General features: G+C 46.7%; 3 protein-coding genes and 2 long non-coding RNA genes across 5 annotated transcripts; 4 read left to right on the forward strand and 1 right to left on the reverse strand.

The window, feature by feature from the left end:
* Window positions 1–5,708: 5,708 nt before the first annotated feature.
* LOC135385578 (uncharacterized) lies at window positions 5,709–237,070 on the reverse strand. The gene is made up of 9 exons (XM_064614984.1): window positions 236,873–237,070; window positions 49,175–49,276; window positions 32,216–32,313; window positions 27,628–27,791; window positions 23,643–23,797; window positions 16,799–16,877; window positions 14,423–14,573; window positions 14,197–14,347; window positions 5,709–9,961 (listed from the first exon to the last, which is right to left on the reverse strand). The coding sequence occupies exons 1-9, from the start codon at window positions 236,940–236,942 to the stop codon at window positions 9,789–9,791; spliced, it is 1,143 nt and encodes a 380-aa protein (XP_064471054.1). The 5' UTR covers window positions 236,943–237,070; the 3' UTR covers window positions 5,709–9,788.
* Window positions 64,757–65,284, forward strand: LOC135383724 (uncharacterized). Its single transcript, XR_010420027.1, has 3 exons — window positions 64,757–64,839; window positions 64,914–65,045; window positions 65,208–65,284. It is a non-coding gene; the product is annotated as an uncharacterized LOC135383724 (long non-coding RNA).
* On the forward strand, window positions 229,923–232,685 carry LOC135383725 (uncharacterized). Its single transcript, XR_010420028.1, has 3 exons — window positions 229,923–230,016; window positions 230,852–230,889; window positions 232,631–232,685. It is a non-coding gene; the product is annotated as an uncharacterized LOC135383725 (long non-coding RNA).
* A 21,147-nt stretch (window positions 237,071–258,217) lies between the features above and the next one.
* On the forward strand, window positions 258,218–260,109 carry LOC135383726 (uncharacterized). Its single transcript, XM_064613077.1, has 4 exons — window positions 258,218–258,658; window positions 258,945–258,977; window positions 259,265–259,321; window positions 259,399–260,109. The coding sequence occupies exons 1-4, from the start codon at window positions 258,407–258,409 to the stop codon at window positions 259,498–259,500; spliced, it is 444 nt and encodes a 147-aa protein (XP_064469147.1). The 5' UTR covers window positions 258,218–258,406; the 3' UTR covers window positions 259,501–260,109.
* A 7,999-nt stretch (window positions 260,110–268,108) lies between these two features.
* LOC135384777 (uncharacterized) lies at window positions 268,109–268,534 on the forward strand. The gene has a single exon (XM_064613963.1). It carries the CDS (start codon window positions 268,109–268,111, stop codon window positions 268,532–268,534), a length of 426 nt encoding a protein of 141 aa, XP_064470033.1.
* The last annotated feature ends 19,824 nt before the right edge of the window (window positions 268,535–288,358 follow it).

Raw genomic sequence — 288,358 nt, forward strand, 5'->3', positions numbered from 1 at the left:
GGTGCCTTGGATGTCGAAGCGCAGGCGATTCTGGGTTCATCGAAGGTCTTCGTTAATGGGCTTTCTCATTTTTAAGCTGTTGTACAGAGTGTAGCTGTCGTATATTTACACATGTTCTACGGGGGGTGTTCAAGTCAAACCGGGACTTTTCATTTTTCGCAAAAGTAAAATGAACTTACAGGCCAGAAATTAGTTTTATTTTTTAACGTAATCTCCAGCTGTACCAATGTACTTGTCCCAGCGTTTCACGAGGGTTTGGATGCCAGCAGCGTAGAAATCCCTACCGGCGCGTAGCAGCCATGATCGGACCACATTCTTGACCTCGTCCTCCCAGCTGAAGTGGCGGCCCTCAAGGAACGCCTTCAGTGGCCCAAAGAGATGGACATCGCTGGGAGCGAGGTCTGGACTGTAAGGGGGATGTGGCAGCAACTCCCAGCCAAGTTCCTGTAAGGTGCGTGTCGTGAGATGCGCGGTATGCGGGCGTTCATTGTCCTGTATGAGGAGGACTCCTTTGGTGATGAGGCCCGGCCGCTTTTGCTTCAGGGCGTTATGCACATCCCTGAGAACGTGGCAGTAAGATGCACTATTGATGGCGGTATCACTGGGCAGAAAATCAACATGAACAACGCCAGACTTATCCCAGAAAACCATGGCCATGACCTTACCCGCAGACGGGGTGCTTCGGAACTTCTTTGGAGCTGGCGAGCCCTGATGCTTCCACTATTTTGATGCGCGTTTAGAGTCAGGAGTGAAATCGTGCACCCACGTTTCATCGCACGTGATAATACGATCAAGGAACGGCTGTCCTTCAGTGTCGAAACGGTACCTTAGCTCTTGGGAGATTTCCAGTCTTCTCTGCCGGTCAAACACGGAGAGCTGCCTCGGGACCCAAGGGGCACTACCTTTCCGAAACTGTTACGAAACTGTTCGAAACTTTCCGAAACTGTTCCGAAACTAACTGTTCATGAATGGTAGTGTTCAACGTTCCCACAGGAAGGTCTGTCTTTCGAGCCATGTTCGAGACATGTTATTCGTCGGTCCTTGAGGATCAGGCGCTCCACAAGTTGGATGTTCTCAGGAACTCTGACACTGGGCTGTGAGCCGCCCCGGCTGTGATCGTCCTGCACTGATGTACGGCCGTTTCGGAACCGTTTGCACCACTCAAACGCTTTGCTGCGGCGAAGTGTATCGTGGCCATACTGAGCCTGAAGTCTTCTGTGAATTTCAGATGACTTTACGCCTTCATTCACGAGAAACTTCATGACAATAGGAGATATGCGAAATGAAGCACCCTCTCTTGCCCGTAAGTGAAAACGCGCTCGCGCCATTTTCGTCGAGGCGATGCTTGGAAAGCATGGCCCCGCTCCACAGCGTCCACGGGTCCACTGCTGCGTCCATGGGTCCACTGCTCCCTTGCACTTGGAACGCTGCGCTACAGCCTCCCCATCTTACATGGACTATGCAGAGCTAATGAACGGGAGCTCCTCAACCTCCAGGCCCGCAGCCTTTGCGTCTGCCTGGGCGTCCCTAAGACGACAGAGACCGTCTCCGTTCTCGCAGAGGTGAGGGAGTCACCGATGCCCACCTTGCGTGACAAGGAGACCCTCCGCATCTACACAAGGTACCTGACACGTCACCCGCACCATTACTTGGCAGATATCGCCATTGTGTGCCCATCGTCCGCTTTCGGGTCCTGCGTTCTGCGACTGAGGCCGTCTATTCCCTCGTCCTCCAACATGCCGTCTCATCCCCCTCCAATGTGGACCCTCGCCACTCCTCCCGTGTTCTCCAGCATCCCTGGCGCCTTCAAAAAAGGCGACCACCCTCCAGTCGCTCTGCTCCAACTCGTGCTGGAGCACCTTAATAACGTGCACTCCCGACGAATAGTGGTCTACACGGACGCGTCGGTCTCCGCGGGCGCCTCAACTTTAGCCGTTGTTGTGCCTTCAGAAAATTACGAACTAGCGCTCAAGCTTCCTCACGAGACATCCTCCACCGAAGCAGAGCTCGCCGCCATCAATGAAGCCCTGAAACTTATATCAACGAGGCCCCCAAACAACTGGACTGTGCCTACGGACAGCAAGGCGGCGCTGCAAATATTATCTTCTCCTTGCTCCAAGATCGTCACAGACATCTGCTCCCAAGCCCTCACGACATACAGCCGTCTCACCGCATCCGGCCACAGGGTGTGGCTTCAATGGGTCCCCAGCCACATCGGCCTGCCGGGAAATACCCACGCTGACGCTGCGGCGAGAGGCGCGCACGGGGCAGCTGCCACCACGATGACCACCACCATTCCTCTCACTCCATCGGCCTGCCTGATATAGATCCGCCGCCAGACGTCTCGCAGCACCCTCTCGTTTAGCTCAAACGCTGTAGCGGCAAACACGTTCCTCCACTCCATCGACCCGACGATGGAACTCACCCTCTCCCAGCGGCTGTCGTGACAGGAGGAGTCGATCCTCCATCGCCAACGCCTCAATGTTGCCCTGACCCCGCTGCTCCTCTCTAAGATGGATAGACTGACATCCCCGATGTGTCCCTGCTGTGCTGCAGTCGCCGACATACGCCATCTATTGTTGCACTGCAAGCGGTACGCCGTCCCCCGAGCCGTCCTCGGCACAAATCTCACTTCCCTAGGCCACAGGGAACTTTCCCTGGCGACGCTTCTGGGACCTGTCCGGCACTCCAGACAGTGGGCAGTCACCCGAGCCCTCCTGTGTTACCTGAAGGACACTAGGCTGCTCAGCACCCTTTGAGCCTTGAGCCACCCCATCGTCCCCTGCCACTTTCTTTTTTCTCTGTCTTTCTTTCGTTTTTCTTCTTTTTTCTCTTTTGGGAATAGCAAGTCGGTCTTGGCCTGTCTGACCTTTCCCCCTTTCTTTATCTTTAATAAACATATCCCCCCCCCCCCCCATGGCCCCGCTGTTCCGTGTACACGGTTTGCATTGCCCCTGAGTAAGTTTGACTGAATAGTGGCAGCTGAAAAGGGTTTCTGTAATTTTTGTCATCCTATGTGTAAGCGCCTCATGTACAGCTTGGGACAAAACTTTACAGAACACCGGGGTGTCGCATTTCTCCATTGGTGCGACACCTTAGCAGCAAACAGGAGCAGACAAACATACTGAGAGATGGATACAATAGCCGGTCACCTATTTCTTATTCGATCTGTTCTGGAGAGCTAACAGGGGACCGCTCCGATGAACAAATATGCCAGTGCCGTGTTCTGTAAACTTTTGTCCCAAGCTGTACCACTGCGTCAGTAAAGTTTGTTGTGCAGCAAGGCAGCAGCCGGCAGCATAGTGTGAACGACACTGCAAGCTTTTCGTTCTGCTTAGTAAAGAATCGTCTGATTGCCACAACTTTGTGACGTGAAAAGGACTGCGTATGTCGAAACTCTGAAGAACAAAACACAACGTTATTTAGTAATGATGAAGGTGTCACCGCACTGCTGCGCGAAGCTGTACTAGCAGAGAGGAATAAAACGACAAAAGGGTGCGTATACATGAATCGCTGTAACTGAGCACTAGGAACAAAATGACATGAAGAAAAAAACCTGAAATAGTACCCTGTAGTTGAGACTATCGGACCAGACTAAAGCTTAACGAGTAAACCTTAACATTCTCGATCATTCAGAATTAATACGGGTATGCAATCACTTTAGAATCAGACATCTACGCTCGTTTATGCACCACTGATGCAGAACCTGAGAGGCAGACCCATAATGTGATATGAGTGATCCTAACTAAACTTATGGTGAATTATATCATAACCCGCAGGTGAATTGTCAAATGTGATAGATTGGACTATTGTGTACCTAGTGCGCTCTCTTGACGTACATCCTAACTCCAAATAAGCATGTGCACAATAATTTGCGGTCTCGACATGTGTTCTCTATTGTGTTCCAGTTTCTCGTGCACAAGGGAAAGTAAGAAAAAAATTAGTCGAGCCACTAAACAGGCCAGAACGCGAGAATAGGACATCATCTATGAATATTTGCTTTTAAATCTTATTTGTGTTTGTGTGTGTGTGTTAAGGAAGATTCACTTCTTGCAGTTGAACTACGTAGGATAAAACCACTCTTATTACAGGTTCAGAATCATGGCATTTACGTTGATCAAATATTTATTTATTAAATAACATAAATACATGTTGATCATGAAGTCACATGCTCGACAAACGGGTCAAGTCGTGGCTTAAGGAGAGCCAGCAGCAATGATAGAACCAGATACCTTCCAACGTCTAAATCTGAAACCTAGTACTATATCGTCTAATTATATATCACAACTACCAAATGCAGCAGCACTACAACCGTGGCCTGGTTACCAGAATATCAAAACATTAAGGAAGAGATTGCTCGGCACAGTGAGGCAAATGGTATGAAAAACTCCTGCATCAAAATATTCCCTTTTATAAGACCAGTATTTCATTTAATCTTACCATCACAATATCAGCTAAAACTAAAAAGTGAAGTATTGCAGAAAACAAAGTAAATGCAAATGCCGAACGTCGATGATAAATGCCGTGTGAGACCTCGCTGAAAATTGAATCGATCGCAAAACTGTAGGACTATTTCTGCTGCTGAGACTAGTGAAATGAACTTCACCGCGTAGCACTCTCCTAGCCAACCATCATCTCGAATGATATCGGTATCTGCTCTGATTTGTTGAAAACAGGAGGTGTACGCCTTTTTGGTGACAATTATGAACAGCATAAGTGTCACAAAAAAGGCGTACACCTGCCGTTTCCAACAAATAGGGGCAGATAACGATATCATTCGAGATGATGGTTGGCAAGGAGCGTGCTATGCGGTGAAGTTCATCTCTAAGAGTGTAGAGTTCTGAACAGTTTGTCATTCGTACATTCCGCCGAAATGTTCTGTACTCCACCGAGAAGTCGTGCTTCAAAAACTGCGGCCGTGGATTCCTCTTTAGCGGAACCCCCTCAAGCCGCGCTGCAGCTCGTGAGAGATCTGCCTTAGCCATGGCGGTCGGGAGCGGCGCACTCGACAGATGGCGCTATTTCGCATATTTCCTATTCGCTGTTCGATGTGCGCGCTCACCTCGGTATCGGCTATATTGTCCAGCACGTGTCTTCTGTTTTGCACAAACTTTGGACCACCACGTGGTGAACGCGCAGGCCTGTCGCGTGTGAAAATGACGAAAAAGAAGTAGCGCGAGCCATTTGTACACTCAGGAGACAGAAAGTCCCGGTTTGACTTGGACATCCCGCGTACTTTTACTCTAGAATGAAACGCAAACGGGCATGGCAGTACGATGCATCAAAAGAATTCCATTAACGAAACATTCAACAACGCACCCCACCAGGCAGCTGACCGTCATTCTGCAGCGTTTCGTGCGTGGTGCATCTAAATACATTTATATTAACGCAAGGCTTACCCTTTTTCGTGCTTTAACCAACTAGCCCCATGCTTCGTCGCGTTTCCACTCCGATTGTCCGCTTCTTAACACTCCACTTAATCACAAACTTATTCCGATGCAGCATTACATTCGTTGACAAAATTGCATCTGGTAAATCGTAATCCATCAAACTAACAAAGTGAACACAATGTAAAACAAATGCTGAGTGCAGACTGAACGAAGGCAAACCTTTCTGCATCTTTTCATACCGTGAGCGTTTTACCAAAAAGCGTGCTCGTACGGGCATCTTGTACAGCAACGTAGAGCATAATAGTAATGACAGCACAGTAAAAAGTGAAGGTTCATTTTATTATGAACGAAGGACACAGTCGCTCATCACCTGCTGTCTACAGCTACAAGCATTCAAACAACACAATTATGTACATTAGTCACACAAGCGTTCCATACTTTTCATTGTTCGAGAGCATATTTTCTACACTACACTGCATTACATTTGTCCAGGACCAGTTCGTGTCTTGATTTACGTCACCTTTGCATTTTCTGCACAAATCCTCGCGCTGAAGTGCCACCTGGGGCCATTTTTTAGAACACGAAACACAGACTCGGAAAACAGAAAGCACGCTCAGAAATTACGACGTTAATAATAAGCAAAAGCGCTCGGATAAGTAGGTAGGCTCCGATGGGCTTGCCATGTTTCAAGCTGTCTTACGCGTAGACTTGAATCTCTTATATTTACCTTTATGCTCCTTTTTTTTTTCTAGAGTACTGTACTTTTCTTTAGAGCAGCACTTTCAGGATCGTATCTCCTAGATACTTGGCATAGACGAACGCCAGGAGTCTGCGCGGAATGTACGGATTTAACCTGAGTCGCTTCAGGCAATAGCGTGTAATGTGGGCAACGAAAAGCGCATCCATTTCGCAGTACCAGCTGCAGTGAATAGCAATTATGTACACGTATATACGCACGTACAGCGCTTACGGAACTCTTCACTTAAAAACAACAACTCTTCATTTCTATGCTGCATCTTCTTTGCAGGAGTGAACAGACTTGGGAGCAAACAGAAGAGAAAACAATTTCATGTAAATTACCGTATACCTACCGTATACCGTGCGTACTTTGCCCCATGTACCTGAATTACCTATTGAGTACGTAACATTATCATTTCGCTGTGTTTGTTTCGCGGTGCGTCTGGTCCTTATCCCTACGTGAAAGGCTCATCAATAACGATAAGCGATTCTGCTCAAGATACACAGTATCGAAATTTATGATTGCAGCTTAGGTTCAACAATGTTAGTTTTACGTACTGCAGAACGCACAGTCATCGTATTATCTTTTATGTTTTTCATAAATTTTAATAATATGGGATGGCGTGATATTTCTTTTGAACATAAAAGTAAAGAAAACAAGGCAGTCGTAATCACTCAACTCTGCTTTTTGTTTTGGTTGGTCTGTGAACGTACGTGCATTTATTTCATAGTCAGCACAAAATCATTTCGCAGTCTTGGCGCCAGGAAGACTGTCAACAGGAAAGAAGTTCGTGGAATAGCAACTCTGTGGCAGAGAGCATGTCATCCAGTGTTATCCGATTATTTAATATCACGCAGTCGCTCACATTGTACTCACAGATATCACTGACACCGTATTATGTACATTACTGAAGCCGCCGTAGTACTTTGTAAGTTGCGCGATTGACACTCGTGATACTCCGCGCCATCTGTTATGATTCCTTTGAAGCTGTCATCTCAAGCCTACATGACACAATGCTGGCGTGCAAGAACCGCACAGATGCGCAGCACGTTGTGTGACTTACTGAATGAGACTTTACGCAGGAGCCACAGTGGCGCTTTAGAAAACTGTACAGTCTCCACTACCCTACTAATGTTGTGTGATGAGCCATAAAAACAAAGACGAGAACACGAGTACCTTGCACGCAGGGCTCACGCACACAGTACAGAACGGGAGGAACAAGGTTACAAAAAAGTAAATGTTCCTTGCGAAGAGGTTGCGCTTTCATGTAGGTGGGAAACAGAAGCTCAAATCTCGATGATGTCATTACATATGTTCCATAATAAATAAAGCTCAACTGACAACGTAAGTAATCAGAAAGTGGCACCAGTCTGAGACGAGGCGTTAAAGCATGCTCATGTACAACTCATGTCACGTACATTGCAGATGCTTCAATTACGCCGTTGTGAGCATTTAGTGCTTTAGAATCATTCACGTATCCACTGAATGCCCTTGGTTGACGTCGATGCAAACCACCTCAGAAGACATCATCGAGACCCGAAAATATGTGGCATATTCTCAAAAACACAGGAAATGACAAAGAAATATGCTGAGCAGCGCAATATGAAACTTTCGCAAAACAACTCATTGTTAAAAATAGCTGCCTCTGATAACCTACTGGCAATGCCAACAGGCATCGATGGTACGCGCAACTCCAGGCTGCGAACACTGGCGAACGGAAGGATATGCATTTCTGGAAAGGAGGTTACCATGTGACTATAAAATGGTGCGGACTTTATCGGCATGTCGACGAACCACAGCAGTCTCTTACATCTCAAAGTAACTTAAGGGGCTTCTTTCCTAATCTTGTGACAGTGTGGCAGCTGCTGAAGGAACTACTCTTGTCGCGCGGATAGCAGAAAACCACGTGTACAACGCTCATAAGAGCTGCGGCGGACAAGCGGCGTGGTGTCCCTCGTCTACTCGGAGAGGGTTGTTCCGCAAGCATTAAGGCGCTAACTGTTGAATTCACGAAGAATGTCCCGCGCACTTTCGAGGTCGCAAGCGAGATGCACATGCGTATAAGCAAATAGGAAATAGTCAATTCCCACGATATTACTTTGCCCTTGTAGCACACGGTGCTTGCGACTAGATACTAGGCCAAGTGTTCAGCCTCAACTGAAATAACGGTTTCGACAGCCAACGTGCAGACCATAACCCACAAAAGAGACATGGTGTACGCTCATTCGTTTGGCCGTTTTTCGAGCTACTACTACCCGCACATGGATAGAGAGAATCACGAAGTGCTGTTTTGCTTCGAACTATGGTACGTACAGTCACACTTTGGCGTGCACATCAGAAAATATTCTGCTTGGTCGTACCGATCGCACAGGGATATTTTATAAGCGCTAGCCTACCATTTCTGGCAGCCTGCAAGCATTTTAAGTGGAAGATAGTCGAGTTCCTGTATTCACTGAACACCACGCATATCTATCGATCGCCAACATTAGCAGCTGGGTGTATTCAACGCGTACATCTTCTACGAACGGAAATACATGACTATGAAAGCAATTCGTTAAGGTATCTATCAACTAAGGTTGTGTTCTACTAACACAGTTAAAGCATAAACCAAAGTATTTATGCGCCACCCATTGTGCGATGGTAGACGTATCAGCCAGGATCGTACTACGCAGACACCTTGCATGTCTTCGAGTAGGAAAGGCAAAAAGACAACAGGCTACAATTTCGGTTCGCTCATGCCAGTTCGAAATACAACACTCGGTAGGCTTTGACGTGGTCGCCCTAGGAAAGTTTTTCGAGGATCCTCTTTAAGCTTTATAGCACCTCCTTGGTACTCCTACACATTCTGATCGAGAGTAACCGTTTGTTAGGAAGGGTAATACTTTTAAAGGTGGGTTGATCTCCTCCGAACAACACGGGGAAACGTTTTCGCAGAATTGCCGCACGATATCGAAGGCCAGGTTAGTAATGTGGTTCCACACAGTGACCCACAAAAACTCTCCTTCCCAGATTTCATGTATAGTCGGTACTTGTTCCCATATTCTTCCTTGTTGCTATTTGTTTTTTTTTTCTTTTTTCTGGCTCTATTGTTCCACCCACAAACGCGTTTTGGAGTAGAAAGTCCTGACTGGGTCGGGACTAACCTCTCCAGATATTTCTTTCATATCCAATCCAATCCAATCTTGAAATAGAATCGGTGGCGTCCGTCTACTATACTGCTTGACTCACATATCCTCGAAGCACTTATTGTCCTGATAGAGCGGCGGAATGAGCGTTGACCTTACCGGGAAAGTCCCGGTGGCCCGCGACGGTTTGACACACGTGGGCTTCCGGGCACGATACAACCCCGTGTACCGGTCTGAGATATTTGTTCTGCGTAAAATTTTTCATTCAATCGCAGGACATCTGTCCCGACTCAGTTTCGTAGTGGGCTATGCGCTTTCTGACGTATAACCGTCGCAACCGCAAGGACTATCATTCGCCGATGCTTGTATTGCCTTTGACATTGCACCAAAATGGCACCACAATTGTTATTGCAAGCCTCATCTGTATTTACCATCCATGGCTGGCATCAATTAGAACTGATCAGCGAAGCGAGTTTTTCGTTATCTTTGTGCCGTTTCCAAACGAATCAACGCTGGTGTTGGTCAATGACTGTGTTACGCTCGAAGAGCAAGGGCGAAAAGGGTTATGGCGAACAGCACAGTCGACAGTGTAGATGAAGATGCCATGCTCGACTCTGAGATGACGATGACGTCCTCGCTTTCTGCAGCGGTTTGCTTCAGTGGAAGCTGGTTAACGTCCCTGCCATCGAACTCTCCAGCGATGGCACCTTTAAAGAAACCGATCTTGGTTAGATATGGATAGGTGTTGGGAGGGTTGAGCCCACGTCAAAGCCCATCCCAAACTTCATTTCACGCCTCTTGCGTTATAGTTATCTCAGAAGCTGTGATGGATTGCGCATTCGCGAACGACGTTCGTGCAGTATATATACGAACCAAATCAGTGGAAAATCGACGTCGGCAGTATCCGATAGCACATTGTAAGCGTAAACGAAGCGTTAGCATGGTTACCAGACAAGTATGTTGTGAACTAAAAATGCCAAGGGAGTTGGAAGCTGGTAGATAATTTTGAATGTATTTTGTGGACGGTTGTACATCAAAGGCAGACTTTGACGCGGTTAACTTGTTATGTGCGATCGAAAAGAGTGCTGGCATACAGACACATTTATCGATTCTCAGTGTGAACAAAAGCTCTGGAAAATGGGCCTCATCAACCAGGTCCCTTCCGCCCGCCCCCAGTGGGGTAAAGCTATTTCAGTGTATGCGCTATACGAATGAACTCTGGCTTTATCACATCATCATCACCATCACCATCTACCCCAACTCATACCAAGACAGCTCATACCAGGAGAACTCATGCCGCAGTCAACTCGTACGGGGACAACTCATGCCGGGTCAGCTCATACCCCATACCCATACAGACAACCCATACAGAGTCGAACTTATAACGCGCTCTGAACACATTCCAATTCATGTCGCATAGGGAAAGACCATATAAGCAAAAAGTTTACAGAATGCGACCTATTCTGAAGGAAATGTACGGATCCTACAAACACGTCGCCACCACACATTGTTTTCCGAATGGGATTCTCAAATTGATGGGCAAAAAATTAGCAATAAAGTGTAAATCTAGTTTAACAGATATCTTCCTTTGAAATTATATGCAAATAATATGCCACCAACAACAGTGAACCAATTGGTCGAAAAAATTCAAGTCAGAATTTAAATAAAAATTTCACAACACCACGAGTAACGTGCCACTGGAGCCCTTGCGGATAGCACTGTGATGAGCCGGAATACAGGTTGAGGTAACGAAATGGAGGGGGGGATATATTTATTAGAACAAAGAAAAAAAAAGGATGAAAGGTCAGCCAAACGGGACGTCGGCTTGCTATTCCGCAAGGAAAAAATAAAAATAAATGAAAGAAGAATAAAATAAATAAAAAGAAAAAAATTAGGAAATAAAGGATAAACTAACAAACGGTGAAAGAAAGATGAGATAGATTAAAGACAACGATGACTTAAAAAAAAGATGAGAACAAACGGTGAAAGAAGGATGAGATGGATTAAAGATAAATATGACTTTAAAAAAATATATGAGGTTAATGCGTTGAGGGTGGGAGTGGGGCACTGAAGAATGAGATGGCACGACTTGAGTTCACAGGCAGTTCATGAGACCTGTATCGCTCAAGAAAGCCAAAACTGCTCTGGTCACAGACCGCTGTGTGTGTCCTACTGGGCCGAGCAGAGTGGCCAGGGAAAAGTCCGTGCACTGCAGCTCAAGTAGGCGTCGTCTGAGCGTGGCTCGAGGGGTGTCGAATCTGTGACAGTCGAGAAGATGTGAAATATCAGCTTCAACAGCGCAAGTGGGGAATATGGGCGAGTGGAGAAAACCCATTTTATACAGAAGCAGAGGTGTCCTGGCGACATTACGTCGTAGTCTGTGTAGAATGGACGCTTCTGGACGTGAGCAGTGGTGTGTGGCAACGAAATCCATCGACGGGTCCATGGACCTGAGATGATCGTTCAATCGGACAGCGTCCTCTTGAAACTGCCGAGTGCCGCTGTTGCGGATTCGGCGTATCTGTAATCGACATGCTGAGGCTGAAACTGGTAGTGAACAGTTATTGAAGGTGACGTCCCCATGTGCCCGACGTGCTAAGGCGTCTGCGCGGGTGTTTCCGTGCAGGCCTGTGTGACTGTAACCCACAGGCCCACTGGAAACACAGGCTATGACCCGAGGATAGAAGTCGGTTGTATGTTGCGACTGCCATGGTGTCTAGGCCGCCGATTGTTCTGGTACAATAATTTGCCAGAACTTCTAGCATCGCCTTACTGTCCGTGAACAGTCCACGCGCAAGGCGCTGATCCCGCAATGTGGGTGGTACAACGCGGCCAGTATGGCGAAGAGCTCGGACTCGGTAGATGACGTTTCGTAGGGGAGTTTCTGCGCCACTTCAAGGTTTCCATGTGGGATATAAAAGGCTGCGCTGTGGCTGGCTATGGTTTCGGCGCGTTGGTAAGGTTGAGGTAAATGACCTGTTCATGCAATTAGTGTCGCGATATGCCCCATTGTGCCTTGGGGTAGTGGGCCGCACCTCAAGTGGCGAATTTCCCCATTCATTGTCATTAACTTATTTGTTGTTGTTGTCGCGATATTCCACGCTACAATGAGAATGTGGAATAGTTTCCGTCTAATTTCTTTTCCAAATTCTCTATTTCCTACAATCAATGCTGTACGTTTTAACGATTTTTCAGCGTGCTTCAGTAGATATTATCTGTGGGATTCGTACATTTCCTTCAGTATAAGTCACACTCTGTGGCATTTTTTTCTGATATGGTTGTTTTCGATGCGATTTAAATTGGAATGGGTTCAGATTAGTACAACTGAGCGCGGTATGGGTTGACCGTGGTATGAGTTCGTTTGGTGTGAGTTGTCTTGGTATGATTGAAACTGGTATGAGTTGTCCTGGTATTAGCTGTGTGGTCGCCTGAGCTATGAGCCCGCCGATTACCGTTTACGATTACCGTTAGCATTACTATAGGAGAATAGAAGAACCACGAGGGGACGAGGCATGCGAAATATAGTGTTTAAGCTATCACTCTTAAAAATGAACTTCACCGCATAGCACGCTCCTAGCCAACCATCAGCCCGAATGGCATCGTTATCTACCCTGATTTGTTGAAAACGGGAGGCGTACGCCTTTTTTGTGACACTTATGCAGTACATAATTGTCACAAAAAATACGTACGCCTCCGGTTTTCATAAAATCAGGGGACAGAACGATGTCATTCGGGATTATGGTCGGCTAGGAGCGTGCTATGCGGTGAAGTTCTGTTCTGTTTCCTCTATCCTCCGTCCGTCTTTCTTTTTTTTTGGCTATAGTCGTGACGACGCCTACTTCTGTGTGGCCAACAACGGCGAGCCGATCCTGCCAATACACCCCCCCCCCCTCTGTTTTAAGAGCTGTTTGTTGAGTGTTTGAATAGCTCGCCGGTGTGGCCGACAACGGCAAGCTATTTCGGCATCCCCCTCCTTCTGTTTTAAGAGTGTAGTACTGTTATAACATACCCTCTGCCGTCAGGTCTATACTAAGAAACATATCAAGTTTGCAAGACAGCTCAGAATACGTACGACAGTGCTACGTTTACAGATAACGAAACTTAGATGCCATCAATCTTTCAGGTTCCACTCATCGAAGGGTTCATCAAGGGCCTCATCAAGTTTCTAAACTTGACAACGCGTGGTAACCAGCCTTGCGAGGGTTCATCGTCAGCACGTGACGTAGTGGTTGCTCCCTGAACTAACCGGGCCCGACCGCCAATTCTGTTCTGCAGTCTGTTTTTGGCGTATTGCTGCTTTTGAAATCCACTCTGTAAACGTTACAGGAACACGTCCACGTAAGCGAAGGTGCTCCAAGCAACATTGAAAGTTACCGAACCCGAATGGGAACGGGACCCTTCCCTGGAACTCCCTGCGCCTTCAACAACTCAGGAGTGATAGCGGTATTATTCTGTGCAATGGCTGGCCTTCAGCACGTTATGTGCTGATGTTCTGTTTCAAGAGCGAAGAATGACGTGAACTTTTCAGTTCACATGCACTTTTAAAAAAGAACTTCACCACATAGCACGTAGCTAGCCAACCATCATCCCGAATGACATCGTTCTCTCTTCTGACTTGTTGAAAACCGGAGGGGTACTCCTTTTCCGACACTTGTACCAAAGCGGCTCCAAAGCGAAACTCCGCCGTCACAGGATTTCTGCGCTGGCGGCAGGCCGGAGGAGAAGCGATGCGCGCAAGTGGCCGTGGCCCAGCACTTTCCACAAATCAAGAGTGATAAAGGTCATCACACTGTACAATGGTTGGCCTTCAACATGCTATGTGGTGAAGTTCACCACCACCACCTGTTTTAAGAGTGTGGGCATGAGCACAGATAGAACGATATGAGAGGCATAGACCTTCAGCAAAATTAAAATCCCATGAAAAATTGCTCGGAGGGCTCACCTTTCCTCAGAGTGAAGAGGTCGTCCTTATACTCCACTTTGAGGAACGTTGTCAGTTCCACCTCGAACACCTTATTGGGGTCCTTGGGTAGCTCCGAAGGGATGGCACGCTTCCGTCTGCCGTAGCCGTACTGTCCGTTGCCGCATGGTATCTACACAAGAGGCAGTCATTTATCACATTGTGTACCTACTTCTGGAGGCTCCAAGTAATATGCCATTATATGTACCCCTTTGCATTCCTTGATACAGATGTTGACTGTTCCCACAAAGAGGACATAATTGGACTCCGGAAACTTGAATGCCCTGAATTTTGCTGACAGAGTATCGCCACCATCCAGTGTTTCAAAGTTTCCAAAAATATACGGGTCGATGGAACACCTGGAAAAAGCGCGCATAACCATTAGATCACGCCCATTTGTCGAGAGAGTATTAGCGCCGTTCCACGCGTCTAGCGAAGCAGACAATTTGAATATTCAACGCGCAGGAAATAGTCGACTTCTGTAGCGAATTGGAATACGCGTGAAAAAAAAGAAAAAAAAAAAGAAAAAGAAACGAGGTTTTCTACTCGAATAAGTTGACTCATCACTGCAGAAGGCGTCTCTGAATATGAAACACTCAATGTGAAGGCACTTTTCTGGCAATGTGACAGGGTTGCTTACAAAAAAAAAAAAAAAAAAAGAAGGAAGAAGAAGAAAAACATGACTGTGGTGTTCAGTCTGTATGCACTGGTAATATTGATTTTGGGTAGCGAATCCTGTGTACTTCACATAGATTACAGTGAGTGCGCACAATATTACACCGTGCCATTTTCAAGTCATTGGTTCGCTATGGAGTACACGCATTTTACATGAGTAATAATAATGAGAAAAAAAAAGTAATCTTCTCTTCCTTGCGCGGTGCTGGGGAGAGGACTTGGTGCAAATGGTGACGGTGATGTGATGCTCCCAGTATAAAATCAATCGATGGTAATTATTTGTTTGGGCAGCTTCTTTACTTCAGAGGAACATCAAAAAAGCCTCGTTGGCTTTGGTATAAAAAGCGTCGCATATTAAACACAAGGGAAAGCACTGAGTCATGACGAACGTTTCGACTGAGATTTAGAGAGACACACACACAATGCACAAAAGCGGTTTGTCTAAGAAAGTATGTCGGTCCGCTCGACGAAATTTGGGATATGGATAGCTTATAGTCGAACACACTTATAATCTCCAAATCAGTAGTCAGTTATAAGACTGTTCCATTAACGTCCCTAGTGGACGACAGTCGTTTTTCTTACTAATGTAAGTGCAATCGCCGTTTCAGGTCACGAACAGTATGGCGCACTAATGAAATAGACGAGTTAGTAATGTAACATATAAATAGCACAGCGCCTAAAGTTGGCTTTTGCCGATTAAGTTATCGATTGGCTATGCTGTAGAGCAAGATTATCCATCCAACAACCGGCGCACATTCATAAACCTCTTCGGTTAGTTTTTCCAAGCGGCACTCTCGCTCCCTGCTGTTGAAATCTTGAACGTTTGAGTTCATCCGTGAGGACCTCAAACGTATCCACAGGGTCGAAGTTTATGTCTCGTGTGTGGTTGGCGTATTGTGCGATGCCCCCGAGGAAACGTACTTCGAAGTGCGTCAAGAACGTCTTGAGTGCATTCGATTTGTTGTACACAAGTACCACGCCCGCGTAGGACGTTCTGATGCCGTTCACATCATTCCAGTCATTGTCCGACCAACCCACCTCTCGGACACGGACGCACCAATGCCTATAGGGATACCATGGAGGTCCTCTTGCGAAAACTGGATTGATACTCTTGCAAACGGACTGTGCAACCGATTTTCACATCACGTCCATGAAATTTTCTTCGGGACTTTAATTTAGCCCAGCGTGGAACTGGCTTCCAACAGTGGCACAGAATCTCACCTGCACGTTGCGGGGGCCGGGAAACGGACTCGTCGGTAACGACATGTCCGGCTCTCGGGCCTCTGAGTGCCACATCCTCATAGGAAGTTTTTTGGCATTTTGTCTTCTATAAGGACGTGTAATAAGGATTGTATTAAGCTACCAATAATTATGTGTAGCTAGAAGTCACGGCTATCGCTCACCACCAGAGCCGTGTAAGTTCCACAAAGAATGGGACACAGAATTCCACGGCTCTTAAAGTTACAGGAAATGCTACTGAAACTAAAATGTAATTCCCATGAATTACCATGAATTACATTTTAGTTTCAGTTCATTCAGGTCAGTTTATTTCAATTCAGTTCAGTTCATTCATTCAGTTCATTCATTTACTCATCAAATGTATTTGAGATGTTCTCGAGTTACTACGGGCTGCACGCTCCAATGTGACCAGGCGTCTTAAAAAAAAGAAGAAAAGAAAGTTACTACTCAAAGGTTGTGATGCACGCCGTTCACGGTTGTATCTCATTCCCGGAGTCCCGGGACTGAAATTCCCAATATTACTTGGATGTAGATCAGTGACACGCTAGGTGAAGCGATTACCACATTAATTATCCCCTTGTATCATTGAGTTAATGAACGGGTTACCTAGTTAATCTACTAGCTTCGTATATGGTATCACAATTACAACGCACAGTTCTACGACACTTACCCGTTCATAACGATAATTTCTTCTTGGTTGGGTGTGCTATCGGTGACCTTGAGGTAACTTGCGAGAATTCCGTAGGTATCTGCAGAGGAAGCGCAATATATGTCACAATTTTTAGCATAAACTGTACAAGGTTTGTTTTGCAGGGTAGAGCGCAGGATGCACTGAATAAATAGCGCACATTAGCGGCAGTTTAAAGGGACGATGAAATTTCCCGAACCCCCATACTTTTTTTCGATGGAAACTGTTCTTCCCGCAGAGAAACTAATATGCCACAATTTTTTCCGGACGAAATCGCTCCACTCTGCGAGGAGCGCGCGCTGGAAATGTCTCTTCCGCGTTCCTCCTCTCTCGCGCATATTTCCCTGCCGATGGTGTAACTGTACGGACCGCACTTCGGTTCCCCGTTACGTCACCGGTGTTGCACAATGGCAAGTAATGCCGCGAGCTTGCGCTGTGGCTGCCGCCACTGCCGAAATCTGCCGATCACGCGAAAGCTGCTGTCATGGAGATTTCCACTCCCGATGAACGCATACGCGGGATCCTACGGCGTATGCTCCTGGCGGGATTCCTCGGCTCGGCAACACGTCACGATGACGTGTTGCTGAGCCGGCCGTGGTCGCGTCAAGTTACCCGTTGTGTCTCCGCTCGGCAGCTCCCCACGGCGCGGCGCCAGCTGTCCTCCCTTCGCCGCTCCGTTTAAATTCGCTCCCGAGAAGTCCGCTCGCGCGACGAAAGTAAAATTTCGGTTCTAGACTCAGAAAAATGTCTTCTTTCGAACTTAACGAAGAAAAAAATCGTTTCAGAGTCCCTTTAAATTTCAAAGATTGTTTCTCGAAACACAGAGGTTGCTGCGTCTCTGTACAAACGATGTTTGTAGAAAGTGACTATACAATAAAGAACGTTTTAGTGAGCGAGAGCATCGTTCCAATATTTTGCTCGAGGACATGTTAACCGTGAGCCTATACGTGATGTGATGTGATAGAAAAAAAAAGTGGGGGAGCCTATACGTTGCCGAATATAACCCATCGATAAACCACACAACGACGATACTTTCGCTGATTCATCCACTTGAAGGATATCAAGAAACATGCTTATCCCACGCAGCACACTGTACTGAAAGTCGAGTGCAATAGGGGAGGACGGTATGTGTCTTATCGATGTTCCTTAGTTTCACGAGTCTGTTCAAGGCCTTCCACCAACCCGTCCACCCCTATTGCACCCGACTTTCAGTACATTTTGCTGCTTGGGATAGTGCAGGGTAAAGTGGAGCAAAACGAGGCATCTGAGAAACCTGCTGCTTGATAAACTTTATACTTTGCTGGGAGGAATCTCTACGCGACAGCTTTAGCTGATTTGGGAATTGTCCAGATTGGTGGGTGCGCGAAAAAAAAAAAAAGTCCAGCGTTCTTGCATGTAGAGTAAGACTCGACAAAACGACGCGAATGTCTATTCCTTTTTTTTTTTTTTTCATGGGATGCAGCGGCGTTTTAAAATTCTATTTTCTCAAAGTAAGTCCACATTCGATTAGCCTATTTATCCAGCTAGATCTGTACAGAATGTAGGCCCTCTGACTTTGCTGATTTTGAGCAATGTGCAAGGTTTTGGGCAGGGTGTTTATTTTTAGCTGCAACAAATTTTCATAAAAAGGGGAGTTGCCTTAGGAGGATTTTACTTTCTCCATTGGGTTACTTGACGGGGCTTCTACTAGGAAGCCGTATTTATTCTCAATTAGGGGTCTAATTAACAGAGATATTTCAATCAACTTTTTAATTATTGACTTTAGGGAGCACATTGCAATTGCAATATTAAAGCCTGGTCTTCACATGATGCGCTCGAACCACTGACGAAGCACGAACGAAAGTAATCGCAGCGCGCGCCAGAGACCTAATTATTTCAGCTCTGCCGTCTGTTGCGCACTTCAAGTGGTCGGCAAAAGAGCGACGGTGACGTCGATATCTCGGCCCTCACTTAGCGTCACCGTCGCTCTTTTGGCGATCACTTTCTGTTTCCAGCGGACGGCCGAGGTGGAAAAACTTCTCCCTAGAAAAGGTCTCCCTAAAGTCAATAATTAAAAAGTTGATTAAAATACCTGTTAATCAGTCCCCTAATTGAGCAAAATATTGGTTTAGTAGCAGCCCCGTCGAGTAATCCAATGACAAAAGTAAAACCACCCTAATGCAACTCCCCTTTTTATGAAAATTTGTTGCAGATAAATGGAAACACCCTGTATATACATCTATAACTTGATCGTGCCATCCCAGCCGCGGACGGCCGTTTCGTCCTAGATGGTACTCATCGTCGCGGCGCAAGGAAGTGACACAATCTTGGTTCGGCACAAACGCCTGCCTCGGCGATACATCAATGTCCCACGGTGTTGAAGACACCTGTGGAGGCCGCAGTGCATGGAAGCCAGAATGTACATATACACAAGAAGAAAAAAAGCCCAATCTCTATGGCTGCACGTGGGAATATGTTTATAACTTGATTGTGCATCCCGATGCCACTTGATGGCACGATCAAGTTATAACACCTATAATATATATATATATATATATATATATATATATATATATATACCCACCTACGCATTGCTGATGAAGGCCCAATAAGGCCGAAACAGCTGTCCAATGCTGGTGTGGCGACGTTTGGGACTTATAAACATATGTTCAACGTGCAGCCAAAGAGCCTATGCTATTTTTTTTTTCACTTATATATAAATAAATATATATTTATTTATTTATTCATTTATGATGATTTTGTTATGATGTACAGGGGAACGCGACCGTGTGCCATTGAGAAAGGTATATTTTGATATGTTGACTGGTTTCATATTTCTGGTCGGAAGCGCGAAATCCCTATAAGAACGCCACTTCTTTTGTTATTTTTTTAAGTTGCGTTCAAATGGAGACTTGCCTCTCGTTTTGCCCTACCTTATCCTATGCATCAAGGAAAGGCTGATTCACTAGGCATTAGTCATTCGGTGCGAAATTTGGTTGCGGAAGCAGAACGAACTCCGCCTATCGTTCGCTTTTCCCTTCTTTACCGTCCTTTCAAGCTACTTACAGGCTAACCATGAGAAACCCGCACATTCTTCATAGACCGAATGATCATTTCCTTTTGTTGTCCGCCCTAAGCAGAATCATCCATTTTGAAGACCTGATTTATGATCTCCAAACGACCCACGGGTTTCCACAAAATCCCATCAGCAACCACCCCGAAACTAATAAATACTTGGACGAAGATGGAGAAAGAAGCGCAATGGCTGTACTCCAAAGGAAATGGCTCCGTCTCGCTAGAGCACAAAACAGATCGCGTCTTAATAAAAGGTTCCAAGAAGGGAATGGAACGCTGCCTTTCGATTTTCCTGCTGATGCACGAGGCGATTTTCTCTCAAACATAATGTTTACTCAGGAGACAAATGCTCCGAATTTTGATACTGATATACAGCGGGGGACACCCACTCGGACGTCCAAAGACAAGATCCAGAGAAATACTGTCGTTTGCGGTCCTTCCCCAGGGGAAGCATATAACGTGAAGTGGTTCCAGGCAGTATGTGGGTCGGTATTTCGTGCTCAACTTAGAGAAGGTATTTTTCTTTTCGAGCAGTTCAGCTTGCTATGACTTTTGTTTTTTGTTCACTGTGTGGCGCTACTGCAACCGCAATCGAAATCTACATGCAGTGTTGAGATGTTCACGGGGATACGGGTACTCTGGCAGAATGCGTGCGTGACCTTTCCTAAATGAGATCTTTCCTGTAATAGGTGTGCCTAGCACGACAGTTATATCACGCGTCAGATTAGGTCTTTATAGACACCAGGACTCACCAGCTTCCGTAGTACCATGAATGCGGACGTACTTTGCATTTTGATGAACCTACTGACAACCACTGCTGATTAACTGTATTTCTGAAGACAGTAGAAGAAGGAAAGCTAGCTGGCGCGACTTCGGTGAGTGCAACATCCTTTAGCTTGAGGAAAGAATGACACAGAGATTAAAGACACGGCCCTTTTGTGTCGTGACTTTGGTCTCTCCCAAGCAGCACGCCAATATTTGTCCAACATTGGATCCATATGGGCTGCCAGGATTACCAATATTGGTCCAATATGGGTTGCCAATATGGGACAATATTGGGAGTGCAACCAGGCTCCATACTGGACCAATATGGGCTGCCTATATTGGCAAGCCCATTTTGCCCATATTGCGCCAATATTTCCGTGATAACGCCAACGGGGAGTTCGTGTAATAATAAAGCAGTATCCGGTATTACTTCTGGTATCCTTAGCAGTATCCGGTATTCTTATTGTATGATATTACTTCTCTCTTCTTTTTGCTGTTTCATTTCTACAGATCTCTGTATTCTTTCACGTTGCATAGCGTTACGAAAACAACACTGCACCGCCCTAAAAACGAAGAACAGGTGCTACACCTCTCTCGCTGAAGGACCCAGGCAGTCGTATTGCCAACTGCAAGATAGGACAAGCGAAACGTTGCCCACATCACATTTCAAAAATGGTACTGCCCTCGCCCTAAAAACGAAGAGCAGGATCAACTAGTGCTAAGCAGCATCCCTCAGAAGCCTTCATTGGGATCGCAATAGTGTATGAACCAAAAGTTTCCAACCCGCTCCTAAAGTACAAAGAAGCGAAACATTTTCATGACGATGACGGACATGCGCCTCAGAACTCCAACTGGCTGCAGTAACTTGAAAGCACCCAGCGTTACACGAGACACATTCCTTCCTATCAAACATTGTGTTTTTTACTTGACCTGCCGCAATTCCGTTGTCGTTAGAGGAACCAGCGACATTTTAGCCCGAATGAAACGTCCGGTCTGAGTGTCGTGCATGCGCATTAGCTGTAGGACGCGTGATTTCACTCAAATGACCACGCTCTCAGTCGGTTCGACAGATTGGCATGGGCATCGCGAAGCAAGATGGCGGCTGTTTGCAGCAAGTGGAAAGTTGCGTTGTTGAGTTGCAGAGCATGTTACAATGGGATTGCCACGTATGCCGACTGTTTCGAACAATGTGTATCATGTGCGGAAAGTTGTTGGATATAACGACGTATTGAATTGGGCATTTCACACGCTTCAACGTCCAGTCTTGCCGTGCTGCTTGGGCATTTGGTACAACACGGGTACGTACCATTTTCTGCATTTTCAGTCAATATGGGGTGTAGAGCACTGCAGGGGCCTAATTTTCAGGCCCGTGCACGGCCCAGGCCCGGCTGCTACGACGCACACCCGGTCCGGGCCCGACGTCTTCTATAGATTTCCAGCACGGCCCAGGCCCGATTCCGCCGGCCCGGGCCCAGCCCGTACCCGACTCTTTCCACGCTCAGGCCCGGTCCCAGCCCGCCTCTGCTCTATGTGCTCTCGAGGCCCGGAGGCGTGTTTAGATTTACTAAAGAGCGCAGCGAGGAAAGGACGCAGCTAATTGGTAGAGAGTGATGAGGTACACTCGAACGGGGCGGATGTGTTTCTATGCCTGCAAGCCGCTCTGTGCTCGCTGCTTGCTTGCTTGGGTGGTGACCGCCTTGATCAGTGTCTCACCCTGCTTCACGGAGAGAGCGGTGTCGTGTGCAGACGTAGTACGCGGCTGCTCCTCTCTGACTTTGGTGAAGCGAAGGACGCTCCTTCTGTTGGCCAAATCGCCCAACTCCTTTCGTCTTGTCGGCAAACATCTCAGCGCGCCCGGCACAGCCACACCAGTCGTCCCCAAATGTGTGTGAGTGCACGTATGAAATCCAGACCCATTACGCGAAATAAGCATGATCACATATAAAAAAAGTGATAGTTCTCAGATCAGAATGCCATGATATCCCATAAACAATGTAAAAAAAAGTGACATGAAAATTCAGCTGTCCAGTCTCGTGTAATATACGCATAATATATCGCGTACATACCCGACCATGGCCGGCGTTGTCAAGCCCGTACCCGGCCCGGGCCCGGTGGCTGAAGCCCGAGCCCGGCCCAGGCCCGCATAAAAAACGCAAGGCCCGGGCTTTCGGGTAAGCCCGGGCCCGTGCAGTGCTCTAGGGTGTACAACTATGGGGTCCATATTGTCAGAATTTGCCCCATATTGGACCCGTATCGTCAATGACCAGCCAATATGGGTGCAATATTGTGTGCTGCTTGGACTGTACATCGAAATGGTTTATCGCTTTTAAAGAAAGCTTGGACTGTGTCATTCGTTCCTCAAGCTCAAGGATGTTGCCCTCTTTGACTGTATTTTAGTCCCAGAACAGCGTACATGTAAAGCGTCGCTGGCACAGCGTAAAAGGAACTGGAAAATTGTGCGCTGACCCTTAACATCCACCTGCGACATGTGTTGAGTGCAGTGGTGTACCTCAGAAATAAATACAAATATAACAGTAAGCGTTTGCAGGTTATGAAACGCCAAATGTCGGTAAAGTAATATTTCAGCATTACATATTTTGACGAAGCTTACACAACAACAACAACAACAACAACAAAGGTTATACCCGCTTACTACTGGAATTCTGGATTAACAGCATACAATGACCTGTTTCCGGCAGTTTCCAAGCATGAGAAAGCTTTCATATAGCTTCAGTAGGGCTTGCGTTCTGACAGCAAATATCTGGACCACGAATATCTGGCCCGGTCAGACAACGCGTATGATTTTATGCATACATACAGTATTCACTTGTGTTTCTTGTACGCCGTACTACTCGAAGCAGTCCCCTTTCTATGTTTCTCTAAAGTTGAGCTCAGCCATCCCACAGGGCAAACACAGCGTAATATGGCAGGCTTTGTGGCACTCCAGTCTAACCCGCTTTTTTACGGCATATCGTGAGTAAGTGGGACTGCACCGTGCATTACATACCTTTGCTCTTGGAATCAAGGAAGATGAGCATCTCAAGCGGTGTGCCTGGCTGCACGTTGAGCGTTGTATCCAAAATACGGCCATTCTGTCGGATGGCCAAATCCAGATACGGAACGGGTGCGCGAGCTTCGATATATTCCGTGATGTTTAGATGCCTGAAAAACGAGATGTGACAAATGTCATCAGCTTTCAAAACGCCCTGCACGCACTTCTGCATATCCAGGAGACGTTAATGACAGGAGTATAGGCTTGATATACAGGGTGGCCCACCGAAAAAGGGCCAGGGGCTAAAGAGAAAACGGAGTGCTCTACACAAATGGAACTAACTGTACGTGCTTGGCAGTTGTGTGGTCTATCCAAAAATATTTTTTTCATCGCCCCTTGTCAATTAATTAGCGGTAATTAATTTTCTAACTTTTTAATTATCGGTTTTAGGTCTCAGATGTCAATAAGGAAGTTGTAGTACATGTCGAAAAAGACGCAACTGAAGTGGTTCGAGGTTGCTATGGCTTTCGTTTTTTCCTGGGTTTAAAAATTGGTTTTAGAAGCCGCGCGCACCACAGAGCGCTCCCTATAATTCGGCGCCCGCGCGCGACGATTGCAGTGCACTCTGATAGGTGTGCCGTGAAACAGGTGAAATATCTTTCTCTTGTGTGACGTGGCCCAAGGATGGTCTCCAAGCGCTAATCTCAAGGTCAATGCACGCCGGAGGGCGCTGGAATCGTCGCGCGCGTGGGTGCCGGATTGTGGGCAGCAATCTGCGGTCCGCCCTCCATATGAAACCAACTTTTAAACCCGGGAAAAAACGAAACCACAAGCTATAGCGACCTCGAACCACTTCAGTTGTGTCTTTTTCGACATGTACTACAACTTCCTCATTGACATCTGAGAGCTAAAACCGATAATTAAAAAGTAAGAAAATTAATTACCGCTAATTAATTGACAAGGGGCGATGAAAAAAGTATTTTTGGATAGACCACACAACTGCCAAGCACGTACAGTTGATTACATTTGTGTAGAGCACTCCGTTTTTTCTTTAACCCCTGGCACGTTTCCGGTGGGACACCCTGTATTATCTACAACAGGAATTCCTGAATTCATCAATATTTCTATCAATATAACAAATGCGACAGCGTTAGCAACAGGTTGGTAGCACAGTCTGTCTGACCTTCACTCGATAAAAGAACAAGAAAATAATACTATTTGGGATTTCTTAAACAAAAAGAAAAATAACACAAAATTGCTGCAGAAATGCTTTGCAGATTATCAGCGATAGCATTCATTTATGAGATCATCGCCGGCCTTATCTCATGATGGACAGTAGAGGCTAGAGGTACCATTCAGTGACTCTAGTAGGGGCCTGTGGACACTGGAGTAGCTGACGTATACTCGGCAACCACAAGCTTGTCTATGCCCCTGACGAATACAAACTTATAACACTTCCCGGACGGGTTGTGGGAGTTCTATGGTCACTGGCCAGATAAAAATCGTAAATTTCATTCATGAAGTCTGCGCACCATCAGTTGGTTTGTGGCTTCTTTATGTCCGTAGTGAGGTGTCCCATGACAATCATGGGCATGTTGTGTTCCTTCATGTTTTCTACGAAGGTGATGCTTGCAGAGTAATTGAACAGTTTGTCTAGAAGGAACCTCTTGATCTTGTCTTGAGAGGATCCCGGTGTAGTGTATTCCAGCACGATTACGATGGTGGCATCCTTCGCTCTAAAAACAGAACTTCACCTCGTAGCACGCTGTGCGCCAACCATTGCCACGAATGATAGGGCTATGGCTTCTGTTTTTAGAGTGTTGTAGTCCACTTCTACGTCGCATAGGTAGGGTAACTTCGCCAACTTGGCATCTATCGTGGTACAGAGAGCATCCCAATGAGGGATACTAAGGGATGCTCCTGTGTTTTCTGTGGTGGGTGGTTATCCGCGACTACCCGATTGCCGGAGCAAGAGGGTCCGCACACCGCTTCCTCTCCTGTACCACCATCGTCTTGCCATCTCTGTTTCACCCTTGCCTGTTCCCCCTCCTCCCCTGGGTTTACGGAGCCGCCAGCGCGAGCCCAGCAGGCTGACCGCGCCTTCCCCAAACATCACCCCTCCACACCACCACCACCACCACATCTCTACGAAGTATATTTCACCAACTTCGTCTACGGCAGCTAGCGTGTACTACCTGGTCTACTTTGAGAGTGACTGTCTCTCACTTTCACGGCGCAGTTTTACTTACAGTACCGCTCCTGGAAAGATTTTGCGTATCTTGATCGCGAAGACAGTTTCGTTGTTTCTCCAGTAGATGGCGGCCCGGGGCATTCCACTGTTTGTTTGCTTTTTTTTGTTTCTTTTTTGTTTTTTCTTTTGTACCGAAAAAAAAAAGAGGAGAAATTGAACTCGCCTCCCGACTTGTTCTGCTACTCCATTCTGCGTTGGGCTGTCCTCTGTCTTCGCATGGGAAACGCATCACACGCATAGGCGAATCCAAACCTCACCTTTTTTTTTCTGGTGGGGGAGGGGGGGGCGGTCGCCCAACCGCTTGTGCCGGCGCGGCGTCATTGCATCCACGGTGTGACATCTGATGGCGCGTCCTGTCTCACGGCGGTGGTAGGACCTGGCTATTCTCGGTTGCGAAACACTCGGTCTCCAAATTCACGTTGCGTTGCCAAGTGTAGGATGGGACAAGCGCAAGCTTGCCCACATCACGTGTCAAAAATAGTACTGCCCTCGCCCTAAAAACGAAGAGCAGGCATGCACTACTTTGTGTCCCTCCACGGCGATCATTAGAACGCCGTTCTGAAGGGAGACGGCCGGTTCGAGCTTGTTGGCCCTCATCGGCACAGCGTTCACGCAATTCACGTTCTCGAAACATGGAAAATCAACGAGAATGCAATAGATTGCTTCTTAAGATGATATGCCATGTTTAAATACACGATATCACTATTTAGTCACTCAAATTCACGGGTTTTTGGTGTCTGTCCAAGTCGTTTTAGCGAACGAAAGCCACATTTTAGCGTTCGTTAGGCTTAGCAGGGCGGACACGACGTAACATCATGTTGGTTAGTTTATTATTAGGTTAGTCTCAGTTCGGTTTTCGCATTCGTATGTCCAGATTAGTCTACGCTCGCTGTTGGCAGTTTCCCGCGCGCGACTGTGCATTTTGTAGTCAGATAACATTTATTTACAGCAGTTTATTTTGCAACGGGGATTTCGATCACTTTATTTCGAGGTACACCCGGTGGTGGTTGTCCTGCATGCCGTAGTCGGCCACGCTCAGGCTGCAACGTCACGACTATCAATCGCAGGGGGGATTGTGCGTCCTGGGCCTACTTCAGAGGGAACTGCGCCGACATTTGTCTTGAAGCATCTGAGGAAAATCTAAGAAGAACACAGAGACAGCACAGCTGGCGTCTGATGGGAACACCTCCCAGTCATGGCCTGGAACACCATCATCCTACCCGCTATAGGCCACGGGAGCAGGCCATGGTAACTCTTCCGGCGATTCTGTAGCCGCGCTTTAACAGGTGATCTCTCCAAATGCCCATAAATGCTATCGCATCTAGAATACATTTGAGCATGACATTTCCGTTGTGTGAAGTCATACCACTGCGCAATTCACTTGGCAACAACTCCGGAAAACTCAGCACTGCGAGCAACGGCGAAAGAGCGGCCTAGTTGTGTAGCCAGAAAAATATTTCGGGAGGGGGTTCTACGGGAACTGTACATGAGAAACCGGTCCTTATTACTCATTCGGATTGGTTATAGAGGAGAGAGAGAGGAGGGAATTCAGAACTCGTGCTGACCAAACATCTCTAGGGGTCAGCTACGCTCGTTGTTCTTGCTTTGACTTCACTGCTCACTGTTTTGACGGGGCTTGTACTGCTCCTTTAGGTATTGGTCAGTAATGCTGTCGCTGGCAGATCTAAACTCGCGATATACAGCATAATGCTACGTAGTATTATCTGTAAAAAAAATGCAGATACATACTCAGGTTCTACTAGATCAAAGGGAAGATCGGCCTGTCTGCGCGAACGTCCGGATGACGTGTGAGTCTGGTTGAAGCCTCCCGGTAGGACGCACTTCGCCAGGATCACCTGTGTCTCCTCTCCGGGTGTCTCGATGAAGATGCGATGGTAATAAATCCTTTGGCCCTGCAGTTAGACAGATACGTGATTTCAAGTTCAAGGTGGTGGAGGAGATAGTCCATTACAGTGCGTAGCATCTATTGGAGCGAGAATGAGAATTACGGCCGTTCGCGTTGTTTTTCGTAATACTATCCCACCAGAATGTTGGAATAATCTGTACATCTCATCTCAACACCGCACCACATTTGTTTTTGAGCGGATCCAGTAAATAGACAGCCGATAAATTAGGCATCACGTCAAGTAGTACGTATGAGTGACAGAAACTTGACCTGGGACGTATAACTGTTCGTGAAATTTTCGTTAAAAGAGCTGTGTTATCTAGTGCACCATTATGAAGACATACAAAACTGGGAAACAACAGCAGGGTATAGTACTGCATTAAACTTTGCGTGTAAACGACATTACAAGGGATCCCACAAAGGCAGAGCTGTGTACCTGCTAAAATTCTAACATGTTTGTCCTGCCTGTCCAAAAGGCCCTTTGGCATGGATTGGGAAGTTGTGCTATACACAAAAACGCGATTCAAGGAATAGGCGCCGCCATTAGTGCTGCCACCCCGTGGTAGTCGCAGGAACTCTGACGTGTGGACTGCCGTTTGTCGAGTTCCTTCATTTTCCCGTGTGTGTTTTCGTTCATTTTCGTGTTCGTTCGTGTTCATTTCGTGCCGATCCATTTTCTCCCGCTCGGGAACCGGTGCAGAACAGATACCGCATCGGCCAGCGCTCCTCACGTGAACAACTGTGCATATCGCACGCGGAAGCAAGCAATCTTCTTTTTCCTTGATCTTTCGAACGTCGATACACTACTCAGATGTTTACTGGATGACTAGTTATATGGAATGTTAGGTTATCGTCAGTCATGCTCATTAAAGACGGCGGCGACAAGTATTTATCCTAATGGGAAGAGCAATTTTGGCAGTCCACCCCTGTTGTGTCGTCGATGGGAACGATGCTAGAGAGCGCATGTAGACTAGTGGTTTGAGAGGAACGCGACAAGGTCTATAATGCGGCGTAATTAATCAGGGGCGTATTTGGTCGGCAATCGAATCCTGCCGCTCTGTGGATCTTCATCCACTTCCACATTTCAATCACTCAATGTTAGAGGCTTTGTGTTCGCTTGTGCGCCAGCCTCAGCCTCGTTAATTTCCTTTGAGGTATGTGTACTATACAATATGCGGAATACCATATGTATTCCGCACACAGCGCTACCGTTCTTGTGCCTCAGAGTGGCCATACACAAAAACGGGCATCGTTGAAATTGTTTCCTCACTGCCGATTATAAGTCGAATTATGTATGAAGTAAATATTCCCCTATAATGGTCCATAAGCCGACCTTTTGTGGGGGACGCCAGGCAACGCTCGAATAAGAACGGAGGTCTGACACCTGGGCGATTCCACGCGAAATGATCCAGCGGACCTGCTCGGCCCCCACAAAACGATCCCAAATGTTTACGAAATTTTTTTTAGTAGTCCCTAATAGTGCAAAACGACACACCACGAAACATCTCTTCCCAAATCTCAATGTGGCAGGTGCTACACACGATCAAAGTTCGCATCGCTGGCGAAAACCGTGCCTGGCGTGAACGGCAACTGCAGCTCATAGAAAGCACCTAAACCAAGCGGTTTTCTTTTGCGTATAGAGGAAACCATGCTCTACACAGCGTCCAAATCCCGGTTGTCGTGCTGTAATAGGTGCAGGTATACAAAGGCCGCAAGTTTCGCAATTTTCCTCCTACTTCGCGATTTTTTTGTGGAAAATCAAACCATTAAATTTTAATGAATATTTTTTCCTGCCAAGGTTCCAAGGAATACTTCAACAGGAAAAATCGCAAGACACGTAACTTTCATAGTCATTGCAGGAAAAAAAGAGGAAGTATGCGATTTTTCAAAAATTCGCTACAATCGAGCGTAAAACACGCAATGAAGAGGTCGGAAGAGACGCCTGAAACCAACGCTGTTTTATAGAACGGGCCTTCCTCTACAACATATTAAAAAATCTTGAGGGTGTTTTTTCGTATACAGAAGAAAATATTTTTTTTTGGAGTAGAGGGTATTACGACCACAGTGACCCACGGTGCATGTGTCCAGTGGGGTGCTATATTTGTTTCTTGGGCTCCTGTTTTATTTCTTTTTATTTTCAATTTTTCTCTGGTCTGGTTGGGTTTTAATGAGCAAGCAATATGCTGTGGTACAGACTTCTGCAAGGTTACCATGGCCTTTGCTTCTATAGCATAACACGCGTATTGCAATCCTAGGTGGTTACGTTTATGGCATTGTTTCCGGTATGCACGGTGCCGGCAACGGAGATGGATTAGCGGTGATGGACAGGTCTAAGTAATACTTTTTGTCGTGCGAGCTAAAGCCCTGCGCGGATGAGCTTTTTCACATCCGCATCCTATCCGAAAAATCCGCGTCTCCCACGGCACGCAGCAATAGTTCAGTTTCTATGCTCGATATATCAGGCCAATTTTCTTGGAAATAAACGTTATTTCCCGTCAGCACATAGCAGCAAAAAAAAAAAGAAAAGAAGAAAAGAAAAAAAAAGCTGTCACCAAACTTCATCCACACGGGCGACTTCCTCTCTCTCGTTCCGACCGTGAAAACCCCGGAGCGGCATAGCTTTTGTAGCGAGGACAGGTCCTGAGCGTCCATGACGCTACCAAAGGATACACGACAGCAAGTACAGATTTAGCTTCGACGAAAGATTATACGGCACCAAGCACAGCAACACATTTTGCACCAAACGGGATGAGTAGGGTTTATTGCAAGTGAAACGCAAGATCGCAACCTCGACTAAGGACGCCAGAGCCAGAGGTCTCTCTCAGATGCGCGAGCGGCTTTCGTACACCTTGTACTCTATCTTCTGTACCTAATGTGAAGCAAACTGATGGCGCACTCTCGCGGTTTATCCGAGTCTGACCCGCTCCTGATCCTGCGCCATCCACGTCCGATCCGCAGATCACAACAAGCGTCCATATTTCATCCGAACCCAAAGGTTTCTTGCGGATATCCGCGGGTATACGCTTCCATACACGAGTGGTGCAAGGCTTATATAGCTGTGAGCCTGACTGGAACCTAGGACAGCATGGACGATGAACCACCACCACGAGATTCCGTCGTTTCCAGTACTGCCATGTAAATGGCTTTTTTGCGCGTTCGTCTTTTCCTCTAGCGTTATAATTTGTTACACTTTTCGTGGTTAATATTTTTGCTGAATTGTTCAGCATTTAAATGTGACAGTTAAAGGAAACTTTCATGAACTGAACCTGCATCTACGCGCCTATAATATTCATACTGGTGAATAGGAACTCCACAGCGCTCAACTGGAGCCATGTTCCTTTAGTCCGAGTGGCTGTCATATTGAAAACCAACAAAAAAAAAAATCGGAAGTATGAGGAATTAAAACGGGAGCCCAAGAAACAAATATAGCACCTCACCGGATACATGCAACGTGGCCAAGTGGCCATAATACCCTCTACTACAAAAAAAAATATTTTCTACCGTATACAAAAAAACACCCTTGAGAGTTTTTAATATGATGTAGAGGAAGGCTCGTTCTATAAAACTGCTTCGGTTTCAGGCGTCTCTTCCGACCTCTTCATTGCGTGTTTTGCGCTCGATTGTAGCGAATTTTGGAAAAATCGCATACTTCCCCTTTTTCCTGCAATGACTAGAAAAATTACGTGTCTTGCGATTTTTCCTGTTGAAGTATTCCACGAGACTTGGTCAGGAAAAAAATGATTTTTACAAAAAAATCGCGAAGTAGGAGGAAAATTGCGAAACTTCCGGCCTTTGTATACCAGCACCGATTACAGCACGACAACCGTAATTTGGTCGCTGTCCAAAGCATGGTTTCCTCTATCCGCAAAAGAAAACCGCACAGTTCTAGGTGCTTTCTATGAGCCGCAGCTGCCGTTCACGCCATGCACGGTTTTCACCAGTGCTGCGAACTTTGCTCGTGTGTAGCACCCGGCACATTGAGATTTGGGAAATGTTTCGTTGTGTGTCGTTTTGCACTATTAGGGACTGCTAAAAAAAATTCGTAAAAATTCGCGATAGTTTTGTGAGGGCCGAGCAGGTCCGCTGGATCATTTCGCGTGGAATCGCCCACCTCCTTTATCGCGCACGCAGGCCTAGACCTTCCAAACTTTCCTCTGAGCTAGGACTGCAGCTTCAGTCATCTGCCAGTTGTTGTCTATAGATGTATAAAATAAGCAATGTTCGTTTTGTGATGGACGACTCCCAGGCTTCCTCAGGCTTCCTCGTCAATTCCCGCGGTGACAATTCGAAGAACCATCTCTGCTACGACCCGATAGGACTACCACAAATCAAAAACAGTTTGTTCACCAACACATCTGTTTCTCACCAAAGGGAAAACTGAAAACGAAACCAATCTCGTCACCTCTTCAATATTTCTGCCTCGAGACTTACGGTCAGCTTGTTGTGCATCCGTGTAGTGCCACAGTTGTAGATGTTGTCGAGCTCCAGTGAGAAATGCGCCTTTCCTTCGGAGAGATCTGGTTGGCAATCTGCATATAAAGGAAAGCAATAACTTTCTCACGGTTTTCGTTATGATATAGATACGCTAGCACGCCACTTCTCAAAGTACGCACAGACACATTTATGGCCCGTCGATTTCGCGGATCAATTCTTCTCCGGATTGAAAGACGGAGAGAGAGGAGTTGAATGTGTATGCGTACGACGTACGTATTGAAATTCTGTCAGTTATTTCAATATCACTCTTATCTACGCCCTGGCAGAAACCCGATGTTTTCGCCATTCGTACATACAAATCAAATCTGACACTGCTGCACAAAAATGCAGCCGAGGCTGAGAAATAGGGGAATGCGGCTCGGAAGTCTTAAGAAAATTATTATTCACGTGAAGGGTTACTACTCTATTCGCTCAGACGGCAGAGGTGTCGCAGCGTTGGTGGAGTATATTCTTTAAGCCTGTTATGTCAACCTCATCTCAAATAAAAGGTAAAAGTAGAAGCGGCTGGGTTGGTTGGTGCGTGGCAATGATGGCGTAGTTGGTAGCTCTTCCAATCCCCTGTGTCACATTGGAAGACATCCTGTACCCGCTCCCTAGTCTAGGAGTTTGCGATTCCTGCAGCTTTTGAACGGACACTTGGGCATGAACCTTATACCATTCTTCTCAATGCTCCATATTCGGATATTGCTGTTCTCGGCCATATGAGTTGCCTGAAGCGTAATAAGTCCAGCTTGCTGTGTACGCTCATGATCTATCCCGAGGGTTCTCAACCGGTGGGGAATTCCCCCCTGGTGGGAAATCTGGGATTGTCAAAGGGGGATTGACACCATGTAACATTCGCTTTCAATCGACCCTTATGCTTATATAAAATACGAATTAGCGTGTTAGCCGGCAGCACATTAATGCTCAAAAATGGACGAGCAGTACCTCTTAAAATGAAATTGATCAAATTAGAGTTATTAGTGTCAATAAATAACAATCACAGGGAACATATAGGCCCCACAACATGACGTTCAATAACAAAAAAAAAAAAAGAGTGAGGTCTGCCTGCTCAGCCAGGGCGGCAAGTTTCACTCCTGAAAAAAAGAAAAAAAAAGAGAAAGAGAGAGAGCAGTTAAGAGAGTCCTACGGACGAAACGAAGGCCAGCAACGCATCCTGTGCTTTCCGACGAACGTGTGCAGGACATTGCAAGTACAGGATGTCTTCCAATGTGACACAGGGGATTGGAAGAGCTACCAACTACGCCATCATTACCACGCACCAACCAACCCAGCCGCTTCTACTTTTACCTTTTATTTCAGATGAGGTTGACATAACAGGCTTAAAGAATATACTCCACCAACATTATACACCAGCCCACTTGACATCGGGCAGTGATAAACAGCACCTTTTTCTTTAAGCTCCTCGTTTTCTGAGGTACTCACGGAACGGCATGGTAATCAACAAACACATAAAACAAAGAAAGAACCTGGGGGCTCCAATTCCTATAGAAGGCGGCAGTACTGGAATCATTGAGAAGCGCTGACCGATTTATCCTGCTTTCGCCGTGCCTGTGCGCTTTTCTTTCCTTTTCTTTTGTCTTTTTCAGCGCTGTGCGGAGAGACAATGCCATCATTGTAATCAGGATATTAAGGACAGCTGACGCTTCTCGGGGGCCCTATCGTTCGCGCTCCGAACGCTGTCCTTTGTCGTTATCAACGGGTGAAGAACGGAATTGACGCCCATCGCTGTCTCCCATAGATCATTACTTTAACGACCACTGTAAAGTATTTGCCACCCCATAAAAGTCAAGGCGTTCATGTTTTATGGTTATGTGTTTCTCAACGGTTGAATAATTTGCAGTACAATTTAAAATACGAATGTAAAATACCCTTCATGGTACCACAAACAACCAAGAGTGAATATATAAGTGGATCTAAATTGTTAATAGGATTCATCTGGGCCTTGGGAAGTTACACAGTGCAAACGATGTCAACTGATACAAGAGCTTAGCAGATGCTTCCTTGGTAGGATTAAACTCGTATCTTATTTATGATTAAACAATGTCTAGGAACGTTACTTGGGTCTCTCACTGTCAAGCAACGTTCCATCTCTACGTCGTAGTTCGAGTTAAAAGTATGCCATTGTTCAGGCCTCAGGAAAAGTTTGAAGATGTGACTGGACGACGCTTTCAGACTGCAGGAATTCGCACGCCGATTCGAACGAAAAATCCCGGTGGAACACTGGTTTGGAGCAAACACATCCCACATGGACGAGGCACTCCGCACATGTAAGACTGCATGTATGAGGTCCCGAGATTGGATCATCCCTCTTTCCTTGCGGGTGGTAGATACCCACCGTGGGATGACCCTTACGTTATAGCCGCAACTCATCACGCTCAAGAAAACGTAATACTCGTAATTATCGTACAGCATTTCTCCGTTGCCCCATTACGCGTGCGGAACATGGAATTGTTTTAGAAATGTACTATTTACGATTAATGTACAATATACAGACGCCTTAAGACGAATGCAGGCACAGTTCCCTGTGAAGTTGGCTCTGGACGCACGGCCCCCTCCTGCGTTAGTCGTGACGCAGTCCGCCTGCGCGTTGCCGACAACGGTTCCATCACCACTACTACTGTGCAATGTAGTCATGATAAAAACAACAATATTTTTAGGGCGCTTCAGATTAACGGACGTTAGTTCAACATTTGAAGGTCATACCACAAGCCTCCTTGTAATGGACACCAGTATATCGATTTATTTGCACAATCGCGGAAAGGTAACGGCATTGCGCTGCTCAATTGGCTCAGTCAAGATGGGATTTCGTTATTGTAGCACTGTTTACTCCACAGAATACAGAGATACTTCGTTGCCCACCTACTGGCCCCCAGAAAGTGGGTTCGAAGTCATCCGAAAATTAACTGTGACACACCGATATCCGCGAGAGAAGGAACAATAATGCGGAGGGCCGCGATTTCGGCGCATGCTAGCGAATCCCCTGGTGGACAACCACCGGTTGTCTCGCAATCTGAAGCCACGAATTATTGAAATGGCCATTATCACAACGTATGTCTGTTCTTTCTTATTCGCTTCTGTCTGCCGGGGCCGGACGTATATTTTTGTTTGTTTGTTTGTTTTCAAAGTTTTTTAACCTTTCCCAAGAAACGAATTCGTTAGCGCACAATCGACAAGCAAAAACAAAAAGAAAGAAAACATAGTCATAAAACATAAACAAGTAAACGAAGAAGCGTGTCGAAACGAAAGCCAGATTGTGGAGCCAGATAATAATGCTTCGGCTCATGGTGACAGGTCTCACGACGCAACAAAGACGCGTTCTTGTACGCCGGCAAACTTTTTCGCACCGTGAACATGATTAAGCGCATAATTAAGCTCGTGATTAACTAATTAAGAACTCTCAGTTTTGTGTGGCGTTATCGTCTTTTCTTTGTGATGTGGTCAGCTTGGGCCAGATAGAAGAATCTTGAACGAGTAACACAACCAGCGAGCGACGTCTTGAGATGCTTAATTGCGGCTGCCTCATTAGAGGTGCAAAACGTAAGCAGTGGCATGATATACAGGGTGTTCGAAATTAAGCTTATACCATTCTTCTCGATGCTTCATATTCGGATATTGCTGTTCTCGGCCGTGAGTTGCCTGAAGCGTAATAAGTCCAGCTTGCTGTGTACGCTCATGATCTATCCCGAGGGTTCTCAACCGGTGGGGAATTCCCCCATGGTGGGAAATCTGGGATTGTCAAAGGGGGATTGACACCATGTAACATTCGCTTTCAATCGGCCCTTACGTTCACTTGCGTAGCATATCATCCACAGAACATCTCCCTTGCCAGGAACGAGTCGACGGTATATAATGATGGCTCCTGGGTGCGCACACTACTGGAAAGGCTATCTAGCGGTAAGGTCGCTCACCGGCAACAATAGTTTCATATATATTTTCTGAAAATACCTCAAATTTCTACGCGTGTATATATTGCTGTGGAGTTAATATGGGAGGGGAGGGGGGAACGCTTTGATGAACGGCAAAAGGGGTGTCACGGAGGAAAAAAGGTTGAGAACCACCAATGAATCCCCAGAGTAAAAAGAAAGAGGGAATTGCCTACAAAATAATCAAAGTCTGCATGGTATACACGTGGTAAGGGCGGAAATCTAACCATACGTTGAGATATAAGACAAGAAGTAGGGGTAATACTGAAATAAATGAGAATGAAATACAAGATAGTACTTTGAAATATACTTATATTACTTGACATATCAATGTTTGGCTAACGGCATTTTGTTTCTAAGCATGACTAAGTGACTGTCGACGAAAATATTATCATCAACGAAATGCATATAGGTGGATAACCACATCGTTTGGCTCACGCAGGGTCAAAATCGGAGCATCATTCCTTACCTGACGGTCGGTCCTAACAGCAAACGGCATACCCAACGTCCCCTTTTTTGTCCGTGGCTGTCAGTTTTCCTACATCATGATTAAGTAGCGACTTACATGCACCCTATCTCTACCCTCATTTGCAGTCACCTTTATTTGGGAAAACCTCTTCGCTTAGCTGTATCAAAAACGCACACACTTCTTACCGCAAGCCCGTCTTGCCCTGCGAGTCTTTCATCATCTGTCGGAGACAAAGCCCCGCCTGTGTGCGCTCTATTCACGTCTTGACATCAGTTACCCTTTCGACGCAAGGAGCTTTGCGGAAAAGATTATCCTCGGTTCTAAGCCGCGACCGGACGCTATAATCTCTTCCATCGCTTCGACTCCGAATGAAACGGTCAACATGGCGGTGTGTGGCACCGCTCGGTACTACACTGATAATCCCTGCCACGTTCAGGATCGATGGAATGTTTTGGCAGAATGTAGGCGACACCCGCCGCTCTGCAGAATGTAGCGAGGTCGAATCCTCGATTCTGATCACGTCGGGAGACAACGTAGATAGGAGAATGAGAGTTGAATCTCGTGCCGATATAGTCGCTGCACTGGAACAGGAAGGAGGGCAGTCGCTCTTCCGGCGGAAAAGGAGTTCATGCATATCAAGAGCCCCGATTGTTTCTCGCAAACTTCGGAATTCAGCACTAGCGACCTTTGGAAGGGAGCAAGTAAGGATTGCAGGCGAGCTTAATTGAGCCACAATGTTGAAGAAATAAAACGAGAAAGTGAAGGAGTACGTAAACTGTCGCTGTGATTTGGATTAGGTGAGCAAGTCACACGACACAAACAACGGAATGGGAGGGACTAGGCGGTGCAAGAACTACGGGACCGTCGTGTACGTTCGATGTAGAGATTAACATGGGAAGACCTGGCGGGGGGGGGGGGGGGGGGCGCACGGGTCGGGCTTGGGTCTCTCACGGCTTTTGGCCATGGGCCTGGGCCACTGGCCAAGTATGAGCTTTACTTCGACAGCCTTTACTATGACTCTCTTTGCTACACTCAACAGAAATTTAATGAAGACTAAGATATTAGAAAAAATTACATACATTAGCGGTCTCCCTGCTAATACAACGCAGAGTAATGCGATAGCAATCGTTGAACTTCTAACAAAATGCGGGGATAATTTTATATAGCGCGTAAAGCTTTACAGATATGGCTCAGGACGTAGGAGCACAAGTGGAATGACTTATGATGTAATGCTAGAGAGGATAACGTGGTGTGGGGTTTGATGTGAAGAAAAAGTTTTTTGGCCGCACCATGAGTACCTTAAGTAACACACGTAACCAGTATGACTGATGACAACGATATTGCGCAATCTGGAGAAAAGTCAGTTCGCAGTGCAATTACAGAATGACCTACGAAGAACATAAACAGTGAAAGGAGCTTCGACGCAGCTTGCTATTTACATGAGAAGGGGGGGGGGAGGGATGGCAGGATCGGCTCGCCGTTGTTGGCACAGAGAAGTGGGCGTCGTCACGACTATAGCCAAAAAAAAAAAAAGAGAAGGACGGACGGATGGAGGATAGAGGATGAAGGGTGGAGATGGAGAACCAGGCCCCATCCACCATCCAATGGCGACATCTATTTCCTTCACAATAACATTGAACAACCAATGTAGAGTGCAGTCGGTGCAAACATGTAACCGGATGAAGTTGTGGGGATTTCTTACATCTAAGAGAGGTGCTAATCCTTGGCTATACGCAGTTTAAGCTGTAACGGACTTCGGCCGTTCCGAAGTGGTAACGCGCGGGCCTGGTGTTTCATCGGCGAGCATGGGGCTGACCTTGTGTAAGGGTGCCAGATTGATATCTCAATATGTAAGGTTCATAAGCGAAGAACATTAGTTCAAGCATTTTCTTTTCTCTCTGTCTCTCTCTCTTTTTTTATCAGCATTAAACATATCCCGCCCCCTCCTTATCGCTGGACTTCTCATCTTTCACGAAAATGGCAGCTCGCGAAGCGACAGTCTCGCCTCTCGAGTCTCGCAGGTCCATGCTGTCCAACTGCGACAACACCACAGAAAGAGATGTTGCAAGGAAAAAATGTTGCCATGCAAACAGAAAATTTGTAATGGGCTTCCGATGCTGGGGAGCCGAGGCTTCTGCTCCTCGCTGTGTTGCGTCACCGTGAGAAGGCGAGCAACAGACTACAACCGGACCATTCCTTTCGCTGTGCAACCTGTCTGTTTACGAATTTAACATTGTATGCCTGCGTCGTTCGGAGTGGAAAACTAGGAGACAGAAAAGAAGAAGCGCGGGACATGCACCGAAACGGCCAGGGGGGTGGGTTATTTGTTTATTTATTAGAGCAGAGATTAAATAAAAGAGGAAAAGGCAGCCAAGCGGTATGTCGGCTTGCTATTCCGCAGCAAAATAAAAAGAAAAGAAAGGACAAGAATTAGGAAATAAGGGATAAACTCACAAAAGGCGAAAGATGGATGAGATAGATTTAAGACAAATAAGATTTAAGACAAGGTGAGCCGACTTACAAAAAGGCTATGGTCGAATTCGAAGAATACAGAGGTAACGTGTTGTGACATGAAATCCGAGTGCTAACGTGTTGGAGGTGAACAGGCAGGGTTCCGTTTCAGGGTAACAACTGTTTATTACAACGTGCTGTTTTCTGAAGATAACAGACAGCCTACCCGAGGAGCCTCGCTCTTTTTGACTCCACATCCCGGAAAGTCAGGTAAACATATGGTCTAACAATGACACTCGTGATGTCCGGTCGACGTGACCTCCCGAGAAGAGGGCCACGACTCCTTTCTTTGCATGGGTGAAGACCGGCTCGTTGGCGGATCGAATGAACAGCTTATCCTGTTGTGGCCTCCCCCCCCCCCCCACACACGTTTGACTCAGGATTATGGATTATTTATGGAACTGTTGGAAGCTTACCTCCAAAGAAGAACACCATTACCTACACAAAGGGGAATTCCAATAGGTTCATGCGTGTCTCCTATGTTGTGCGACTTGTAACTGGGGGCATGCGATAGAAACAAATTGCTGCAGCGCTGGCACGCCTGGAGGTGTTTCATGTCGTCCGCTACGTAGACGATTTCTTAATTGTTTACCAACCACGCAAGGTACCTCGGCAGAAAGGTATCACTGAAGAATATATATTGCAGATATTCAGCGCACAGGCCGGAAGCGAAAATGTTTGGAGCGTGTTGGTTGGGATTGAACATGATTGAGAACGCAGAAGGACAAAGACGACACACACAGGGAACGCTTCCGTGTGCGTGTCGCCTTTGTCCCTCCGCGTTCTCAATCATGTTCAGTCCGGAGGCTTGCGATTCACATAGGAACTAGAGCAGTGCACGGGCCCGGGCTTACCCGAAAGCCGGGGCCCGGCCCGGGCTTTGCGTTTTTTATGCGGACCTGGGCCGGGTTCGGGTTTCAGCCACCGGGCCAGGGCCGGGTACGGGCTTGACAACGCCGGCCATGGTCGGGCATGTAGCGAACATATTTCACGAGACTGAACAGCTGAATTTCCATGTCACTTTTTTTTTCGTTGGGTGTGGGATATCATGGTATTCTCATCTGAGAACTATCACTTTTTTATATGTGATCATGCTTATGTCGTGTAATGGGTCTCGATTTCGCACGTGCACTCACACACATTTGGGGACGATTGGTGTGGCTGGCGCGCTGAGAGTTTGACACGAGGGTCTGTTGGGTTAGGTGTTGTGACACATTTCGTTCCCGTGAGAGTCCGGAACGAGGGTCAGATAGGTTAGGTGTTCTGATATATTTCGTTCGCGTGAGAGTTCGAGAAAGGGGAACTAACACCGGTGCATGCACAATAGAGCGGAGAGCGCAATAGAGCGGAGATGAATCTCTCTTGAACCGCATGGTGCATACATATCGCCCACGCGCCGCTGCGCGCTGCCTTCCCAAGCAAGCAAGTACCAAGCACAGAGCGGCTTGCCGTCAGAGAAACACAGCCGCTCCCTTCGAGTGTACCTCCTCATTCTCCACCAGCTAGCTGCGTCCTTTTCCTGCCACAGCATATCCTGCACCGCATGAGCACAGCATGTCCTGCGATATGCTGTGCTGTTTAGTAAATCAAAATACGCTTCCGGCCCTCCAGAACACATAGAGCAGAGGCGGGCTGGGACTGGGCCTGAGCATGGAAATAGCCGGGTACGGGCTGGGACCGGGCCGACGGAGTTGGGGCCGGGTGGGGCCCGGGCTGGGAATCTATAGAAGACGTCGGGCCGGGTGCGGGCCGTAGCTGACGGGCCTGAAAATTAGGCCCGTGCTGGGTTCTAATAGGAACTACCGGCACAGAGAGCATTGCAGTTTCTGGACATAAAGATTAAGACCGGATACCACACCTGCTGGATCTACAGTCCAAGACCAAAATAATCTATACTGCCTTACATGTCAGCCAATACAAAGCTCATCAAGCGAGGCATCACAATTACAACTCTTTAGGCAGCACTCGAAAAGTCTTGCACGTACACCGCCGCTACTGCGTCCAAAGCTCAAGCAGAAACACTAAAGAATGGGCATATCAAGAGAATACCTTGCTGACAGTAGCTGAGGAATTCGTTTGGAAGGCTAAAGGTGGGTACAAACGCGCTAGACCTAGACCTGAAGGAAGGTCTGTCCGCATACCATATGTGGCACAGAGTTACAAAAAGAAAAAATAACTCCCGCCATTAACTAACAAGAGTCCTCCAACGTCCGGACGACGTTTCTTCTCGCGGTCACGACGCTGGTCTGACAGTGAATAGAGTGAGGTTTTACATAGCGCGTTTTGTGGTGCCGGGCTGAAGACACCTAGGGATGAGGGATTCCGTTGTAAATGTGATTTTTTTTAGCGCTGGTATGTTGATACCTCCTGTATGTCCTATGCTAATATCAAAAAGCACAAGGCATCGGGGCAACATGCTCGGCGCCTTACAACTGCGCTTTCGCAAAAAAGAAGCAGCATCTGATATGTCTTCTGCGACTCCTCGCATAAAGCATAATGGGTTACCAAGTATGGTGAAGTTGGAAGCGCACAAAAACACACAAAAGCCGACAAAGAACGGGAATAAAATATCGAGAAACCGAAATTCTCCAAGTTACAACACCGACACCTGGTAAAGTGATTTCTTTCTGTTGCTCTCCTCTCGAAACTTCAACATCTGCGACAACTCGTAAGTCAGTGTTTCCTTTGGTGCGCACAAAAAGTTGAAAACGTGGTGCTTTTTTCTCCGGATGTCCTCGTTTTTTCACAGGCACAGCCTGGACGTGTCACCAGATCGATTCTCCAACCCTCTTTCATTGATTGTGAGCATTGAAAATCCACTTCTACGTTTCGTAGCACTTCGAATGTATTTTTGACTTCTCGACTTTTACTTATCTGTTTTTCATTTTTACGCTGGTCGATGTGGAGCACTCCAAACTCACGAGTTAAAGTTCTCAGCCATTCTTTTAAGATGTCCTCAGTATCGTGTTACGGGTCTGCGATAACTTGGGTTGTTCTTCTAGCAAAGGTTCGCAATCCATTTCGTTACACTCTCAAGCGAAATGGCGTAACACAGACACGTACGTAACGTACAGTTCAGTTGAGAAATACGCCGCAAGAAAAGGTAGTGAAAGCTTCTATCTCTAGTGCCGCAGGTATGCAGTAGTATTTTTGCTATGCGGGCCTTGTTTTCGAGACAGGCGTTGCATTGAAAGGAAGAAACAGGTGTGAGATGGTGTTGGTCTAATGTTCTAACTGCTTGTCGTAGTTGTCTTGGCAAGGCGAGAAATATCACGACTAACTTTGGTCCAGAGAAGCAGTTGCATGGGTTTGGATTTGCAGTGATGTCCAGACTAGAGTTGAGAAAGTGGACGATGACACGTCAGAAAATGAAAACACCTGGGAGCGAGACTGGGGAAAAGTGGACAAAAATAAGTGGAGAGAAGACCACTAGTGATGCGCCGTCAGGGACGATATTGGACCTTGGTGTCCTTCAGAAAGAAAGCCAGGTTTGAGCCGAGATGGTGTCCTTTCGCCTGCATTGGGCTGCACACAGTGACGTGATCTACGGACCAGTCGCCACCGCCGATGAAGTTTAGGTGTCTACGGCTACTGTAAGCAGAGAATACCAGAAGGATACGACGACAGCAACAACTATATTTTGGTGATGATGATTGGGATGCTAGCTCATTTCCAGCGGTAATTTGACTAAGATATAACGATAAGCCTCACATGGAGGAGCAGATCCCTACGTTGTCCAGAAAGGCCAGTCAAGTTAGTCAACAAACTGCTCGAGTTGACGGCTCGTACTGCAGGACGGTGCCACATGCTGACAACCGTTAAAAACACGCTTGCCAGGTGAATCTTGCGGTAGCCCAGTTGGTAGTGTATTCGCCTGCTGATGCCGATTTTGCGAGTGCAAACCTGGCCGAGGACGCTAGCAACCTGGTGGCAGCGTACCAGTTTTTTGTTTTGTTTTTTTGTACGCTGTGTTCGTGAGGAACGTTAGATACGGTGTGCCATGTGTTGAGATTTCAGTGCACGTTAAAGAACTCCCAGGTGCGCAAACTTAATCCACAGACCGACCACTGTGGCGGAGCACATAATCATAGTTGTCTCGCCACGTAAAGCCAGGAATTATTATTAGGATCTTGCCGACGACATAATCCGTTGAGCGCTGATGACCTGAGCCTGTGGATGCTGCAACGAGGTCACGGAGGTATAGAGCTGTTCTACTTTTGGATCATAGGTCATATCGATGAACTGTATTTGCCCTAACATGATATCAGGCATCCATGCGGTGTTCGCATAACGTCGATTTGTACTGTTGTATGTGTGCCCTCATTAGGTAGGCTACAAGGATTCCATTGCGTCGCTAGGCCGTTACAACACAATGCTTTCATGACACGACAAACATAACCGATCCAGTGCTAAAGGTACTTAAACGTCGGGCAGTCGTGACGCTCCAGGAAATACAGCTGCAGTTCCCTTCTCAGCGCAGCAAATACTGCGGAGAAGAGCCCAATAGAAGGTCATTCTTGGGTGGGTTCATGTTGACTGTGTTCGCAGGCACGTCGTTGGCGCATATAAGTGCATCGAATCTGTCCTGATAAGCCTGGCTGCATTCGTTAGCTGAATGATTTTGGCACGGCAGACAGGATAGCCTCGTGTTGTCGGTCGCCTGGTGCGGATCGCTGTGTGAGCCCAGGAAATCATTGTACATTTTGTAGCAGGCGCGAAGTGGACATCAGTACCCCTATGAGCCCCAGCGCTAGGTCGTAGTGTCCTTTCTTGACGTCTTCTCACAGGACCACTCTTGAAAGGAAATAAGGGAAAGGATGCGCAAGACAGCCAGACCCACAGTTAGCCGCACTCTCTTTTAACCCCGCAGTCTGATCTCCTGATCAGGATATTTAATATAACCAAGTAAACTTGTGTAGTACAAGTTCGATGGAATTCAATCTGTCTGATTCAGTCTGATCTCCTGCGAGGCCCAACCCATATCACACATTTTGTAGTACCTCGGCAATTTCGAGCCATGCGACGAAATCTCAGCCACTTACAGCAGTGAATGGGGCCTTCTATGTAAATTAGCGGGACAGCACAGCGTCATGCTTGCAATATTTTAATGACATAATATAATGCGCGTGACAAGCCTCTGTGGTCATCGTCGTCGCTACATTGCCTCCATCCGGAGGCGTGATCACCCGGCAACGACGGGTGGTGACGCGACGACGGCGATGAATAATGGTCAAGAGACAGTAAAGGACGGTGACGTGGACGACGTGGATGCTGAAGGGATGGAGGATGGTGGTAACGTCAACAATGAGGCACGGGGAAAGGAATGATGTTGGACAAAGATGTGGAAGATGGGGGACGCTGTGCCGCCTGCAAAAGGGCGGTGCTCCCATAGGACCACCGCCGAGCCGTCACGAAACGCTGCTGTCGCGGGTGTCGGATTTCGTCGGGGCCGGGGGCATCTCGTCGGCACTGTCGGGTCAATAGCGGCTATTCATCTTCTTGGTGTGTCGGCATTAGGACTGGGATGTCGATGGCCACGGCGGTAGCGATCCCGCCGAGGAGACCCGGCACCTCCACGAAATGTAACGAGGCAGTACAGGGTCATGATGGCAGTGGCTTAATGGCAGAATATAATGTGCGTGACATGCCTCCGTGATCATCGCCGTCGCTATACGGTATTAATGAACTGTGAAGATTTGAAATCCTAAGAAAATTCGCTGAAGCACACGAATTCTGGGTCGAAGATTAAGTGTGAGGCAGCATATTGAAACATGATGGGCCCCCTACGCATTCTAACGCGGTCGACACCTTCTCGCGAGGATGCATAGTCCGGTAAGCACATCGCCGCCATGTTCTGCCATGAATGCCTGGTATCTTGCCTATCAGATGTGACACTGCGTCCTTGAGATAGAAAATTCGAGTGCTGTTTGGGGGATGGCATAAATCCTTCCCAAGTTTCTCTGCATACGATTTCCGCATTGACAACACTGTAACTCCAGGAAAAACCCCTTGCTGGCAAGAAGGTGCGGGCTGCCGCTTCCGAAAGTACAAGGACGCATAAAGACCCATCACGATTCCCATAAAATATTTCTACCCAAACTTTTTTCACTGCGACGCATTTCATTTACAAAATTGCTGCCGCGGCGAGAAGTTCGAGTGCTCGAACGGTATACCACACCCCCTTGTGTGACTCTTGTGACTGGGAACCCTGTCATTCGTTGGTAGGAAGAATCTGCTACGAGCGGCTACGAGTATGGCAAGCTGTTCCTTGTTGACTGCTACTCATTATGTCACGTTCTCTGAAGAACAAAGCATGCTTGCAGCCCAACAAAATATAGTTACGATCACTAGAGTAATTTCCTTGGCTTCTGTGCGATGGCTTCCGTGGCTTCTGGCTGTTGCACGTCTTCAACTGGGGGGCGACGTACACGTCAGTCATGTGATGCGGCGTTCAAAGCGATAACACTTCCGAGCCGTTTGCTGTGGTGCATCTCTCCGTCGTGTTCTCTAATTTGCAGTCACGGCAAAGTCTGCTTGACCTATCGTGCCCCATATCAGCTAAGTGTGTTGTCGTACAGCTCACAGCTGATGCAGCGCGGAGTTCGGGGTTGCGTGAATGAGAAAGGCAACGCCTGGCCGTCGCTTGTACAAGGTTCCGCCGAATGAGCTACGAAGAAGGAAGACGTCCGCTCTATTCAACGTCAGGATACCAAGCCTGACACAAACCTATATGCTGTCTGCACTTTAGCGAGAGCAATTTTTCAATCACCGCAGAGGGTTTTTGTCTCACGTCCACGAAGGAACAGCAACAGATATTCGTCCGCTCGCTTGGCAGGGCGATGCAGTTGGTGCACGTATACCGTGCAAAGACATACCTTACAGTTCGACTCGTATGTCCATGTCAACACCGGTTGTCATGTCCCGGTGGCGTCACCGAAGACCTTCCTGGTGCATCAGCTTCAGCTCCATACAGCCGCACACTGTCGAGAAAAACTGGGGTGTTGCTGTACAATGCACAGTTGGATTCGTGCTGTACTACTCGTTCTTCCCATGGTGTCGGCGGTCCCAAAAAGGCAAGGTCGTTAGCGGCCTTCGAATCCTTGATTTCGGGCATCACGTAACTGAAGAACGTCTAGCGTCTCGGAAGCTGTAGCAGACGCTCCCACCTGAGCGTTGTTGCTGACCGGTGGCGGCCGACGTCACCTCGATCATGTGATCCCAGACCCAATGAGGAGCGTTCCCTCCCCACACGTCACATAGTGACGCGCGTCCCGGCGCTCATCACGTGTCCGTCGCGAAGGCGAAGGAGGGTGTTTTGCGCACGGGAGATTCGGGGGGCTATTGTATGCGTCGCGAGTTCGCCACGGTTGTACTAATTGTGGGAAACGGTTTTCAGGCGCCTCACATTTTCAGCGCCTCGGGGGTCAAAAACAGAAACATAGTTTTACGCCTCTAGACTGCTCCTTTAAAGGGGCCGTAAATAGGTACAAAAGGTGCACATTTCTTTGTGTTATATTATTGAAACTTATGCAGTGAAAACTCCTTGCAATTACTAACGCTCAAAAACAAAAGGTGCTTGCATACGGATGAAATATTCACTGCACTCTTTCGCATTTTAGCTCCGCCCCGCGCTCTAACTTTACGTCCCCCCCCCCCCATGTTGACGTAGCGCTTTCCTCACCAATTACGATCGAGTGTTCCACTATGATTTTCTTTCGAATGCGGAATTGGACTAGATGAACGTGAATCCTCTTCTATTCAAAATATAAACAGTTACAGCCTCAAAATGAAAAAGAGAAGCGTTTAATTTAGGTATCATACGCGCACTACGTTTTCTGGGCAGTAGCACGCAGCACACCACGAGCGCGAATGAATATCCGGGACTACAGTTCCGGAATCTTAGGTAGGTGCGCGATGGAGCATCTTCGTCATCTTCGAATGGTTCCGACAACCGGGCTGCCGTACTTTGGTTTGAGCCACGCGCCATCGCGTCACCAGCTCGCGTGATGCAGTGGATAGCATGCTTAGCGTGCTGGCCATGTCACGTCGTGACTGGGAGGAACCCGGGTTGGAATCGCGTCATGTGATAGCAGCGCAACTGTTGACGTTTGCGCCAGCCGGAGATGTTGAAGATGTCATGACGTTGAATTTCGGAACCACGGAGCGCAAAACGTCGTTTCACACAAACAAACTGAGCGCTCCGACTCACAGCTGATAACGAAGTATGTTTATTGGCTGGTAATTTGAAACATCATGTGCGCAGCTCGGCCCCCCGATTCGACGGCAAAACGCTACGTAGCCATGTGACGTATGCGTGGTGGAGAGAGGCTCGCTGGTTACTCATCTTTGAAAGCAGTTATATGGGTCAATGAGCTGGCACGAGCCGAACGAAATGTACATTTGGGTATTATTATCTGCGTTCTTTCATGGGGTATCATTATTTCAGAAATGTTTGGTGGCCTCTTTACGGCCCCTTTAAGGACATGTGTTTGCCTACGTATGATTACCCATGATATTATTACTTCGTTTTTTCTTTAAGCCAAGATATAACTGCGGCCATTAGCGACGCCACAGGGGTCGGTTTGTGGCAATACAATCGGTTCTCTGCCAATTGTCACGTTTTTTTTTCTCTGGAATGGATTCCCGGGCATGTGGGCTTATCCGGCAACTCACGCGGAGATGCGGCTGCGCGACGTACTGCACAAGTGACTCATGCCAGTGTACATTTGTCCCTTACTGTTTCTGCCTGCCGTCTGTCTATCCGCCGTCGGTGTGCTGCTCGTGCCCAAGCGTTCAGACCTGAGCCTGCCTCCTACAACAGTCATCTGCAATCAATCGACCCCCCGGTGGACTTCTTTATTGCGTGTCGCTGCACCCGTCACGAGGAACCGCTCGTTCACCCCCTCCGCCTGAACGACTCCTGCACACCGCTGCATCTGTTGAAAATGGGTCAATTCAGCAATCCCCTGTGCACTAGCTGTGGCGTGGTGGCTCATATTCCCCACTGCATCCTACACTGTCTGCAACACCTTCTGCCCCGTGGCGCCCTCAGTCGTCGTCGATCCCTGCTTGGCTACAGCAGTCTAGCATTGGCTACCTTACTGGGTCCCGTTCTTCGTTCGACACAGTGGGCCGTCACCACTGAGCTCCTTCGCTTTCTCCACGCTTCGAACCTTGTCAGCGCCTTGTGACTGTGTGACCGTGTGTATGATTTTTCAGTTTTATTTCTTTTTCCTTCCTTCCCTTCTTCTTTATTTCTTCCTTTTTTTACAGCAAGCAGACCTCTGTCTGGTTGACCTTTCCTTTTTTTATTTTTTATTTAATAAGTCCTCATATCCGCCCCACCCTCCTAACCGTAAAATATTCGACAGGGCTGCACACCGACAAAGGATTTTTGCCGTTTAATTGGTGGCATGTAATTATTTGATTAGCTGGTTTCGTGTTGCGAAGGAAGGGGTGCTTATTCCTTCTCCGCTGATCCCACTTTCCCGCTCTAGTGTTCAGGCCATCGTTTACTTTCGTGATCAACACTTTGTTTTGTTCTTCCCGAGGGGAGGTCTGGACACCCTTCAACACGAAACACGCTCCAATATTGACAGCCGGAGAAGATTTAGCTTGCAGTAGCATGGCGCATCCCGGAGCTCAAAACCCAGGCCCGGTAAAAAAAAAGAGAAAAGAAAAACGCTTCACCTGGTACGATACACAGCCCACGGGACGTAAGCGAGAAGAAAAAAAGAAAAAAAAATGTCCGGGACGGACGAAATAGATTATCAACATCGGGTCGACCGATGTGGCTTTTGTGTCTATCCATTTACAACCACTGCGATGCAAGCAAAACAGACAGCTGGTACTTCCTTACAGCCGCCACTCATACCAGCAGAATATTAAACATCTTATCTCTGGGTTTTTATAAAGATGCAAAGGCTTTTCAGATACACTCTTAGAAAACACTTTTCAAGCGAGAGAGAAGGAGGAAAACAGAAAACTCACGTGGATATCCTTTCAGTTTCTCGAGGTAGAGGATGGAGTTGGAATTGTTCACCTTCACGTCCACTCTCATCATTTTGCTGGAGCATGTCACGTCATATTCAACTGAAATGATAGAACCAGAGTCTTATGAATACGTGAACACATTAGAGCATGGCACATCGTCTATAATTCCTACGGTCATTCTGAGACTTCCTCTCGATACATGCGCTTTGAGCTCTGCATGTACACCAAATCTGATGCCTACAGCACCAATAACAAGTACATATATGTATATATATATATATATATATATATATAATGGAAAAATAGCCGAAGCTCTGTGGCTGCACGTTGAGCAGCTGTGTATAATCTGATCGTGTACTCCTAGCCGAGGACAGCTGTTTCGCTCTACTTGGAGCTCGTCAGCCCGGCGCAGGGAAGTTACACGATCTTGGGTCGGCGCTAACAGTGCGTCTCGGCGAAACATCAGTGTTCCAAGGTGACGGCGCCACCTGTGGACGCCGCAGTGCAAGCTAGCAAGTACATATGCAAAGGAAAAATAACGGGAGCTCTGTGGCTGCACGTTGATCGTGTCACTTCCCTGAGTTGGGCTGACGAGCTCAAGTAGAACGAAACAGCTGTCCTCGGCTGGGAATGCACGATCAAATTAAAAACATGTGCTCAACGTGCAGCCACAGAGCTTCAGTTATTTTTTCCTTTGTATATATACAGGGTGTTTCAGTTAAATCCCCGAGCTAAATAATTCGCGAACCGGTGCACCAATCGAATAACTTTCTTTTTTACAAGTATCTGTCCAATACCGCCTACAAGATGCGCACCGCGTGAATGAGCGGGAGGCGCTCATTATTTAAATAAAAACGCAAATGAGTTTCATAAAAAAGCGTAACTTCTAAAGCAGGGCGCTGTCGGTATTAAAATGGGTACTACCCCTTTTGGGACCTTCAGTGGACACCTTTCAGAGAAAAATCTGCCACCGAAGCGGGTCATTTGTTGCAGTAATTAATTGGTTTCGGTTTACGTATTTTTGTCGCGGCTGGTCGCGGCGAAGCGCAAAAGGACGTAATTCATTGGTGTAATTCATTGGTGTAAGGACGTAATTCATTGATGGATAAGGGAGTGAAAGAGCGTCTTTTTGCGCTTCGCCGCGACAAAAATACGTAAACCGAAACCAATTAATTACTGCAACAAATGACCCGCTTCGGTGGCAGATTTTTCTCTGAAAGGTGTCCACTGAAGGTCCCAAAAGGGGTAGTACCCATTTTAATATCGACAGCGCCCTGCTTTAGAAGTTACGCTTTTTTACGAAACTCATTTGCATTTTTATTTAAATAATGAGCGCCTCCCGCTCATTCACGCGGTGCGCATCTTGTAGGCGGTATTGGACAGATACTTGTAAAAAAGAAAGTTATTCGATTGGTGCACCGGTTCGCGAATTATTTAGCCCGGGGATTTAACTGAAACACCCTGTATATATATATATATATATATATATATATATAGGGGAGAAAAGACACCAGAGACTGAAGTAGGGAGTAGGGGAAGTTATTTATTTTTAAATATTTATAAATATTTATATAAATATTAATTAATTAATTAATTAATTAATATTAATTAATAAATATATTTATATTTTAAATATTTATTTTTATTAATAAATAACTTCCCCTACTCCCTACTTCAGTCTCTGGTGTCTTTTCTCCCCTATCTATATTCAACATCCTGGTCGTTCGAACCTAAATTTTGTAGTATATATATATATATATGTAACGGGTTATGCACTTCATCAACATGACTTGGTGATGGGTGCTGCTATCCGGTAAGAGATATAAACATATAAACGACATCCTTACTGAGGGCGTACAGTTGATAAGGGAACTGGGAAGGCGGGCCGTTAAACCTAAACCACTTAACACTGTAGCAGCCCCTGAATACCTCTGCCGCCCCGGGGATGTAAAGCACTCGTGCTGGGACACATCGAGGTAGATAGCTGCTCGCCTAACGAAAGTACAATATAGTTGACGGTTCAACGGGATCTTGATACAAATGAACGATCGGCTTTGTGGGTCATCTGGACCAGCATGCTCCATACTAGAACACTACATGGGCCGTGGCTTACCCGAAAGCCCGTGCCCGGCCCATAGGCTGTGCCGGGCTTGGGATTGACATTATGGGCTCGACCCGTACATTGGCGGTCCTAGATGATGCTCGAGCCTGTGCTTTCTCACTGTTAGTGAGCCACGATAAACTTTTACAGCCTGCTACACTGGGCAGTCCTGGGCGGCCGGGTAGCCTAGGCATTTCGCGGGCTGGTGCCCTGCCCGGGCTGGGAAATCTAGAAATTGTTCTGGATTAGGCCGGGACCTGGCCATGTATGGAGCAGTCGGACCAGGCCGGGCCGGGCCGGGCCGGGTCGGGTAAGCGAAAAGGAGGGCGGCCTCGGGCCGGGACTGGCTGCAAGAAAGCGGCGCGGGGAGTGCTGTAATACATACACGCACGTATGGGATATCCTATCTTGAGCATGTCGCGTTTTTTATAATGCTAGTGCATTTATTGTGACGCGACGTGACGTCGTTACGCAGGCGATACTAAAAAGCGGTGCACATGAACGACAAAGCGCGCGACGCATCGGACGACGCACTTGAACGCAAATCATCCTGGAACGTATTCTAGCGGAACAAAACTGCCTAGATATATCCGTTCCCGTCGGCAGGTTGTCGTGCGGAGGTGCCGTCAAGAGCCGAGTCGCCAATGATGCTGTCTCTCTGGTATGTGGTAGTACCGATAAAAATATAAAATAAAATGGCGGACAGTGTGCATTCAGAATACAACGAGTGACTCATTTCGTTGTGTTGCGTATTGAAAGACGAATAAAAATTAAAAAGACGAATGGTGATCATTTACTGTATTTTATTATGTCAGTAAATTTCGATACGTTAAATAAAGTGCAAACGAATGTAGCTCTGGCCACGATGTCCTAGCAACACGGCGGTCCAAAGCGACATGTCGTAGGGATGTCCCCCTCCATGTGTCTGCGTATGCAGCATGCGACAGGTCATGACGCGAAACCGTGCGACGGGTCGCACGAGTCGTGCATTTTCGCATACATGTGTCTCGCTCTAAAAGTGTTAGTAACTTTAGACACAAGGCGCTCGGTGCGATTATCACGTAGGGTGCGGCGATAGCTTGCATATAGCGTGACCTTGCGCGCCCCATATAGCGTCCCGTGCATATAGCGTGGCGTACTCCACCTAATGGGACGCTAACGTTCAAGACAATCAACATAAAATTCCTTCTCATCAGCATTAAACCCATCGAACCCATTACTTTGTATTACAAAAAAAAGAAAAAAAAAAGAAAAGTGAGAAAGTAGAAAACACATGACCTGAGACGCTTTCAAGGGTCTTTTAAAACGTGCTCTCTAGCTCTCCAAGAGGATGATAACGACGGCCTATGTTTCCTTCGGGTCATATTGCATACGCGGGAATTGAAAGGAACGACTTTGCAGCCCATTTTAACCGCATTCCTTCCAGGGGAATGATGCGTTAGCGCCGCTGAAATTTGCGTCATGGGGGGGGGGGGGGCTTTCAATTTGCTTTAATGACACGCACATCTCATTCTTTTGAAACATTGGAGCAGCGGGGTTCCCAAATATCCTTCAAAGCTTCTGCATTTTCCCTTTTTGCCAACTTTCGTTTCGTCAAAAGCTACGGTCAGTTCTTCGTCAAACCTCTTCTCTGCTTCGATAATTCTCCTCGGAAACAACGGTATAAGGAAATGTGGCCCGCGCTACACACTACGAGGCGAGCATCTTCTACTGCAGTGGAGTTTTACGTTAATATGTAGGCGAGTCAGCAAATGCGTCAGTCTATGCATTCAGCTGTAGAGAAGGTAGGTATATTGGAATATGTTCCTTCCGTGTGTGCTTGGGTGTTGTCTCAAGCTACATCTAGTACAGCGTGGTCTGTATGATCCAGTACGGCTAGCGGTGTAATGCTGAATACACATTCTATGTATAGTAGTTCCATGTTATGCTACAAACCAAGATCTGCCGAAAACGACTGAGCACGCCCATTGCGCCCGCAACACGTCACGCAAGAAGACGCAGTACAGGCGATAGTATGCTTATGTTTCGGTTTCATTCGGCTTTGTTTTTTTCATGTCTTCATGGTATAGGCATTTATTGAGTGTCAAGTAATTTACTTTATCTTCAACCATAAGTTCACAGATATTCTTACAATCGTTCAGTGATAATTTATGTTAATTATTATCGTTCCATGTTTATGTGTTAGTATATTCAATAATTCATCATCCAATCAAAACACTACTCTCTAGGTCACTTTCTTTCCCCCATCCCAGTTCTCTGGGTTTCCACAAGAACATCAGAGCCACGAGGGCCATCGAAATTGAGGAAAGAAAAGGAAGATTGTCGCATCACTGTGGGCCGCATTTCCCACGGGCTCGATAAAGAGCTGGCACTGGGCCAATAGCAGCAGTGTACAAAAGCGGCATTATTTCCTGCGAGGAAGAAGCCACGAGAAGCTCCTCTTCCTTTCTCCGTTGCTGTTCCCCTTTCAAGCTTTCTATTATTCCGTCGTTTGCGACGTCAAGGCGTCTGTCATCCGCTCGTTAGGGATGTGGAGCCCAAATGGATCGCGCCGCAGTTTTGCGAAACATATGTTGCCCTCTACCCATGGTGTTTTGCCTCAAGCATGTGCAATACGGTTCCGCATGTCATAAAGGGAGCGCAGTTGGTGAACAACATGCGCGTTGCTGCAGCGAGCTTACATTTAGACTGTGTGTTTCCTGAGTAGGTTTGAGTGCCGCCGGTACAACGCAGCAGAGAAGAAGCACACCTGATGTAACAGTTGGGGTTCATGCTGGCGGCAATTTTCTTGGCATTTTCTTTCTTCGCTCGTGGACCCCCGTTGCCAGGTTCTAGCGCGAATATAACTTTCGCGTTCGCAATAGCATACACGACGGAAAGTACGGGAAACTCCGAATGCGACAAACCGGCATTTTTGGCCTGCTCATTGACGTATACGCCGACGAGACTACGTGCAATTGGAAGTGACCACGGCGTCCTCACATTTGGCCACCAGTGATTTCATAAAGCGTTTGTGCCATCGCGTGTCTCGTTCCAGTCACGTACGCGAGCCACCCGCAGAGTTTATGACACGAAGCACACCGTCAGAACAGTCGCAGACAAGACCGTCCGGTCGCGAAACATTGAGTGTCCAGCCTGTTGTGTACTAAGCATATACTTGAATAATCACCTGGTCTAAACGGACGGTTGCATCCGCGTCCGTCTGTTTCAAAACTATAGTACAATTTTATTCCTCGTGTATGACTGAACAAGGTATCGAAAATCCCACGTGAAATAGTTGCGTAGTTTGACTGTTACTCGATGGAATACATGGCCAGAGCTGACGCCGGATCTTGAGAGTATGCGGGAATTCCCTCTCTGGAACAACGAGAAAACGTCACTCCCTAAGAACTTGTTGGGGAAGAGACAGAGACAGCCGGAGGAATCAAAAGTAAACAGAAAAGAACAACGGCTCGCAGGCCGAAGGTTTGGCGCGAGAATTCAACCGGTGGTCTTCATCGTCGTCTGCTACATCGCCCCCCCCCCCCTCCCAACTGGAGGCAGCGCCAAGCTGCCTGACCACGTGACAGTCTTGATGGAACGGGTCAAAGACGGTGGTGAAGGGCTGAAGTCAATGTGGTTGAAGCGAAGGAGGTCGGAGGTGGGCGGTGCTTCAATTTACGCTGGCTTGAGACGGTCCACGCTTATCGTGTCTTCGGTACCATTGACGTTGACGCGGTAGTCCTTGCCGGAGCGTCCGATAACCGGGTGGGGACTGGAGTATGGAGGGACGAGTGACTTCCGGACGGCGTCAGTGCGGATGAACACATGCGTCGCCGTAGGAAGATCCAGCGGGCTAACGTCCGGCTCACCAGTGTTGGGGAAGAGACAGAGACAGCCGGAGGAATCAAAAGTAGAGGTTTAAGCGCTAACTGCATACGACGAATTCTCGACGGAAAAACGGCCACAGTCACCGTTTTTCCGGTGAGCCGACGCGAGCAATGGGAACTTAACCGATTTCTCGACGACAGCGATGGACAGAAAAATCCGTCGAAGAGCGGAAGCGGCCGCTTGATGGCAGCCAATAGGACCGCTCCACGAGCTATCGTTCCACGAGCGGACGTGGCGGGCATTTCGGATACCCGTATGACCAATCTGGGAACTGGGAAGCATGCTGTTGTCCACCCGCTTCAATCTGAGGGCGCTTTTGTAGCGCCTCCTTCGCGAATATGCTTTGACGGCAAAAACTTCTTCTGTGTGCCACTATAACTGTTCTATGTGTAGTAAAATATTTATCGGTTAATTTGAAGTAAAAATTTAACACGGACTAAGGAAACGCCCGCTAGGGCGCCACCGTCCGCCGCAGTCGAAATGTGTGCATGCGGTTCGTCCCGCGGTTTTTCCGTCGAGTTGTCGTGCCGGTGGGAAAGTTGGCCGTTTTTCCTTCGAGAAATCATCGTGTGCGGCAACCGCTTTACTCTGGGCTGTCTGGCCCCAAACTAAACAGAAAAGAAAAAAAAAAAAAAAAACGGCTCGCAGGCCGAAGGTTTGGCGCGAGAATTAAAGGACGACGGAAGCGAAAATAAGCTGCAAAGCTGTTTGCCTCATATTGCGATGTGTACCAAAACAATCCGGAATTCGACTTAGATTTACGTATATTAGTTGAAATATCGCCACAATCGCAATTTAAAATTCGGCCGCGGAGCACTCTGAGCCCCTGGTGAGCGTCGCCGCGCCGCCATAGCAGACCACGGAAGTGACGCACGTTGTCTCTCCTGTTGGAGTTCCTGACTTTCATTTCGCGGTTGTTTTGTGATCGGAGGTTGATTTTCGCGACAAGAAAAATTGTACATGCTTGCACGAACTCCTTGCACGAGCGACACACGTATAGACAGCACAAACATAGCGTCAAACATCGACTGGCCTTTATTACAAAGACAACACTACCGAGGCTGGCCCCCAAAATCCATACGAAGGAAGGTGATCTCATTCTCTCTAGGCGTGAGAGCTATGTTGCTTACATTGCTAGCTGCCTTAGCTTGCGTTGGGCCGGGATATGTTTCAGAACAAACACGCTCAGCTGGTCTGTGGTTGTTTCCGTGGCCGTATTGGCCATTGGCGCGCTCGACTGCCAATCGAGAGATGCGAAGTTCAAATTCCGCCGATGTCTGAGTTTTTTTATGACTGTCATGTTCCAATTGTTTCCGAAAGATAGGAATTTTATTCTCGCCGCGAGTCCGTGAAACGAGACAAGGAGTGCGCAGACGTATTGTTGACGAATGGTTCAAAACTGATCCAGAGGTGCTCATTAGTCTCGGCTCGTATGCAAAGGCGTTAGCGTACGATACAGTAAAACTCACAGCTTAATGGGGCACAAGCTCAGCTGCTATACTCCACTCGATGACACTGGAATACCGTAGCCCTCTTCGGGAATCCCTGAATACGTAGTGGCAAGAACACATGCGCGCATCGATGTATGGTTGGTTAGTTTGTGGCGTGTTATCTCCAAGAGGGATGTGCCCGCCAGTACGGCGGGATGTTGCTGGTGTGGGGGGAGGGTTGTGCTATCTGGGCCGACTTCAATGGGGACTGTGCCGACATTTGTCTTTCACCTTATACCAACACTACTCCAAATTTGTACATCAGATGCCTTACATCACCTGAGGAAAATCAAGGGGAAACACACTACAGCACAGCCGGTGTTCTTCACCCACAAACGCGTTTTGGAGTAGCCAGTTCTGACTGGGTCGGGAATAACCTCTCCATATTTTTCTTTCTTTTCCAATCGAATCGAATCCAATCCAATCGATCCCGGGTCACCTCCCAGTCTCGGCGTGGAAGGCGACTAGCGGAGCCACCAATCTACAGGTGCTGATCAGATCGATACACGGTACCATACCAGCCCCCTACACACTACATGTCTTCCCAGTGAGGCAAAATCGTTCGTTCACGCTGGCCTATGGGGGCATCAGTTTCCTATAGGATCAACAGAACCACTACTTCTGTTGGAACACTGGCAAACCTTTACCTTGCCCCGCTAAGCGTACTCTGCCACATGCTCTGTGCACATCAGAATGTCCGTGCTGCAGCGGTGATATCTTATCACCGCTGCAGAAGACATATCATTTATAAGTGAGTTTGGTGGGTGTGTCTGACTCCGCTCGATGCGCCGGTGATCGTCGCGTCAGTTAGCGCTGACATGTCGTTCTGTTTCAGTTCCATATCATGTTGCCTCCGAGTGACAGACATGAAGTGACAGACGCTGTGCGTGTGCGATGGCGGCTCCTGCGTTTTGATGTGGCTGCTGCATCGAGCAAGCTATCCTAGCAAGTCAGCGTCACCATTGTGGACGGCCGTCGCCTGTGTCTCGAGATCACTGAGCAGGTATGTGGTGTGTATTGCCAACAAGTAGGGAAACTACCAATGGAGATAGTCCCCTATACACTGTCGGAAACTCTGTCTTACATACGTGGTATATGGGAGGGTATGGTTTCACACGAGGGTAAGTGCGTTATGCTTCACACTGTCTGCGTTCGCGTTGGTGTGAGTGCATGTCATGTTTTCATAGCGGAGTGACAAATGCATGGGATCTTCGAAACATGGGTCCGTTGTATTACCAGAGACAACTATTCGCTGCGAGATCGACCCATAGGTGGGACGACACCGTCACCTTTCTAGTGTGGATAATACGCCGGCCGATGCTCGGAGTTGCTGGTTCTCTTCCGTAATTCTTGTGTGTACGATACTGTTCGGTTCCCCAACGCTCCACCTACTGCGCTGAACGCGGATTTAACGTGTGAAAGAAGACGACGCGAGGAAGCCATCCACACTACGGTAGTTCATCGTTTCTCCGCAGCGCGCAGACACCGTTCGATCTCGGAGCGAATAGGTCCAAAAAGGACTGGACAAAGCGTCCTGACCCATGTTTACTGGAAGGCATACGCGTTTACTGACATAATGCTAAAAGGCACCTGAAGAATGCATTGTTTCTTTCCAAAGGTGACTTATAACTTCCCTCTGCCCGACAGCATGCGAAGCACTTTTCCAGTTGAGACCTAACAAGGACGCCTGTTAGGTGTGACCCAATGTCTATTACCATATCACCCTTAACTTCAGTTTGACCTTTAAGTGAATCTCAACACTGCGTTCTCTCGTAATGAATGAAAAGACATTCAAAGGAACTGCTCTCATTAAAATCAGAATTAAAAATCCTAGAAGAATTAGGTCCAACCATAGTCGTAATTGACGGCACTACTACTAACGGGAGATAAAACTTCAAACCTGGCACTTCGTTCACGAAGGCGAGCGCAGCTGCCTTCAAAAGAACCAAGTATGAGGTCGGGGAAGTCAATGATTGTCACGTCGTACGAAGAGCAAGATTCTGGAACGTGCTGTGGAACGGTTCAACAAGTATGAGAGGCAGTTTGCATCGATCACGTTCGCAGAAGCACTCCGCGTTACCGTTCTCCAGAGGAATGCAAAAGCGGCGCGACGTGAAGTGGACCAGGGTCTCCAACGAAAAAGAAACGTTATTTTGATGAGTTTTCATGTCGTGTTTTCAGCGTCGATCTACGCCGAGTGCAGCTCCGTTACAACCTCTGGAGTAGAAATAGACACAATTAAGTGTGGTGATGTAACGACCTGAAAGACTGGTCTAAAGTTGTGTGTCTTGATGACTGTCTCTCGAATTTGTATCAGGTGTGGGTGTAGAGGAGGTGGTCTTCCTCTACATGAGTCCTGACCGGCGATGATGGAATGTCCCAGCGGGCAAATGGTCGTGGCCTCACGCTAGGACGGTGCCGGTAGAACTGCCGTGCTAGCGCCGTAGCGCGTGGCAGCAGAGGCACGTCTTCGTCATCACACACGGGTCGCCACATGGGTATGTTTCTTTTCTTCTTTTTTTTTTTTTCATTCTTGTTGATAGATCAACACGTTATGTTGGCACCTTGCAAAAGAAATATAGCATGCTTGGAATCCAGCGCGAACAAAAATAATACCACACGCTTGGATTTAGAGGTATCGCAGCGTCCATTCTTAGAGTGATATTTAATCAATATCAAGACAACGATGCATCAGTTGCTAAATGTTATCAAGAAAAGCGCGAAACGTTACAACACGACAGAACAGGAAGCACTTATGTGTGTTTCTTTCTGTTTTGCGGTGTCCTAACGTTTCGCGCTTTCCTTGAAATCATGTTATTGTACCAATAAGCCCAGTCGCCTACCTTGTTCACTTTCTAAATATCCATTTCAATTAAAACGAAACGTTTTCTGAAATGATAGAGGTCGACAACACATCGTGGCACAGTAATTACAAAACGCGTGGTGCACTATATCTGAAACGTGCTCCGGCCTCCGGGTTCTCACAACAATGACGTCGACGTCATTTCCACCGTCAGTCGACGGCACGCGGGCCACCACTTCCATTGCTGCATTTTTCAAGATGAGCTTTTTGAAGCCACTACACTACACTCATGAGGAATGCCCTGCCACAACGTATTATATCTCTCATAGAAGTCTTGAGTAACAGAAATGATAAAGTATGAGATTACTTTATAAGTCGCACTATTTCTTTGGAGTGAAACCTCAGCGACGGTAAATAGGCTGCACACGTTGTGGAGTAGCACTACATTGCTGAACATTGCCCGCAAGACGCGGTTCACCTTCTGGGAGTCTAGGATGATCTGAAGATGTAAAATGTCATCGGGGACCGGGAGCCAGGAAATGCAGGGTTCTGATACGTCGGCTCCGTTTGACGTATCTCAGCGGCGTAACCTGGCACACTGAAGGAATGAGAGGGAAGCGCTGCTTTCCCTTCTTTGTTAAATTGCAGAGGTACACAGTCTTGCCCATACTAGAGGCATCATGTACAACCCCTACCAAACGTCAGACCAGCAGTTTAGTGCCCCCCCCCTTTAAGAAGTAAGCGTTGTGAAATTTGTAATAGTTTCTTGCTTTATTGCAGACCGTTATTCTTTTTCTTCTTTTGCAAACTGCACGGTTGTATTGGAATACGAAAGGTCGAGAATATATCCATTTCAAACAGCATTCATTGAGTGAAACGTTTCGCAATAAGACGTCTTTTAGAAAGAAGCGTCGGCTACTTTCCTCAAATTCGACATCACGCGTTTTCACCCCCACCCCCACCCCTCCCTCATTTGTCAATCCTACTTCTCCAAAATTTGCAGCAATTGCCTTCACAGCATCAGAGACGAAAATGGGATAGAAATGTTGTGCTGCTCTAACTCCTTCATTCCTCTGTGTTTCCTTCCCTTGCCTCCAAGTAGACATATTACACTCTAAGGAAAAAAGGCGTAAAACGGGGAGTAATTGCAGCTTCTACTCCCCTAGTCTGCAATTACTCCCCATTTTAGTCCCCTAACCCAACATTTAGTACCGACATTTACTCCCCAGGACTGCAAATTGTCACTAAACTTTGCGAATGGTCTCCTGAATGCGACAGTCTACGTAAATATGTGCCCTTGGTCAATTTGAACGACATAAGGCTGTATAACTCAGACAACGTAGCAATTTTCCAGCCACACAGAGTAAGAAACAGTTAGCGCATCTTTCTTCGCAAATTGTGCCCTAGTATGGCGCAAGATTTTATATCACTCGATATATCACGGTTGACGGTTTGCTTCAAAGTATTTCCATGCATGCGCACCAATTATGCACCTGGGACTCTTACAACAACGCGTGAAATGCGGTCTTCACTCTGTGACATTCATTTACTCCCGTGCATTTACTCTCGAAAGGGACTATTTTTTGTGGCAATGCAATTACTCCCCAAAAGGAGTAAAAGTACTCCTTTTTTTCTTAGAGTGTACACTTCCTGGCGTGTTGCAGGCGACGAAGCACTGCTGGGGCGATTTTGCTTATAGTCGAGATAAGCTTGACATATATTCAAGGATATTCTTTACACAACCTCGGAGACCACCGCTACTACGCAGAACAAATATATACTGCAGAGTGCGGTAGCAGAAGCGTGTTTGAAGATCCTTCACTCAAATGTGTAACTTTTTCTCTCACAGTCATCTCACGGTCACGCTCGAACACAACGCAAAAGAAAGAAAAGAAAAGGAAACTCACTCAAAGCTTTTTTTTTTTTTTTCACTGATTCCGTTTGCTACTGCTGTTCACTAGCACCGCAGAGCCTCTGTAACGTTTCTTTGGCACGTCAACAAACGGAAGTAGAAATTAACTGCTCACTAAACGGCTTCGACGTTTCCTAGCAGTTTCTAACTGCAAGTCATGAACGCGCCATGAAAGTCATATTCCTGCAGCATTTGTAACACCGGAAAAACGAACGCGAAGAATATTAAGGCAACATAACGCCGCCACTGGGCCAGTCATTAATTTGCGTGCACGAGTACACGACAGCGGCAATGTGTTTTTGTCGCTGTAATAACAGTGGGATACGGTGTCCATAGAGTAACTAATGGTCGGAGCTTCCTACCGCTATTTTTTCATTCTGTAGTGCACCGGTGGAACGTGAGTAATGCGTTCGTAGGAAAAGAAAAGCAATGTGTTTGTGAACTATCACAGATACCAGGCATTCCTGAAAAGAAAGAGGAACGCATACTCTAATAAGGGGAAGACGTAGAACGACAACGTTGAGAACAAATTTATTACTTGTAGTAAGAAGAAAATTAATCCCCCCCCCCCAAAAAAAAGAACACACTGATTGTATTTTCGTTGAACATGAACATGAACAAGACACGTGATATACTTGGCGATGACGGTGTGCACACTTACTGGGTCAGTGGATCCGGAAATGTAACCTTGACTACAGGGGAGATAGAACGAAATCACATGCAAACACTAAGAACACTCATGTGTTGCTATAGATTGCTTTGCATCGTCGTATACTAATCATATTACATTGAGTTAACTATTAAACACTTGAAAACTTCTAGTGTACCCTTATGGCCTTGTTATCAGGCCAACGCATGGAATAAGAGAATCATCCATTCGGTAGAGTAACGAACAGTTCTCGTTTCCTGAAATACTATCATATTTTATGGCGTTTTTTGTTGCACGAAACAACATCTACTCACAGGCGCGTCACTTCAGCGTTTCTCCTCGCATTCCATAGTAATTACTGTGGAACAGAATGCCAGTAACTGGAGATTCCGTACCAGAAAAAAGGTTCTGGGTTCGTGAACATCGTTTTACATAATGAGGTGTCTCCTTTTGACGTCATTATGAACACAGGAAGGAAAGAGCCGGATATAGAATTTATTGTAGAGCCAGTATAGTATATAGTCATAACAGAGGTATGTTTCTTAACATCTCAATTCAGACAAGGTCGTCCGGAATTTTCCTGAGAAAAATATATGTTGTATTCCAATACCAACTGCGAATGGAGCAGGAAAATAGCTTCCCTCTTGTTGCCATAGTACTCGAAAGAGAGAGGGAGAAAAAAATTACCTTGTTGTCGAGAGGACTTTAAATTTTTTTGTATTGTTGACTCTATGAGATGAGCCACAGACATCATCAGCAGTTGCGTGAAGAGCTCGGGTTTCTTTTCTTTTTTTATGCGTTAGCATTAGAGTCTTCGCTAGGCAAGAAGACGTGGCGTGTTGATCTGTAGCCACGGAAGTGGAGAGGGGCTATCTGAGACTAGAGAAGGAGAGGGCACGTGGATATCCCGACACAGCGCCGGCGTGACGGCAGTGGCAGGTGCAGCTGTGGTGGCCTAAAGTTTCAGATGTGTCTGCGTGGGCTCGCCATGAACTATGAAAGCTGTGCGGAGGATCGGTGACAAAAGAAGGCTGAGGCTGCGAGACGGAGCCGCCAAGCTCAATAGGAGCAATCATGAGAGGCTCGTTTGCCTGCGCACGCTGTCTTGCGTTAGCGCTGTGTAGGGTCGTGTGAGGGGTTGTGTACCGTTGAAGAGTCGTTGAAGGGTTCTGTAGCGTTGTGAAGGGGAGTTCCAAAAGGGTTTTCAAGTTTTAATGCTAACGCATTTCCGTCGGATGCACCAATAGATCGACCATATTTTTCTTCCATTTTCCGCGCGAGATGTCGGCTTTAGTAACTAGCAGATGCATGGAAGTACGGATGGCAATTTAGAATGCGATAAGGAATCTAAACATGTGGATAAGATGACGCATTATGAGATTTGCTTGATAATGTCCGCTGCTCTGCCCTCATACTCACAGGGGAGACGATGTTGGTTACATATCGGAGCAAAGCGGTGAATGATGCAGTGAAGTGACGCAGCAATACTCTGTCAATACAGTACTTCACCACTAAAGAAGCTCCTATAGACATCCACCATTTCGAATGATATAATTCTGTCTCCAGTGATTTCTTGAACGTCGGATGAGGCGCTTATTTTGGACACATTATGAAGGCCTAAGATTCCCAGTGAACGCACATTGTTGGTATAATGCAGAATTAACGTTGAGTATTGCTGAACAATGTAGAACGCAAAATGCGAACATTGGTTCCGCGCTGATTTTACGTAGTCAATTCAGCATGTCAAATATTTTACGTGAATGTAACGTGGATTTGTTGCACAGCAATTAACAGTAGATTGTCATACGTGAAAACAGCGTCGATAACTGTAATGGAAAGTCACAGAAGGACAGACGTCGAATATACAACGTTGCTTTTGCGAAAATTTTGCGTCATACGTTTAGCAAAAAGCAGGCTCAAACAACGTGGATCTGCCGCGCAGGCCGTTTAACAGCGCTCTACCAAGGTTTCTTTTGCGTGATTCTGCTACTGTTGGCATTCCAAAAGATCTTACAAAGAAAATATTAATATGGTAGTAATTCCATATGTGGGAAACCTATAGCTGATAGGAAACCAGTAACTGCTCACCCAGTAATCCAGACGCGTTTATTTTATAAAAACCAGAGAATCTTGAAAACCCTACCTATAATCAAATTCCATTCACTTCAAGGGAAAATCAAAGTATGGGCGTTTAGCCCCCCTTTCTCCGCCATCCGCCTTCACCCCATCTTCTTATCTCTGCCCCTCTGCCGTCTGAGACCCACCACCGTACCACCGTACCGCCGCCAGCCCGGCGCCCGGCCAGCCGATCACAGGAGAAATCTGCGCAGAAGGCGTATTTTTTTCGCCAGGCGCAGAAGAGAGAATCACGTGATGCCCTAGCCCTAGCGTCCTAGCCCGTTGCCCCGTTGCAGACGCCGCTGGAGGATGGAGTTGAGGAACATGACGGCGTCTTGATGTTTTGGAAGAATGTGATAAAAATCCAGCGCGAACAGCTCCAGCACAGGTTCAAGTATGTGAAGCTTTAGGTGAGTATCCCTCGTAGGTAACGGATACACCACATGCGGCCACAATCTATACAGGTAAACGGCCGTGGTGTCTGTGTTTATTAGCATTCGTTTGAGACTCTATTGTTCTTCCAGTCGATTCAGCCCACTGAGTTATCGTAAATGAAAACGATCCTGGCTATGCTTGTAGGCACATTAGCGTGCGTGTGCTACTATTAGTTTGTAGTAGTGTATTACATGTTCTTTCAGGCCTAAACGGCTATCCCTCTCAGCAACTCTCAGCAAGTGTCTCTTTGAGCAAGCTTGGAATTATTTACCGTTGCGCTACAGGTAAGAATGCTACGTAAATGGGAAGATCCTCTAACGTTGATAGGTCTGTATCATGTCTGCGTCGTTTTTCTCAGTGTGCTTCGACGGCGGAACTTCAACCTGGCCGGTGAGTTCCAGAGACTGGAAAACACGAAGCAACAACGAAATCGGTAGCCGTTCATAAGGCGACAAGGGACCAGAGGCTGCAGTTGCGTCGCTTTATACTGGTGAGTAGCATCGATGATCTTTCTCATTTACATAAGGTGGCGAAATTGTGGTCGTGATCTGTATAAACGGACTCTGTGTGGTTTGCAAACATAAATAACCACAAAGTGGTCTTGACATAGGCATGAGTAGCTGATCAGTTGGCACTTCACGATCTTTTATAGATGCTACGTCCAAGTGCTTACGTGTACAGATAAGGAGAGGACCCCGCACAACCACCAGTCAATAGTGCAGAAGATAAACACGACGGATGTAGCAACTTTAAGTCAGCACCTATGCCATATGCGCTTTGGGTAATAAACTGATTCTATTCCCCACTTTCCTGCGAAATTATTTTTATACCAGACTTGGGATGTCTAAAGGGACATTCAAAGTGTTAAGGGGATATACTAAAATAAATGTAAAATTACATTGAACGTGCAATTTTTCTCGTCATGACGGCGTTGGAGGAACGTTCTCAATCGCTGTTTATTTTATACTATCATGTCGTACAGTCTGGCACGTTGTATTCACATATAAACTGCATTTCATATACGTTAAATTTACGTTGATCGGCACTTGTTAAATTTACGTGTTTCCGAGCGGACATCTGACATCATGATTTCACGTTCGCTTTCATCGTCGGTTCAACATTTATTTTTGTAATATGTTTGTTCTTGGTTACATGGGTTACATGGTACACGAGATACAACTTACGTGCTACGTGGTTCATGCCTCAAGCCGCAATGGCTGCGTTGTTGTGTTGGACTTTGGGACGGTGAGAGCTGCGGCGCTGGTGTTGCTCTCCGGCGCAGCCCGGTTACATTACATCTCCCTTCTTTAATTCGGGAAACGCAATACTTCCTTCCGCATTCTAGTCCCTCTTCGTGGTGCGTGAATGTCTGGCGACACCTGGGGTGTTGTCTCTCCCGGTGGTTCCCGACGCACCATGCCTTCCTTTGCGTTCGGTGTGGCGATATAAGAAGGTCGTATGTCCTGGCGGTTCCTCCTTAATGTGGACCCATCGTCGCTGTGTAGTACGTAGGATCTAGGCTCTGTTGACGTGCAGACTACTATTCCAGGAGTCCACTGACCTGTGGTGTGCCCGCTCAAACGAATCTTGGTGCCTGCATCCAGAGGAGGAAGAGGCTTTGCTGACTTGTTGTAGTAGAACTTCTGTTTTTCTTTCAGCTATTTCTTTCTCTCAGACCACTTGCGGTTCTTTAACTCGAGGCTTGAGACAGCTGTTGTGTAGAGGAAGCAGCGTCCTCGTTTGTCTGTTCATTAGTCGCTGAAGCGGAGAACCCAGCGTTGCATCTCTAGGCGTGTTGCGCCATTCAAGGAGTACATTCCAACAGTCTTGAGTTCCATCCTTATGCTTTTGCATAAGCTTCTTGGCTTCCTGTACGCTTCGCTCCGCCGTTCCATTCCCCTTTGGATAATACGGACTTGACGTGCTGTGACTGATGTCCTGCTGCTCCGTGAATTCCCTAAATTCGAAACTTGAAAACGGGGGTCTGTTATCTGGAATGATCTTTTGCGGCAACACGTGAGTTGCGAAGACTTCCATGCAAAACGACATGACGTTTCTTGCGTTGGCGAGACTCATAGGCTTCACAATATAGTAAAGGAATCGAAGTCTACCATTGTGATGTACTGTTGCCTGTCCAATGGGAATAAGTCCATTCCCACTGTCTGCGAGGGTAGGACCGGTATATCGTGACCTTCCATTGGTTCTAGAGCTTGCCTCTTCTGATACTGTTTGCATAGGCTGCATGACGCTACAATGCGCATTATATCGTCTGTCATACCGTGCCAGTATATGGCGTCTCGAGCTCTGAGCTGCATCTTCTCCATTCCACAGTGGGAGGCATGTAGAAGTTTTACAATGTCTGGACGAAGTTTCGTTGGCACAATGAGCCTGTTCGATCGCAGTACTAACCCGTCTTCTGTGTGGATCTCGTCTCCGTAAGGCCAATGCGGTACGGCTGATGGTTCAACGTTCTTCTTGTCGTCAGGCCACTGACTCTCTGCATACCTTTTGATGTGCTGGAGTTCCGGGTCTTCCTCATTCGCCTTCTGGAACTCCTCGAGTCGCGTGGGACTGATTGGTAGCATTTTCACAGTGTTCACTTGGTATGCTTCCTCAAAATGAGCCTTGTTTGGTGACCGTGAAAGCGCGTCCGCTATGTACAGCTCACTTCCCGGCTTATATCGGACGTCCAGTGCGTACTTCTGCAGCGTCAGGCGCATGCGCTGGAGACGTAGTGGACATTGATGAAGGTGCTTCTTGAAAATCGCCTCTAAGGGCGGTGGTCTGATTCCACCAGCACACGCGGTTGACCAAAGATGTAGTCGAGGAAATGTTGGCATCCATGTACAATCGCCAACATATCATTCTCGATCTGGGCGTATCTCATTTGTGTTTGTGTCAGTGACCTCGAAGAATAGGCCACGGGGCGTAGCACCAAGTCCATGCTGGCTTGCGTCTACGGAGAGAGTCACTGGCATGCTTGGGCCATAGAACTTGAGAACAGGAGAGTCTCTGAGTTATGCACTGAGCTTGTCAAAGCTTTGCTGGCACTCGGGAGTCCATACCCAAGCAATGTCTTTCTTCAAGAGCTCTCGTAGGGGTGATGTGGTTTCCGCCATGCTGGGAATAAACTTGCGTACGTATTTGACGATTCCCAGGAAGCGCTGTAGCTCTTTGACGTTTTGTGGTGCTTGTATTATGCTGACGTCACGCACTCGTTCCGGGTCGATCGACAGTCCTTGTGCCGATATTATGTGTCCCATATACTTCACTTCGGTGCGTCCAATTTGACATTTGGATGCATTGAGAACGAGGTTTACCTCTCTAGATCTCTCAAGCACTGCTCGTAGACTTTTGTCATATTCTTCTCTCGTGGTACCCCGCACGAGAATATCGTCCATCACTATTTCCTCCCCTGGTGTGTTCTGGAAAATATGGTGCATTGCCCGCTGGAACACTTCTGGAGCAGATGATATCCCGAACGACATTCGCGTGAAACGATATCTTCCGAAAGGCGTTGCAAATGTACAGAGGTGTGAGCTTCGGTTATCCAGCGTGATTTGCCAAAAACCTGTGGAGGCGACCAACGTTGAAAACCTATTAGCGCCATGCAAACGGGTGGCGATGTCGTCCAAGGTAGTATCAATTGCATGTAGGCCCTGTATCTATTTTTACTTGTGTGTTCACTCCCTCAATATGCACCGTTACAACCCAAGGATCTTTGTGTGCTGTATCCAGGGAGCCGATGAAAAATTCTAATTTCGGTTCCGCTTCATCGTCTGCTATTCTATGCAGTTTCTCCTTTGGCTGTTGTTTCGACTTCGACCTGCACACTGTGTTGAAGTGCCCAAGCTTGCCGCAGCTCTTACATATTTTCCATTTTGCTGGGCAAGTTTTCGCTTTGTGGATCAAGTAACCGCAGTTCTTGCAAGGCTCTTTCAAAGCACTGACTTCCTGTTGCGGAGCGCTGGCTTTCGCGGCTTGAATTTCAGCACACTGACCGCGACTGAGCTCACTGCTTCGGCACATGCGAATCAACTTGTCAAGGTGAACATAAACAACGAGATCTGGCCGAGGCAGGCCAACAATTAGGGACGACACAGACAAGTAAGCCTCAAACGCCCAGAAGACCCAGGTTCGATTCCTGGCGTCAGCACCTCTTTTCCCTGAGTTGTTTGCATTCGTTAAGGTGAACATATTCTGCAATTATTTTCTGTTGCAGTACGTTGTCGTTCATGCCCGGTATAATTCTACTGCGAAGCATGCGGTCTTCCATTCCCTCGAATGAACATGGTTCTATTACGGTTCTCAGCTCGGTCAGCCACTCGTCAAATTTTTCTCCGGGCTTTTGATCGCGGGAGCCGAAAACATATTCCCGGTATGTCAGATTCGAAGACGGCTTGCAGTATTCCTCAAATTTAGCAATGACTGCATCGATGTCCTCGCGCTTGGACTCATCTTTGAACTTCATTGTGGCGAAGACTCTTCGCGCTTGTTTCCCTATTGCAACTAGGAAAGTGCCTGTCTGAACATCTTTCGGGGGGGGGGGGGGATATATTTATTAGACGAAAACGAGGTCAGCCAAACGGGACGTCGGCTTGCTATTCGGAAATAAATAAATAAATAAAATTAAGAAATAATAAATAAATAAAAAGAAAAGAATTGAAGAAAGAAAGAACGAAAAAAGGAATAAGAAATAAATAGAAAGAAAAGAATTGAAGAAAGAAAGAACGACAAAAGGAATAAGAAATAAATAGAAAGAAAAGAAAAGGAATTAGGAACTAAAGGATAAACTAGCAAAGGATGAAAGAAGGATGAGGTAGACAAAGGGAGGTAAAGACAAAATTGACAAAAAAACATGAGTAACAAACGGTGAAAGAATGATGAGATGGATCACAGAAGATGACTTTAAAAGGCAAGCTTGAGGTTAATGCGTTGAGGGTGAGAGTGGGGCACAGAAGAATGAGATTGCACGACTGAGTTCACAGGCTGTTCATCAGACCTGAATCGCTCAAGAAAGTCAGAACTGCTTTGGTCACAGACCGCTCTGTGTGATGTCGTACTGGGCCGAGCAGAGTGGCCAGGGAAAAGTCCGTGCACAGCAGCTCGAGTAGGCGTCGTCTCATCGTGGCTCGAGGGGTGTCGAATCTGTGACAGTCGAGGAGAAGGTGCGGAATATCAGCTTCAACAGCGCAAGTGGGGCATTTGGGCGACTGGAGAAGACCCATTTTACAGAGAAGTAGAGGTGTTCTGGCGGCATTAAGGCGTAGTCGGTGTAGAATGGGCGCTTCTTGACGCGAGCACTGGTGTGTGGCAACGAAATCCATCGACGGGTCGATAGACCGGAGATGGTCGGTCAGTCGGACAGCGGCCTCTTGAAACTGCCGAGTGCCGTTATGACGGAGTCGCTGTGTCTGTAACCGACACGACGAGGCTGAAAGTGGTAGGAGACAGTTATTGGAGGTGCCGTCCCCATGTGCCGACGTGCTAAGGCGATTGCGCGGGTGTTTCCGTGCAGGCCGGTGTGACTAGGTACCCATTGGAAACACAGGCTATGACCAAAGGATAGAAGTCGGTTCTATATTGCGACTATCATGGTGTCTAGGCCGCCGATTGTTCTGGAACAATAATTTGCTAGAACTTCCAGCGCCACCTTGCTGTCCGTGAACACAACTCAAGCGCCAGGCGCTGATACCGCTATGTGGTTCAATGCGGTCAGTATGGCGAAGAGCTCAGACTCGGTAGATGACGTTTCGTATAGGGGAGCTTGTGCGCCACTTCAAGGTTTTCATGTGGCATATAAAAGGCTGCAGTGGATCTGCCTTGAGACATTGATCCATCAGTGTACGCAGGGAGTCGTTGAGAGTACGCTGAGTTAAGGTGCTCCAGTGTAAGTTGGTGAGCAACAACGGGAGGTACAGAGTTTCTCCTCAGAAGACCAGGAATGTGGTCACACACAGGAGGCCTGCGAAGAGTCAACATTGGCGGGGCATAGGAAAGTACTGATGGTGTGGTGGGGAGGCGCACTTTCAGGCAGTCAACAGCAGTACCAATGCTAGAGTCTGGACAGTCAATATCAATGAGCCCAAGATGATGGTAAGGGTGCTGTGTGAGGTACCGCGCATATATCCGAAGTGTTTCCACTTCTCGTAGGATGCCTGCTGGTGTTTCGCGTGCCTCTGCCAGGACAGAATAGGTCTCTGTCGTTCTAGGAACTCCCAAACAGACGCGGCTTTCGGCTGAGTATACAATCCTGTGGCCTTGGAATACAACTTGAATTCGTTAAGCCATATGCTCCACGATTCACTCAAGTCCCCTGTCATATCGAAAGGCTCGGGAGGCGTAAGCATGTTCGCCATCATGGCTCGTTCTTGACTCGGCGGGGCTGTCATAGTTGTAGCAGTAGAGTTACTCACAGTTTCGTTGGGATTGGGCATCATGGGCGTTCCGTCGAGGTTCGTTGACTTCTGACACCATGTAATATGTTTATTCTTGGTTACATGGGTTACATGGTACACGAGTTACAAGTTACGTGCTACGTGGTTCATGCCTCAAGCCGCAATGGCTGCGTTGTTGTGTTGTGCTTTGGGACGGTGAGAGCGGCGGCGCTGGTGTTGCTCTCCGGCGCAGCCCGGTTACATCAGAATTTTGTTGATATCCAACGTTTTTTCTACGTCAAATTTACAATAGTGCGTTGACTGCGTTGGCGCATCCTGTTATTCTCAACAAATCGGAGCACGCAACGATATCATCAGGAATTGTGGTTGGTTTGCAACATGCTATGTGGTGATGTTTAGTGTGTGCAGTTCCATCACCACCACCACCACCATCAGTCTATGAAGTCGGCCCTGGACGCAGATCCCACCGAGCAACATGCAGGTACACTGGCAGACAGATCGCTCGGTAGTAACGCACCACTAAAAACAACTGTCTTAACAGTGTGGTGACGATCGTTGCCCTTGTGAGGGCAAGGTTAAGTGAGGGTACTGTGACATCCAGTGGTGAGGAAATTGTCTCAGTTGATGACTCAAGGATAGAAATAGGCAAGATACGAATAACAAGTGGGGTAACAAGCGGGATAAATGGTTAGGGAAAGTTTAGGAAGATGAGTACACAATCTTCTGTGGCTCATCTCATAGAGTCAACAACACATAAATATGATGACTATCCAGTTTAAACCGAAGTCCGTGAGGTAAATTTCAGTTATCCGGTACGGTTGATATGTGAACCGCACCGGAGCACTTAACACCCCAAGGGACTGATGTAGATCGAAATCGTACACATGCAGTAGAAAGTGAGCAACGCGAAACGGGTTACACAAGGCATAGCGTGGGAATGTGTGGGAACAACCAGATGCAACCAAGGCTGAGGCCTACACAGAAGGCCTACGCCAGCGCGTTAAAGCCCACTCAAAGGGACGTTTGGCAACCCCACCTCGCGACCTCGCCTGCCCTCATATAGGTGCTTTCGTACACGCCGGGGAATTACCTGCAAGTTGGTGGAATGGTATTCGCGGAGTTGTGAAATGACAGCACGGAAACGGACTTGTGAAACTTGCGCAAATGAAACTTTCACGGAATAAAATGAAAAGACAGTGCACGCATTGCGTCTCATAATCCAGAGAGCGGGGAGCGCGAAACAATTTTGCAGCGTAAGAAACACCTATACTGTGTGCAGTGCTGGTTTGCTGTCCTGCTAGCTGACGTTAGCAGTAAGCCACATGATGTATAGAGGGAAAAAATGTTTAATGCAGGTATTATGTCTTCCAACGACTCTGCTATGTCCACGGATGAACGCGGCAGCGTATTCTTCACGCCAGCTTTGTCCATCATCAACGCCTCTTGTAGTCACAGCTGCTTCTCGGTGCTAAGACCGACTTCAAATAAAAATCGTACATAATGATTGCGAGTGAGGGCGTCAAGGAGCGATGTGCACATTGTTTCCATCACCTATGGAGGGTATAGCTTTGTGTCATTCACCCTAGCGTAATGTGTAGCGTCACTGCAGCTAAAAGGATCTACTTGACGCACTGCTATATTAGCGTCACCCTACTTTCTACACGCATCAGCGAGTGCTACTAGTTAGCAGGAGAAAACAGAACCCGAAATAGCGGTGTCAGCCGCAACACAAGAGAGGAGCTGCTCTCTACTATAGTGATACAATGATGAGGACTCTAGCAGAAAGACAACAGAAACAAAACGAAAGGCAGTGTCAATGACCAGGCATAGCTTACTGTAAAAACTTTGTGAACAGCATTGCGAGCCGTGCGTTGAATAATATTAACGTAGTCAACGCATCCCTGAGTTTGAGGTGAAGACAAGGTAACGAACAAACAAGCGTACGACAGAAGACAAGATTGTGTTGTATGTTTGTTTGTTCGTCCCCTTGTCTTCACTTCAAACTCAGGGATGTGTTTCCTACGTCAAGCTTACACCAGGTAGTTTGCATGTTCCGTTTATGCTCAAACGAATAATATTACTGACTAGAGGGTGAGTAGACGAAACTGGGTGAGTAGCGCAGGGGGCACTTCGGGCGTAATTGTCATAAATTATGCCGTGAATGACTATATTACTGTTGCTTGCATCAACACCCTGCCTACAGAGGTCAAGATTCGTGTCCTTCAATCACACCCCATTTGATAAGTTGAAGGCAGACCTGAGTAATTCACACACACACACACACACATACACATACGTTGGATGATGATGAGGTGGGCGATTTACCGCTGCTAAGGCGGTACACTGCCCTATTGCGCAGTCATTCACATGCGCGCCCAAAACTAGTCCGCAATAACAATAGGTGATTAACTGTCTATCTCATGAGATCAATGTCATACATTTTGTTCACGTAAGTAGCAATAGGAGTGCGTGGCACCCGATTGTTGAAGTTAATTTCCATGTACGTATCTTTCGCTGCACCATGCGCGTGAGCTTTTCGAGCATTACCGGAGGAAAGGGGCTCACCGGAACGGCATTGTTGGGATATTTAGTCTGAATTTGTTTGGATTTTTATTGGTATGTTGGAGCGTGTAAGCGAACGCTTTAGAGTTATCGAAGACCGTATGGCTACTACTACAGACTAAACACAGAAACCTACAGAAAAGACACCGAACTCCACAGACAACGAAGGTGGAACGTTAGATCAACGAAAACAATCGAGTGTCATGTATAAAAATTCACGAATCGACCAAATATAATAACTAGATTGCATAGTCCTTACACTCCACGTATTAGTTTCCTCCTTGTAAGTACTCTTGGAATAGCTGCAACACGTGTGTTGCAGTAGGGGCTGTGGGTAATCAAGCTCGAAAATGGGAAGGCACCGTTCTCAAAACTCAGCAACTAAGTATAGCGGAACAAGAAAGCAGAAGGTACACCCTTTCACGTCCATAGGTTGCATCTATCGGCATAAATATCTCGTAATATCGTTCATTTCTACGGGTGCGGGAACGTCCGAGGCAATCCGCAGACACCAGCGCAGTTCTGCGCTTCGCGGGTAAAAATTCTGTGTCGCTGCGGGTAGCGGGCAAAATGCTGGTGTACCCGGAACACACCTGCGGGTAGCTCGTGGAAACCAAGATTACCCGCCCCTACTTCCCACCCACGTTCCACAGCGAAATTGGAAATTCATTTCGTCCCTTTCAGGTCAACTTCATCTGGCAACACGCGAACTCCTACCAATGTCGCCATAGAATTGCACTGGCTGTTACCACGCCAGTCGTTTTTCCACATACAACATTGACGAAAATTGTGTGCTCGTAGATACTCGACCTTAAAAGCAGCAGCTCCACCGCCATTCGAAGATTTTCACGATTATTCCAACGACATGCGAAATTATTTAACTAAGAATTGCGGACATTCAAATGCAAATAAGATTAAGGGGCTGCAGCCTACAAGAATGTACATTATGCATAAGATGTCATATAAAGTCTCTGCTTGGCATACTTTTGGTATGAGTCAGGAGCTTAGCATAACTGATTAGGAAACTGTGTTACATATGGGACAAAATATTCATGAGCACACAGCGGAAAGTCGCCCGTGAACAACAGTTCCGATACAAAAGTTAAACGACTCGCTACATATGAAACGCCTCGTGTTCAATTAAGATCACAGTTTGCAAAGTGATCGGCGTAGAGATGAGAAGCAAACCGAAGTATTGCATAAACAAAACTATAATCTCGATTTGAATGTGCATCACCTGTGACAAAAGTTTTACTTGTTACGCTTTTGTACGGGACAGCTCAGGGCTACTGTCTTAGGTGAGCACACACAGGTGAGCGGGGATACGGGTGCATGTACCCGCGCAGTTTTGTTATTGCCTATTTTGGGTAGAATTTAGAAATTCAGTCGCGTTGGAGGTTGCGAGTGAAATGCGGGTTTAATGCGATTATAGCTGCATCACACGCCGCAGGTGCTGGTGGGACGGCTACTGGTGCAGGTATGAATTTGTCAATAAATCAAATCAAATTAACTGGTTGGTTTAATTACCTCACGTAAACCAATTTCGAGCCAGCGACACGCGAGCTTTGTCTCTGTTGCTGCTCATTCAGTGTTGGATATTGCTCGGGCAAGAAATAAATCCTGGCGTGCAACTTCAAAAGTACCCAGATTACATTGTGGGTGACCACGTGCGGATACCAAAGAGCGCATGCTCACTACATGGCAAGCTTCTCTCATCACACAAGTTTTCCAACCCTGTCAAGCTCGCGCCGGTTGAACGCTGCTCTTTAAAGACTGTTTCGTACCACATGTGGTCGATCCGCCTTTCGTGTAACAGAACCGTTGTTGTTATCTGAAGGACTTACGCGAATATGGCTTGCCATTCTGCAGAGCCAACCCATATTTCTCAGTACGTACATCACCTCTTATCAATGGGCCTCAGCACATGAGTCGTACTGAAGAAGCAGTAAGCAGAATTACACATTACGCCCCTAAGCATTATTCTTCTGGATTGCTTCCTCGCTAAAGCCATTGGTATTTCGTGCATGTGTAGCACCTGACCCCCCCCTCCCCCCTTGCCTTCTCTTTTTCTGTCGAACATTTTATCTTGCGAGCTGCGTTTGACTGCCTCAATCACCCCCTGGCGGCCATTCGTTGATCCTGGCTGCAATAAGCGTTAACGACTTTTCCAATCATGCTGCCGACCTTTAATGAATACTTTATTTCAGCTTATTATCAAAGTCCTTCTCTGGTGGAAATCGAGCCGCTGATCTAGCCTTCCCTGGAAATCCTCAATTTACTGCGATCAATATTCCTCTGTGTAGTTGACTGTGTTACCACCAGGCATGAGTGCTGTTCAGAAAGGGATGCGGAAGCTATAAGGCGTTTATGTGCGTGTTCGTCATCGTGTACGGCGTCCAGGTTCGTCCACTGCATCAGCATTCGCTGTTTCTTAAAATAGCGTGTGCATTACACTCGTCACTAATCGTATCTGTGAGTCGTACAAAGAAACGCGGGAAATGGAAGTAATAGCTCCAACAAGAAATTATTGCATTACGTGGTAGAGGAATAGTATGGGGAGTTCTAGCGCAAAGGAACTTGAACAGGTTGTCAATGGGCAAATCACAGACGGTAACCCTGGCTCTACGTATAAGGATGAGGTGAGGGCGCTCATCTATAGTGTAGGTCGGAGCGCTGCATAACGACGAGGATGTCATCGACATACCTCCAAACTATGAAAACAGTACAGGAAAACCGCGAAAGGGAAAGTAAGGCAGAGAACGCGATGTCGAAAGTACTGAGTGAAATCCCAGACCGACTGAGCGATGCAGCAACCGATACACACTCGAGAGGATAGATAGGTAGCAAGCGAGCTGGTGGTATAGATCCATAACTTAAAAACCCGAGACTGGGGGACAAGTCGTCTGCGTTGTCGTTTTTCGTCCCCCAGTCCCAGGTTTTTAAGTTATAGATACACACTCCCTTTTTCCTGAGTGAAAACCTGATAATTAGAGGCCAGTACGACTGAGGACAAGCAAAGTAATAGGAGGCGGCGCACGGTATCCGGTACCGAGACGCCAGGTTTTGACGTGAAAGCAGCCACGTTGTTCGCGAGATTTCGTGTTTGACGCTGCAAAATATCAATGCTGTCAGTGTATATTACGGGCTCTCACGAATCCTCGAAAAACAAAAACAAAAAAATCGCAAATCTACCGCGTCTGTCTCATAGGGGCGGCGGTCGCCTTCGCTCTCTACCCCACGTTCGAAGATTGCCAGCTGCTGTGATGAGGAGACGGAAATCGACCTTCGAGGAACCAAAAAGGGTTAAAAATTGGGCTGTTCGGTTTTCTGGAATCATGATTTAAAAAGCGTTAAAACCCCAGTGCCGGGGATCTAAAAAGACAGTGCAATGTGTATGTGTTTGTCTTTTTAGCTCACCGGCACTGGGGTTTTTAACTATTTTAATCATGCTTCGAGGAACAATGTTACCAGATGCGCGGATAGATTTGATATCCCACGATGTCACTCTTCTCAAAGCTAGAAATTCATTTTATGATACTTTTTATAGTATGATATGGGAACCGGCCCACTCGTCACAATCCCATTCGTCACCGGAGAACTTGTCACAGGAAAAGTGGTCACACCGGCACCCTCGTACAAGTCCCTTTCGTCACCGGAACACTCGTCAAGAGGGACGGTGTGTCATCGGAACACTGGTTGCAAGGTGGGCCCCGTTTCAGAGGGAATGCGTTTGAGCTCGTTTTACCCAAAGGTTTAGTCCAGTTTACCAAAGTAAAGGTTTACCAAAAGTTTAGTCCAGTGCAAGACCCGCGCTTCCGTGAACCAGGATTTCATCCAGTTAGGACCGGACGGTGAACGCGGGTTCTAAAAAGGCTTCACCCCGTACAAACTTCACGTCTTTCATTGCTTAGGGCACGGGGAAAATCCCACGAGTGTTCATTGTGACGATTATTCCGGCGTGACGACAGTTCTTCGTACGAGATGCCCTGTGACGAGTTGGCCTCCTTGACGAGTTCACCTATGACCAGTTGGCCTGTGAGTTCCGGGCTTGTGACGAGTTCTCCTAGACCCGTATAATATATGGTTTATAAGTTTATAAAAGTTTATTATGGTCAGATTATGTGGTTCTTACGATACGTAATATTTGTTGAAATCATGACGCGAGACAGCGCACGCAACTATGAGCATCCATTCACATATCAGAAATATACGCCAAGTTACAAGAAGAAGAAAAAGAAGGGTGGGGGAAAGAAAAAGAAAAACTAAAGTACCTAACTACGACATGACACTGGATGATCATCATCTCTACGATGCAGCGAGAACCGCATACTTAGAGTTTACCTGTAAGTGCATGGTGGCTCGATCAGACGTGCAGGAAAGTGATCACAGGCAATCGCTCACTTTCCTGTATAATTGCGTGTGCTGGATATAGTTATTTTCAACAAAGAAGCGTTAATATTGATTCTGAAGCTGATGATTTGCAATGCAAATAAGTATCCTAGGGCACGTCATGACGTGTCTATCCACTCTCACGGCAAGACCTCAGTTACGCACAGAAGAGCACGCTTCCGTTTACCCAATTCGCGTCACACGTAGCTGCCGCCATTTAGCCAAAAATAACCGGCAGACCAGTGACGAATGAGGAACATTAATAACCGCACGAGAATTGAGTTTTCTTTTTTTCTCGTACGTGACAGCGTCATATACTGAGTCGGGTCGTCATTTTAATCGCGTACTTTCACGATGTACTGTATGTTTGCCGTAATAGTCCTTTTATACCAAGCAAGTCATAATTACGCGCGACCGCTGGGAAACACATAACCACGAAAAAAAAAGGCTTCGCTTTTTTGTTTTAAGTTGTGTTTAAATGACTTGCCTCTTTCTACGTCGGACGTCGGTGGTCATTCCGTCATCAATCTCTGAAAATTTATTTCCCTAGAGAACTAAGCGACGTTCATTAATTGCACTTGTCATTCAGAGCTTTCCCAAGCATCCATGCGTCGGACTTCCCTCCTTGCAAACTAATTAAATCTCGTAGGAAAACATAGTGGCGGTACATACCCACTCATTTGGGAATTAAAAATATAAGCTGTTTTAATGTACACGGCATGTATTTTTACTTCCCTTTTAGCAGCAGACTGTGCAGTACATGGGGCAAGGTCAACCGTACGTCATTCTTATTATTTTTTAGTCTATGATGTCATCGATGCGGCTCTTCCGTTCACAGTAGAGCGCAAATCTACCGCGATAGCTATCATGTATCGGCTTACTCCTTTCTCTCATCGTGAGCCTTCCGTGGGGAGGATGCCGCATTGTCTCATTAGAGGAACAGCTTAAGTTTACAGCGATAGTTCACAAATAAATAACGTTCCATAAATAGATAGCTATTATAAATCTATAATACCTAGGTGATGGAGGTGACGGGACCTGCTTGCAATTGCAAAACAACAATAATAATAATAAGTTTCTCAGAAAGCTTCCATACAGACACCTACTTCTGAGCTGTTCTGGCTGAGCCCGGAATTAAGAGTCCCTTACAAACTTTCGCTGTATCTGAATCTTTCCCATTTGTTCCTAAGCCCAGAGTAAACAACCCAACGCCTAAAAAAAGCACACATCCAACACGAAAGACCTACCTACACATTATCTGCCCTTCCTAAAAGATCTGCGAGCGAGTGCTACGCACCATCAATCCTCCAAATCACTCTTACCATCGCTAAGACCCCCCTTCATCTCCCATCATACGTAAACAAAGAGCACCCAACATCTCAACACAATCGGCAAGAGTCGACCTCGACGATGAAGATGTTGCACCAGCGAAGGCGGAGGGCATCGCACTTCAAACCGTCGTGTCCGAGCGAACGCAATTTCCTCCACACATCATCCCGCTTATCAGCAATCCCAAACGAGCCGAGGATTCATCACAGAAGCCACGGTGGATGCACCATCGAAGAAATGTGTCGCGTCGTTCTTTCCCCGCGCCCTGATGGCTGTCATTTTGGGGGCTCAACCTCCTAAAGAATCTCACGTCATTTATTCGACACTCTACCTCTTCTTCTTCTTTTTTTCTGAGCGTCCCTTGGCTTTCAGATATTTTCAATCTGAAGCGCGTGGACTCGCTGGCGAGATTCACATCGGGATTCGGCGCACAGTCGTTCTGAAAGTTTCAGAGAGTGCAGAGAGTAAGAAGCTAAGCTCGCTATGAGCATTGAGAAGATTTAAGAGAGGTTTCCGAGTTCGACTTCTCCCGCCAACTTACTGATCCGCTTTCCGGATATTTCCATTTCCTAGTCGGCGACGGAAGGAGAAAAGTTTTGTATTTTTGCGGCGAATTTCCGCTGTCCAGTATCGACACAGTGTTTATGCTGACGTCCTCAAATTAAATCCGGTTTTATTGGTGCCACGGAAAGGTACCAGTAATCCCTAAACGGGAGCAAAGAAGAGCTCGACAAAAATGTCAACAGGAGTAGGTGCTAGGATTACAAGCCCAGGGACACATATCTGCACAAAAGGTAGGAGTGCAGAGCGCTGTCCTGGTTCGCAAGAGTGTTTTCAATCTCGCGGGTCAGGAAACTCCCTTCCCTCGGCTGCCAGTCTGTGACGTCACTTCATTCTCCCCATAGTGAGGCGCGAGCCTTCGTCGTCTTTTTCTTTTTTGCGGTTGTATTTGGCGCTGCCCGCGTCTGAGGTAGAGCATACGACCCGTCGTCTTGCCCCCTTGCCGTAGCAGAGTCTCGGCAGCCAATAAAAGTGTATCAAAAAGGGTTAAGAATTGGGCTGTTCGGTTTTCTCTTGAATCATGATTAAAAGCGTTAAAACTCCAGTGGGCCAGGAAGCTAAAAAGACAGACACAGACACATGGACTGCAGTGCAATTGCAGTGCAATGTATCTGTCTTTTTAGCTCCCCGGCACTGGAGTGTTAACGCTTTTAATCGTGATTCAATAAAAGCGATCGGATGATCTCACGTCACAAGACGCCAGAAGGACCTGGGATAAATCACCGCCGCTGCGCGCGCTCTTGTAAATCAATTTTTTATGAAATGCGCGCTTCCTCGAGGGAATATTTTGCGTGGCAATTCCTGACGGTATCATATGCTAATATCACCCGGTAAGAAATATGTTCAACGTACCTTCCATGCGCCTTTAAGTGCCTGTAGATTGCAAAATGCAGAAAGTTCGATGTGCACCACATTAGAACCTATTCTGCGCCGTAGCTTCTGATCAACGCACGACAATTAACAGCAAGGTAGGTTTCTATGGAAGGAATACAGCGTGCGTCTCGCAAGTATGTTTCACCTGTCACCGCAAGCTCTTAATTTGCAATTACAGCATGAGCGGGTGTCACGATCAGACCTCGAAGGGGTATTCATCCCCGTACACTCTTCGCAAGTTGGGGAAATGATATCAGAAACGAACGAATGACGAAAGAACAAGCACCGTGTCCTGCGCGGACTGACGTGCTCACAGAGGAGGAACATTAACATCATACATAACGTGGTTTACATCACGTGGTCATCCTCGGCTTACAGCAATTGCTAAAAAAAGAGAGAATATTGGCACAGCCATGACGGTTCATGCACTACTTCGTTAGCGCTACACGACGTCATTGTTGTGAGCAACCACAACTATTATGCTGCCACGTACTGCAAGCGACTGCACGCGACAATATGTCGTCGACATTACAGATCGTTGGTCCTTTGCAACTGTACCTTATTCACGCTTGAATACTATACTTCACATACATGTTAAGGACGATGAGTGGTGTTTTTATGATGCACAAGATATATAAGGGTAAAGTGCGCCAAACGATGGGAAAGAGCGGCGAAACTATTTAAAAATGCTAAATTATATTATATACTGTTTCAGATAGCCATATTATCTAAAAAGCTTAGGTTATAGAAAGAGTTCATCATCCAGCAATAAGGCTGCGGCTATGAGCGGTATACAGACGTGAACACATGAAGAGAGGACAGCAGGAGGGAGTGGGAGACAGATGAGTTAGTGTGCGTCCTGAACCGATTTCAGGGGGATCTGTGCCGACATCCGTTATAGAAGAAGAAATGTATACGGTGGTGGTGGTGGTGGTATTACACCCTTCACTTCTTGAACATCCACCGCCGCGCCAATGATAAGTACGATGCCCAGTAGAAGACCAGTCTCTGTTCGAAACCTATGGGCGGCTCCCAACCCGAATCTTTCTTTTTCAATATATATATACCTTCACCGGGCCTTTGATTTTCCACATCTACACGTTCATAAATGAAGTGCTCGTCAGGCAACTTTACACTTCTGCACATCGTTGCATGACTTTCTCGTTATCCTTTGTGTATAACAACGTATAGCGAAGTTAGTGGTCGGAGTCCACAGACTAATTATAGTAAATATATAGCAAATATATAGTAAATGCTAGTTTCAGTGCAACAACAACCACAACGCAGGTCTACGTCATAAATGGTGAGGTGACGTCTTACGTGACAGCAAAGCCCTATAGGTACTTTCCAGACTTCATTAAGTGCTTAAATTCAATGATGCCACCAGCTCAATGCATGGTTCTTCGGCACAGAGGGGTACCAAAAGACGAGGAAAAGCTTGGTTGTTGTAATGCCAGACCGCGAGCTTTTCTTAACTCGACAACGAGGTCGCCAGCGGAACCTGTCATCGTGCCAGATTACAGGGACCATCGACAAAGACAGTGCAGCTCATACACTGTGCCTCTGTTCCCCCAATGCGAAGGAGGTGTATGAGACGGAACCCTCCTACAACGCTTCGTGTTCCCTCTCTCATCACAGTGAGTGTCCTACAGTGACACTTGGGCGCCGCACCAAATGATACCTAACCATGCAGGTCCGGTTACGGAATGCGTCGCCACAGACACAGGTCGCCGAGAAAAAAAAAAGAGAGAGAGAGAGAGACGAAATGGCCCACCAGTCGTTTGTCCATAGTCCGGAATCCCATTTTAAAGAGGAGACGGCGCCATTGTCCTAAGAACATTGCGCCCTCCGGGGAAATCTAAGTGTGTGCTGGCTGTTGTTGGCGAAAAGTCTGCTCTTAGAACTCGTTACCAATCTTCTCCTTCCTTCACTGACAGAAAAAGACAATGTCCTAGGGACACATCCCAGGGGCGAACAAATCACGATCCCTAAAGAAGGTGTGCTTTTTGTCTTTCTACTTGCTGTCAGTACACGTGGGTGGCAGAGAGGCCCGAGAAAAAAAAAAAGGAAAGTGCCGATAGTAGGGACAGGTGCAGCCTCGTTCTTTCGCCGCGTCTGCAATTGGTGCATTCATGCTCCTCGTAAGTACAGAAAAACGTGTTATAATGTATGTTAAACTACATGCTCCCATTACCGAGAAGGGTGGTTAGTAATTTCCGACGGCAAGGGGCCGATGTTTCTCAGTCAGTGAACCACTTTGAAGCGTTGGCGTCCTACAACTACCAGGAACGGCGTCAAGACTTCGGAAAAACAATGTCGTAACGCAACCGAATACAAGCACCGTCATACTTCAAACCTTGTTTCCAAGCAGTTTGCTCGGCAGAGGTTGTGAGTGAACAACAGGAAAGGTCTTTGCGGTCTCAGATCTTCTCTGGGGCATATGGGGTCCGAGGATAACAAGGCAGCATGTGACAGCGTTCGTTTAGCTTTGGTTTGGGCTGTCACTTTAAGCGCTGTCACTTTAAGCAATCATCCTCTGGATAAAATGGGAATTTTGTCCGCACTCTTAATGTTTGACTCTTGGCTTGGGTGGTTAACTTCTGGATTGGATTGGAAACCTGTAGGCTGACCTCGTCGCCGAACGAATTTTAGTACTTCCTGTCCAGTACTTTTGCTGTACTTCCTCTACTTCTGTACTTCCGTCCAGTTTCTTGTTGGCAATGAAGCACGAGCGAGCACAAGAGAGTGCCCAATGGGAAAGAATACATACCCAAAGTACCCGATTTGATATTACGTACATTGCATCAAACTATCTGAGTGCAACTGAATGCATGAATTTTCTATTTTTAATGTCGGCGGAAGCCAACCTAGAACATTAATGTCGAAAACAGTAGGTTTGTGGACCCTTGTTGACCCATGTGACTTGTGGACCCATTTCGTTTCTTTCGCGACTGATAAAGTTATGAGATGAGCTGAACGACTAAGCAACACCAAAGTCGCAGGTTTAGTGACACTAGAGGTACGCTCTGTTCATCTGCTTCAGAGGGCGAAGCAACAAAAACATACCTTATAGCAGCTCGGAAAGAGGAAAAAATAAAATACACTCAAGCATACATGAAAAGGAACCCGAAAAAGAGAGACAAGCGGGGAACGGCTTCGGATCAGCACGCTTTCAGTGGACCGTGAAATCGATTGGAGTCGCTGTACAAAGGACTGACTGAGCCTGCGAAAAACATAAAGAAAAGAAGCCGTCGTGTGCGGTCACCATTAGCGTGCGAAGATCGTGCGATTACCTTGTTTGTCATGAGAAAAACAAAAGTTCCTCTTTCAGGGGACTCTTTTGTTTACTGACAAATGTGGTTCCAGTGTTGACCCTTATCGGAAGCAAAAATGTTTCCTTCGGATTGGAAAGAGCGGAATGAAACACACGGGCCACCAAACTAAAACATTTGGCTTACGCTTGTGTTAAGTTCCGGATCCATAGAATGAATTTATGGCTATACACACACACACATATAAATTGGATGATGATGAGGTGGACGATTCACTGCCCCTGTGGCGGGGGTTCAAAGGCTGGTGCGCAAAGTCATGTTCGAAGGCAGGTTCAGGCTCAAAGGCAGGTTCAAAGGCTGGTGCGTTATACTGGCACACCCTCTATTTGGAACTATCATGCGAGCGCAAGTGTCAAAGGAGCACAGCCACACCCTCCAGAAATCCCCTACTCCTTCAAATAGCGTGTAAGTGAACGACGGAGCACTTCAGTTGACTTGTGACGCGGTAACTACGTGCCGAGGAACCGTGTTAGTAGCAAACGCATTTTCGGTGGCCAACGAAAGCTTAAAGGGGTTGCGACACCCCGTCCAGCTGTTCCAGGTAAATGTAAGAGGCTAACTTGCATCGATGTGAACCTGCATTGGAAGTTTGGCAGCAGACGCGATCATATAAAAGTTAAAAACCGGAACGGTGAATAACGAAACTCGTCCGGCTCTGGCGTCACTGCAGGCGTCTTTCCCATTGAGGCATCGCGAGAAAAGTCATGTGCTTAATGAGAATATCATGTATTTCTCGCTCGTCCGACGTCTTGACACGTACGTGAGTTCGAGGGTTTATGTCTCGGCAACTACGGCAAATGGGAAAATAATTCCGTTTCCCTCAATACTCCGGCGTGAGATACAGCGTGTGCGTGATGTAATGAACCGCATTTATCAGAGTATCACTGCCCCCTCCAGGATGCCACGTAGGCATGTACGTAGATGTATCTGGTGACGTCACTTGAGGGTGTCGGGCCGGGCCAGTGGCTGCTCTCTCCGGGAGTTTTTATTTTTTTTAAATTTCATTTCGCAGTGACAGTGCACCGCTGAGCAAAAATATTGTACATGATGGTTCTTAACTGGGAACTTGATGAATGAGGCAAGGTTTCGAGAAATATTAGATGTCGCTTCCTCGCTCATTTAAAGCGACAGTCGGGACCTCGAGAGAGTATTCGGATTGCGACTGCAGTCGATTGTGCTCCACACGTATATCATCCACATAAAGTAGAAAGGGTGAAAGCTTCCCGTGTTAGAGAAAATGAATTAAACCCTACGGCTAACCCATATCCGGTTTCGGTTTCTCCGTGACGGCGCAGTTGTTCCTGACGTCACAATTGTGCTAGACAACACAACAACAATCGGCACTTGGTTGAGGCACAAAGTAAGATTTTAAGGTGAGACTTGACCCAGTTGGGATTGGCGATTTGGTTTAATAGCTTATGTTATTCCGAACTATGTAGCGTGTGACATTTGTTATACAGTGTTAGTGCTGTAACTCAGAGAGACCCGCCTAGCAAATGTTTATGCTGCCTAGGCCAAATCTGTCATAAGAACGAGGTCGACACTTAATAACACTTACTTGTCTCTTCAGAAGGCATTGGTACTGCACTAAGTGTTTATCCAGGATGGTGAATACCGGCTGTCCGCAACTGTTTTAGGGGTTCGGTCTCCACAAGCCCGACAAACGACACGCGCGTTTAGTTTTCCTTCTTGTTCTCACGATGCGCTAAGCAGCACCTATGCATCATCGCTCAACAACACCGTCACATATGCACTAACCAGTCACTGTTAATAAAAAGCAGGAATTTCATGCGTATTTAAAGTACGGGAACCAGGAACGGTGATGCACAACACACAGCCTGCCGAGAGGAGTGGAGCAGACGCCAAAAGGGCCGGAGGAGAACCCTCCTGGTGCCACGACTTTTCGAAATGCGGCTTTCAGTCGGGGGCAAAAGAGGAAAAAGCATTACACATTCTAGAGTATCGTAATACATGTAATAGTTCATTTTTTTGTATTTTTTGGACACCACATGACTTCGAACTTTGTTATGAAGGGGCTCATTATTTCATTCCCCACGTCACAATCAGTAATGGGGTAGAGTATCGCCCCCGGCGATGAAACTCCCCATTCATCATCTTAAAAATAAAGTTGTTGTTTTATTATAATACATAAACAAATACTTTCGGAGAATGTGTATTATAAAAATATAATACATAATACAAATACTCAAAAGTATTACAGGAATAGTATTATAATACAAAGTACTACCTTTACTGCACACCCTTGACACACACACACAAGGAGCTTTTTGCTTCACGTCTACCAGTATACCAGGCAAAGTGCAAAGCGAAGAGAGGAGCGTATTTTTCCAGTTTAACCCCTTAAATTCTCTCATTTTAATCTCTGCCTCTAAGCTTTTTTCTTTTGTAAACATCAATACCATTTTCAGTTTAAACATCGTTCCTGCATGGTTGAGCCCAAGTTGAGTAATGGCGTGCTGAAGACAAGTTATAAGCGGCTCAACCACGCAATAGGCTCAAGTGGGGGCCCATTTCATAATGATACCAGTAACGGCCACATGTGTCGAAATCAATGGTGCTTCATATACTTTAGTCGAACCTGTCTCGCAGTCCAGACACAGCACATTCTAAGTGCCTCATGACATTATTTCGAGCAACTTTCGCACCTGCACAGTCACCTCCATATTTTCCTCTTACCACCACGATCGCTTCTTTTGCAATCTTACGAAACATTGAACTAGAAAGGTCAATGCTGACCGTGATAATTCATCTTGTTGAACTATCTGATCCAGTCCCATCCATCTGTCTGCAAGGCAATCCCGATGCAAGGCAAGCGGCCATCACTTTCACCTTACACGCAACCCGATTAAGCTACTGGATGAAGCAGTAAACTTGTAAAGCTGCATGTCACATTGAAGCAGCAGCTAGGAGAAATTTCGGCCGACTTCCTTTTCATGCGTGAGTACATTAACGAAAGGCGAAATGAAATTTTCCCCTTTTGAGCTTCCAGAGGGATGCCTCTGTCGTAAGATGTGACGAGACCCTTGAGCTGAAAGCTAATGTATAGGACATCCTGCTGCGTGGTTTTTGGTTAAGACTTATTTTATTTTACGTGTTTTCAATGCAGCACACATACGCAGTACAGAAAGTGCGCTTCTATTCCACCAATGAAAACTGTCACGAATGCACCGACCGCTGTTTACATCGCCTGCCTAACATTCATCCCGGGCAAAAGTACACAGCCACCTATGATGTATCCGTCTCCGTACACACTTCTCAGTAAGAACGTTTCCCGTACATATTGCACGAGGCTTTGTGCGCGTCTATTTCTGTCGACATTTTGCAAACGAAACGTGCCTTCAGCCACACACGGTGATACACAGGACAGGCACAGCGTGAGAGTGGGAATAAATATGTAACGACGGACGGCGCGCCAACAGGGTATAATTCTTGAAAAACTCTCTTGTTCCCGACTGCGGTCTTTTCCTTCTCGCTGACGCCTGTAGTCTCTTTTATCTTCCGGGCTTTGAGACTATATACAACAGTAGACGACATGGGATATGCTATATGCACTTGTGGTACCCCGTGTCGTGACCTTTCCTTTCTTTTTTCTTAATAAGCATATCCCCCCCGTGTCTATTCGACTTTCGCTCCTTTAAGAAGAAACAATACGTTCTTGACGAGTCACGTGACAGCTAAAAAAAGTACATCGTTGTATCGTCTAGGTTGCATTTGTCGTACGTTGTAAACTCAAAGCTGAACTTGATAAAAGAAAAATTACAGTGAACATGACGGAATGTGATTGAATATCTCGTCGGAGAACAGGCGTTAAAGGGAACGTGACTGTTCTTTCGCTCTATACTGCAAAAAGTGCAAGAAGAAGTCTCTCGTTCCGAAACGATAGCTATAGGAAACATTCGCAAGGATCGTAGGCGTATTCCGCCTCTTGGACGACTTGTTCAGAGCATGGCAACATTTTTGGGAAGCTCCGAAAGTACCAGAAACCCATCTATTATTAGGTTACTACACGTAGCCATACAAGCTCGCAGTGTTTGATTCCGCACCCAATTCAAAATGTCACGTCTCTAGCATGCTAGTGCCCAGTAAAAAAAGAAGAAAAAAACGTCACTCGTGACCTATATAAATGCCTCTTTGCTCTATCTTCTTCTTTCTTTCCCACAGAACCACAAAGTGGCACGAAAATATCGCTTACGGTCGACGACAACCCCAGAGCGAACAACTGTGAAAGCCCCGCCTTTGCATTTTGACTTCAATGGAAAGGCAATGAGAGTCTTTCAATCACTCTCGAGTGAACTATAGCACCTGTTGTCAGCTGTTGAAAACGAGGCAGCGGGAAGCACGCCTGCTCTACAGAAACGACCCAATAAAAATGCGCAATGCGCAAGCTGCGCGAGTGAACATGTCATAAACCAGTTTCGTGATCTAAAACTCTCACGGGATTTTTTATTTTATTTCCAACGCTTTCTCGTCTGAGGTTGCGCACGAACAAACTTTGTTACAGCTACGTAAGACAACTAGAGCAGACACAGACAAAACAGGAACGAAAATCTCTCGCGCGCGCTCAGCGGAAAGTAGTCTTTCCTCCATGTCTAACTCCGAAGTTATGCAGCACATGTTGGAACAGCGTTAGAAACGGAATAAGATACGTATATATACGTACGTATATGCACTGTAGCTGTGCCATTCAACCGAGAGCATTGTCTTGACAAAGCATCTATACGACAAGGATCGTAAAAGTGAAAGCAGAGACGCGTGTACGATTCGTGAAATACAACGTGTAACGTGGTGGTGATATCGGGCGACTGCCAAAGTTATGCGTCCTGCTTGTATAAAACTGTCTTAGTTTTACATCGGTATCTTAAAGAGGCACTTAAGTCCAAAAATTTCCCATCGTGCAATGAGGAATGCAATACTTTGACAACATTACAAAAGGAAAGGAACAGATACGATAATATGAGAAGACCAATGGGCAGCGCCCGTCCAGTTTCTTAGAGGTTGTGCATATGGATTGTTATATATGAAGTAGTTAGATAGGAATAATCAGATCGCCACCTCTGTTTAAAGGGGTACTTTGCTCAGCAAACATTGATTCATTGATATTTGTTGCAGACGGTAGTGTATTTCGAACTTTATCCTGAAGGTCCGTGCATTAGTTTCCCGCAGCTGGAGCGGTATGATGTATTGTAGCCATCTGAAAGCAACGAAATCCACGCAGCTTTCCCGCTGAGAAGGAGGCGCGCGTGACGGCTGTCTGGGGACAATGTGACGTCAAGACGGCGGTGCGTTTCCCCTGCATCGAAATGCGGCTTCCCATCGCCAGCCCTGAAGCAACGTCACGAAACTTCACGTGGGCCGACCACAACTCTCGTAATATGCTCCTCCCCAGGCGGTCGGCCGCGCTGCCGATGCCCACAGGAAAATACTGAAAACTCAGAAAATACGTCGATTTCGAACGAAAGGGATTGATGGAGAGTTGTTCATTTTCTACTGCATACGTCCAGCACGTGTTTTTTTTTTTTTCAGTTTCGTTAGAGAGAGAACTATCCCTTTAAAGGATTGGTCACTGAACCGTGGCTATTCGAATCGCATTATCATACGCTGTATAACTAATTACATGGCTGTATGAGTACTTATCCCTACACACTTTTTAACACATAGTTTTAAGTGGGGAAGATAAGTGTGTTAACAAACCATCTCTTACATTGTCGGGTAAGGAAGTTGCCTTCTTAAACAGTTAACTATACCCATGTTATCTCGGGGTGCGATGAGTGTTCCGCACGTGTGGGGTGGTGTTCTTGAATGTTGGCACGTGTCGCCTGTTACAGGTTTGTGTACTTACGTCTGCATGCACTTTTTCTACAATACACTTTAGTTGTGAGTGACCTCATTGTGATTCGACCTCAGTGTGAGCCACTCATGCGCCATTCTGATATTCATTACCTTGTTGCTACGGCGACATAGTGGAGGGAAAGTTTCTGTAATGGAAGTTATAGTAGATTAGCCACGTTCCAACCAAGTATCGCGTTATTCACTTCCGTAGGAAGACCAGAAGTCTTAATACGTACTTTGGCTGGAGAGTCCATCCATGCACCTGGATGAACTCCAAGTATGCAGTATTTTAACACAGTGGATTCACAGACGCTAATATGCTTGACACCTCGCGGAGGGACTTGACGTACCCACACGAGAAACACCCAGAAGAAAAGTTGTTCGATCTACACAATACAGTTAGCGCATCGTGTATTCGTAATATCTGGGGCGATACCTCTTCCCTTTGTAAGAACGACGAGACTATGCTGTATTACTCCACATGCACAGCCTCCTGTGGTGGAGAAGCCAGAAGCAAATCAGTCATCTAACGGGCCGCGGTAGCCTCCCTTTTCCTGAATGGTGTCCCAGGAAAGATACTATTTTCGAGTTGTCTCGAAAGTTATCCACTCCGTCGAAGGAGCTCAACGTCAACCGGTCGACGCTGTTGAATCACGAAAACCCTGACCGAATGAACGAGAACGAAGATTTGTTATAAAAAATTCAGTGCAGGTTCCTTTTCGTCCACCATTCCTTTCTCTTATTGTCTCGCGTGCGAGTGAGAAGACTTTTTGTAAGTTTTACTTTCTTGTGCAGGAAAATTGAGAGGAAAAAAGAAAGCAGCACAATCGGGTGTTGTTGTTGGCGTTGTTATTACACTTCGTGACATCTAATATTGGCGGCATAGGAACGGTAAAGCTAACGTGTCGCACGTCATTTTATATTCCATTCCTGCAAAGTGTCATGTCATTGGTCCTTCGCCTTACTTGCTTCATTCCCGGCCATGTGTGGATCGTTTCTTGAAACCAGAATCAATATACAGGGCGTTTTCTTTTCTTTTTTGTCCTTTATATACTTTTTATAATAAACCTATCAGAGCTACGTGCATGAGGTTTTCACAGGTGGGTTATGCGGCCAGGTGGACATCCTTTCGGCAAGCGTATCTAATTATACTGGACGGCTAATCGCCTACGATTTAATAATTAACTGATTCATTAGATGCTTTCGGGGAAATGCGAGATAGCAGAATTGAGGGGGGGGGGGGTGACATAGGGGTTTCGAGCGGTCTGCCTGCCTAGATTGGCGACACGTTGCTCGGGGAGGGGATAAAAGGGGGAATGGGGTAGGGGCAGGAGAAGACTCGCACGTCTTTTTCGATAGTTTTTTTTTACGTAGTTTCCATAGTAGACCAGACATCCGTGAGGGTCTTCTGCCTTTAGAAAGTTTAGCAGGGCTTTCTATACGAATTTGCGGCGCTGGAGGTTGTCGAGCGGATGGACGATCTCCTCAGTCTGGATCTCTGATGTTCCAGGGTGCTGCACAGCTTTCTGGAGCTCCCGTCTGGCGTTGGATGTAGCTGGACGGACCATTATAATGTGTTCCTCCGTTTCTCGTTCACCGCATTGGCGACAATTTGGACTAGAAGTGCGGCCGAGTTTGAAAGTGTGGGCGCACGTGTAGGCACTACTAGAGTCACTAAATAAGCTACGCTCGAGCGTATCGACACTGAGCCAAAAGGACGAGTATGGAGAGCTTTTCGAAGTGTTGTCTTCTTCCACTGCCGAACTTCATCTTCATCAATTCCTGCTGCCGAAGTAGAGGTATTGTTGGAGGTAAAACGGAAACAACTTCGTGGCTCCACTCGCCCTTTTGCCTCAGTGTCGATACTCTGAAGCGTAGCTTATTTAGTCACTCTGGGCACGACGGAATCAGATGCGAAGCAGGAGGGTAACCTCGGCCTCGGAGAGGTCACTCGCTGCACAGGATGAGGGTGCAGACCCGTCACCCATTGGCTTATCAGGATGTAGCCTCCATACATGTCTTTTGACAGCTGTGGAGCAGGTTAAACTACTTGAACGCGAATGGACTTTCGCTTCGATTTTTGTAGCTGCTCTGGCCAGCTCATCAGCTCGGTCATTCCCAGACATTCCCTTATAGAAGGGCATCCACTGTAGCGATACCGCGGTGCAGCGGGATTTGGGTCTTGTCAGCTGGTGCAGGGCCTCTCCTCCAAAATAGCATGTCTCAGAGTGGCAATCGATGCGTGAGATAGCGCGTCGTGAACCATGTCTGACAACTTCGCGGTCTCTGCAGCCCTAAGGGCTTCAGTTGTTGCCATCAGTTCTGCGTCGGTAGATGTTAGCTCTCCTTCCAAGATTTGTGTCCATTCTAGCTTCAATGATGGTATGCAGTACGCTATGCCGCATTTGCCCGTTCTGACGTAAATGCTGGCGGCAGTCTAAATGTGGGTGCCGTGCCGTAGACGTCGTGAATACACTCGACGACAAGGTACTGAACAACGGCGTCAGAGAGCGGCGTCAGAGAATTGGAGGCAGCCACTATTTAAATCCACTTCTTTTTTTTTTAATATGCTGGAACGAACACGTATTTTAATCTATAAATCGCTAATTTTGACGTGTATGAATGAGCCGAAACCAGAATTGCGTATGTACATCTCGAGCGCAGGAGCGACATAGCATTTGCCATATCTGGGCTAGAAGCAGTCTATCTGGCCATCAGATCAGCGTCTTCTCCAATCAGTTCCATCGCTCGAAAACACGGGGACTCCGACGCAAAGGTCCATCGCTCTTGTTTTTAATTCGGTGTTAGCGCCGCGAAGCAACTGTGGCTATGAGCGTCGTGCAGACATGGACAGATGGAGGGAGGACAGCAGGAATGAGCAGGGGAGAGGGGTTTAATATGCGTCCTGGGCCGACTTCAGGGGGAACTGCGCCGACATTCGTCTGGAAAGTCTCCGGAAAACCCAGGGAAAACCTCAGACAGCACACCCGGTGCTAGGAATCGCTTCTTTTGCGCTCGAGAAGTGAGTGTTTGCAGTTTCCGCTCATTTGCATAGTTAAATTTGGCGATTAATACCTCAAAGTACGTGCTCATTTCACGTTATTAAGAAAATGAAACGATGGTGAATTTAAATAATGTCTACCTACCTCGCATTTCCCTGAAAACCTTTAATTAATCGGCTAATTAATGAATCTGATGTAATTAGTCGTCCAGTAGTATACGCTTTCCGATAAGACGTCCGCCTGGGTGCGTAACCACATGCGAAAACTGCATCTAGGTAGCTCTCATAGTTTTTATATAAAAAACTTTGTAAAGGATAAAAAAAAAGTTATGTATAATGCAACCACAGTCGGTATTCTTTCTGTGTGCTTTTGCTTCCGCTGCCAATGTAGCACCGGGCACGAGAAGAAAGGTTCCTACACATGACTTTACTCAGCTGAAATGAACTCGGAGAAAATAAAATAACCGGAAGGATGTTGGTGGAATGAAAGCGCGCATAACTGCGAACGTCGGTGGCTTCCTAAGAAGCCGCACGCGCTGAAATTACGCACCATAAAATACCATAGAAGACGTCATTCATGCATGAAAGACGTCCCAATTCCTTTCTTGTTAAATTGAATGTCAATTTTTTCAAGTCATTAATTTCAAAATCTTTTTTTTTCCTCCTACGGGAACAAGGAAGTAAAAGCATGAAGGATCTACCTCCAGCGCAGGCGTCTAGATATCAAAGAGTCGTTTCGTGTCGTTTCACGACTACATTCGGGCACTTTCTGGTACCCTAAAGAGGCGTAAATACGAGGCTCGCTGACAAATGCGTCAAAACTTCACCACGCATCTGCACATTGGGAAAATACCCATCAAAATCACTGCCTCCACTTCTTGAGACTGATAATAGTGCCGTAATGTTACACGCAAGGTTTGTCTGTCTATACCTCTTGAGAGTACGGACACTCTCTAGACGGATATATTTACCAGCGGGAGGGAAAGAGAGAGATTGCAAACAATGTGACATCTCTCGCGGCACAGATAACGAGGTAAAACGGGACAGCCGTTCCTCCTTCTTCCGACAACAGAGCGAAAAACGTTACAGCCTTGTAGGGCAGTACGCAGAACAGAGGAGATCGCACAGCAGGAGTTCGATCTTCTACGGGAACATCCTTATAATGACCCACATGTGTCTACGGATGGTCTCCAAATGGGGTAGGCGGTTCCTTGGTCCTTCCATCGGTGGCTAAGCGTTTGCGGCCATTCAGTTTTGACATGTCGCCAATTTCAGAGGACAGTGTCGTACAACAACTGAAGGTGTATTATAGATTTCCACGTTACACTTCCTGGTTTCTAATTATTCGTAAACATGATCTTGATAGCTGAGCATAAGTATAAATGGGGAAAAAGTACTACGTGGATTAGAAAGGAGAACCAGTTGATGGGTAGGTGAGCTCGCTTGTGTGCTCATAGTTTGCGTTCTGAAGAAAGCCTCGCACATCTAATGCAATTAAAAGGAAGACGAAAAAGCGCTTGTCGCGGGGGGAGGGCAAGGTTGTGTAGACGAGTGGTCTGCCTGCCTAGGAAACCGTGAATGAAGGCGGCAGACCTTCCTTTGATATTGGCTGAATCGAGGGCCTGCATCACTATGTTCGTTGTCACCGTGTTAAAGGCACACTCGACATCGAAGTAAACCGATGCGGCCCTCTTTTTGCACTTTGTCGCATGGTCCACGTCCGGGACGAAATCTAATACTGCGGTAATTTGGGCCGGAAGGATAGCTTTGGCTTCTAAGTACCATAACAGTCGTCTGAGTAGTATGCGGTCTGTGAATTTGGCGAGACATGAAGTAAGGGACACGGGACGGTAGGATCGGATGTCGTTACTGGACTGCCCTCTTTAGCATGAGGAATATGACGCTTTCTCGCCACTCGGCAGGGACGTTTCCCGATGTCCATACATTGTTTATATAATCCAGAAGAACCTGGGTACCGCACGTGGGAAGATTTCTCAAAGCTCGGTAGGCTCCCGGAGCCAATTTTGCCTTTAGGTGCGTGCTGCCTAGGTGCGTGTCGTAACTCGCACGGCGTAAAGGGAAGGTCGAGACGGCGTACTCTACGGTATAGGAATGTAAAGCCATGGCTAATGAAACGAGAGGATTTCCGCCTTTGTCACGGAAGCTGCTTCTATTCTACTGAACACGGTAGCTAATGTGTAGAAAGCTACGAAACAAGCGCGATGGAAAAATTTGGCATAATCCTTGTCGTTCGTGCTTTTTATGACTACGTAAGTTGATTTGATTTACCCTTGTTCAAAAAGAAAGAAAAGAAGAACAAGCGGAACAACGCCGCTGACTTCTAAACTTTTAAATGCTGCTAACGCTGCGTACAGTTTAATGCAAATCATCCAGGCAAACATATTTCAAGGCCTGTTTCAGATAATATAACGCTATACGTTATGAACAATAATATTTCGATTTCAAGTAATCCTCTTACGTTTCAATCCCGAGTAAGTCAGGCTAGCAGGCAGACGACGGAAGGATATTAGCTTTTTTCGTGTTTCTTCGTATGTTCTACCTTCGCAATATTATTATCTTTCGCTGCGGCACTATGCACAGCGAGAGAAGGATTTACGGCGGCGTACTTTGTGCGTCCATGGATGCTCGTTCGTCATCCATGTTTAACGACGCCGGCACCCGTTCATTTCACCAGCGTGAGATATCAGGCTCGAAAGAACACTTCAGCCAGCGCTCACTCACCGAGATATCCAAGGCGAGGATGCTTTTAAAGGTCCCTTCATTTTGACGGATGCGAAGCAAAATTGCGAAGGCATTATGCTATGTTCTTGATGTACGTTAACGTGCGTGCGTGTGGTACCGCCGTTTCATGAAGTATGGGAGCGTGAGTAAAAGATATTATACGTTCAAGAGAATGCCATCTTCCTCATTTTTTCGTCCATCTCATGAGCCCTCTTGTCAGGAACGGATATGCGAGAAGCGCAACCCTATGACGCTTTTGCCAAAAGAAAAAGAGAAATCACACAACTGGGACACAAGCGACTTCTGGCAGGAATAACAGCGACACCAGCTCTGCATTTTTTGTCTTCAGTCAAATTATGGAAATTTCGCATTGTCGTGTTTTGGGCCGCTTTTAATCACAGGGAGACCAACGTTGGACGCCGTTCTCCGCTTCACGGTCTACATGCGCAAGGAGTTATTCAGAGACAAAGCTTATAGTTGTTTCCGCGTACACCGTGCGGTTTATATGCGCCTCGCGACAGACAACATTTTTGAAGGCAGACATGTTTTCGGCTTTAATTAGTTTGGTCGATTATGATGATGATGATGATTGAAAGAAAAAAATGGGGATTGTAGCCCTTATCACGAGGGCCGGCTACCCCAGATCACCTAAGGAAAGGAATGCCAGACACATCCACCCGCACCCACTGGAAATGTCGCGAAGCGGCGACGAACGCCACAGTCAGGGTCATAGCCCGTCCAACAGCTTGGTGTCCCTTGAAAACTGTGTAACCGCTCGCAAAGCTGGCAGTTGAGTGCTCGTTGGCCATGGGCCCAGCACCTTCTGCACTCCGAAGGGTCGATTGTCAACCCGGCCTAACGCGGCTACACGTCTGTCACGACACTCACGGTATCTTGGGCACATAACTATAATATGTTCGACGTCTTCAATAGAGCCACAGACTGGACAATTAGAAGAGTCCGCCTTCCCAAGCCTGTACAGGAGTCTTGCACTGTATGGTACATCGAGCCGGAGCCTGTGAAACAATGACGAAAGCTGCCGTGGCATGGATGTTGGGAGGACCAGGGCTAGTTTGGGGTCAACCCGGTGCAGGAGGGAGGATCCAGCCTCGCCACAAAACCATTGATCTTTTGACAGCTTATGACTCAGAGACTTTAAGGCACTCTTGGCGTCCGTCTTCGTGAAGTAAACACTGCGGAATGTACTATTGCCATGTGCTTCCCGGCGTTGTGATCGGCCGCATCATGTCCTGTGATCCCACAGTGGCCAGGTATCCACCGGAAAATCACGTCATGGCCAGTGGTCACTGCTTTTTGGTGCGCTACTAGTATGTCATCAAGTACAGGAGCTGAGAGGTGGTGTGTACCCGGTGTCATAAGGGTCTGTAAAGCGGCTTTAGAATCACAAAAAATAACCAATTTTTCCTGGGAAGGCGCGCACGAGATATGCTCTATCCTCTATGGCTAGAAGAGCGTGTAGCTCTGCTGCTGAAGTTCGATGCGATAGTCGAGCACTGCGCGCACTATTCGACGCTGTTACAACGAAGGCACAGGCGGATCCTGTAGGTATTGTGGAGCCATCCGCATATACCGCCGTGCGATCATCCAGACGTTGGATCAGTTCCAAGCTCAGTTGTCGCTGCATGCAAGGAGGTGAGGACTTTTTCGACGAAAGGCCTGAAACTTCCGTATTGACTCTGAGAGGGACAACAACCCACCACGGCAAAGGCGATGCTGGAATGCGTTTATATGATGGTGAGATGCCTCGGTATGGCAGAATGGCCTGGTGAAAAGTGGACTTAGCTCTCTTATTAATTGCTTCAACAAGGTGGTGCCGACGATGCCGCGTTGACAGTCGGATGAAGTGACGAAGTGATTCCTGAACGCTTAAAGCTGGTACCGGAGGTTCCTTCGCTTCTGCAACTGCGAGCTGGTTAGAAGCTCACCGATGAACCCCCAAACACACTCTTAGGCTCCGGGCAACCACACTCTCGAGGATAGATTCTGAGGTGGGACACAGGCCTTGTAGAAGTGGCAGGGAGTACGCCAACATCTGACGAATTAATGAATGACGCAGACCGAGCATAGCCGTCGGAGACGCTCCCCATCGACTGCCTCCGATGTAGCGCATGACATTAATGACGGATGTAGCTTTCTCCTTTATGCGTTGAACTTCGGCTGACCAGGACAGAGATCTGTCCACGATGACCCCAAGGAACCTGTGATGTGCTACTCTTCGGAGTTGTTGACCACTGACCTCAAGCTGAAAGTTCGGTAAGCGTTTCCTCGTGAACGGCATCACGTGTGTGGTCGAACTCTAGGGTTGTCTGATTGGTTTACTATGGCGAGGACGAGTACAAATTTTCGCGATTTTCGCTAACGACCAAATAATTTGGCTGCATATTCTCTTATACATCTATCTTGATTTATCATTTGCCTTTACTTTATTTCATTGCTGGTGACGAATTTGTTATGATGATGAGAAAACGAAGAGATGACGACCAGAGAAGAATAGAGATGATGATGAAGTTCAACATGTAGTTTCTAGCGACGTACAGATGCCAGTCATCGTCAGCGCGTCAGTATCGCGCCGTCATCGTCAGCATCGATGCGCGGGTTATCGCGACCGAGATATCATGTGGCGCGCCAGGTGCAGTGGGCGTGTACCGAGTTGTGGTGGAACGCTGTATTTTGAAAATTGTTGTCAGTAAAGGTTCACGTCTCGACAGAGCTGTTTCATGAGCCTCACTCCTACCTACCTACCTACAAAGTGGTGACCCGAAAGGCAAACCTGGAACACACTGCATGGAAGCCGCTCAGCAAACTTCGCCTTGCCGGTAATCAACAAACAGATGATTCCATTCTGCGTGAACTGTTTCTTCAACGGTTACAACACAACGTCCGAATGATTATTGCCGCCGCGGAAAAAAAACAGCCTAGACGACTTGGCAAAAATGGCTGACAGAATTTTGGACTTCGCTGGTACTCCTACCCTGAGAGCCGTCGCCACGCTCGCTTCTCGTCGGACTCCGTCACTTTCCCCTGATACGGACATTTCCTCAGTCATGGCATCACTACACCAATTGCATGATGTGGTCTCAGCCCTCGTGGGCGAGGTTGCCTCTTGGGCACGTTATCGCACCCCGTCCCCTCAACGTGGCTTTCGCCGACAACGCACACCTATACGAGGTATCATGGTGATGGTGACGTGATAAAGAAAACAAATGGGGATGTGAGTTTCGACGAAGTCGACCAGTACGCTTACACACAAAGTACAAACAGATGATGAGATGATGATGAGAAAACAAAGAGATGACGACCAGAGAAGAACAGAGATGATGATGTAGTTCAACATGTAGTTCAAAGGTTTTGACCAAGTGAGTGTAAAATGTCGGAATCGCTGGGGGCACACACAACACACATTCAGCGAGTCATAGAATGCCCATAAGCCCGGTTGTATGTAGAAAATATTCAAGTGCCCTCAGCGCCGTGTCGGCCGACGGAGGACCTAACAGTTTCGTCGAAGGCTCGGGAGTCCACACGAGAGAGGCTCGTCTCTAATACCCTTCGAGCATCAACGTATTTGCCACACCTGAGAAGGATGTGTTCTACGTCCTCTTGTACGACTACGTCCTACGTCTTGTAGGGCTCTTGTATAGCTTGTCCTGAATAGCTCTCATTTCAATGTATTTCTTATGTCATGGAGTGTTTTACCTGAGCGAGGTAGGCGACACCGAAAGCTGATGAAACAAACCCTGATCAGTGAACACCATCATCAAAATAAAGTCGACTTGTCGTTGTTTCATCTAATGTTGGGTCTTTCCGTAATAAACGTATACTCCTTCCCCCTTAATGCTGGGGACTTGTTGGATTTTATAGCCCTATTCAATTCATTAGGCGGCTTCGGTAAGCTCAGCATTGTTTGGTTGGGACGTCCGAGGAAGATCCACAGGAGTGTGTCGTTCGCCGAGGAGTCTTGTCACAGAGAGTAGTACTAGACGCTTGCTAAACGCACGGCTACGTCGCTATCATGTCCGACGTTGAACGCGCGTACCCGTCTGTGTTTTTAATATCTCAATCTCTCTATATGTGTTTGCCAGTCCATCTTCCCGTCAGACGACGGCATGCTGCTCGGTCGTGCGTCCTGTGTCGTCTGAAAACGTCTGGTCTCCTGTGTGCAATTGTTTCTTTGATTGATTCCGTGTCAGCGCCGCGAAGCAACTATGGCTATGAGCGTCGTAGAGACGTGGATAGATGGAGACAGAACAGCAGGAAGCAGTGAGAGACAGGGGGCTAGTACGCGTCCTGGGCCGACTTCACGGGGAAGTGTGCCGATGTTCGTCCCGAAAGTCTGCAGGGAAAACCTGAGACAGCACAGTCGGTGGTAGGATTCGAACCCGCCACCTCTCTGTCTTCAGCACGTCCTTGGCAACGACCAAGGAGCGGAAGCTTATACCCACTCGGTCATGCCGCTGGTTTGCTGTATGTACGATAAGTCAAGCTTATGGAACGTGTAGACCTCTCCTTGCGCGTAAAAAAATGACGTCATAGTGTCCGAAAGCGCCACCAATCTGGTAGAGTTGAACTACGCTGGATGCTAGGGCGAACAAGGACGCGCCCGAAAGCCACGGCTTTGTGGCGATTATGGTCGCTGAAAGGGACCCTTCGGTCTTACTACTTTTCTTTCAATAGGAGGCAGCCAACAAGTGCCCATTCGTGCCCAGTCCTCCCCTTCCGATTTGTTGCGGTTTCAGTCTGGCTACCAACGTCATGGTGACGTTTCTTGGGTAGAGGTCTATTGACAAAAGCAATGTATGACCAGACAGGTAGACTATCGAACGTTCAACTTCATTCGGACAGTGTTGACCAAAAAATAAAATAAATTCAACTGGCGTTTAGTGCAAAAGCTCCGAAACGTGAACCTGGGTGACACTGCTAGGTTAGGCGCCCTAAGTATCTCTGTTGTTCTGTCAGTGTGACACCGAGCCTGCTCTCCCCCAAATTCAGCTTTGCTGAAGCGTCTTCCACGTTTTCTGTGAGAGACGTTTGTCATCAATATAAATTTTAGATCAATATTATAATAGATAATCAATATAGATAATTTAGGTCAATCAATATAATTATAAAAATTGTACAGAACGGTAGCTTTTCAAGGACACGTCCTGCGGCACAGTCCTGCTGCTATGCAGGCACTCGAAGATTCTCGATCGCAGGTGCTCTGCGCCGCACCATGGCAACAGAAAATTGCTTGTTTGAATTTCCTGTCTAAGCGATCTGCGCGCGACGAGTTGACTCCTGGTTGGTTGGTTGGAATAAAACTCCAGGAGTTGACTCCTGTTTTCGTGCCTGTTGCCCAATGCCGAGATGAACGTGATGCGCAAACAAAATACGCAATATTTTGCGCGATAGTGCTGTACATCTATCCATCCTTCTGCGAAACTGCTATATCTCGCTCTTCGCACATCACATCCGTTTCATTCAGTCCGGCTCGACAAAAGAAAACTCTCATTGAATAGAACAGGTCTAGTGGTCACAGTATGTTTTGTACTGTCACCATTCCAAATATCTCCCTCACTCTGGGATCTGTACTCAACGATGTAACATTTGCACGGTAACACTGTTTCCGCATGGGGCTACACGCGGAGTCGTGATGCTCCTGACATGCACACATCAGGCCAGCGCGTGCTTTGAGTGAACATCCCGTGTCTCTGGTTCTCTACCTGCTTATTCCCCAGTTCGTTTCTGGATGACGACATGAAAGGGAACCTCGTAACTAGCACTGCCCGGCTCCGTCTGGAATCGCACGTCATTTGAGAGGTGGTCGTCTCAGTCTATACTACTTTTACTCCTTGGTCAGCTCGATCAATTAAGAACTGTGTGTCGCTCAACAGGGAGTTTCGTATGCTACACTGAGGAAAAAAGAAAAAAACGCACTCCGCACATTTTCCCTGTGGAAGGAAGTATTTATTTCAGCATAACATTTCATCACTGCAATATGTTCAGAAACGTTGGGTGTTTCATTGCCATACTTGACAAGGCTGATATGTCTGTGGGCTTCGGGGGCTTGCAGGGCTTTAGTAAAAGTCACATATAGAACCTCCAGCGCATGGCTGACTCCAGCGGGACGTCGGCCCTATGAGGTTACCACGTCTACCGACGAAATACTGTTTCTGCTCTTTTGCGTCATCAGGACATAAGGACACGGACGGTTGAAAGGAATCCAATCAGCACGCTTGAACTTCCAAAGACGGCAAAGACGGTGCTGGTGGACTATCTCAGTGGAAGCCGGGCATTTGCATAAAAGCCTATTATGTTGATGGAGCTCCATTCCTCCCAAGCGTAATGTGCTTGATGAATGCGCTTACTTCTAGAAAGCTTCTCTGGGGCCTATGACACTTATAAGGGCAATGCATTAGTAACGTCTCGAGACGTTCAAAGGCTCGATATTCAGTATGCTGAAGCGCAGAGGGATATCCAGTGGAATAGCTTCGGTCGTTGCCAAACCTGCATTGATTTGGAAGCTCATAATGGAATAGGAAAGGTAATCTAGGCAAATGGAAAGTGGTAGGAGGGTTTCAAATTGCCATGCGGGAGACAGTAAGATGTAAAATGCATAATATTACTACTTGATGATCGGTACAGTGCTCATAAACGCAAGTCTCGCGTTTGCTGTACTTACGAATCTGAGCCAAGCTCAAGAAGTAAACAAAAAAACGTTGCTAAGTTGTGCACCGATGTGCGACAGAAGAAAGAAAAATATGCCTGCGATATGTTCACAAAATAAAGACAACATTAGGTTCCAACATTATCCAAGTTTGAAATGTTAAAGCTTGCCGAATCACTACTCTGAGAAATGTGGCTATAGGTAGAGAGGCGCTCTCTCTTTGGGATTGAAAACATGCAGAAGTGGTCTCCATCAATATGGATGCCGCGATACTACTTAACACCTAGAGATGCGCGCCACATGCTCATGGAAGGCCATGAAACAAAAATAATAAGAAATAAGTGTGGAGAAATGTGCAAGGGGTGACTTTAGAGACAAACTGGTTGCCGAAAAACAGGGAAGAAGTCACCCCGAAGGTATACCGCGAAGCAGCAGACAGGCAGTTTATGTAGGCATCGTAGTTTCACAGTTTTTGAGTGGAAACACAGCGCAACAAGCTATACATCTGAAAGAGCACTCTTAATGTTTTTAATTTGCAAGATTGGGGTAAAATGGGCTCCAGGCGAGGTCTGGTGGGATATAGAACTGCAATTCTTTAAGCGATGTCCCTGAGAATGATTTGCCCTCTAGCCTGTACCGCCTTTGTAAGACTCACATCTCCATATTTGTTATTTTGCAATGAATCAGTCCATGACTCGACATACCGAGTAGTTCACACTACTGCGTGCGGCTGCGTGCGTATATGCATTTACATGCTTCTTCTTCTACCTGGAGCGCGGCCTAGGACTGTATCTCCTTGCATTCTGTGGTGCGACGTACGGGTTGGTTACCTCGGCAACCCAAACGTGCACGCGTTGAAAGCTCAGGCCATCGAGATGATAAATTTTATGTGAATGCCCTTTAACCGCTTTACTTTGTCTTTAAACAAGGCGCCCTTGAAGGCACAAAGAGAAGTAAACAAGGCACATGAAGTGATGTAAAGTGATGAATGCGAAGTCGGACTGGCTACCCGAGTACGCTCACACAGGGAAAGTAAATCAGTAAACGAAGTAATCCTGCATATTTCGGCACTTGCGTAATATGTAGGTGTCGCGCTTGTCACATCAAACTCTACTTTCCGTGTCGCGCGACACGGAACGTGTCACGCGACCCAAATCCTTGTCTTCTATCAATGATAGACGGAATACAACGATTAAAAAACAACTGACCCTGCACTGCTGCAGTCAGTGACGCGAGAACCGCAATTCCGCTTTCGACGCATTTTTCTGGCGTACTGCAGTCCCTCCCAACGAAAAGCCTATAATAGGACTAGAGTCACCAATTTCTTAGTCTCTATCGCGCGAGTTACGTGCAAGGCGATACAGACAGGGAAACGGGGGGTGGGGTTGATTTTTCTGCATAAACCACAGGGAAGCAAAGATGATAAAAGCAGTATATACACATAACAAAATACAAGTACGACTGCAAATACAAAATGACAAAAATGCACATTTCCTACGTTTCCCCTTCGCCCACATTTTCCTCCATATGAGCACGAGGCGGAACCTGAATCCTTAATGAGTTGGTATTTCTTATTTTTTTCTATATACCCACCAAAATTGGCGGACCGGCTCGAGTTTCCCGACGTGCGGTACAACCCCGTCTCGTCCTCTTCCCCACGTTCTTTCTCTCCCCGCCTCCCACCGGTCCGCCTTCTTCCCAGAGTCATTTTTCACGCATTGATCTCTCCCCAACCTACACGGTTTCTGAATTCACCTGCTCCGATGAGATTCGTCGTGCCAGACTGTTCCTCCGCTTTTGTTTCGCCTCATGTGCCCTGCCTTTGCCTTTTGAAGGCGCCGAAGAATCTTGAAAAAATAGCGTGCGCCCTTATGCGTAGCCCCATCTCGCCATGTAAAGTGGACCCGAGTATGCGTCTGCATCGGAGAACGTCAATTGAATGCTCAAAACACATAGACATACACGCATCTATAAGCGCTGTTTGTGGCAGCTATATGCATTTTCGACGCATGCAAAATTTCGATGCAAAATGAGCCTCTCGTCTTGAGGAATAATTCGCGAAATACTTTCTGCACCATATTCGTCACGACCAGTGGCATGGTCGAGTGGGTAAAAGCATCTGGGAGGTGTTGGGTTCGAATCCTGTCATCGGCTGTGCTGTCTGAGATTTCCCCTGGGCTTTCCGGCAGACATTCCAGGCGAATGTCGCCACACTTCCCCCGCAGTCGGCCCAGGACGCATAGTAACTTCCCATACTGTCCCCCCTGTCCCTGTCCCCCACTCCTTCGTGCTGTCCTCTCTCCCTCTGTCCACATCTGCACGCCGCTCATATAGCCACAATTGTTTCGCGGCGCTAAGACGCAATAAAAAAACTAACAAAAATATCGTCAGGTTTTTACATGCGTCGCGAGAGAAAAAAACAAGAACATAACAGTAGTATGTTGGGGAATATTCCAGGAAAAAGCGGTTTTACGGCATTGCTATTCCTAACTGTAGGATGAAAACTGATACGATAAATGTGCTCAGAAATATGCCACAAGGTCTCATCTGGTACTCTTATTCGCTCCGGTACCTTTATGATCGGAACTTTGTGTACCTGTGCTGCATTCCGGCATGGCTCTCATGGACTAAGGTGGCTTCAGGGGGAAGAGTGGGAGTGCAGGAATATCAAATGCGGGAGTTTTCCTGGACGTGAAGGAAATATAGCTTCAGCGTGCAGGGTTCGGAGCCATTATCTTTTGGGCGTTCGGGTTCAATCAGCTTCGGTTTCAGAGCATCAAAAATAAAGGTTCGATCTGGTTTGAACCGGTTCAGCGAAACTAAATTTTGAGTGGATTCACATTCACCGAAAACAGACATCACTTTGATCGCGCTAAGCACACTTAACAATGGTTTAGAGAACCAATAGTATCAAAAGGTTCGTAGTGCAGCAACGAAACCGTCACTTCGTTGCAGAAAATATAGCGTTGTTTAGCGCCTAGACTGAAATCTAGCTACAGCTCCGACTGCACGAAGAGTGAATGTGAGTTGCAGTTTCAGGATTAGTTCGTAAACGCGATTAATCACTGCACAAATAAGATTTTGACAACCATTTGACTGTCTCGTGCTGCGTGCCCAAATAGCTATAGCGGTCCACAACGGCAAGTTGACCACACGATCACCACCACTTCTACCGCTACGCGTTGTCTTCTAATAGCGAACATACCACTTGAACCGTTTCGCAAACCTGTATTCGCTTTACATTTATTTCGGCACAGTTTCGGCTCCGTTTACCAGTACGCAGGGGTGGGCAGAAATAGTAATATTTTGTATTATAGTACTAGTGCTGTAATACTTTTGAGCGTTTGTATTATGTATTATAATACTCACGCTCCGAAAGTATTTGTATCTGTATCATAACACATAAAAATGAAGTATGCCATGTATTGTAATGCTGTAGAATGTGTAATACTTTTTTAGAGTTCGTAAGCCTGACCTACAAAGTGTCACCAGTGCACCTTATAAGTAGTTTCCTGTGTCCCACATATTTTCGCAGGCTGAAAGCGCCCCTTATTATTCCAGTACTCCAAATTCTCCAAAATGGAGTGACCTCAGGAGCACGGCTTACTGGACCTCGGGGTTACTGGTCCTGCATTCCTTCTAGTTCATCGTCCCGAAGGATGAGTAATCACATTTACAAGGCCTTCGTCGTCTGATACAGAGCGTCGAGAAAAGTCACTCTTGTAGACTTGCATCACCGACGGTCACAAAATGTTGAACGGCCCATTTTTTATTGCCCAGACTGAACGAAATCGAGGCTAACACAGTGAGAGTAGGAAATCAACTCTGCTCGAAATTGGCCAGCGCTATTTCATCCGATCAGAGAGGTAGTTTCATTTGCCTGCCTTTTTGCCGAATAGACATGCAGTACAAGATTGTGCTTTGAGAACATGCTAAAATGTGAGCACCTAAAATAAAATGTGATTCGAGTATGACGGTCCCAATGAGTACTATTGGTAATTGTATGTGGTTTATTTTCAATGAGTGCTGCAAAAATTGTGTATATTTCTGCCTTTTCCTTAGCTTCAGAACCCTCGAGTTTTACATCAATATATTTCTAATATTACTCGTGTAATATACATAAGTATTATGTATTAGTATTATAATACTGATTGCTGGTAAGTACCACGTATTTCTATTACTGCCCACCCCTGAGTTCAGTAGGGAATATAATTTTGGCTCTATTCGGTTTTGGCTCAGCAAACAAGAAGAGATGGCAATAGGCCAGCGGTTGGCCCCGGCAGCCGCAACTTTTTAATTATCTACATGATCGTCGCATTTATTTATGTGTATCTACAGGCAAGAGCTGCATATAGCGGTTTCGGTTCGGGTTAGGATCTGATTCTAAACCCCGGTACTGATATGTACCGTGCTGGAGAAAAGTTTACGGAACACGCTTCGTCGCATTCCTTCCCCAGAGTGACACGCCAGCAGCGAATGGGACCGTACGGACTTACAGACGTGTGCCCACGTAACCCAGTCACCCGTTTGCAAGTCCGCAGAGTACCATTCGCTGTTAGCGTGTCAGTCCGAGGAAGGAATGCGCCGGAGCGTGTTCCGTAAATTTTAGTCCAGCGCCGCACATAGATGTCTTTGTGGGGAATAATGGAGGACGGAAATGTTCTCCGGTCGCTTCCTACACTACACCACGCACCGACGAACAAGCGAGAATGCATAATGTTCTGATGTAGGTATCGCAACTTTATTGAATGTTAGATTATTGGAGCAGGCGTTCTGGAGTAGTTGGTGTGTTGTACCGCGACATGTGCTAGAAACTCCCAGAACAGAAACGCCTACGCAGGAGATATTCTGATGAGAGACGACCTACCGACCTAACCAGGCCCACGGCTCTTTCCCACACAGAAATGATTTTGTGCAACTCGTATCAATAGAACATCTCTACAAAAGGACTGGTTATCTGTATGAAGATGGAAGGCCTTCTGTAGGCGTCGCCTGACAACTACAGAATATTCGTTTTAAAATTCACGCTACATGCTTTCAAGTACTTCTCCTCTAAATGACGTCTGTCTAGAGCGCAATCCTCTAGACAATGATGTGTCTAGTACTGGTTTCGGTTTCTTCATTATTATATCATTTGATTATTGATTGGTGGTATCACTGCCCCACACGTGTGCAGCTAACAACGGCAAGCTATTTCGGCATCACCACACCCCCCTCCCCTGATGATGACGACAGCTTCTATTACTACTCTCTACGACAAGCGTGAACCGCGACGTCCGGCGATCTGGGTAACTGTCCTCGATGGCAACGATGAGATGTATGACAGGTTCGCATACTAATCCTGGGCGAAGGCGAGCCTTGGTACGCAAGTTTCACTCTAAGAGCTCGGGCTCCTAAGGTTCGTGGAATCCCTGGGTTCTACGGAAGCCCAGTTGAGAACCACACTCTGAGGGGAAAAAGGAGTAGCAGGGGAGTAACTTCCCGCTCTTGCTCCCATTTGACTCCCCCTCTCAGTCGCTTGCTCCCTCTTTCCTCCTGCGTTTGCTATGTACACTCTAAAGACAGAACTTCACCACATAGCACGCTGTGCGCCAAATATTGCCACGAATTATAGAGTTATCGCTTCCGATTCGAAGAGAGAGAGGGCCGTACGCCTCTTTATGTCACCCCGGTGGTTCTTATGCCGAACGTGCCGCTAAAGCAAGAAACCTTGTTCTCTTTCTGCAGGAGGCAGGTCTTGCCCAACAACTCCGCTAGCCCTTTGCATTCCCCGACGGACTCACGCACCCTCTACGCACCTCCTCCCTACATCCTCCATCCGTTTTTCTTTTCTTTTTTATAGCTATAGTCGTGACGATGCCCACTTCTGTGTGCCCAACAACCGGTTAAGACATCACCCCCCCCCCCTAATGTCAATTACATTATATATCCAGATTGACACAAAAAGGCGTACACCCCCTCCCTCGTCGAATCAGAAGCAATAACAACAACAACAGCTTTGTTTTAAGACGATGATTAAGATTTAAGACGATGAATGGGGAGCTTCATCGCCAGGGGCGATACTCTACCTCAGCTACATTATCACCTCGATGTAGCGTTAATTACTATGTTAGCAGCAGAAGCAATAACAATCGTTCGTGGCAAAGGTTGGCGCACAGCGTGCTATGCGGTGAAGTTCGGTTTTAGAGTCTAACTTCATTCCTGCAAATCCTGACTCCCTCTTGCTGTCCAAATTTTAATCAACAAGTGATACGTGACATCACCCTCCTTCTCGTACTGTGACTTTCAAATTATAAACTAGTGTACTACAGTGCAGCCATTCATATTGCATCATGCGACCTTTTGACACCGCACTTATCGAATACTTATCCCGTAGCTTACCGTGTGCGAGGGCGCCTCCCAATGAAGGTTGCTGTGAGAAGCTCGGATGTTTTCTCTCGTGAGTATTTCCGTGGGACTACAAAACTGACGCGCTCCACTGACCCGAGGATCGCCCACACTCTGCTAGGCCGCTACCCAAGGGAGGAAGAGTGCTTGCTCCACAAGCTTCGACTGAACGTAGCGCGGAGTCCACTGCTACTCTTTAAGACGGGTCACATTTCCATCACCCATCTGTCCCACCTGCCATGTTGAAGGAGACATTCCAGACCTGCTGCTCCACTGCACCCGTTGCCGTCTTCTGCGGTTAGCGCCGTTCGCCTCAGGATCTCAGACTTTTCCCTCTACGCTGCTACGCTCTTAAAACGGTCCCTCCTAATAGAGGTAAAAAACGTATATGCGTTTTTACCTCTTAAAGTAACAGGTATAGGATAACATCTACTTAGCGTAACCCAGCATTGACAAGGTTTGCACAACGTCGCGTAATAACAGGATGTGGTCGGCTGCCAAGATCGAAAGTATGCCCGAAAATACACTGAAATTAATTCTCAAGTCTCCTCCTTCTCTGCGCTGTGTACGCGGTAATGTACATGCACAGATGTTTATGAAATAGGGTGTGACCACTTCGTCTCGCGGCAGAAACCTGAAAGTGTTCCGCTGACACAGTGCACACAGAACCGTCATAAGCATTACCTGTTTACGAGTATCAGTTTGTTTATGGGTTACATCATTGTGATCGTGTAACTCCTGCGGCTGATCATGACGCTGCATGTAGCCTTTGGCCACCAGAGAGTTTCGTCTATAAGCTCGTTATGTAACCTCTACAGGAGGAGTTATCCGTTTTCAGAGGTAACGTGAGAAGTGACCGTTTTAAGAGTATACCTTTTACTTTTGGAGGTAAAAACGCATCTACATTTTTTACCTCTATTAGAGAAGTGACAGTTTTAAAAGTGTAGGCCCCACACAGCCTAGTGAGGTGTCCAAGGCCCTTCGGATCCAGTGGGTCTTTGGCCTTCTGGGTGAACTGTGACCAATTACGTTTTTTCTTCTTTTTTTTTTCCTGGGAATAACATGCCGCCGTAGCTCAGGCTAACCTTTCCCTCCTTTTTTGTTCATAATAAACATATACTCCTCCCCCCCCCCCCAAAAAAAAAAAATCAGAGAAGCAGGTATCGCACTCCCTAGCCATTGTACACCAACATAACACTTCCCTTCGTCTTTCACGCACAACTTTTCCCGTCCCCATCGAGCATGTACTACAACGCTGCAATTGGGCTCAGGCTTCGAATCGCTTATAAGCGGATTAACACATCTCCAAAGTCAGAGATTTCATAGAGGATTCCAAAGCAGCTACAGAGGCACTAGCATAAACCTGTTTCATGGCGCCAGCATGGTACCTATAACTGGTGTCATGGTTACTCCTGGGAAATGGAGTACAGCGGAACTCCCTCCTGGAGGGTGTAAGTTTTACTCCAAAAGGGAGTGTTCTTAGGGACACGCTACTTACTCCTCTAAAGGAGTTGTGACGACACCATTTTTTCTCAGGGCATTTCACTCAGCATTTTTTTCACACACGCATCAGGCTACGCGTCGGTCTATAGAAGTGCACTGCTCTAAGGTCTACACCGACGCATAACCTGATGCGTGTGATTTTGTGAGAGAGTTCGGTAGCCAGCGGCTTACCAAGGGTGTCAATGTCTTTCGTATTCCTCGCGCAATTTATTTAATTCGGAAGTGCTGCGAAACGAACACTGATCGTCTATGACGTTCTTGCCCGACATACGCGTAAACATAACTCGCCCTTGCCTCTTCCAAACACGAAAAAAAAGAAAAAGAGAAAAAAAAAACTTCACGTCATAACGTGCTCCCGGAGCACAACGGATGCCAGTCATAATGGAATAACACCGCGCCGGCTTTCACAAGTTTTGCTGCGTTTGCATTTCATCACAAAATACTACGTACATACCCTTGTGGATGGGCTACCATTGCACCTGTTGTGGAGCACGTAGAACGAAAAGAAGCTTACCTGTAAAGAGAAGTTGACATTGTCAATCACTGTAAGACACAGATCGCGCGCGAGATTTACGAAATCTCCAGAATCCTCCGGAAATCTCTAATGGAAGAGGCATAGTAATAGAGAGTCCTAGTATTCGGAAATGCCGGTATGCGCAACGAAATACGGGGTGCATATTGGGCACACGGTGAACGCAAAAGCGTCTTTTCTCCGCTGCGTGCTACGGCTATTGTTTTTGGTGTCTGTTGCATGCGCGTGCCTCTGGTGGCAACTTTACTTGCTTGAGCACGGAAGTACCAGACGCTTTGTCTGTACCAGATGGCAGAGTAACAGTTTGTGGTTCGAGGAACGCAACGCTGCATCCTCTTACCGCCAGTATTACCAGGGATGTTCAAGTCAAACCGGGACTTTCTGTCTCCCGAGTGTACAAATGGCTCGCGCTACTTCTTTTTCGTCATTTTCACACGCGACAGGCCTCCGGGTTCACCACGTGGTGGTCAAAAGTTTGTGCAAAACAGAAGAGACGTGCTGGACAAGATGGCCGACAACGAGGTGAGCGCGCACGGCGCACACCTCACAGAAGCCACCACACCTTGAGCGCACACAATTCAGAGAAGACTTCAGGTTCAGTATGTCCACGATACACTTAGCCGCAGCAAAGCGTTTGAGTGGTGCAAACTGTTCGGAGACAGCCGTACATCAGCGCAGGACGATCCCGGCCGGGGCGGCTCAGAGCCCAGTGTCAGAGTTTGTGAGGACATCCAAGTTGTGGAGCGCCTGATCCTCAAGGACCGACGGATAACATGTCTCGAACTGGCTCGAAAGATGTACCTTTCTGTGGGAACGTTGAACACTATCATTCATGAACACCTCCAGTTTAGGAGAGTTAGTGCCCGTTGGGTCCCGAGGCAGCTCTCCGTGTTTGACCGGCAGAGAAGACTCGAAATCTCCCAAGAGCTAAGGTACCGTTTCGACACTGAAGGACAGCCGTTCCTTGATCGGACCATCACGTGCGATGAAACGTGGGTGCATCATTTCACTCCTGAGTCTAAACCCGCATCAAAACAGTGGAAGAATCCGGGCTCGCCAGCTCCCAAGAAGTTCCGAAGCACCCCGTCTGCGGGTAAGATCATGGCCACGGGTTTCTGGGACAAGGCTGGCGTTGTTCATGTTGATTTTCTGCCCAGTGGTACCACCATCAATAGTGCATATTACTGCCAGGTTCTCAGGGATGTGCATAAGGCGCTGAAGCAAAAGCGGCGGGGCCTCGTCACCGAAGGAGTCCTCCTCCTACAGAACAATGCACGCCCGCATACCGCGCATCTCACGACTCGCACCTTACAGGAACTTGGCTGGGAGTTGCTGCCACGTCCCCCTTACACTCCAGACCTCGCCCCCAGCGATTTCCATCTCTTCGGGCCACTGAAGGCGTTCCTTGGGGGCCGCCACTTCAGGTGCGACGACGAGGTCAAGAATGCGGTCTGATCATGGCTGCTACGCGCCGGTAAGGATGTCTACGCTGCTGGCATCCAAGCCTTCGTGAAACGCTGGGACAAGTGCAGTATTGCAGCTGGAGATTAGGTTGAAAAATAAAACTAATTTCTGGCCTGTAAGTTCATTTTACTTTTCCGAAAAATTAAAAGTCCCGGTTTGACTTGTACACCCCGTAGGTTACGGGCAGCATGATCTATTCGCGCAGCGTACGCGAGATGTTCAAACGCGATACAAAAACTGTATACTATCACGTCAATTAGCGTTAATTACTATGTTAGCTCACACAACCAGCACATGTACTGGAAGAATGCACTGCACACTGGGCTGCCGAAACGAGCTCGAAAATCCTTTGAGCAACCTGCTTCAACAGACGCATTAAGCAATTCAATATGAGTCGTTTCGACGAAGACGTAGAATTACAGCACGTCGACGCCACTGTACAAGCTGCTGCAAAGAGGGGTCGGGGCCCTTTGACTCATATGGTACATTCCACCATACAACACACACACTGTACTGAACACCGAACACACTGAAGAAAAAACAAGTACTTTTCTACATGTGGTGGTTGGTGAGATACAAACGCTTCAACAAACCTCACCGTCGCGCACTCATACGAGTGAGCCTGGGCCGTTCATATTGGTGGTCGTTAGCACGTGACCTATCCCGTGGCCGCCTGACTGTGGCCGTCACGTCACAGACAAGTTTCGGGTTCACGGTGCCGATTCTTTCCGCGCCTATATTACCCCCTTTGCTGTAACACTTGCTGGCCCGGCAAATGTTGGGGTGAAGCTGTCAGAGCTCCTAGAAGCAGCATCTACTTCGCGGTGACGACTTCATCGTTGCATAGCTTCCGCATATGCAAGGCCTCAATTTGGCTTTTGATGCAAGCAGTAATGACAATCCGCGCAGAGATTGCATTGTGATGACGCTGTCCGTGATCATAATCGAATGCATTCCGCTCAGATTTCAATTTGTATTGTGGTTTAGTGCTGGTGTTCCAAAGAAAGATCCGGCAACGTAATAGGGTTTGATATGAACATCAATTTGGTTAGGGTGTTTGACTTTCACAGACGATACTTTACCCCCAGGGCTTGATGAGACTTCTTCGATACAGCTGAATTCATTGTATCTCACGTGTATTGGGGAACATGAAGTGTTTCGTGAATCGGCCTTTCCACTGTTTCCGCACCTTATTTTGACAGCGCAGCTTAATCACATGGCTTCGTGTTTGGTTGTTTCGTATCCAAAGGCACGCAAATGATCGCAGGAAGAAATTGGAGATGAAGCAAACGATTGCAGTACGCCCCCCCCCCCTCTTTCCTTCTCGAAACTATGCTAATGTGGGTGCAGGGCTTTCGTTCGGTCGATATTCCGTTCTTCTAAGACATGTATTGACGCCAAGAACAAGCTCCTCATGCGGGAACTCATTCTTTTGCAGAGTCAGTTTTGTACACCCCAATCGCTAAACGTTGAACGTGTCAGGGAACATTGTATTGACACCACAACTAACGCGCTCCCGTAATGGTTTGTCAAAAATATCAATCTGAGGTTATTCGTAATTGTCACGCTGATTGATGCTGACTTTTGTGGTCACAAGGTGCCCCGCACATTAGTGTTGCTATACTGACAGCAATCTGAAATGGCGGCCTAACGTCTTCCTCAAGGATAAGTCGGAACTGTGAGAGACTTGAAGATAACGCACTGTTACACGGGCCAAGATGTCACCAGATAACATGAAATTAGGGATAACTTTTGGTACAAAAATGAAGATGGAAATCTGAAATTTAGCAGGCAGAAAGCAGAGTGCACACAAATTACAAGCGTTGTGGAACTGCCCAGGAGATAAGACTGCGGCGACATGTTTTTGATGCTATGTACAGAAATAAGGCACAACTGTGCACAGTGGGAGTTTGAGAAAAAATGTGACATGCAGATTATTATTTCGGCGAACTTTCCATACATAAACAAGGCAAACTGTAAAGCCATCCCATAGGACGAGATCAGCACAGCAGAAATCACAAGCAAACGCAAAACGATTCCGTTCACCAGGATCCAGCTTCCTGTGGAAAAAAAGAAAAAGAAAAAGAAAAGCGTTCTAGCGGTTCTCTTTCTCACTGGGACCCAAAAGAGAACACGGGTAAGCTTTCATTTCGGCTCGAGGGAACGATGGTGATGTGATAAGATATATCATGTAGTTCACGCGTAACAGCAAATTATATCATTACAATCAGAAGGCCCCGAAATAACTGTTCGTTTTCAAGCGTAAAACGTTTGGGGCATACACCGCACACCCCACGCTGTGAATGTGTTACTCTTTCGACGAGCTAGGAGACATTGAAACTATTGCGTTTTTATAGCATACGTATTAGTTGTCACGAACCCAGCCTACGAAACACGCAGCCATGCACCTATCATGGATGGGACGTTGATTACAGAGATAATATAAATAGCAGATATAATATAAACGAAACTCGATATTTATAAACTAATAATGAAACTTACAAACTACTTCATTCATTAGTTACCCTGCTTCTCCTTCTCAGTGCCGAAAAATCCCGGTCACCAAATTCTTACATACAAAATAAAGTGCGTTATTTCCTGTGTAAGAATTTTGTGATCGGGATTTTTGTAGGATTAATTAGAGAATTAGTTGATAGGGTTTAGTATTAGTTTATAAGCATCATGTGGTTTTGTTTACATTATATCTTATATTACGTACAATATTAGATTACAAATAACAAATAAAATGCAGAATGTTACCATGTTTCAGATACCTCTAATATCCACTCTTTTCTCGAATGCACACCGTCGGCAGGCATGTACAAGATACTCAAAAAGTATTTAAGTTATGCTACTGAATATCGGGCAAAAAAGTAACTGAGTAGGGTACTAGATACCAATATCGAAAGGTATTTAAGATACAATATGAAGTACTCATAAAAGTAACTGTAACTCGTTACTTTCAAGATACCTTGACGTCACAGTTGGATTTCGCTATGAAATAAATACGAAGAGCGTGAAGTTGAAAATGGCATTACCAGAAAGTTTTATTGGCTCGTTGGAACAACTGCTTTTCAAAATTACTATCCCATAGCTTGCCGCGGCATTAAACACATTAACCCAATACTGATCATGGACTCCACAGAGGCGAAAACGAAATCCGGAACCCACTAGAGAACTAGCCTGTGACCTGCTTCGTGCACTTTGCTGTAAGCTATTGCCACATCAGTCACCACAGGACCGAAGGATTCTCGTATGACTGTTCTCAATGGCTTCCAGCGCAGACTTCGAGTCGGTGAAGGCTATTGACGCACGGGAGATACCAAAAAGGGCTATGCAATAACGGGCATTCTCAAGAGAAGCTAAATTCTTTTTGCGTCGTTCCATAAACAGAATTATGTACAGACAGACGAACATTTAGCCACACTTGAACGCGCACCGGGTAGTCACGCAGAGTTCGGGAGTTGGCGGCCAGCGGATGCCGATGGACTTGTACAGTAACTTGTGTAGAGTATTTAAGTTACGTGTGTTAAATACTTTTGCGAGTAACTTGGTATCTTGCAAATACTTTCAAAAATCTGTATTTAGTAATGTAACTTAAATACTCAATAGCTTCTACCCATTTTCCAAAATACTTTGGAGATACCTCTCTGTGCGTGACGCGGAGGTCGAGCGAAAGACTATCTTTTGTCTCAGCAATGTGCTTTGTGCTGTACGTATGGTTTAGCGTCTCAGCTGAGATATTCGGGACAACCACGTCCCTCTTGGGAATAGGTAGAGTGCAACATCTCGGGTTTGCATTGGAGCATGCATGAGGCGATGTGTTGTCCTGAAGGGTATGCGGGTAAATGCGGGCATCCTGTCAGGCAGGACAGAGCACCCTACACTCATTATCATCCAAATAAAGTGTTGTTGCCTGCTATTACACATTGTCAAACGCAGCTGACGCAAAAGTCTTCCCACATTTATGCGAGGAAACTGCGAATGATGCAACGTTAAAGGACAAAGAGCGGGACATTCCGCCGTCTCACTTAGATAAACAAATAGCTTGGACCATTTTCCATGCCTTTCGAGCCGCAGTGATCGACTCTCATTCAGCTGTCAGAAAAGGGAGGCAGATGAGTTCAACCGCGGGACACGTTCCAGTCCCAGCGCCTCTATGAGAAACTCCCCCTCCACACACCATTTTCGGGGCTTGACTTGACAGATCGTTCGGGAAGAATGCTTTCTTCTTTTCAAATCAGCGAAATCGAACCCAAGCGAAACAAATGCGCTGGCGATTAGAAGGCGACGCAGGGTGGTGTATACACAGGTGTTGGGAAGAACGAGCATATGTGGTAGGTTTGAGAAAGCTGGAAGCATGACGACTTCTGCGCGTTCCTGTTGCAGAAGGTTCCGTGGCCCTAATGGGACAACGTCTTATTCGTTAGTAGCTCCATGTTGCGAGGTGGCCGGATTGTGAATTTATTTGAGATCAAAGTAAGCGTCATCGTTCAGCTCTTCGCCGATTTCCGCTGCTGAAGACATTTTTGAGTGTCATGAGACTACCGAATCGCCGTGGTGTCAAAGTGCCTCCGGGGCACAATGGAACTCTTTGCTCCTAAGGGTGTCTTTTTAGCATCATTCTATACAGATTTGTGTGATCCTGCCCCATTGTGCCTTGGGGTAGTGGGTCTCACCTTACGTGGCGAATTTCCCCATTCATTATCATTCCCATATTATTATCATTCATTATCATATCATTCATTCATATCATTCATTATCATATTTGTTGTTGTTGTTGTGTCGGCCACATACACAACAAAAATATATTATTCTTTTTTGTGGGGATGTGCCAACCGAATCTGCGAATCCACGAATCCTATAGGCAGGGATTCGAGGTTCGGGAATCCGAATCCCTGTGCTCAAAACGGCGAATCGAATCTTTCGAATCCACCGATCAAGTCTGTTTGTTTCTTTTTCAAATTGGCGCCTCCCGAGTCCGCCAAAAGCCTGATTGGCCGGCGGGTGTTTTCTTGTTTCTTTGTATACATTGGTCTAGACTGAAAGAGTTCAGGCAAGAAGTGTTACATTACAAGTTTAAAAGTAGGATGGTTTTGCTTTCGATTGTTGCCCTTTATCTTTATTGAAATAATTCACACTCGAGACTTTATGTGTTCCTTGTAGTCGATGAACAATATGTTAAATATACTATATGTATAAACTTTCTCCCGGAACTGAACTCTTTCTTCTTCTTCTTTTTTTTTTCCTTTAAACAAAGATATCATATTTTGCTTCAAAACACTCTCCAGTAGAAGTTTTTTTTATTGACTTTTAAACTGTTTTTAACGAAAGGATTCGGAAGATTCGTGATTCGTAAGATTCGTGGATCCGCAGAACCTTCCTTGGATTCGGATTCAGATTCGGATTGGCAAAATTCTGGATTCGTCCCATCTCGTCATTTTTTTGCGACAAATACTAATAGAGAGTGTTAGTACACCGTTGACAACGTCTCCGTGAAGTACTCGTACATACCGAAAGCGATGGCAGCGTGGATGACTCAGAACCTTGTCCGTTATTTGGTGGTGGTGGTACTGCTGAAAGAGCTCGCCGTTGTCGGCCTCACAGAAGTGGGCAATGTTACGGCTAACGCTCTGCGGGAGTGTGCGTTACAAGGCCGTCTTCTAAGGGAACTGTGCCCACATATGTCTGAAAGCGTCTGAGGAAAACCCAGGAAAAAACCAAAGACACAGCACAGCCGGCACCGGGATTCGAGGAATTTACCAATATTGACGTGACATGACGAGCGCGCTAACAACTGAGCCACGCGAGCTGGTATCCGTTGTTTTGGGGGAGGGGGGGGGGGGTAGCAGATACGGTATACTTTGGACGGCACGCTCCCAATGGTCTACTAACACCACTCTCTGGCTAATAAGACTTGTTTGCGCCTTATGCAGGACGGGCACCGTTTCTCATTAGGACCTCTGTATATGTGTCCCTGTTCCAGCGTCAGAAAGGTAACAGAAATGTGTGCGGCCAGATAAAATACGTGTGTGAGATAACGTCAGTAAGCTCCGCTCTGTACACCTATGCCGTCTTGGTCCTGCATTTTAAGCGTAATACGACGACACTTTGAAGAGGTTGAAGTGATCTAAACTGCAAGTTACAAGTGCAGAACCCGACTGCCCCAAGTGCAGTCTGCCCGAAGTACAGTGCACACCGTACCCTTGTACCCTTGTGTCATCGCTAGCCCCCCTGGATAATCGCCCATACTCCACCGGAAAGGTTATTGGGTGCTGGCCCGGAAATCAGCTCATACCTGCCATACGCGCCCTTGTGCAATACCTCGTCTCGACGAACCTCTATGACACTCTGTGGCGCTCTTTGTTTCTTGTGCATTGAGATTTTCACACGTGAACTCTCCTACACTGTTGTCTTTGGTGTCAAGTTTTGTGGTGATATTTTCATGTATTGCATTTCAAAGTGTATAGATTTGTGTAGTTTCCCTTCCTTTTCTGAATAACGCGTCCTGGAGTAGCCAGTACCGAGTGTCTCGGGACTGACATCTCCTTTTTTTTCTTTTACAAATCAACAACAATAACAACATAGATGAATGGATGATGATGATGTGGGATGTTTCCCTGCGTTGAGTGCAGGACCCTACCCCATTCCAAAAAGGTTCACATGAAAGGATGACGAGGGAAGGGAATCCCTACAGTTCTTGAAGGAGGCCAGTGGCCCTTAGAAACGAAAGAAATCCGCCAAATCAAATCAAGTACAAAACCGTGTGGTTTATAACCTGCAGGACAAAAAGTAGTTTCCATCACGCGTAGCCTTGTTCAAATAGAAGCCTATTTATAAACAAACTAATAAGTGGAAGGAAATATGTCAGCGTTAAGTAACATCGCTAAGGTATCGACACCGCTTCGCCTTTAAACGTTCAAGGAATATGATGACACTCTTCAAAACGCATCCATTTTCAAGATCGTGTGGAAGAAGAATCTTCTCTAATCGTCGCCTCTGGACCTAATTAAGTGAAAGCGAGATCTCGGGCAACAACCCGTCGCGTTTTATTAATTACCACCGTGAACGGATGAAACGCAAGCCTCTCACATCCTCTTCAGAGATGCCCGTGGTAGATACTATTTCGTAATTAAATGCTGATTGGGGTACAGTTAGGGTGAATGGGAGGGCGCCATCGCTGCTACGCGGTTAGTTCCTCCAATAGACAGGGGTAAGGACCTGTTGTTCAAGACAGCGGAACAGCCGGCCGTTCGTGTGAGTCATGACACATAGGCTGTTCAAGGAAGGCTTTACAAGAACCATATTTCAATACGTGCTAATCAATTGTATTTTTAGTTCTGTTCGTATCGATAACTTCTTATCAGTGACTATGACTTCCCTTTATTTTTTGCAATCAACACGCGTGATCTGCTATCAACGACACGTACAAGTAATATCCATAGTATGTGAAACGCTGCTACAGTATATGAGCAAACCTTGCTGTCGACGCGCAAAGGCGTCCACGACCATTTTATATAACACAGACATCAGCCCGGTCTCTTTTCCGGCCGCCATAACACTTAGCCGCGGCACCGTCGGGGAAAAAAGTCCGACTTATGCATACGGCAAGAGCCACGGTTGTCATCCACCAGCAGCCGATCATCGTCCATCATGGTTGAAGTCATCCACCCATAAATCATGCCGGGGACGCGTCAAGCACATCCTTCACTTCGCTGTGCGAGATGTCGAGAGTACGCGCGCGCTAAGAAAGGCTTGCCGATTCCTTCCCATGGGAGGCGTGGAAAATGGGGAAAGCTCGCAAAAAAGAAAATAAAAACTTGAAAAAGGCTCATAGTCGCACACTTCGAACTTGCTTGCGATTATTTCTCAGTGCTCATAAAGGATGGCTTTTCGTTTAAGCAGCACCCCACGGTGTAAAGTTTTTCAGGACTTTAGCATGATGATTTTTTTACAGCTGTCGTATGGGCATAATTCTGTGAAAGTTTAGCTTTGTGCGCGGCACGTGATAACGATTCGCTTGACGCCACACCGTTTCACTTTGGGGCTCTACGCCGTGTTGAAGATATCACCAAAGAAGATGATGAGTCCCTGTCTGTTACGCTCACGTGACAGACATCGCGTTCATTCTAGTTCTTTTCAACGCAATAAACACATCGGCATCCCTCTCAGCTGTCTTGTCTTCCACACGCCGCCCACGGAACAAAAGACAGTGACAGCGCATCGGAGCCTCGATAAGGGCGTGTGAAAAATAAACATAAAATGGTGCATTGACACACTATACCATGCTCATTGAACCCTTGTTGAAGAGACTGTGAAATAACTTTGTTCTTTGTGCAACGCTGCCTCTACAAATCCTATCTTCTTCATCCCGTGTTATCACTAGTGGTGTGAATTTGAAATACGGATTGAAATTCACAATGAGAGGCTTGTGGATTGATTTGATTTCGATTTGACTAGCATCTAGCGGAGCCAATTAATGGGAATGATTTGGAATTGTATTGAATCATGTTTTTGTAGGGGGATTTTGGAGTCGGATTGAATTCGCTTTCTGCAGACGAATTTGCACATCACGAAGTCGAGGTAATCAGTTTTAAGTAGTTAGTCATCTATTACTTACATACGTAGCAAATAATGTCCGTCTGCCCGCTAGTTGTAACGACGGCATCTGTATTGCTCTTGCAGCTTTTTTATTACAAATATGCCTACGATAAAAACAATCACTCTGCATACCATTATTAAAGTGATAGTGGGACATGTGTTTCCCGTAGAAAACTATTCAAAATATTCCGGTTTGCTCTTTCCAGTTCCTAAATTTCAGTTCGTGTTGGCCACTTATGCGATCGTTGATCATTCGTTGCTTTGGCTAAGAGATGCTTGTTGCACCGACACCGTTATCCGATATTTGTAATAGTGGCCGATCCCGAGTCATTTTTAAACCTCCAAAGCCATTCCTAGTTCTTCAGTTGATGCGTTATAAGAACCCGACTTCCGTATTTGGTGACCGATTTGGTAAATCGGGACCCGGATTCAAAATGATTTTCCTATACCAGTATATGTCAGGACTTGATTTGGATTGGGTTTATGGGGAGTCATCAGTAAAATTGGGATTTCATTTCAGTTCGATTTCTGTCGTCAAATCCACATCAGTCACCACGAAGGCTATGTTACTAAGAACAGTGTGCAGACGTGGACAAGTGCAGAGAGGACAGCAAAAACGAGTGCGAGGCAGGGGTGGTAGCACATGCCCTGGGCCAACTTCATAAGAAAGTGTGACGACATCCGTTGAAAAAAAAGACTGCGGGAAAACCCAAAGACAACTTGAGACAGCACAGACAGCAGTCGGTAGTCAGCTAGCTTAGCAATCACATCACCACGTTCACGATTCTGAGCCCGCATCAAACGCAGTTGGTGGTCCACGCTAAGTTCGAAGCTCCAGAATGCAATAACACGCTGCAACAGACCCAGTTCGCAAGTGTGAGCTCCACATGCAAGTGTCTTCTGAATAGACTCAGGACGCCGTATTTTAACAGTACAGCCCTTCTCTCCCATTGGCTGCAAGAGAGGTGGGATGTCGTCAGTTTGAGCTGGCTGTAGTCATTTTCTTGCAAGCGTACGTAACCCAGTCAAGCAGATGTTTCCGCTCTGTTGCCCGTCGCTGCCTTACAGATTTCACGACACCTCCTTTAGCCTATATGCACGACCCGTAGGACGAAGCTATAGACAATATGGCAATACCCACAACAAGGAAAAGGGAGCCCGGCCCAAAAAGGTGAAATGAAGCGAAGGACTTCCCAACTGCCTCCTCTGCTAATCAATATGTGCAGTGAGGCGTCGCCCCTTAACGCGGATCATGATGTTGCAATGTTACTCTGCGATGCATAGTAGCCTTATGAAATTAGTGCGCGCAGCAGATAGGCGAGTTCCTACCTCATGCCCGGCAGCGCCGTTCATTTATTTATTTATTTTTCTCCTTCGTAGTTGCGACGCTCTCATTATTGGACTCTCACTGGGGAACCTCCATGTGCAGCTCGTCGTATGGAGGCTTTGCGAGTAACGGTTCGTGTGGTAATATTCGTGCGGCGCGGTAACCAGACTACAAGAAACTTTTGGAACTTGTTAATGTTGTTACTAACGACGTTCAGTTATAGAATGGGCAACTGGGGAAAGTTGATTGTCCGTGATATAGCCGCAAAATGACGCTTCCAAGTACGTTCGTGATTACAGTTGCTGAGTCAGTGTCGTTGGGGTATGTCCTCACCAAAGCTTAACATCGCTGAGAGGGAAATACGAAAACAAACGGCAGTGCACATGCAGAACGCTGTGGCGTCTGCGGTCTGGTTACAGTTTTACAGCTGAGACACTGAGCTGTGCAAAATTAGTTAGCATAAGCGAACGCAATTGCGTCGAAGTATTGCTGAGGGTGTCTTTCATTACGATAGTTTTCCAGTAAGACATAAATATGTGGGTATTAGGATAATTGTAGGCCAGATCGAAGGAGAGGTTCTTCTTAAAAAAATTCCAACACAGGTGCTCCGATTTGTGCGACAATAACTGCGCCCATCGTGTGAGTATTACCACTGCCTTCTAGTCGTGGGTATTTTACTAGGGCCCAGTCTATCACCGGCGAAGACCATCGTAGGAAACATGGAACTTGCATAGGGGATGCTATGTGAACCACCTGGTTGCAAAACGATGATAGCAGTGGTCTCGAAGAACATTCTGGAAGAACATAATCGACGATATTGGTGCCGTCATTGAAAGAAACTTCTTTCTCTTCGCGGTCGTTATCATGTACAGTAGGTATACCATAGTAGGTAGGTAGTTGTGTACCATAATACTTCTTCTTTTTAAGTGTCAAGAGAGGTCAGCCAATATTTGGCTTGCTGCTCTTCAAAGAAAAAATCCACACACACACACAAAATCACAGACGCAGGGAAATGAAGATGCGCGGAAGCACACGTGTTACATGTCCCGCAGGTTTTCGGCCTTGAGGAATTGTAGCAAGTAACCTGCCGCCTTGCGGCATTTGCCGTCTATAGACCATGCACCCAGAATCTTTGCAATGGTAAGTGGCCGGCAGTCCAGTGTGGAGAGACGATTTTCGAGGATCTTTCTCTCGTCCTCATATTTCGTGCAGTGTAGTAGTACATGGATGTCGTCTTCGCTTGTGTGACATTGCCTTCATGTAGGGTCGTCGGTCATGTTTAGCTTACACCTGTAAGCTGTTGTGGGAGCAGTACCAAGTCGGAGTCGATGAATGAGCGCTGCGTCAGTTTCGCTCATGTATCTACAGTCTCTGTACTTATATGGACCATCGAGTGCTACAAGCCTGGGGTGTCTCGAGTGTAGATTGTTCATGAGCTTCTTCATCTCCACATCTGTTGTTCGCTTTGCTGCCCTTTTGATGTCGTCTTTGGTCAGTGGTATGTTTTCCCTGCATGTCAGGGAGTTGGCTTCTTTTGCAGCCTCGTCCGCCTTCTCGTTTCCAGGAATCTTGCAGTGGCTGGGGATCAACTGGATGGTTACCTGATGTCCGTCTCGTCTGAGTTTACCGTATGTATGTCTTGCTAATTTTGCTTCGCATGGCGTGATTGGTGGTCTCCTTCTTTGAGTCTAGTGTTTGGATGGCAGATCGGGAGTCAGTTAAAGAGAACCCACGTTTGCGGCTGGTGAGTCGCCATGTACTTCAGCGCCGAGAATATCCCGTGAAGTTCCGCAGAGGTGGACGAAGTCTTGTGGCTTAGCTTGCTCTGTAAAGCCTCTGCATTACGGGGACCATAGACGGCCGAGGAAGCCCAATCCATAGACACGGAATCGTCAGTATACACGGGGGTATTGCGCCCTTCTAGCTCTGTGACCACCTCCAGTGCAAGCTGCCTAATAACTTCAGGAGGTATGTTGCTCTTTTTGGTAATGCCAGGGATACTGGTGCACGCTCGGGGTGGCGCTGGCTCTCTCCAAGGAGGTGTGTTTGGCTGCCTGTCTTTCTTGTATTCAGTTGGGATGTGTTGCTGGAGGTTTCTGACCGCTGTGCCAAAGCCCGAGTTCGGTCAAGGAGAAAACCGCGGGGCAGAGCGGGGTGCAGTGCGTGGAAGAGGGATGCATTACAGACCCTTGTCCCATCCAATAACTTTGGAAATAAAATGAAAAACTGCAGCTGTGTGTTTTAAACAGTGCTACATGGTCCAGTTTGTGCCATGCAAACAGTGAAGGCTGGAAGGGAAGACTGGAAGATAGGAAATATGGAAGTCTGGTAACGGAACTGGGTCGTCTCTGCCGGTGAGGAAACAAATATTTGTCACGTGGTACATGTTTGTAGAGTACGAGGAGAGTGGTGAGTTTAGGACAGTAGAAGATAAGAGCGGAATCATTTACATTTGTGACTAACAGATGTCACACTTTTTGCCTGCACCCAGCCTCGTGCTGTAATGAGTAAAGGTGACACGCGACCCATGGGCCACAGCCAAACAGTGTAACAACATGCATCAAGACTAGAGCTTTCAGCTGGTACGGTTCAAGACACTAAATTTTTTACACCTATGTTAGTGTAAGAGGGGTGTGTTTTGCAATATACACCCAGATCGCACCCATAATACACCTCATCGAGGCTTATCCTCTCATAGATGAGTGTGAATTGGGTGCACATCTATACATTGGTGTGTTAAGGGTGTTTCGCCTTATTCTAAAATGTTTGACATTGTAGTGGAATATAATATGCATTTACACCGAGTCCTAATTTACCCTCATACCAAAACAAGTAAGAAACACAAACTTTATCGTGACGATGAGCTGACACACGAAGCAATTCCTCACTTCAATGATTCTGTGTGTATATCATCAAGCTAACCTTAGATCCCTCACCCTTCGTTTTCACTAAAATGCGAGCAGGGCTATTAAATTTGCAGACGCTCGCAAGACAGGCAATGTATATAGTATCTGTTTTCTGTTAGAAAGGAAATGCCTGTCTAAGTGAGCTTTTGGTTCGTCCTCCATTTATGTGATGTTTCAAATTGATCTCTAAATTTAAGCGCGTATATCCTTACCCGTATATTGGTCCAAGAGGTCATCGGTTTGCAATTGCTATATTGGAAGAACACAATGCTTTACATGTTCATGTTATGCATTTACTTTGGCTGATATACAGTTCGGGTATCGTCCAATTACCAGTGTAGACCAACAAGCCGCACTCCTGCTAAGTAGATGTTACACCCTTTCAGAGGTAATGTGGGTGCACCATAGCTCACACCCTTTCAAGTGTAACATTTTGAAGGTGTTGTGAACTACACCCTGAGAGGTGGGTGTATTTCATTACACCCACCTCGTTGGGTGTAGCTGCTACACTCAAAAAGGTGTGCGATATGACGCACCCAACTTGCACTAAAAAGGGTGTAAAAAAGTTCAGTGTGACGCCGACAGCGGAACACTTTGCTAACTTCGACATAAAAATGCTGATCCGAAAATCTGGTCATCTGAATGAATTCTACTCCCTATATAAATTATATATTATTCATATATATTATATACAGTATAAATTTTCATAAGATTTGCCAATCACACTAAGAGTTCTAAGTATGAAAGTCCTCTGCGAACCATGTTTTTCAAGTTTCGTTTTGATGTCACAGCAAAAAAGAAAGCAACTTGTACCGACGCGTATTTGCATTTATTCTACTACGGAGGTATAGAAATGCACATACAGAAGAATGAGAAAGTAGCGGTGGAATGACCCGGCGAGGATGTAATGGGAAACACCTCATTACCTTCCGGTCTACCGAACAATTACCGTGCGAGCCATAGAGCATCTCATTACCTTTAATTAGGATTGTTTCTTTGTGTAGCTATATTTCCGTCTACACCAGATGGAGACGGTATGTGTTGGTCCCCAGTATAGAACACAAAACACGAATACGATCGCAGAAATTAACGCCAGAAGAGAAAGTTCAAGCCACCCACGTCATCCGATTCCCAGCGAGCGACAACTCGTTCAATATACCGCAGTTCATTAGAGACGACTGCAGAAACCATGCCAGGGAATAGGCATACGGTACACATGCTTATCCAACAGGCGAGCGTATACACACCATCGTTCAACGTTCCCGCACGAAAAGGGAGCTTTTACGACCATGTTCACTCGACTCAGTGGCACTATAATTATGGGGACCTGCACTCAATTTCAGCCAGGACGCGTGAAATGGCAATGGCTTCTGCAAAAGAGCTACGCACGGACAGCTGGCAATATTGAGAACAACGTGCTCGTGCGATGTTGTGAAATGAAGTTACACCTGAAGAGTGATCACACTCCAGTTCCTCACATCGAGATGTACAAAGGTCGCGTTTTGATTGCACATATGAAACCGTAATTTGAGATGCCGTTATGTACGCATGTGTGCATGTATGTGCAACGTATGTGTAGGTGATGTCAGTACTTCCTGTGTAGCCGGAAATTTGCTTGAAATCCATACTAACCTACGTTTGCGTATGTGCAATGTCAGCGGGACTTGAAGTGCTTCCGAAGAGCCATTAGGCTACAGTTCATTTGATTAAGGAGCACTCGCTTGTCGTGGCATATTTCTTGATGACACGAATGACATCCAGGCATAGCCCTGCTTTTTCTTTCTCTCCCTTTTGTATACGTCTATTTTAGGCCACCATTTGGATTCAGGTTGAATCATGTTTCTGCACAGGGAGTTGGATTCGGATAAAATTCTCTTTCCAAAGAAGGACTTGGATTTGGATTTAATCATGTTTTCGCAGAGAGATTTCGATTCGGGCTGACTTATTTTTCTATAGACGGGCTTGGATTTGTGTTGAGTCATTCTTTTACACATGAACTTCGACTACGCGCCTTTTCTCAATGCATATTATAAAGCGCTGTGTTCTATTGAAAGTCAAAGCTACGCCCCAAGTCTACCCGACCCCAATGATCGAAAATAGGATGTGCAGCGTTATGTTATGAATGCACGGAGGCGTTTCGTGAGTAGGTAGTCGGTTCCCATATATTGATATTTGAGAAGCGACTGCGTCTTATGCATTACCCCTGCTTGCTGTTTCCGGCAAGGGTGAGTGTACCATAACCTTTTATCGGTAACCTGGGGGCTGAATTGCTTGCATGCGTTACGAGCTAACGGGCGGGGCATTCGGCGAGAAGGGTACGTGATAAAACACGTGCACGGCGCTCTTCGCGCGATACGTGAAGGGCGTGGTATACGTCACGCGCAATGTGTCACGTGCCCGTCTTTTTTAATTTCCCGCCACTCGTTAGCTCGTAACGACCATAGCGACGACGAAGCGATTAAACCCCCTGTACTTGAACTTCGTAAACCACACATACATGTTGTGACGTCCCTCGTTTCCGATGCCGAAGGAGGGACGGAGCACAAAATTACCGAAGAAAAGGGGATACACTCAACGCGTGGGCACCCGCAGAGGCGAGAAGGAATAACAACCACACACTTCGTCAACTACAACAAGACATGATTTAATGCATAAAAGTAAGCACTACGCCATTATTCAGTTCGTATGATGGATAATACAAATCGCGGCAACAACACACATGATATCAAGCGAACATGGTATACTTTAAAAGAACAGTTAAACAAAACGCGCGGTTAATGAACACGTGAATCGTGTGCAAACGTAGGAGACACAACAAGGCGGCAAGAGTGACTGACCCTGACTTTGCGCATCCCGACGACACCACATCTTCTCCAGGCCATGGACGATGGCGTGGCAGACGAGCTCTGAAGATGACTTCAGCAGTGACCTACACGGCCGCCTTTCCATGCTGTGGCTTTCGGTTGCTGCTTCCGTCGATCTTCATCCGCTCTGGTCTCCACTCTTGGTCCACGGCCGGGTCAAACAATAGCGAAGACGGCGACTTGGCGGCAGGCCTACCGTCCCACTTGGAGGCTCGGTCCCAGGAGCTCGGCTGCCGCCCTCGTCGATCCGTCTCTTCGCTCGCCACATCGTCGTCGGGTGCACCTCTTTCCGGTCAGTCACCGCCAGCTGGGCCTCCTGTTCGTAACTTCGGTTGCCCGGACGTCAGCGCTGGTGGAAGGAGACTTCGGGGACGAACCCTCAGGTCGAAGGTGGGTTCCAGGCATCAAGGCGCCGCCGTCGTCCATCTCCCTCCGGGCATCCGTCCGGGCTCCCGCTCTGGATCACATCTCGTCGACTGTTCGCTGGTTCGGACCCTCCACGTAAAACTACGGTTGTCTGTTTCGGCGACTGTCCCACTCTCTTCCTCTCTCGAAGTCACCCATGGTTTATATAACCTTCCCGCGCCATGACACAGCCCGGGTCAGTCACGTACGCCAAACCAAAAACACACGTGCGCCCGAGACTGCATTCGAAGAACGCTGTAATTGCCACTGCTTCCGTTAACGTACAGTTATGCTGCCGTTTACACAAAGCCGCCTCTAAGGGAAAACAACTCCGTCTAAGGGGGAGCAGATGTTACCCTTCCCACGAAGAGACACTGCGTACATGTCAACTAAAGTTTTATGGCTTTCAACTGTGGGGGAACGCGAGCTTTTGCGACCGTTTGAAAGCAACAGGGCGCGCTGTCCCTTTGATGTTAAAAAATTGGAAAAAGTCTGTGAAACCGATTTTATCAGGAAACTCGGACCGTCACACTCGCTCACCCCTGAAAGAAAGGATTTTCATAAAGTGAAAATCCGCAAAATACACACCAAACAGTACAAATCGTTGCGTCGACCACCGCAAAAGTTCGGCTACATTCTTCACAAAACACGCACAGTGCACAGCCGAATCACGAAATAAAATTCACACACTCACGAAAATGTCCATTGTCCTGTGCTAGGTCCAACAACAAAACTGAACTGAAAACTGAATAATACAATGAACCTGCACGGTCGCGCAACAGATGAAACAATTAAGAGCAGGCGCAAACGCCTCAATAACCATAGAACGAAACAATAGATTCACCATTCACAGATTACACGCAAACCACACTTCAAGTACGTACTGTCTCCGACTGATATGACGCGCAATATACACACTTAACTATCACACAATGAGCAACAAATATTCACAACATCATCAAATTACTTGTGGACAACTTCCCGCAATGAGCCACATTCGAACAAATGCGTCATAGTTCAGTCAAATCACCTCGCTGCATCCACAATAAGTCCGATGTGCGGCTACCGAACTTCACAGGGTCCTGCGGTCTGCCTACTTGCAGCCAGGCTATTCTCTACGCTACTGCAACATATCTTCGCGAATACATGAGACGTGTTCTCTACATTTCTTCTGCCCGAATAACGCCGTGACCGGCGCTCTATTGCAACACTACAGTACCGTAAACTGTACCTTCCCTCCGTGCGAATAACGTCGCGACGGGTACCCTGCAATGCGGCTAAACAAATTCTAACATTTCATCCGTGCGAACCACGTCGCCACGGGTACTCTACGATGCTCAACGACACATCTCACAACTTCAAATCCATCCGTGCGAATAACGTCGCCACGGGTACTCTCCGACACGCAGCAATGCAGCTAATCAACCTCTAACGTTCCATCCGCGCGAACCACGTCGCAACGGGTACTCTACGACGCTAAAAAATGCAACTAAACAGCCTCTAACATTCCATCCGTGCGAACCATGTCGCCACGGGTACTCTACGACGCTCAACGGTGCAGCCTGCAACCTGTATAATTTCTTCCGCACAAATAACATTACAGCGGGCACTCTATGACACGCTACAGTACAGATCTAAAGGATGGCATTCCTCCTCCCCGCTCGAGGGCAAAAAGGGGTCTCGAACGGTTTCCTCTGCGGACTCACAGGAGCGATCCCACCGCTGCCACCAATTGTGACGTCCCTCGTTTCCGATGCCGAAGGAGGGACGGAGCACAAAATTACCGAAGAAAAGGGGATACACTCAACGCGTGGGCACCCGCAGAGGCGAGAAGGAATAACAACCACACACTTCGTCAACTACAACAAGACATGATTTAATGCATAAAAGTAAGCACTACGCCATTATTCAGTTCGTATGATGGATAATACAAATCGCGGCAACAACACACATGATATCAAGCGAACATGGTATACTTTAAAAGAACAGTTAAACAAAACGCGCGGTTAATGAACACGTGAATCGTGTGCAAACGTAGGAGACACAACAAGGCGGCAAGAGTGACTGACCCTGACTTTGCGCATCCCGACGACACCACATCTTCTCCAGGCCATGGACGATGGCGTGGCAGACGAGCTCTGAAGATGACTTCAGCAGTGACCTACACGGCCGCCTTTCCATGCTGTGGCTTTCGGTTGCTGCTTCCGTCGATCTTCATCCGCTCTGGTCTCCACTCTTGGTCCACGGCCGGGTCAAACAATAGCGAAGACGGCGACTTGGCGGCAGGCCTACCGTCCCACTTGGAGGCTCGGTCCCAGGAGCTCGGCTGCCGCCCTCGTCGATCCGTCTCTTCGCTCGCCACATCGTCGTCGGGTGCACCTCTTTCCGGTCAGTCACCGCCAGCTGGGCCTCCTGTTCGTAACTTCGGTTGCCCGGACGTCAGCGCTGGTGGAAGGAGACTTCGGGGACGAACCCTCAGGTCGAAGGTGGGTTCCAGGCATCAAGGCGCCGCCGTCGTCCATCTCCCTCCGGGCATCCGTCCGGGCTCCCGCTCTGGATCACATCTCGTCGACTGTTCGCTGGTTCGGACCCTCCACGTAAAACTACGGTTGTCTGTTTCGGCGACTGTCCCACTCTCTTCCTCTCTCGAAGTCACCCATGGTTTATATAACCTTCCCGCGCCATGACACAGCCCGGGTCAGTCACGTACGCCAAACCAAAAACACACGTGCGCCCGAGACTGCATTCGAAGAACGCTGTAATTGCCACTGCTTCCGTTAACGTACAGTTATGCTGCCGTTTACACAAAGCCGCCTCTAAGGGAAAACAACTCCGTCTAAGGGGGAGCAGATGTTACCCTTCCCACGAAGAGACACTGCGTACATGTCAACTAAAGTTTTATGGCTTTCAACTGTGGGGGAACGCGAGCTTTTGCGACCGTTTGAAAGCAACAGGGCGCGCTGTCCCTTTGATGTTAAAAAATTGGAAAAAGTCTGTGAAACCGATTTTATCAGGAAACTCGGACCGTCACAATGTACTTGTCGTATGGATATTTCAACGTACATGTTCGTTTGAGGATTTAAAGAGGACCCGAGTGGCTTTTTGTTTCCACGAGGATTGTCTCCCGTTCTGCTATCTCACTGTTAACTGAAAATCCCCTAATTAAGGAGTTACGTAATGAATTTAGGTAAGTAGTCACCTAGCAGTTACATGTTCTCTTCAAGAGGATGTCTGTGTTTGGCTGTGTAGCTTACACGCAAAAAAAGGCGTCTATAATGCTGTTATAGCCCTATAAAAAAATATGTAACGAATAAAGAAAAAGAGGCTCTGTATTCTGGTGAAAGGGCTCGACGTTGTTGGTCTCGCAGAGGTGGGCAACGTCACAGCGACGCCCTGGGGGAATGTGCGCCCTGGGCCGACTTCAAAGGGAACTGTGCGACATATACCTGATAGCGTCTGAGGAACGGCGTGAGATCGCAATCAATTAATCTAGTGCTCCTATTGAACAACACACGCAGCAGATTGGAACAAAGGCTAGAAGGCAGGGTCGCAAATATTGCAACCTCCGCACTCCCGCCTAACCACACGACACCGTTTTCTCCACAGTCTTTCATAAATGACCAGGCTGATACGCTTCCCAATATTACGACATAGAATTTTCCAGAAGGCAATGAACGCGTATGACTAAAATTTCACACGTGTCGTTACCGCTCGGCTCAGCTAAGCATTGATGGGAACCGCGAAACGGAATCAAACCGTGTGTCTGCGGCACAAAGGGTTACCCTCTATACACTTAAAAAAAAAGGTGTACTTTAACTCCTTTCCTTGCCACGTATATAACACCCTTTTGGAGAGTACAATTACTCTCAAAAAGGGAGTCTCCTCACTCCCTTAATGGAGAACACCTTTCTCCGTACTGGAGAGTAATATCACTCTCCGGCAGGGAGAAGGTGTTATGCTACTCCCTTGAGGGAGTGAGGAGACACCCTTTTTGATAGTAATTGTACTCCCCAAAAGGGTGTTATATATGTGGCAAGGAAAGGAGTTAAAGTACACCTTTTTTTTAAAGAGTGTACAGTCCAGCGCACATCATTCGAGAACATTAAACCCAACTCAAAAGCTTGCAGCCGAAAGCTTGCCATTTTATTATGAAATGCGGTTCATTGATTAAACAGCACATACCAGAAACCGCCGTCAGCCTCGAAAAAGCCGAGAGTGCTTTGTCTTTCCTCTTTTCCACACGGGGAATGAGATGAGAGACTGCGCTGTGCCGGTTAATTTAATTTCGGGAATAAAGGGAAGGAGTTCGCGTAAGCCGGTTATGCCTGTCGTTAATTCAGCAACCCATTATCTTCATAAGCCCTTTCTTTTTCCATTTGTCATTCTACGGTTTTGGTCCCTGTCAGTTTGCCAGAGCGTATATGAGAGCAATGCACGATAACGTTGTGCAGTCGCCCCCAAGCAGGTTTGAGTGGGATTCCCAAATGTAATTCTTATGACCTGATATGTTTCCACAGAAGTGTTACTACTGCTTCTAATAATAGTGAGGGCAGCGACACGACGTACACGGTGGTCCATCGGCAGATTAATTTTGCGTACACGAGAGGATTCTTTAACGTACACTTAACTGTTGCGTTTTCTGGGACACTCTCCCGACTATTACTCCTCTAGCTTCAGTAGCATAATCTCCCTTCATAACCCTGCTGTAAACTTGGTTATATAGCTGTGAGTATAGACCAAAGATTTTTTTTTTTTAAAAAGGTAGCTGTTTTCCTACCTTCTCACTGACCCGTTTCGCTCTTAAAGGGACAGTCTGGAGTTCTCGACTGGATTGGGGATTAGTTGCTTTAAAATGTAAGTTATGTGTAGATGCCATATGGAAGGGTGCACTAGTACTGCGTGTTCACAGTGCTACTTCTGGAGTCAACCTCGGTGATCCAGATGCAGTCCCAAAAGACAGTGGCCATCGCAGTTGGTGGACTGTGTGTCCTTTGCGTCGTGAAAATTTCGAAATGGCAAAGACGTAGGCGGATCCACTTTCCACTTAAAGCATTTTAGAATTAATGGAGCGGAAGTGTGTTAGGCAGGAACTTTTCTTAACCTTCTTCCTATGTCCATACACGACGGAAAAAAAAGAGATATATTTGCCCCTGATGCGGCGCAGTTCCTCGGTATCATCTGTCACCTTCACTCCGTGGATGCAACGTTACGCTTCATGCGACAGTCGACAGGGGCTACATACCCCACTTTCGTGTCTCTGGTAAAGATGCCATTAGTGTCAACCGCACTGAACAGGCGGCAACGGGAGTCCATCATCAACTCCGAGGGTGATTCACACCTAACGACGCACCGTATTAGCTAAACAATGTCGTATTAATGCATCATGAACGCATTTCATGGGCTACTTTAGTAGTGAAACCAGCATGACAAGTACAATATTTTGCTATCTTTGGTATCTGAAGCGTTGCATGATGACGGGGTAAGATGTGGAGTGTAGTCAGGTTTCCCAGCCTGCAGTCTCAGGAGTTCTGCATGCATAAATTCGTAGATTTCTGTTTCAACTTGTAGAGGACTACCGAATCTCTCCTTCACTTTTCGCCGACTTGAGCGGTATAAATTCCTATCGGCATTATTAATTGTGGAGCTAGCAAGCAGGTACAACTGCGCTTTACAGTGGAAAACCTTTTTATGATCTTGATGGAACGGTGCAAGGCACGATGGCACGGTGCGCGTGGCTGAATGGCGGGGGGTGCCGATGTGGTGGTTGCTGCACAGCGGCTGAAGGTGGTAGTGCTGTGCTATTTCCGAGCGACCTGCCTGCCAGAGCGGCTACAGAATCATTGAAACCCACACCGTGTTTGATATTCCCACGCAGAGCGACGTATGCGCTACATCAGTGCGACGACATTGTGACGACACGGGAGTGTTCTCTTTCGGTTGGCAAAACTGTGTAGATGAATTGCCCGCGTGACCATCCTGGCGAGCACGGCACGAAAGCGTCCCGCGGACTGGTGATGAGATTCTCTTTCTTGCCTCACGACAAACTACGCAGAACTCTGGACATACTTCGATTTCGAACGAAGGAGCTCGTAAGATAATTCCTGCCAGATATTTATTTCCGTTACACCTGGAAGAGCTACGTTTCCGAACACCCGCTCATCACTCACTCATCCTTATCTACACATCGTTCAAGAGTACTGTCAAGTGCCAGGCATACGAGCTTTCCGTTGTGGGCATTACATTTGTGGGTACGACTGCATAGCTGCGATGTGGTGTAGAAATGATTACGTTGTGCAGCAACTCTGCCTTAATATAGCACTCCCCTTGATATACATAGGGTAGCAAGTAGACGGCACAGTACGCTTTGCCACATTTCTGCTGTAGAGGTGCACCATGCTGCTGGAACGAGCACGCAGTGCATATTCGCTTCCCGATGCAAAACGCATAAGAGAGAGAGAGAGAGAGGTAGCTGGGTTTTTGGAGCTGGATGACGCCCTAATATGGGGTCTGTTGCTCCATTTCTTTCAGTAGAGGAATATGCTCCGCTTCTTCGCTTGAATGTCAGCGTCTAGCACAGAAAGAAAACTTCTGTTCTTCTAATTGACTGATAACTAATGAATTATATTATTTTTGTGTGATGACGCGACCTGAGGTCGGACATTCAGAAAAGTTGTTACATAAAGAGGTTGTGTCACTTTGACATCTGCGGTCAACTACACGATCCACGCGTTGTACGAGAAGAACTTTCTCCTCGCGACCGATGTGCGAGAAATGAATGACAGAGAAAGCATCTGAGACCCCTCGAGCCATAACACGTCGCGAAACACATCTGTTCAGCCCCTACATTAACCGGGGTCATTTATCTCACGAATGAGAAGGAATCCATCGTTACGTTGCCTGCTCTGATCCTCCCTATATCAGGGGTGTGTGGAACGAGCCACCCAGAGATATCCTGTCTGGTTTTTAAGTTGCTATCTGTCCGTTTACAGCAGTTCTGTACGGGCTGCTTGATGAAAGTGTCCCATGACTATTCTCAAAGCGTTTGTATTTTATTTCTATTTTTTTGTCCCTCTCTCCCGCGTTCTCTTTCTTTGCAGAGTAGTGATCCTACACCTTTCGGATTGTACTTGAGGGTGTGACGAGCAGATTCCCCGCTTACGGGAACGTGTAATGTTATTTCCTTTTCTTTTTTTGCTTCTGCTGGTAACATGAACAGAAACAATCGCAAACGCTCATCAACCTGCACCAGCAGCATGCCCGTGTGGATACAGCATTCCGTCATTGGTGGCGCATATGCTGCAGAATCAGAAGTTGTGGATTCGAGTCCTACAACCACTTCTGCCGTCTGAGGTTTTCCCCGCGGGTCCCGGCACATTTTCCAGACGGGTGTCGGCACAGTTCCCCTGACGTCGGCCCAGGACGCATACTAGCACTGCCGGCCTCGGTGGCTCAGTCGGCAGCTTGTCCGCCTGCTGATCCCAAGATCGCGGGTTCAAACTGGCAACTGGCGTGGCACTTGGTGGAAAGATACAAGTTGTTCAGACACGCCGTCTTCCGCGAGGGGCGTTAAATGTGGTGTGCCGTGTGTCGAGACTTCGGCGTACGTTAAAGAACCCTCAGGTCGGCAAAATTATTCCACGGACCCGACCACTGTGGAGGCGCTTATGATCACAATTGTGTCGCGACGTAATGGCCTGGATTATATATATACAGGGAGTTATAAGGTTCGAAGGCCTATGGTGTCCAAAAATGTCAAAAGAGCTAGCTTGGACGGCACAGCGTTGGTGGGCTTGATTTGGCCAGGGAATAAGCAATTTTGAGACAGAAAGGGGGGGGGGGGGAGTCCAGATGGTGAAGAGACCCGGAGAGTGCGGTTCGGGAAGGTAATGTAATTGTCGACAGGACCTGCGTAAAATATGAGTTACGACTTGGAATTATGCCGTGATGAATTTTGAATGTTGTGAAGCGGGCAGGCGAGTACATTCTGAAACGTAGGAAACTTGAATGACTATCATTTGTTTTCCTGGCGGGCTGCGAAAGTATTCGATAGCATAGCACATCCTATTAACACGCATGCTGTTTTTGCTGCTTATTCTGATTACCATTATGGTATACATACTCTGAAGTAGGTTAACTGGTGTATAACCAATCCTGTCTCTAAGTGACTAACGTATTGATCTTAATCCTGTCCTTATATCATCGTAGTCTGTATTCGATCAGCAGCGTCCCTTGGTTGCGATGTTCGGCTAAGCATTGAGGGCGCGTGAGAAAAAGTGCGTTTTTTATTAAATAGAGAGTTTTAGTATATCGTACGCTAGCGCCTTCGCGTACGAAAGGGATGGCGTTGATGGTTCTGCGCGCGTCGATAACAGAAAGAGAGCTTGGCGCGGTGTGCAGGAGCCCCAACGCTATCTGTTACGTACGCTATCGCCTTCGCGTACGATGTACTAAAACTCTCTATTAGCGAGTTTTCGTATACCGTACGCTATCGTCTTTGCGTACGTGAGAGATAGCGTCCGTGGTTCTGCGCACACGCAAGACATAAAGAGATCTTTGCGCATGCGCAAACCACCAGGCTGTCGCTTAAGTACGCAGAGGCGACAGCGTACGTTATACTAAAACTCACTAATAAAGGAAGGACGAGATGCAGCTTTTACCGGAGTGAAAGTGGCTAACAGACGCGTCGTACATTGTATGGAAAGTTGTTATTCCATTAGAAACCTGAACTTTTTATGGCTCATCGGAACTCAATATCACTTCAGAAGCGTAGACATGGTATGCGCTTCATTCTAAGTAAACGAAGCGGACGTGGCTTCGCGCAGCTACTTTAATGGTGAACGAGGAAAATGGTTTGCCCGCCTCAGTCATTAACCTGTTTTTTTTTAAACGTTAGCGGTGCCTAAGTAGTTAAATAGTTCAGACCGCACGAAAATGTGTCGGAATGCTACCTCCGAGTTATTGAACTACAATCTGTACAAATTGCTCCGTCGCATAATCGTGTCCAAATGCGCAATTTCCGTTAGCCGTTCCCTCTCCAATCTGTACCGTTTTAGTCGACGTAAATGAGACAGTGGGAATCCAGATGAATCTCAGATGTCGTTGCCTCGAAGGCTCTAATGAACTCGTTGACAAAACATTTATTCCTTTACAACTACTCTTCGCTCTCACTCCGTTGGAAGAAGCGTACCGTGTACATAGCTAACATGAAGTAAACAAAGTGCAGCGATCGCACTCTGTGTACAGTATTGTTGAAGTCTTTTCGAGAAGCGTAATGCACGAATGCCGCTAGAGTCGACACCTGCGACGCCACCAATGTTTCCAATTTACTTCTTAAGCTCTTGCACGCTCACGCTCTACTGGCCGTAAGTCAGACACTGGAAAGACAGCGAACGTGACGTGTGAGTCGCCATAATTCCAGCCTGCCCGCTTCCTAAGAACAGTATGGCGTATGAGCCCCATTGAAATCCATTTTGGAGGTTCACACCACAAAGTAGATTTGCATCGATTCGCTTTACTGATCAGCCGCACTCTAGTCCTGGAGACCTTAGATTGCCCGGGGCTGTACAGAAGGAAGGTCGTAGTACAGCTGTCAGCGCCGGCTGGCGTCACATTTCTAATATCGCACTTGGGGGAAATCGTGCCACACAATATTGCTCTGTAAGTTCTCAACGTTTTTTCTTGCTTTATTCTCACAGTTCTCGCAAGTGGAGCCTATCGTTTCCACTTTGTTTACTTTGAACTTTCGCAGTCCTTTCTCTGCGGTACATCTGAACGCACTGAATTAATCCAAAACTTCGTTCCCCGTGAGCCAAAGCACTTAAGAGCACCTGTTTCGGCGGCGCCACTCAAGATTGACTAATTTAGAATCTGCGTTGCATTTGCAAACGATCGGTTGTAACGTGGTATGTGCGCGTGGGGGAATCGTTACGAGCGCGTTCGTCCTGCATCGACGTACGGCAGCTCGTGTCGTGTGGTAGTAACTGTGTAATTAATGAAAACAGACCCACGATGATGACATGAGGTGGACTGCAGCGAAATGCTTACGCTGAGTACTGAAATACGTTCATTATGGGAATGCTTTAGTGTACTAACAATACCGTAACTACAGCGGTCAAACATCGGAAGTTGTTGTTTAGTGTATAATAAGCATAAGAGGACTATCTACCCAGGAAAGCATATCTGTAAAATCGATGCATTGAACTTTCTAACGTCGTTCCTGCTTTCTACACTCCCTACATGTGCGTGTGCTTCCTTTTTTATGGCATTAAGTGGCTCTGCCTTGCGTACGGTGGATGAAGGTCTGTGACCATTTCGAAAATACCACTGTGACAGAGCAACAGTTATGTGTCTTTGCGGCTGTACGGATTCTTTATTTTATGTTTATTTACTTATTTATTTATTTTTCAGCAGGACGTATGTCGTCAACTACCACGCGTTTCTTTCGGAAGGAAAATAAGAGGATCATCTTCAACACGACCGTGTGTCTCAAGTGAATATTGTCCGTAAACTGTAACGACGGAGACGTTAAGCTCTTTCAGTCATGGTTTGCACACGCCGATAACGCCGACCCTGCGACGTCCAGAGGTACAGTAACAGACGTATCGCCTATATCGTTCTTTGCGCGGCGCAATGTGGCGACGTGTGCATGCAATAGTCGTTATCGCCACCACCGCAACCTAGAAAATAGTACAAAGCTTGTCGCATTCGACGACCAGAAGTACAAAGCAGATACGAGATTCGAAGCCAAGGACAGAATGTTTGAAGACACCAGGAACCGGTCTACTGCAATGCCGCGCCTATATGCAACAACAGAGGGCATACAAACTACGTCCACTTGCCGCACAGTGACGCTCCTGGCCGGGAAACGCACCCCACCGGGGCATCCAACCAGAAACCTAATTCTCCGTAATAAGGCATTAATCTCAGAATCTCCTCCGTGCAAAATGTGAACTCACGTGACCTGCCCCATACAAGAGCCCTTAGATTATCTTGCCTTTGCAGCAGTGAAATAATGCTGCGATGATAGAGATAAAACGAAGACAGTGCACAGGAAGAAAGGCCCAATTTCTTAGAACTGTGGTTGAGTACCCCACAACTTTAAACAGCTGTGCTTTAATAGGAGACTTATTATCTAAAGCGGGTGAGGGTTATTCTACCGCATAGGGTTCTAAGAACATTTCATGAACATTCACCTCAGCTCGGGTGAGATGCGACCTTAGGCGCACTATAGAAGTGCATTCATATTAGATTCCGTGTGGTGTTTTGGCGTGCTGGAGATTGAATTGAGCAGGTTACTTTATGATTATGAGGCATATGGTGGCACACAACCACAAGAAGTAATGTCATAAGGTTTAAAGAAAGCGAAGTCCAGGAAGTAAAACTGAGGAAAATTGACAACAAATAACAGCAATCCGTGCAAGTGACAAATATTCTTCAGGGTTAGCGTGTTTATAGAAGCGCTGTATGGAAGCGACTCAGAACAACCGAAAAGAACCATTTTCGTCATGCACGTTATAGTTACATTGCATCATCCGAACGAGTGTACAAGAGCACTCCGCTCTACTTCAAACAGTAAAATGGAAAATAAAGTTCTTTTTGCCGTGTTAACGCCGCGAAGCAACTGTCGCTATGAGTGGCGTACAGTCGTGGGCCGATGGAGAGAGGACGACAGCAGTGAGTAGGGTGCAAGTGGGGTCAGTATGCGTCCTGGGCGGTCTTGAGGGGAACTGTGCCGACATTCGTCTTTCCGGGAACGTCTACCAGAAAGCCCAGGGGAGACCTCATACAGCGCAGCCGGTGACTTCAGCACAACATTGGATACCACCACCAGCCTTGGGAAGTAGCTTAGTTAGAAATAACTAGTTATTGTAACTAATTACTCTTCCTAAGAAAGTAACTTTTATCTGTAACTAGTTTCCTTTTTCAGTAACTAGTTACTTTCAGAATCGTAAGTTTCTGGCAGTAATTTCGGAAAGTGCTTTCACTATGCCCGTTGACGCATGTTATTCGTGGCTCACACAACTTCCCGCAGCTCTAAAAGAAAAATGCAGGTGTGAAAAGGGTGCAGGTATCACCGCTGCGCTCAGAAACAAGCCTGTGGCACGTCCACTGCATTCGGAGGTAAAAAAATAAATTACAGCTCCGGTCAATCTTAATAATAACATTGGAAAAAATGTGGTCTCGTTCCCGAGCGCGATTACAGCAACACTAGGGGCCATGAGGAAATCTTAATTGAACAAAATTATTGTGTTAGTTTAACGCAAGGACTTTGTTCACTTAACATTCCCCCAGTGCCCCAAGGGTGGCTGTTATCGCGCTGGGAAGTGAGACCGAATTCTTTCCAGCGTTATTATTAAAGTTGACGAGAGCTGTACATATTATTGTAATAGCAAGTGCATTTTGCACACTGTAAGAAAAAAAACAGTACTTTTAGTTCTCTTGGACAGAGATGCATTGTCACAAACATTAGCCCCTAAATTGCACGGAAGCTTACGGGAAGCTTAGAGACTATTTTCAGTGCGGCAGACGGTGAGGCGACTCGTTTCCCACATTACCACCAGCAAAGGGGCAGAGTGTCGCCCTTGGCGATGAAACTCCGCAATCATCAGCATGAAAATGTTGTTATATTTCCAGCGTTGGGGCGTAAATTTCAGGGTCGGAGCACTAAAATGAGTAGTGATATGCGCTGCGAGACCGACGTATAGGGGGCGACACCACCACCTTTCTAGTGTGGATAACACGCCGGCCGATGTTCGGTATTGATGGTTCTTAACTTCTTATCCGTAATTACTGTGTATATTCACGGGAAGATCACTTGTGCCACGATGGTACGATACTGTTCAGTTCTTCAATGCTTCACCTACTGCACTGAATGCGGAATAAACGTGTAAAAGCAGACGACGTGAAGAAGCTATCCACACTACGGTAGTTCATCGTTTTTCCGCAGCGCGCCGACACCGTTTGATCTCGGAGCGGATTAACAGTGCGACTAGAAGATGTACTTACTCCCCAATTTACTACCTTTTTTCTTAGGGTGTAGATTCACACCCCAGAAGGTGTCACGAAACGCAATATCCGCTTATTGAAAACAGGTGTGTCGAATTCACCGTTCGTGTCCTACGATTTCAAGTGATGCCTCTTAAAATTCCGAAAAGTTGCTGGACACAGATATTCGAGCATAAATGTCTTTGAGACCATTAGGGATTCGATCAGAACCATCCATCTGAATAAAAAGAGCATCTCACAGGAGAAACGTCTTACGGGTGACAAAAACTGTAAAAGAAAGCGCACTCAGGGGGAACGAAAATCAGTAACGCTTTTCAAACTTTCATGATCGTCACACCGCGCACGGAACGCACCACCGTTCGCTCCTTTGCTTCGAAACGATATCGTTGAAACTTCCACGCTAAGCGCCAAATGAGCTGCCAACAAAGTTTTTACGACAGATAAGAAAAGAAGCCAGACATAAACTGGTGAAATCGTGGAACATCTGACTCCATTAAATATGATATCACGGTTCGGCTAAAAATGACCTTAGCAACGCAAATGAATTCGAGGTTTAATTTCGAGGCCGTTTTGCTTACACCCCACTGCACACTGACGAGGTCCCTGCTAGTGACATCTTCCTCGCATGCCAGAGACATTTGTTTCCTCATCTCGTCCTCGAAGAGGGCTCCTCGCTTTAATAGCAGTGCAATGCAGGGTTTGGCTTTGCGGACAAATGATGAATTGCAATCACTTGGAAGTTCGCAGACTTGTAGTTGGTACGGTCATAAATATGTATTGAGAGAGAGAGAGAGTGTGTGTGTGACAAAGATGGGGTGAATGGCTGCGAATGACAGAATAGTCTGAGTTTTACGCGTTTCATCCTTGTTCGTTGTCGCCTGTCAAGTTGATGCGAGCAATCGATTTCGTTGTACTGAAAACACGGACAGGTAAGCAAGTGAGAACGGCGTTCCTGGGTTTTCATACTGGCAGTTGCTAGGCCCTATATTTCCACCTCTTCTGACGAGCGCCTTAGGCTCACTTCCAGCGAAGTGTGGATATCGCCGTTGCCGCTGTTAAGGAGTCCATATCGCGACCTCACTGGCGCTGTATTTATGCGGCGCTGTAGTGGTAGGTCGTAAATCTGCTCTGCTGGCAATCTTTCGTTTAACGTGATACTAGATAAGTCTGCCCAGTCAAGTGGGGTTCAGTGGGGCTTCAGTATTCAGAATGTCGATCACGCCATATCTCTTGTGCGACTATGGTAATTGACTTGTGAAATAGAAAATATGAATAAGCGCAAAAAATAATGCGTCCACTCAAGTAATATATGGCAAGTCGGAGGTAAAGGGGCAGAGGGACGGCGACGGAAATGATGGGGTGCCGTACAGCTTATCTGAATCGAGTCCCCAGTCAGCTTCGTCGCGCCTGCCCCCGAGCTCCCGCGGTTGAACTAATGGGCCCCGTGTTTGCCACCGTTGTCTGCATACTTTATCGCACGCTTTGCAGGCGCAACGCAGTAGGATGTCTTGCTGGACGAAATTCGTCATTGGTAAACACCAGTTCGATTTAATGTGTTATAAATCTGCGTAGTCGAACGAATAGATAAAGAATGCGTGCCCGTATGCCAGGCTATATGGTGATTGAGGATAAACTCGTAGACGTTTCTAAACTGTCGTCCATCCGTCAACGGGACTGTTGCTACTACGCACAGTTATGTCAGGGGTCGACTCGAATAAAAAGTATACTGGAAAGAGTAACGGTGTAATGCCCAGATATACATTTTCCACTTATTGGTCGTCATTTGACGCACACTTATCCTGCTGGTGGTCTCACACGCTACATAAAAGGGGTACATGAAGGCTCGCCACATTTGATCACAAACATTCATTTATATCTGTGGCACGCTTTGAAAGGGGAACATCGAAGATCAAACTGTACGTGCGTGTAGGAGAAGTTAAAACGCTCGCTGTGTTCTAAATCAAAGTGAAGGCGTACTAGCATTACATGTCATTTTACGAGCTCGAAACAAGTTTTATGCGGCGCTTCATCTTCCTTCACTCGAAAGAGGGGGGTGCTGTGGACGGAACAGAAACTGTAAATAAAGCGGGTTTCGCGATGTGCTGTTAAAACGGTGACGCGTGGAGAATGCCTCGTGAGGCCCTTGGCAACCACGCGTTTGTCAAGGTCGTACCTTGGTGCGGCGTTTTCGTTGTCAAGGGCGATAATAGCGTGCTCTTCCAGAGCTGGCTTCCACGCAACAAGTTGTGCAGTTGGGGAGTTCGTCTGGACAACTTGTTGCGTGTTCGCCTGGACAACTGGACAACTGCACAACTTGTTGCGTGGAAGCCGACATTAAGCACTATCTATTATACTGCAACCGGTATCTCGCTCAACGACTCGTCCTCTAACGCCACTTGCGACAACCTTTTACCCGAACGTATCTTTGGCCACTCTGCCCGGCCCAGTCTTACGCAATCAGGGGGCGGTTACGACTGCCCTCTTGAGCTTTCTTGATGCCTTCGACCTCTCGACCAGCCTCCAAGATCCCCTTTTTGTGTGTGTGTGGGGGGGGGGGGGGGGTTCTTGTTTTCTTCTTTTAAGGAATAGCAGGTATGCACATTGATCTTGACCTTGATATGTTGCGCATTTCATAGCAAATATTGAGAGAGCAGAGATGAGATTTCATAATTTCCCCGTCAGAATGTTTCGAACACAAGACACTTTTTCTGCCATAACAGTAAATAACAACATCCTGAGGGTTGGGGAGTATTCGCCCAGGAGCGATAATCTACCCCTTCTCTTGCGGCAACGTAACATCATTTTGTTTGAGATATTCGTGAATTCCAACATCAAGTCTTGCCGTCTGCTTACTGTCGACGGATGGGTCAGTTTTCCCTTTGCTCAAGTGGCGCAACTGCCATCATACGCGACCACTCATGGAGTTATCAATAAGTAGCTACCAGGTGGTACAAAAATCAAAGGAACGTAATGTTTGACATGCTTTCGCCAGGGCGAACTTCTCCAAGAAGAATAGACAGCCTTCTAAGTCTCACAGGAATTAAGAGTTACCTGTTTGCTTTATATGGGGTAAGAGTGGTCAGCCATTAACTGACCTGCATGGCTGACCTCCCCCTGCTTCCATTCTTCCAGCCAGATGACGGCTTCGTTTACAAACTTTTGCATACGAAAAACTGTTTCATACGGTCTTTCCTGGGGTAGGAGTTTCTCAAGAAGAGTCTACCCGTTTGAGATCACCTCTGTAATGAAGCATTTACAGGAAAAGAAATACAAAACATATAACATTCGCATAACCTTGTCAAACCTGTAAAAAAATAGTTTTAAAGTTAATCACTTGTGTACCGCCACCAGGGAAATGTGCAGAGAGCATTAAGAAGCATGTCTCAATCTGCATGTTGTATGGTAGTGTCTCGGGTGTGTTGTATGTTGTGTGCTGTTACGGTAAATAAATTTTTGCTATGACAACAAGCATGTTGGCATACATTGACTTCCGAATAACATTATTATTTCTTCATTTCGTGTGGCTTACATACCTATAGTTAACGTGAGAGAATAACTACATATATCGGCGTTCGGAAACCTGTGTAAGCTAAGGTAATTCTATGCCTATCTTGCCATAAATGCTTCAACTGCAACACAGACACCTTGGAGTAAAGTCGGCGGTACGTTTTGAGTGCAATAACTACGGCCATATCTCATTGCGTTTCCGATATAGTTTTGTATTCCTGTTCCAAAAGACAAACTTTGATCTGCCCCGAACTGGCAAAAGACAGTTCGAAATGTGCTACGAACGCACCCAAACTAGTTTTGCAACTGATTCCATGACGGAAACTAGCTTTGTAGACTATATTATACAGTATGTGATACATATGTGTCTGTGATTCGCAAATGTGAGCTCAAAAGTTATAAAATGCAAAGGATAACGCAAATGATATGACCGAATATTCGGTTGCGCTTAGCTTATGAGAGTCTCTGAAGTTGAGGAAGATCGTCAGTTTGCTTGGTTAACAAGTAACTAAAATGAATATCAAGAAAAAATCGCTGTCTTAATCTGTGTTCCACGTCTTCCACATTATGGAAAGTAGCGGTAGCGGTAGCGTAGAAAGAGTCGGCCGCTATCCATATTTGTAGCGGAAACACTTTTTGCGTTACCTATTTAAAACGTAGCGGGATCGCTACTCCGCTACTGAAAAAAGTTGACAGTGCGGTAGCGGCGCTACTATAGTAGCGCTTCCAACAACTGCTTATGGCTGCCAAAACTGGCTGGTTGATTCTAGTTGACAACTGCGTCACCCTTTCTGGCAGCCTTACTCTGCTACTGTTTCATCCGTGTCCTTGGAGCAGGCAGCTCTCAGCAGAAGAATGTATCTTGTCCAGTTATTTTACCAAAATTTAAAAAGTAAGTGGCCGACTTCTTAAATCACTTTGAGCGCTCGTCTGGTGCTAACGCTGCTGCGAGCACAAAAAATATGATAATAATAAAAATAGAAGAGCCAACACAAACATTATACCTACGTTCTTCTGTTTCGCTGGCAAACGTTCCAGAGCATTACTAAATTTTCTAGGACCGCTTAATCCCGTGCAAACGCACCTTATTGAGCCTTACGCGTAAAAAAAGGTTCTGCAACATTCAACAACACTTTGCATCTCGCGACAGGCAAAGAACACTCTGCAGCGGAACATGGCCGTATGTACACACCCTACCCCAGAGGTTAAAGCCTTCCGAAGCGCAAAAGCAGCCGCGTTCTTGTTCCAGCGCTGATATTCGTGACTTCCCATAATATGAACCGCGCGAGAATTCTCGTAGGAATACTAATCGGATCTTACGTGGGGCCCCTTTTCATGCTGTGTACGGAAATAAGTGAGAGCAAAATGTATATATGTCGGAACGAAGTGCTTGTCAAATGGATGTACCTTCGGACTCTGCTATGGGAAGCCGCATTTGGGAACTGGGGGCGGAATAAGCGATGGGGAGCTAAAGAGTGAACTTCCATGGCGCTGTGCGCTTTTATTTCTAGAAGACAACGTCGTAGTGAACTAGCATACGAGGGAATAAGGACGGCACTTTCTTCTTCCTGTGGTTAGTGTTCATTACTCATTGAAGTGCATCTCCTGATAATAATACACTGCAACTTTATTTTGTAATTCATGACTGAGGAGTCTCATCGCCAGGGGCGATACTCTGCCCCATTGCTGGGGGTAACGTGATAAATGGAATAACGAGTCTCCTCACCGTGAGGACCTAAGTCCTGCAGTGTCAAAATTGTTCACTAGTGCTTTGAGGACAGAGCGTTGGTGGTCTGGGTTTGGCCCCATAAAAGAATAATATAAAACACGCCTACCAGGTCTGATGTCCTGGTTTCTATTGTGTCCGATACTATATAATGCACATAGTTTATAACGAATACTTTCCTGTTTGCTTTCATCCTTAATGAACAGGGTTTCTGGTTGTATGTACCAGAAACTGGAAATAATTGCCGCAAGAAGGGCCAGATGGCGGTGGTGGCGGTGATGGAACTACTTGCTGTAATCGACGACGCTGTCGATCGTCACGGCTATTGCAGGGGGCGATCGTGCGTCCTGGGCCGACTGCACAGCGAACTGTTCCGATATTGGTGTTGAAGCATCTGAGGGAAACACTTGCGTCCGGATTCGATCTCGGGTCACCTCCCAGTTTCTGCGTGGAATGCAATCATCGTAGCCAGTAGGTCACAGGCGCTGGCCACGGGAGAAGGGCCAGCGATCCGCAGGTGTGCTCAGCCTGAAAGCTGCAGCGGGCGACCGTATAGCAGGGTCCTCCAAGAATGAGCATGTGCGAGCTGATCCGAGCTTTGTTGCGGAGAACTGTTCAAGAAGAGATGCAATGCAAAGCACGTAATCGGAGGAGACACTTGTGCAAGACGTGCTTGATGTGCCGCGTCTTCCGTTAGCACCGAAGTTTCGAGGAACGGTCGCGATGGGCGTCGAAGCCAGATAATGGTGCAAAGACGGTCTTTTTGGAGTTCACGAGCGCGTCCGACCGCACAAGCACAAAATACGTGACAGTATTCCTACAGTTCTATGATATTGTTCGCGACAAATGGGACTCTGTGAATGAGAGAAGCCTTCCAGCAGCAATAAGCAAATCCAGTGACTGCCTGTTTGACGAGGTAAGGATGTTGCGTCCTTCCAAGAAGTGAGAGTTACAGGAAACGATTCGGATGGAAATGTGCTGTGTCGTGCGAGTCCCTCAGTATGTACATGGCAACCTACACCAAATTAAATATGCTTATCTTGTTTGTTATATTATGTTTTTTTGTAGTGTTAGACATAATAGAAAAGTTTTTCGTCGAAAATCGTAGTTTCAAAATTTCCAAGAAAGGGGAACTTTTCCAACAAATTTCATGACATATAGAGTCGCCAAAATCCTGAATGAATAAATTCCAACACTGAGCGACGTGTCAACGTTAAGATATTTTGAGTGTTCACCATATAGACCACTTCTACTTTTGTATGCCACACCGTTACGTAATGCTTCACCCCCATCCCTCCGGGGCCTTCTTTCTACGTCATCGGGCGAAAAGCGAAGAGCAGGAACGTTGACATCGGTGTCCTTTTCGCACTGGCTTTCAGATGGAAAGGACAATCAAAACGAAATCACCGTAGCCCGTCTAGCATAACCGCGCTTATCAAGCCTCGCAGGATGCATTCATCCGGAAATAATGGCGCTACTCACACAACGGCATCTGTTGTTTCGCCAGCCCAAAAGAACATGGACTACACCTGAATGGAATCCCATATGAGCACAGCTCAAGAGAAATTGTGCACAGAGAGACTATTTACTGCACCACGTGAACAGGCCCGCTCGTGCTTCAACGAAAGGTATGCATTACGAGAAAAGCAGAAACCAATTCAATGCAGCATCTCTAGACACGTTATTATGATTCCTTTCCTGTCGCGCCGCACTGCCCGACGCTCCCAGATGCACAAGATTTGCAGGCAAATTACCGCACCTGAACGGTTATGGATGCGTTCCCATGCAACCAGGAAGACCCGCTAGGAAGCGCGCAGGGCAATCTTAGCCCTTTTCAGCTGGAAAAGAGACAAAAAGAAAGAAAAAACGCTGTCGCCCAGCGGGTAATGACATCTTAGCACGTTGCGAAAGCTGTGTCTTCAACGATGACTCTCACATCTTTCTGCACCGTAAGAGACAGTTGTCATGCTCCGACTGCAGAAAAAAGGTAACGGTTCCCTTCCTTATGGTAGGCGTGTGCGTGCCGCGTGTTACGTGAGTGTGTCCTTTACCGTTAGTGAAAGAACCTGAAAGAGAGGTGGAGGGAATAACGAAGCACATCGCGAAATTGAAGAGCGTGGAGACACAGGGCGCAAAGCTACAACGTAAGTAACGCGATAACAAGTCATGTACGGCGCAGAATTCACGGTAACTTTGATACATAAAAGAAAGGTCCCTTGGACAACGAAAGATGATAAACGAAGCTGGAAGTTTGGTAAAGTGGGTTACATCGGCTTCGGGATTTCCTCAAAATTATCGAGAGCACGCTATTCTCCCGAAGTCGTTTCGGTTCGACTTGGCGGCTTCATGGGTCAGAGTTGTTTAATTATTAGCGAGCATCTGTGGCACGCTCCTTAGCGGCGTGCCATGCTGCCAGTTGGCATATTGTGGCATATTGACCTTGTGGTGTTCAGATTGAATGTGACATCACGGCCGATCGCTTGCTCCTAGCCAATAGCCACATAGTCAATGCACCATCCATAACATGCCAAATTGCTGCTTGCAAAGAGGATATGAAGGGGCGGAGAGTGCTTTGAATAAGTGAATTCAATAAAGTGCATTATAATTATTTCCATACACAACATGTGACACATGACTCTGTTTGTGTGTGTGTTTGGTTGTTTATTTGTTTGTTTGTTCGTAAGGATGACTCTGTCAACTAGACGTACATTATGTTCTATACTTGCGTATGGGTTCCTTACAAAAGTAGTGCATTCCTTATTTACTTCCCCTAAATGTGGTGGCAGAGTTTCAGGAATCACGTCACCTTATCTTCGAATATTCGTATTTTTAAACAACAGTTCGAACTGTTGTTTAGAAAGACACAGCCGTTCTGCTTCCAGAGGCAAGTCTTCCACCCCCATTTACAGGACAAGACAGAATGTCCTTTTACAATTGTACCATGCTTTTGTGCACACATGCCTGTCATACCGTTGGGAATCATGGGACATATCGTTGTCATCTCCTTATAGTATCTATCAGGTAGTACGTAGTATGTAGTACCGACAAGACCTGTACGTAGCGTAAATAGTCTAGTCCAGTTACTAGTTCTTAAATAATTTTGGGACTAACTTTGTATCTAACAAATACATTTAAAGGTCAGTATTTACTATTTAGTAGCTTCATCTAAGCACTTTTTCAAAGTAACTTGCACTCATTTCTTAAGATACTTCTAAGATACTCGCTTTTATTTTGTTAGGGAGACAGGAAGGTAAAAAAAAAACAAAAAAAAACAAGATTAACTTCGTGTGTGTTTGTTCGGCGCCTATACCACATACATATTCATATATTTCATTTAAGGTATTCCGGCGTAGTACCTTCCTCCCTCTGCGGAAAGGTGCAGCCTGCAGAAGCGGGCGGCACCTCAGGTTTGGTGGATACGCGGGGCAATGTGCTGACCTGAAGGGCATGTTAGTGAATACTCGGGACCTGCAAAAGGCGGAAGAGGACCGTTGTCTTGTACCGAGCGAGGATGGCAACAATACACGTAGTTTAATGGCTTGTTCGCTCACGTTCGTTTAGTGTGGCTCTTCTCCCTTATCTGAGCACAGCATGGAGTATCCGGACGAGCGATATTGTCGCACCAGATGTCGGAGAATGATAGGGGGGGTGTGAGAGTACTCGAAGAAGTACTCGGTTTTATAGTTACAGGTTTCACTATTTAGTACTTTAGTCAAATGCTTTCCAATGCTGAGTATTTAGTACCGTACTTAGTTACCTTTTTGCTTGATACTCTTTAACTTAAATACCTTTTTGAGTATCTTGTACAGGCCTGGTGGGTAGTAACTTTCTCCCGACAGCACCCTTCTCCTGTCAAACCAATGCTCAATATCCTTGGAACGCTCTCTGAGGATATGATTAAGTTCAAATTATGAACTCTGACTCCATCTGACTTTGGACAAGCAGTTTCGCATCAACCGTTTCTTTTTGTCCGCACTGTGTCCGTCAAGTTCTACAGGCATATACGAGGGTGGTTCATTAAGTAACCTTAAATAATTTATTCATAGAATTTATTTAGGGAAATGATGAATCATTTTTCTACGCAGTCCCTCTGCTTTTCAATGCAGGCGCGCCGTCGTATGAGAAAGCCTGTAATCCAGCAGAGAAGAAGTTTTTGGGTAGCTTAGTCGCTCAGTATAGCTTGGGTAGCCAGTCAGGTGATTGGCTAGCCTGGTAACTCATTTGCGGGCGTACTGGCTTGCTCATCTCAAAATCCCGATCCCGGTTTTGTCAATTTAAGGGGGCAAAATTTTGGGCACTCAACGCAAATAGGCTTTGGACGTACCCAAATATTCGTGCAAAATCCTTCATGTCTTCCGTTTTGCGGCACACTTCCTCAGTGGTGAGTCACTGGTGACTTCAACTGGACAACCGGCCCGTGTGTCATCATCCAGAGGCTCCCTGCCATGCCTAAACGAAGCTGCCCACCCTGTGACAGTCGCATATGACGGCCCACGGTCCCCGTATACATTCTTCATTCGCTCTTGAATACATGCCGGCGCTGTTCCCTCTTTCGTCAAAAATGCGACGACGGGACGATGCTTCATGCTGTCCTTTCTCATCGTCCATTGCTACTTATCGACTTCCAATGCGGTGCGACGCGAGATCGAATGAGAGAGGAGAGATACGTGACTCGTAACTATTTCTCAGAAGGCAGCACTGCATTGCAGCACTGTTAGTCTATTGCGTCATACTTAGGCTTATAACTTATTGAGTGCAACTCGTAGAATAATTATTCAAATGCACCTCTATATTTCAAAACGTCAAATATATTACGTTATAAGGTCCTCCTGTAACATGTGAGCTCGCGGAACTCCGTGTATCTTAGTTTCTATGCTGAGCGAAGAATCAGAGAACTATTTTTCCGCTTTCCTTCCCACATACCCGTCCATACATTTTCTACGAGCGGAGAGGCGCTCGTGCGGAAAACGCGTGTGAATTTTTTATCGAAATGAATGCGTGCGGCATATGCTCATTTACATGCGAAAGTCTGCGGTTGGGATGCATCTGAGTTTGTGTCTGGAGGTAAATAAACATAATGAACGACCTTCCGCTGCAGAGTCCCTGAAAAAAGTGCCACGTGGTCATTAAATCTTTAGTAGTCAGAGCCGAGATATTCTGGGAACAGCATGACAGCGCACAAAGAATTATATAGTCTCTTCCCGTATTCCGGGCAGTGTCATTCTCCACTGTCTGTGACAACTTTTGTGTGTGCCGTACTATTTTTTAGCGTTAATGGGGCCATGCTCGCTACCTAGAATGCTGTTTCGTTAAATTCCTCATGGCGACGTGTTACACCGAACAGAAGGCATCGTTAGCCTACATATGTGATCGGTCGTTGTGTTTGCATATATAGCGATACAGCGTGACACCTTCTGGTTAGTTTGAGTTGCCCTAGATTTATTCATTACAACGTCTTTCTATGGCCCTCTGCAGCACAAAATTTTCATGGAAGAATACAGGGAAGTATGGACGTTAGAGCAGCGCGGCAGCGGTGCTACGGTGTCCTTGGCGTAACATGACAGATTCGAGCAACATTGTGGAATGAAAGTAGCGTATTTCCATGCTCAGAACATATTCTCTTGTCTGCGAAAAGCGACGAAGAAAAGAAGACAGGCACCGAGGCACGATATTCTGCTGCGCCACATTAACTCTCATTTATGCATTGATCCAAAAGAAGAGGGTTGTCATCCTTTTCTGCACCTGTTCCGTGCACGCGAAAGATGACGGCCGCGCATCGATCCGGCCATGGCTAAATGATGGGGAAGCGTGATAAAGTAGCCGTAAGAGAATTAAGTGCTCTTGCTGGGATTCAATTAGGTGATGGCGAAAGAATGTTAGCTCTGTTGCTCTGAACTATATTGCGGCTTGTTAACCGATAATACGTGGCGACAAACAAGAGTCGACTCATAGCCTCTATGGCAGTGAACTAACTGGAACGAACGACACAATCTAGGGATACTACAAGCGCATAACACCGACCTGCTAAGGGTCAGTAAGACCTGTTTAAAGAAGCCTGGGAGAACTCGAAAAAAAATGTCAAGAGGAGTACATTTTTATTTATTTATTTATTTTACGATTTTTGATCAAAAAGCTATGAGAGGAGCGTACCTGTAGTTTTTACCATTTGATTTATACGGTCAGGTTGACATCCCCTCGAGGAGAGTGTGTAACTACAATATGACTACTTACCTAAAATTAATTAATTAACCTTTTAGTTTGGGATTTCGGGCAAAAGCGAAACAAGAGAATGGGACACCCCTCGTTGAAAGCCATTCTATTTTTTAAAAATATCCTGAAACGCGCACCGTGCGTCGGAACATCCGTCGCTAAATTTTGATATACAAATGAACCGAAACCGAAACTGCGGCGATCGGGTCCGCAGGGAGCACAGCGCTCATTCCACGTCAGATGGCGACGTGCCTTGATGCGATGGAGATGATTGGAGCAGGCGCTGATCTACTAGTTTCCGGCCGAGATAAGCCTCCGTCGGCGAAGGTGATGCGCTCCTGACGAGAGCCCTTTTGCTTTCGGCTCATTTGCATCCGAGCGAAATTCGCCGATGGATATTTCGTGGCACGCGCTCTTTTCAGGATTTTCGAAAAGATTGAATGGCTTTCAACGAGGATTGTCTTCCATTCTGCTATCTCGCTTTTTGTCGAGATTCCCCAATTAAAGAGTTAATGTTAATTAATGGATTATAGGTAATTTATCATTCGGTATTTCGAGAAGATGTCCGCCTGACCGGAACTCATCTGCAAAAAGGGCATCTATGCTGTCCTCATAGCGTTTTTATATAGAAAAACTATGTAAGTTATTTAAAAAACTGTATATCCTCACAAAAAGTACAAGCGCGGCGCACAATACTGGTGCTCCAAGAGAGCTTTCTGGCTCGCGGCTCATGTGGTGGTGGTGGTGACCAAAGACCGCCTTGCCGTTGTTGGCCTCACGTATGTGGGCTGCGTCACGACTGTAGCAGGATGAGATGAGATGGTGTGATAACAGATGAAGGAATGATGACGGCCGAAATTTAAGATTTAGGGCTGTCACTGCAGAGTTGCCGAGAAGTCCGAGCAGTACTTACAGCCTTTGAGCGAGGCCAGACTCCTGGAGAAAGTAGACGAGGCTGCGAATTTTGGAGTGTCTTTCCGTGAAGGAGTCTTTGGGATGTAGGACATCATCCACCGTACAGTTCCTGCAATGGCCAAGGTATTTCTCCCGCACCGCAGCATATGCACAGCAATGCAGTAGGATGTGCTCGATAGTTTCAATTTGCTGAAAATGTGTGCAGTTTACGTTGTCTAGAGAGCCAATCTTGAATAACTGTGATTTAGTGAAAGCGCTTCTTGTTCGCAACCTGAAGAGCAGAGTTTGTGTACTGCGGGCAAGTCCTTTCTGCGGGAGATCAAGGCGATGACTTTCCAGGATGTCCCGGATCCCAGGGTGCTGCATAAGAACTATCTTATTGATGACCAATTTTCTGTCGCTCTCTCCCGGGGTTGGCAAACTAGGGCTAGTGCTGTGGTGTGCAGCAGATGCTAGTTGGTCCGCTTATTCGTTGCCACTAATGCCGACGTGGGAGGGGATCCATTGCAGGGAGATGTCTCCACCGATTGTCTTGTGTTGGGCATATGACGTTCTGATACACCGGGCTAGAATGCTATTGCATGTGGGGTTCATGACAATTTGGAGAGCGCTACGCGATTCCGTGAGGATGACAGCCTTGGTGATTCCCTTGACCTGTACCGCAGCTGCTGCACGTAATATTGCCACAAGCTCAGCCGTTGTAGAGCATATTGGGTATCGAGCTGATTTTCCTTGCCATGCCACATTTAATGATGGGATATAAAAGGAGGAAGTGGCGCTCCTATCTCTGCGTCAACGGAGCCGTATGTGAACACCAGAGTGTGAGCATGAAAAGTGTCACTAATTAGGACCTCAGCAGCTGCCTTGGTTTCCAGTGAGCTGGATTCGCCCTTCTTTCTTAGCCCTGGAACGTGCAACGAGATATTGGGCATTACTTCACGCCATGGAGTAGCAGGTCGTGGGATACATTCGTCGTACGGTAGGAGGCAATTGGCGTGCGACCTAGCCAGGCGGCCTAGGAACGTGGTGAGGTTGCCTTGAAGACCGGTGAGGAGTTGTTTCTTGCCCAGAAGTGTTGCGTTGTCTATGAACTGAAGCCCTCTGAGTTTTGAATAGATGCTGACGGGCTTTTTCTTTGACTCCAGATAGGTACAGGTAATGCTAGAGAAGCTGGTAGACCAAGCGCTGTTCGTATACCGGCTCGATGGAGACGCTCGACGTTCAGCCATTGTGTTGGCGACAGGTCAACGTACGGCGTCGCATACAGAACCCGAGATACAATAAGAGCTCTGTGCAGAGTGAGCATGGATCGTGCATTACAGCCCCATGCTTTGCCACTGATTCGTCTCAGCAAATTTAGCGATTTCTTCACTTTAGTAATGGTTCCGTTCACCTGCTTCTTCCAGCGTAAGGAGCTGTCAACAGCTGTAGTGACACCAAGGTATTTCCATGATTTACATCTTGGAACAGGGATGTTATTGATGCTTAGACGTGGAAGTCCCTACGTGGAAGTCCTTGGGGGGATTAAGCTCAGGTGGTGGTGGTGGTGGTGATGGTGGTGATGGTGATAAGGCTTGCCGTTGTCGGCCTCACGTATGTGGGCAACGTCACCACTGACGCCCTGGGGGAATGTGCGTCCTGGGCCGACTTCTAAGGAAACTGTGCCGACATATGTCTGAAAGCGTCTGAGGAAAACCCAGGAAAAACCCCAGACAGCACAGCCGGCACAGCGGGTTAAGCTCAGAATACCGTCAGAAGCGTCACCGCATCCACTCAACAGTGAGGCTTTCTTCTTTCTTTGTTTCTGCAGTAGCGTTTGGCTTTGCCCGTCCCGCGACTAACGCAAAGCAGTCGCTCGGTCGCCTTGCTCGCGCGCTGTACACTCTTAAAAATGAACTTCACCGCATAGCACGCTCCTAGCCAACCATCATCTCGAACGATATCGTTATCTGCCCAGATATGTTAAAAACGGGAGGCGCACGCCTTACTTGTGACAATTATGAACAGCATAAGTGTCACAAAAAAGACGTACGCCTCCCGTTTTCAACAAATCAGTGCAGATGATGATATCATTCGAGATGATGGTTGGCTAGGAGCGTGCTGTGTGGGGAAGTTCATTTTTAAGAGTGTAGCAGATTATTCTCGGCAGCCAATAAAAGTGGGAGCTGGGGGAGATAGCGAGTACGTGTCTCCGCTGCGTCCCTTTGATGACGGAGGAGTATACCCGCTGCAGAAATCACGCAGAAAAGCCAAATAATATCAATGTCACAGGAGGCTACGGCTGACGACACATTCGCATTATTCTTCTTTTTCAGATTAAGGTCGTACTACGGACACTTCTCTCTTACCCACTCCACTGCAATGCGTTTCCACGCCTGCACGGGTTTGTTAGGATGAGAACGACATTGTTGCCGTAACTTTGAGGTTTAAAGTTCTTATGAAGACTCAGGTAGGATTTGCTGGGAACAGTGTCGAGCAGGTAAAGAAACCGATGCGTCCTCTGGCTTTTAATTCCCAGGGCTAGAGTGAGAGACTTACTTGGCAATTGCTCGATCACCGTCGCTTTTTGATAATAACGCGACATCCAGTAGTAAAGCATTCCTGCCTAACCGTGTCAATACGAAACTTAAAGGGGCTTTCTTTCTCGTTTCAACACATTTTGCATACCCATCGTTCCGCGACGTTTGAAATACCCTGTGTTATATTGATCATGTGCGTACTGTTGTTTGTGGCATTGACGTTTTTTTCTGTTAACTCTTAACATGTTAACTCCAAGAGCCTTCCTGTGCTTGCTCTGCGTAAAAAGAGCATAAATCCGTTTCGTCATGCGCGTCTCAGACAAGCATGCCTGAGGGAATTGGGCGCACGACTCTGTTTGAAACTTATTAGTGCAGGAAAACGAAGAAATAACTCTTCTCTACCTGTTCAAACGCACTGTATCAAGCAGTATTTTATGGAGCAAGACTGATTTGGCAATTTGTAGCATTCATTCGACCTGTCAAGCCAGTCGATTATACTCCTCACAAAATGCAATATTTCTACCACCCTCAGACAGTTTAAGCACGCGTTCATGTGTGTAGGTCGTCCCATTGTCAGCTTTAAACGTGCCATAAAGAGATCGTTCTATCACAGACCCTCATTAAAACCATCACGAGACGAGAACCATTTACAATGTTCACGAAGTATTACGTAGTTTAGTACCTGAAACTAAAAGCAGAATGACGGATCAGTTTTGTCGGCAGTGCAATGGCGTTGCCCTTGCATCAGACAGAGTGATGGGTGTGCCTCGTAGCGTACACCTGTTCCTGCACTGGGATAAAACGCCTTTGTGTTCTCTGATGCAGAGCGGCAGCTTACGTGCCGTTGACTCCGTCCGTGGCTCAGTTCCATGCGACCATAGCTGTGTCGCTGGCGATGAGCAAATACAGGAAGTCGTTAAGACTCAGCGCGACACGCATTCCTGGTGGCAGGTTCATCGCACTGCCTTGCTTTCGACCTTCTCAAAGTCCTAACGAAGTTTGAAGTGAAACGTTCACAATGGGTCAGCAAGAATCTGTCCGTCTTTCGTTTAAATCCAATACAGTCCGTCCAGAGGATGTGTTTCAAAAGAGCACCAGTGTGACCAGCAACAGTCCTGGGTATCTCCATGTCGAGGGTCTGGCGTCATGACATGGTCACGGCGGATTCCTTTTAAGTGCAACACATTTGGCTTCTGCATTCAAGAGATTGGAGACCATGAGAGACCAAGTGCTAATCTGTGGTGGTGGTGGTGGTGCTTTTCAAAGAGCTCGCTGTTGCGGGCCTCACAGAGGTGGGCAACGTGACGGCTAACGCCCTGGGGGAAAGTGCGTCCTGGGTAGAACTGTGCTGACATATGCCTGAAAGTGCCTGAGGAAAAGTGCTGATCTGTAGATCTTCGCACCCAAAACGCTTACGAATGACGGAATGTTTCTCATGTTGTAAATGGCACATAAAAAGTACAGCAACAAACCGTTACAAGCTTATCACAATTACGAAACACAATAAAATAATAATACACTTCGCGATGGGCACACGTCGGTGACACAGACGTTGTACAACTTTGGCACAATTAGCTACCATGTCTTCTTCCAGAAGTAAGCACTAATCATCTCAAGTACGATTTCAGTAAATCAACCCAAGGTACAAGATCAAATCTAGACCCAAGCAACACGACGACGCAAAATGACCTTGAACGTGCATTTTAAAATAGTTCATGTCCCTCAAGTCGAGTTGTACGTGAAACCGGTTTGGGCATTTTCTTTCCCACTGAGAAACTCATCCCAAAGACAATGTGTTTCCGTCAGCAGGTCAAGGGTTCCGGCTGGCTTGCTAAGCCATGAACATTACCGGTCCTGGGTCAACCCCTTCAACAGTCTTCTCCCGCCGCCGGCAGAAACCTACTGGCCTAGAGCACTCAAGAAAACTCCCCGTGCGGATAATCGATGCCGGTTCATGGACGTGCATCACGACGTTTCCCAATAGCTCTTTCCGCTCGACTGCTCGGAAGACACTGAGGGACCCTATTAGCCTCTGCTTCAATCCATTCCAAAAGGTCGACGAAACACGTTGGGAGCGGCGACGCGAGCATTCAAAATAATAAGTTTATTTACTTCAAGTAGCGTCCGAGCTCCCAGGGCAAGCCGTCTCATTAACTGTCTGAGGAATAAGGATGTCGCCAAGTGATACATGGTAATGAGTGGTGTAGAGGTTAGCAAAAAATCGATATCACGAGGCCGCCACTTAAGCTTCACTTGCAGAAGTGAAAAGCGAGAAGAACAGCGCCCGGATGACGCTATTAAGGACATCCCTGACATACTTGTTTTTGGTAGGTTCTGTTAAGGTTGTGTGACACGTTATGTTTCTGTCCTTTCTCGGCAGTTCCAGCTTGCAAAATAATATCAAGATTCACGCTAGGTTCAACGTTTAGAACGTTTGCCTTTAGAATAAATATTCAAGATTCCTTCACGTAACTTTCTTGATGCACGCAGAGTGCTTTGCACTTGTCCATGCCGTGTGGCTTGAACGACCAAGGAGAGAAAACAAAACAGGAGATAGGGGGAAAGCAAAAAGAAGCTCCGCATGCCCGATTTTGCGTTCGCAACATTTGCAGCGATTAATCAGCAATAATCCGATTTAATTCGCACCGAACATTTAAGCAGCTTAAAAATTCAACAGTTCCTGAGGCTGCAGAGGAATATGCTCCCCAGTTCACGAAACTTTAATTCCGATAAACATATGGGATTCAACAAGAATACCCCATCTTGTTGTTTTTAAACAGATTAATAAAGTTTGCGAGGAACAAAAGCAAGACGATATGCGGTAAAGATTAAGGCAAGGAATTTGAATTGCATGCTAATGCGTACCCTGCGTGATTGAATAACGCAATTTGAGAGAAGGGCTCGTGCTGTTTTATTGCACCCGCTTTGGAATTCAATGTCGACAGGGATGTTCAGCGATGAACAACACACACACACACATGCACATAGGTTGGATGTTGATGAACAAACCGAAGTGAAATGTTGAATACTGATAACGCGCATACAGCCTGATAAACAACAACAACAACTTTATTGTGAGATGATGAATGGGGAGTTTCATCGCCAGGGGCGATAGTCTACTCCATTGCACCTCTCGCATCACCTGATGCGAACGTCATTGTCGCATGTCATTGTCGAGTCCATGGTTTCAAACGCCACTTCAGGAAGACGAAATTTGTTGCAACTGTTTTATGTCTGGTTCAGGGGGAGTAAGTACTTCGCGTGAAGAAGAAAAAAAGTGATAGAACGAACAAGATAAACGCACTGCCACACTTCCCCCTAGCATGATTCACAACCGATCTTTTTCATTTGACGCCCATCGAATCCGCAAATACTTTATTGTAATCGTGTCCCATAGTCTTTGGTGAAAGGCTACACAACTGGGCAGCGAAAACAACGGTGAGGATTACGACATGATGTATACTAATTAACTAGGTGACGCGTAATTTGATCTTAATCAATCAATCAATCAACCAATCAGGTCTACTGATGGGGACACGGTATAGCTAATATTGCCTGTCAGTACTTCGCCGTCCCATATTACCTCTGTTGCGCTTGAAAGTATTGTGCCAATATTATATTTGAAGGTGGACCATGTGCTGCACTTCTTTATTACTCGAAAGAAATAGTCTTGTAACACCGGGATATGTGAGATGAGATAAACAACGGCGTGCTGATTTTAGACAGCCGTGTCCCCTACAGTACATGACTATGTCAAACTGTCAGAGCCATGCACTGTGCATGTTTGTGTTTGGCCGAACTTCCTGATTCTGAGGACAATCCAGGGATAATGGCTACATCTTTACGAACTAAATTTTTCATGCGCAATAAAGTGACAGACCGTTCTCGGCAAATGTACATGTTCTGTGTCAGCAGCGATGCCTGATCTGTGTTAAGATCTTTCCTCGTACATTTGTGTGATGCTTCCCCCCTATTTTTGTGCTCCTCATCCAAGAAACCATGAGGTGAGCTGAGGTATAGGGAAGAAACCTATGGAGATGTTAGCACCCGCAAAAGAAGGAAACCTTCTTCCCTGTGAAACACTAAGACCTGCCCTGGATTAAAATAATAGTTTTCGCGTATCTACCATTCGTAGTGTTTTATCACAACCTCGCAGCTTTCCGATTATCCGTCTAGTTTAACTTCACTTAGACATCCGTTTCCACAGTCCACACTGTCTTGCAGCTCTCCACATATTGAACAGCTGTAGATACCATTGACTCACAACGCTTCCTTGCGAAAGCCTCTGCAGCACGTCAGTGCTCTGCAAACATGACAGCCTACCTGAAATAGCTCTACTAATGAAGTCAGTTGTCTCAATTGTCTCAATACTAAAGCACCTGCCGAATCTGTCCGCAACAATATCCGAGCAGTTAGCACTCAAGCGCGCGTGCCTTCGAGATAGTGATGTTCGTACTACACAACAGGTAGTGAGAATTACAGATACGACATGTGACCCGTGCGCATCGCTCCACGGCACGCAGAAGGGTTTAAGCGGGTCGAGAGGCCATGGGCAGGCACTCCCCGGGCAATCAACCAAAGGCATCAGCCAGGATTAGGAGCCGACACTGAGGTTGGGTTTACCGAAATGAACGCGGGAGCCTTCGATCCACGACATGCATGGAGCGATGTTTGCCAAGACGATGCCGCTTTTGCTGCACTTATGGCGAGTACTTATGGTAGTGGCAATTGTTGCGGTGAATCACCTCATCCCATCGTCATTTATGTAGTTGTTGTCGTTATGGTAGTGTCTCGCATCTAACTGTGCTCTGAATTTTTTTCCTGTTTACGATTCAGTGCGACTTCATCAAATATATTCTACATGTCCTTAAAAAGGATGTCTGTAATTTGTATAAGTGTATAAGTGTATAATAAGTGTATTTGGTAAAGCTGAAGTTAGGTTATTTCAATACATGTTTCGTAATGCGCACAAGACTGTAAAGTCAGCATCACCTCTATACACACTTGGTCATATAGTCACGCAGGTAGCACCAACACTGGAGACGAAAAGCGTGTACTTTACATTGTACTACTCTCTAGTACATATCCTAGTATCATGATCGTCATCATCATCATCATCATCATTTAATTTTGGCCTGTGCCTTCTTCTTAGCCGCATGCAAAGATGCACGGAAAAACATAGTATGAATAAATCATCTTACCTTCACGTCACCTACAACACATCTATGACCACAAATGTATTAAGGTATGCATTAGTCTATAGCGAGGCTCAATCAACATAAATATGGCATGGTGCTCTGGAACTGGTACAACATACACGAGCGTGTAATATTTCATGAAGGGCACTGCGAGTTCAGGTGGCAGATAGCATGCTAGGACGCCCATGAACTGATGCAGGTTCGGAGGGCATTTTAATGGTTTATTCGGTTAGATCCACCTGCAAGTACCTGACTCTATTATTTAACCTGCAAAACTAGTTAATAATAATTCGCACAGCAGGACTAAGTAATGAAAAATGCAGAGTGGAGCGACAACTATGAGATGTCTTATGAACTACTGCACCAATCCTAAATGCATGGGAGCGAAGAGAAATATTTCACTGTCTTTGAAACCAGGGTGTCGAACCGCAAAAAATACGGGTTCGGTTCGGGTTCGGGTTCGCGTTGCTTGGATTACGTTCCACTTCAGTTCCGGTTCGGCCACACCAAAAATCGAATCGGTTCGCAAACCGGTTCAACGCTTCCATTTTATATCTCCAATAAAACTGCTTCCATCAGGAAATGCGTGGCTAATAGCTTACTCCTGTTGTCTGCATTGACGTTTTTAGTGTCCAGGTACTCCCCTTTAGCGGGAGAAATGGATGAACACTTTCAAATAGCGTCCAGAAGTGGTGTAGTCCTGCTGCTTTCTGTTCCCCATTTTTTTCTTTATCATATCACTATCTGTTCTCCAAATCTCTTTTTTCAAACGCACAGTGCCAGCAAGATAGACTTAAAGCAAGCCTAATAAGATGGACAGCATTTTACATAGACGACGGTACTTGCCGGCACACTGCATTCGCAGCGTGAATCGATCTGAAACCGTACTGGACCATGTCCAAAATAAGTCTGTCAGCAGCCTTGTTGTGTCCGAGCTCACAGCAGTGTACCAGTTAATCCACAACACAATGGCAATGTGTCACGTCACAATCGCACTACAAGTAAGCAGAACTACATTTACTTTTGAAACCCCGACCAATCAAACAGCAGACCTGTAAAAATTACTTTTCCAAAGGAATTGAATTACGATTACAATTACATGTTCGCAAAAGTAATTAAATTACAGGTACAATTAATCATTTTCTATTGTAATTCAATGACGATTACAATTACTGACAAAAGTAATTGCATTACACTGAATTACATTCACAAAGTTGACTCCAACGGGCAAACGACGTGCAAACTGCAAGGTTTGATGTACACATTTATTGCACATGTTCTGAAAGATGGTGGTAGTTGTTCTTGTGGTAGAAAAACAAGTTAGAGAAATCCTACACAAGGACAAGTGTCTTCCCATGTTAAAGAAACACAGAACATCACAGTCAAAAGGCTTTCTTTCTTCAGGTATGTGGACAAAGTGCGGATCATGAGTGCAGCTTGTATCGTCCATTGGCTTTCAAGAGTAAGGTATTCTCAAAGTTCTTGTCTGTAAGGCTGCCACGTCTTCTTGTCATAACAAGACCACCAACCGAAAACAGACGCTCCACTGGTGCACTGCTGGGCAGCCCAACATTGTACTTCATCAACACCTCAAGCACACAACGATGATCTTTCAAGCACTCTAACGACTCTGAAGCGCGGGTCGATACCCACAATTCGTACTCCTTTTCCCAAGGCGCAAGAGTTTTTCTCCTTCCACAATCAAATGTAAAAAAAATCTGTACCGAAAAATGCACCGATCTGAATCGAGTCTTTGGGTAATTACTGTGAAAAAAAGAAATAAAAAAAAACGGTGTGGAACTGACCCAAATTTTAAACATTGGGCCTTCCCAGATAGCGTTCAAAGTAATTCCCAAAAGTAATTCAAAATGCGTTACGCGTTACTCGTAAAAGTAATTCAATTACAGTTACAATTACATAAAACCTAATGTAATTCAGGAAGTAATTAATTGCTAAGAAATTAATTAATTACAGTAATTCAATTACTTGTATTTAATTACTTTACAGGTCTGTCAAACAGGCACCGTTCTGTGTACGCTCCTTCTCCACTTCTCATGTTTCTGACTTGTTTAATTTCTACTGCTCACGTGTAAAGGAAAATGTTGGGCACTTGCTTAGTCACATATTCGTCCTATAGAGCTACACAACTGGCCTACTCCATTCCTGCTTCATTCGTCCGCGTGGTGCCTGCTCTCTGAAGAGCAGACGTCGCAGCGGGTGCGTGGGGCGCCAGCTGCTGCGCTCACAAGGACAACTGCGCTTCAACGAGTTAAAAAAGACGCTAAAAGCATACCTACTATACGTATGCTCCAAATATGGCGTCGTAGCGAACATTGAGCACGTCCTAACAGAATGCGAGCTCTACGAAACGGAGAGACGTCAACTCTGTGCTCAGCTGAGTACTGCTAGGCGACAGACGTTCAACCTGGCTGCAATTCTTCGCCCATGTCAGAGCCATGTGCAACACCGTCGAGGTCTTCTGATGTTCTTGGAGTTCCTCTTGGCTACCGGTTTGCTCCAGACTGTGTAGGCTCCTCCCCTGTATTTCAATGACAATTGGTGCTTCTTTCATGTTTTTTTCTTCTTCACCTTCCTTTTTTGTGAGGTAGCGCAGCGCAGCCAGTGAAGGAGAGCTCAGTTGTTGTACTTGCACATAACTTTAACTTCATTTTCATATCTCACATCTAATGTTTCGCGTGGAATGGGGTAGTGTACTGCTCTCCAGCGGTGAATCACCCCAGGTCATAGTCACGATTTATTTGTTGTTGTATCTGTCCTCGTTTGGCTGCTAGGTGAAAATTTACGAAATCCATGATATGGAGGCCAATGTGTCCTCGTTCGGGGATTGAGATGCACTTGAACTCTTATGCTGACTTCTTTTATGTCCGAACCGTCTTGTTGCGAACCGGTTACCACCATTATTTTTTCCGGTCCTGCTCCGGTACGGGTTCAACACTGTCATGAAAATTTCGGATCGCGTTCGTTTCCGGAAAAAATAACGGTTCGGGTACGATTTTCGGTTCGGGTTCAGGATCGGTTCGACACCCTGTTTGAAACTCAAAATAATTTACATTCAAACGTGGCTCGATAACTTGATCGCTCCTTAGACTGCACTGGACTGGATTTCAATTAGGAATCCCCTTTTTAGGATATCATCATTGCCATAGAAACAAGATATGTATAAAACTAGCGCCACTCGGCTTTTTCAGCGTACAAACAGTTTCGAATTTGGGAATACCTTTCCGAATGATTGTACGATCTGACTGTTTGCGCTTGGAGATTCAAAAACTATGTCAACCTGCAATGATACGAAGCTTTCAATATACGAATCAAGTAAAAAAAAAATCCAGCCAAGCCTCATGCAACTATAAATCGTTTCACGACTATGCTCAAAGTTAACAGTTGCACGTCACAAGCAGAGCGATCCTGTTCATACCGCAGCTGTTTCTTCAGCTGCGAGCGCTCTCACAGCTCGTGGACGAGCGTCGTTGTGGTGGGTTTGATCGATGAAAGTCATTACGATCGTGGCTTGTTCAGTAAGAAGTAATGAGGCATCTTAATAAACCTCCTTCGAGTTCTTTCTGGACCACTTCTTAAAGAGCTCAGGGTCAGTGCAGAGGGAGACCGCGGGGCCTTTTCTTCCCGAGCACACATAGAGGCTACTCAACTAGCTGGGCTTTGAACGCAGCCGCTCCTTGCACTAATGAAGCGGGAGTACCGCTTGCTGTTTCCCTTATGACACCCGCTGCAAGGAAATGAGAGATCAAGCCAGTCTTCTCTCGATTCTGTTCGTTCCCCTCCCAAAATCAGCCATGTCGTGTTGCACGACTGCCTGTGAATGTGCAGAAGCCTACGACGGTGAATGATAGGTTGTACCGAAAGTGGAGACTAATGAACGCTGCTCGCAGTGGGCGTGCTTCAGTGTTTCGCCCGCCTTCCTCGAAAATACGGATACCTCCGATAAACTGACCTGTAGTTCTGCTTTTCCACTAGATTGTTTGAGGGTCCACACTAAGTGCCATATCCAGGGTTTGCTACCGAAAATAATAATGTTTCCGTTTCGGTTTCCGGTGCCTCAGAAATTAAATTTTTCGTTTGCGTTTCCGTTACCGTTTCCGGATATTTTTCGGTCTCGGTTTCCGTTTCCCCCAGAAGTTGGGCATTTGACGTTTTTGTTTCCGGTAACAAACCCTGTTTACTATGTCATACCTGGAGCAGAAAGACATAGAAGACGTAGTATGTACAGTTCCCCGATCACTCATACTCGGCACACAGGCACCAACTTCGGTACAACTCGAGCACTGCCAATAGTTAGTTGCGTGCTGACCGCGTTGCGGTTTCGCACGGATTGGAACGGATCCTTTTAGTATCCCGAGAAGCTTGTGGACCCCGCTGGAAGCTCTCAGAGAGAATCATCCGCATCGCCTACATGTAGTTTGCCATTAAAGCAATCTGATGAGTGATGAGATGTGAATGAGAAAATACTGATATCTGCATATTTATTTATTTATTAATACCCTGTAAGCAAAGCACTACACAGGGGGAATGGTGGTCAGTTATAATTCGATGGAACATAGCATTCATAGAAAACAATGACGATGGATGGTGGTTCCACTCCACGCTTTTTCCAGGTATGAAGGAACTAAAGATATTGTTGAGCAGAAAGCTGAGACAGTGGAGGAGGGGTTTTTAATGACAGCCGGAAAAGGTGAAAGCCGAGGCCAGAATCAATTGGGCGCGGTCTCGCGCGATGGTCAGAGCGATGGGGATGATTGCGACCCGTGATCTTCCTCACAGTATGGTTACATGCATATTAAGAGGAAAGGTAGGGGAATTACGCTCCGTGAATTCGGTTTCCGTTAACGTTTCCAGGCATTAATTTCGTTTCCGTCACTGTAACAAAAATATTTTTTTTCGTTTCCGTTTCTATTTTCGTTTCCTGCGGAATTCGGCTATTTAACGTTTCTGGTTTCCGTTTCCGGTAACCAACCCTGTCCATAGCGTTTGCATTTCGAAACAAATCATCAACAAGTCTATCTGCTGCTCACCAAGAAACGATGGAAAGACACTCTAAAAGCGATAAAACCCCGGTGCAGGGGACACAAAGAGACAACACAGACGAAGCACTGACTGACAAACAACTTTAATGGCAGGGACACATCTTAAATATACCAACTGCACACCCGACCCCTAGTGGCAGCCAAGGCCGTCATGCTGTAATCACAAAATTATCACAAAGTTATCAAAAAGCTATCACGCAAACAAGGCACCAAGTAAACGCCCCCCCCCCCCCCGGAACAGAATTCGCGTTAGTTATCAATGAATTGCTGGATTGTATCCGTTACCAACACGGAAGGCACGCTAATGCAACTATCTCCAGCCTGTTTTATCAACAAGGCTTCCTTATAAAGAAGAACACCTAACTTATGACTTTTAAACAACACTTTTGTGTTTTTGAACAGCGGCTCGCACCCGGAACAGGTTCTTGAGTGTTCCGCCAGCTTACCATACCCCTTTCCTCTCGAAGCTCTATGTTCCATCAGACGTACGTTAACACAACGTTTAGTTTGACCAATATACTGGCACCCACAAGACAAGGGAATTGAATAAACAACACCAACAGTGCAAGTCACAAAAGGATCTACGTGTTTTACATGACAACCCCCAGTTTTTGTCCGGTTAATCCTAGCCATCAGAGACCTGAGCCGATAACCCCTTTTGAAAACTACATCAACACCATGCCTACAGGCTACCTTTTTTAGGCGATGGGAGGCCTGATGAACATACGGGATCACCCCAACCCCCCTCCAATCTCTCTGTTCACAACGCATGTGAGAATCACAAGGTTCCTTTACCAACCTATTTACAACATCACTGATTAGATTCCTTGGATATCCAGCGTCCTCAAGCCTAGACACCTGCTCCATGCAGCTCGACCCCACCTTATGAACACACGACCTCACCAAAGCGTTTTTTATCAAAGATTTTGCAACTCCAGCTTTTACAGTTTTTGAGATATTGGAGTCAAAAGGCGTTAACGGTTTTTTACATCGCTGGCAATATTCCCAACATACTCCAATCCCATCAGAGGAAATCCGAAGATCCAAGTACTGAATTTGACCATTTTCTTCCCTTTCCACAGTAAACTTTAAACCTAAACCCTCTCCAACAAACAAACCCTGTATACCCGATTCATCTCCTTCCATACCCACACATACCAGAAAGTCATCAACATACCTAGTAATAAATTCAACCCCAAATCTCCCACCCCCCAAGTTTTCAGAAACAGCCCTATCTACCTTAGCCAAAACCAAATCACTAAGTACCGGAGCAATTTTTGATCCTATACACACACCATCCCGTTGCCGGAAAACCCCACCCGACACCTGCACAACAGTAGAATCTAAATACAATTCTAGAATATCCATGAAAACACTAGCTGATACACCCACAGTATTTTGAAAGGACATTAACCCAACAGATATTGCTTCCTGTACACACGCAGAAATGATATGCAAAGGCAAACTATAGAACAGATCAACAACATCCAAAGAGAAAAACCGAACCTTTTTACTTTCAACACACCTTAACTTTTCAATTACACCGCAGGAGTTTGTAATTCTATACGGGTCTTCAAACTTCAGCTCATTGAGACCTTTCAATAAAAAGGTACTGACCACCCCTTGCCATGTGGAAAGACACTCCCAGGGCTTTATGAATGTATGTCATCGAACACGTCTTCGGAAGAAGATAGGAACGACTGACTTGTTGTTGCTCCCCAGGGAAAATATTTGACGTGCGCGCTGAGCCAACATCATCATGACAGCAGCCCAAACTGAAGCGTCAATGTTTTGTTCAATGAAAGCCAAAGCCGTCTGCGGCCGCCCTCTGGGGCTTAACATCGGAAAACAAACGAAATTGACAGAATGTAGCGCCAACAAAAACCCGAATGGTTCGCGTTCCGCACCTGCTCCTAGGAATGCACGAATTCTATGTGCGTCGATTGCCAGAGTCGTACGAGGAACAAGTACTTTCACTGCAGACGCAGCTCTAGACGGTTAGGTTGCATGTTCCTACGTGCGTGTGTTGAAAGTCAGTTGTTCCGCAGGTTGTTTTTGTTCCCCCTTTAGATATATATATATATATATTATGCCGTAAGAACAGCACTAGTGCCATTTTTGCAGGCGAATTATGTAGCAAAGCGGACGTCGTGTGGGAGAGTGCATGTAACTGTTGCACGATTAATTACCAAAAATTACTTAACTTTTAATTACATGTTTTCGGGAAAATGACAGACAGCAGAACTGCGGGCACTCATTACTTGAATCCATGCTCTCTTTTTTAAAAATATCGTGAAACGAGCATGCGTTTTGAGATCTAAATCGCCATTTTTTATGCAAATGTGCCGAAACTAGAACTACGTACTTTTCGTGCGCAGGAACGACTGAGAATCGGCTTATCTGGGCCAATTGACCATCAGATCAGCGCCTATTCCAATGAGAGCTCGGTCACGACAAAACACGTGCCCCCCCCCCCCCCCCCTACGTAAATGCCCGTCGCTGCTTTTGTGCTCGAGAAGCGTCGTGGCTTTCTGTTTCAGCTCATTTGCACGATTGATATCTCAAAGTACGTACTCGTTTCAACATATTTAAAAACAGTTATATAATGGATAATGGTGGATTCACATAATGACTGACTCCGATTGTGCAATCCCGTATTTCGCAAAAGACATGCGACACTATAGTACGGTCTCCTGCTTTTCAAGTTTGTAGTTACCGCGGTGTCAGTATACCCAGCGTTCGTACTAACTCTTGCGCAACTGACTTTTTGCGAACATAAGTTCCCTCATAAGTGGATCAGTATTACTTAGTGTTTTCTTGAGACGAGATTCACGAGCGCCGTGGCCGAGCGGGTTATAAGGCGTCCCGCGCGTTGGTTGGTGGTAGCCAAGGTCGTGCTGAGTCCTGGGAGGCGATGGGTTCGAATCCTACCACCGGCTGTGCTGTCTGATATTTTCCCTGGGTTATTCGAAGACCTTCCAAACGAATGCCGGCACAGTTCTCAATAAAGTTGGCCCAGGACGCATACTAACCCCCTGTCCCCCACCCCTTCCTGCTGTTCTCTCTCCATCGGTCCACATCTGTACGTCGCTCATAGCCACATCTGCTTCTCGGCGATAACACGGAATCGAAATAAAGAATAAAACGAGATTCGGACAAAACGCCCATGCGCCCGTAAAGGGAGTACGCGCTAAAATTCCCCAGTGGAAGCGTTTGTTCAGCTTGTGCCGCAACAAAGGGCGGCCCTTCAAACAAAGAGCAGCCTCTTTCTCGCATTTAAACACTGCATTTCCACTTCATGTACTGTCATTCTAGCAGCTCTAGGACCTTCGTACTTGGTGCCTTTAACTCGGTTATCCCCACACCCGGAGACATGCGGAACGCTGAAGTGTGCAGTGAACGAACGGAGACAAACCATCGAATGCCTGGACTCACAGCAGAACGGTCAACAAGGAGGGTTCCCTGCACCCCAAGGCGGAGGCATCCATGCGTGCACGACGGCTCTGGAGAAGATAATTGTTCCAGGATTCATCGGAAATGAAGACGCATGCTTCGTGAGACGGAGCAGCGGTCAGACACCGCGTGTGGCGGAACACCTCATTTACACGAAGAGCTACTCAGGGGAATGTGTTAGGTGACCACGCCCCACGCGTGAGTTCAAACAATAACACCAACAAACACATTATGGCGATGACGGCATGGAGAGAGTCACCGTTGTAGCTGCGGCACCCTGCTTCGTTGCATGGTGGAGTATGAATTAGAGCAATGGGAGAGAAGTGGGTTGACCGCATATAGAGTTTATAAGCGCTGCATACATGGAGACATTAATTCGAAGTGGACAGTAAGAGTCGTACTTTATCGGAGGATTGAAGATACTTCGCTTGTGTGTACGTTGTGTGACATGGGTTCGTTGCGGGGCATCAAGCGGTTGAAATTTACACTGTCGTAAAGTTTCAGGTATATATGACAGAAACTAGCGGCACATACTGCGACGTGTCCGCGCGCGGGTCACATCCTGACAGGCAGCGTAAGTTGCTGAGACGCATCGTCGCAGTGAATGGTGTAAAAGGGTGGCCGTTAAAGATGGTGTACGTTGTCTTGAGATTTTAGTACACGTTAAATAATCTTTAGCTGGGCAAAATTAAATAACGAGTCTATCATTACGGCGCCCCCTAATCACATTTTCCACTCGCTCGCAAAGGGTGATGGGATCCCAGCGGATCCTAGGGTTCGTACGGCTGCAGAATGGAGTAAGATTTTTTTTAAATTCCGTGTTAGCGCCGCGAAGCAACTGTGGCTATGAGCGGCGTACAGACGTGGACCGATGGAGAGAGGACAGCAGGAGAGAGTGGGGGACAGAGGGGGGAGTAAGATCCCACTGAATTCCACTGCGAGTTTGGTCACATTACAAAGCGCTCCTACGACAAAATGAGAATATTAACAGTAGCAATAACAGTAAAAAGTTGAGCAATCTACGCTGTCAGCACCTTTTTCTCTTTCTTATTTGTGCCCATTTTTACCAGCCAGCTCGATCATAGAATAGAATAGAAATAGAAGGAAACAAAAAATGGAAACGTAGGTCCCACTGGTGCGACCAGCTGTTCCATGACGCTTGACGTGTGGAAGCACTGAATTAAAAGATTATATCTCGATCAAACAGCTGGATCAAACGCCTTTTCCCACCATCACTGTATTGCACGAAATGTGCTTATCATGCACCAGTGTTCTACATGGCGGCTCTACTAATTGCGCCGTCACCGTATTCGCCAATTTCTTGAGCAGCAGAGTAGCGATTCCCTACACCTTCCACGCATTCCACGCCGAGACTGGGACGTAAGCCCGGTTCGAATCCGGGCGCCGCCTTCTGCTATTTGGGTTTTTCTCCTGGGTTTTCCTTAGACATTTGAAGATAAATGTTGGCACAGTTCCCTGCGAAGTCATCCCAGCACGCACGCCCTCCCTTCCTGCGATAGTCGTGACGTTTCCCGCCTATAAGCTTGGCCGACTATGGCAAGCACTTCCATCACCTTTACCAGCATGACCCCTACATTTTTAACTGGTGCCGGAAAAAGTACTCGGCTACGAATTCGGATAGCGGCAGACAATTTGTCCGCTATCGCTACTTTGCATAAAATTGAAAACGTAGAACAGAGCCGGAAAAAAAGACAAAAACGCGAGACAAAACAGAGGCAGGAAGCGGCAAGACAGTTTCTGCTTCCTATTTCTTTTGCTTCTCTTGCCATTCAGGTAGGCATGTCTCACGATCCTCTTCGATTTCAACTATACCTTCATGTCAGTTAAGCCCTACTGAACACAATGAAAAGTCATTCTTCTTCTTGCATGTCAGCATTTTCTTGTGTGCATGTGGGAATTTTTCGGCGTTTTTCGAAATACACAGCAACGTGCAATATTGTGTGATACAGAGTAATCCGGACAGTATAGGACTAGTGTTTAGTTGAAGCAGGAATTGCAAAGCTACTGTATGCATATTGGTGATATATTTCGAGCTCTTTATTTTAATTGTTTGCTGCAGAAGTTATGTCGTGTGGAACAGTAACACAGAGGCATATCGGAAACAGAACGCCCTCATGGTCACTTCATGGGGAATGCTTGGTTTTAAGTTCTTCTGTGTAACTAAAAACACAGCTGACACCAACGGCCCAGTATTCTCCGTAGACACCAGAACTTCATCGTATTGCCATGACTGTTTCTCCTGTATGCCACCAAAAAGGCAGCTCCAGCATCTCCGGAGCTGAAACGGTACTGTCTGCCTATGATGGACAGCCATCGCACAATAATCGCAATTTTCACCGATGGGTCCACGTCAAAGTCCAGGTCTGCGCCTGCATTTGGTGTACGTACCACAGCACAACAGGGAAGGAATGGCAGGGTCGTCCCATAGAACATCGTCGACAACAGCGGAATGGAGTATGTGGCCGCACGCCAGCTGCCTGCGCAATGGGTCATATATTGCGATTTAGTGGCAGGTGTCCAAGCCATAATATCATTTTGGCGAAGTGGCTGTGTGACTCCAGTAGCACGGGACGTCCTCATTGTATACAAGAAAGCAATAGATGCAGAAATCGGCATACTAAATCAATGGATTCCTGGACATAGAGGCATACGGGGTAACGAAGCCGCAGATGAGGTAGCAGATATAGCGCATCTATCGTCAACGAAACACCTGATCATATATTACAAGTTGGATGTGAAAAACCTGTTGAAATAGCTGGTAACAACAACAACAATAACTTTATTTGAAGACATATTCAGGCATATACAATATATGCAGAAGGCAATGGTTGCAAGGCGACAGTCGTTCATCCATGCTACACCAGATATACAGGGTGTTTGCTCTAACGTGTCCAGAAATTTTATTTAAAGCGAGCGATAAAAGAGAAAGGAGCGCTACTTTTCAGCTACTTGACTGAGAAACAGGTGCTACTAGTGAAGCAGTACCTGTGCGAAGGCGCCCACCTGTGCTTTACAGCCTTCCTATTCTGCAGAGGATATCAAGAACTTCATTAAATACACTTCGGTCCCTGTTTGCTCCAAGCCTTCGTCGATGCCTCGGAGTTTCAAGAATGGCTGAAACGCGGCAAGTACTGGTTGAAGCTGGTGAGCTCCCGATTGAGGTTCTCCGTGAACGGGAAACGGCTCGGCACTACCTCCGTTTGCGTGCTCACATTCCCCGCCACCCGCTCCTCAGGAAAATTCGATACCGCCCTGAAAGCGACTTCTATCGAGTAGCGCAGAGGACACGCCAGACTCTCACTGGCTTCATAACTAAGGACACTATACCGCCGGAAGCACCCTGGTCTCTACCGGTACCGCCCACGTTTGTACGCCTCCCAAACTTCTGGAAAGAAGGGACTAGGTCCCCCTTCAAGTCCTCCGAGCCCATTTTCATGCTCTGGTAGACGAGAAGATTTCTGCGCTTACGGCAGCATATACCGATGGCGCATCCCGAAACAACAAGTCCGCCTCAGTATTCGTCATACCATCCGAAGGCGTAGTGCACGGAAGACGCCTTTCACATCCAACCTCCTCCACACACCAGCGGCATGGCCGAGTGGGCTAAGGCGTCCGCTCGTTGGTGGTAACCAAGGTCGTGCTGAAGACTGGGAGGTGGTGGGTTCGAATCCTACCGCCGGCTGTGCTGTCTGAGGTTTTCCCTGGGTTTTCCGAAGACTTTCCAGACGAATGTCGGCACAGTTCCCCCTGAAGTCGGCCCAGGACGCATACTAACCCCCTGTCCCCCACTCCTTCCTGCTATCCTCTCTCAGTCTGTCCACATCTGTACGTCGCTCATAGCCACAGTTGCTTCGCGGCGCTAACACCCAATCAAAAAAAAAAAAAAAAAAAAAACCTCCTCCACAGCTGCGGAACTCTGTGCCATCCTTTTCTTTCTACAACACAACGCTGATTTTACACCCCGCGAATGGGCAGTCTTTACAGGCTCCAAATCTGCACTTCAAGCAATTGAAAATTCCGGCATACGAGGCCCATCCGCACACCTAGTCACAGATGTGTTAATGGCTTGCCACACTGTCTACGCCGCAGGCCACTAGTTCTCCAGTGGGTTCCAGCCCATTGTGGTGTCGTGGGGAACGAGCAGGCCGACAGCGCCGCAGAAGCGGTCCTCTTCTGCGTATCGTATCGTATCGGAAACCGACCCGTATTGTTCTGCTGAGGGGAGACCGCCGTTCAATTCTGCGACGCCTAGTGACACCCCTGGCTTCCCGCCAACGGACAACCGACATTCTTCCCCCCTCTATGTTGAGCAGAGTTGATCCAACGCTCGCTTTCCGCACGCCACGAAACACCTCTCGTCAAGATGCTGCATTAATCCACCGAATGCGCCTCGATGTGGCCTTTACAGCTCAGTGGCGTTACCGCTTAAGACAATTTGACTCTCCTACCTGCTGCCACTGTGGTGCTCTTGAGGATCTGGAGCATATTCTTCTTCATTGCCCTCACTACCAACCTTCCCGAACCACACTCTCCGAGTCTCTTCGTCAGCTGGGCTCTCGCCCTTTCTCCCTATCGAAATTGCTTGGTCCCTGGCCCAATCCAGCCCAGCAACGCTCTACGCTCAAAGCTCTTCTGACATTTCTAGACACCATCGGACTTAGATCGTTATTGTGAAGATGCTCGTTATTTTATTCCCCCCATTCCAACCAGCAATGGGGTAGAGTGTCGCCTGTGGCGATGAATCTCCGCACTCTCCAAGGTCAAAAATAAAGTTGTTGTTGTTGTACCTGTTTTTTACTCAAGTAGCAAAAAAAGTACCACTTGCTTTTCTTTTATCGCTCGCTTTAAATATAATTTCTGGACACGTTAGAGCAAACACCCTGTATACCTGAAGCTCATGTCCCGTCTTCCGTCCAACATACCGAGACATATTCAGACACTTTTGCACCGGTTTCGTCTGAACGTCCTATATGGTCGACAGTTCCTCCATAGACTCGGCAGGGCAAGTTCGGCTAACTGTTCAGTGTGTGCAACTGTAGAAAACATGGACCATATCCTCATGCACTGCATAAGGTATGCACCCCTAAGAGCTACGTTGAAATTTGCTCTCAACTCCTTCTTGCTCTTGGACAATAGAATCTTCGATATAGCAAAGGTGTTGGGTGTATGGGAACCCAAGAAGAGAGATGCAGGCAACGTTGTCGACACTTGTAAACTTTATAGGGAGTCACGATATCGAAACAGCCTTTTATGACCGCGTGCTCGCCATGTGCTCTCAAGTTCCTTGTTCCAGATTTAGTTTGTCGCGATGCTGTGCACTTCTATGCGATGCAGATATGCAGTGCATGTGCAGTTCGGGGAGAGGGAAGGCTTCTTTTCTTTTGTTTGTTTGTTTTTGTGGGGTCCATTAAGTCATTGAGGGTTTATCATGGGGGTAGCAGAACTCGTCGGGTGACGAATTCAGTTTCTGCCTTTCTTTGTAACATTCAACTCAAATTCAAGTTCTTCTTCTCTTTCCTCGCCTTTTTCTTTTTTTGAGTACAATGTCAAACAGACATTGGTGAACCGCTTCCGTCCATTAAACAACTTTAGCTGATATATTGAAGCAAAAGCCTGAGGACGGGAGCCGCTGATATTTCGTTTCAAACTGAGACTGATTGATTGACTGATCGGTAAAAGAAAATATGGTCAAACTGATCCTGTTCTTCTATTATTCAGTACTGGTACTTTTGCTTCTACTAGTACAAAAACAGACGCCGTAATATCGGCGGACATTTCCTTCAATATACGTTCATCGGATCGATGGAGATCTTTCGACATTTAACTAATATAGGTAGATGACTCTTAAGATGAGGTGGTGGTGGTGCTGCTGGTGCTGGTGAAAGGGCTTGCCGTTGTCGGCCTCACATAGGTAAGCAACGTCACGACTGATGCCCTGGGGGAATGTGTGTCCTGGGCCGACTTCTAAGGGAACTTCACCAGATAGCACGCTCCCAGCCAACCATAATTCCGGGTGACATCGTTCTTTTCCCTGATTTGCTCAAAACAAGGGGCGTACGCCATTTTTGGTGGCATTATGCAGTTAATAATCGCCACAAAAATGGCGTACGCCCCATACGAACCATCCTACACTTTGCTCTCCCCAACGAACTCATGCACCCTCTACGCAACTCCACCCTTCATCCTCTATCCTCCTTTTTCATTTACCCCTTTTCTTCTTCTTTTTTTTTTTTTTTTTTGCTGTAGTCGTGACGGAGCCCACTTCTGTGTGCCCAACAACGGCGAGCCGGTCCTGCCATTACCCCCCCCCCCCCCCCCTCCTTTTTCAAGTATGAGATACTTTGGAACTTGAGCTGATATAGGTAGTGGAACGTGATTTCAATTATTATTCCATATGAGATATGTGAACCTGCAGGTTGTGCGCTTTGACTCCCTTGACGATTGTCTCATTTATAGTTCCGCTATGGCATCGGGGATCGTAGTGACGTACCCATTCGCTTGTGTACGCTGTTAAAACAGAACTTATTCACTGGATACTACGCTCCTAGTCATCCATCATCCCGAATTGACATCGTTCCTCCGGGAAGCATATACACCTTCCTGTGACACTTATGCAATATTGTTAATTGTCATAAAAAGGCGTATGCCCGGCGCTTTCCACAAATCAGGAGAGACAACGGTGTCACTCTGGGTAATGTTTGGCTTTCACAGCATGTTGTATAGTGGCGTTCTCTATTAAGAGTGCATGTTTTGCCTCGGCATCGCAGTCATCGTCATTAAAAGTTTTACTGTTATCATTCGCTCTGCTAACAACCAGCTGCTTGACACCAATGCCTCGGGATATCGGGTTGGCTTCAGCAGCATTGCGTGCCGCTCCCAATTTTACCTTCACAATTCTTGAAACGTCACCAGATCTAGAGACATGTCCAGGCCTAGAGGCATGTTCAAACGCAATGTTTATGCTGGACTAGGCACGCAGAGGTATTCTCGTTTCAGTAACTTTTCGAGCTATGAACCATAAATACCAACTAACATAACTTTCTGAAGCTGCAAACATGTTATACATCTAATGCGGTTATCCTCTCCCTGGCTACTTCGTAAGCATTGCTGTTATGACTCGCGGCGAATGCTTAGTTGCTTGTTCCAATGCGCAATAAATTTGGCTTCTTCAACCAAACTTTCGCAGGCTTCGACACTCTTAAAAAGAAGGGTGTACTTTAACTCCTTTTTCTTGCTACCTATATAACTCCCTTTTGGAGTGTACAGTTACTCTAAAAAAGGAGTCTCCTCACTCCCTTTAGAAAGTGGGGTTACGCTCTAACCGCCTAATGGAGAGTAATATTACTCTCTGGCAGGGAGAAAGGGAGTTATGCTACTCCCTTGAGAGAGTGAGGAGACTCCTTTTTTGAGAGTAATTGTACTCTCCAAGAGGGAGTTATATATGTGGCAAGAAAAAGGAGTTAAAGTACACCCTTTTTTTTAAGAGTGGAGTAAAAAAATTTTACGTAGTCCTGTTGTATTTCCGCGCTGAGGGCTGAGTATGAAAGTTATCGGAGAGTAGCAACCAGAAACGCGAGGATTCTGCGGTGAAGATTACCTTAAAGACCTCCAGATATTCATCCTCACGGGTACACATCTACACCTCCAATCTCCAGGAGATATGTATATATATATATAAGGTGAGGTAAAAGGATTATCAAACGGCCACGAAGTTTTACAGAAGTTCAAAAAAAGACGCGAAAACAGGTTTTAGGGAAGTTACAAACACTAGTTTATTACATAGGGAGACGTTAAAAAGTTCCGCGTCTTTTTTTGAGCTTATATATATGTATATATATATATATATATATATATATATGTTGTACCACAGTGCCTGCTGCTCCAGGCGGAAACTTTCATGTTAGTTCCCACACTTTACCCTCCATTACCTTGCTGACCCTCCCAACCCTGTTGCAACATTGTTGCTTCAAGGTCGAAGGGACACCTGGACAGCGAGTATCTCGTGCACCTTCTTGAGCTTCACCAATTATATGGAAATTATCCCAGTGTGGTGGTGATGCTAGAACCATATCGCGAAACACGTCGAGCTTCCTTTCCGCGAAGAGCATGCGTGTTATTGCGCACGTCCGTCAACTCACTTAGTAGTGAATTGCAAGGCGTCTGAGGCTCAACGTCTTCAACATTACACGCACGTACACTTTTGGCCGATAAGCACTGTGAGAAGCTAATGGAATTTTTCCCCGAGGTTGCCGAAATCGCTCCAGTGGCTCACATCAGAACTGCGCCAGATAACGACGTCTCTGGACCGATGCTATTATGGGAATCGCGTCCAAGCTTGCGCTGCACTTTGCTTCAGCCGCTGCAATTAGGGAGATAGTGGATGCTTGTGTCTAGTGCACGACGCGTACACGGATTAAGCGTGACTCCTTATGCAGGTATCTGTCAAGGTTCATCCGTGGCTTGTGGCACTTGGGAATGGTTGACTGCACTCACGTATCTTGGCCGGGAGCGTAACAAGAATGCAGGCTAGGATGGATGTGACATCGAGGTGTATAGTTTGTTGCGCAGTTGATCTGGAGGCCGTATATAGACGTCTGCATTTTCCAACGGCACGCTTTATCGTGTTCTAGGATGTGCATTTTTTGTTGTGTGGGCTATATAAAAATAGTGTCCAGAGGAATCCCGATGGATTTACACATTTGTTGTTGCTGCGGAAATCTTGTTGTCGCTTATTGTTTTGCACGCGAAAGCGAAACTGTCTCTGGGAGTCTCCTTGTTGTTTATGGCGTTTTTCCAGCACATCTGGTGCTTAGCAAAGCTATAGACACGATATCGAGAGGCTTGTTCCAATAAGTCAGAATCACCGGTAGCCGGCGGGCATGGGCGGAAGCAATCAACACGTTAGACGGAGGATAGCTCTGATACTGAAAGCATAAATCACTTTAGGGCCGCCGTCCGAAGGGATAGAATGTCTCAACCCTCTGCACTCTCAGACCTCGTTTCGTGTCACACCTTGGCTCGTGTTTCTGCTCTTTGCTGTTTTATTTTGTGTGGTTGGATAACTGCGATTTTAAGATAAATATAGATCAGAAAGGAGGAAATAAAAATAAAAACAAAAAGACTAATGGTAATTAAATAATAATAACAATAATAAAATAATAATAATAATAACAATAAAGTAAATAATAAATGGTGTCGTCATTATCTATGCAGATAGCTGCGCAATGCGTACGACTTTATTTCTAATTTAAGAGCAAAAGTAGCAAGAAGTGATGGCCAGTAGTTAACTACATGTAGTTAAACTACTAGTTAAACTACCTGATTGTACGAGGGGCGTTCAAGTCAAACCGGGACTTTTCATTTTTCGCAAAAGTAAAATTACAGGCGAGGAATTAGTTTTATTTTTCAACGTAATCTCCAGCTGCACTAATGCACTTGTCGCAGCGTTTCACGAGGGCTTGGATGCCAGCAGCGTAGAAATCCTTACCGGCGCGTAGCAGCCATGATCGGACCGCATTCTTGACCTCGTCGTCGCAGCTGAAGTGGCGGCCCCCAATTAACGTCTTCAGTGGCCCGAAGAGATGGAAATCGCTGGGGGCGAGGGTTGGACTGTAAGGGGGATGTGGCAGCAACTCCCAGCCAAGTTCCTGTAAGGTGCGTTTCGTGAGATGCGCGGTATGCGGGCGTGCATTGTCATGTAGGAGGAGGACTCCTTTGGTGATGAGGCGCGGCTTTCCGAAACTGGAGGTGTTCGTGAATGATAGTTTTCAACTTTCCCACAGAAAGGTCCGTCTTTCGAGCCAGTTCGAGACATGTTATCCGTCGGTCCTTGAGGATCAGGCCACAAGTTGGATGTTCTCAGGAACTCTGACACTGGGCTCTGAGCCGCCCCGGCCCGGATCGTCCTGCACTGATGTACGGCCGTCTCGGAACCGTTTGCAGCACTCAAACGCTTTGCGGCGGCTAAGTGTATCGTGGTCATACTGAGCCTGAAGTCTTCTGTGAATCTCAGGTGACTTTATGCCTTCATTCACGAGAAACTTCATGACAATTCGCTGTTCGATGTGCGCGCTCACCTCGTTGTCGGCCATCTTGTCTAGCACGTGTCTTCTGTTTTGCACAAACTTTGGACCACTACGTGGTGAACGTGGAGGCCTGTCGCGCGTGAAAATGGTGAAAAAGAAGTAGCGCGAGCCATCTGTACACTCAGGAGACAGAAAGTCCCGGTTTGACTTGAACGCCCCTCGTAGTTAAAAAGTAGTTATCAACTACTTGCAGAAATGTAGTGGCAACTACTAGTTAAACTACTATTTTGAGTAGTTAACTACAGTAGTTAAGTTACTGCAGGCGCCGACTACTTCCTTATTTGCCGTGAGCTTTACGGCACGATTGTGTTTCTGACTTTTACCTGTTTGTTGAGAAAGGAGGTGCAGAGCAATTGTGTCGTGCATGTACTAAATCTTCACTTTTAATGCTTGTCTAGTGAAGCCTCATTTGCTATGAATGCTGCAACTTAGTTTATTGCGTGGGCACAGAAAGAATCCCGCCACAAGCTTTGTATTTGACGATCGTAGCAATGGCTTGAGCCAAAGTTTATCATTGCTTGCGATTCATATTTAGCTGTCCAAGAACACTACAAGGGATTGGTTTTGATGGACAACGATAAGTATTATTAAAAATGTTAAAGTACATTGCAGTAGTTAAAGACGTAGTTTTAACTACTTCCCTGAAAAGTAGTTGAACTACTAGTTAAACTACTCCATCGCGAAGTAGTTAGCAGTTATAGTTAAACTACCGTAGAAGTAGTTAGTGGCCATCACTGGTAGCAAGTGAACGAGAAATCATCGAAACATGCACGAACCCCGTGCACGGAGGTGCTGGTGGCTGAACAAATAAAGGTAACGCTTACTTAATTAATTGGAAGTTATAGCAGATGAGAACAGCTGTATTGCGCCTTCATGGTAAGGAGGGCAGCGCCTTACGTAAGCACATGATCACACAAGGATCAGGGGCCATTTGCAGAAGAGGTTTTAAGAGTATATGCCTTAATCTTAGGACGTCCTTACGCGGTTGGGAGCCTAAGCTGAAGACGTCCCTATTATATTGCACAAAGGGGTTTGCATAAAAAGCGAAGTGCCGGAAAGTGCACCGTCCTTTCGTGAAGTGTTTCCTTTGCGCTTCAGAAAACCCCTCAAGCCCCGGACGTGACGTAATAGGAAAGTTTGACTAATGGCGGGGCGTCGTCATGAACGGTCGTCGTCTGCTCTAGAATTCTTCTACGGTTATGTTTACAAAAGTTAACTTTGGAAACAGAGTTTCCCGCTCGAGGGCGTCCGCCGTAACTATAGAAGTAATTTTGAAAAATAAGAAAATCACTTTTTCCCAGTTTTAATAAAAGGCGATGCACTTTAGACTCTAAAAACTGAACTTCACTGCATAGCACGCTGTGCGCCAACCGTTGCCACGATTGATAGGGCTATCGCTTCTGATTCGAGAAGAGAGGGAGGCGTACACCTTTTTATGTCAATTATCATGTATCCAAACTGACACAAAAAGGCGTACGCATCCCTTCTCTCTTCGAGTCAGAAGCGATAACCCTATCATTCGTGGCAATGGTTGGAACAGAGAGTGCTATGCGGTGAAGTTAAGTTTTTAGAGTGTACGCCTAAAGGCCCACCTTAAGAGGGCACAGGCAAGCTCCTGTGTCGATGCGGTAATTAACTTTCGTTAATTAACTTTTTAATCATCAAAGATAGGCGATTGACCCAATGAGAATCCCTTGGGGTCACTGGTAAGATTACCGGTTTTGAGAACAAAAATTGAGACAGTTATAGCGCGAGGAAAGGGCCTAGAAATAAGGCGATCTGGTGGTCGTTTTTCGACGCTCAACTAGAAGCGCTCCCGTTTTCCTTTCCTCTGTGTGCGGGGGAGGGAAAACGCTCCTCTGCGCATGGCGCGCTGCGACAGCGTTTTCTAAAATACTAAATACTGAAATATGAGACATAAAATTGACAAGAAAAATCAATTGTGATACGGCCGAGGAAACATACCTCCATCTACGAAACAAACACAGTAGCGCCGCTGTAAAATGTTGTTGGAAAACTTTTTTTTTTTTTTTTCATTTTGTCGCATGATGATGTGCCCCTAATGTTGTACACAGAAAAATTTGCGGTCCCGCTGCTGATGCAACGAGGAATAAAGCCATATAGCAACCGATAAGTGCTAAGGAAATGCAGGGATAATTTTTAATTGCGCGCAATGGTTTGTAGATATCGGTCAAATGTATGAGCAGAACCGCACCAAGTTATGATGTAATGCTTCTTACAGTGCGGCCAGGAGCACCGGTGCTCGTACCCCCAGAGTAATACTATTGCATAAAAATAAGCGCTGATATGCTTTGCAGAATCGGCATGTTTCAGCGTATGAAGTTCACGATCAAACTCAAACTCGATTGTCATGCCGTTGTCGGTTGCAGGCACCCCAAATGAATGATGCATAAACCACACTCTTTTTTTTTTTCGTGTATTTTGAGAGCCATTGGGAGTTGGGTGTTGGAATAAAAAGAGCCATTGATTTTAATGATCTGAAAGCATTCACATGAAACCTGTGGGGATGACGACAGGCCTAACTGGATTTACTGCAACGCGTAGACAACGGCCACCAACACATAGGCGGAGAGTTTTCCATCTGCCGGAGGCCCCTTTCATACACAGAGGTCGGACAGGGTGACGGGGATTCCGTGCTGTGACGTTGTGAGGCACATTTTCACAGGATTTTCATGTGCACTCGCATGAAACACGCGATTCTTAGGATATCCCTCGTGACGTTCCTCTTGAGTTGCAGCCGGGTACAATTTTCGAAAAAATGACCGTTTGTCTCATGACGGCAGCCCCACGCCAGAAAGAAGCAAGACGTCGCTCGCTCTGCCAGTCTGCCATAAACGCTTTCCTCACCCACGGTTCCCGTGGCGCCATCTATCGTCCGAGATGAGTTTTCGGCACAGACCAAAGAAATTTTCCGATGGGGTAGCTCAATAATGATATCGCATTAAAATAACGCAACTGCATTAATCTCTTTATGCAGTTCAATGTCATGTCCATTACTTCATTGTAGCAGCCTACACCCTTTGTGCATATTGTATGTATTCACGTGTGTCACTTGTATATTTCCTTGTATCATTATATGCGGGCTACTGCCTTTGCATTGCCACTCCCTCATAAGATGTTCAATTGTATTTGGATAACGTTTTCTTGCGGGACCGTTTAACAGGGTTTCCCCGCACGGTCCTTTATCTCAAGTGTGTTCCTGATATTTTGTGTACCACTAAACAAATAAACAAACTGCGTTGATACTTCGGACGAACAAATCAGAAGACCAGCGACACTACGCGTCTGCTGCCGTACGCACGCTCAACATGGCATGGGTGGGTCCAAAGCACCAACGTACAGGAAATCTGATCTTAGATGAAAAGCTACAACTTTTCCGACAAATCCAAGCTCGGAAGAGCGTAATTATCAGGGCTTTCCCTCCAGCGTTATAAGAGATTGTAAACACAATTGTAGAAACCTGTTAATTAAGCGAAGTTTGAGGGGGGAGGGTATACATTTATTAAAAGGAAAGGTCTGCCAGGAGTATGAGATGTGTTAAAAACAATGGGATACCTCATAAACTAAATGCAGAGCGCAGTTCAAGGAATACACAGAGAAAAGAGGACAGTCAGGTATTTTGCTTTGCCTTTTTTACGCATATACACTGACAGGTTATATACAGAAAGGGGTATAAACCAAGAAGCTGCTAATATGCACAGCGATTTTGCAGACGTGTGACAAGGATGTTCTTAAGGTAGCTCTATGAGTATAGCTTAAGTGTTAAGGTAGTTGTCTTTTGATGTTCCTTAATACGGGCCTAAAGCACGTTTATGCAAACCACCCTATGCGATAAGGTTGAAGTTAAGAAATACCCTTGGCCCGGAACGTCCTTAAGCCGCGATATGCAAATGGGCCCTGGAGCGCTTCCAGCATCGTATGTGGAAGATTTCAGACGCGCGTCATAGAACCCAGGCTGTCGAAGTTATCCGCAGTCCTATATACTTGCGCCACGTGCAGCGTGTCGCCAAGCATAAACAGGCCGATTCGCCTTTCGTGCATACGTATAGCTATTCCAATTTATTATCTCGGGGTGGCGGTCCGGACACTATACTAACAGGTCAACGTGCGAGGTATGTTTCTATACCACGTTCCGGCTTGTCCGACTCGGAAACTTTTGAGTGCAGCGTCCAGCGGTCTTGTGCGCTTTAATTTACAGTCACGCGAGACGGCGGCTTGCTGCTCGCGAGGGGTTGGGGGGGCCGTGCATCTTGCCCTGTCTTGCAATGTACCGTGCAAGCATCTGCGGAGGACCCAAACACGATGGAACATAGTACAACCTCTAGCGGGATTCGAACCTGGGTTATGTCCCAGTCTCCACGAGAGAAGCAGTCATCGTAGACGCACAGCATGGGAGGGCCTCAAGAAACTCGTTCGGATTGGGTCAGCAGAAAGCACACTAACGTTTCGAGACTGTGATATTGCCACTTACGGCTAATTTTCTATACCAACGACGACAGGTGTATATACTGCAAGGCTATGGCCACTGCCATTTACCAGCGTCGTTGGTGTGAATGCCCTATACGTGCAACAGCCATCCAATTGATATGTCTGAAAGGTGTCTGCAATAACACATTGAGCTAGCGATGACAGTTCTCTTTCATGGTCGAACCGTAATCGAAAGCATTGTGATGCAGTCAATTAACTTCACGAAGCGCTATAGGGCGTTTTAAAGTAATGCGGCATTCATTCAGTATATCCTGGCTCGATGAAGGGTAAATTTGAAATTGATTAGTTTCGATTTGAGTTGGTGTCCAATGGAATGGAAATCAACTGACGCGATTGATGTTGCGATGAACGTTGTCTCTCCAAGTGGAAGGCATGAGTATAAAAGTGTTGGTTGGTTTAAAGAAAGAAGGAGATATCAACAAAAGGACGACGGTTCATCAAACTCAGTCGCTGACTAGAAACACGAAGGTCGTTTTAGACGTCAACAGTCCTCTCCTTAATAATCCATCACACCACAGAAGTGGCGAAATTAAATCGGCGAAGTGAACTACAGGTGGTGAAAAGGTACCAGCAGTGCCTTTCCCTCAATTGCCATTATTTAATCGGAGCGCGCGACAGGTAAGTGTGAGCTCCTCATTGCCTCAAGCTTATGATACGTAATGTTCGACAGCAGTGGCGTAGCACCAGCTCCCGTGGCATAGTGGTTAGGGTGGACGCTTTCCACGCCGAAACTGGGAGGAGACACGGGTTCGAATCCTGTCACCACCTGTGCTGTCTGAGGTTTTCCCTGGGTTTTCCGAAGACTTTCCAGACGAATGTCGGCACAATTCCCCCTGAAGTCGGCCCAGGACGCATACTAACCCCTCTGTCCCTCACTCTTTCCTGCTGTCCTCTCTCCATCTGCCCACGTCTGTACGCCGCCCATAGCCACAGTTGCTTCGCGGCGCTTACACGGAATTAAAAAAAAGCAGTGGCGTAGCCCCGAGCAATAGACAGGCATGTGTTGCCTAATATCCTTTTTCAAGTTTGCAACAATCACTGCGAATAGAGCGACTAACACAGAAAGAATAGATATACGTGCGTCTTGAACGTTGCATGCTACGTGACCCCCCCCCCCCCCCCCCTCCCCACGCACACCTAGACTGCTAGATCCTACTCAGTCAAGACTGACACATGCTTCTTTTGGTTCCGTTGACTTTGAAGGACATATTGTATGTACGCGGAGCGGTGCAGTTTACGTGTATCTATGTACTTTCTAGTTTCTACCTGTATTCGCAGGGCCTTCCCCCCGTTTCTTAATATCCCACGGGTACGTGAATTTATCGGCCACAGAGAACAATGCACACCAGACGATAGCCGTTGAGTACGAAAGTCAGGGCTACATAATAGCAGTCCTTTCCACTACCTAACTCTGATACGTAAATCACAATCGCAGCGACCATCGTTTGACAGACGACACCCCTGGAGGAGCATCTATGCCACAGATGATCACAGGCTCCGGCGCAATGACCCACAAAATACAGCACGATGATGTGCGTTTTGCGCCATTCTTCGTAGGAATGTCCCCTTCATGTAGTTGACGTCGCGGACGCTGTGACGAGAAGCGAGACGGAACTATAGCGCTTTCAGGTCAAGGTGAGCTCATACACGAGACTGGCCTCCGAAAACTTATGCAGAAAGAAACCGTGCGCAAAGAAAACGGTGGTCATTAAGGCCGCTAAACAAAAGCGCACCGGCAGCCACTTAGCGGCGATGGAGTACAGGACATTAGAGAAGAAGAACAGTGTACAACAAGACGGGAACAACAGATAAGCTTCTTGCGGAAGAAGGGGACACTGCATTTAAATAAAGTGGTGCCAATTCATGCGAATGTATGTATAAAGCAGTCCCATGCATGTTCCGTGCGCCTTCTATGAGAGATATGTATATATACTAGACGTAAATGCAGAGTCATTGGTCATAATTAGGGTTCCGCGTTTTCGATGTTTATTTTTGGGCCGATTCGACGTATGTTTTTCGATGTTTACTGATTTTCGCGAAATCGGTGTTTTTCTATGTTATCGGGGAATAGCAATTACAATGTAATTTCAGTGCTGTGCGCGTCTGACGCTGCTTGGTAGGAGGAATGATCTGCTGAGTAGAGAATATGTTAAGAACATGTCCAAATGTAAGTGCCTCTAAGAAACAGCTCCTACCTTTCATTAATTAGTCGAGTTCTATAAGTGCTGCAAGACATGACCGACAAACGTTTGTTCACCTTGTTCGTTACGAGGATTCTAAAGATTCACGTGCATCGATATGCGCGCCGCACCTCTTCCACAGCCCACATTAATTGTCACGCGACAATACTTGCATACGACGACATCTTCCTTGCCTGAGTGTTCAAAATCCTGAGTTTCGCAAACGTAGTCCAAGGCCCTCTTCCTTTTTCTTCCCACCTTGGGTGCCGCGGAAAGACAGGACCGCTGTATCGTGGAAAGTGGAGGTGTATGTACTGTCGTAACCTCTCCACTAAACAACTAATAGCCGGTGACCGAGATGCTACTTGACGTCACGTCCCTAAAAAGTTCACAAGCGCGGTGGGGCACCTACACTTTAAGAAAAAAAGGTAGAATTTCCTACCCAAGTTGCAGCAGGACAGTACTTCTACCATTTCCTGCCAATCCACACGTGACTTCTCCCCCGCGGGTATAAGCGGCGACGTCCCTTTCCCTTGCTCCTCTCTCTCACGCTTGCTCTGAGAGAAAATGGTAGAATTTCCTATTCAAGCAAGCTGGTAGAACGACAGATTCTACTCTGTAGTTTGTTTCTATTCTGCAGTTATACCCAAAAGGTAAAACTGGTTGGAGTAGAAATGTGGTTGCAATGCAGCTCTTCCGAAATGGGTAGAAAATCATACCTCTTTTTTCTTAGAGTGTACAATGGCAGAAGAATGAGATTCCGACCAGCGCACCCGATCCGGGATAAAAGGGTTGACCCTGGAGCACTCAACGTGGTCGCAGGTCATCCAATTATACCAAATACCAAGAAAAGAAGTGTAATAAAGGAAAGCCTGTTTGGCACGTCGGCAAGCTGGGCATGTGCAGCAATTTATCTGTCATGGGTCTTGGAATGTTCCTTCGTATTCGATGTCTTTCGATTAAAACCGAATGAGGGAAAATTTAGCCGACGTATGTTTTACGATGTTTTCAATTAAAACCGAAACCTAGCAGAACCCTAGTCATAATTTATGGTCGTTCACATACGCATACTGTTAGACAGTGCGACTAAATAGTCAGGCTTGTGAGCTTCTGTGATATTGACGATGTTAAGGTAATGAAGATACAGGATGTTAAATGTCCCTTCGTTCCTGGGTTTCGGCACCACAAGAGTGTGTGCGGAAGGGAGAACCACAGGTCTAAAATAACGCATTACTGTCGAAGAGTACCAAGTAGTGATTCAAGCACTGACTAGAACACAAAGATACAATAAACAAAATACGCGCAAGCTCCCAGCAGCCTTCTGCGTCTTGCGACTGATCTCCACATTTTCCTCTTCCTTAGCAGTGTAACAGTGCATAAAGACAAGAGGGCGTGATCCACAGTGCGTGTGAAACATATTCGTTCCTTTACTTTGTTCCTCGTGATTTTATTGCAACTGCTAACAACACTGTTATCATACAGAGCGCTTTGCAAATGTGCACCCCATTTTCGAGTAGCTTATAGACTTTCCTTTCTACGAGTCTCCCAGAGATTACACCGTTAGAGTGCATAACACGACCCGCGGAGCAATCCCAGCCGTGCGGACGGGCTCTCGCAGGCGCCAGCAAATGGTGATCTATTTGCTATCATTGCGAGGAATTTCACGCTGGAAAAGGCGCCCACGGGAGCAATATTCCCTCCAAGTACCTGCAACGGTATCAAGCCGAAAGGAGTTATGCACTGTTGCTGTATTATTCCATCATGAATACCAGTGCTCCGAATACCTGACCCAGAGGCAGACGGCAAAGTTTATGTCATACCTGACTTCATTCGCTTCTTAGTACGTCGTTGCTGAGGTGCTAGTGTGCTTTAATTTATAGCATAAGTTCAACCTTCGATTTATGAACGGTTATATACTGTTCCTGGAAAGATCGTTCATAAATTCATGGATTCATGGTTTTGAATGAGAAAAGAGAAGTGCATTGGAAAGGGAAGAGGACACCGTTCATAAAGCCAGGGAATCCGTAAATCGAGGGTTGACTAAATAACCTACTTTCCGGAGTCTTCACCGCACCATCGTACCTCTCTTTGATTGAAATGTGTTGGGAGTGGTGCTTTAATGATGATAAGGGCTACCTCACGTGCTGATGTAGAGAAGCCTGTCACTATAACAAACGTAGATACGTTGAGGCATACAGGATTATTGTGTTAACCGTCACTCAGCTACTTTAGACGTCTTCATTGCATTGTTGCACTAGATTTTGGAGACACAAGAACCTTTACCACATTCTATTTCCGCGGGGCAACGGGAAGATACGCACATGGTCTCGTGGAGCGAAACGAAGACGTCGGGCCACTTCGTGCAAACTTCTTATACTGCGAAACAAGTAGCCCAGCTTTCGACGTTATTGGGCACTTCATGTCCGGCACCATCCTTAAAATATGATTTCGTTGTTCCTTGTTTTACAATATTGCAATATGCGGTATAGTTTTTATGATGATGTATTGCCGAGTATACAGTATTTAATGATTGTATTTGTTGGTAGCCAGTGTGGACGCCGCTATATGCAGCTGAGTCAATAATGAGAAGAACGCACGGAGCTGATGGATGGACGCGGCTCATTGATCTGTTAAAAATCTGATTAAGTGAATTTGTCAATAAGCTTACATACCGCCTTTCTTTCTTTTGTTTGATCAGCTGATAGCGCCTTACGCCGCTAAGCCGCCAAGCTCGAAAGGTACACACCATTTTACGAAGATAGCTAAGTCGACCTGCTAGCGCAGCAGCTTGAATATGCGAGTAAGTCAACAGGTTTATTACTTTCCGACCTGTATGCATTTTAAAACTTCCTAACGCGAGAATAGAAGCAATATTGTTAATGTAATACCAAGTGGCATTGGATCTTTGTTCAAAAATGAAGCAGGGTATACCAAGTTAACGAATTAGGTTCTTTCGCGAACACTGAAGTCAATCTCACACTAAACCGGTGTGCCGCATTTCTGTTACACGGTGCAAGGTTGTAAGAGATACTTCCAAGTCTCATTCTTGTCTTTCGAAGGAGGCTTCAAAAGGCTGCGAAGACCGTACGAAATTTGCATCACAAAGCTCGTGTTGTTCCTAGACTTGGATCAATCATGGATTTTCCATGAGCTCCGAAGGAATCGATCGACGTCCAGCATTGCGCAGATAAGGCCTGCTGCTTCAATGTGGGGATTCTTCCCGTTCAGCAAGCTGCGATACGGCAGTAAATGACTGTGTTGACAATAATGCATTCCTGTACCGCCAGCAGTCGTTAATTAAATGGGATGCACAACCTCCGCACGGAAAAGCTATGTTGTCAAGGTACAAGTAGTTCGTGTTCAGTGATGTGGCAACGGAATATCGGGTATGCCCGTTGAGAGTGAAACTTGTTCGTGGAAGTTTATGACCGCACCTTTGCTGAGCTTAACACCTGCAATTAAATACGTGGCTACCAGGTTCAACGGCCAATGACAAATTATTTTATCGACTACACGGTCGCACATGAATACTTCGAAACTTCGTTTAGCTTTTGCAATTGAGTTCCCGCCTTGAGGGGCAGCTGTGGAGATCACGTTCACCAGAATATACTGTTAAATATTGGGTACCTTTGACTCACTAGTAGCCAAATGTGTGCACGGTGCTCTTTCATTGAATCGCGGTACCAACGGCTGATTCTGACGAAAAATGGCGCACAATACAAACACCCGATCACGACCTTTGAGAACAATGTGGGTGTATAGTGTCGTAATTTCACCATTTCTCTGCCTTGTTTCGCCTCCTTACATTTTGCTGAGCTGTCAGTTTTGAGCGCCAGTCAGTAGACAAGTCCACGTTTGTAGAACTACAACATCCATATTGTTCTTTGCCCATCCATCCTGGAGAATATTGTGCAGTTACTATATATCGATACGAGCGCGTGTATTGACATACCGACACCCTACACGATTACCGGCACCTTTTCTCGAAATTGCTACGATGTTGTCGCCCTGTTACCCTTTTCTTCAAACATCATTTAAGAATAAAATCTAGATATTAAAAGAGCACGCGATGGAATCGATAGTTTATAAAGAATACAAGATGTGCACAAGTTCAGTTGCATTACACATCTCATCTAATTCATTTGAGATTTAACAACAACTTTATTTTGAGATGGAGAGTGGGGAGGTTCACCGCGAGAAGCGATACGCTACCCCATTGCTGCTGGGGAGGTGGGGAATAAAATAAGGAGGAGGAATATTGAGATTTAAAGTCATGTGTGCAACACCAATGAGGGTACATTCAGAGCCTTTTTGATTATGACGCGAAACCACAAAGAAATACGTGCCAGAGACGTGCTTCCGGGACGGGAGATGCGTTACGTCACAACCGCCATACGTTACCGAACCAACGGCGCGATTCCTCTATATGGGTGGCTGGTTGTTTGGTCTGTCGGTCGGTCGGTCGACAGCGTTTTCTTGTCGACGGGTCTGCCTGCCGATATGGCGGTATGTTGCTGAAGGGAGGGGTCGTGCGTCGTAGGCCGGCTTCATAACGAAGAGTGCCGAGATTTGCCGATTTTTAAAGTTCTGTTGCGTGCAGCACTATCGACCATTGCAACAGGGACGGCGTGCATACATGTCCGAGCCATTAGATGTCGATACTTCCGCCACATTTGCGCCGGTAATCCGATAGGCCTTAATCGATGAAAGAGACGACGATATTTGTATTTCCGATACTGCACATGGCTGTCAATAATAAATGTTTAGCTTATGTAAAGGATAATACGAAAGAAGCCCAATAGAATGCTTACCTAGTCATATAGTTTAAAATACCTAAAGTCGGAGCTTAACTTGCCCTAAACACGAAAGAGGGCGTGGTTAATTCTCCAATGTCAACTGATTACTAATCATTCACTAAATGAATGCGTATAGTCTATTAAGGGGTCTATGCTATCGACCCATGCTGTCGTACATGGGCCGATAAATCTCCCTCGCATTGTAGAGTTTCTGATGCACAAGTTATACGGCCTTATGTCGCCTTCACTCCGTATTACACCTACGAAATAGGCTGTGACAATAGCCCATTCTACTGCGTGTACGTCGTGCCAGCAAACACTGAGCATATATATTTCTTGTCCGCCGCTGGTACGCGAGTGAACGACACCTATACGACGGTGACTACGGTCTCCGTGGTGGCGCCGATGTACAGGGTGTGTGCAGAAAAACATGACCCGCATTTTTGCATGTAACTCGTTGTCTACTTAGCCGAGGAACCTCCGGTGGCGCACGACGGCGTATTTATGCGTGCGAAAGCTACAAAAAAATCCTGGAAGGCATACTCAGTGTTAAAAAATAATCACAGCGCGAAAACATGGGCTTCCATGCATTACAATAGGGCGGTCATGACAGTGCATGGTAGTGCATTTCGGTCTCAGGAGAGTTATGTGCAGGCACCGCTAGGGGTACTGCCGATGAGCATCCATGTGGGACATCGTTTCGATTTATGCACCGATAGCCCCCCTAGCTGTACTTGAACTCAACTCTCCTACGTCCACCGTGTTGCCCTTTCACATACACCCTGTTGTCCACCATGTTGCCCTATTCTGATGCACGGAAGCTGACATTTTCGTTCTTCCGTTTATTTTTTAAGCTGAGTATGGCTTCCACAATTTTTCTGCAGATTTCGCACGCATAAATGCGCCATCGTGCGCCACCGGAAGTTCGTTAGTTAGGTAGGCAACAAGCTATGTGCCTAAATGCGGGTAATGTTTTTCTGCACACACCCTGTATATATACGCAACGACAAGGAAGAGCGCCCGTGATGTACTGCATTGCAATAGTGTAGTTATTCTCTGAACTCTTGGATGAAACGGCTGTGTTATACCTACGTATTCAGTCTACTTGGAGATCGATTACGTTGGTGTAACCGGTGTCGGTGCACAGTATAACGCTCTTCCGTATCGCCGCGTGTATGCACCAGCGCCACCGCAGTCTCAAACTCCAGAACTTGGAAACCAACCATTAGTCTTCCTCCTCCGTCCTTGAGCCAACGCTATACCAGACTCAGAACAAACCTGCGCTCTCTTGTCAACCTCTTCCAATCGACCAGCTTGCTCGTTATCACATAGTGTTCCCATTGTCCACTAAACCCCTTGGCCACTTTCTTTTTCGTTCTTAGTGCATTCTTTTATCATCACTATCATTCTCCTCATACCCATCGGCAATGTGGTGGCCTTTGTGCATCTGTAGCGCAAACTTCCCCAACATCCTCCTCCCTTTTTGTGTGTGTTGTTAATGTTGTTGTCTAAGGGATTCAACGAAATCCTGTCTGCCGTGAGAAAGCGCGCGATGAGGCAGATAATAACACTCTATAGAGCATGAGCTATTAGTACCATGCGTACATGACTCCATCCCACACCTTGAAAGACGCAGTGTAAAAGTATTTGTCAGCTTCTTGCATCACGATTGACATCCGACCAGAGTTTTCAACCGAGAGTTTCTTCGTAGCTCACCTTCTACCCCAACACTGGAGACGAAATCACTCCCACGGACAAATCGAATGCCATACCTATAAAAGAAAAGAAAAGAAATTGCACGATCAGCAGTGCGGTCATATTGTCATATGAAATTCACCGAACTCCCACGCTATGCCTTTGAACATAGCAAGAACATGGGCATCAAACAACATGGCTATTTAGAGACCCGGAGAGAGGTTTCGGTTAGCTCTCCTTCACTGGTCAAAAGAGGGCCATATACGTCAAAGGAACGGTCCATCGACTGCAATAATGCTTTGTTGTCTTCCGTGTGGTAGGCCGCTTGGAAGTGCGCCAGCGGGCGAGAGGTAGCTGTAATTGCACTTTAATAACACACGCCTTGCCATCGACCAAACACGCTGTTACGCCCATGTTCATTCTCCCGTTTAGTCGGAGGGTTTCCTCCTTCGAAGCGCCTTCGTGCGGTGTAACCGAGAGCTAAATATACTTTTTGTCGATATGGTTCACCCCAATTACATGATTTCCACAGCCCGCACCGTAGTCAAATTAGTGAGATGTTTTCTGCAAGTGGCTCCCCCCCGACACTTATCTGAGCGACAGGGACGTTCACTGAGGTTGAACGGGTCAAACATCCGACACAAACACACATTGCGTAAGATTTGGTCGCACGAATGGGAAGCGTGAGAAATGTACGTCCTTGTCATGTATCGCACGTCCATCCAAGAGATGGACGATACATAAATAGATATAGATTTAAAAAAAAGCAAAAGCAATAGTTGTATGGCTGGGCCAGATGCTGGTACTGCTTGAAAGAGAAGTTATGTTCCCTCGTTTAATGTATTTAACATAGCTACCGAAGATGGTAAGGCATGATTTTCGCAAAGCCTGCTGTCGAGGAAGGATGTATTGAACACGTTTTGATATGTTTTGTTTTAGTACCGTTTTATTACTTATATCTTCACACTGTGCGTTGTCAAAAATGATATGTACCAGTTCGGATATTCTTGTACCGCAACATTGTATACCAATACTTGAGAGAGTAGATGCACAACTACAATTAATAATGCTCACAACACAAAATACCTAATGAATAAACTAGAATATTCAACAAAAACACGAAACGTACAACAGCTACACAAAATTAACAACAGACCACCCCATGCCATTATCATTGTGTACATGTTGCTCTTGCTGTGCATCAATCAAAAGTCAAGTAAATTTAATGCATAACTATGGGATACATTGGTTATGGCCGCTTACTTCTGCAATACGCCACGGTTAACTATTCCATTCCATAGACATTCATTGGAAGACTGATACCTTGAAAAAGAGTTGTTCGTGAAGCGCTTAGTAAATACGAAGTTGAGCTGAGCCAGAACCTACGGCGCCAACATTCTCTGGCTTCTGCGCTTTCACGGGAAAGAGGAGAATTTGCAGGTTGGTCCATCACATAGCAGACTTCATTCCCGCATGGATCCACATGATGTAACACTCGGAATGACGCTCGGCGCGTCAAATGCAAATGTGACACGCAGCTTCATTATGCGACGGCGGCGGATGAGCGGGAGAAGCTGTATCACGTTGGAGTTCCTCTTGCTTTTGGGAAAGCTGGTGCTCCAGGGAAATGATTGGGCGGGAGACCGGCGCCGTGTTGTGCCGCGGCACGGTGACGTCGCATGGCTAAAAAATTGTTAAATGAGTAAGTATGTCGAGATTGCAGTTGGACGTAATGGACGCTTGCTCTGAACACGTTATATGCTCCTCGGGGAAGTGTTGTTGCAAGTTGCGGAACGTGAACCAATTCGCGAGCGACTGGCGTAGTCTATGGCCTAAGCTGCCCTTGCGCCATTAAACTCCGAATCATCATCATCATCATCGACTGGCGTAGTCCATGGGCGAAAGTGTTATTTGTTGGACATTCTAATGACTTGGCATCATTATTCTCAATTGTGGGCGAGAACGTTGCTTTGTACAATAAACTAAATTTCCTCATTCTGTAGAGTTTATTGTACAGTAATATGGATAGCTCTGAATTGCAACTGCTGGACAATCTACACTAAGCAGGCCACGCTTTTACGGCTGGGGAGCGCCAGGACCCAGCAGCCAGGCGTATCTGCAGCAGGCGGTTCTAGAAGGTCTCCGTACTACAGATCGTGGTGCCTCCCGGCCCACTCCGTTTCCATCCCGACGAACGGGATTGTGTCGTCATTCTATTCTTTTAACTTCCGAATGGTGCGTGAGAGAGATAGAGAGTGAAGAGAGAATAGGAAGAGAACAGAATGGTGATATAAACCCTATACCCATCCTGGAGTGGTTAGGCATTACAACCACAATTCTAGCAAGAGAAGAAAAAAAAAACACTTTCTGATATCTGTAGTGGGTAGCCAAGGCACCCTAGAGAAAACCTGACATGATCGAGCAGAAAAATTGCATTGAATGATCACGTAAAGCGAGCTCTAATTTCTAATCTAATCTAATTTTATTTTTCTTAAAATCAAACCAAACCAGTACCACAACGACGATCATGCAGCGCAAAGTATGATAATAAACAAACAACTTGATTTCGAGATGATGAATGCATGATTTCATCGCCGGGGGCGATACTCTACCCCACTGCTGGTGCTTATGGTACTTTTAAGTCTTGGTAGGAAACGGGAATATACCAGGTCGATAATGGATGTGGACACAATTCAACCGAGTCCTGCGGAAGCACTGTGGTCTCCGGCCGCCATTTTATGTCAATATTCGACATGGGCACTCGACTCGCGCAATGCATTGTGACCGGTCCTGTAGTCAGACAGCATCGTGAATGTCATCATGCAGGTTACAAAACCGTAGTGTCCATTGCCGACTGCCAAACTATTTGTATCTGCGGATGGCTTTATGGATGCTTTCTATATCAGTAATTACGTTGATCTGATAGTTTTGCGGTGAAGCACGTAAGTTTGCAAATGTGATCTTGTACTGCTGGTCACTCTCAAGAGAGCGATAACGGCACTTCTGCTCTCTCAATCGATGCAAGTGCACTGCAAGTGGTCGTCTGTACTAAAGGGACTACTGCGTCGCCGTCCTTCTTCGTCATTCCCTGTGTACAGGTTCCTCTCTCGTTCTCTTTGGCTGTCTCGTCGCGAAATTATCAGTGTTAAGACGTCAATGCCCAGATCGTAATCATCATTGAGCGAAAGCTGTAAAACGTTGCTGTATACACGTCGGCGTCGACTCCTTGTAGTTGGCTGGGAGGCGAATTTCCGCAATTCCGCGAAATGTTGTTTTCTTGTTGACATGTTACACGGCAACGCAGCGGACCACTCAGTTGAGCATTACGTGATTATGCTGTGGGTTTATTCGTGCACGGGCAATATGCCACTTTGGTAGTGGTGCTGAAACTGATCGCCGTTGTCGGACACACAGGGGTGGATAGCGTCACGACTCTGGGGGAGGGGGGGTGTTGAGCGTCCTGGGCCGACTTCTTAGGGAGCTGTGCCGACATATGTCTGACAGCGTCTGAGGATAACCCAGGAAAATCCCCAAACAGCACTGCCGGCACCAGGATTCGAACTCGGGTACCTCCCAGTCTCGACGTGACATGGCCAGCGCGCTTTGGTAATAGGCCACTGTGTTCGTCGTCGTTGCAATATATTTGCGTCTTTTTGGGAGTTGGAATGAGATGTTACCACTTAAAAATTTACGAGTGCGTGTAAGACAAATACTCGTATGTAAAAGAACGCTACCCTCGAAAAGCCGAATACCTCTCCTCCTAATTTGCGTGGGCGCCCTTCCGAAAAATAGGGTTCCGCGCAATTACAAATGCAAAGTAGCAATTTCAGTTTCTGTAAGACGTTAGAAAGTGTGACAGTTAATTGCTTTCACAAAGTCCATTAATCCCCATAATTCACCAATAATTCTACGTCTGAACGTGAACAAATTACTTGGCAGCAGAGGGTGGTGCTTAGCATGGACTAGTTGACTGATTTTCTGGAAACCGTGCCCTCTACACCGTGCTCTGAACTAAGGCTTTGGGCGCAACACGACACACAGGATATGAGACTTTGGCTGAACCATGTCACTATTACTACTAGAAGCCTTGTGAAGGGCGCATTCACGGTGGATGAGCAGCGTTCACAGGCCCACTGACAGCTGCTCGAGATGGCTGCGGTGAAGCACACCACAGAAACAGGTTCCTTGACTCTGCTGGTGTACGGCGTATTAAAAGGTTGCATCATAGTGTAAAATCCTCTACTGCACAGGCAGGTGCAATATCCTCTAAAACTCAGCACTTCAGCAGTGGCACAAGGACACGACATACAGTTGCAGTGGGTCACTGGTACAGGTGCGGGCAAAATATCGAAGTTTTGAGTATTGACTCGGCATTGATTAAAAATGCCGACACTTTATCGATACGTTTCGCTATTTGTCGATATAGTCCATTCATATTGTTCCATCCCTAATCCGTGGGCATACACAAGGGCATACCGGTAAGAAGGCCGCAGCCGCACAAGGTGACTCCTGACTGATGGGTGAACCGACACTAGCTTAACATGAAGAAAGGCATTATCAGTTCCCTGGTTGAATAGGTGTGCCATATATACTGTCTAAAACGAGCTGCATCACCTTCGCGCCTGCACAGAGCTGAACCCGAGCACGTGTTCCGAATGCCACAAACATCCCCCGACCAATTCCATCTGTCATCCATAGGCTATGGTTGAATGGTCCTTACAGCGGTCGGCCTCGTATTGATACTCGTGAAGGAAGTTGCGCCTAATATTGTATTGGGTATGTCCGATCATATATACTTTGAGTCGTCTAAGTATGATGACCATCGCCGCAACACGAATTCATCGTTAGCCTGTCTGTGTAAGAGTCACTAGATAGGGGCTATTTAGTGACTCTAGCATGGGTGACTAACCATTCAATAGAAAAGCAGATGTTAGGTGCTAGCCTGTGCATCACAAACGAAGTCCCAAGCAAATGCACGCACCCAATTGATGAACGCCAGAAGAACAACAAACTCTAAACATGGCGCTTAGGATAGCGACGAAGGCCGGTGAAACGAGTTTCCGCATACAAGGTATGCAAAAGAAGGTCACCTCACAGCGACACAGCGCGGCCATCGGTACGGCTTCTCCCGCGCACGGTTTTTTGGACCAAAAGTTGGCCTCACGAAGTGGGTCGACCTGCGGTCACGCGCGGTCAAAGGGCTTTTACTGATCCACTATGCACCGGACACCGTGACATCGCTGCCCGCTACGTACACCGGAGGGTCAACAATGCGGCGCGTGCCATATGGCGCTGTTAGAGACGAAAAGGGCGGAGATGGGAAAGGGAGTGGTGGAGGAAAGCGTTATTCGGTCAGACATTGAAGGTCTTGCAAATGCCAGAGAACGACGTCATCTCTATATAGCTGTTGCAGTGCAGTGTACACTTGCGGACATATACTTAGCATCAATTTTATATGACTCACAGAGGGTGGACACAGACAGAAATGACCTACAAGAAAGAAGTATCAATTAAAGTGATAGAGGGAGAAATAGAAAAAAACAAAAACAATGCAGACATAAGCCTGCACTGGTGGCGCTATCTGTTTCAGAGCTCATTTTTTAAAACATCTATCTCCAGAAGCATCACTTGGAATCCCTCATATGCCAAGTACTCTCTCTGTCAAACATATGGTCTTTTTGAGTATGTCTGCCTGGCTGTATTGTACTTCATTTCACATGCAAAGGAAGCGCGGCTGCAGGGCGTCAACCCCAAAATAAATGTTCGGCATTTGTTTTCTAATTTAGGCAAGGTTAAAGATATTCTCAAAAGGCCAACGAAAGCCCAATAAGCATCACTTTCGAACATTCATTTAGAAATGGCATGTACACACCCGACGGCGTCCCTTTGACACGATGGAAGCAAATAGGTGTCGTGTTCTTCTCCAATAATTCTTGACACAGCTGCACTGCTTAGTATAACAGCATTGTTAAGCTTCTATTGGTTATTTTTCATATTATTATTGGTAATTCATTAAGTCGTTGTTATCGGTATTTGACAGTCCATGGCTTGTCATGATATGCCAGGTCGAAAGCCGGAGGGTGGTATCCGTATTGAGGAGAGTGCAACGTAGAGTTCTGCGTGTTTCTGTATCAGAGTTCTGCACGTTCTTCTTGACATCGGTTTACTTCTGCACGAGGACTAAGAAAGAGGAGACGTTGGTGTGCATGCTCGGCCAGCTTCAGGGGTGCTGTGCGACCATTAGGCTAAAGTGTGCGGGAAAAACTCATACAGCCCGCTCCGGGGCAGTGTACTCGAACCTCGGTCCTTTCTCAGCCCCAACTTACTCCACTATACGGCACTGGTCTGCCACGTATCATTGGCGACATATCCTCATCCGATGGAACCTGTGATTAAAACGTTCTATCTGCTCTCCGTTTATGAACCTCAAGGCCTCTAAGGCGTCACCGTTACGTTGTCCTTGAGGGACCGGTAGGGCAGCCAACACAACCGTCCGTGCTCCACATATTCGGCGTCTGTGGGTGCGTCTGTATCGACAGGTCTCTTTCCTAGTCTCCTTCCGACCCACGGAAGTCTGAGGGTCAACATTTTGAGGTCTGCTTCCGGTCGCACACGGTCGTCGTCCGCTTGCCAGTTTTCCCTTGGTATTGATCGAGAACAGTTGCACTATAGTCGCGGAAGCGGGTATATGATCCGTGAATTAAGCGGCAGCGGGAAATCACGGCCCACTTATTCCGCTGTGGATATCATCACAAAACGTCAAAGGGCTCGAGGCTGTGCACGAGAGGCTACACACACGTGACATGAAAATGAAATTTGCGAATTATTCACGACTACATCATCGACGTATCACGGCTGGAAACGCTATAGAGGGTTCGGTCGAGTTTGAGTGTTACAAGAAAGGAGATGGGGCCGGCAATGTATTCATTTGAAAATTTTCGTTATGGTACTCTTTATGGAACGCCCCATATTTTGCCACCATTGATACTGAGACGCGTAAACTCAGGTGCTGTTTATACTTCAGTGGAAGTTCAAAGACCTCTAATTCGAGCGGCGCCAGTCGCCATCTATGTGGCTAAGTGCATTTGCTGTGACAAGGAGCCTGTTATTTCTTTTCAACGTCTCCTGCACCTGCGTTGTTGTCTCCTTAGGGTAGAAAGCAACAACTGAATTGCGTCAGGTTGTTCTAACTGCTAATAAATGCCTCAGTACCAACCTATATTACATACAGGATCACATACTGAATTGAGGGAGACCCCACATCCCAACCGGCGCCCCCTTCCATCCCCCATCGCCACCACCAATTCATGCACGGGTCACAAAAGGGCAAAGGAAAAGGGTTTATGACATTTTATTCGCATGCGGCACGTGAGATAACACGTTGGCGCCTTACGTCAATGGGAATTTTGCGCGCCCTTCACAAATTCAGGAGGTCTACAGTAACCCCTGTACCCCCCTTTCTGCCGCCCCTGATTACAAATATAGAGAAGCTTTTTCTCAAAGTATGTTAATCGTCCTATTCGCGATAAAAAAACAATTGACGACAAGGTCATGACAGCGGATACACGATTCCGAAAATCGTTTCCTATACCAATTACTGCAGCCAATGTAGCCAACGTAACAGTAGTAGTAGTAATTGTTGTTGGGGCCTTCCGCTTTCGAGATTTATCGTTCTTCACAATAAAAGAAGGAAGGTTCAAAATCTCTTATTCAACGAGTTTTCGGACCAACCAATCTGGCGCATAGCGCATGTGCTCTTTCTGCCTTTTTTATTGCTGTTTTCTACGACTTTGTTGTAGCCTATCATTCCCGGGCTCCTGCTATGCAGGGATGGGCAGTATTTACAGTAGGGATGAGCAGTATTACAGTACAACGAAATTGTGATCATACTGCGATATGGCTGCGTAACACGAACTTTATCAAGTACAGTACTTTCAAGTACATCAAGTACTTTAAGTAGTATTTGAGTAATTGCAGCTGTGTCGCGCTGTGTCGCCATACAGTTTGCAGTGCTTAGGGAAGAACATCCTAAATTCAATATGCACTGTGAAGGAATTTCGTTGGTAATCGTGAGCTATCTCGCTCGCGCGACATATAAAAATAGAGCCGGCAAGTTACCGAAGCTGAGTTGTTTAATTTTCTTACCTAACTCACATAATCGCTTTTTATCGCGTTTCTTTGCTTAGACGGATTCTACAGAGGAATTGTAGCCTCTAGGGCATAGAAAATTCGTTAGTGTGTGCTCCTATTCACAAGTGCACTCTGCTTTTAGTTCAGCACGGACGAAAGCGTGCTTCGCCACTTGGAAATCGTCTAGAGCTGTCTTTCTTTGCTTTCTTTCTTTCTGGCAGTTGTCTTGTACTCTATACAGATAATGTATTACGGAACGGCTTCCACTTCGCTCAAACATTAGTGGTGGTGTTCATGCCCTTTATATCTGCTATTAATTTACCAAACCACACCAGCCCACCCCACATGATTTGTCCTTCTTCACATCACTCACATCACATCATTCTTCCCTTTCCTTCTTTTTCTTTTCCGTTTTTTCTTCTTTTTCATTGTTTTGGAGCCGGCTCTTTGCCTGGCTAACCTTTCCTTTCTTTTTTTTTCTTAATAAACAGACCCCCCACACACACACACATACATCACTGCATGGCCCTCTCCATAAGAACAGCTTCGACGAGAGCGAAGAAGGTGCACGCTTCGGCACAGACATTGGTATGCGAACGCGAAACATTTCGTATTCATAGCACATCCCGTATCAAACAGTGAATCATTCGGAGATAGTCTGCGCACGTAATTCTTTCAAGTCTTTTCATTCACACAAATTTTAGGGCTTCGATTGAAATTGTAAGATTGCGGAATGTCGTCAGGAGGCACAACCCAAGACCCCTTTCTACCCACGTTGAGACAGAGTTCTCTCCGTCTCCTTTTCATCCTTCCTTTTCTTTTCTTCTTCATTGGTCGGCGTACCTTTACTGAGTTTTACCTCAGAGCACTCGCAGTTGGTGGTTAGGCTAATGCACTACCGTCTTTACCGATATTGTTCTCGTTTTCGTCTGCTGAAAGTGTAGTTTACTGTTGAGCACACAAAAGAAATTTTGATGACCGTTTCTTTAGCACTCAAAAGCGGACACGCGAAGTAAGGGTGCAGCGAAAGAATCGCAGGGGCTGCGCACTAAGGCGGATTATTAATTGCAACCTGTCCAACGAAAAATTGTGTTATTACCTGCGAACGTCCTCGTGAAATCTTCAGTCCACTAAGCGGTCAAGGATCCAGAATCGTCTTAGAAAGGTTTAACTAAGTAGTTTCCTGTGTAATAGCTATCACTTTTAATTACAGGAAACTGTACTGACATTTGCCTTACAGCGCGTGAGGAAAACCCACCGACAGCGCAGTCGGCGCCGGAATTCGAACACGCGGTTCACCTACGAGGCAGCATTGAATTCTGTGCACGGTTTCTTCTCTTTCCCTCCAAGTTTCTTCCTTTCATGGAATAGAACGTACGTGCATGTGTATCATCAGGGTCCGTTTGCATAAAAGTTGAGTACGAGTCTCACACTCAATCTCAATAGCCTTGGCATTGAGCAGTGCATTGAGAAGTGAGCTCCTCGTGCGGGCAGCGCTGCCGAAGCTGTTGAGATTGAGTCTGAGGCTTTTCGCAAACGTGCCCATATGTTAACAGCCGGACTGCGCCAATGTCTCCCGGTAGAGGGGAGCACTTCGTATTGTGGAGACACTGTATCCTTCTCGTGCTGTGTTTTCCCTCAAACTCAAGGCAATGTTAACATCAAGTCAACACCACCTAGGTCGCCTTCTCCTGTTCTGTTAATTGTATCCTTGTTTTAACGGTTAATCATTGCATCATTAGTAGATTTGTACAACATGGCTGCGCATCCTTTCACAGCGTCACATCTTGCGCTTTCAAAACATCTACAAAAGTCGACTACACCTATATAGCGACGAACGACATGTGCTTTACTTACACACGCTATGAGTGATAGCTGCTGGCGGGCCAGTTAAGCAACCGGACACAGTGCTCTAGTTTTGAACACAACACTGAATTTTTTATCCCTGCTGCTGCCGCGAATTATTAATAATATTTCGCACAAGTGTGATGCATTAAAGGGACAGTCGCATCCGGAAGGGTGTTCCGGAACTGTTATGGTCATGTTCCCTGTGGTTCATAATGTACGCCGGCAAATTTTCTCCGCACAAATCCACTTGGTTGACCCAGAAACGATTTTTGAATGTTCGCGCTTCCGGCGCGCACGGCAATCCCCGCAAGGCGCCGACACTGGATGACGTCACCCGGATAAGCCAACCATCAGGAGGCGCTCCTTCCCGCCGGAGTTCTGTGTGTGTCTGAGCGTGCGTCTGACCCTTTTTCTTGTCTTGTCGCGTTTGCTTTGAAGTACTTTGAACCACAGCGTGTGCCCAAGGATTTCACGCCGTTGACGTGCGATTTCACAGCCAGGAAACCGGTGCTACGTGCCCGGGTGCACAAAGACTTATAACGCGAATCCCGAGCTTACATTTCACCAACCTCGCAATGGCGAGAAGAAACGAAAGTGGGAGGCAGCGATCGCCAGCCACTACTGTGGTGTGGCCCAACGATTGAATGTTTTACGCGTCTGTTCCTGTCATTTCGCCTACGACGCCTATTTCGATGAAGATGTATTGCAAGTTCGGCTCGGGCTACGGCAGAAACGGAAACTACTGAAGATTGACGCCGTGCCTACCATATTCGATCAGGAACAAGGGCAGGAACCAGTAACGGAGGTAAGTGACAATCCTGCGTGGTCACAGCTACGCTGCGATGAAAACTATCAGTTATCACTGTAAACATCATCGCGAACACCTGGCCTCGCCGCCGATTGTAACGTCACAGTCACACCGCCTACTAATGTACACAAATTATTACAATGATTGCAGCATCCTGACGCAATAGTACGCCTACTCTCGAGAAAAAAGATTGGTGTGTTGTTGCAGTGCTAATTGTCGCCTGTATTATGCAGGAGTAACGTAACACTCCCACATGACAGCGTTATTCTAATGTTATTACAGCTAGTGGATGTTTCTACAGTGCATAGTGTAAGCCTGACGGCAGAATTCAGGGATGTGGGAACATCGCAATCTGTGTTTGGCTACGTCCGAGACACTTCACGTTGCATCAGTATTCTACTGCAGCCTTGTTGCTAATTTCTGGCCCTATTTCAGGCGGCAGCAAGCTCGTCAACGGAATCAACTGGATTTGGTATATTTTGTCAAGCCACGAAAATATTGCAATTCTTTTTGCACGTCCCACAACATAATTGATATGTACGAGCCCTGAAAATTGTCGAATCCTGTGAAAGGAATCTTGTGTGATGTGGCTGCCAGCGTTTATAACGTAATGTCGACAAGAAAATAACCGTGCCAGTGAAACAGGGACCGCAAAGGGGAAGATTTATTTGCGTAGTCATTTTTATGTTTGTTATTGTACCCGCTAGACCCTCAACGTATTCTTTTCAGTGTTAACACTCAAGGTCATATTTCAGATGCGGAGGTCATGGCTGAAGCAAGTGCTGGGGACCCACTTCACGGCGCCTCACAATGGGGTTGTTATCCCCTGATTCCAGGAAGAGGAAAACAAAGGACACACACTTGCATAGCGTATTAGTACCCCAAACATGGATCTGCCAACATGAACCCTCCTAACATCCCTGTGGCAGCATACCTGTAACCATCCAGACTTCACACCGCAGTAATTTAGAATCACAGCACAACATAATAAAATAGCATAGGTTTATTTGCCTGCCATACATAATGGGAGGCAAATAAACCTAAGCTATTTTGTTATTCCCACTCCGTCATACTCCACTGTACAATAAATTGATACAATTATAGGGTAATTCTTTATTCCCGTCACTACACCGCACTGACAATCTGCACAGAGTTCGAAATATTCACACGTCGGCACTAACTTAGTGCAGTGCGGTCTGGATTTGATGCCAGAGCTAATACCGCCACGTGTAGTAGTTTTTGCTGTACAGACGGGTAGACAGTCTGCTGACTGCAACCGGAGATACAGTGTGACAAGACAAAACATCCCCCACACTGCAATGACGCACAGACGAAAATTGCTGCAAGACGAAAATTTTGCTGACATAGGCACACTTCGTGCAAGTGAGCCCTTGGTCATCCCCCTTCCCTCCCATCAGAGGTTTTCGAGAACACCACACACCTACAGTATTCTCGAAAACCTCTGATGGGAGGCAAAGGGGATGACCAAGGGCTCACTTGCACAAAGTATGCCTATGTCAGCAAAATTTTCATCTTGCCACTGCATGTCTCCAGTTCCAGCCATCAGTATGCACCAGCTTGTCTCTCTTGTCAAGACACCCTTGTTTCGATAGTCCTAACGCTGATAGCCTTGATAAGTCGTAGACGGGAACTCCCTCCTGATTGCTTGGACAACGCATACAGGCCATCTTGTGAATGACGAGTATGCCGTAAACCTCAGGCAGCTGGAAAAGACAACTCCACATGACATTTCTTTTTGTTTAGCATCATATCTTGTGGGCATTTGCACACCTGCCAAATCTCCCGCAGTGTTGGGAAGACAATGGCCAGAACAGACACTATCCCAACCTTGGAGTTCAAAGCCTGTGCATTCCTTCCTTAGTTCCAGGGTCTCCCGCATTTTGAATGTGGAAGGTTGGCAGATGTGCAACATAGTACAACAAAAAAATGTTCCCCTCTTTCAGGATGAGCCCGATTCCAACTGCAAACTCCCTCCCAAACCAGCTTCCCTCCAATTTCGGCAAAATCCAATTTCTCCCAAAATACGTTACTCTTACATGATTCAGTAACATGCTTCCCCCTTCATTGGCACCTCAAATGCTTCTGTTTTCAGACTTGTAAGACCTTCCTTCAGAGTTTAAAATTCCCACTGGATATCTGCCAATCAATCAGGGATTTGTGTTGACAATCAGGCCATGGCTAACTGGCATAATTGAGAGCATGTCGAGACCAGCTGAGGCGGCTGTGTTTCTTCACTTTTCCTAATGGCATTGTTGGACCAGCATTCTCTGGATTATTCTCCGGCTGTCGTCCACGCGTATGATTTATAGGGGACAAACTTGTGTAGGCCAAAAAGCTGCTGAGAATAGTCGCCCTTTTGTATACAGCCCTTGTCCACTTTAGGTGCGACAATTTGCATAACCAACAACACCCGACTAGCACCCGAGTTTACCCTTCCGAATCTTGATGGGGAGGGGGTCATTTAAACCGAAAAGTTCATTACGGTCGTAATCATATAGCAAACGGGAGAGCACTGCAGCAGGCTTACCTGTGGTCCTGGGGATTGAGTCGCCTAAAATGTTGATCATAGCGGCAGAATTGAGGCTAGAAGCTCTCTACGGAGGCAGATGTCCCTGAGTAATGGGTGTTGTGCAATGCACTGCACGGCGGCACCGTTGCACATTTCTACCACCCTGGCAACAGAATGGCAACAGAGGCTCTCGTCGGGCTCCTGTGGATCGCGGACTCCACACAGAAACCTGCCAATTTCAACATTCTAAACTGTTTTGCACATCCGACGGCAACCATGCAAAGAGATACGTCACCTAAAAATGTCATCCCGCGGGTTAGCCGCAGCCACATCTCGTGGATGGTCGGCAAGTTCCAGTGGCATTGGGTCCGTAGAGTATGGGTCATCATCCAGCATTAACTCGTCGCCGCTACCGCTAACATGTTCGTCAGAATCTCCCCCAGACAGAGAAACACCACTCTCGTTTTCCGACTCCATGTTTGCTCCCTTGGCTTCGCGATCGCCAAACAGGCGCGCGGCTCGCATTTGCCCAGAGCGCGTGCTGATTGGCCTTATCCGGGTGACGTTTCCTCCCACTTTTAGAGAGCGAGGGCGCAAGGATTCCCGTTTCTTTTTCATCGGATTGCGCGAAAAGTACGCCGCGGATCGAAATGGTATTTTCGGGCCCACTTCAGTGGTCGGCAAGGAATTAGAATTCGCATTAGTTTCGAAATTGACCTCGGAGAATGCGACTGTCCCTTTAATACGACATGTCCCTTTCTGCACCTTGACGCGTTCGACTGTAAACACGAGAGACGGTGAGAATGGCACGATGCCTCACAGATACGTATGTGTAGATATTCACAAGAAACAGTGTTTTCCCAGCCTCAGACAACACTGGATATAAAAATGGTTCCACCAACGTCAAAGACGTATTTTTAAGTATACTATCTAACTACAGCCTCGCCCTGCGACGTTTGAGTTATAAACTCGTACATTACGTGCCGCCGTGCTGGTTCGTGTTTTTTTTTTTTTTTTTTTTTTGTGATGTGCATGGACGGGACAAGAGCAACGCGAACCTGCGATGGTAGCCTCCTGCTCCGAATCCGCCTCTAAAACGCAATAATGTTGGAGCCCAAACGTGTCGACACTTAAAAGAGTACAGAGGGCCATCCAAAATATTTTTACATTAAGACGTCTGATGAAAGTGTGTCTGTCAATTTACCGAACAGCACGGAATGTTTTGATGTGTGCAATTTGTCTCTCAGAAAAAAAAAAAAAAACTCGCATAAACATAGATGCGCGCGTTCAACCTTACTCATCACTCCGGTTGCAACGAGGAGGATAAGCATGATGCCACGTCACCGATGACGTTACACAGTCCCCGCGTTCTGGTTCGCTGGTCAATGGCGTTCAGCGCCATGTCCCTTTGCCGCCGTAAACTAGTTTTCCCAGTTCGCTCAGAGAATTGGGGATAGAAGGAGCGGCCGAATCATCACCGAGTCAGGAGCAATGCTTTTTCAGAGCCACGAACGCCCAATTAGAAGACAACGTTTCTCTCAACCAATCAGCGAGCGCGGACCCTGTAGAGTCAGCGCGAGGTCGCAGGCAAATAACAGGCTGGTACTCCTCCACCGCCGCTGCGCATGGTTGCTTTTTGCGACGTACTCTATATTCAATTTCCGGGATAATTATGACTCTGTGGTGTGATTACTTCTTCTGGTGCATCTTACAGGCCTGCTTAACAGTTTTATAGGAATAAAAGAGGGTGATAAAAATGACTTCTGTGCTACTTTAATGGGCACTAAATTGCTAACTACGGTTCCTGAAAGCCATGTTCACCGTTATAGTACCGCGCCGTACCAAGGTATCGCAAAAGTAGTTTTTATATCTTTTAAGTTCTACCTACGTTACTAAAAGGTCGCCATATTCACTCGTTTTTGGTCAAGGTGAATTTAACCGCTATACGCGACACTTGCATGCCTAACTTAGCAGATCATTAATGCAGGCAACGTACATGTCAGCGTACTGAATGATGTATCACAAAAACACCACTCAGAGTCGGCAGTGCTCACAAATCAAGGTTCGTTTTTACGGTGTACATGAAACTTCACAACCACAAGCTATTTGTAATTCATCTCGAAAATTTTCAATTAGCTATCGTTCCTAGTGGAGTGTACATGTTGAACATAATCGGGACAAAAGGGAAAAGCTTTGAACAAAATAGCCCGTTCGAGTGTTTTGCCAATATCCTTTGTATTCTGAAACACTTCATTGACTACATAGCGTAGGCAGGACTGAGCTAGAATATCATATATCATGCATATCGTTGCGATGTGTTGAAAACGTGGAACGTGATCACGATATTAACCATTTACGTGGCTTGAAATAAAAGTGCAGAGCAGCATCGAACGAAGGATCGAAGAACGAATTATGAAAACTATTCCGAGCAACAGCGCACAAAAATACTGTGCACGTCGAGAAAGAGAAGAAAAAGAAAAAGAAAAATAGCAATAACCCGTGTAGCGTAAGAAAACAAGATTACGTCAGCTAAATTCGTTCGGCACACTGTTTCAACAACCAAAAGCTTTTAGCAGGCATAGAATGAAGCTATGCAAGGAAAGCTGGGAATAGATCGCGGAAAAGCTGATAACAATGTATACGCGATGTTTCTGAGGTATGCTCGCGCAGGCGGTTGTGAAATGGGACTGTGGTTGGTGTGCCGCGTGCTATGCGGTGAAGTTCTGTTTCTATAGTGTATGGAAATGTTTCAACAAAGTTAGCACTTTGCGAAAGCGTAAAATTGGTCTATCTGGGGCAGTGGTGGATGTTGCATTAGTTGATGATGATCATGTTGATAGAAAAATTACATTCTTAAAACGGGGGAGGGGGGTAATGGCAGGATCGGCTCGCCGTTGTTGACCACACAGACATGGGCGTCGTCACGAACACAACTTTACCCCATAGCACTCTCCTAGCCAAACATCATCCCGAATGACATTGGTGTCTCCCCTGATTTGTTGAAAACGACTGCGCGAAACGAAACGCGCGAAAACGAAAACGCGAAACGATCGATTAACGAAAGCGCTGCCATTACCCCGCCCCTTGAGCTTATCGTGGGTTACTGACTCGGTTGAAGTAAATTAAATGGAAATTAGAGTTGTTCTTAAGCACGAACATATTGTATCTTAACCGTTGCTACGCCGATAAAGTAATTAGGATTTTTAAAACGAAAATAGAAGTAACTGCGATACACATTCTTCTGCTTCATATTGACGTGCTCTTAGGAAGTTGAACACATGAGGTAAGCAAGTTCATTTAACGCAATTAGGAAGCGTTTAGCATGTCTGCAGTGAAATGGCATTCGGAACCCTGGCTCCAAACCCTGTCCCATTCCATCGGGAGTCACCACGCAAAATATTTTCGCTGTGCGGTGCATTGTCACAGCGCAATGATAAAAAAAAAAGAACATTCGTAGAAAGCAACCGCGGATGGCAGACACGATCCTTGCGCAACGCCGGCCGAGTCCCCGTGCCGCCTTCTTTGTTTCTTTCTCTCTTCTCGTCTCACGCGCTGCTTACACCCGCTTGAGCGGCGCCGGTATACGTCACGAGTCACATGCCAGGGGTAACAGGCTACGTCACGACGTACCCTCCTCCTTCCCTCATTCTCTGACACGCTCTTTTGAAGAGTGGAGGACAATTGAAAGGTAAGTGTGCCCAACAGCGGATCACTCGCGCTCATCGATCTTTGGCAGGAGCTTATTCGAGACACAACACGGCGATAGCAAAAACACTAAAAATGACAACAAAAAAAACGAAGGAAAGTGCTCCATGAGGGTTGCCGCACATCGTCCCAAGGTATCCCAGACAGACGTAAAAGGACGGTAATTTGCATCGATGTCAACTTACATTGGTAAAATAGCATAAAAGTAGGCGAGCTGGTGAAGGAACTCCATAATGCAAAAAAGAATGAGTTTGGGCACAAAAAAGGGACGGACGACACAAAGGTTCTAAGAACAGAAGTCCACAGAACAACACAGAAGTTATGTGTCATCCGTCTTTGTTTTGTGCAAAAACTCAGTCTTTTGTGCAGTATAGAGATCAACTTACATTCCAAGTTTTGCAGCAAAAGCGGTAGCAAACTAGTAGAATCCCGGTAGAGGGAATACTGAAACTTATCCAGCTCTAACATCACTGCAGCCGTCTCCGCCAATGAGATGTCCAAGAGAAGTCACGTGCTTAGGACTACCAATGGGAATGGCCTTAACTCTAGCTTCTCTATCGTCAAAGCTTGACGCGTGCATTTGTTAAAGGTGCTGTAAAGCAGTAGACAAGCATGATGTGCCGGTGATGTGACTAGAGACTTTGTTGCTTCTAAATACCATATGCGGAACCATACGACCGACAACGCGCTATAAATATTTTTAATTTGCCATGAAAAATGCCGCGTAGTGAAGCGGTGCGACGCCTGGTGTCAAACAACCCCCTCTACGGCGGGCAACACTGAAAATTGGTATTACACACCATTACATCGGAACTTCGTTATTTTAGTAACCATATTATTAGTTTCCCTGTTTACCTATGCATTCTGAAACCCCTGTTAACAGTGTTTTTTGCGAAGTAACCCAGCGCTGGACGCTGGCGATGGAGGCTCTGCCTACTTCTCTGCTGCGCCTGCGCGCTCCTTCTGTTCGCGGGCTCTTTCGAACTTTCGAACGAACAAACTCTTTCTGTGAACCTCTGTGAACAAACAAGTCCCGACGCTGTCTGGCTTCTTGAACGTCTGACACATTTTTTTCAACGGCTCAGCATTTCATTTCAGTTCGCTTATCCGTTTATCCTCAGCTGTGGATCGTTGTGTGGATTGCAGGGGCGGATTTTATGGTGGATTGTGGTGAATTGTTATGTTGGGCCCAGTGTTATACGCATGCAATGTGGTTGCCGCCGTATGTGGCAGGAGTACGGATTCATTTCGAATACCTAGTACAGTGTTGCCTGTAACCTTTAATTGTAATTTTCTAATTAATTGCACAGTCGATTGGAATGAAACTTGCGCAGTTTTTGTCCTGGTGGCTTGGACTATCGAATAGCCACACTAAATGACATTTGATCGGTGCCGCTTTACAGTACCTTTAAAGGGTTCACATCTCAGCAAGCACGTACGACACGTCGATTTTCTTTTCTTTTTTTGCAATAGTGTTGCGTGCAGCGCAATGTGCAGTGTACATAGGTCCCGACAGACTTTTACGGAACACTGGAGTGGTGTATATAGTCATCTGAGCGACACGGTTGCTGCAAACAGGAACAGATAGACTTACAAACAGGTGACCGGGTACTCGACGCACCTCTGAGTAAGTGTGTCCACTCCCGTTCACCCTAGGGTGTCGCTGAGATCAAGAAATACGTCGCTCTGGTGTTCCGTAAACTTTTGTCGGGATCTGTACATGCGGAAGACGGCATGTCTAAGCAACCTGTACGTGGGGCCTATTTTGTGAGCAATTTTGAGGGTTGTCAGGGGGAGTAAGGGCTCGCTCGGGAAGCCTATAGATTAAATTTGCAATGGTGTTTCGTGTTACTCGACATTATATATGGGCCCTTGCCTAGTCGAAACGATTTCAGTATACCCCAGACTCCACCATTCGTCTTTTCCGTTTAATTGTCACGAACTGTCCTCTAAGAGGTTCAAGTCACGCACCAGTCAGGAATCCGCGACACTTAGGCCTTGGCTTATTGCCATTGAGTACCTGGCATATCATCGACAGTACATCAAACACACGAAACAATCGCTTTTTGTTTCAGTTTGGCCAGAGGAGGAAAGACCGGTTTGAGGCGACTTGGCACTACCCTTTTATGTCTAAATGTTATACGATTTGTGTCCTGTTCCTGTACGTGGTGTATCTGCCCTGATGGCTTATTTAGACGGAAAAGAAACAAGTATAGGGAGACGCACTGAGTAAAAAGAAAGAAGAAAATCTGTGGTTCACGAGTTTACGAGTAAACGTCTCCCGCTCCATGTCACTCGATAAGGCTCGTATTTGTAAGAATCGGTCGCTTGATGGCATTATATTTGGTACTCCTACAAGAATTGAACAATTTGCGCAAAATATTCTGCTGAAACACGTTGATGTATTCGCCGCGTATGACACACCTAGGACATCAACTAACATCCCATTTCCACAGAGTTTATATTCAGCCTTGTCGTGAAATGTCTTCCCTTCAACTTGATGTTTGCGTTGGACAGAGCGTAGAAGCTGTATACTCGCGACACAGTTTGTGTCGCAGCACATAATTTAGGCGTTATCTTATGATGGACCCTTTTTCACGCGAAGGAACTTTTCTTGCCCGTCCCCTCCGTTTTGATTTTTTGTTTTGTTTTTCTTTTGTGCGTGCCTGTGTGCTTCTTGCACCAATATATGGCATCTGTAGCATCCTCCTAGATGTAAGCGATATACCAAAAAGATCACTCGTCCCTGCTTGTTTTTACGTCATCAAAAACATATACCACATAAGAAACGTATACTTTATTGCGCAACGCGAAACAAGACTGCAGTCAGTTTGCACAAGCTCCCAGCTCTTCGCATCCTCACACACGCAATGACCTTTCATTTCACTTTTCTACCGGATACGCGTTTTCCACTAACTTTATACGAGCGCACACTGAGAAAGTTATATAGAGCTGATGGTTTGTCATTTGGTGTTAGCGCCGCGAAGCAACTGTGGCTATGAGCGGGGTAGAGACGTGGACAGATGGAGAGAGGATAGCAGGAAGGAGTGGGGGACAGGGGTGTTAGTATGCGTCCTGGGCCGACTTCAGTGTGACTTGGCGACATTCATCTGGAAAGTCTGTCGGAAAACCCAGAGAAAGCCTCAGACGGCATAGCCGGTGCCGGGATTCGAATCGAACCCGTATCATCTCCCAGTCACAAAGTAATCATGCCAACCATTACTCCGCCCGAGCTGGTTTAGAGCTGATGATGTGACACATCTCGTGCAACACGTGACGTAAACGATCTTCGTGCATCAATCAATTGATTCATGCATCAACGCCGCTTCGGCAAAAGGTACCTCTGCCACATACGGCGCTATGCGTCCACTTCGTCCCACGCGTATCGAGCTTTTCGATTTATGCGAGGTGGAAATCACCACGCATAAAGTTCATACATTTTAGCATCTTCCTTCACCTCTCTTTCTGGACAGTGCGAAAGGCCACTGGCAGGATTTAAAACAGAAGGCAGGAAGCCTCCTTCGACTCATTTGTCTTGTCACGCGGCGCGCTATAACACCACAAAACGTGTGTACCGCAACATCAATCTTGCTTCTTAGGCTGGGGATCGGCCGGTAGAATTTTATCCCTCGCTGCCCATATGCTAGATGCCCGGTGCTTCTTCGGTTTCACTGCATCGATTTGGCCCTTCATCCCTAACGGCAGCGTGGAGCGATTTCCTCTCTTTACGGCTTTGGTCTTCTACCCTCCGCGCTTAAATCATCCGGTAAAATATGGCCACGATCAGGGATAAGAAGATGACATGGTTCTCTATTGATTCTCCTCTGCTGAGAGGTTGGCTTTCTTTGTTCGCGAGTGATGTTCCTGGATGAACCAAGTGGCGTCTGTTGACCGCGTATTTAGTTGTATTGACTTTGTGAGCAACAGCGAATGCCATCTGTTTCTTCTGTGTGTTTTGCGGCTGTAACGACGGATAGAACAGTACGTGGGAATACCCGTCTGGATAAACTGCCACTTGATGCCACAGCCTGAAACACACTCCTGGTCGTACGAAATATATTACTGATAGTTCATCATATGTGAGACAGAATGAGACCGTGTCCGTGGGAGAATGAATATGTACGGTAGACGGAGCGATAAAATGAAGTGTCCACAACAACACGCGGTCGTCAACAGCCACCAACTTTTCTATAAGTACAGACTGTCAGTGGCGTAGCCAGACCTCCAAGGTGGGTGCTCGATACAAAAACTCCCCCCCCCCCCCCCCCCCGCTGATCCTGTGTGCGACAACACACACATGGTGCACACTGCAAACTGCGGATGAAAAAAAAAAGTTGATTTGGACGTTCACAATACGATTACATGTATAGGCTGTCATGACCAATGAGGTGGTGTCACGAGATTGGAAATATTTTGAAAAGCTCATACTTTGAAAACCATTCAAGAGTGCCACTTAGATAGACGCCATGAACTGCAAGAACTTTTGCGATCGTAACACTGATCCCCCCACATGTTCTCCTCGGATTTGCACCATTTTTCGGGGGTCGGTCCGTGGCAGGTAGGGGGAGTGGGGGGGGGGGGCTCGAGCCCCCCCCCCCCCTAGCCCCCACGTTGCTACGCCACTGCAGACTGTATAGGACTCGCATGCTCAGCATTCTTTCGACAACGAAATTATGAAGACCAACAGACAACTTCAGAAAATCCCTGATAACCCTGGGAAATTTGTTAACAATAAGAAGATATTCTCTCAAGTATCGGATTCTCCTTACTTCGGATGCGATGCGTGCACGAGGAGCACACGAATTTATCCAATTCGTCTTTGTGATAGACGAATTTTCGCAATTCCCCTATGTCGCAGCATGAGCCTCTTCAACCACCGTGTCTTCAACATTGCATTATGCGCGGACGAAGCAAATGAGCTACGGACATACGCGTCCGATACGCAAGTATATCGGACGCGTATGCCTGCACTTGAAGATCCATATCAATGGGAATCTACCGCGTCCCCAAAGACCAGCGTCCCCGGTCGGGTGGAGGCCGACAGTGAAGGGGCGAGTGAGTTCCATGGAGGGAAACGCGGTCTGCACCTAACGAACCAGTAGCATGCACCCTGCCTTTCATTAAATATGCCGCGCGAGCGCGTGGCTCTGACTGTGTGCCTGCGGGGCTTGGTGCTGCCTTGTGCTTGTTACGCATTACGCCACGAAAAGCGTGGCTAGTGGCTAAGGTGCAGTGACGTCCGAAGTCCTTTGCCACAAAAAAAGAAAAAAAGGGGGTGAAGTTAGCATGATTGCTACATCAGCAACGTTCCGTATATAGTATAGTAATATAAAAATAACACTAAATAAAACGCAGTAAAGTAACACGTACTATACACGCCGTGCAGAATTACTTGAAATATTCCGCTATGAAAAACGGCGAATGTATTGGTTAGAACAATTTAAAAAAAAGGAGGAAAGGTCAGCCAAACGGTATGTCGGCTTGCTATTCCGCAAAACAAAAACAAAGCAAGGAAAGACAGAAATAAATATAAAAAAATAAATGAAAATGGAAGAAAAGAACTAGGAAATAAAGGATAAAATAACAAAATGTGAAAGAATGATGAGATAGATTAAAGACGACGATGACTTAAAAAAAAGAACGGCTTCACCTTACTGCACTCAGTTACGTAGGTCAGTCTTTCTTTATACCCCATGACGTGATGTGAATCAGATACAGCCACATTTAGGTATGGAATGTGGTGCCACGACGCCATTAGTAAATATATTCATACCAGGTAACAAATTCTTCTCACTTAAAAAAACGTTACCTGAAAACTCCAAATTCATGCTTATGAACATGCAAATCCTGTAAAGGTATGCCTTACAAGACAACAGCCCTGTCCGATCCCTATGCACGAAGCTCAGAGGAGGGGGTCGCCCCCTTGCCCCCACATTCCGACGCCCCTGCGGGATTTGCCGTTACACAGAAGTAATGTTGTGTATTATTGTGTATTATTGTGCCAGTAGCGGAGTGACGATCTCGCTACATTTTAAATTGGTAATCGGAAAGTTTTTCTGCTACAAATATCAGTAGCGGCGGACAATTTGTCTGATACCGCTATTTTTCATAATATGGAAGACCTGCAACATAAAGAGAAAAAGCGGGCGAAGCGGATTTTTTTTTACTGTTATTTCGTTTAATTGCTTGTTAATCAGGGGGCTAATATGACGATATTCCTGAATTTCACTAACTTTTATAAGCTAAGCGCAATCGAATATTTGAAATCTAACCTATGTTATTCTGTGCATTTTTTTTAGCTCACACTTGTGAAACATAAACCAGTATGTATAACATGTTGCATAATTTGGGCTACGAAGCTCGTTTCAGTCATGCAACAAGAACCGTCAACAACAACAACAACTTTACTGCGAGATGATGAATGGGGAGTTTCATCGCCAGGGGCGACACTCTACCCCATTGCTGGTGGTGATGTGGGGAATGATAGCACATTTCGAACCATGTTTTGCTACTTTATTGTTCGGAGTAGACATCCAGTTCTTATTGTGTGTGTGTGTGTGTGTGTTTTACATTGAGGCCGCCCTTTCGAGGCAGAACTTTCTGATTAGGTGTTACGATATTGTAAGACAGCAGTCGGTCATCCTTATCTTCATCACACACCCTTGTGACGGCCGCTAAGATGCAGTATCTGATATGTCTACGCCACCGTAAACCCGATACCAGATACGAACTTGTCGTTCATTGTTGTTACTTATTTTACAAACTACGACTCACATGTAGGTGAAGTTTTGCGCAAAGCACCTGCACGTATCCCGCAGTAGACCTCAGCTACACTCTCAAAATCTGTCGACGGCTCCAGAGTAATGGTGACCATCGTCGGCCTACTAGGAAGCATCAATGCAGTTTGGTGTTGCATACCTTGCCGCAGGGCTCCCTTAATTGTCAGCGTGACGTGTTACAAAAAGTACCCAGGTGTTCGTAGTGCCATTATAGGATGCACCTATCATGCCTATCGCGCAAACTTGGAGAATTACCAGTGGTCATCGCAGATATTTTGTTTCTGGTCCTTTGCATCATTTATTTTTCGGTTTCTCCACACCGCTAATACGTCCCGCCACGCCCAGGTTAGTTTCAACGCTGGTCGGCTACCAGCGCACTGCAAGTGATACGAATAAAACCAACACGAGCTGGCGCGAGCCAATAAAAACAGTATTATCGGCAATTTACTGACATTGGATCGTTCTTGAGCTGAAGGAAGTCACCAAGGCATTGTGCTGGCTACATCAGAATAGCCTCGAGCACAGAAACAGAAGCTGACGTTATTGCATTTGCAAAGCCTTGCTTATGTGCCGCCAATAAAGTAACGCCTAGCAGTCGTGGAAGACATCAAGGGATGCACTCGAAAGTTAATAAAGAACTGGGAAGACGGACCCTTTTTTCCCCGGTGCCAATAAGTCCAGCAGTGGCTCTAAGCCCCTGCGAATTGCGTGGCTGTGTTGACCAGGCAATCGAAAGTAAAAGTGGGTGGCTAAAATAGGGCGCGGTTAATCGAAAGGTTTTCCCGATTGTTTTGCGTCATCCAAATAACAGTGGTTCGTGTTCGAGTTATTGCGCAATCAGCGAAAGGCAGAAAGCGGTTGGGAGCTATAGGGGGCAGTATCTCGGTGTTTTTAGATCTCTAACGTGCGACTGCGTCAGTAACTTGGTCGAACCGTACATGCCGCGTAGGTACAATGTCTTACATGGAGCGCGTTCATTAATCATGCTGTAGGAAAAGGATGATCCCACGACATGTATGAAGCAAACGTTTAATGAAGAACCGAAATGAACTCCGCTGTGCAGAAAACAAAAACAGGACACAGATGATACCCGAGATCTCCACTTCCTCTTCTTTCCTACACGTGTTTAAGGTAGAGAGGACGGAAATGAACGTATAATGATTTCTCCAAGTGATAACTTGGTTTTGCTCATGATCTTTGAGTCGTAAGCCGCAATGAATTATGAACGACGGAAAATGGCCGTCCTTCAGTTCACATGAATTTAAATTTGAATAGTTGTTGGCCTTTCTCTTTTATCCTTCATTTACATACATAAACGAAGCGCTACAGAAGTGCTTATTCGGGCGTGCGTTTACGGGCTTCTTTGGAAATGCGTGAAATACTGAAGTTTGTCAGGACGACGCGAACTTTCTGTGCTCACGAGCACAGTAGCATCTACAAGAGTTTCAAGGGTACATGGGTATGGGCTAGGGTGTAGGGTACAGCCTTTGTCTTCGCACCACGTGCAAATGAATTGATCACAGCCTTTCACGTCGAAACTACTAGCCATTTCACGAAATTTACCACTGCCTGTGCACTCACCGCGACACACTCTGTAGCTTTGAAACACCTAACGTACACGTAACTGAAGTTCATAAATCAAAATGTCAGCAGTGAGTATCCCTATCCGGAGTCCTATGCGTACTCGGGCACCATTCAACTGTGGTATATATATCTGGGACGTACATGCTATTCCGCTTCCCAGAGGATCTGTTCGGTCATCGATCGCTGCCGCAGCAGCGGAACCATTTCATTGCGCCATGGGACAACTCCCTGGACATCCACCTTTCTCCTTTTCTGACCTGCAGTAGATACTGATAAATAGTTTCCTTTAGGGAATCTTTCCAAGTGACTTCGATGACCCTGTTAAACTGGGAAGGAATTATAACGTTTGGCGGTTTTCTTTGTTAGGCACTGCGCTTGAACAACGTTGCTGCTGTATTTCATCGAAGACGTAGTTTTAGAAGAGTTTATACATGATAAGATGCGATTAAATTTCTGTTCGTTGATGAAAGAGGAATGGTTAGAATTATCGTCGGTATCATACCGAAAACACGCATTCTGTGCACAACAGACGAGTGACTAGTGGGGCTGCACGTTCTGGTTTTTTTAAATTAATTTTTATTATGTATTCTGTCGAAAAGAGAAGAGAGAAAAGTATGATTTGATTTGAGAGGAAAATACAGAAGAAAGTTATTCATACTTCGCACGGCTCCGCCTGACATTCAGAACTATACATGGGGATTGGCTACACAATATAGGATACGTTGATGTACTTCTAATCCGTGACCGCATCCTTCTCCGCACCTTCTCCGGGCCAGTAAGTCTGTATGGCCCGCAGTGGCGCGAGCCGATACCGCGCGCATGCGCTTCCATCCCCAGCCTAAAAAGCACGACGATACGCAGCCCACTCGAGGCCAAAGGTGCTGCGGAGGACTCTATTAGTGACGTGTACCCCCAACACACTCTGGTTTTCATCTATGGCTCCGTTGACCACCGCGCCAAAAGTGCCACCTGTGCCTACTACGGACCAAGCCTCAACTTGTGGCAAGGGAAATCTCTGCAGTATCCAATATTCTACACGACAGCAGAGCTCCTTGCAATACCACACGCCGCCGCTGCCGTCCAAGGCCGAACCACCAACAGGGCAGTCATCCTCATCGACTGCAACAGCGCCATTAAAACTGTTACGAACCCTGCATGCGACAACATTCCGGCACGCTGCGTCAGAAGACGATGTGCTCAACTATCATCATGTGGCGCTAAGATGTCTCTGCAGTTGATCCCCTCCCATGTTGGGACTAGCAGGAACAAACATGCTGACCATCTGGAGCTCACGTTTGTATCATGTGTACCATATCTGCCAATACCCGACGACAGCGACCGACATATGCTCGTCAAGGCTTACTGCATGCAGAACACCCCGAAATTTGTGATATCATGGTAAATCGTCGGCCAGAACTACCAATGACAGGGATCCCACGGAAACTTCTAACAACGATCGACAGGCTCCGAACTGGGTCAGTCCCGACTAATTCGTTGCTTCTCGAAATTGGTGCCGTAGATGACGCGAACTACAGGCACTGCCATCAGCCGGAAAACCATTGAGCATATCATAAATGACTGTTGCGCGTACGAAGGGGCGAGCCAGAAATTTCTTAGAGGTTGCAAGAACGATACCTTGCAGGCCATTCCAACGGCGACCTCTCCGCGAGACGCATGAGAGCTCAGAATTTAGGCCGCTTTCTTTGTGCAACGCAGCTGCCTTGGAGAGCTCTGTAATGATTTTGGCCCTACTCAGGTTTCTAATCGGAAGACGCTCAACGCTACCGAGCCTGCCTACTTGACTCCCGCATCTCATCACCATCTTGTCATCCTTTAATCATCATGTGCAGCTACAGTCGTGAGGATGCCCACAGATGTAAGGCCAACAACGGCAAGCTGTTTCCAGTACCACCAACAACTTCGATTTCGTGCGCCTTCTGTGCTGTCTGAGTGTTTTCCCTGGGTTTTCCTCAGACGTTTTAAGAGAAATGCCGGCACAGTTCCCTGTGAAGTCAACCCAGACCAGGACGCATGATCCCCCACTGCGACAGTTGTGACGTTGCCCGCCTGAGTTGGCAGACTACGGCAAGCATGCAGTTCCACCACGACCAGCACCACGAACTTCGGCTTGGAAGTTGTAACTTAGTTTGTTTTAGTGCAAGAAAGATAACAGGGAGAGTAAGTTGTAACTTCTGACAATGTGTTGTTTATTCCATTTTATCGCCTGTTCTATCATGTTTCATTGCACGACGTTTAAGATAAGTTTCCTCTGCTGAAAGCATGGATGAGTTCGATTTTCACGTACGGACTTGAAACTTTTTGTTACAGAGATGGACACCGAAAGACAAACGGAACAGCTTACGTTACAGAAAAAAAAGATGCTACGTCATCGAGGCAGTTATATCTGAGACAGACATGTGTCTTCAGATAAAAATGCCAAGAAACGTACGAAACGTGCGCGCCGACGTCTAAGGACACTCTGAATATTTGGCGGTACCTAAGAGATCATGCCCCACTTTGAGGTGTCCTGGTTTGTCTATAGAAATTCAAATCTTTGGTAGGGAAAACAATAATCTTTCATTACAAACTTTCAAGTACGGTGCAGTGCATACGTGACCCAACGTTACCACGATTGTGTCACAGGCACAACGGACACGGCACTCCTCACTTGCGACGAGTCCACAGTTTCCACTTGCTCCAAGAAGGAAGGTTCACGAAAGCACGATCTGAAATCTTTCAGCGCTCAAACACGGAATTGAGAGACGACCCACCTTGGGCCTTGAAAAAAAAAAAAAAAAAAAAATCTAAAGAAAATCTGCTTAATGGTGTCTATGAGTTCCTGAATGCCTCTCCAATTTATCATCCCCATGTCATCGTCATCATGTATTTCTCTCTCTCTCTCTCTCCAATTTATCTTGCCACTGTAGGAACTTGGCGGATGATTTCTTCAAACGATGTTACTTGCGTTCAGGTGAAGCGAATGAAAAGAAGAATGAAAGAGGTGGAGCAAATTTTCCCCCCAACGGGTGAAACCGTCTCCTTCACAGCACTCAAAGCTGGCAGCGCAGTGATTGGAAAGATAGTGGTAAAACCAAAAGGATGAGCATGGGAAGGACTTGAAAGAAGAAAAGAAGAGTGGAAGAGTATATACTCACGTGCCCGAGACTTCAAAGTGCCGAAGTACTTTTTGGCAGGCCATTAAACTAGGCGCTTATAGGTGAGACGCGTAATCCGTATCCTTCGCTGCACCGAGCCTTTATAGGTTTTAGATATCAGGAAACATGTCTTAATGCCTCTACTACACTTCTACGGGCAAAAAGTGCGTGGATCGCGCGCTTCGTTCATTGAAAAGCCGTCTCCCGAAACAGCCTCCGCGGGGATCACATCTCTGCAGACTGCCTCATTCAAATTTCAGTGGTGCAAGCTCCAATCGTTCGGCTGAAATACGTTGAGTGAGTCGAGTTTAACAATCGGGGAATCGATCGACGTTACAATTGAGACTTGAGTGCCTCGGCAACATTTTCGGCAGCAGCCTATTCACTGCATGGTGCATAGAATGTCCCTTTCGCGCTGACCCTCTTTCCCCTGACCTCTCATATACGCATCCACACTTTAGTCCGTGTTAGTTAGATTTGACTTCCGCGGTTTGAAATGTACTGGTACTGCATCATTGTACATATCTTAGAGGTCTATTCGAGGTTTGTAGTCCTTTAAATACTTGCTGCTGTATGGTTGAATGGTGGATCCTTGTGCCATATAGATATACTAGCGGACAAATACAACAAGGCAAAACGAAGCCTTGAGCACTATCTACGACGTACAAGAGCCGGGAACATGGTAGCGAAGGCAAGTAGAAATCGAACTGCGCCTATATCTTGGTGGCGGTCCCAGTATATCGCCAACGGTAACGCACAACCGAAACCAGTAACGACAAACAGAAGTCAATGCCGGACTTAAAGGGGAGTTGGGCACACGGGGCGTATATGCTACAGGGCCCTCACCAGAAAAGGGGCCACCGCATTCGCAAAGTCAGTTTTTTACTAGGGACGCTGAAAAGTTCTCGGTCCGAAAAAGAAGTACGCGAGCTGGAGCCACAAAACTTTACTACAATTCGACATATTCACTTCGAAGTTCAACGTACTTGGCAGAGCGTTTCTGAAAAACCTTCAACGCCTTACAAAAAACAAAAAAGAAAAAAAAAACAGAAAAACGTAGTTTGCTGTTCGAAATATGTGCTTCCCCTGCTCCTATCACCTCCGAGTCCTCCGAGAATCTCTTTCCTTTCAACCTTTTTTCACGTTTAAACAAATAAAAAAATAGTCCGATGGCAGGATCCGGAGAGTACGGCGAATGTTCAATGCAACCAATTGGCAATTTCTTCAGAACCCGCGTTGGCTTGCCTGCTTTGTGAGCCGCAAAAGGAGAAAAGAAAAGGAAAGGAGGCTTTCTATACCTTCTCGCGCAGTGTTTTTTTTTTCTCTCTCTCTCTCAAAGCCTCATTTCACCGGCAGAGTGAGCTACAGTAATATGCTGCATTAACTGTTTCATCCTTCTGGAGATAGCCAGTCATCAAAACACCTTCCTTGTCCCAGAAAACCGTGCCCATGGTGTTTCCCGCTGATCGTTGAGGATTGAGTTTCTTCGGTCTCGGAGAACCCGAGTGCCGCCATTCCATGGACTGCTGTTTTGCCTTAGGATCACAGTGATGCGAACATGTTTCATCATCTGTACAAGTCGTTCAAGAAAAGTACCACTAGAATGCGTTATGTAATTTACGTTACGTTACTAGAAAACGTAATGTCAAAATCAACTTGGGGGCATCGATTCGGCGTTGTTTCTCATCGACATTCGAACGAGGTACACCTGCGGAAATGATGCCGCGCCAGGAAGTGATTTCATACCTCTTCGTGCCTTCCGGAAGAAAAATACCCAAGAAATGTCATTGAGCATTCTACTTATAAAATAATGCATAAAAACATTCGCATATAAATGGGAAAGTCGGCGAGTGCGGCAGGCAACAATACTTTTTGGCCCCGTACGCGCCTTTCGGTTGTGGGCGGAATTCGTTGCAATGCATATTGTCGCCCTCGTTTACCTATGCCATAGCGCGCAAGCGTTTCACATAGCCTCTGACGCTTCTACCAGAATATCACGCAAGCTGGCGAGCTATGGATCACATCTTCCATACTCGATGAGCCGCAAAACCGTTTTCCCGTCCGTATAGGTGTCCGGGATTAGCTCCGATTACTTCACCTGCCGCAAAAAATCAATAATTGGAAACCTGTCCATCCAGAGCCGTCGAAAGAGTGCATCGTACAAACTCAGTCCTGGCACGGCTCTTCCTCCGGGGATCGTATCTCTTTTTCATCTTTGATGGCCGCTCTGGTGTAAAGAGGTAGCAGGTGTAATGTGGGTCACGGGCCCCGGCGTATAGAAGCTACATCACACAATGAAGGAAGTCTCGCTCTTTGTCTGGAAAATAAAGGGTCACCTTTAGGTTGCGTAACTCCCTGCTCTACTTCAAGATTGCCTGCAACTTTCGCGCTGCAGCGTTCTAGTCCGTATACAGAGGCTTTGCGAAGAAAACGAGGAGGTGGCGAGCTGCTTCTGATGCCGTCTGGCGAATAGAAGTCGAAGTCTGCGAGTGAATAATTTATCTGGTTTTGTATTCGCACCCTTAACGTAAATGTCCGGCGGCGCACCGTGTTACCTGCATCAGGCGATGTTGTCACTTTTATACTTTCATCCCAGTGCGAACTGTCTCGTGTAACGGCATATCAAAAAAAAAAAAGGAAACTTGTTTTGGTGCCGAAATAAGTGAATGCACATGCATGTTACATTAATAGCTTCTCCTCGAATGCGTCTTGCGTATGCCGAATGAGTTCTAGAATGTACTCTCCACTAACCAACACGTTCTGCATAACCTTAGTCCTCGCCTTATCTGTGTACTTATGTTCATGCTTCTGTGCGTTGTACTGCTTTCGGACAGTTCTACCGCGCGTTCAATCATAAGCGAGCCGCTAGCTAGACTGCGATTCAGCCGCGCGTGTCATGTAAACTGTCGGCTAAATAGAAGCGAAACGAAACGCATGCTAAACCTTACTTATCGAACGCCATATTCAGCATGGTCAAAATATCCTGCACTCTTACAATAGAACTCCATCGCATGACACGCTCTAACTAATCATCATCGCGATCGACATCGTTCTCGGCACTGATTTGTTGAAAACGGGTGGTGTACGCCCCGCAGTTTCAACAAATAGTTAACGGTATCATTGCGTGCAATGACTCGCCTTCAGCGTGGGGTAAAGTTCTGTTTTGAGAGTGTGGATTATAACACTCTAAAGACACAGCTTCACCGCATAGCACGCCCCTGGCCAACCATCATCCCGAATGACAACGTTCTCTCCCTTGATTTGATGAAAACGGGCGGAGTACGCCGTTTTTGTGGCAATTACGAACTGCATAATGCCACAAAAATGGCCGACGCCCCCGCTTTCAGCAAATCATGGGAAAGAACAATTTCTCTCAGGATGATGGTTGGCTAGGAGAGTGCTATGCGGTGAAGCTCTGTTTTTAGAGTGCATAGCCCACATTCTTAAAACAGTCCACAAGGCAAGTCCACACGCCATGACTTTCTTGGTATCTTTCAACCGAACGAAGCAAATACGAGAGACGAGGGAAGGCTCTATTGCATTCAATGTTATAAATGCGAAGAAAGATGCGTCAACACCACTTCAGTGCCCCAAACTAGCGTCTATGTGTATTGTGAACAAATAAACTCGCGCCTCCCCACAATAGCGACCACAGTACGGCAACGCCAATACTTGCAAACGGAACTTATTTGCTGAACTTGTAGGAAACACTTCCTTGAGGGAGAAGACACAAAGACTCATACTCAAAGAAATGTTACGTGCAAGTTCAATACAACGTCTCGCTTGCCTCTTACTTCTATGCTCAACGTTACTTTCTGTGTGTGCGTCGTATCGCCATTCGTGCTGTCTGAGTATATACTGTTCAGTACCGAACTACACCGACAAGGGCGAGCTGTTTCAGAAGCACCAACACCACCACCGTACCGAACCAATGTGATGGTAATAGGGTTCCTGTAACGTCCTACCTATACGATGGCATTCAGAAAACGTAATGTCGTGCACGAATTTAATCCTACTCGCAAACTCATGGCACGAAGAAGGTGTTCTCTCGGAATATACCGACAGAGGCCATCCGCAATTGCTCCGGGGTGAGGGAGGAACGTGTATCTGACGCATACCGATATGATGGCGTCGATACACCAGCTCGCTTGTGTTTTAATGCTCTGCACAATATTTTCTCCCCACTTCATCGTCAGGATATAATTGTTGTTGTCTTCACCGAACAGATACAGCTACAAATCGCCATACGGGACAGCGGCAGTGCATTTCAAATGAATAACATAGGATAATTCACACGCTTTCAACATCTGGGGTTACCGAATGAGAAACACAATGGAGAGTGGCGATGTGCTAATGAATTTTCGGGTGGATGACAGCAGAGCCCTCAATGGCTATCCTTAAGTTATCTCGAGTTATGGGCGGCAGACACAATGCAATTTTGAGAGGAAATGACGGAATGAATTCGTCCATGAGGCCATCAAATGTTGGTCAGTCCCTAACGATGAGTGGACTGCTGCCTGTGGTTTATAGCATTGTGATATTGATTTTCTGTCCTTCCGGCGACGGCAACGTGGGCGGGACGCAATCAACGTCGGATACCATGTCGAACGCAACGTTAGGACGTCACAAGATCACCAAATCATCTGACGCGACCCTGCCGTGAACGCATTTTAGCGACAGTAGTATGCGACAGTAGTTTAGCTGATGCAGAGGTATATTAACAGTGCTCAGCTACTCGTGCCCGCAAACTCGACTGAACCGCACCCGAACACTTCCCTCACTTTTCCTGTTCCCAATGAGAGCCACAAAGTCAAGTGGGCTGGGCAAGCCCGCGCAAGACCTTTTCCAGACGCCATTTCTTTGTAGTCTCCATTCCGCTTCCTGTTCCTTGAAACAATGTTTCTTCCGCTGCGTTCTCCTTCGTGGCCCTCGTTTTTTCTGACGTATGCCACGTGGAATTTGACTTTGATGAAACCGCAATTACTGCACCCTCTTGAAACTCGACAAGCCGTAACGTTGTGCACGTTGTAGCGGAACGTATGCAGAATCATTATCATTAATTAAGATTAACTGATTAAAAGTAATTCCGTTACTCCGTGACTCATCCATATATTGATGCCCGTGCTCAATTCCATTCTCATTTCTCAACAGGAAATTTTCTTGTTTCGTTATGCACTGCGTCTGCAAGGTCGCAGTAGAAGGCTTTTTTTAATATATGTGGCTTCTTTACTCCAAGCATGAAATATGAACGCGAAAGAAGCCAGGCTAAAATGTGAATACCTAAGGATTACTTACAGCTAACGATAACAACGCCCAACCATGACCACCACCACAGGAAGATTACAAATCACGTGCCTAACACAAGAGGAAGTGCCTCACAATCACGTGCCTAACACAACAACCCTTTTATCGTTACACTGCTTTTAATCGTGTAGGTTAGGTCCAGTGTGACTCTTGTAACAGAACTTCACAGTATAAGACGCACCCAGCCTGCTCCGAGTGACTTCGTCCTTTCCCACAAATCGGGAGCGGAAACTGCATCACTCTGTTCAAAGGTTGGCCCTCGGCATGTTATCTGGTGACACACAGTGTGATGATCACACCCTACGGGCACATTCAGCCCACAGGCAAAACGACATATGTAACAGGAACCTCATTAGCAGCAAACACGTTATGTCCCCGCCACAGAAAGCTTCGCTGGAGCAGTGAGATGCACTGTGCCATCGTCATAGTATATTTGGTGTTGTGGTTTTTTGTTGTGTTTAACGTGCCAGCATTCGTCCAAGACTACGCCGCGGCGTCGCTTAATGCACCATGAAGTGTCGTAACTTGAGCCAAGGACGCTGTTGTCTAACGGGAAGGAAGGATATTCTGGGATGCGTGATGCAATCTCATTAAGATGCACCGTTCATCATCCTTCTGTGGGCCCCTAAGTGACTGCTTGAACGATGTTGAGAGCTTTGTTGGGACACGCCTCAAGTTAGAGGAAAATGCAGGTGTCACATCTCTTGGAGTTCAAAAGACTCTTCTTCTAAATAGGCGACGATGATAATGAAGCACTCGAAGCCGCCATCCTCGCTTTGAGAGGAGGTTTACTGCATTTCACAACATGATCACATTGACGTTGCTGCTATTTCGTAGAATATATAAAACGTGTCTAGTAGTCGACGGTATTACAGAACGATAGAGACTAGCCCCTCCTCGTTCCTTTGAAGTTGACGGCGTTACGGAAAGCGAACCTCATGAGATTGACAGATAAGTAACGTTTCAAGAAGATCATCGTACCTTCATGAACCACAAAATGTCGCACAATTCTAAACATCGCTATTAGCTCCTATAAAAGGCAAGGTTCTCCGCAAGTACGCCTCGCACTTTGCAACATGCACGTCGTACCCATAACCGATAAAGTAATCAGAGCTTCTCTACCCAGAGTCCCTGGAGTCCAAACAGCCACATAAGCCGTCCAGCGTGCGAAACTACGTGGCATCCTACGCCTCACGGCACTGCGGACATCCTATTCGCCGAAATATCGTAAAAACCATTACGAGGAAATCTCAAAAGGGTCTCGGAGTGGCCCACACATTCTCTGTTCCCGTCGCATAACGGCTTCTCATAACGGTCAACGCCTGCACAGCCACGTTGGCCTCCCGCCTTGCTGATTCCCTATTCTTTCCTTTTTGTTTGTCGAGCTGTACCATAAAATTCACAAGGCTGGAATGATTCTGGCCCGTTCACAACAACCCTTAGCGTCCGTGACAAAGAAAAAAAAAGAAAAAGCACGCTACGCCTATTCTTGGGGCCTATTTCTTTTTTTCTGTTCTGCCGTGATTATCTACCGTGACAAAAACCACGAACTCAACACTAGTGTGCCCTCTGTTGTCGCTTTCCTCTAACCGTGCAGTTTGGACTTCACGCTCTAGTTCCCGCTGGTTCTGAAAGGAGCCCAGAACGCTCTTCGAGTCCTCGTTGTCAAACATTGCAATCGCAGAGATTTCCAAAAGTCTGTTTGCATTGTGAAATTCATATGTATGTATGTTTTTGCGCGAAAAGAATAAAATGTAACCTACTTGGCGGCGTACGTGAATTCGCTGTCGGTTCCATTATGCTTGTAGTGAACTGTATCGCTGAGGTTTAGCTTTGAGATGGATGGCAGTAAGAACCCGTGCAGAGTAGGATGGGGGGGGGGGGGGGGGGCGATGAATAGTATGAAGAAAAAAAAAACAGCATCGCCATCCTGCCTGTTCAGTCTCTTCGCATGCACACGTTTACTCGGTGTAAATAAACGTTTCCTGTCGCAGCTTTTCTATTTTTTATTTTTTTGCAATACGATTTTTTTTGCAATACTGGTTACGCGTATATCTGACCGCGCGTCGTAGATAGACACCAATTAAGTCTTTTTAGTCAACAGTTTCTGTTCATACATTCTTGTTAATAAAAAGTCATTGAAAGACGAAGTAGTAGAAGAGAAAACAAAACTAGCTCATCGAATGATGAGGACTATAGCGATCAACTAGGGATATCACGGATATTCTAGGGGCGTACGCCTCTCTGTGACATTTCTGGTTTTGGTGTGTTATGCTAAGTGTCACAAAAAGGCGCACGCCTCTCGCCCTGAAAGCCCGCACAGAAAGCGCTGCTGAACTTTCTGAAGGCAGTGGACCCTCACGGTCGGTTGTAGTGCAGGAAACTAAGACCAGACGTGTGAGCCTTCCCTCTTCCCCCACCCCTTTTCATCCCTTCCCCGAGCAACGTGCCGCCAATCTAGGCAGGCAGACCGCCCGAATCCCCACGTTCCCCCCACTTTCCTAGTTAGGATATTTAATATAACCAAGTAAACAAAGTGTAGTACAAGTTCAATACAGTTCCAATATAATGTAGCACAAACTAAATACGTAACATGAAAAACGGTTAGGAGCAACTAATATTTATTCGAACAAGAACTTTCGTGCAAGAGACTGCACTTCTTTTCCCCTTTTGACGTACAAACTAAATACATAAAATGCTTACACAACAGAAGTCACACTGTAAGACAGGCTACAACAAGCGTAATATGCTGCAAAAGCGCGCGGTAACGCGTGTGCGGAGCGCGAGCGGAAAGTTCTTGCCGCGGAGCGGGAGTATAACCGCTTCCGCATTCCGCTTTTACTCGACCGCGCAATGCACGATTTTTTGCGGCATTGCGCGCATCTCTGTCCAATCAGGTGGTCAACGGAGATTACGTATCGCTCTTGTTTTCTTCCGGCCACCTACGCAGTCTGCTGCACGTCGACAGCGTCGATATCTTGAGAGCCACGGAAACCGCAGGTGGTAGCGGCAGCCCGCATGCCGTGAAATGTTCCCGTCAACGAAAGATGTGAGTCGGCTTCCACGTTCGCTGTCGTCTAGGACGCACCACTCTGAATGTGCGGACATTATCCGTCGGATATGTACAATCATAACTGTAGCAATTACGCTGTCTCGGAGCAGAGCTACGGACAAAGATGTATTATTCGTCAGAAGCTGGGACACATCCCTATGTATCTTCCACACCTGCCATGCACCACGATAAGGGCACGTGCACAACGCACTCAAATATTGCTTGAGAACACAGATGCACCGAGAAACTGCAGGCAAAACCCGTGACTGATAGACAGACACGACGGACTGCATGATAACCAAATATGGAAGAAGCGCTCGTTCGCTCTGAAAGTACACAAAACTGGTAAACAGAGTGTCAAAGCGGCGCACTTCCTTATGCGACAAGATTCATTGAAAAGCGCTGAGTCGGTGCAGATCACGAAGCACGAAATCCTCTTCTTTCTTTCGGCTTCCGAAACTAAACAGGAGTCTCGATGACGTGAGAGACGCTCCGCAGTTGGTGCTGAACCATTCTGCAGTATTTTTCCCCTCTTGTATTTTATCCCATGTGCTGCTGTGTGTGTATATATTTCAAACGATATCCTACCCTCGCATGCCGACGAGTGGGAATTTTAAACGAAGCCTATACATATTGAGTGAATAGAAAATAGCTTCTTTCGAAGAAGACAGGCAACCTGCAACGCACGTGCAATGTAAGTTACGTTCAATCGAGCGTTTTCCTTTCGAAGAGATAGCTGGGAAAGAAGTTTCAATAAACCTGTAGACTCGAGGTAGTCTCTGCATGCTTGTGCTTAGAGGAAATAGCTGAAAAAGGAAAATTTTCTTTCTAGGTGCCACTTTTTGAATATCCAGGTATGCGGAGAAAAAGGTACCGTAATCGCAATATAATGCGCTTTCTAGACGACGTAGTCGGCATAATTTTTCGTTTCGCATAAAGTAAATTACAGAGGCGGGCTTAGCACTGCCGACATGGACAATATACGGGGTTCGCCAAGATAAACTTTGGGGTTTGTAAAGTGAGATAAAACAAATGAAAACAGCGTCGGGAAGCCGAAGTAGATGTTAGAGGATGTAATATGCACAAAAATTCGATATCGATATACTGCCACTTGACCCATTTCTCTGCGGATAAATCGTGGAAATGAAAAAACCGCCGCTGCCTTAGCATTTCCAATCGGCTATACCTGTGTTTCAACTTCTTCCGTCAGATGGCGACACGGTCGAACGCGGCGTTGCAGACGATATCGGAACCGAGTGAACAAGTGGAACTGAATACATAGGACCTCTGCACGAAGTCTACAACACCGGGTTCGACCGTGTCGCCATCTGACGGAAGGAGCTGAATTGGCGTTTTTTTCTTTTTAATTTCCACGATTTATCCGCAGAGAAACGAGCAAAGTGGCAGTATCGATATAAAATTTTGGTGCATAATACGTCCTCTAACATCTACTTTAGCTTACAGGCACGGTTTATATTTGTTTTATCTTCATTACAAACCCCAAAGTTTATCTTTGCGAACCCTGAACATCGACAGTCCGAACTTGAACGAAAGCTAGAAAAATGTTATCGCATGCTTTATTGTGAAGCGTGCAAACGCCGTGCAAAATATATCGATTGCGTTCACAGGCAAATATTCCTTGAAATTTTACCGCTAGCACTTTAGCTATCGTGAGGTTACTGTGTCAGTATAGCTTTCGGTTTTTATTCTGCCGAACAGTCAAGTCACCGATTACACATATAGCATATATGCCTTGTTTTTATCAAATGTCGAAACAGTTATCTAATCAAATTTATCGCTATCTTATACCCATGCGACGTCCACCAGGATGCGGTGGCTCATGCTTCCTTACGCCACCGTAATATACCGAAACATGTTGCTTTTCGTTTTCCTCGTTTATCTCAGCAACCGCGACACCCTGACAGATTAAAATTTCCATATCGCATCCACACGTAACTTCGATCGAGTCGAACACAACTGCGATCTCCAAAACAGTTGAAGACTGCAGACTGTGTCTTTAAAAGGTGAGCGTTGGCGAAACAACGACGGCGCAGGACTGCTAGCGAGTGCTAGTGGCGGGACTCGAGAATGAACCTTTCCAAGCAACATTTTGACCCAATATTGACTGAATATAGACAATATTGGTCCAGTATTCGTCCTGTGACCAATATATTGTGCTGCTCGGGTTTTTGGTTGACGATCAGGTGTGCTACAATTTACACCAGTCTGACAGTCGCGCACCCGTCAAAACTCTGGAGTATCGTTCCGATATAGAAGAGTACGCATTCACTCTCTTCACATCGTCCGTCGTCCCTTTCGTTCTCATTGACATCTAGAGCGTTGACGACATCTACGGGACGTTTTCGGTAATATCGTGATTTTTTGAGATAGCAGGCAGTTGTAAGAGATCAGAAGTACTCACGAAAACCATACGATAAAGGAAGGTGTCAAATCGAAGATCAGCATCGTGATGTCAGCCATTTCAAAGGAATAAGGTGATTGGTGTGTGGTTGTTTCGGTATCGTTATGTTGGACACTACTCTAACGCTCTCGCTATTCGTGATGCACTAAAATTTGCTAGTGTGATGCTCTCGCATTTGATGCTTTACAGCGATCGACTTCACCCGGATAATGCTGTGCACCAGCCGTGAAGGACCAACGCCTCCATAATGTCCATAGAGAAAGTTCAGCGAAACGCGAGCAGAATAGATATGCCCTTTCGAAGTCTGTCATGCCTATCTCCTGTCCACTCTCCTGTGAGCAGGATGCTCGCTGCTCGTTGTTTCAGCTCTTCTCAACACAGCACATGAACTCTGCAAGTCCACTCATCCACTGCACCATTTAGGAGACGAGGAAGGACTACGTCGTAGACGTTCAAGCTGATGAGGAGCTGACAGACGGATGCATTCCTTCTCGTGTATCTGCTGCGGGGGAGAATCGCTCGCTCGCTCTTCTCCTTTTGACGCTCTCCCAGAACTACGCGCGAAATTCGGTTAATAACGTCACGTTTTGAGGTCGATAATGATATATTTCTTAATACCTGGCATATGTGTGTATTTGTTTCTCAACACGTCTTTGAGCGTCAAGCGGCTCGTTCCCAAGACATTATTTTGCTAAAATCAATAGATTATAAGTTATATAATTAGGGTGCCGCGTTTTCGGCATTTGTCGAAAAATGCAGAAAAGCACCCGCCGAATATTTTCTTTTTTTTGAAACACACCATATTCCGAAGAACTCGGAATTATGCTCTTGAATATGGCGTTACATACCGAAAATGCCGGTACCCGATTGCATTCTTTCCCTCTGGGGCACCGCATTTTCATTTTTCCTTCACCTCATTTCCTGGTCGAACGCAGGTAATACCGCCCTTCGGAGCTGCTAGGCAGTAGTTCAGGAAAAAAACTTCCCCCTGTAACATTCTTATCAGTGGGTCAAAGGGGTTCAAGTACAGGTGGAACCCTCCAACAAAGGAAATGAATTGGGTTCTCAAGTCCCTCCTACTAAGCTGCCCTCCTTCAATGGGTCATCCCTGTTTAACTGTTCCTAGTGACTATACCTGCTAATATTTCGGCATATATTTTCGTTGTAAACGTTTTAAAATGCCGACAATATCAGAAGTTGACAAAACATATAAATGCCGAAAAACACCCACCGAATCTCCCCAGGAATAAATGCGCAAAACGCGTAACACTTATATTGCTGAGGGCGTCGATGAATTTGGATGGTATCAGATCGCTATTAAAGTGCAGGCGAAAACTACAATATCCATGCTGTTCCAACTTCACTTATCGGATAATGTACAAACTAGATTATACATGTGAGAGCTGTGCCCGCTCATGCGATGCGGGTGACGAGATATGAAGGTAACCACTGTCTGTTTGTAGGGCAGGACGTACATACGCGCGGGAGCAGTTCTCATTCCGGTTCCACACCAACACCATTTTCCTAACGCACGTTTCTGGCGTCGACCTTTATCACTTGTCATTGAAAGGACAAGGGGCTCCAGTCTCCTGTGATGTGGATACGTCCAAGTTTACTAACTTCAGCCACAGCTCGTGCGTCGCACATAATTAAGGGTCGCACATAGTTAAGGTGCGTCGCACATAATGACGTTCTATATCACTCGGCTTGTGTAAATGGCGCCAGCAAAAATTACGAAAGATTTGAAGATGGAGTTTATAAATAATATCCATGTCTGCAACTGCGTCACACGCACGGATAAGAGATTCCTTACTGCACAGACCCAAGCAGCACAATGTACTGAACGTCGAGTGCAATAGGGGTGGACGGGTAGGTGGAAGGCCTTTAACACACTCGTGAAACTAAAGAACATTGATAAGACACATACCGTCCACCCCTATTGCACTCGACTTTCAGTACATTGTGCTGCTTGGGGACATGCACGCTTGCTACTTCAATTTAATGCACTAGCTGTACTGTTCACTCGAAAAAACAAAAAAAGAAAGAGTCAATCGTGATCTCTAGAGAATAATCTTATCGCAGTTTGCTTGCAAATTTTGCGTTTTCTTGGCGGAAACGGGTGACACGTGCGAGGAATAACGCTTACGAACACAAAACACGCACATTAGTGATAGCTGAAAGGAAAAGAAAGGCGAAAAACGTCATTAGACCGCTTAGAACGCTATCAGAATACTCAATATAGCGCGGTAAGTATATGGCAGGCACGACGGTGCTGTGCAATTGCATGTGCCATTAGACCAATAAGAACGATACATGCCCATGTTACGTTGCAGTCAGTGGTGTGCTGAGCTGCCGGTATCCAGCAATGATAATTTGCGACTTTGCGTCACGACACAGCTACGAATATGAGGGACGCCGCGGTCGTCGGTTTGTGGATTAATTCTGCCCACCTGAAGATCCTTTAACGTACTCTTAAATCTCAACGCACGGCAACGTTGCTCCTGGCTCCTGGTACAGTACCTCTGTCGCATACCATTTGTGCGGATACTTCTCCCATCTTTTCCGAACATTTTGGGTCCTTACTCTCAAAGCCACAAATTGCGGATTATACTCGTAAAACCCCAACATTGAAAATGACATCTAATGCTCACGCCCATGGGGCCGACATCGATCAACCCATATTGCTGCACACATATAATCGTATAGGAAGGTCTGCCCACTCCGTTTTCCATCCACCTATTATTCGAGGCCGTCCGGCGCGTTTAATAATTCCCGACAGAGAGGAGGAAATGATGACTGCGACAAAATAGGTGTCCCTGAATCGGACGTGAGCGGCCGTAGAAATGTAACACACAGCTGCGCTCATGGTAACCGTGTGTGGTATGCGCTCATCTTTGCTAGTTATTATTCATAAGATGCCTCTGCGAAGCTGGAGAGATGGCACAACAGTACTCGATAAATGATCCAGTGCGGCGAATACTATAATTGGTCGAGTCTCCCGGATATCAATATTTCATATTTCGCAATGGATAGAAATGGGCACTGTGCAAATGGACGAGCTATATTTGTAGAACAAGTGTCACTGGCACTCGTCACGTTACTTTGGGTTCCTCATATCTCGTGTCGCAGCAAATGATGTTAATGTAAAGATTGTGCCCGTAAAGACGCTAAGACAGTGTGCAGCTTCATCTTATATTTTTATGTCCGCGACAGTGGAACTGCTCCGAGCTACAAGAGTGGGAACTTGCTGGAAAGTAATTATTCTGCGTCGGGAACATATAAAGGGGCAAACGCAACACAAGCCCCAAGTTGCCTGGGGACAGAACAGCTGAAATAAAGCAGTCGTCGAAAAAGTCCGACAGCAACGTGATTTGACCCACGCATCTCTCGATTACACGCCGAGCGCCTTGGCCAATTCGACCACACTGGCAGCCGCTTTCGAATCGTAATGCGCTTTCGTAATCGAGAGATGGTTGGTTCAAATCCCGTCGCTGTCTGGCTTTTTCGACGACCGCCTTATTTCAACTGAGAACTTGCGTTTGCTCTGTCTGTTTGAAGTGACACTATTGTCACACATCAGTGCGAGTTATACTTTGAGTTGCTGACATAAGTTACTGCGAAACAGCGATCAATCAGGTGACGCTGTTGTTTTCCCGCTGATTTATCTGTACCGCTAAATTAAACCGAGCCGTTTTAGCTCAGCCTATTATGATGTTACCGGGCCACAGTGACGCAGAGTGCTGGCAATTTGCGCCGCGTTTGCAAGCGTCCCAGCTGACACGAATGAAGCTAAGGTAAGGCTGGTCTCTGTCTCCTTCCAATATGTCAGCTTTTCGACAATGCGTTCTCGCCAGGTTGCTGTCTCCATTGGTTGTTGCTTCCTTTCGTTCCAAGCACTTCAAGCCACCCCTCATAATGACATATTCCTTATTACCCTCCGCTTAACAGAATTAAAGAAGAAGAAGAAGGGAATATCCTCACAATTACTCGAAAATTGAAATCATCGCGATTCACCGCAATAAATTATAGTTTGTTTACCACTATTAGTACAAACAGAATAGCTATGCATTGAATATATTAATTTTTTTGTTTTCTCAGTAATAAAAATCAGCTTTCCTGCCTACTAGCGACAAAGTCTTACCGATTCAGCGTATAACTCATAGAGTTATCTCATTAGAATTAGCCCATAGCGAATTCGCATAAAACCGAATACATGGAGCAGTTTCTTTCATTTCTCGACGTACTCTATCGCTTTATCAGGTACAGCGTTGTAAACAACAATATATCGTAATTATAATGAAAGCTTCTATCGTACAGCTTAGACTCAAACTGCAGTGCGTTGCCATAGTGATGTCATAATACACCACATAACGCAGACACACAACACCGTCGCGACAACACTTCCGCGTCACACACTTTTCAACGTCTTACCTTCAGTGTCACTCCTAGCGAGCGTGCAGATGGTGAGCAGAAGCACATAGGTCCGACGAAGGAATCCCATGGTAAAATCACACACTTAAACTCCTGAGCGATACAAGCGCATGGCACGGACACACGAAGACGGGGAGCACACACCAACGATACCGCACTCCGGCAATGCCACAGCGCCACTGAAGCTCCTCCACCATCCGACACAGAAGCAGAGGCGAGATCGGGGCGAAAGGGCGCCGACGGACGAGCGGAGGTTCGGCTCATGCGCCATGCAATACTAGGCGTCAAGCAGCCCACCGGTTTCTAGGGAGTCCACTTTTCGCGCCGTTTTCGAATTCGCAGCGAGATGAGCCTCGTGCAGTTTGCTGTGCGCAGAACGTATAGCGAGTACGCTAATCGAGGCAGACGTCGCTCACGGGGTTCGGAAAGCGTAGCAAACTTTGGGTCTTGAATTTTTATCCACATAATAAGCACAAGGTTAATGTAAAGTAAGCACCATATTAAAGTAATGTAAACACAAGAACAAGGTTAAAATAAACCACAAAAGTAAGAAAAAGCGCAAAAAGGACTGTTCTTGTTCTTACCTTTTCGTAACTTCTGGCTCGATTCCACAATTTTGTGTTGATATTAAACCTGTTTTTTTGTCCGCATTATGTATGGGATACTCGAACTTCCAAAGATAAATGGCCTGGTAATGATGCGTGCAAATAAGGATAGAAAGATGGCCGAGGATAGTGAAATTCGGTCCTTACTTTTGCGACCATATGCGCAAACACCTGCGTGGAAGTATTAAAGTAATCTGAACGTGACCAAAAAAGCTTGGAAATCGCAAAGCTCATAGTGGGAAGTCAGAACTCGACATTACCACAATTTTTGAGACCAATCGTGCTCGAAATAATACTGATAAAGCCTACTCTCTCTTTTTCTTTTATTTGGCGCAACAACGCTTCAAATTTGACAGAATCCCAGTGCTCCGCATAAATCTAGTCATCCTTTGTGTCCGTTTTTCCGAACGGATACTGTTGTCTACGTATTTTGTTTACACATGGCGTGTAGAATGTATGCCTCACTAGTCGTGTGTGTGTGCTCGCAGTCTAGCCACTTCTCATCTCACTTATAATGTATCACGTGTAATGGGGTGTGGTATAGTGCGGTGCCAAGGGTGAAGCCCCGCGTCATCATCACTCGCGGGTCTTGTATCAACGAATTACGAAACCTACCATCCTCACTCCCTGGTGCTGAGCTACTCTGTCTCTTGCATGATGTAAGTGTTTCTTAAACTGGGAACAGTGACGCACGTGAACTCTACGGAACAACGGAACAAGAAACGCAACAAAGAAGACCTTGGCTTACCGTCACACTCAAGCAGAGATGTGCAGAGTACTATGAGAATGGTATTGAAAATGCGATACTAACTACCGGCGGGAGGACGGCAGCACAACTAGTACTTGGAAAATAAAGTAATTAGTGTGGTGAGTACTTCAAAATATTCAAGGTACATTCGGAGATACTTGAGTATTGGTCAGGAAAGTAATTAGAGTTCTTTTCTCTCTTTCTTTCTTTTTCGATATATATATATATATTTCGATATATTTTTTTGGAATCGTAGACGCTACTGCCTCGTTGCTGGACTTGTATTTCACGGTGTACCTCAGTGAGGCTTCTTCCCTTTCTACTTGGTCAACAAGTTGTTGTTCTTCTCCACAATCCACTGAAAAGGCGAAGGAAGAGACCATGGAAGCCAAGGATCGATTCACACGATGCAACGTTTTGCTGCAACCCGGCCGGCTCCCACAACAGTTGCGCGCAGCAATTCATCCAAACCCCCCTCCTCCTAACAGCCCCTCCAAAATCTGGGAGACACCCCCCTAAAACTTGGTGAGGTGGCGCAATATTTTGCCAAAGGGCATAAAAACAAATGCGAGTAGCCTGCATGTTGCGACCTCCACCCTCCCCTGCTTCCACATGAACGATATCATGGGTAAACCACTGGTTACGCGCAATTTAAAGGTGTTGTGACAGTTGGTTTCCAGCTTTCCCAGAAAAATACGAAAAACTATCGTATCACCCGACATCATCCCATATTCAAGTTTTCAGGTCCATGGCTTGAGCAGGTACGGAGAAAAACGGCCCCGAAGACGCGACATCGGTGACGTCACACAGGAGCAGCGAGGGAAGACGCACGTCTCCCGAGCCAAATGGGTGAGAGGGGTCCGTGAGGTGGGTCGTCGTTTTGTGGCTGCGCCTATTTTCCGAACCAATCTAGCGAGACGAAAAATTATTTTTACCATATGTTCTCATAATGAGTACGATGCATATATGTTATGCTCAACACGTCAGAGAAAGTGTCGCAACACCTTCAAGTTGCACCAAATAGGTCCTTTTCACACGGCGAGCAACACGGAATGTCGTAGTGGCCACCGACCGCGCCAGATCGCGCGAATAAAATAAAATAAATAAAAACATTGCCATCGTTTTCATCGGACTGCGAATTACATATTTTCCACTGATCAGTAATAATTTCATCATCCCGCGTACTGCCGCTGCGACAAGTGACACATGGAAGTTTAATCACGGAAATTACGCATGGGGGCAGTCAGCCATTGTGATTGGACGCGATTGGAAGGAGGAGCCATGTCATTGACAGGTTGCACCTAGCGTTGCAGGAGGAATCGCTCCTGGAGCGACCGGCTGTGCAACTCCTGCAACTCGGGATGCGCAACCAGAGTGGGCAACACACGGTGCATCCTGGTGGGGCAACCTCTGGTTGCGCCCAACTAAAGCTGCATCCTGTGAGTGGACCCTAAGTCAACCATCTTGTGAATCTGAACATGGTGTGAAGACAAACAGAGAACTAAACAGTAACAAAAATTGCTAAGTATATTGAGGGTTAAAGAGCACAGAAGTAATTTTTAACACTTTGTTTTCTTCCTATAAAACTGTTAAGTGGGTCAGTAAGACGTACCATGAGAAGTAATTACTCCACAGAGTTATAATTACCGCAGAAATCGAATTTAAAGTACGCCGCAAAAAGGGACCGTGCGTAACGGCGATGGAGAGCAGTACCAGCCTGTGATCTGCCTGAGACCTCGCGCTCACGCTACAGGGGGTACGCTCGCTGATTGGCCCAGATGTTGTCTACTACTCCGCTGTCGTCTGCTACTCAGCTGTTCGGGGTTCTGAAAAAGCCTTGCTCCTGGCCCGGCCATGATTCGGCCGCTCCTTCTATCCCAAATTCTTCGAGAGAACTGGCAAAACTGGTTTACGGCGGTAAAGGGACAAAGCGCTGACCCCCACTAACCGGTGAACCAGAACAAGTTTCCCCTGTAACGTCATCGGTGACGTGGCATCATACCTTCTCTTCTGGTTGGTGGTTGGTAAAATAACCTATTCCTATACCTTCTATTTACCTATATATACCTATATTCTATACGTATTTACCTATATTCTATACCTTCTTGTTATACCCGGGGTGGCGAGTTAAGGATGAACGCGCGGAGCCACGTTTATGTGAGTTTTTTTCTGGGAAACAAATCGCACAGATCAAAACCTTTCGCGCTATCCGGTAAAATGAAACACACACTTTCATCAGGCATCTTAATCTGAAAATTTTTTGAATGGCCCTCTGCACTCCTCTAAGGCTATCGAATACATACATTATCCGAGATTGCACATCTCCTGCGCTACGGTACCATTACCATCCCCTTACCTTGGCATGGCCGAGTGGGCCAAGGCCAATTGGTGGTAGCCAATGTCGTGCTGAAGACTGGGAGGTGAGGGGTTCGAATCCTACCGCCGGCTCTGTTGTACGAGGTTTTACCTGGGTTTTCCGAAGACTTTCCTGTCGAATGTCGGCAAAGTTGCCCCTGAAGTCGGCCCAGGACGCATAGTAACCCCTTGGCCTCCACTCCTTCCTGCTGTCCTCTCTCCATCTGTTCACGTCTGTACGCCGCTCATAGCCACCGTTGCTTCGCGGCGCTAACACGCAATTAAAAAAAAAAACTACACTGTTCCGTCAAACTTCAGGAATGTCATTGAAGGGAACGTTGCTCAGAAGGTTTCGTTGTGCAGTACGTGTTGTGTTTTACCTCAGAAGACGGTTGCTAAAGTGGGATTCGAGGTATCGCCTAAGTACGAGATACCTACGCCAGTGTGACAAATCATCTATAACAATTCTTTTAAAAAAATAAGAAAAAGGAAGTGAGCCTTCGCCCGTGAAACCATAGAACTATGGTGGGCTAGAAGGTTACCATAGGAGAACATCCTGGTTGTACGGCCAAACGGAAGGCCAGCTGCGACACGGTGCGCTGTCATAATATACGTTTAATTCCTTTATGGAACTTTATGGTATGGTATGGTAATGGAGAAATTGCTGTGAGGATTTTGATTCAGAGCGTGTAATAGCTATACAGCTCTTGCAATGCAAGGTATCGCCCATGGTGGGCTGCTGAAAGCTCCAAGGTTTAGTTTATTTTACTGATTTACTAACTAACTAACTATTGTACTTTGTTTCGAAAGGCAAGCAGTGCTCAGCTCGTGTTTTATTTATTTATTTATTGCAAAATACCCTGCAGCGCCGGGGGGCATTAGAGCAGGGGAATGGGGATATACATCACGAAAAAAAAAAAAAAAGGAATACAGAAATCGTGGACAGAATAAAGAAAACACACTAATCTCGCATGGATCTCAATTTAGATAAAAAGACAGAGCCGTTTTGGGCAGACACAACTTCACGCGGCAGTAAATTCCATAGTGGGATTGTCTCACAGAAGAAGGACTGTTTAAAGACAGATGTGTCAAACCGGTACGGCTCTATCTTTTTGGAGTGATCAACCCTCGATGACATGAAAACAGGTGAACGGAGAAACATAATTGCATTGAGGCCAGTGTCACCACTGTGAATGTCAAACATTAATTTAAGCCGGCAGTGCTTCCTACGCAGCTCTAATGACTCCCAGCCTAATGCTTTAACCAACTCAGGGGAACGAGTCTCCATGGAATAGTTGCCCGTAACAAATCTAGCGGCTATATTCTATACACACTCAATTCTTTTACGCAGGTGCGGGTTCCACACAGCAGAAGCATATTCTAAAATAGGAAGAACGTATGCTTTATAAACTGTTTCCCTTACTGTCGGTGGAGTATTTTTAAAGTTGCGCCGGATAAAAAACAACGTACGGCTGGCCTTGGAAACAACTTGATTAACCTGTCCCTCCCAGTGCAAATTTGACTGAAACGTAACACCCAGACACTTGTACTCACTGGTTGCAAAAATGGGGGTAGATCCTATAACGTAAGTATGTGAAATTGAGCGATGGGGGCGGTTAAAGTGCATTACATTACATTTTGATGCATTCAGTGCCATCTCCCACCTATCACACCACTCGTAAACGTGGTCAAGGTCACTTTGAAGGATTCTTCTGTCATTCCCGTCCCTAATTTTGCGAGATACGATGCAATCGTCTGCAAACAACCGAATATTGGATTCAATGTTACTCGTTATGTCATTAATGTATATTAAAAAAAGTAAAGGGCCTAACACTGACCCTTGTGGTACCCCTGACGTAACACGAGACCAACGAGAAGAAGTACTATTAACAACAACGCGCTGCATCCTGTAAATGATGTAATTTCTTAACCACCTGAGCACCAATGGGTCCAGACCTAACTTTTCTAATTTATGGTACAACAGGGTATGGGGCACGGTGTCGAAGGCTTTACGGAAGTCCACGAACACACAGTCTGTTTGAAAGCCCTCGTCCCACGCCTGGGTGACGTCATGATGAAAACAAACCAATTGGGTAACACATGAGCATCCCGGCCGAAAGCCATGTTGAGCTGGCGACAAAAAAATTGTTGGCACTTAGGTGTTTAGCAATATTTGAATAGATAATATGCTCAAGAACCTTTGATGCGATACACAAGAGTGACACTGGCCTGTAATTTTCGACAAGGCGCTTATCTCCCGCTTTAAACACGGGAACAACATTAGCACACTTCCACTCATCAGGGAGAAAAGATGTTGATAAAGATAAGTCGAACAAAAAGTACAAATAAACAGCAAAGATGGAGCTACAGCGCTGCAACACAAATGCAGGGATCATGTCAGGACCGCAACTTTTTTTGACAGCCAGATCATTGAGCAACTTCTCAATACCGTTTATACTAAATTCAATTGGAGGCATAGGTGACAAAATATGCACGTGAAAATCAGGTTTTGCGCGTTGATTGTTGGAAACAGTAAAAACAGATTGAAAGTAGCCATTGAACGCGTTGGCTTTATCAATTCCATTAGTTAAGCTGGAATTGTTTAACATGATGTCACCGATTCCAACTTGTGTTTTGTTAAGGCTCCTAATATGTTTCCACAGCTCCTTACTGTCTCCAACACGATCATTTAATGCTTGAAAGTAATTACGTTTAGCTTGTTTGAGTTGACATTTTAAATCCCGGGAGACTAAGGACAACTTAGCCTTAACTATGGCGCTTTTATCAGCCCTATACCTGGAGAATAAACGAGCCCTTTTACGTATCAGCCTTCTGATTGACGACGTTGTGTATGGCTTGCTACACTTCTTTCGTTCAAAGAGCATTTTACAAGGAACATGCTTGTCAATCAGACGATGGACAGAACTTTTGAACATCGCCCACAATTGAGAGACGCATCCTGAACGATATGTGGCTTTGTACAGGTCTAAGCCTGCTTCAAGTTCGTCCTTAATTATAGTATAATTACCCTTATCATAGAGGTACACTTTCCTCGCATTCCGTTTGTTTATATGCACATGCTGTGCTGCCAGTTTTACCGAAATACAGTGGTGGTCACTAATACCAGGGACAACAAGAGAGTCTAAGATGACAGTATCATCATTACACAACACTAAGTCAAGCGTGGCGTCCCCCCTCGTTGGTAAGTTAACATACTGTGAAAGCCCGTGCACGCTCAGGATATTTTGGAATTCACGATAAGCCCCGGCATTACTCAAAAATACAGGTACAGTGTTCCACTCGATGTAATCGATGTTTTCAACGCTTTCGTGTTGGTGTCGATCTTTATAGACTTGATGCCAATAGGACACAGGTAGTGCTTAGATACAGCCTATTCACAAAAAGCCTGACTGTTTTTCACGTTCGTGAATCCCTGCACTTTTTTCAAAAGATTCCGGAATTTCAGGGATCGAGGAAGAGAATACTGGAAATCTACCCGTGGCGCCATCGCGAAGCAGAATTGTGTAATCGTTATGATTTCTTTACTATTATTGTCTCGCGTTATCTATACGATTTTTAGTCCTTAGCTGTGTCTGAAGCACCTTAATAACGTGGGCATATTTCCTTCCTTGCGTGGAGCCGGCGAGTATGTTTCCATTATGGTCGGCTGCGGCACAAACGCAGGACCTCTGCTTTCTTCTTTCGAAACGTATCGACGGCGTCGAACCGGTTTACTTTCTGCGCGCCAAAGATAAACTCAGGATGTGTGGGCAAATGCAGAAAAGTTTGGGGACCTTTACAAAAGGTCTTCACACATCACATATTCTTCCATAACAGCACGTGACCGTCCGCTTGGCAAATAAACCTCCTGGAGCTTCGAAAGCCGTCCCTTTCTCAACACTATGAAGCCGGGGGCATTTACTTTCTGTTGCCTGCCAGGCTTTAATACCTCAGTGATTGATTGTTTTGTAAGTCAGTGCTTTGTTTTGTGGCAGTATGAAATGAATCGATAGGTGCAACGCGTGACGACTTCGAATAAAACTAAGCCTGTTATTTCGGGATACTATTAAAAATGTCCAAGTCATTTTTTCATGAAAAAAAAAACGTAAAAGAAAATGGAAATGTCGGGTATTGAAAAGAAGTGAAGTTACGACGAAGGTATTGATCATCGACATATAGCGGCAGAGCGCCGAGGCGACTCACAGACATAACACATAGAGGAAACGTCGGAGTTAGTAGTGTGTGTGTGCACATTTATTTATTACAGGAAACCCTACAGCTCCACAACTGTGTCACGTAGGGGAGAGAGGACACTGTACAATCTATTACAAAAGAGAGAGAGAGAGAGAGAGAAGAAAAAAGAGATGCACTACAAGATACCACTCGAATGCCACAAATCAATTAATGAACAAAACAAAAGGATACAATAAATGACCAGGAAAATACAAATATCACTCAGAACGAAGGGAAGGCCTATGTATAAATACGTCACTAGCCGTTGACAGAACAAAGTCCAGAGGAAAACGGTTCCACTCTGGAATAGTGCGGACAAAAACTGAATTTTTGAAGATTCCTAAGCGAAAACGATATAGTTCAACCTTGCATTCGTGATCAAGGCGATCGGAAGTGAAAACAGGAGCCAAAAGATTTTCATTTCTCGGGACTCCATTTTATTTCAAAGCAGCCTGCGATCGACGATTTTCCAACGGAACCCATCCCAGCATCGATTTTAATGAAATAAAGCCAATATACGCTGAATAGTTGTTCATAACGAATCTTGCAGCGCAGCTTTGAGCTTTTTCCAATTGAAACCGTAAACCAATCTCCGCGGGATCCTAGACGATGCTTGAGTATTCTAAAATTGGACGAACGTATGACAGACTTCATATGGCGGTATGTACCAATACAATGTAGAATTCGACTGAGATTTGCGTGTGGAAATTGGCGGCATTTGGTGTGGCGGCATTTGGAATGCCGCCATAATCGCAATGTAAAATTCTGCCGCGGAGCGCTCTCAGGTCCTGGTCAGGGTCGCGGCGCCGCCGTAGCAGATCACGGAAGTGGCACTTGGTCCGCCTGTTGGAGTTCCAGATGTTCATTTCGCGGCTCTTTTGCGATCGGAGGTTGATTTTCACGTCAAGAAAAATTGTACATGCTAGTGAAGTGTTTCCGTGTTGCCGACTTCCTTTTGGGCAACGCGAGGACAGAGTATTTCTTGGACGAACCACTCACGGAGAGACAGCACAAACACAGGGTCAAACATTAACTGACGTTTGTTACAAAGAAAACCCTAGGAGACTGGCCCCTAAATCCTTCGGAAGGAAGGTGACCTCATCCTCTCTGGGGATGAGAGTGTTGCTGCTGACATTGTTGGCTGTCTCACCTTGCGTTCGGCCAGAATATGTTGAAGAACAAACACACCCTACTCGTCTGTTGCTGTTTCTGTGGTCGAACTGGTTATTGGCGCTCGACTGATAATCGAGAGATGCGTAGTTAAAATTCCGACGATGTCTGCTATTTTCGATGACTGTTATATTTCAATTGTCTCCGAAAGACGGGAAGCTTATTTTCGCACATAAACAAACAGGTATGACCTCATATCAAATCGGAGATGTCGCCTTCAGACTTCCACGAGACCACCGAATCGAACGTTTTGAGGCGTTGTTCGCAATTCGCCGTGTTTACCCCTTTCACCTGACAGTCGCCCATGGAGCTCGAGAAACACCCGACGTCACGCGATCCTTGGATTCTCCCGCAATGTTTTGCGACAGCGGGCGCGCTCCATGGGCGATCGTGTCCCAGCGGGCTCGCAACCGTCAAAAATATGCCCATCCGTACACTGTACTCACAAAATACTGGTGGCGACATAATTCTCAGTAAGATTTACACCTTGTTAGGACCTCTTCTTGCAATTGACAAATTTAGCTTCCGTTGTCGTTTAATGTCTCTTGGAACACACCTGAAATTTCTTTAAAAAAATAGCGTCTTACGACCCTCATTCACAATGGTACTAGCACGCTTATCCCACTTTAAGTGTATACTGAGAGTGACTCCGAAACATCGGTAATCATCCACTGATCCACATGATCTCTGGATTCGTCGGCAAAAATCCAGAAATCTCGGGAGTGACAAGCGACCTGGGATATGCAGCACTACACACTGGTGCATAGTAGGCCACAGTTAACAATATCTATTTCATGAATTAAAATTCAAATTACATTATTTTGCGCGTAATTATTAAATGACTATGCGTAAAATTTTGTATAGTACCGATTGTATTGTAACCAACATTCCCTAAAGTATTTTCGAACTATGCAACCTTCGTTCGTCGTTACCAAAGGGAACTTCTCATTTGCAGTGCAAAGACGTCTACGCGTTCTTCCCACTGGGGTATAAGCGCAGGCAGTCTGCCTCCGCCGTACGGGGACCCCGGCTAGTGGGCGACGTTACCTACGCTTTGTCGTCAGTCCGGCGGTGGGCCCACGCTTCGTCGTCATCATCAACGTCCCAGGTCGTTGGGCCAAGGAGTCGATCCCGTGCATTGAAGCAGAATGCAGGGAAAGGTCAGTGTGGGATGGCTAGAGTGATGACTGCTGTGGTCAAATGACCCAAAACCGTCGTATCTGGGAGCCAGAATCTCTAACGCTGGCATGTCCGAGACAGTGGAGTAAGCGTAATGCGACAAGCAGCACAAAATAGGAAAGAAAAAAAAAACAGAAGAGAAGGAAGCTAACTTGCCTAATATCAGTAGCTCCGACGTGCGGATTGCGGAGTAAATACATGCGCATGCGGTAAAGAATAATGTAGGTAAGTAACGCGTAAAATTTGTTCGAAAGTTCCAGTGGGAAGCATTTTACTATTGGTAGAAACGACGGGTTTTTCGGAAGTCTGGTACGAAATTCAGCTATTGTTATTCATCCTGCTTACCAGGACCAGAAGGGTGCTATGTGCAGGGTGCTTCTCTCAGTGACCCCAAGGGATCTTATTTCTCTTTCCAGTCGATATTTTGATTTGACAATGGGATGCTTCTAGCGGGACTGAGCGACATACCACGCGTTTCTTGTGAGCATCAAGAGAAATTGCGCTAAATTTCTTCGGTGTACATACATGTGATCGGCAAAGGACCGAGGCAGTCTCGTTCAACCGAATTACATGCTTCGAACTTGGTTTTTATGGGAATATCACTTATGTCGTGTTTACAACAAACCTCAGATGATCATCTGAGATTTGTTGTGAACACGACATAAGTGATATCCCCCCTTAAAAGTCTTCTGTCGACAGAAGACTTGCAAAGCAACATCACAGTGACAACAATTCGGGATACTCATAAGGACATGCTGCCATGATGCGTATATATAACGTCACGTTCGACCGTGTCTGGATGCTGGCCGAGGTCATTTCGAGAATTTATTGCGAACTGTGCGACACTGCTCTGAATTAAGGTAAATTGTAAATCGCATGCCACTATTCTATGTAGAATGTGTCAGATATATGACGTGGACTTTGGAATGGGGATTTTGTTGCGGAATGCGGTGTATATTATGAGAGAGAAATCCAGGAGTCAATTGAAAACATATCCTTGAGAACGTCGGTGCGACTCCCACATGGTCTCGCGTTCTCTTTGAAGTTTCCATGAACACTCGACCGCGACGTTGTGCACAGAGCTTTGCTTGTACCCGTGTGGCACCACGCACTAGGCACCGTTGCGTGAAAACATATGCATCCTACATCGAAGGATCACATGTCTTGATACCTCGGTCATATCAATTAAGGCCGAGGGCGCCCAAGCAAAATAGGTGTGTCTGAAAGAGGAATAAGAGGACAAGATGCGACCAACACGTTATTGTAAATGCGAAGTAATTTTCTTTGCGTCTGTGCAATGGCGAAATGGTGTGAAGAAGTGGCCGTACATGAGAGTACACAACGAATGAATATTTTGTCAACTTAATTATTAATCTATATGTAACGTACTATGTTCATAGGGGCCTTATATCACGAAACACCAAGATAGTCTTAACGTTACGCGCTACGATGAGGTGGCCTATTGTTTGTATACCATTATGAGCAGCGTATACGTGTCGCACTGTTAAATTAGAACATCGCCACAGAACGCAACCCGGAGACAACGGGCATCTTTCTTCCTGACCCGAGAACTCACACCAGACTCAACTCATACCAGGAAAACTCATACCAAGACAACGCATACCAGGACAACTCATACCAAGCGAACTCATACCACAGTCACTCCCTTTGTTCCCGGCGTCGGGAACTTGACGCCCCCATCGCCCGGCAGCAGCCGCAGTAGCCCCCTCCTGCACTCACGGTTGGGTCGCCGCAGGAGGGAGACCCCCACGTATAGCTGTGCGTGGCTGTCCCGTTTCTGGGGAAAGGGGGATCCTGGCGGTTGAGTGGACCCGGAGATTGTTTAGGACCCTTCGGGGCCCCTCCGGGAAAGCAACACACCGCTTTGGCCCCTGCTTCCCATAGTCGGGTGGTCCTGGAAGGCCCGGCCAGGATTATTCAGCTAGTCGCCATCTCTCTTTTCATGACCTTCCCTTTCTCTCCTTCTCGCTCTCCATTTCCTCCCTTCATCTTCTTTGGCGGCTAGGGTCAACCTTGGGCAGTTCTTTCTATCTCCTAGAAACTGCACTTGGGTATCGTGCAGTGGCAAGCGCTAGCATGTTCCCTTGTTGGGGTCGATGGTGGCTGGCACACCATCTGCACTGAATGTACAACCATCTTTCATGGATTCTAATCAATTCCCCCCCTTACGACATGATCGGCCTCCAGAGAGGGGCCGCGACGAGGTTCAAGCCATGCATCTCTTTGAGAAAGACAAAGAACCATGGTATCCAAAAATCCCGATAATGAAGTCTGATGACGAAACAAAGTCACCTGATAAGGCATCCCCCTTCATCGTCGCTAAATCCCTTGAACACGTGGTTGGAAAAACATACAAGGCCAAAAAGTTGAGAAGTGGAGAGATCCTGATCGAGGTTGAGACCAGGCAGCAGAGTTCGGGTTTGTTGTCGATGAGGCTGGTTGGAGAGATCCCGATCTCAGTGACAGCACACCGCACTTTGAATACAGTAAAGGGGGTAATCTCCTGTGATGAGCTACTTTTGTGCTCCGAATCAGAGATCGAAGAGGGATTGAGAGAGCAGGGTGTCGTGAGCGCAAAGCGGATTGTTATTCGTAGGGACAACAAAGAGATCCCCACCAGACATCTTGTTCTTTCATTCCAACTTCACAGTCTTCCCTCCGAGTTGAAAGCAGGCCATGTAAACTGTCTTGTGCGCCACTACATACCCAACCCGCGCAGATGTTTCAAGTGCCAGCGTTTTGGGCACCATTCGCAAGTGTGTCGTGGGCACCTAGTCTGCCCAAAGTGTGCCGGCGACGGGAAGGAACACACACCAGAATCTTGCAAAAATAGTTTTTGTTGTTCTAACTGCCACGGCAATCACCCCGCCTACTCAAGAAGTTGCCCAAAATTCCAGGACGAAAAGGAAATCTTGAAATTTAAGACAGAACAAAATGTGAGCTATAAGGCAGCTAGGGGCCTAGGACACAGTTGGACTTCCGAAAAAAAGCAAAAAGTTTCGCTGAGTCGGTGCAAAGGGGAGTGGCGCCGCTCAGTGTATCCGTGGGGACCCAGACTCTGGGGCCTCAACCCCACACTCCCGCCAAAAAACATGAGGATGCGCAAGTGTCGCGTTTTCCTCCCTGACCAACGTGCCAACTGGTCAGGAAGAGGTGGCCACAGCCTCCACTGAGGCCGTTGGCACACCTTCAATATGGGATGGGTGCACAAAAGGCCCATCCCAGCATGCCACGCAAGACATGGATCTCGACAATGACGACTGCGCGTCGCAGAAGTCATCGTCGAGCCTCCCGTGCACTCCTTCCCAGGGGAAGGAACAACGAAGTACAGGAGGCCGAGGCAGGGGAAAGCGTAAGCATCCCCTACCTAGGGTACAACCCCCATAAATACACGAAATGTCTTTGATCCTTTTGCTTTTATTCACCACTACATTCATTATGGGACAGGTAATCCTCCAGTGGAATTGTTGAGGCCTCTTTTCAAATATAAATGATATTAACGACCTTTTTTGAAAAATACAATGCAGTCTGTTTTTGCTTACAAGAGACATATATGAATGAACAAAGTGTAAACCCATTTCGCAGACACAGTGTTTTCAGAAAGGATCGTATTAACACCACACGTACATCTGGAGGTGTGGCTGTGGTCCTTCCACTATCCGCACCTGCAAAACAGATCCCACTGGTTACACATTTGGAAGCAGTAGCTGTCCAGGTATGCCTGGACAGGGTCCTTACGATATGTTCACTGTACCTGCCCCCTTCAGTGGTAATACAACAGAGAGATTTGGAACAGCTCTGTGACCAACTTCCTCAGCCATACCTAATTCTAGGTGACCTGAATGCCCACAACCCCTTGTGGGGCAGTTCAAAGGTAGATAGCCAGGGAAGAATGGTAGAAAGGTTATTCCTTTCACGACCAGTTTATCTACTAAACACAGGATTACACACATATATAAACTCCTCAACACAAAGTTTTTCATCCTTAGACATATCTCTTAGTAGTCCTTCCATTTATAATTGTATTAAATGGACCGTTGAACGGAACCCTCGTGGGAGTGACCACTTCCCCGTAGTCCTGACAAATCGTGGTTCCAGAAACACGTTTCTTACACGACCACCACGATGGAAACTGTCCAAGGCTGACTGGAACTTGTTTCAAAAGGAAGCCAGTCTTGTGGCATCATCCTTAGCTTGTAGGTCTGTTGAAAATGCAAACCGTTTTGTCACCGGGATAATTATAAATGCTGCTGAGCGATCTATCCCGCAGACATCTGGCCGTCTCCCCAAGCGTCCCAAACCTTGGTGGACAGATGAATGCGGAAAACGCGGAAAGATCAAAATCGAGCGTGGGGTATCATTCGTAGGTACCCGACTCCAGACAACCTGATCCAATTTAAGAGAGCTCGAGCGAAAGCTAAGTGGACAAGAAAAGAAGCTAAACGTGCATCGTGGAAGAGCTTCTTGTCATCTTTAAACAGCAACACTTCCTCTAAAGTTGTTTGGGACAGAGTTAGAAAAATTAAGGGCGACTACACAGGATTCACAATACCACTCTTAGAAGTTAACGGAGTACCTTGCAAAAACATGAGTGAACAGGCCGATGTCCTTGGCGAGCACTTCCAAAACGTCTCCAGTTCGTCACATTACAATAGAGACTTCATAAAAATTAAGCAAAGTGCTGAAAAAGCAACAATTCAAAGCAGTGGAGGTGATAGGTGCCTCTACAACATGCCTTTCGCAATGATTGAACTCTTGAAAGCTCTGTCAATAACAAAGCAAACATCACCTGGACCAGATCGCATAACATATTCCATGCTCCAGCATTTCTCTAAAACTTCCCAAGAAGCACTACTATATTTCTTCAATTTGATTTGGCAAGAAGGGCACCTTCCTTCCAATTGGAAGATTGCAACAATCATACCGCTTTTGAAACCAGGGAAAGAAGCTTCAAACCCAACAAGCTACAGGCCTGTAGCACTCACGAGTTGCTTAGGAAAGACATTGGAACGAATGGTCAACAGCCGCCTTGTTTATTACCTAGAACAACATAACCTGCTTGACAGATACCAGTGTGGTTTCCCGGCTGGCTGTTCTACCACTGATCATCTTGTTCGTCTGGAAACCACTATTCGCGAAGCCTTCGTTAAAAAACAACTCTGTGTATCAAACTTTTGACCTAGAAAAGGCATATGACACAACTTGGCGATACGGTATATTGCTTGATCTCAAATTATGCGGAATACGCGGCCGCCTCTTCCAGTGCATTTCAGACTTCCTCAGTGGAAGAATGTTTAGGGTGCGACTCGGTACAACCCTTTCCCGCCCGTTTGTACAAGAGAATGGCGTTCCGCAGGGATGTGTGCTGAGTGTCACCCTGTTTCTTCTCAAATTGAACTCTGTTGCCAAAGCGATACCCGCGACTATCACATACTCACTCTATGTCGACGATTTACAGATTTCATGTTCATCCTCGAACTTAGCCACATGCGAAAGACAGTTGCAACTTGCGATTAAAAAAATGAGTAAATGATCCACTGAGAACGGCTTCAAGTTTTCAGCAGACAAAACTGTGTGTGTGCCTTTTTCAAGGCGGAGAGGGGTGCTTCCAGACCCATCTCTTTATATGAACGGGATATCTCTTGCCATCAGGCCGGAACACAAATCCTTGGGCCTGATTTTTGATAGGAAAACCACGTTCTTGCCACATATAAGTAGCCTGAAAGTGAAATGTACAAAATCTTTGGCTCTGTTAAAAGTCCTCCCACACAGATCTTGGGAAGCAGACCAACAAACTCTTCACCGTATTTTCACCTCTGTTGTCCGATCAAGGCTAGACTATGGAAGCATCATTTACGGATCGGCACGGCCCTCCACATTGAAACGTCTGAACCCCATACACCACCAAGGGCTACGACTAGTCCTCGGGGCCTTCCGGACCTCACCAGTACAAAGCCTATATGTTGAATGTGATGAGATGTCCCCCGAGAGGCGACGTACTTATCTCGCTATCCGTTATGTGTTGAGGACGAAAAGTTACCCTCATCGTGCGGCGCTTCCATGTGTCAAAAGTACACGTCTTAGACAGCTGTTTCTTAACAGACCCTCTGCTACATGTCCCTTGTCCATGCGTATTGCACACCAGATTCAATGTTATGATTTCACTGAATACAATTCCTTGGTATCCGAATCTGGCAAAGATCTTCCTCCATGGTAAGCCCCAACACAGTCCAAATGCTCATTAACCAAGTACAGGAAAACCGATACTTCCTCAGTTGTGCTGCAACAAGAATTTCAACACCTCAGGAACAGCTTTGGTGATCATGTGGACCTTTACACAGACGGATCAAAAACAAGCACAGGCGTATCGTGCGCAATGGTAACGACGACATCGACAAGGGCACATCGTCTAAATCTGGTGATGTCGATATTCAGCGCTGAAGTTTATGCTATTATTTTGGCGCTTAACTTTATCTTGCAGAATCATATCACATCATCAGTCATCTACACTGACTCTCTTAGTGCCTTGCAAGCGATATGTAGCTTCCACAAAACAAAAAAACTTCTTTATTCAACGTGCGAGACAGTTAGCATCATTGATCACTAGCAAAGGGTACAAGCTAACCATTTGCTGGGTGCCCAGCCACGTGGGCATTGCAGGAAATGAATGTGCTGAACGGGCTGCAGCTGCCATCCTGCAGTCCGATGATGTTACTCCTTTTGATGTGCCGTTTGAGTTCGCGTGCTAAAACACAAAATGAAGGCAAAGTGGCAGCAGTTTTGGGGAACTCAAGCCAATAATAAACTCCGTCTCATAAAAGGTAAAATTGGGAGGTGTACTTATCCTCTTGAAAACCGGCTTCAAGAGAGAACACGCTGCCGGCTAAGGATAGGACACACACATATTACACATGGGTTCCTACTTGAGGGAGAGGAGCCACCACATTGTATGAACTGCGACACACAACTTTCCATCATACACATTCTCATAGAATGCTCATTGTACAACATTCATCGCCAACGGTACTTTCAAAACTTCTATAAGAACTTTATTCCTTTTCACCCGGCTCTTTTACTGGGTGATGAACCGTTTTTAAGTTTTTGAGAGACAAGTTGTAAATTTTTAATCCCGTTTGTTCTGATTCTAATTCCGTTATTTTATCTATGCTACCTTGTGGTTTTACGTACATCATTACAGTTTTAACTTAAGTTACATTACATCACCAAGCTTGGAGAATTATGACCTTCGTTGTCGCTGCGCCAAAAAATCCCAATCATCATCATCATCATCAACTCCCTTTGTTGCGTGGAGGGGTGTTGATTATTGATTATTATGGAACTCGCTTTTTTTTCTTTTTGTGTACCATCCATATTCAAGTCTCGCCGGGAAAGGCCATATCGGGAACAAATGTCACAGAATGTGACTTATACCACGGTCCCTTGATAGCTTCCTGGTCACGCAGCTTCTCCGTAACTCTATGGGGAAGCTTTGCACAGGGACCGGAGCGCCCGCGTGGTGGCGCTGCGATCGGAACGTGGGAGGGAGACGCCTGCGTCTCCCATTGCAGTACACGTTTTTCGGCTGTTGTCGCGTTATAACCGTGTGTTAGCAGCATGCCAGAGACATGCTGTGTTACCAAATGTCGCTCTGGGTATTCGGGGGGTGGCAAGGTATACATGTTCGCTTTTCTTGCGTATTCTGACAAGCGTGAGAAGTGGAAACGTGCCATCCATCGCTTTGATGGTGGGCAGTTCAGTTTTGACCCTCCACACACGTGTCTGCGAGAAGGACTTTGACCATAGCGATCTCGTATGACACTACGAACTCGTCATCAACGGCGATAAAGTGCTGCACAAGCGTGGAAAGTCAGAGTTTCGAGAAGATGCAGTGCCGCGCATATTCGACGGCTGCCATCGTATCTGAGCACGACGAAACTGTGAAGCCGTTCCGTCAGACAACGATGCCCGGGAAACAGCCCCGTAGCGCAGAAAGCGTCTGCCGTAGACACCAACAACAAACTCAGTGCTTTTATGGATGGTATCTCAAAGAAAATTGCTCATGCAACTGGGGCTTTTGAGCTGATTTGGCTCCCAGGGTTGTCAACATTTGTAATAATCGTGTAATCGCGATCGAGCGATCGCGTCAAATACACGCGTTCACACAGGGCAGCGTTCACACGGGGCAACATTTTCCAGCAACTATGAGCAATTTTGGAGTTATATATTTTGGCAGTCGGCCGACACCGGCAACCTCCAGCAACTCGAGTTACTCGTAATCGCTCCTCGAACGAAAACTTGAAAAGGTGCTCGCGCGCTGGCCAATCAGCGAGAGGAGTACCGTCACGTGGCTCCCGAGAGCGTGGAGGATTTCGTTCGTGCATTCACGGGTTCAAATCCTGCAAGTGCAGCTCAGAAATAACTTGTTTCTTTTTTTGCGAACGTCACGAAAATTTGTCAATTGCCATTGTAGAAGCTAATAATGATGTATTAGCACACAAAAAGACTATATTTCGACAAACGGTTGATAAGGAAAGCACTGCACCAGTTGGATTAGAACACACACTCTCCGGTCGCCGTAAGGTTGCTTGTGGGTGGAGCTACCGAGTTGCTATATGTGAACGCGGTCTCTACGCGGTCATGTAACTGTCTGCGATTAACTGTAGAAAGTCCTTTACACGCTACATAAAGTACGCATTATTAAAGTTGTTTAGCATGGCAGGGTAAAAAGGCCGCTCGAGATTGATTCACGGTAGCATGTCGGATACATGGCGGTTCCTTTCAGTCTCGTAAAAGAAATGAGGTCGACACGATAGATGACTAAAACAAGAGATTAACGACAAGGACACAGCGGTTAAATTTCGTGACATGTCTCTCAGTCGGGATCTTTTTAGACGCTATACGTTTGTCTTCATCAGCTTCGCGGCAACAATTGAGAGCAACTCATCTGGTACCCCGTGAACGGACTGGTGTGATTGCGATCGGTCGATCGCGTCAATTAGTACGCCGTCATGGGCGCAGCAACTGCCCGCAGTTAACTGGAAAATGTACTGTACCCGCTAAGTAAAGTACAGATCACCTTACCACCGTGCCCTATGCACATAAACTGCGCTAGAATCTCCGGTTGAGGGTTTGAAGATAGGAGACTCGCGACAATGCATCCGTGCCACTCGAAGAGGTCGGCAGCAGCTTTCCGCATAAAATAATGCTGAACAGAAAACAATTATTCGACTATATTTGCTGCACCGTAGGAGGAAACCATTGCAACAAATAATTTTCTCGTAGGATGTTTGGAAAAGCGCAAAAACATCACTGCATCTGCCGTTATCATGACTGGCCCGAGCGGGAGATTCTACCGCGTTTCGATCGCGGCGCCACCACGCGGCTCCCGTTTTCCCTAGGCCAACTTTTTGGCGGAGCTGCATGACCAGAAAGCTATCAAGGGACCGTGCTTATACTGAAGGAAATGTACGTATCCCACAGATTATATTTGCTGATGCACACTGAAGGATAGTGAAAGCGCAGTGCAATGGACCTGTCGTGACGCCGACGCATAGCGGCTAGCCTCATCCTCATCGCTACCGCGCGAGCCAAGCGCTCGGCAATTCGAAGTTGACGTTCTTCCAGTTAACAGCCCAGAGTCGGTCGCACTGACCACTAATAAACGGTTCTCCTCCTTACGTCTGGCTAGGCCTCATTCTTCTCCCTCAATCGGTGACCCGGATTTTGAACATCTCGCACAGCCGCTACCATCTCGTCATGGAAGACACCAGTTCAGGTGACTCTTCTGCATCTCGTCTCAGCGCAGTTTCCATGAAGCTTCCCCCATACTGGCCTGCCGACCCTGCTCTGTGGTTTGGCCACATTGAGTCACAATTTGCAACTCGTGGAATCATCAACCAGCACACCAAATTCCACCACGTCGTGTCAGCTTTGTCCCTCATCGAGGCCGCAGAAGTTCGCGACATTATTATGACCCCTCTCACGTCAGGCCCTATGACAGACTCAAAGAGGAGCTTATCCGCCGAACAACCGCCTCTGAACAACGACGCCTTCAGCAACGCATTAGTTCGGAAGAGCTAGGCAATCGAAAGCCGTCGCAGCTCCTTAGGCGCATGCAACAACTTCTGGGCGATCAGGCGACATCTCTCGATGCTGTCATCGTGCGCGGGCTTTTCTTGCAACGACTGCCGTCCAACGTTCGCTTCGCGAGGCTGTCCATCCCCAGCAGCAACTTCTGCTGGTACCACGATACCTTTGGTGACCACGCTCGTAAGTGCACCCGACCATGTTTGTTTGCGGGAAACGGACCAGTCAATAACTGATGGCGACCAGCTCTGTTGACACCCCTTGTCGCCGCCCATCCCTCTTTTTCATTATGGACCGACTCACAGGCGTTCGGTAACTCGTCGATACCGGCGCCGAAGTTAGCGTCGTTCCTCCTGCACCCGACGACAAGAAACGATGCATCGCATCTACCCTCGAAGCTGCCAACGGCTGTCCCATCCCCTCATACGGCGAGCGCTTGGGTACCCTTGACCTTGGTCTCTGTCGAAACTTTCGGTGGGTGTGTTGCGAACTTTCTTTCTTATTTTTTCTCGCTTTTCCTAGCTTTAAAGTAGTATAAAGACGGCAAAGACAACGAAGTGAAAATTATGATGAACTGTACTTCATCTTCTACTGAAAGGGAATGTTGCTTGGATGTGTAGACACGTTGGCAATTAAACTTTGAGTTATTTTTTTAAAGGAGTCTTCGTTTCGTTTCGACTGGTTTGCCTTTTCTCCAAAGGGTGTTCCTCGTTGCACAGGTTAAAATGACTGTCGCATCCGGAACCGTGCTTACGAATCCAATACCAATGTTTTCGGTACACTACCACCGAGCTATTTGCCAAATTTTCTCCTTCCAAAACTGCCGGGGTGACGAGGAATCGAATTTAAAAGATCCGGTTTCGTTTTGATCCTCGAAAGCGCCAGCGCCAACGACATCGCATGACGCAAGGTGGAATCTGGATAATCCGCTGTGAAGGACGCTGTCGTCTGCCGCCAAGTCTGGGGCTGCTTTGTTTTTTCCTGCACGTCGCCCGTATTCACATGTGACACTTTCTAGTGACGCGGATACTCTTTGTGAATCGGGAGAATCTCTACCCTTGCATCCTTCGCGTGAGATGTCGTTTGGAAACCGACGCAGCGTTCCTGACTCCAGGAAAACTTCCTTCGAAAACCTCGATGTTTGATTTCGCACGCCTAAAGTACAGCTACAGCCAGACCCCAGACAAAGCGAAAGTGGGAAGCAGCTGCATCACTAGCGGGTATTCAGATGAAGCAAGGAGTGTTCATGCTGTCCGTGTATGCTCCTCGCAAGTCACCGATAATGTGTACCTGGATGAGAACATCATGGAAGTGCAACTTGGATTGACACAAAAAAGGAAACTTGTTCCGACAGTGTTCCACGAACAAAGCGAGCCAGCAACTTCGACAGTAAGTCACAATGTCTATGTAGTTTCCCAATCGGATCTGTCACTCTTGCGTGTGAGTAACTTAGCAGCAAAAGACGAAATCGGTACAACGTAAGGTATCCCCTAACCTCTGATTAATAACTAGATAAATAAAATACAATAGACAAGTAAAAGAACATGATGCCATTCATATGAACGTGATTGGCTTTTCTTGTTGTCGGACGCGTTATCATGAAACTTTCCCTGTTACTGAACCTGTGACTTTTGTGGAATGTGGTAGACATGATTGGTTTTCATGGGTATTACAGCTGCAGGCAGCTCGACAGGGTCAAGCGCAAGTGGTACGTATATTACTTAAATACATATAATGTGTTTACAATTTTTGGACACAGAACAATTCGCAAACTATGAACCCCGATCACTAAAAGGAAGAACTGACGCTGTTTGTGTGCTGGTGTTAGAAACAGACACTATATACAAGCAGTACCTCTGTCAGTAACATAAGCGCCATAAACCACTTCCCAGTTTCCTTTTATCTCGCTGTTTGTGAACTGTTGTGCTGTAGGGCGGCGGTTTTTGCGGTTGTCGTAGCCAACTTGAGGTGCACTTTTGACGTTCTGTGTTATAGAAGGACCAGGTGCTGCTGATCCAAGTCCCATCCATCCATGAAACGGCATCAAACAATGTACGTGTGTGCGCGGCAATTTTGCTGAGAGACCTGGTTTTTACACTAATGCCTTTACGACGCCTCTGACAAATTAGGATATTCCAGAACAGTGCTTGCTTCATCCAAGTTCAAGAAGTAAAGAGAATGACTTCATGGCTTCTACTAACACCTCACAGCTACATGCCAAGACAAAATAACTTGAAAGAAGGAAATGAAAAACAAAGAAGAAAAAAGGTCCTTTCCAGGTCCACCCAAATCTTTGTGCAGAGGCTAACAACAACAACGTTATTGTGAGATGATGAATGATGCTGATGCAGCGTTGAAATTAACCCCTTGTTTCCTTCTTTGCAATGGTATACATTACTGCTGGTTAAATGCAAAATAATGCACCTACCTCCAGACATTAAAGGGGCTACCAGAGGTGTAGTGTCAATGCAACAGAAAAGCTGCATGTTCTACGAGGCACTGTCACATAAATATTGGCCAAATTTGCTGTCCAGTGAGCTTTGATAGGATATGCCATAGACAGTAAGAGGCCTCTTACTGTAAAAGGGGGGTGCATTATTCGACTAGTGGGGTCTGAGGCATGAGGGTCATTTCATGATGTACTAACCTTTCCAAAATTTTACACTTGGTTGTGCCCAGAGATCGATCCAGATCCCCCCCCCCCCCCCAACACCCCGAGTTTTTTTCCTGTGTACCACTGTGAACACAGAATTTTAGATTTTCATTGCAATTGAAGTACTTACGAAACTTTTTTGTGTTTTTTTTTGTGAGTGTGTTTTTTTTTTGTGAGTTTTGTGAGTTTTTTTTTTGTGAGTAGGGTGCACGCTGATAACTGTCTGTGTGTAGCAAATAATAAATATCTGTGCATGAAGAGTTGGATGTGGACTTGTGCAACGGCTCTTGAATGGACAACCCTCAGTCAACACAAAGATTTATTCCCATTTGCGTAACTTATTGCCTGTGATTGTAATAATTATTATAATACATAGACAAGAGGTAATGATCTGCCAAGAATCTCTGAAGTTACAGTCTTGAGAGCTGTTTTCAAAACAGTGGTGCTAAAAAAATTGGATCAATGGCAGGTATCAAAATTTGTTTTGCTGTATCAAGGCAGAACAATCTTCCGTGGGAATGACAAATTGTGGACATTCCCAGACAGATGTATCAATTTCTATGATAATGAAGTGTAACTGTACCATTAGTGAGTTATGAAACGTTACCTGAAATTATTTGACGTGTTATATCCCTCACATGCTATGCCAACGATAAGAAGCATTACACAACCATTAAAAGTATAACTGTCACTTATGGCCAGGTAGTTTATTGCTCCTGCCTATTTCTTTGCACTTCTCGGGATTACTGAGGTAACACAGATTCTGTTTCACACTTCTCAACTGGAAACTACGCAAGTCTATTATGGTGTAGGTGTGAACAGGAAATGAGGCACACTAACGATGATAGTTCTGATAGGACCGGGATGGAAAAACGTTGGCGAATCATGCGGACGACACACCCAGGTATCTGTCGTCTGTTTCTCGGTCCAAGGAATCTCCAAACTCAGCTTGTAAACACACAATAAGCAGTGAACCTGACGTAGCTGTAAAAAGAAAGGACACGTTCCTAAATGGCAAAAGGGCAAGGGTGCAGGCCAGCTGGTACATGGTGAAGAAATTTGGAACCCGAGAAAAGGACAGAGGAGGGACGACACGACACGTTCTCGAACACAGCAAACCCTTTAATAACAGCAACACCTACGTACCCAACAACTTCCGAATTGGTGGCGAGGGAGCAACCGACGCCACACTTACACAATTTCCCCTCGTGACAATCTCTTTGTACTCTTTTAACAGTCTGGCCACAGGGTCCCGAACAGAATCTAGGACACTTGTCTCGTCGAAGGCCGGGGAACAATTATTACAAAGTTGGCGGCACCCGCATGGAGCAACTTTTGCCAACTGAATCGGGCCAACGGAGCGCCAACTCAGCGGGAACGGAACGGTATCGAAGCTTGCAACCGCATGGAGCAGAATGTCCACGTTGAGGTTGTCATGGTGAAGCGTCGGCCTAGCGTTTACCACCGCTTGTTGCACGCGATGTAGCAATGCTTATTGTAGTAAACTGCTGTACGTATTGTTTAGTAACATAAATGATATTTTAGCGGTTCTTGAAAAAGTGCGGTGCTAATAACATCTAGAAATCAGGTGTTTACAACAAATTTTTGAGATACGAAGAGAATGTTGGCTTATGAGTGTTTCTAGCAATGCTCACTAAAGAAATATCAGACTGCACTTTTATTACCGTTATCTCCACACACATTTCCGATTTGGCATGTGCCACAAATAACATTTTGATGTTTCATTTAGTCACCTTCGTCTCGCACACACCTTGCCACCTCCTGCCAAAGGATATATTTTAAGTTGATGTCCTTATATACTGAACAAGCTTAACGTTCCAAAGGGGTGGCCTCTTTGAAACCTGCGATATCCACGTCGAAGTCCGCGCGTGTCCTTCTCGGAGGCAGGGCGAAGACGGCAAAGCCCGAAAAAAAAAAAAAAAAAGCGGTCACAGGCATGATTACAGGTGACTTTGTCACGTGCTTGTGGCATTTCCTGTGAAGCGTGTTTTCATTGGCGCATACTGTTCCGTCGGGTGGTGTCACTTCCTCTCCCCAGACTAAATATCTACCCTTGGCAGAAACCGGCTCATCGGTCCGTCGTCTATTGTTCGCTTAGTAGGTCACCGTTCCTTTCAAGTTCTGCTGCCATTCAGTTGGTAAAAGTGCTCCATGCGGTTGCCGCCTAAGATGGGCGACAAGTTCGGAATTCCCAGACAACGACTCCGCATTTCTCTTGTGTTCGCTGAGCCGTGTGTTTAGACACCGTCCAGTCTGACCTACATAGCAAAACCCACAACCAAGCGGTATACAATACACCACATCTTTTGCACAGGTCACGAAAGCATTTTTGTGAGAAATGCTACAGCCGGGGTTCTGTGAGAGGAAAGGGGCAAGTTTTGAGAGACGACATACATTTGAGAAGACAACCTGAATGCTAAATCTACGTGCGGCAGCCAAAATGTTAAGTGATACGGAATGATAGTACGGGATACAAAACATCGGGAAACACCTGGTATGCTGTGAATTCGGGCGTCGATGGGATTCTTGCAAAGCGGAAGTGTTCTTGCTATACCGTCAAGCTTCACCCACGTCGGCTGATTCCAGGCCCCCTTCTGAATCCAACGCCGCTGAGACTGAGGTGGTAAACCTTACTGGCGAGGAAATCCCTGCATCTCTCTCAGCTGTCTTATTAAGATCCCCCAAGTTCTGCGTTCCCGTGAAGCCGTCAAGGTTCGATGCCGCAGCCGCTGTTCAGAAGGTTGCTTCCAGGATATCCGATCCGTCCAGCAAGTCTGCCTTTGTGGAGCTATGTGTCAGCCGCATTCCACGTGCTTCGCTCTCTACCCAGGAGAAAAAGAGGTGCCCCAAGGAGCTTGCCACCGTCCGTGTTGAACTTTCAAGCAAAAACTGGGTTCTGTTGGAGTGCGACAAATCTGGTAAATTCGCTGTACTCCCTCAAGGGTTGTTCTTGACCAAAGCCAATCAAGCCATTTGCAAGCTGTTCAAACCTTTCTCCGGCAACCTAAGATCCGTAAAAGCGTCCGTTTCCAAGCTATTAATCGATCTGAACATTCCCTTAGGAAACAAGATAAAAAGTTGTAAATCGTCAGCGCTTTCTGTGAAGTTCCTCCTAAAGGACCAGAAAGTTGATTTACCGCTTAGAATTGTCATCAGTGAGTTAGGCACTTGGCAAAAGATGCTCTCTTGTTTTCTGCAAAAATCCTTGTCCTGCATTGTACTTCAGAACAGTCTGTCCTTGAAGAGTTCCTCTGAGCTGCTTCCATCACTCGGGGGCTTTCATGGAAAGTGTTGTGAGGTGGTTTCACTAGACATAAAAGACTTGTATTACTCCTTAAACATTGGTATGTTGCTAAATCGCGTCCGTCACGTTATTGAAGACCAATTGATTCGTTTTCAGACGGGGGTGGGTGTGCCTGTCAGTGACTTTTTACGTCTCCTGGAATTGTATCTTGGCTCTACGGCTATGTCCTTCAATGATCAATTGTTTGTGCAATCTCGGGGTGTGTGCATTGGGTCTGCTGTCGCGCCGGCTCTCTCAGAAATTTACCCCAATGTTCTTGATGCTGCTGTCTGCCTAGCTTTGAAACCGTTTTCTTCTGACTGTATCATTGTTAAAAGGTATGTTGATGATATTTTGGTGCTGTCCACGCAGAAGGATCTTGTTACCTACTTAGTTTCTGTGATAAAGTCTGCCGCCCCCGAACTGGTGTTGTCGCAGGAGGACATGTCGAATCAAAAACTGCAGTTCCTTGACCTGTGCTTACGCTCAACCCCGGGCCTTTGCTGGTCCTACGGGAAGGCGGAAGCGAAACCCTTATTACCCGCCAATAGTTCTCACTCAAAGCTGATCAAGTCAGGTGTTATCATGTCCCTCTTGCGTTCGGCCGTCGAAAAGTCCTGCTGTCACTTTGGTTTTGAAAGTATTGGTTGCCAAGTGAGCCGTTTGCAGAGAGCTGGTTACGGCAATTGCCTGTATCGGAAGTTGTTAGATTTTGCTAATGGTTTCGCTCGTCCACCTGTTTCTCAGAAAGAAAAATTGCCGCGTGTTTGTATCCCGTACTATCATTCCGTATCACACAACATTTTGGCTGCCGCACGTAGATTTAACATTCAGGTTGTCTTCTCAAATGTATGTCGTCTCTCAAAACTTGCCCCTTTCCTCTCACAGAACCCCGGCTGTAGCATTTCTCACAAAAATGCTTTCGTGACCTGTGCAAAAGATGTGGTGTATTGTATACCGCTTGGTTGTGGGTTTTGCTATGTAGGTCAGACTGGACGGTGTCTAAACACTCGGCTCAGCGAACACAAGAGAAATGCGGAGTCGTTGTCTGGGAATTCCGAACTTGTCGCCCATCTTAGACTTTGTAATAATTGTTCCCCGGCCTTCGACGAGACAAGTGTCCTAGATTCTGTTCGGGACCCTATGGCCAGCCTGTTAAAAGAGTACAAAGAGATTGTCACGAGGGGAAATTGTGTAAGTGTGGCGTCGGTTGCTCCCTCGCCACCAATTCGGAAGTTGTTGGGTACGTAGGTGTTGCTGTTATTAAAGGGTTTGCTGTGTTCGAGAACGTGTCGTGTCGTCCCTCCTCTGTCCTTTTCTCGGGTTCCAAATTTCTTCACGTTCCTAAACACGTAGCACAGTAATTTCCTGACAATCATTCTAATTCTAACCCGGCCCTTGAGTTGCACAGTTGGTTAGAGCCTTCGTAACTTTCATGGGGCATTCGTCGTGTGTGCAAACAACGACGACAACTACGAAAATAAAGATTGCTCAACGTGCCTATCTATCGTGGTTACAGTAGGCGAAGACTGTGATCGTCGCTGCAATACTGCGGTGGATACACCACCAGAAGTTCTGGCCGACGACAGAGAGCTGGGAACAAAGTGTGAAGCGTGCTTACACTGTACTTCGCCGTCATTGCACAACTCTGCCACTTCACCAGCACTGCAGCATATAGGTACTCATCCGGTTCCTGGGGACCACAGACTCCGTACAAAGACCGTACATAAAGCAGTGGTCCTGAGGCTCGTTCTGTTGCGCTAACGCAGCTGCGGCACGTACATCACCAGTGACTTGCAGAAGAAGCGGATCCGTCGCATATGGGCCGTCATTAAACATGTATATTCGTCACGGGATCTATTACTAAAGGCACTTGAACAGCACGATTCGCCACTTCCGCGTTCCGAGTCCGCCATCTCCGTATGTGCCTTCGCTGCCTTCGCCTTCGTCTCCCTGACCTTGCTCATGCAAGCTGCAAGCCGCGGGGACTCCTCTGGCTCGCCGCGTTCTTATTGGTCAGATTCCATGTGACGTTGCTAAAGGTTCTGAGCAGGGAGTTCCGCTTGACGCCCGCATCCGTCGTCTGCTGTAGCGCCGCTTAAACACGAATTATGCAAAAAGTACTCCGTCGATCGGGATGGGACTTTCGGAGTCATGGTCAGTGAAGGACGGGGAATCTCATTTCACTGTGGTTTCGGAATCGATCTGTGGTCGATGCGACTGTCCCTTTAAGCATCCCATCATTGGCGCCGACTTTTTGGCACATTTTCGCCTTCTCGTCGACATGAACAGACGCCGCCTTTTGGACACAGAGACGAACCTTAGAGTGCATGACATTCCGTCTCCACTATCGCTGCTAAGTCCCGTACTGGTCCGCCCAGCTCCCAAGTCCAGATTTGAAGCTATCGTCCAAAGCTTCCCCAACCTCGCGCCGTCCCCCAACACCGAACTCCCAGTCAAGCACGACGTCCAGCATTACATTGCTACGACAGGACCTCCGGTATATGCTCGAGCTCGCCACCTCGCTCCTGAGAAGCTTCGCGTCGCTCGGCAGGAATTTCAGCATATGTTGGACCGCGGACTGATTCGAGCGTCATCCAGCACTTGGGCATCTCCACTCCACCTCGTTCGAAAAAGACCGGAGATTGGCGTTCGTGTGGCGATTATCGAGCCCTGAACAAAGTAACCATCCCAGACCGGTACCCGCTGCCCAATCTCCGAGACTTCGGAGCCAACCTACATGGTGCATCCTGCTTCTAAAAAAAATGATCTCGTGCGCGCGTATCATCAAATCCCTGTAGCTCCCGAAGATACCCCCAAAACGGCGATCATCACCCCATTTGGATTATTCGAGTTCGTTCGCATGCCATTCGGACTCCGCAACGCCGCCCAATCATTTCAGCGTTTTGTCGACCAAGTACTCCGCGGCCTGGATTTCCGCTTCGCATACTTAGACGATATTCTCATCGCAAGCACATCCGAAGCAGAGCATGAACAGCGCCTCCGGTTGCTCTGCGAACGACTCGACGCTCATGGCATCGTAATTAACATGGCCAAGAGTGAGTTTGCAGTCTCACAAGTCGACTTTCTCGGCCACCACGTCGACAGGCACGGTATCACCCCTCTATAGGGCAAAGTGTAAGCCATCCCGAAGTCCCCGCCCCAAGAAACCTTCGGCAGGTGCGGGAATTTCTAAAGCTGGTACATTTTTACCGCCGGTTTATCCCTGGATGTGCGCAGATCTTAAGGCTCATTCACACATGCGTTTCAAAAAGCGGCGCCGCCTCAGCGTTCGCGACGCCGCCGAGAGGGGCCTGTCACACATAGCCGAGCCGCCATCCTGAAAACGCGCTTCGTTGTTGTTGCTACGTCAAGATCGTACCGACACTTCCAGCTCTCTTCCTCAAAATTTACATTGTGAAGCATGTCCTCCATTTAAAAATTATCGTGAAGCATTTCTGCTGGAATCATCAATCGTTGGAAAGGCAGACGTGACACAACAGCAGAGAAAGAACGGCAGAAGAAGCGAGACACATGTTTGCCTACCGACGACCAACACACGGTTACACACAAGTCGTATTTATTTTCGTCCATTCCGTGGTTTGCGCAAATTCCCAGATCCTCGTTGACAGCTCAAACACCAAACAACTATTGGTGACAAGGAATTTACTCACGCGGAAGCACCAAACACATACACACGCACAAATGACAAAAGATCCCAGCGTGGTATCCGGAGGCCCCCCATTGCCCGCCGGCGCCAAAAGGACGCCACCTCCACCCCTCCGAGCGCTCCGATTGGCTGTATGAAAAGCGTTCGCGTTTCTGCCCTCCGAAGCTGCAGCACGGAGCGGTTCTCGAAAAGCGGCTGGAAACGCTCTGCGGCTCGCGTTTCGCGGCGCCGCGAACGCGAAACGCGTTCAAAAAACGCATGTGTGAATCCAGCTTTACAGCCATTGCACGACCTTCTCCGTCACAAACGCGGGGCAGCCCCTACTTTCACCTGGACGGACTCTCCCGCCGCTTCATTCGCTGAACTCAAGGACAACCTGTCTCGCGCCACGCTTCTCGTCCACCCGAAACCGGACGCTCCCACAAGTATCATGGTTGATGCGTCAAGCACCGCTGTGGGCGCTGTCTTGCTGCAACACCTAGACGGTCAATGGTCCCCGCTCGAGTTCTTCTCTGAACCACTGTCACCACGAGAAGTCCGTTACAGTACCTTCGACAGGGAACTCCTCGCTATCTACCTCGCCATCAAGCAGCTCAGATTCCTTGTTGAAGGCCGCCCATTTTTTGTGCTCACACATCACAAACCGCTCACCTTCGCTCTGTCAATCAATGCCGTTGGTTACTCTCCTCGTGAACTCCGACAACTCGCCTTTATTTCCGAGTTCACTTTAGACATCCGTCACGTTCATGGAAAGGACAACGCTGTCGCCGACGCTGTCTCTCGCGTCCACATCAACAGCCTCCACGTTCCTGGCCTCCTACGAATCGATTTCGCTGCCATGGCTGATCATCAGGAATGTCAGGGGCTCGCCGAGCTCCGTTCGTCATCGTCCTTACGTTTCGAAGAACGTTCGGTCCCATATTCTGACGCCCGTCTCGTTTGCGACACGTCCACCGGCTCACCCACGCCACATCATATTGTTTGGTCCAAGCCGACATCAGAGCCTGGACGCGAGAATGCATTCACTGTCAGCGAACGAAAATTCAGCGCCACACCATCCCACCTGTGTCAAGCACACCACTTCCCGCTCGTTGTTCTGAACACATTCATCTGGACCTTTCGGGCCCTCTACCACCATCCAACGGGCTCACGTACCTCCTTACTTGCGTAGACAGATTCACCCGTTGGCCCGAAGCGTTCCCCATACACGACATGACCGCAGCAGTTGTCGCTCACGCTTTCGTCGCCGGCTGGATAGCGCGTTTTGGCGTCCCCACCACCATCACTACAGATCGCGGACGTCAGTTCGAGTCTCGCCTATTCGCCGACCTCATGAAGACCCTAGGAATAACTCGAGTACGCATGACTGCCTACCACCCTGCAGCCAACGGGATGGTAGAAGGTTTTCACCGCCAGACGCGTGACATCGGACGCCGTCACGACGTCATCGCTATCGACCGGCTGAAGCCAGCCTATATCGACGACCCACCGCCTCTGGCTCTGACCTCGTCAGCCCCTTTGCACCACCCCGTTCCCCCTGCACCTCGCATCCTACCATACAAATCCAGGCAACCTCACGTGCACTCCAGGTGGGGGTCAACCCATCTGGTGACCAGCCACTCTTATTCCGACGAGTAGGGGTAGGTATTACAGAGAGGGGTAGCCATGTCGTGACGGCGACGCCGACGCAGAGAGGCTAGCCCCATTCTCATCGCTACCGCGCGAGCCAGGCGCTCGGCAATTCGAAGTTGACCTTCTTCCAGTTAACAGCCCAGAGTCGGTCGCAGTGGCCACTAATAAACGGCTCTCCTCCTTACGTCTGGCTAGGCCTCATTCTTCTCCCTCAGACCTTTTCCGGATAAGCATATGCGCATGCTCAGCCACGGCTGCCATTTTTCGGGGTAGGTAATCGCTGTCAAGGTTGCGCAGACGTTCGAGGCAGACACTTGACGACGTTTTGTACCCGTAATCAGTACAATACGCTTTCACTCTTTCTTTCTTTTTGCAATCTGCTCTTGGTACTTTCCCACGCGCGTGCCAGTCCGAAAAGCGCCCCTTACCCATTTGGGGTCAAAATACGAGGTTTCGAATTCTGACGCCAGGGGCGACACATATATGGAAAAGATCCATTGTGTTGGGAAATTTTTCCGAAGAAACCAAATCGCAAATGTCCCACATTATCATCATCGCAAGGAACACAAAGGCACTAATCCTTTGAATAGGTGATCAATGGGCTCAATCCGAATTCCAGCTAGGCTTGCCACTTTTCACCGTGACATATACCGGCCACGGGTAAGGGTAAGGTTTAATGTAGAGTAGGAAAGGTGAGGGAAAGGGAAATGGTTGAAGGAGAGGAGGCGCACAGAGTGGTCGTTGGAGATAATGCGCCAACATAGTTCTTAGGGCCAGTTCTCACTTGGCGACGTCCGACGCGGCGTCGTGACTTGGCGGCGGAACTAGAGGCGCATTTCCGCAGCCCCGTGAGCGCGCACGATTTTCATGTTCGCACCACAGTGGCATTCCCATCGTCCCAAGCAGACGAAAAGTCAGGAGGCGTGGCCTTTCTGTGTCACCTAATTGGTCGACAGCTGTCATTCTCGGCAGCTCTCGCCGACGTAGTGGAAGGAGTTCGGCATGGCAGTTTTTTTCGCTCGACGTCTCTCCTCTCCCGACTCCGGAAATGCGCGTCTGTTTCCGCCGCCCGCTCACGACGCAAAGTCAGAACTGGCCCTTACTTGTCTTTGGCTGGGCTCTCGATGCTCGAAATTGCAATGTAAAGAGGAAACGACGCTACAGGTAATGGAACAAGAGTCAAAATCCGGATTGGATCGCCACACACTTTGAAAGACGCATTGACGCAGACTTTGCCGGCGGCGAACTCACGTCGTGACTGGGAGGTACCCGGGTTGGAATCCCGCTGCCGGCTGTGCTGCCTGGGGTTTTTCCTGGGTTTTCCTCAGACGCTTTCAGACATATGTCGGCACAGTTTCCTAAGAAGTCGGCCGAGGACGCACATTTCCCCAGGGCGTTAGTCGTGACGTTGCCCACCTCTGCGAGGCCGACAACGGCGAGCCCTTTCACCACCCACCATCACCACCACCGGCGGTGAACTCATGGTGGTTCTATACGTTCTACGCAGACTCCTATCTGGCTTCACACAATTACTCATACTGTCCCATCGAATCACAAGAATACAGAGGACAACTGAAAAAAGAAAAGAAAAAAGATATAGAGGACAATTGAACATCTGTTTTTATCAGGTAGCCAGGAGGACAAAAAGTGGAACGTGAACACCAGTTGAACGACCTAGCATGAGCTAGCTTAACTGCAGTGGAGTACAAGTCAACTACCATCTTTCAGTGGAATTCAAGGAGTTTGCCGTCTAAGGTCCCCGATTTCCGCCAGTTCGTGTGGCGGCACAAGTTCCCCTTGATATCTCCAAATGCAGCATATCCGAGACTTTTCGCTTATCTGGCTATACAACGTACGTCTCCAAGCCTGGTGAAGGGCAAAGCTCTGCAGCCCTTTTCGTTCGCTGTGACATACCCGTCATACATAGACCCTTGCAAACGAATGGCAGAGGAGAGTGCGTCAGCTGAACAGTCCGTTTGGCCCCTATGGACGTCACTATGCTGTCTCTTTACTTGCCGCCGGCGTCAGCCCTCAACACAGACAGTCTGGAAGAAACACTTCACTCTCTTCCTCCTCCCTACGTGCTCTGCGGGGACTTGAATGCCCACAACGTTATTTGGGGAAGTACGCGCTCTGATGCGAGGGGCCAGCAGTTAGCGTCTCTGTTTGAGTGCTTCGATCTGTGCCTCCTGAATGATGGGTCACCGACATTCATTCAGGCAGTGCGCCTGTCTTCGTGCTTGCACCTTACGGCAGTGTCTTCATCTATAGCGCGGCGCTACTCGTGGCAAGTTGGTGCAGAACTCCTTGGCCGCGATCACCTCCTAGTGCTGATTAATATTCGTGGTGCGCAGCGCTCTCTGCTTACACGCTGCATCAAGAGCTCCGGCTGAAAAGCCTATCGGTCCACCCTTGAGTCGTCCTTCAGAGACCAGCAGCTGGAGCATCTGACTTCTTCCTGCTTTGCTAAAGTCGTAACCGATGCGATGACTTGCACCACAACGGCGCGCCGTGTCCCCATCGCCTTCTCAGCTATTGATGCAGAGTATGAACGGTTGCGTCCTATTCGTCGTCGGGCTGAACGGAAAGCCCGTCGTTCCGGTCTCCCGTGTCACATCGCTGAAGCACCAAGGATTCAGAAGGCCATACAGAGACACCTGGCCAACCTTGCAAGAAACCGTTGGCGGCGCTTTGCGAGCTCATTGTCTCCGCGGACGCCACTTTCTAGAATATGGAGCATACTCAGGGCACTCTCCACAACTGTTGCTCAACGGCGCCATTTTCAAGCACTCGCGCTAGCAACCGCAGGTTCGGAAATCGACGTTGCAAACGAATACTGTGCCTGTCTAACAACAGCTTCGGTGTAGCAGGGATCGTCAGCTCGTGCCATCCCGGTCGTCCTGGAATCCTCGCAGAAGCAATGTCTGGATGTTCCGTTCTCCGTCATGGAGTTCGAGGCGGCCCTAAGGAAATCACCCCCTCACACCTCTCGTGGGCCTGACTGTATTACGTACAAGGCTCTCCAAAATCTACCCCTCCATGGCCGACACGCTCTCCTTAGGCTCTAGAATAATTGTTGGCGGGATGGTGCTTTCCCAGCAGAATGCAAGAATGCAATGATAGTGCCGCTCCTTAAGCCAGGCAAGTCTCCACACGCCATTGATGCCTTTCGCCCAATCGCCCTCACCAGCTGTGTCGGGAAGATTATGGAACGGATGATATCCGCACGATTGAACTGGTATTTTGAGAGCACCCAATTCTTTCCTGAAGCTATGGCTGGTTTCCGGCAAGCGCTGTCCGCGATTGACAATGTCATCGATGTCGTCTCCTCCATCCAGCAAGCAAAGTTTGATGGGCTCCTGAAGGCTGCTGTCTTTCTCGATGTAGTGAAAGCATACGACAATGTTCTCCATAATGTTGTTGTCGCATCGCTTCAAGAAGCTGGTGTGGGCGGCTGTACCCTTGCCTGGTTGCAAACCTTCCTCTCTGACAGGCCTCTGTTCGTGCGCGCAGCAGATGGTGACAGTGCCAACTACTCTGTGCATCGTGGAGTTCCACAGGGGAGCGTCCTCAGCTCGCTCCTGTTTAATGTCATCCTGGCGCACCTCCCTTCTTTTCTGCCCAAACATACACATATCACGATCTATGCTGATGACATTTGCATATGGACCTCTGCAGCGCGCCGTGGTACCATCCAGCGTCGTCTGCAACATGCCTTAGACCTTATTGTGGCGTATCTTGCTGATCGTGGGTTGTCTGTCTCGCCGACCAAGACAGTAGCTATGGCATTCACGCGCCGCTCCTTCACCAAATACCCCCTACTGCTAGCTGGCTCTAGACTGAACTACGTCTTGCATCATCGGTACCTAGGCATAATCATTGACAGGGGACTAACATGGTCGCGGCAGATCAACTCCCTCTCTGCTAGCTCCCGCATCTACTGTAATGTGTTCCGGCACCCCTGTGGATCCACATGGGGCCCGTCCTGTGTTGAGCTCCATCGTGTGCATTGCTTCCTGTTGCTTGGCGTTATGCGCTATAGCCTGCCTGTCATTTATGGGGGGTGGGGGTTTATTGGCAGAAAAAAGCAAAAAAAAAAAGAAAGGGGATCCTTGATGGGATCTCCAACACTCACGAGCTGGAGCTGCTCAATATTCAAACCAGAAGCCTCCGTCATGTATGGGAATGCCAAAGACAACGGAAACCTTCTCTGTTTTGGCGGAGGCACGCGAGCCATCGGTGCTTATTCTTCGCGATAGTGTCGCCTTACACGCGTACACACGCTATATTGCCCGCCATCCAGCCCATTACCTCTGTGATATTGCGCAACGTTATCCCGCATCTGCATTCGGTCCAGCTATTTGCCGTTTATGAAGCAACATCCCCTCAACCTCAACCTCGGCCCTGACCTTCTATGCGCCACCTATGTGGACACTTCACTACCCCACTGTACAAACGTCAATTCCGGGCCTTAGGAAAAAGAAGGTTGTGCCAACAGCTGTGGCCTGCCAACTGACCTTGCACAACGTCTACAGTCACCGCCGGCATCGAACCCAAGTATACACCGACGCTTCAGTTTCTCTAGTTGGTCGTCTGCTGCCTTCTGCATCCCAGAGGATGGAGTTGAGCACGGCTTCAAGCTCCCTCTTATGCCATCTGCTTAGGCTGAGGCATTCGCACTACTGGCCGCTTTGAGACATGTCTCCTCGTTGGCACCCAGGGCCTGCACGATCCTCACCGACAGTAAAGTGGCGCTGGCCTCTTTCTCGGTTGCAGTCATCAGGAACAACTGCACCACGATCATCGTCATGTACTCTGAACTTGTATCCCTGGGACACGGCGTGGTGTTCCAATGGATTCCGAGCCATGTCGGAATTCCAGGCAATGATCGTGCTGCTCGGCAAGCCCGCGACACTGAGCAACCAACTGTCCTTCCCCTTGCGCACTCTATGTGCCAGCTGAAAATCCGCCGCTTCATTGCCAACCGCACACAGCTCTTTCAGCAAAAAGCTATACGAACGAATGCCTTCCTTAAATCCATTGGCCTTTTAATGACATATGCTGTGCCTGGCCGCATCCCGTGCATCGAGGAATCGTTGCTTCATCGGCTGCGGTTGAATGTGGAACGAACGCCACTTCCCCTATTTAAAGTCTCCGGCGCCGCCTTGCTCATCTAGGCTACCGAAAGCTTTCCCTTGCCGTGCTACTTGGCCCTACTCAGCACGCTGAAGTCACGTCTGCGCTGACACGATTCCTTCGGGAATCTCAACTCCTGTGCATTCTCTGATACGTCCTATGCGCAACGACTAGTGAAGGAGCTGTTTATTCTGCATTTTTTTTTCATAATTTTCTGCGTCTCAGCTTCTTGTATCTTCTTCTGTTTGTTTGATAGCTTTTGGGAATAGCAAGCCTACACCGTGGCTAACATTTCCCTTCTCTTTTTGTTACTTTGCATTAAACATATTCCCCCCTTGAACGACCGATGAAGGTAAAGAAGAGACCATCGGTTGTCTACCTTGTGTCCACATTCCAATTTCCTTATCGGGTGACTGCGGGGTTGGACTTCCTGTTGGAAACTCCTGTGGAATGTTGAAGGAGAAATCCGGCAAATGACTCTATGAGAAGCCTTCAGTAGCAAACACCGGCAAGAGGCTGCCTGCTTTGCTTTTCAACTGCCAACCTTCAGAAAAAGCAAATAACGGCGGTGAGATATCGGCGACGTGGCAACCCTAATTCCAGTCCATTAGAATACTATTCGAAAGGTGTCCATTGGCATGCTTCTTCAGGCATTGTTTTTGCGATGCCCTGGTGCGCCAGGCGCCGGCTAGGCCCTAGCAACCCATTCTTCACGATGACCAGTCAGACTTGTACAACATTAGTAGAACGGCAAGAAGAACTAAACAACAACCTCCACGTCGAGTGAATTGGTTCAATTCTCCCGAACTGCTTCTCGACCACTTCGACTGGCCACAATTAAGGTCATCGAGGGATAAGTCTCCTATTCTTACGAGTTGTATCTGGTATGGGTTGTCCTGGTATGAGTTGAGTGTGGTATGAGTTGTCTTGGTATGAGCTGGGTGCTCGCCCTCTGAGACAGCTGACCTGCGCCCCAGACGGTGGTTGTCTGCCAGAACGCATTGGTCGTAAGTAAAGAGATTTTGTGTAAATATCTTCCGATGTTCATAAGCACCTTTTTGTGGTGTTACTACTTCCGCCCATTTTCACACAATGAAGGAAGGTACCCTTACTAGAAATAGTTTTTCTAGTTTCATGTACGTGCGTTTGCTTCTAACAATTTGTGCTCAAGGTGATGTTGCATCATTCGCCAGTTGCACACGCAGATAAATATTCCAAATACATAGCAACCTGCGAATAGCCCGTTATGGCGGCATACGGCGCCATACTAAAAAATATCGTATTAAATGCACGACTATAAGTTTGTGCAAACAGCAAAAGACGCATGTGTGTTTTTGTACTCTTCAGACCCAACTTCCGTATCGACTTGACAGAATCTTGATTGATTGATTGATGATCGAAAAGAAAAAAAAAAGAGGAGAGTATGTGCTCCACAGAATCTTCCTTCGCACGTGGAGACTCGAAACCCTCACATGCGACAACTACATCGCTGCATAGAAAGTAGTCTTAACTGAAACCTGTAATGCTATCACGATAAAGTATCTGCAGTACCGGAACTGGTAGAGGACAGCACAAAAATAATTTGACATACTGTACAAAGGGCGCATCAGTAGAGTACTGCGTAAAACCTCCGGTACTGGTAAAAACAAACATTCTTTGCACAATACGAGTGTGTTGGAGACCAACGGCTGTGGCCTGTTTTTTGTCACGATCGCCTGTCACGATCGCAACGACAACAACAAGAAAATGTTGTAGCAGATATACATTTGTCGCATAATCTATATGTTTACGACCTTGCGAAAGTCCTCAATCAGGAGAAAACTACGTTGGATATTATTGAGGAACTTTGAGAGCTCGATTGTTCGTGAATACCTGATACACACCAAGTAAATGAAACCGCTGCACTCATCTCAGTACAGCTTAATTAGATCCCAAGTTTTACCAGTGCGCACATTCATAACCGACCCGCATTGGTCGCAGTTGAAAGCCCTTTCTGAAAAGCTCCCCATAGCCTGCTACACTCGACGACAAACACTGTTGCTCTGCTGTGAGTGTAATCCGTGCAGTAAACAATGTCGCTTCAAATAACTCCGATAGTTCGCACACACAAGCCCAGTTCGATGTGTCAAATGGTCGACACTCGCTTCAATTCAGACTGGATTCGTTTACATGGGATGTCTGCAGCAGCCTCTCGTACGCAACTGCGACATGAACCGCGCTAACGAATATATATGGTACCTATAATTTTGCAAATATGGCTATATTCGACACTTCAATATAATTGTGAAACCTGTCGAAATCGTCGTAGCTAAGTCCACATGGCAACCAGGAAAGTGAGCTCCATTAAATTTAACATTGCATAATAGGATCAGTTCCGCGAAATTGCGGGCAACCTCCAACAGCGCAGTTATTTCTGAAGCTGGAGAGGCATTTATATCTGTTTTGCGAGTGACCGAATCCCTCCTGCATTGTCACGTTTGGTGTCTCGACATGTGAAGCACCCGGTTGCCCGCTGGATCCGTGGGCGAACCACGACCCTCATTCACTAAGGTCTGGCACCCTACTTCTACGAAATACCTTAGTTCAAGCCTCTGCCCACACCTCTCGTTCCCTACTGGACGCTGAAACTACCTACAGTGTCACCAGAGGTGCCAGGTCTCAAGTCAGAGAAGCGTACTCCAGGGCCTGTTGCGACACAGCTCGCACGGGATGTGGTTGTTCAGTACTCCAGCACATATTTACAGATGCGTCCACATCACAAGAGTCGTCACCATGCGCATTCGTCATTCCGTCCTCGGGGGATCACCGTGCGATCCGTCTGTCTCAAAGGATGTGCTCAACTGCTGCAGAGCTCTACGCTGTCGAGGGACCTCTCCAACACGTAGCGTCAAAACAAACCCCTACTTCATGGGTTATAATCATCTGACTGCTCGCAGTTCACGCGGCGTTAGTGAGGGCGACTGTGCTTTACAGCCAGCCCTCCTATCGTGCACAGGATATCAACAACATCATTAAATACAATTCGGACCCTGTTTGCTCGAAGCCTTCGTCGCTGCCTTGGCCAAGAATGGCTGAAACACGACAAGTCGTTCTATTTTTTCTATACGACAACGACAACAATCAAACTCAAACAAACGACAGGTCCTCGCTGAAGCTGGTTCAGGTTCTACGTGAACGTGAAACGCCTCGGCAGTTCCTACGCTTGCGTGCTCACATTCCCCGTCATCCGCTCCTCAGGAAAATTCGATACCGCCCTGAAAGGGACTTCTATCGAGCAGCCCAGAGGACACGCCAGAGTCACAAAGGCTTCGTAGCGAAGAACGTAACACCGCCGGAAGCTCCCTGGTCTCTGCCGGTGCCACCGACCTTCGTAAGCCTTTCGAACCTTCTGGAAAGAAGAGATGAGGTTGCCTCTCAAGTTCTTGGAGGCTATTTTGATGCTCTGGTAGACGAGAAGTTTTCTACGTCTATAGCAGCATATACAGATGGCTCATCCAGAAACGGCAAATCCGCCTCGACATTCGTCATATCATTCGCAGGCGTAGTGCAAGGACGACATCTTTCGCATCCAACCTCATCAACAGCTGCGGAACTCTATGCCATCCTTTTCTTTCTGCAGCACATCGTTGGTTTTACCCCGCGGGAATGGGCAGTCTTCAGTGACCCAAAATCTATACTGCAAGCTATTGAAAATGCTGGCATACGAGGCTCATCCGCACCCCTAGTCATGGATGTGTTAATGGCTTACCACCATGTGTACGAAGCAGGACAGAGGCTGGTTCTCCAGTGGGTTCCAGCCCATTCTGGTGTGGTGGGGAATGAGCAGGCGGACCGCTCCGCAGCAGCAGCTCTCTCGTACCGGAAACGGGCGATTGCACTGCTGCGAGGAGACGGTTGCTCCATTCCGCGACGCCTCATGACATCCCTGGCTTCTCGCCAATGGACAACCGACATCCCCCCCCCCCCCCCGTCTATGCTGAGCAGAGTTGATCCAACTCTCGCTTTGCGCATGTCACGAAGCACCTCTCGTCAAGATGCTGCATTAATTCATCGCATGCGACTTGATGTGGCTTTTACAGCTCGGTGGCGTTACCGCTTGGAACAAGTTGACTCTCCCAGATGCTGTCACTGCGATGCTCCAGAGGATCTGGAGCACATTCTTCTTCATTGCCCACACTACCAACCTTCCCGAACCGCTCTCTCCGGATCTGTTAGTCAGCTGAACTCTCGCCCAATCTCCCTATCAAAATTACTTACCAAAATTACTGGCCGAATCCAGCCCACCAACGCTCCGCACTCGAAGCTCTTTTGACTTTTTTGGACACAATAGGACTTCGATGGGGCTCATTATGTCATTACCCACATCACCACCAGCAATGGGGTATCGGCCATTGCGATGAAACCCCCCAGTCATCATCTTAAAATAAAGTATCATCATCCAGTGGATCCCAGGGCATGGCGGTATCAGTGGAAATGAGAAGGCGGACCAGGCTGCTCGAATTGCTCACCGCAAAAGAACCATACTCATAAAATCTACTTCACGCAATTTGATGCAAAGTACTTGTTCGCCTCCTTACGTAATCGCCTCTCTAAATCCATGTGGACAGGAGACGTCATCAATCACTCGTTCCTCGCGCGAATCGACCCCAACTGCACCTACTGCCTCCCATCGAAGGTGCCAAGGCTGTTAGAGTCCGTCATCCATCGCTCGCGACTCAACGTCCCGTTCGCATTAGCATTCCTTTATAGGATAGGTGTCGTTGGATCGCCGAACTGTTCAACTTGCGCAACTGTGGAGAACACCGAGCACGTGCTAGTCACCTGCCGACGCTTCGACTCTAATCGGCGAACAGTGAAGAATGCCCTTGCTAAACTTGATGACCGACCTTTTAGTGTTGAGAAGGTACCGGGGAGTTGGCCCAAGCAGCACCAGCAACCAGCGCTGTGTGGCCTCGCGAACTACCTCAAGGACATGCGTGCTGAAAAAATTCTTTAAATCATTCAGTGCTTTTCACACATCAAGCGTCATGGAACAGCTGGTCGTACAAGTGCAACCTACATTTCCATTTTTTCTTTCTACTTCTATTTTATTCCGCGCGAAATTTCTCGATATGAAATTGCGGAAAATTGGAAATGCTGCACGAGGCGGACAAAAAGATAACAAGGCTAAATAAAGAATCTACACACTTATTATGGGCAGTGGCGACGGAAAATGCTGCGCCGTGTTCGCAATGAAAACGGGTGTGAATGTTTTAAAGGGGCACTAAACTGCAGAAAACTATCCAAAAATATCAAAACTACAAAACTTATAAAAAAATTATCTTTGCGTAATGAAAGAAGCTGTTGCCTTGGCAGCAATACAGAAGAAGCGAGATTTAATCGTTGCGTCGCTCGTGATTTATTCGAACGCCACCACAAATTATACGTTTTCCTTCTTCTCTCCACCTCAAGAAGCTCGGCAATGAGAAGCGGCACCTCATTGGTCTCTTAGAACGATCTACCGCGATGATTGGACAAATCGTTTGAAGAGCCCCGCGTCTTGAGAAGGAGAGAGGCGAGAAAGTGCAAATAATGGTTCGCACACAGATCACGAACGCCGCGACGGATCATTCACGTTCTTTTTGTATTGCCGTCAAGGTAACCACATCTTTGATTCGCGAGAAGAAATTTTCACACTTTAGTGTCCCTTAGGCTGCAATCACACTGGTTATACAAACGCTCAAAACACGTTTGACAACGGCATGCAAACATGTTTTGGTTATGTATAATCGACTGGTCACACTGACGATACAAAACATGCCTCGCAACAGTGTTTGATGCTTGTCTTGTTTGACAGAACAAGACTTTCAACATGAACAGCAAACACAACCCGCGGTAGCTGGTCATACTGGTCATACGGGGCCGGTTATACACATCACGACGACTCGTCATCGACCCAGTAACCAATCGGGGGCGAAGACGGCAGATGGATATATTCATTCGTCGTAAAACATTGCGCATTTCTATAGTCGGTGTTGTTTGTTTGTGCGGCTCCGAGAACGTCAACACCGCCAGAAAAAAAAAAAAAAAAACGCATCACACCGTGAAAACAAATCGAGACGCTTATATTTGAAAGCAGCAGTTCTTCGTTCCTCTACGGCGTCTACTGCTAGGATATTTACCAAGCAGCAAAATATGAGAATGCGCCTGTGTTTTTAAGCATGATTTCGTGCAAGAAATAATCGCGTTTGAATCGCAACTGGTGCTGATATGTGGGCTACGTGTCACATACGCAGCTTGATATTGTAAATAAATACGTTGTTGCAAGTGCGGCAAGGTAGACATCGAAATTTGCGCAAATGCAACATATCTACTCCCAAGTTTGTCTCTGTGATAAGGTGGGATCGAAACAGTAGCCTGAAGCTCAGCGCTTCAGCTGAATGAGAGCTGCCTGCAGTACATATATCATACACGGATATCATACAGGTCGCAAGCAATGAAACACCAAAGGAGAGATACAGGGGACGACAAACAACAAAAACAGAAATGATAAAGTTCAGGAGTGATGAATGAAAAGAGAACACATGATGGAATGGGAATCCAGGCATTACAATAGCACCATATCCAGACTGCGAAATTTGGGTACACATAACCACCAAACCATAAAACAATGGAAAAGTAAAGGTGCTTGCTGTCCCTAATTTTTCTTACACCACAAATTTCTATTTTTGTTCCTATTTGAGATTGTAGCTGTGCTTTATGGCACATATCCCACATGCCGAACCAGCTAGAAATAGAAGAACTAGAACTGTAACTAGAAACTAGAATGGCACAAACCTGACCCAAACACACAAGAATTTCGTTGCAACGCTCTGACTGTATGATATAGTTAGCCAATACAAGCTCTAGTGTGCATTGTATGTGAAAATGGTCACCCATGTAATGTAAACTCAGTCCAGATTTACATGGTTGGCTAGCCTACCTTGCTGCACGTGCCACAGTTTGACGTCATGACCTGAGCATCATTTTCTGTGGGATACTTGTTACGTCACCTTTAAGCGCACCTTTAAGTCCTGTTAATTTAACGAAATACATTCCATGCCAGTGAGTAGAACTGGTTCGTAGAAACAAGCTCGGTTGTCACATTGCCTTCAGAGCATTAGTCCATATCGCATGCAGTAACGTGTCCCAGTTTATTCCGGAGACCACAATGGATGACATTCCCCTGCTTCTTCAATAAGTTGTCAACTTTGTTTGGGGAGCGGGATGACTCAGTCTGTAGACAGCTCCCCATAAGAGAGCCATCCATTGCTCAATAAGGCTGGAAGCTTCTTGCGTACCGTTATCATTTTTTGAGCTGGACCGCTGGAGCTGCTGCTAGGACATTAACTGCTTGTGCACCATGCACAGCAGCAAGCTGCACCTCCTCCTCACCAAGCTCCTTCACAGTCTTATGTTGTATTCTGTTTTCTAAACAGGTGGTCAATAAACATGTGATTGATTGATTATCCCATGATGAACGCAATGCACACGACGACAGATTCTTAAACAAAAATATTTTAATCAATACCAATACATTTTGAAGCAAGAAATCTCAATAGCGAAGGAAATGAGAACAGAACACAATTATCCCTACTTGCAACCTCCACTTGTTCAAGAAGAAAGGTTTTGCCCCAATTTCTTTCTTTCCTCAACACGATGGCAGAGTAAATGTCAGCACAACAATTGTGACAGTCAGCAAGATGTCCACAGAGCTCAGAATTGATAACAGCCAGATCAACGTTGAAATTATTTTGCATGAATCTTGTGTTCAGATAATAAACAGTCCGAGAGTGTAAGAACGAACTGACATCCTACATTACATTACGTAATTTAAAACAATGCGCTTTGATAAATATTGTGTATATTAGGAATGAGTACTAATAAATACTGTGTACAATATAGTAATAAATAAACATTGGATATACTTGTGTGACTACACTGGCTTAAACATGTGCAACACAAACAAGCACTAGTAGCTTATCACGAAATGGGAGAAATACACAGGAGACAATGATGCGAGCACTCCTTACTGACACTCTGACCGAGGCTCTTGATCGGCACTTTGTGTTTTCACTGGAGCTTGTTTCGCTTTTCAGTGGTGGTTGCTGCCGTGCTGCAGTTGTTGCTGGAAGAACAGCTACTTGGTGTATTGTGGTGACTCATTCAGCTCCTCACTTGCGCCAATACGTTATGTTGCCTACACAAGGGCATAAAGAGGGCACATAAAATGATGAAAATACCAGCTAAATGGTTACAATTCTCTAATGTAACAGCACTACAGCACAAATGCACTTTGACAGAGTTTAAATTTAACACGCCAGTTCAGAACAAAATGGACAGTGACAGCCAGTGGCTTCACCCAATGTGGCTCTTTGTGTCACACCCCCCACCCCCCAATAATGGATCCCCTCCCATACCAGATCATATGTGATACGTAATAATATAGCACAGGCTAAAAAAAAAGAAAAAGAAACTGATGGCAGAGGGCTCCTCATCTCGCCACAGAGAAAGAGAGGTATGATGTGCCACGCTCTTCAACTGTCCCACGTAGAAATGCATATGTGCATACGTGCAGTTTTGAAAAGCAGAGTTTGGCTATTGTGGCATGCTGCAATGACGAATAAGGAATACCTTAGTGTGCACACATGCCAACTTTCAATTTGCATTCGAACTACCAATAGGGAATGTGAATTTTCAAGTGTAGAATTTTTATCGAAAAGTTACATATTCATGCAGTTTGAAGCTACGCAAAAGCTTCTATGCTGCAGTATAGCTTAAATACATTTTTAATTGCTCTGGCCTTTTTACACTTTCTTTCCATGTGTGCAGAATCAGCACCAAGGTGCCAAGTGCCTCAGGAACTATAAAGGGGGCAGGTCTAATGATAAAGATTCCTCAGAATCATGTCTACACCATGGGTTTTCGGGCACTGTACATAGTGACTAGCTAATTCTTTTGAAGTTGCAGGATTCTTTCTAATGGTTTAACGGATCATGTTAAAAATTATATGCATAACGTGCAGTCCCCTTTCAACGAATGTGCATTTAAAGCAGAAAATTGACATACTTTACTGTTCTGGTGCTATTTTATTGTGATAATCCTGCATGTGCTGAGTGCAAGTACCTGCATTTTGCTTCCTCATCATTGGGAATTAGTAAAACACATGCCCATGTGTCGTTCTGAGGTGCACTATGATGTGTAGCGCAAACAATGTCGCTATGTGCAAGTGATCCACATACAGCTCAATAATTAACCATACTTTATCCAAATTTCTAAGTATCCTATGTCTATCGACCTGCTTGTATAGCGGACAATATAGGGCGCTACCAAGGATTTAAAAACTCAGTCAATGTGCTGGGTATGACAGGTGCTCACTATGCAAGGTTTCAGGGAAACTCTTGGGACACATTTCACTATAAACTGTACATGAGCTCCCAGAGGTGAAAACAGCCGAGCACTCTGAGCACCTTGACAAATTACCACAAAGGAATAATTCAAAGAAACAAAAACAAATCTAGATGTCATGGTGCTAGCAGCAACTGACATGCCCGCTATAATTTGCTTCTTTGGACGCACATTACATTAGCAGCAGAACCGCACACACATGTTAAAATTGATATTGGAGTGCACATTCTCCTCATACCTATTCCACTGTCGTTGGCGTGAAATTCGTGTCCGGGTTCGAGTTTCTTGTGGCTTTCGGGATTCCGGCTTCGAGTAACACCATGTTTATGGAGCGGGCGTCGGGCGAAGCGTAGACTGATCTCTCCGGGCCTTTTGCGTCGACATTCCACTCCTCGAAAGCAAACGCCAAACACAAGCGTTATCCACTTGACTAGAAAAACAACCATTGCATTGTACTAGCATTTGGGCAGTTCGTATATTGCAGACAAGTTTTGCGTCGCGAGAACAGCACAAACAAACAAGACGCACAAAACTGCGCCGATCATGATTTCACGATAACCAAACGACGGTGACGCCGATATCGGCGTCGTGCTGTTCTTGCGACGCAAAACTTAGCTCGATGAGTTGAAGCACTGATAGTAAACAGGTACTCTCCTCCTGCGAAATTTATTTCACGCTAATCGCCCACCAAAGTCGACAGATCGGAGGAGGTCGGCGAAGCTCCACACGGAAAGAACTCGCCATTTTCAATGATGCTCAACGTTGTTGACACTCAAACATGTAAAAAGCAACATATTATTTGATGAATATCAAGAAATTTATTTGATTTCTCCAAAATCCCATGAGCTGTTTTTCGACAGTGTCTAAATACACGTTCAAGTGTTTGAAAACAAGCTTTCAAACACAACCGAAGCGCACTGTTGTATCACGGCACGGTCACACTGGTTATACACCCGTGTCTTTGAACATGTTCTGACGGCGTTTTCGCAGTGTGACCACAGCTGTTGAGCCATACATGTATGGGGGATGTTTGTCAGGCATTTTCGTCAAACATGTTTGAGGGAATGTTCGTGTTTGGTGTTTTATGTTTAACCAGTGTGACTGCAGCCTTAAGCAAACATTTCGTTTCTAATCATGCCGTTTGAGCAATAAAAGACAATAAATTTCATTCTTGCTGAACAGCTTCAAGACCGTTTGTATCGTTAATACAAAGCGAGTTCCACACGTGCGATATCGTCAAACACGCCGGAAAAAGCTCAATACGGTGAATATGCTGACCGGCTGGTGACTCTTTGGGAGTTGCTCACTAGTTGCTCACTAGCTGACTTCTTGATAGGAACTACTATAGGGAAGACTTTCACTGACAAGGAGACATACTGCACTTGAGCATAAGTGGAATTTAAACGAAACGACAGGCGAAAAAGGATCACTGTGACACTTTATCACTTGTTCTTTCGTTTCAAGTACAAGAATCCTGGGTATGCTGATGGTCTTCCGTCGATGGTTTCGAGATGACGCATAAATGTTTGTCGGTCATTAGCGAAGCGCTGGCAGGCCATGAGGATGTGCTCAATGGTGGCAGGGACAGCGCAGGTTGTGCACAGCATTGGGTTGCTGAAGGCCAACCTGTAACGAAACAAAGGGGTACAGGCGACGCTGAGCCACATTTGACACACAAGGGACGTGTAGTGACGGGGAAGCCTGCGTAGCATAGTAAAGGACAGTGTGGGCATAGGCGCCGACTGCGGGGGGGGGGGGCTTGGGGTCTGAGCCTCCCCCCCTCCCGGAACTTTCCCAGGGGGGGGGGGGGGCATGCCCCCTCCGGGAAGTCTAAGCAGCTGACACTCAAGATTGACGTTTCGAGGGATATCCTAAGAAGCGCGTGTTTCATGCGAGTGATCATGAAAATCCTGTGAAAATTTGCCTCACAACGTCACAACACTGAATTCCCGACGCCCTGCCCGACCTCTGTGTATGGAAAGGGCGAGGGGCGTTGTGCCCCGGCCTCCTCCGGCAGATTCGAAACTCTCCGCCTATGAGTGTTGGATCAACCGCGTGAAGGAATAACCACTGTGCGATATCTTGTTGTTGTTGTTTATCGGGTAAGGAAGGTTAGCCATTCAGGAGCCATCTTGTTGAGCGGCCAGGGTCCATATCCTAAGCTGAAAGATGAGATCGCCTATCACATTGTGAGAGGATGTTGGGAACCACTTTAAGGATGCGGTGAGCCGCTGCAGCCGCCGAATCCGCATCTTCGTTGCCTCGTATTCCAATGTGACCAGGCTGACTGAAGACTAAATGCCCCCCCCCCCCGCGCTGCTAGCGACTTGTGTACCTTCACAATATCCACAGCTGCTGCTTTCAAAGATCCTCGAATACGGTTGCAGTTCCGGTACCATCTTCAGGAATAACAAGGTGGCATATAGCTCCACAGATGTGAACGAGGTACGGTGCGATAGACGATAACCTCGTGAGGTGGACTCGATATGACAAAGACCGCAGAGAATCCGTCGCTGATGGAAGAGCCATCTGTGAGCACCGCGGCATATGCCTGCTATTGGCGAGGAGAACGGGCTATAGGAGGCGCTGCGGGCGCTTCGAATAATGTGGATGGCGCGTTAGATCTGCATATTTGGTTTACAGTCGACGGATGTGACACAAGCAATCCCTACGTGCAATCCAGTGGATTATCCAGAATCCCAAGCACGGAAGGGTGTTGCAAAAAATGGGGGGGGGGGATGTCATTCTATTACGCCATAACAGCTTAACATATCATTGCAGACTAAAGCTGAACCTGCAAGGTCACCCCCTGTGTGGGATACAGAGGTATAAGAGTTAGGGGGTGTTGCTGATCATTGGCGGTGTTGGGGGGTGTAGGAGGGCCTGGAGAAATCATTGGTGCAATCATCCGGATCTTCCGCACGCCTGAATGGCATGTCGCCGCAAAGCACCAAGTGCGTGATAGAATGTGTTGATGGGTTTTCTCATATGACACTCTTTTATGTTTGTTTTATCTATAGGTAGCCGTGCCATGGCACCTCTCGTGCAAGTACTCTGTGTAATCAGTCTGCATCATTTGGAATAAGGATCATTCAGGACAGGTGCACACTGTGAGAGCTACAGAATGCTACCGGACCAGATGCTATCATCTTCATCCTTCAGCTACTACACACACCAGCTGCAATACGTATTTCACAGATACTAGTCAAGTGGAGGATAACTAAATAAGGGACATTCAGGAGCCCGGACGTTTGGATAACATGCGCAGAACACTGCACACTACGATCGATAATATGACCTGCCGCCAGAAGCTGCTGTTCCCAACGTGCTTCATTACAGTGAGCAATGAAAGTAAACAGCAAAGTGAACAACAGGTGTGTAGATTCTTCGACAGCATGAAACGTCTAACGAATTCCTGAGACAAGTACTCTTTGAATTTTGCGAGGCACTCACAGGGCTAGGAATGTTCTTTTGCTTAATCGTTTAGAATTCATGTACCGAATTATTGCACTATAAAGGCTTCGAGGAATGCATTGAGAGGAGGAATAACCACGGTCACCGTCATTAACGCAAGCAAAGTGCCTGGCAAGCAAGGGCTACTATTTCACAATTTCGTACCGTCAAAGGGACGCGTTATTCCTGCTCACGGCAAAATAACAATTCGTATGTCTACTGATAGCGTCTTATCCCTCACATAGTGTTCATTTTCTGTTCCTATGTTGGTACCAAAGACCACAAAGCAGAGGGAACGCACCAAACCTAAAGCACGCAATGCGAATTGCCCGTGCCGATCCACACTGTTGACGGTTTCTGCTACACACCGCGTGGTGGCGCTACGATAGGTTCTCCTCGCGAATATCGTGTGCCCATCATTGGCAGTGTGGTTTGTGTGAGGACCGGTAGTGGGGTTTTATTCACAGAGCCAACGTGCGTCGCAAAGAACGAGTACGAGTACTCGAGATTACAGAACGCCGAAATAAAAGAGTACAACAATTAGCGAACTCCCTCCAGTCTGGGTCTGTGAATGACAACGGTGGTAACGGGATAAACAATAAAATGTAGAGCAAAAACCGTGGAGCATTCCCCAAATTCAGGCCGACCACAGCTCGCAATTTGCTACAGTGTGATGCATCAGCTTCGAAAAGCGTCTCTAAATTGACTGAAAATCAAGAAAACGTGATAGGAGGCTGCTCATTTCACGCCCCATTTTCTCTCGTTATCTCACCTCGAATGGAACTCTCGTATGATTTTCACAAGCAGGCAAGACAACGTGTAGGAGGCAAAAGAAAAGACGAAAGAGAGAGAACTGATAATTCGTGACAGAAACGTCGTAAGACGAGTGCTCCAGACAACTATGATCATGAGCAATGCCATAGTTATCGGTGTGTAGATTAATTAATGAGGGTTCTTTAACATGCCCCGATATCTCAGCACACGGCACACACGCCCCTCGCGGAAGGCGGTGGGCCTAAGCAACTCGTACCCGGTTACCAAGTTGCTGGCGTCCTCGGTTGGATTCCGACCTGCAACCTTAGGAACAGTTGGCGGACGAGCTACGAACGAGACAGCGCCTCACGGTTCCACGTAAGAGCTCTTTCGCGTGAACGTTTTCCTCTGGTGGAAACAGGTTCAGCGATGAGGTCTCAGCTAGTATTCGCAGAGGACGTCCATGGGTACCTTGTCGTCCTAGCCCATCGGGCGTCAGTCTCGCTTTTTCTTTCACCCTCTTTGCCTGACCCCCCCCCGTCATACCCCCCCTCGCCCCTCGTACCAGCTCACGATGATGTTTCTTCTAACAGGGGTGTGATCTCATTTGGGTAGTGCCGCTGTCAGTCACACACTTCCATAGATCACTGAGATCGACGTGCGACTGTTGCCGGGCACAGTGAATCAAGGTAGCACGCATATCAACTTAATAACTTAGTGAAACTTGTACAGAAAAAACAGAAAAGAAAAGGTTCGAACACCAAAAGAAGAGAGGATGCAAATGCAAACGCAAGCTACTTTTGTTCCGTCCAAACATTTGTATAAGAGTACCGGTGTTTCACCGAACCACGTGTTTAACTTCGAGGGATCATGAAGAGATCCTCAAAACCTCTGTATATGTAATACACTCATGGGCGCTAATAAATTCAACACGCAGAGTATGAACCAAGCGTTGGTTAGAATAACGAAAAGATTAACTAGAAAACGTGGCAAAAAACAAAAACAAAAGCGACTGCTGCGACCCAAGCGCTGCCGGCGCGCAGGAGAAATTTTATGTGACGT

Source organism: Ornithodoros turicata, chromosome 2 (assembly GCF_037126465.1).
Source record: "Ornithodoros turicata isolate Travis chromosome 2, ASM3712646v1, whole genome shotgun sequence".
NCBI lineage: Eukaryota > Metazoa > Arthropoda > Arachnida > Ixodida > Argasidae > Ornithodoros > Ornithodoros turicata.

Excerpts from the sequence above, each read along its gene's own strand:
- LOC135385578 (XM_064614984.1), bottom strand. The coding sequence starts at position 236,942 with ATGGGATTCCTTCGTCGGACCTATGTGCTTCTGCTCACCATCTGCACG. Across the intron at positions 49,277-236,872 it reads CGCTAGGAGTGACACTGAAG|TTGAATATGACGTGACATGC; the intron begins GTAAGACGTTGA and ends CTATCATTTCAG. Across the intron at positions 23,798-27,627 it reads TTTGATCTAGTAGAACCTGA|GCATCTAAACATCACGGAAT; the intron begins GTATGTATCTGC and ends CTCGTTTTTCAG.
- LOC135383726 (XM_064613077.1), top strand. The coding sequence starts at position 258,407 with ATGTTTGATTTCGCACGCCTAAAGTACAGCTACAGCCAGACCCCAGAC. Across the intron at positions 258,978-259,264 it reads GACAGGGTCAAGCGCAAGTG|AAGGACCAGGTGCTGCTGAT; the intron begins GTACGTATATTA and ends TCTGTGTTATAG. Across the intron at positions 259,322-259,398 it reads ATGAAACGGCATCAAACAAT|GATATTCCAGAACAGTGCTT; the intron begins GTACGTGTGTGC and ends CTGACAAATTAG.
- LOC135384777 (XM_064613963.1), top strand. The coding sequence starts at position 268,109 with ATGACCGCAGCAGTTGTCGCTCACGCTTTCGTCGCCGGCTGGATAGCG.